This window comes from Hemicordylus capensis, chromosome 1 (assembly GCF_027244095.1).
Source record: "Hemicordylus capensis ecotype Gifberg chromosome 1, rHemCap1.1.pri, whole genome shotgun sequence".
NCBI classification, from domain to species: Eukaryota; Metazoa; Chordata; class Lepidosauria; order Squamata; family Cordylidae; genus Hemicordylus; species Hemicordylus capensis.
The window spans coordinates 337,649,738-337,938,095 of record NC_069657.1 but is presented as its reverse complement, the minus strand read 5'-3'; the positions used below and the strand labels follow the sequence as shown (position 1 = coordinate 337,938,095).

At 43.8% G+C, this 288,358-nt stretch overlaps 2 protein-coding genes across 2 annotated transcripts; one reads left to right on the top strand and one right to left on the bottom strand.

Moving 5' to 3' along the window:
• Positions 1-142,076: 142,076 nt before the first annotated feature.
• On the bottom strand, positions 142,077-254,999 carry RFX6 (regulatory factor X6). Its single transcript, XM_053273711.1, has 20 exons — positions 254,822-254,999; positions 253,270-253,373; positions 212,472-212,628; positions 208,055-208,178; positions 201,708-201,769; positions 185,102-185,179; positions 183,099-183,126; positions 175,019-175,126; positions 169,495-169,572; positions 169,288-169,401; positions 167,170-167,219; positions 165,381-165,540; positions 164,138-164,282; positions 162,144-162,238; positions 153,200-153,317; positions 151,507-151,629; positions 149,478-149,687; positions 148,795-149,310; positions 146,434-146,646; positions 142,077-144,083 (listed from the first exon to the last, which is right to left on the bottom strand). The coding sequence occupies exons 3-20, from the start codon at positions 212,510-212,512 to the stop codon at positions 143,908-143,910; spliced, it is 2,439 nt and encodes an 812-aa protein (XP_053129686.1). The 5' UTR covers positions 212,513-212,628; positions 253,270-253,373; positions 254,822-254,999; the 3' UTR covers positions 142,077-143,907.
• Positions 250,293-278,898, top strand: GPRC6A (G protein-coupled receptor class C group 6 member A). Its single transcript, XM_053273571.1, has 6 exons — positions 250,293-250,486; positions 253,193-253,496; positions 257,092-257,922; positions 271,524-271,736; positions 276,292-276,415; positions 277,720-278,898. The coding sequence occupies exons 1-6, from the start codon at positions 250,293-250,295 to the stop codon at positions 278,850-278,852; spliced, it is 2,799 nt and encodes a 932-aa protein (XP_053129546.1). The 3' UTR covers positions 278,853-278,898.
• The last annotated feature ends 9,460 nt before the right edge of the window (positions 278,899-288,358 follow it).

The following is a 288,358-nucleotide window of genomic DNA, read 5'->3' as shown; positions in this document are numbered from 1 at the left end:
AGTAAGGGGATTAATTGCCAGCCTAAAAACAGATCACTTAATGTTGCTTAAAAAAAGAATAAAATAAAAGAAGTCTTTTTAAAAATAGACAGCTGTTGGTGAGGCAATCGGACTAGGGAGAGAGTGAGTATATGGAACAGAGTGGCATTTGCGGAGACACAGGGCTTCTTTCATAGCATCAAGCTGGCGGTGGTGACAGAGCCATCTGTCCTGTCTTTTTGCCCTTCCCTGTCTGCCATCAATTTTACACAAAGTCTCCAAGTGACAGCTCCCTCATAGTGACCATACTTGGAAACAAGGTGTATGACAGCCAGGGAGGCAAACAAGATTAATCTGTGGGGTTTGAAGTATTTTCAAGATGGAAGGAGAAGTATAGTGAAGTAGCATCAAATGAAGAAAAGGAATAGCTGGCAGGAGGACGCGAAGTATGAATTTCAGCAATCAAGATTCCTTTACATTTGGGTATGAACTTTGAGAAATACTTTTGCATGCAGACTGGGGGCAGTAAACAAGCAAGTACTTCTGGAGCAGCTGTTGGTGTAAAAGGAGAGGTGGGCTGCTGTTGCCAAGAAAGGTCATAACAATATGAAAGTGAATTTCCAACAGACTACAGACACTATACATGCATACAAATGCCCTTACATCTTATATAAAAATGACATACATATACACACAGGAAACACTACATATTTATGAAGTCCTATACATACTATAGGGAAACACGACACTCCGTACTATGGTGCAACATTGGAATGTACTTGATTAGTTTTGCATTGCTCGGTTGGAGCTAAAACTGTAACCACTTCTGCCGTGTTTTCCTTGGCAAATTCTTTGTTGGAATATGGACATTTAGCACAACTGATGTTCCGAATCCTAGAAAACCAACTTCAATTGTGGCATGTCAGCTTCTTTAGTGAGTGCTGAAGGAACTGTTTGTGGACTTCTTAGGCATGATTTTAATGTGGTTATCTTGTTCTTCCTTAACCCCGATCCAGGGGAATTCCGATTCAGAGGAAAGGTTTTTGAGATTTGTTTGATAGTGGTGTTTCAGATTGTTTGCTTTGTAGTGGAGTGAGTGATGCATTGTAGATAAGGCACAAGAGTTTACTTTATTTCTTTATTATTTATTATTTATTTATTGAATTTGTATACCGCCCTACCCAATTCGGCTCAGGGCGGTTCACAAACAAAACAAAAACAGTTAAAATCAATGACCAATAAAAACAATATTTTTAAAAATACCATAAAACAATCAGTTAAAAACAATTTAAAACCCTAAAACCAAAACCAAACCACCAGTACATTAACCCCCCCACCCACAACAATTTTAAAACCCTGGAAGGCCAGGCCAAACAGATAAGTCTTAAGGGCTCTTTAACAGCGAATACAAAACCTTCCTCCCATTCTGGCTTTAAAAACCCCTCTATTTTCTTAATCATAAATAAGCATGTTACTTATGACTTGATGATGATGTCTTGCTTTTGCAGGATTCTCCCCTGGACAGAATGTAGATCATAGATGTGGGAGAGAGGCTGCCATAGCAATCTCCGGCATCAGATTAGAAAGGGTGCACTGAAGGGTGGTGAGATGTCCAGTTCATTGCCTGTGCCAATTTATCACACAAGATTCTTGTTGAACACAAACATGTCTGTACAATTTCTGTTTTGGAGAGGGCAGATCAAGTCCTCCCTCTTCCTAGGTGAGGCTGCCAGAGCATAGGTTAAGGGAAAGGGCCTGAGGAAGGTGCACATTATTTCCTTTCTTCTAGTCTAATGCCCTGGGAAAGGGGGAAAAGCTTTGGAGGGGACTGATTCCTGCCCGCTTCATAGGTCAGGCCTTGGTGAAAGACGAAGTTGGGGAAGGTCCCAATGTTGGGACATGCTCATGTTCCTCCTCCTCCATCCCGTTGCTTCCACCCCACTCACCCCTCTTGGTCACTCCTCCACCCCTTTACTCCATCCTGCTCACCCCACTCTTTCTAGTGGCCACAGATAACCAAAAGGGGGCAACACTGGACGGGAGTGTGTACAGATGTGTGTGTGTGTGGTATTATTGTGGTCTGTTGCAGGCCATCTTGATTGAAGATCATTTGATCAAAAGTCTGGGTTTAAAGACTGAAAATAAATCATAAGTGCATATCATAAGCTTGGGGTCCCATGGAATTTATTGGAAGTAGATTCAAAGAAGATAAAAGGAAGTACTTCTTCACAAAATGTATACTAGTTAATTGATGGAATTCGCTGCCTTAGGATGTGCAGTGGCTATTCTATTAGATGGCTTTCCGCAAGGATTAGATGACTACTGAAAGCTAAATGGAATCTCCCAGTTCAGAGGTGATCTCTCACTGAATGCCAGATACTGGGATCTTACAGTGGGTGAGGACTGTTTCTTGTGTGTTCTGCTTATAAGCGTTTTGAATGCATCAGGCTGCCCATTGCTTGAAACCAGGTGCTGGAGGAGATGCAGCTTCAGTCTGATCCAACAGGGCTTTTCTTATGTTCATATCATAAATGCTGTTCTGTAATTTGGGACCAGTTTTTTAACTGTACCTAGTCCATTTGGAAAAACAAATAATCACGTTCAAGGCCAATTCCATGTTAATTTGTAAAACAGTATGGATATGATCCAACCATAGTCAAGCATTTCTGATTTTCCATTCACTTCAGTGGGAAGGATGTAAACATTTTCTCCCATTGAAATCAACAGGATTTAGCGATGATTAATTTAAACGGGATCATGCCCTTAGATTTTATAGTGGAATTTGAATAGGTGGAACATTTCATTTCACTAAAGTGCAGCAGGGCCATAGCTACAATTGAACAAGAGGGGAACACAAATATCCCTGGCCCCTGCTGGCTGAGTGACAGCTTACTCTTTGCTGCCCCCCTTATGCCTCTCTGAAGAAGAAGAAGAAGAAGAAGAAGAAGAAGAAGAAGAAGAAGAAGAAGAAGAAGAAGAAGAAGAAGAAGAAGAAGGTGGTGCTGGTGGTAGGGGTGAGGCAGGAACACATCTTCACTTTTTGTACCAGGGCCCACTCCAACCTTGCTATGCCTCTGGGGTGCAGATTGTATGTGCACTTGCGTGTGTGCACGCGTGCGCGCACACACACACACACTGTATGCATATAGACTGTATAGAAGATCATATGAACATACAGAGGTTGGATGTGAGGACAGTGGGTATAATTCTTAGACCCACATGTCTGCTGGTTATCTGAAAAGGGCTAATGATTTTACACTGATGTGGTGTGCGTCATGATTTATTTATTTTTGATAGGTAGTAGGTAGGTAGGTAGGCAGGCAGATGACTCTTCACCATTGATGGCAAAGAATCTGACATAGCCAGGTATCTACAACAATTTGGTCACATGCTACTGGTTACTGCAACAGCATGGTAGCTGGCAGTAGCACATGGACATTCCATAGAACCCTTAAGGCATATGATCTCCTAGCAACTTCTAATTAAGACTAGAGAATCAGAGGCATAGTTCAATATATGAGCTATTACCTTAGCCTATTAAAGCATGTATGCTATAAATAAATTATTTTCTCATCAGCTCTGATGCCATGTTGCATTGGGCTATAATAACAAATGTCACATTGAAGATCAAACCACCTAAGGATGTCTTCCAAAAGTACACTTATTACTGTGCCTCTTCCCTCCTTGCCTAGCTAGCTTTGCTCAATCTAGTTTTCCTAAATTCCTTGCTTTCCCCATATTTTCTCTGAAGAACAGATCTTGATCCAGCAACATGGGAAGCTTCCCTTGTGTAGGTTTATTATACTACACTATCATCTGCCAATTAGGATACAGCCTGCCATGCACAGGGGCAGCCCAAGGCATTGGCACCTGAAGTGGGGCACCAAATGCCACCTCCTTGTCCTCATCCTATGCCCTCCATCTCCTTGCTTGGTGTGCTGATGAGCCCAGCCTGCTTGGCAAATAGCTGTGACTCTTCTTCCTCCTATGGTGAATAAGAGGTGGGAGAGAAAGTGGAAAGAGAAGAGTGGTGGGCTAGATTGTCCTCTTCTCCTTTCCTTTCATAGCAGCAGTGGCAGCACTATCCACTACATTATTGGATCCAAGCACTGATTCAGGACAGTCATCTGCATCTGATGAAAAAGAGAGAAATAACTGAGTGTCATCCACATACTGATGTCACCTCAGGTGTCATCTCAGGTGTCAAATCTCTAGATAACTTCTCCCAGCAGATTCATGGAGATGTTAAACAGCACAGGGGAAATAATGGACCCCCTGCAGAATCCCAAAGCACAACTGCCAAGGGGTTAAGCAGTAATCTCCAGCACCAGTTTTTGGAAATAGCCATCTAGGTAGGAGTGGAACCACCTCTAAGCAGTGTCTCCCACACTCAGCTTGGCCAGCCTATCCAAAGCGACCGAAAGCTGCTGAGAGGTCCAAGAAAATTAACAAGGTCGCTCTCCCCCTGTTCCTCTCTTGGCACAGGTCATCCTACAGGCAACCAAGGCAGTTTCTCTTCCAAAACCAGGCTATTGCTGTGCAAATGCATCACAGAGAGCTACTGAGGGTTCTTTCACATCTCGCCCTGGGCAAGATTTCAAGAGCTCCCCACACCACCCAGAAAAGCTCCACTGGATGACATTGAAAGGACATAATGGTGGAGGAAAAAGACATTAATTCTCCTCCATCACTGTCACAGAGTACGCTCGATAATGAGCTCTAATGTGAGTTAGCTCGGACTCACCCCACATTTCCTCCATCTGTGTTTCAGCCATCCTCCTGCTTGCTTTATCACCCTCAGCTCTGATATATAGGAGCTGCATGGGTTCTGCTTTGCAGGAAAGTGTGTTTGGGAGTGATTTTGTCAACCACTGAAGCTATCTTTCCATTCCAGAGACAGCTAGAACTTCAACTGGAGTGCCTGCCATACCAGCTGGAAAACCTCCCAGAGCCCCCAGAAATCAGAGTCCATAAGTCTCCAAGGACAGATTATTTTGATAGGTCCCCCATAGAGGGATTTAGCCACTGAAATGCAAAACCTCAAAAGGGAGTGATCTGACCATGATAGAGGCACAGATGACCCCCCCCCCACACACACTTTCAGATTACTGTCCTCCTGCCTGGTTGAGAAAACCAGATTCAGAGTGTGCCCCACTTCATGTGTTGTGCCAATAACATGTAGGGAGAGTCCCACAGTCATCATGGATGCCAAGTCCCGAGTCACCCCAGACAAGGCAGCCTCAGCATGTATGTTGAAGTCACCCACAACAATCACTCTACTGGTCCTCAACACCAAGTCCAAGAGCATCTGAGACCATTTGGCTGTGGCGTGGGCAGTACAGCAACGGAATCCTAAATCTGAACCAGTACCCACTTGGACAGGAGGCCTAGAGAGGGAAATTGAGCTCTTATAGACTACTAGCCGACCCTGCACAGAGCATCTGTGTGGTGCTTTGGGGCCAGCTGTTTCCCCCTCCCTCTCCCTCCTGCCCTGGTCTCTTTTCTCTTCCCCTTCCCTCCAGCCCCACGCTCTCTAGCCCTCCCCCTCCCCCCTCCTTATTCCTCCCCTCACACAGAGCCTCATTGGGCAGCCAAGAAGGGCCCCGCTGCCCACCCGCCGCCATTGGTTTTTTCTCCCTCCTGTCCGCCTGCCGTCGCCTTGGCTTTTCTCCCCCCCTCCGCCCACGCGCCGCCACTGCTTTTCTCCGCTTTTCTCTTCCCCCTTCTGCCTGCCTGCCGCTGCTTTTTTCTCCCTCCCTTCTGCCTGCCTGCCGCCGCTGCTTTTCTCTCCCCTTCTCCTCCGCCCGCCCGCTGCCGCCACTTTCTTCCCCCTCTCCTCCTCACTCCTCATTCAGCTGGGCCTCTCGCCAGAACTCTCTCAGTGTGTCGTGAGAGTTCCACTGCCAAATCCTGGACACGCATGCCGGCTAAGATAATTAATTATATGGATAGCACAGGGAGGGCAGTGGCAGCCTGTGTTCCTGCTCCTGATGCAGGAATGGGGCAGGCTGCCCCGGGAAGCAGTTTGGGGTAGGCTCCCCTGCCCCTGCCCTTTAGCTGGCCACTGCACATGTGTGGGGGCCATTTGGTCAGCAAGGCAGCCGAGTGCCGTGATGACCACTCAGCTGATTGTTGTGTATGTGGGGGGATGGGCAGCCTACCCTGGGCTGCTCTGACAGGGAGGCAGGCACCACTGCATACGGGTTCCTGAAACCCATGTGCACAATTACAGCTCTGCCCCTGACTACAGCAACTCCTCCCCCCCGGTACTCCAGTCTATGCTGATGCTGCACCAAATACCCAGGTGGACACAGCTCAGAGAAACTAATCTCTCCCAACTCTCCCACCCAAGTATCCATAATACAAACCAGAACGGCCTCTTCTCCTCTATTATTAAATTATGGATAGACATTTTACTTTGGACCAACTCCGCATTAAGCAGCAGCACCAGCAGGCAAAAGCTCTACTCACAGTCTTCCATGGCCGGATGGCACAGAGTAGATGAGCTCCCTTCTTCTCTCTTCTTCCCCCTGCTGAAGCTGCTGTTACAGTGAACCATTTGTATAAAGTACTTCACTATATAAACTGGGTGCTTTCACCATGCTCTTGCAAGCATCCCAAAAGGAGGCTTTATAGTGGAATGCAGAAAAAACAACCCAATATACAGTATCCAGTGAGCTGCTTTATACAAATGGCTAACCATGCAATAACAGCTGCCACACGGTGTTCAAGCTGGTTTTCACATGGTGACTGTGACAAGCGGGCCAGTCCTGATTTCCATAATTCGATTGTTCTGCATTCAGTGATTCACAACTGACCATGTGAAGCGTCTTCTTTGAAAAGTATTGCATTTGAGAGGATGTGTGGTGTTTGATTTGTGAAGCCTGTTTCACGGATTGGAGTCATCACCTGATGTGTCAACCCTAAAACAATGAAATGGCAAGTATCACTCATTCTTTTGGTGGATTCACATTATTGCTTTGGGGCATTTTGGGGCACTACAACTTCAATCATCCCCAGTTACAATTTATTGTGGCTGGGGATGATGAGAGTTGTAGTTCAGCAACATCTGGATGGAGTACCACAGGTTGAGAACCCCTGATTTAAATCTACATTTCTGGTTACCTAATATGAATGTATTGTTAGACACAACAACATGTATGTATATCAATTATACATGAGTGCACAGATGCCCTTTCGACTTCTGAGTAGCTTTGAGAAATCTCACAAGATTTTATAAGATCTGGACATTCCATATAGATATAGGCAAATATGCTGACCTAAACATCCTCAGGCATGGCCTACAGTTTAGCTTCAATTTCCCCCTCTCCTGGTAATAGTGGCTCAATGGGAAAATGCTTGACTATCAAGCAAGAGGTTGCCAGTTAGAATCCTCGCTGGTACACCTATATCGGGCAGCAGAGATATAGGAAGATGCTGAAAGGCATCATCTCATACTGTGAGGAAGGAAGCAATGGTAGACCTCTCCTGTATTCTACCAAAGACAACCCCAGGGCTCTGTGGGCACCAGGAGTCGAAACTGACTCAACGGCACACTATATACAGTAATAGTCTTTCTGCTGAAGTTGGCCACTCTGGATCTGGGTCCATGTAAAGAGTTCCCCTCTATCCTTAGAGTCTGGGCTCTGTTTTATATTACTGTGCCATAATTGCTTGGCAAAAATGCTCATATGAACTGAAGAATCAAACTCTTATTGGGTTCATGAATGGTACTTCTGGATTGCATAGTTTGCTTAACTGAGCTCAACACTATATGAGGTCCAGCTCTGGCTCTAGACCAGAGCTGCTCAACTTCAGCCCTCCTGCAGATGTTGGTTTACAATTCCCATAATCCCTGGTTATTAGCCACTGTTGCTGGGATTAATGGGAGTTGTAGTTTAAAAAAACAACCAGCTGGGGGGCCTATGCTGAGCAGCCTCCTGCATGTATGGGAGAGACCTAAAGCCTAGAAGCAGATTTCAACAGTAATGCCGCTGAAATATTTATTTCAATTTTCTTCCACCTTCTACCATTCAGTTTCTCATATGTTGTTCTACCTGGAGATGAAGAAAGAAAGCTGAGCTTTCTACAACATGACATCAATGATACCAAAGATGTGCCAAAGGTTTTGCAAAAATCTAGAGACTGTTAAACACGAGTGTGCCTTTCCTATGACTCAGTGTGTAGGTAGTCACTGAACCAGCATGGATGTAATTTCTTATACTCACAGCCCAATCAGTTATGCTGAAGAACTTGGATTCTAGCCAATGCAGTCCCAGAGGAGTTAATGGGATTAAACAGGCTTAAATCTGAGTGCCACAGTGTGATGGGAGCATGCATTGGCTGTTCAAATTTGTCTTTTAAAAGGATTTTGTTAGATGCTGTAGAAGCTCTTGTGCTGCTTTCAAAGGAAGCAAAGCACATCACATTCTCCCATTTCTCAGTTCTTGAGTGCTGGGGAAATGTCTTCAGTGCATCTTGCAATGCTGTAGTTTAATAATTAGAATGTGCTGCTGCTGATAGAATTAGAATTGCATAGTATTTCTGAAAGTTTAGAGTGTTTCACATTTAACTTATAATAAAGATAAGGTGGGGCGGGGAGAGCCTGGGGGAGTTTGGTCCCTGGCTCCCTCCAAGCAGCCACCTCTGTCTGGCCAGCTGTGGAAAGGTGTGACATTCTGTGGTGGCTGGTGGAGTGTTGTTGAGGTGCTGCCTGGGTAGTGATTGCCCACATTGGGAGTAATAGAACTCAGCTTTGCAGCTGTTGCAAGTATTTTCAGTGGGGCGGATCCAAAGGCCCCTCTAACAGAATCTTCAAGTCAGCAAGGTTCAAGTCGGCACTTGGGGAGGTGCATGGATAGGGAAGCCCCTCCGATGTAGTGTCAATTCCCTGGCAATGGATCCATGTGCTTGTGGGAAATCTTGCATCATTTTCTCCCCCCCCTTTTTTTTTGAGGGCGAGGGGCTTTGCCGTGACTTGAGAAATCAACCCCCACTGTCACTAGCTAGCCCACCTCCACCAACACCAACATCCCCACTGCAACCCCCATGCCACCCCTGCGGCAACTCCCACCCCCACCACCCAACTCACATCCAGAGTCACACTCCAATGTCTCCTGTTTTGGGAGACATGAACACTCATCAGGTGTTCCCTGCAGCAGGTGATGGACCCCCCCATACACACATTCAAAAGAATCTGCCCCTTCCTCCAGCAAGGGGCCTGGCTACAACCCCTAGGAGGTTCTCCCGCTCCCCGTCCATGACACCCCATCACCAAGGGTGTGTATGAACAGTGCCTCTGACTGCTGAGCATCCAGTATTTGCCCCAGGGGGCTGCTTGCGCCAAGTATCGCACCCTGCACAAACTGCCACTGCAGGTAGTGGGAGGGAGGGAGGTGCTGTAGGGATGCAATCTGTGTCTTGCCATTGTCCTCACCTGAGTCCATGGAGTAGAGCCCAGTCTGGAGGGGCTGTCCTGTGGCATCCACAGAGCACACCAGAACACACTCTCTGCCTTCCCTGGAAGGTTTGGTGGTGACAGGCACACCTGCATGCTGAGTGGCAGGCTGGGGTACACATGAAGAGCCTGACACCCCAGAGCATCTTGGGACCTCTGTAGTCCTAGCCAGGAACATGAGCATGGCCGTATGGGGTGCCAGGGTAGTTGCTGCCGCTGGACCACCAGTGCAGATGAGGCGGTGGGGATGGCTGCAGGGGCAGTGGCTGGGGCAGCTCCATCTGGAAGGGACCTGCTTCTGCCCTGAACACTTATCGCGGCAGCCATCTGGCTTGCCCTTTGCTTCCTGTCTTTAATGGGCTGCCCAGTCCTTGTGGTGGCCCCAGGCATGATGTCCTTTCTATCCAGGAGGACTGATGCCAGTTGATCATAGTGAGCCATGGTCCTTGGTTCTACTCCTGGGCAGCAGTGCGTTGGGATCCTGACTTTGCCATCTGCTGGGATATCTAGTTAAATGTGCCCTTGTTCCTGAACTGGTTCTTCAGTGCAGACTGCAAAAGGTCCAGAGGTCCATGAACACCCCTGTCTCCATGTCTGTCCACAGCTTGGCATGGACCTTCTTGCTTCCATCCCCAGCCTGCCAGCTCTTATTTATTTATTTGAAATATTTATACCTCACCCCTCCGGTGCACTGCTGCTCGGGGCGGCTCTTGGTGGCACTGGCAGGTGGCGAGGCAGTGGAAGGATGCTGGGGCTGCAAGTCTGGTGTCCACTTCCATGTTGGGTGTTGGAGGAGCAAGGCCTATGTCTCCAACCCATTGTCCTCATGTGAGTCAGAAGGTGGATGGGTGTGGGCATCTGTTGTGTGCATGCTTGCCTAACACAGCATGGGATGGGTGTGGTCAGCCACCCCATGCACACAAGGTGGTTCTGGTTTAGAGACCTGCCCTAAGGCCTTCCAAGAACTGCCCGTGTAAGACTTACTGGAGGTATTGCTCGTACAGGCAGCTGCAGGGCTGGAGATAGCACCAAGGACACCCATTATGGACAGTGCTGACAGATTCCTTGGACAACAGTGGGTCTCAGCAATGTTTTATTAAACATTGCACCTTTAGCAATTCAGTGCCATGACTTTATGTTATGATCCTGTATAGGGATCTTTTTGACTTTTATGTAGGTGGAAGGATTTGCTTGCATGAGTATACAAATTGAGATCTGAAGCCACTATGAAGGGAAAAGTGGGGGAAATTACTAACTGGGCAAAGAGTGCAAAAATCACCTTTTAAAATGTGATTCTCTTATATTTAACAGGGGAAGAGCAACTGTCCTTATTAAATTGCTGGTGTCTCCCCTGTATTTCAGTTTAGATTGTGAGCCCCTTTGGGACAGGGAACCATCTTCTCATTCCTTTTGCTGTGTAAACGGTTTTGAGATTTTTTAAAAAATTTAAAAGTGGCATATTCTATCTATCTATCTATCTATCTATCTATCTATCTATCTATCTATCTATCTATCTATCTATCTATCAATCATTAGGGAAGGTTAAACATGTAATCTCAGAAGAGTCAGAAAACCTGGGCCTGGCACAGCTGAATACAAACTGCAGGATATTGTTTGAAAGTTATGTAATGGAATCTGTAGCTGATTATAATAGCCTAACTGAACTGCTTAAGGGATCCAGATAACTAATTGAACATGTCACATGGCATAAGCTAACCCTTTCATCCGGGCATTATTGCTGTGGTTGTGGTAATGCTCTCATGCTTATTTTTAGCAGCAATTTTCCTCTTGAAAATATTTACTGGCACTTAAAATACCACATAGGAATACACTGCAGGGTCTGCTGTGGTTCTTGGATCTCTCTGGCCTGGGGCTGTGTGATCTCCAAATGCATTTCTGTCAATGAGATGAAATTATAGATAGCTCAGCTAAGCTGCCTCCCATCAGAAACAGCCAGAGGGGGAGGGGAAAATGCCCAAATGTAAACATAAAAGGGAACTCTAATGATTTGCATACTTGTCATGTTTCATCATAAAACCATTCCAAGTGCTCATAGTGTAGTGGTCCAGAAGAGTTCAGCATTGCTTCTTGTTACCTTATCTTTTAACAAGATGGCAGACATTAGTAATATTAATTTATTAGTCATTTTCACCATTCTGAGCATGAGCAAAAAACCCACCCTCTGTTTTCTACATAGGCTTCCGTTTCTCACCCAAGTGTGCCAAGCCAGCAAACGAAATGAAAATATACCCTCCAGGAATCATGCATGGCATCCCTCATAACAAGCTGAAGAAACCCTCTAAAGCATTGCTGTTATGTTGTGGGGAATCTTGGGAATGTTCAGCTTAACTCACCATGCCTGAAAGCCTGCAGCAGCACAACTGGCCAGTGGGAGGCCGAGGGGGAGGGGATGGAGGATTAATTATTTATTCTAATACTAGCATCTGTCCTTTGAGGGGGAAAGTAGAGGGCGTGCAAATAACAAATTTGTGGTGGCTGGAAATTTGTACAAGATGATGTGCCATTATGGTTTTAAATAGGTTCAAAGTGGGCACTGGGCCATTCCTTGGTGCATGCTGTTTTTGAAACTTCAGAAAGTTCCATAGAACTTTCTGCCCTCCAATACAAGTGGGGGGAAATGCATTGTGTTGTTTCACTTCTTTAACTTAACTGTCAGATTAATTAGATTTTTCTGTGTGTGCATTCAACTATATAACTGCATGAGGATACATCCTGACCAACATTTTTGTGCTATTTGTATCCTTGGCTGACATAAATTAATATTCAGATTTCTCATGTGTTCCTATATATTTTTGTCATCTGGAATTGTAGGCTCAGTTTTTCCTCTGAATTAGCTGAATTAATTAGTAAGGTGTGCATGGTGCAAAGGGGTAAAATATTAGTCATAATTAGGGAGGGAGGGAGGGAGGGCTTTAGAAATGAAGGAGGAAAGGCTAGGGATGTGCACAATTTAGCATTTTGTTTCAAGCTTGAAACAAAATGCAGATGGAAGAAACATTTTGTCAAAACAGTGGTCGACTCAGTTGTTCAATGGAACAACACTCAAAACATTTTGAGTATTTTGGCCATAGTGAACAATGGGGAAACTAGAAACACCCCATTGTTCCCCATGGGTTGCTCTTAGGGACACCAAAGTGGGTTGGGTGGTGGTGCATGATACGTGCTACCTACCACCCAACCCACAAAAGAAATGGGCAAGCAGGTGATTTAAAACAAATTTTTAACCTTTTCCCCAAACCCAACAGGATTGCAAACCAGTACCAGAAAACCAATCAGCAAGGGAAAAACAGGCCTCTAAAACAGTTTTCAAAATGTTGAAATGTTTCAAATTGAATTGGAGCTGTTTTGTTCCAAACTCAAAACAGGCCCTTTATTTAAAAGGCATTTTGTTTTGAGCTTGAAACACTCGAAATGGCCTGTTTCAAGTCAAAACATTTCAAATATCTAAATGTAGACATTTCAAATATCTAAGGCAGAGTATCTAAAAGAGTAATAAGACAAGACTCCTGTCCAAACCAGTCTTGGGAATATTTGTTGCTCTACAATAGAATACAAACTTTCTCCCACACACAAAAATGAAAGTGAAGTGTTAGTAGAAAAAGTTCACATGATGTAGTATGGACTTCATCATCTTCTCACGTGATTACCGATTGTACAACATGCAAGGTAATCTGAACCAAGCCTACTTCAATGATGTCACAATTCATAATAGGGAGAGGGGGAAGGGAAGGATTATTATCTGTGCCCAAACCCTTACATCACAATTGCCATCTCCTCATACCTTGCCATACGGAGATTATGGCAAACTCTTAAAAGAGATTGAGCCATAGTTCTTGAATTAGGAGGTAGGCTTTTCCCAGGAAACATAAGCTTTGGCTAGAGCTCTCTCATTTGGAAGCTTCCCAACCTAGTTTTTGCTTATGTTGGCTAGGCTGCAACCAGGTGACTATGCAAACAATCAGCAGTGCCTGGCTCCCCATTCCACTGTTATATTATGAACTATCATTGGTTGTGTGACCTTTAAGAGCTACATAACAGGAAGAACTCAGAGATAGGAGTGTGCACAAAACTGGCTGGTCTGTTTCAGTTTGAGTCTGAACTGGACCTGAACTAGACCGGGCCAGTTTAGTTTTGTCCCCCACCAACCCCCCGCTGGTTCAGTTCTGTTCACAGGGGCATAACGATAGGTGGGGCAGGCAGGGCACGTGCCCTGGGCGCTACTTTGGTGGGCCATGTGGGGGGCCGCCAAAAAGTGCCGCGACCCCCCCAATCCCCCCGGATCGCGCAGCAGATCTGTTAGTGAGGTAGTGAAGTTCATAATGTTTGGCAGTGCACAAGCGGCTCATAGGATTGGTAACTGGATATGAAACCTTGTGCCCATAAGTCACTGGTTCAAATAAGCCCCCAGTCAGTAGTTGTCAAACATCACTGCCCTTCAAGGTTGATCTCTAGCTGAGATGAAATGACTTGGTGGTCATAAAGCAGGGGCTCATATAGTTGAAGTTTCTATCAACAGCAGTTTTCACAACTATTTTAAATGCTGGTTAGTGCTAAAGATCATGGAGCTGCTTTTGAGCTCCCACCCACCCATTCCCCATTCCTCTATATGAGGGGTTCTCAGGTCCTCCCTCCAGTGATGACCCAAGAGCCCCAAGCTCCTGAGGTAAGACATCAACTGCTGCCCCCCCTTGTGCATCCTCCCCCACCCTTTCCCTTTTTTTGACGTAGGGGCAGGAGGGCATCGTGGTGCTTACAGCTGCCCCAACAATCAGCTGCCTGAAGCAAACACCTCACCTCATGGAAGGGCCTCCCTCCATCACCCTTCTAAGCTTGCCACTTTTTAAAGGGCAACAGTTCTGGACCTTTTACAGAAACATAACTAACTGAAATCAAAGCTTTTTCTAAACGTGGTGAGGCAGAGATGGGGAAACAGTGCCTTTGAGTAGGGATGTGCAAACCAGTTTGATGTCGAGCTGGTTCAACATTGAACCGGTTCAGTTCAACAGTTTGGGATCGAGCCAAACCACCCCCGATTCGGCTTGACCCTGGACCGAAACCCCGCCAGCCATTAGAGGGGTTCACAAGCATTTTTTTAAAAAAAAAAATAGTACATGGGAGGTACTGGGAGGCTCCTCCAAGGCCACCGGGGGTCCACAAAGGTTTCCCCTCCCTCTATCAGTCTCTGTTTTGCCAAAAGCCATTGCTTCAGGCATTCTTTGGCCCATTCCGGGCCTTTCCCCCATTGTGCTTACCATTTTGGAGACCATCGTGCATGTACAATGGGCCCTGCAAGGCTGGGTCATGACAAAATGGCAAAATTGAGGCCGGTGGGAGGGAGAGGGAATCCCACAGCCTTGGAGAAGCCCCCCACATACACACCCCACAGCCTTGGAGAAGCCCCCCCAACCCCAGACGGGGTAAGTACTTTAAAAAAATGCTTGCGAACACACATACACACACTCTGAACAGACAGAGGCGTAGCTGGGGAAAATGGCGCCCAGGGCAAGCTCTGCCCCTGAAATTGCACCCGCCCCCTGCCCCCCCCCACATACCTGCGTCCTGGCCGGAGTGAGCGTGGCGGTGGCAGGAGGCGGCAGATCACACGGCGGTGGCGGGCGGCAGCGGATCATCATTGTGTGCCCCTCATGGCTTGTGGCGGCATGGGAGTGAGTGGGGAGGTGGCGGGCGGCGGTGGATCGCGCAGCGGTGGATCGCACGGCGGCGGATCATCATCGTGTGCCCCTCATGGCTTGTGGCGGCGTGGGAGTGAGCGCGGCGGTGGCGGGCGGCAGCAGATCGCGCAGCGGTGGCGGGCGGCGGGGGCGGGAGTGAGCATGGCGGTGGCGGGCGGATCGCCGAGTGCAGCAGAGCAACGCCGAGGCCTGCCGTCTGGCCCGGCGTTGCTTCCCAACTGCACAGGCGTTGCTTCCCAACTGCACAGGCTTCCCAACTGCGATCCACCGCCGCCCGCCACCTCCCCACTCACTCCCATGCCGCCACAAGCCATGAGGGGCACACAATGATGATCCGCTGCCGCCCGCCACCGCCGTGTGATCTGCCGCCTCCTGCCACCGCCACGCTCACTCCGGCCAGGACGCAGGTATGTGGGGGGGGGCAGGGGGCGGGTGCAATTTCAGGGGCAGAGCTTGCCCTGGGCGCCATTTTCCCCAGCTACGCCTCTGTCTGTTCAGAGTGTGTGTATGTGTGTTCGCAAGCATTTTTTTAAAGTACTTACCCCGTCTGGGGTTGGGGGGGCTTCTCCAAGGCTGTGGGGTGTGTATGTGGGGGGCTTCTCCAAGGCTGTGGGATTCCCTCTCCCTCCCACCGGCCTCAATTTTGCCATTTTGTCATGACCCAGCCTTGCAGGGCCCATTGTACATGCACGATGGTCTCCAAAATGGTGGGAAAGGCCCGGAATGGGCCAAAAAATGCCTGAAGCAATGGCTTTTGGCAAAACAGAGACTGATAGAGGGAGGGGGAACCTTTGTGGACCCCCGGTGGCCTTGGAGGAGCCTCCCAGTACCTCCCATGTACTATTTTTTTTTTTAAAAAAATGCTTGTGAACCCCTCTAATGGCTGGCGGGGTTTCGGTCCAGGGTCAAGCCGAATCGGGGGTGGTTTGGCTCGATCCCAAACTGTTGAACTGAACCGGTTCAATGTTGAACCAGCTCGACATCAAACTGGTTTGCACATCCCTACTCAAAGGCACTGTTTCCCCATCTCTGCCTCACCACGTTTAGAAAAAGCTTTGATTTCAGTTAGTTATGTTTCTGTAAAAGGTCCAGAACTGTTGCCCTTTAAAAAGTGGCAAGCTTAGAAGGGTGATGGAGGGAGGCCCTTCCATGAGGTGAGGTGTTTGCTTCAGGCAGCTGATTGTTGGGGCAGCTGTAAGCACCACGATGCCCTCCTGCCCCTACGTCAAAAAAAGGGAAAGGGTGGGGGAGGATGCACAAGGGGGGGCAGCAGTTGATGTCTTACCTCAGGAGCTTGGGGCTCTTGGGTCATCACTGGAGGGAGGACCTGAGAACCCCTCATATAGAGGAATGGGGAATGGGTGGGTGGGAGCTCAAAAGCAGCTCCATGATCTTTAGCACTAACCAGCATTTAAAATAGTTGTGAAAACTGCTGTTGATAGAAACTTCAACTATATGAGCCCCTGCTTTATGACCACCAAGTCATTTCATCTCAGCTAGAGATCAACCTTGAAGGGCAGTGATGTTTGACAACTACTGACTGGGGGCTTATTTGAACCAGTGACTTATGGGCACAAGGTTTCATATCCAGTTACCAATCCTATGAGCCGCTTGTGCACTGCCAAACATTATGAACTTCACTACCTCACTAACAGATCTGCATGGCTTTTTTATTAGTTAAATTAAATCCTTGCTGCAACTGCACTGTCAGGATTCCTTGTATGTCTCCTAATTGTTCCAACACAGAAAATCTAAGTTGCTTTGTTCTGTTCCAAATGTTAAATCTATAAGGTGCTTCAATTCATGCAGATTTGTATTTATTCTATTTCAGTTACCCAAACAATGCCAACGAGATGTCAAAACCAAAGGACAAAACTGAGGGCCCTTAAAGTAAAGTTTCAAAAGCAATCAGATCATTTCCGCATGCTACTGCATGCTACAGCTGTTGAAATATTATATTCTGATTTCCACAAAATCTCCCCAACTAACCTGTTTTGCTTTGTTTGGGGGAGGGGAACTGATAGGCATATTTTGGGAATCATTTTGGGATAAAAATTGGCCCTCTTGGAGAAAAAATGCATCTACTTCTGTCTTAAGAAATAGGAACAGTCCTGAATAGTCTCAGAGTTGTGAATCTGGAAGGTGCAGAGAAAGCCAAGTCTAACCCTTTAAATCTCTAGCAGCTGGAACTAATGAGGCCAGACAGGGTTCTGAAACACAAGCTTATAAGGTCTCCACTGAGAGCTACCAGTTCCACTCAGAACTTTCAAGCATTATTTTCCCAGAGATTTCTGTTAAAGGTTGGGGAGGGGAAGAGAAATCAAACATAGTGCTTAATGCAATTGTAATGTATTGATATAAATGGGCTTGAACTAAAGTGGTTTAAGTGCCAATAAATGGAGATATGCTAGTCTAAAAGGATATACTAAATGGTTTACAATCACCGTTATTATTGCTGTTTTGGTTACTAGCAGCAGTGCTTGCATACAGGTTAGCAGAAAATGTTTATCTGCAACCATTCCTGAACAGAAGGATACAAAATACACAAAAGCCAAAACCTATTTATACCAATATCCAGTATTAAAGATCCAGAATGGGTCCCTTCCTTCTGTACCGTCACATCTACAGACCAGATAAGGGAATTGCAGATTTTACTATGAAGGCAAACACTTCTGCTGCAACTTGAAATGGAATTCTAGAATCATGAGGCAGGGTTGGATCTACAATTGAGCAAATGTGTGCAAGGAACACAGGTTGCCACTGGGGGGGAGTCGTGCCCAAAATTCTGATTTAAATAATAATTTCCCCATAGAAATCAATGGGAATCACAAACATATTAATAACATCCGAATGGGTGGGCAGAAAGCCCTGACGTTTCACATGATGTTCCTACATGATTATTATAGCACCTCTTGATCTTTAATGATTAAAACAAGTTTTTAAAAAAGATTCATTACAAATCAACAGATAGATTGATGTCCTTGAACTAGGGATTTGCGGAACGTTCTATGGTCGGATTGTACCATGCTCAAAACGGGTTATTTTGAGTGCTCCAAATTCAGAACAGAATGCCCTTCAAATGAAGGGCCGGTTCCAAACTTGGAATGGAATGGTCTGTTTTGAGTCAGTACGTTCTGAGCATTCCGAGAGCCATTTTTGAATCCAAAATGATGCTCTTCTGAATCCAAGATGGCAGTCTTCTGGCCTCTGCACATGTATGGTGGCCATTTGTGTGGTGGTGGTGACCATGCACATGGCAGTCGCACATGCACAGAGGCCAGAAGAGTGTCATTTTGGATTCAAAAATGGTGCTCAGAATGTTCTGACTAGATACGGATTGTTCCATTGGAACAACCAGCTCGACCGTTGTTCTGATGGAACATTCTGCAGTTTTAGCATTCCGTTCTGAGTTCAGAACAGAATAATAAATCTGTTTCATGCACATCCTTCCCTGCCTTGAACATTTACACTTTTAATGCTACCATCATGTGCTACTTAATCAATCAATCAATCAATCAATATCTTTATTTCAGTCTTTGACCAGCATAAGATAAAACATAACAACAGTAGCATTAAAAACAGTCTATGCCTGTGGAGACAGTAACTATAAAGTTAAAGCTAAAATTGTATTGTTGTAAAACTAAAATCTGTGGAATATTATAAAAAAAATTAAAATATGATAAAGTAACTGCATAGAGGATAAGAAGTTAGAGACTGTGAGCATAAAACTAAAATCTACAAGAAGCTATAAAATAGTTAAGATTAGAATTAAAATTTGATAAATTGGGTAGCAGATGCAGGAGTGCAGGTATGAACAGTGTCGGGTCTGATTAATTCATCCTGGCAGTCAAATCCCGGCTACCATGCAAAACTTGGCAAAATTATGTGTTATGAAACGGTTGCAGTCAGCATGTAGTAGAGAGTCATAGAACCGGCTTGTGTGGCCTGGCAGCCTTGTAAGTAGTGGGTGAATGAGGGTATTGCAGATGTCTCTATAAAACAGGCAGTGTAGGAGAACATGCTAGGTGGTTTCAACTTGCCCAGTGTCAAAGGGGCACAGATGTTCTGGGAAGGGGGAATCTTCTTTATCTTCCATTTAAGACAGCCAAGGGGAGGGTGCTGCAGCTTGCCAAGGTGAAGGCTGTTCTGTGGTTAGGGGCCTCTAGCAATGTTAGATATGCAGCAGGTGCCACTATGTACCTTAGCCTTTCAGTAATAGGGAGGTTTGGCACTTTGCCTAAGTCAGTTTGGTGCTCTGTGTCCATTATGTACTGTTTAAGAAGTGTCTTGGCCTGCTCATAACCCAGGGAAAGTAGGGAGGTGGGGGAAAGAGCCCAAGTTAGTTTCGCCAGCAGGGTACATGTCTAGGTGGATTGGTATCCATCCTCCAGGGTTAAGGGGGTTAGGCTGATTGAGAAGAAGGATAGTCTTAGCCAGAAATTGACAGCCATACGGACAGCCATACTCTGGCCTCCACTTTCATCAGATCTGCCTCCGGTCGTAAACCAGCACTGGAGACACAGCAGGGTACCCGGAATACTGCTCTTAGGAATTTGGACAGGATGAGCTCTAGAGGGGCGATGTTGGAGAAGGGGCCCAGTTGGGCTCTGTAGAGAAGTTGCACCAGTGACTTAGTTTCAAATAGTTTAAGGGCTGCAGGCAGGAGTGGCCGGTGAGGGCAGCACCAGTGGGGGGGAGGCGCAAGAGGCGCCTTTAAAAACAAATCAGCAGGTGCTTACCAGTGTTAGGGCAGCACCTGCAAGCTACCTCAAGCAGTGGCACTCTGCCAGGAACCCTGTGCGGGATGGCGGAGCTCCACCCAGCAGCTGTGGCCCTGGCCTCTGCACGTGTGCAGACCCTCTGCCGGGATGCTGGGCAGAGCGCCGCTGCTTGATGCCGCTTTCAGGTGCTGCCGTAACACTGGCAAGCACCTGCTGATTTATTTTTAAAGGCACCTCTCACCACCCGCCCCCACCCAGCACTGCCCTCATGGCCACTACTGGCTGCAGGTATATAATCACTTCCTTTTGACCAGAATGATTTTAAGATGGCAGCAGCACTTCTCTGGGCATGTTGGCCAACATAGCTGCTGGATGCATAAAATACTACCCTCAGGTATTTGAAGCATTAGGCCTGCTCAGTTCTGTTCCTATTTATGTGCCGGGAGTATGTCATGGCAAAGGCCATGATTTTGGTTTTATGGTAGTTTGTTTCCATCTGGTCCTCTTTATAGTATCAGGTGAGGGTCCTCAGTGCTCTTCTAAGTCCTATAGGGGTCCTAGAGAGAATTGCCGTGTCATCTGCCTAGAGCAGGATGGAGATGTGTTTCTTGGCTAGCTTGGGGAGATGAAAGTCCAGGTTGCTTAAGTGGCCCACCATGGTGTTTACGTAGAAGTCAAATAGAAGCGGTGCAAGTATGCAACCTTATTTGATGCCCTTATAGGAAGGGACGGCACTTGACAAATGACCTTGGGGGTTGCATCTGACTTTCAGGGATGTGCCATCATGAAGGGTACAGATGAGAGAGAGTAGACATCGGTCAATCAAAGAGGCTCCAGATTCCCCCAAAATTTGGCTCATGAAATGAAGTCAAATGCAGACTTGAGATCCATGAAGGCAGCAGGGAGGAGATCTGGTCTTGTGGTACCAAGCATGACTTATTCCATTAACTAGGCAGGGTCCACCCTGGTTGCATATGAATGGGAGACTAGACTAGAAGTGTGAGCACTGGAAGATATTCCCCTCAGGGCATGGAGCCACTCTGGGAAGAGCAGAAGTTTTCAAGTTCCCTCCCTGGCTTCTCCAAGATAGGGCTGAGAGAGATTCCTGCCTGCAACCTTGGAGAAACCACTGCCAGTCTGTGCAGACAATACTGAGCTAGATAGATCAATGGTCTGACTCAGTATATGGCAGCTTCCTATGTTCCATACAGTGAGTCTGTGTTGTGGGTGGAGTATTTCTCCACTGGATGCTGGAGTACTAGGCACTGGTCTGTGGTGTAAATCCCTCCCTGAATCTGGCCTGCTCCTCTGTGAGGATGCTTACTTGTTCCAGCCAGTTTCTTTGTTTCCAATACTGGTGTAGAGCTTGCTGATTGTGCTGTGCAGGCTGATGGGTTTGTAATTTTCTGGGTCATCCTTCCTACCTTTTTTTGAAGATAGAAACAATAACTGCTAACCCTCGGTCCCTAGGGATGCAACCACACTTATCAATAAGTGTAAACAGTGAGGCCGGAATGGAAGCCCACCATGCTGAGTTATTTTTTTATTAGCTCAAGTGGGGTAAGATCATCACCAGGAGCCTTCCCAAGTCTTTGGTGAGAGACCAGATCCTTGACCTCTGTAGGCGTCACAGTTAGCCAGGCAGGCCCTCTATGTCATGCCAAGGGCATCCGTGGTCCCCTACTTCATCTCAGTACAGTTCTCTAAAGTGTCTCTCCCAGATCTCTTGTGGGATGCATATGTCCAGATATGTCAGGCCATTGCTGGGGTGATCCATGGTGATGTGCCAGAACAGGGCCGGATCATTGATTCTGACCATGTGCTACTTCCATGTACATTTTGAGAACTTTCTGCTCAGCCATTCTGGAGTTATACCATGGGGTGCAAAAAATTGGGAGTACTACTCTTTTTATATCAAGGCAGGAACAGTTTCCTCCAAATGAGGCTTGAATGGGGGATTAAACTCCAGAACTTACTGCCATGAAACAAAGCAGCTATGACACTTTTAAACAGTTTTAGAAACTTAAACTCCTCCATTAAAAATCAGTGAGTGAACCAAAGATGTGTATCACTGGGCTTCTTGTTCTGAGTTTGTTGCTTTCTTACACTGATTGAAAACCATGCAGTTCAAGCCAAGCCATTTCCGACTAATAATTTAAAGCATGTTGTAATGGTGTTGCCTCTCATTTTCTAGGAAAGACACCAAATAGCTGTTTTCTTTAGCAATAAAGCACTTACCTCTGTGTTGGTGGTGTTAATATCTGAAAGGTTTCACTTACCTTTACTACAATAGTGCAACAAGTTATGTTCCTTACCCTGTATCATTCCTTACCTTGTGTCACAATTTTTGTCTTGAGTTTATTTTGTTATACTCGCCAAAATTTATGATACTTAAAAAAAAAACTTTTCCAGATGATTCCCAAAATGAAAATTGCCTCATAACCTCTGCTAACTGGGCAAAGAGGCACCTTTTAAACATGGTGGTTCTCTTTATTTAGCAGGGGGTGAATAACTGGCCCAATCCACCCCCAGCACAGTACCTCCAGTGACTGTTGCTGGTATCTATCTTATGTTTCTTTTCAGATTGTGAGCCCTTTGGGGACAGGGATCCATCTTTCTTATTCATTCATTCATTCATTCTCCATGTAGCTTTGGAAATTTTTGTTGAAAAGCAGTAAATAAATATTTGTTGTTGTTGTTGTTGTTCTTCATTTGTCCGTAGTTTCCTATTCAAATTGGTCTATTCTCCAGTCAATGTAGTATCTTCCCCCCTACTGTCTCTGGAATTAAGCCTTGGCATCAAACAAAGAAAGGAAGTAAAAGACTTTGGCATTTAGAGATGCTGAAATACTTGCCTAATCTGTTGGATTGCTTGATTTCAAACTATCTCCATCCATTATAAATTCCTAGTCTATAACAGAAATATACTTCTTACCTGGCAGCTCCTTACTACTCATTTGTATATTTAAAAGGTGCACAACTGCTTTGCCATGATTATCCCATCTATTCCCAGGATAGGAACCAAACTGCTCCTGTGAGATGCTGCTGCTTCTCCTGCATCCTCCACAGCACTGAGCTTGACCTTTGAGCTTCAGCCACAAACAAGGAGACAATAAACACGCCATAATAGAAAAACCACAGGTGATGTCCTAATTGTCACATGTAGAAGTGGCGTCAATTCCTTCATCCTTCAGCACTGGGGAGAGATCGAGTTGGTGGGCACCTATCTACACAACAAACATGTATGTGTTTTATACCAGCCCTATGCTGGGAGTTCTAGATTTTTGCCCAGCCATTCAAGAGTTATTAGTCTCTTTGAATTTCCCATTGATGCGTATGCGGAAATTATCTGATGGTGCCCACATTCAACTCTTGTACACACGCCCCTTCAGAGTTTGTTATGTGACTGCCACGAGGGGCAAGTTCAGATGAATATGGACCCCTACATGTGATAACACACTGGGTTTGTGGCAAGCGCATGCTCAACCTGATATCACCGACGGACATGTTGACATGTTCTGGGTATGTCCTTTAATTGCATGTGGGGGTTGTTCATCCAAATCACCCCTCTACATGCTCTCTAAAAACCCTGCTTAAACAACAGCTGTTTAAGCCCTTTTAAAACAGCAAATCCCTGTTTTTATCTGACCTGAAATCATGTCATGAAACTATCTAATGGCATGGCATTGATTTTCCTGCTTATATCTATCTCCAGAGGTTCCCCAGGTCTTCCATCTGAGCAATTCTTGCATAAGCTAGCCAGTGCCACCATGTTGTTCTACCACTGGCCCCATTTGCACATAACGGGAAACCAGAGTTGAAGGGGGCTGAGGTTGAATTAGTGGTACATCTGAATGCATGCAGCTGTGCTTTGGATGCCAAAGCAACCCAAGGTTTCCCTCCCCAAACTCCAATTTGAACCTTCAGTTTCTAGTGAGTTTCGCCGCTCATACCTGAGGTTTTATGTCTTGTTTGTTACATCCGACTGCTGAACACTTCATTAACTGGAATTGAGGGAGGAAGCTCCTCCATTGCTCTGGCTCTGATTGGCTGCCGGGTCTGTCCTTCATTCCAGAAGGAAGCCCACACAGCCAGTTCCTCCTCCTCTCTGTAGTCTCCTTGTGGAGGAAAAGCTGTCTGTGCCATTGCTTTGCCACCACGTGTGGAGGATCAGCCTTGCTGCTAACACAAGACATGGATCTCCCCAAAAATTACAAGTAACTGCTGCCACCTAGTAAACTTTTATGCTTTTGGCTGAGACTACTACAACAGCCTTTCAAACCTCTGTTACCCAAAACAAAGCTTGGTAGAGTGGTAAGGCCTATAGGCGTGGGGTGGAGTATACAGAAGCTACAATTTTTCTTTAAAGATAAGTAATTTTACTTTGCAATTCACTCACTTTAAATCCATAGTTGCTTAACAAGTTTAGTACAAACAAAACACCAACCAGAAGAGCATAAGGAATAACAAAATGCGGTTAAAATGTATCCACTAACCTTACTGTGCCCTAACTTATAGTCCTTGGCAATCACTTTCTGGCTTTTCCTTAATTCTGCCACAGATTCTGTTTTTTTCCACAGTTCTGAGGTTTGGCGCAGTCTGGTTCTTTTTGTGAGTGGTTTCAGCTCTGCAGAGAGATTACAATCTTTTACAAGCAAGTTTTAGAAGCTCTGGTTACAGCACCACTTGTGATAAATTATCATTCTCTGCAATTCCTTCCTTGGATTCTTCACTAGGGGTGTGCATGGAACTGGCTAGTCTAGTCCGGTTCGAGTCTGAACTGGACCTGAACCAGACCAGCCAGTTCAGTCTGGCACCCCTCAAACCCTCCCCCCCACGGTCTGGTCTGTGGGGGGCGTTCCACGAGCTTAATTATTTAAAACAACATTTTGGTGGGGAGTTGTCCAAGGCAGTGGGGGGGGAGGGCCCTGCAGAGGTTCACCTCCCCCCCACCAGCCTCCCTTATATTTTTTTTTAAAAGACCATTTGGCTGTTCTTCTGCTGGTTTTGGCCTCCCCCCCAGCACAGTGGCTATTTTGGAGGCTACCATGCCTGCCCAATGGGCCTCTGCATGGCTTGGCATGACTCAGGCCATGCAGAGGCCCATTGTGCAGGCGTGGTGACCTCCAAAATGGCCACCACCATTTGTGTACTGTGCACATGAGATGGATGGAATCCGCTTACTAAACATTCAATGCTAAAAAAGGGGGGGGGGGCAGACTAAAAATATCTACCAAAGCATGTTGCAATACACCTAAAATATAAATTTTGTATTACTACCAAAAGAAGGAATTTCATTCAGTGATGTGAGGGCGGGGGGGGGGGGGGAATCTACATTTATGTGTAGTTAAATGAAAGGATTTAGAGGTGGATAACTGTAATACATTCATGTAACTACAAAGGATTGCAAATGTTATGGAGCAGAATTAAGTAATAGTGCTGCCTTGTGGAATTCCTAAAGGATTTAGTCAATTTGATTCTGTGTTTTACTCTCAGTAATGAGATTCCAAAGCTGCCACTCTGCAAGGATCAAATTTATTGCTTTCTTGGCCACCCAGATGGGTGAAAAGGAACTGGCCCAGTAATAGGAAACATTTTCCTAAAGAAAAATGTGTAAACTTATAATATCTACTGTATTTTGGATCTGCAGTACAATTCTAAGCACGTTAAGCAAGAAAGTTCCACCTAGTTAAATGGCACTGCCTTTCAGGTAAGGGTTATTGGATTGTGGCCTTGTAGGTATAACTAGATCATTCTCTTGAAAACATGCTTAGTAAGAATAAAAATGTCTGTTTTGCATTATACTGTCTAAGTTCTGCACATTGCAATGAGGAGGATGTTCTCATTGAGGTTTATGGTGATGCTAACAGGAACCTGGTTCAAAATTGCAAATTGTATAGCAGTAATATTCAGCTTATATTCCAAAATGTTCCATCAACATGGATTACAAAAATTAAAAACATACTATGGCTGCCTTTGGACATAGCATCGAACCTCGGGTAGAAGAACCTGTGCTTATTCTGTGAGCCCAGGAATTATCCTGCAGGCAGTCGTCAAGCTGCTGTCTCACACAACCTCTGGCTTATGAGCAGAGGGGCTCCTACCTCTTCCTGGTCCACCAAGGCCACATCCCAGCAAGCTCTGTAGCGCTCGCATTGCCAGACTGCAGGCAAAGTGACAGGACATCAGTAGAGTGGCAACCACTGGCCATGATCTTCAAGGGGGCATGCTTAATGCGATCGTGCCTTTTCAGCATTTATCACCTGCGCTCATAGGAACATAGGAACATAGGAAGCTGCCATATACCGAGTCAGACCATTGGTCCATCTAGCTCAGTATTGTCTACACAGACTAGCAGCGGCTTCTCCAAGGTTGCAGGCAGGAATCTCTCTCAGCCCGATCTTGGAGAAGCCAGGGAAGGAACTTGAAACCTTCTGCTTTTCCCAGAGTGGCTCCATCCCCTGAAGGGAATATCTTACAGAGCTCACACTTTTAGTCTCCCTTTCATATGCATCCAGGGCTGACCGTGCTTAGCTAAGGGGACAAGTCATGCTTGCTACCACAAGACCAGCTCTCCTCTCCTCAGCAGGGGAAGGGCACTTCCCCTCAGCACTCCTCAGTGGGGGAAGGGCACTTAAATCCATTCCTCACTCCACTTGCATCACTGCCCTTGGTCCTGCAGCCATACAGTCTCACTCAAGCATATCTACTGGAATTGGGGGGTGCTGAGAGGCACTAGTTTTATGTTAATCCAGGAAGGGGTCGTGATAACTTCCGAGGAGGGAACATGTATATGGGGGCAGGCAAAGGATCCTGGGTTTGGTACACTGTGACAAAGGATGCTCTTGGAATGGTAGACCCGGGCCAAGCAGTCCAGAAAGACCCAACACACTCCTGCCCCTGTGTCAGCTTGCTGGCCGAGGATTAGCCATCTCATGAGAGGGCCAGCCCACTGGGAAGGAGCAGAGGCTCTGTTTGACTGCACTCTCATGAGGTAGTCCATTCAGCACTAGGGCCCCTGCTGATGTGGGGCTCCCGGTATCTCTGGTTATATAATATAATACATAACACATGCTGCACACCTTTCCATTCCCACTCCTCCAGAATCCCAGGGAGTCTGTCTGGGCCACTCCATGTGTGCAGGTGGTCTTAGGTGGGCAGAGTAGGGAATAAATCCAGAGAAGGGTATACATTCAAATGGTCATTCAATGATCGGCATTGCACCATATGTAAATCAGCCACTGTGGGGCAGGGCACCTGGGGATTAGGCAAACCAGGTGGCCATGCGGGGCAAATACACACACACACACACACACACACACACACACACACACACACGTTGCTGGGAGACCGGGCTTCCAGAGGGAGCTGACACATTTCTCGGCTGTTCTGAGCTGCCCTCTTTATGGTTTTGGGAGCAGCCACAGCACAAAATCCAGGTTATGATGGCAGCATAAATCAGACAATGCTGCCTTCAAACCCAAGGTTCCAGCAGCAAAACTCACTACAAACCAAAAGTGCAGATTATGGTTTGGGGTCAAAGGTTTACGGTTGGCTGGGTGATGAAACCATGATTTCACAAATTCAGATGCCAATTAAATCGAACCTCTGGCACATTCACCTCTGGTTTGTTGTTATGTCCAAAGGCAGCCAATATGACCCATTTATAAAACCATAATTAACTGGTGCATAAAACCATCAGTTAAAAGCGGACAAATTCCAGTAGTGTTGGCAAGATTCTAGGGCTACATACTGGCTCCCCTGAGAGACAGTGTGGTGTAGTGTTTAGATTAGGAGTGGTTCAAATCTCGCCTCAGCCATGAGGCTCATTGCATAAGCTTAGGCCAACCATTATATCTCAGCCTGATGTACTTAACAGGGTTGTTATGAGGAAAAAGTAGTGGGGGGAGGGGAGGCAGAGGGAAGAGAACCCTACACCTTGTGCTTCGCGGAGAAGGAACAGGTTAAACATGTAATAAATATCTAAACAAAATCAGGCTTCCTTCTTCTTGTTGTGTAATGCATATTCAAAAGGCTGTGCAAAGGCTGCTGGACACCATATTTTCAGGAATGCAAAAAGCATGGTAGCAGTGCCACAAAGATATTTTAATATTCTTATTAAGAATATGTATATATCACATTTATTCAGCATAAACATGCTGAAAGTAGTTTACATAGAAAAAAGAATAAGATGGTTCCCTGTTCCAAAATGACTCAAAATATAAATATCACAATTTTGTCACATAATCTGCTTTAGCAATTGATCTATTTTATTGATAACATGTACATTAGAAAATCAAGATAATCTAAAAAGTGATGAGAAAACAGGCATTATACAGTACTGTAATGAACAAAAAAGATGTTGTCATTTCCACACAGTTTCCTTATATATTTGGAAATATTTCAAATTAATGAATAGCCAAACTTATGAGTTAGCTCACATCATATGATAGGTACTTTCCTCCTACAATGTGCTAATATTGGCAAGGATGTCATTTTAGCTCTTTCAGTGAGGAAGGAAAGAGATTTGGGTGGACAGACACAAATCAAGATTCATAGGCCCACTTCGGATGTATTCAAGAATAAAGCATCACCTCCGCCCTCCAATTTTTGAATATTTAAGGATATTTATTTTTTTCTTTCACACCACATTATCAGTTGGTGTTCCTAAGGAATAATCTGTCACTGTCCTCTGATAGTTGCTGGAGGCTGGGAAGACAGCCCTCTGCCCTCCCTAAAATTGTTAATTATTCTGGACCTGTAAGCAGCATTGATATACAGCGTAGTAGGCAACCAAATTCTCTGAATGTACTGTACGCCATCCATCTCCCTCATATGGCTTTATGTCAACGATACTGTGTATTTATGTCTAAAGTCAGGAACACTTAAGACATAAACTTTATTTATCCTAAGTTAGGATCTCTGATTACTAAGGTGCTGTGGCAGGCTCTTTAAGCCTTTGGATCAATGTGCTTGTATGGTCTTTTCCAGAACAAATTTGTGGTCATCTTAGGACAGAGGTCCATTCATTAGGACAAGCCATATTGGTATGTGTGAAAGAAGAGATGTATCCAAGTCTATTGAAATTAATTGGGTGAATGACCACTTTAATAGGATTTCTGTACTTACAGAAGCAGGTTTGCTGGGGTTTTTCACAGCCTTAATTGGCTTGTCATTCACAATAACAGTATTCCTCTGGGCATAAAATGCTACAAATGGTTCACAGCTGTCCTGCTTGTTTTTGTCTTGTCTAATGATATAGCTATAGAGGTAACATTTCCTTTTACAAATTGTGCCCTACTCCTAGCCATCTTCGAATTTATGCTGTAACAGTATCCATTGTTTTCATGAAGCTTGACTGGAAAATTTAGAGGCACTGAAGAAATGAAGCCTAGCAGAGGGGTACCCTCCCCCGCTCCGCAGACACAAATAAAAAAGAAAAATGAGTAAAATTGTTACATTCAGCATAAGCACTTTGCGGGGGGTGGGGGTCATGACCAAAGCAAAAGATCCAAAAAGACAAGACTCAGCATGATGAGAAAATAACTGAAGTATTTTGATTTTATGAAATAAGTCTTACTCTGTTTTATAAATATCATTCAGTACCTCTCTCAGAGAGGAGAGCTGGTCTTGTGGTAGCAAGCATGACTTGTCCCCATAGCTAAGCAGGGTCTGCCCTGGTTGCATATGAATGGGAGACTAGATGTGTGAGCACTGCAAGATATTCCCCTCAGGGGATGAAGCCGCTCTGGGAAGAGCAGAAGGTTCCAAGTTCCCTCCCTGGCTTCTCCAAGATAGGGCTGAGAGAGATTCCTGCCTGCAACCTTGGAGAAGCCGCTGCCAGTCTGTGAAGACAATACTGAGCTAGATAGACCAATGGTCTGACTCAGTATATGGCAGTTTCCTATGTTCCTATGTACCAGTGAAACTGTTTCCTCCTCATTCAACTCCAAAAAGCCAGACATAATTATTAACTATGGGCAAGTCTATACATTATGTTTGCCATAAGGAAGCCAGAATGGCTTCTGTGAGCTAACTACTCATGAACTGGCTCACTCCCGCTACTAGACACAAGGATACTTTCCGCAGGGTGGTGGTGGGGGTCTACATGTTGGTCTGTGTGCTGTGGTGACCTAGGAGAGGTTTTATGTGGGCTGGGCTTCCATGTGATGGCTGCAATGTATAGGTTGATGACCAAAGTTACCTGAAAGAAAATCGATGTGTTGAAGGGTTGGGATATTCAGAGGTTTATTGGTATCGGTCTCACTGAATATAGTGAGCTATTGACCTGCCACTTTATATTGCCCTGTCTCAACACTGTACAAATGTAACAAAGATAACTTTTCTTTGGTCTCATGAAGGGACTCGATAAATTCTTGGCCAGATGACAGTCCTGTGCCAGTTGGGTTCCATAACTTACTAGTCTTCAAATAATGGGGTGCAACCCACAACTGAGTCACTCCCTGACCAAAGGCTGGTCAAACCAGCACCATTTATGCAATCTTTTAAAATTGCATAAGTGTTCTGAAGAAAGTGAGAGAGGGAGGGAACAGGAGAGAGTGAGGCAACACAGCCCTCACTGGTCTCCTAAAGGTAAAGTGTGCCGACAAATCGATTTCGAATACTGGTGCCCACAGAGCCCTCTGGTTTTCTTTGGTAGAATATAGGAGGGGGTTTAGCATTGCCTCCTCCCACACAGTATGAGATGATGCCTTTCAGCATCTTCCTATATCACTGCTACCCAATATAGTAGCAGCGGGGATTTGAACCAGCAACCTTTTGCTTGTTAGTCAAGCATTTCCCCACTGCACCACTTAAGGTGACCACTGGCCTCCTACATATGATGAATGTGGGGACATGTTGAGAATGCGCCCAACCCAACCTCACTCAAGGACATACTGATGTGATCTCAGCATGTTCTTTAATAGTGTGTGAGGGGTGTTCATTCGAATCACCCCTGTACACAGGCACCAAACCCCTATTTAACCATGATGAGCACCCTTCACAAGTAGTTAAAGGATGTGCTGAGAATGTGTCTGCACACCTTTGAGTGACATTGGGGCAGACACATTCTCAGTGCCCCCCCCCCGCCACTTTATCACATGTAGGAGGCTGGTGGAAGTTGTATTCATCTTAAGAAGCCAAAGTAAAAACAAAAACAACAAAAAACCAGACACAAGACCAGTTCACGGACTTGCTTGTCCACTTTGCATATGGAAGAGCAGGTCTACACCAGGCTTAATATAATGTGTGATGCTGGCATTCTATGCCATTTATGTTATTGTTTCCCTAAAAAAAGGCAGGGAAGAATCATTTGAACTGGGCTATGTGCATATGGACCTCCACATGGAGTACCTGTGTCACATGTTATGTGACATCCATGACAGAGGACATACGGTATGGACTTCTCAACCACGGGAAGAGGATAATATGGATGGATATGTATGTGGCCTGGCCCTGTGTCTAAGAGGAGGGTACTGTTGCATATTGGACTAAAGGTGGGTTTTATGTTTCTGAAGAGTCTTATGCCTCCTGTCACTGCTCTCTCCCAGTCTTTGTGCTTGTTGCCAAAGGCCAGGTGTGAGGGTTGCATAACCTATGCTTGCCTAGCACTGGGCTGTAACAAGAACATAGTAACGCAGCATGAGATGAACCACTATGATGTCTGGACTCCAAAGATTAGAAGCAGTGCTCCCACTATCAAAATCAGGGCTGCTTGGCCTCCAAGTTTGAAGTTTTTAGATTCTTCCGATCTTGGAATCCTGCAGCCTTTTTACAGCTCCAGTGTGCATTATGGAGAAGCAAGCCATATTTCCATAATGTTTTACAACATAATAACTATCTATATATACATACATAACACACTTCGTTCCCAACTTGTGTTACCAACTGTCCGTTCATCCCAAGCTGGCAGCCTGGGAGATACTTAGCTGGCCCCCTGCTGATTTGTCTCTCTGTTTTCTTCTCAGCTGTCCCATCCAGAAGCCACAGTTCTAAAGTTACAGGACAGTTTCTAACTTTGTGCCTGTCCCAAGGCATCAGGACAGGGGCACATGATTTGTAATTTATGAGGACACCCATAGAGCTGTCACTTTCAAGGCAGGTGTTGAGAAACTGGGAGGCAGCCTGAGCAAAGAAAAAGACTGACCTCACCCTGGAATAATGGTGGCTAACATGGTCACAGGACAGAAAGCACTGACATAAGCGGACTTTAAAAATAAAGCACTAGGTCATCTTGCTAGGCTATGGTCATTTGCACAAGACACATTTCCCACATGTATAATTTGCATGCAAAACCTAAGTTGGAAACAGATGGTAGTTTTTAGGCGTGGAAATAATCAAATAGAGCCATCATTGACCTTGGTGTAATACATGTCCCCCATCCCCTTTTTTGGTGCCACTGTAGACATAGGTCAGATAGGTTTTACACATTTTTGAAACCCTATAAATGCATGCAAAACCTGTTTTTAAAATTTATTTTTACGTTTATATCCCGCTGCAAGGAGATCAGAGCACTGTACATGGTTGTGTTCATCCTCACAACAACTCTATGAGGTAAGGTAGACTGAGAGATAAGTGACTGGCCCAGAGTCACCCAGTGAGTTGCATGACTGAGTGGGGATTTGAACTGGAGTCTCCTAAGCCCTAGTTCAATATTCTAATCACTATACCACACTGACTCTATGTTCATGAGAGGTGTTACTTGGAAGAGTATACCCACCAATGGCAATGGGGCCTGTCTGATAACCCAGTCAAGAGTCTGAAAATCCAGTCTCCTTTCTCCAGCCCTGCAGTGGTTAGAATATATGCTCAATTTTAAAACGGCTCTCTCGACATATTATCCTGTATTAATAGCATACACCGGTGATATATTCCATACTACAAGGTGTTCTGAGCTTCATCTGTGAAAAATGTCTTTTCCTGATGGCATATACAAAGAAACGTCAAGTTATCAGGATTTAAAAGTAATATGCAGCAAAAATGTCTAGAAAATGAAATGGGATTTGATTTCCCTACACCTATATATCCCCTACATCTAGAAGACTGAAGAATTGTGATGGTTTTTAAATCTCTCTCTCTCTCTCTCTCTCTCTCTCTCTCTCTCTCTCTCTCTCTCTCTTTGTTTCATTCCAGCTCAGTGTATGGAGCAAGACAGCACGGAGAGCCTTATCTAATAAAAATAATACACAGCCATGAATAATGGTCAGGAAAAAGGAAAATGACCACACAATTATGGAGCAGTCTGAATTCAACAGTTGCTTTTGGCACTGATTTCAATGGGATATAGATGATACTCTTATTGCATTGCAAAGAAGGAAGTCTAGTAGAGGGTTACATGCACTTTAACAAGTCTAATTAAAGTATTACATGCACAGATGGGATGAATGAAAGCAAGGAGTTACAGCCGTACAAGGAAGTGTTTAAAATAAAAACAAGGGTGGGGGGAGAAGCTAGAGTGGCCTTTCTTTAAAGCAAAACCAGTGTTGAACATTTGTAGCTTGTCCTACATAATCACACCAATCAGGCATCTCTAAAGCCAGTATAGTCATGGAGTGCCTCAATCTGGACCATGGTCAGGGGAAAGGGGGACCTGCAAAGGCATCTCTCCATCCAGGCATCTCTCCCCCATTAACCTCATTTAAGCGGAGGGGGAATTAGGTGGGCTAGCTGCCTTGGGAGCATCGGGCTTGCTTGCGAGCCCGGTGGTTCCCACGATCCCTGGAAAGTGGGCTAAGCTCCTTTAGCTTGCTTTCCAGTGATCGTGGGAATAGCCTTGTTATGGTCTGGGGCACCATGGCAGGGGGGACATGGTCAGTGTTTCAAAAATCCACCACTCTGCAAAGTAATCTCCCTCTGCCTCCATCACAATAATGAATGGACCTGAACAGGCTGAATGGACTGAACTATTTGGCCCATTCAGGCCCTATATATATTTGTTTTGAAAAGAATAAAAGGTGGACTAAATGGACCTGATTTGGTACGGTTTCCCATTCATCACAAAATGAATATACACCACTGGTTTTCAATTATAAAAATATATTAGCATGTGCAATAGTTCTGGGATAAATTAAAATGTAATTTTCAAAGATTTCCTTAAACAATGCAACCTCAATTCACAACATAGCAATACCATATTAAAAATGTTGCAATAAAGGTTGATCTTGAAATATCTAAGGGCGCAGTCATTTATGTGTGTAAACATTTAGACAGATCTATGAAGTATCCTGATTTTTAATAGTAATTACAAAATTCCCAAGACTTAAACATAACCACTGCTAATTTGTCTGTAATAGGTAGACAGAGAAGTAATAAACTTTTATAAACGAAAACCTCCATGAGACTATGCCTGAATGTTTCGAGAAAAGACTCAAGAAAAATAATTTATCACTTTCTAATTTCTTATTTTTGTCAAATAAGTTCTGTTGTTTACAATTCATGAGGAAAGGGAAATCCTAATATACAAGGTCTGGTCAAGGGGGTGGTGCTTCTCAGCACTACTCCAGCTAAACAAGGATTAGTCCTGGCCTTGAATATACCAGAGTGATATGCTCTACAGTGAAAGGTCAAGCTGACATTGCCTCAGGGAAAACAAGGCGTTCTCTTTCACACCACAGTAATGGCCTCCACAGGTATCTCATTCAGATCAATATAATGTAACATAAAGGGTTGTGCTGTTAGAAAGGACATGCCCAGATAGGTGTTTCTGTTGTGTGTATAAGAAATTATGAACATCTATAAAGCATCCATAAATTTGATGGAGAATTGAAAATATTGCATGCTTAACAAAAAGTTACGGTACAGTATCGTCAGTACAACTTTTTATATATTTTTATGAAGAGTTTTGAAGACAAAAACATTTATTGTAGAAGAACCTTTTGTGGACTGCAGTTCATTTCATCAGATGCATGAAGAGTTATTCTTCATGCAATTAGAAATATTCAGGTTTAATGAGAAAAAGCTCAGGATCCTAATTGGGGAAATCTTACTTTCTTGTCCTTAAAGAGCTGCAAATGAATCACTAGGGTAACAAAACTAATAAAATGTTCTTCAACAACCCATAGCATCTCTTCTCCTTATACCCAGGTATTCCAAGCATAGATCTCATTCACAAGTGTGAAGATGACTAACCACCAAGTGGTAATTTATCAGAGGGTGCAAGTAACCATTTGGTAAGTTGGCTGTCTGACTCTGGAATATCCTATCAAGTGGTGAGGAGAATTTTCCAGACTTCCACACCTATAAAATATCTGATCGGGGAAGTAGGAGAGTGGTAGAGTTTTCTTTATGCAGGAAGCAGATGCTGAAAACCAGCTTATTAAATGTTTGCATGCTATAATAACAGGATGATAACCGGTCATCTATACTCAACCTTTATTTTTAGCTATTTTTAATATCCTGAGTGACTCAGCATCTTGAGGACTTCCTCTTAAATTTCTGAAGTACTGTCTCAACTTAAATTATGGAGACATGACTTTAGCACCAAGCTGATTACTGTCAAGCCCTAATAGTTTTCAAATATCGCAGAGCGTTTGCGTTGGCTCGCTTTGATGTATTACCCTCAGCAGTGCTATATGGCAGATATGGTGGGACTCCCTACTCCGAACGCTACTGTCCTTGTAGTACACAGACCATAGAGGATGCTGGATTCAAGTGCATCATTAATTTTACCCTTGATTAAGGATTTACCGGGCAGAGGAGATGAAGCATACCTTCTATTTCTTTTATCAGATCATCAAGCCCAAGTTACTCATAACGTGGCTAAATTTTGTTTAATAGCAATGAATATACAACAACTAATGACCACTGTAGTGGAATAATTACCATGCCACTGTATATTCATAAAGTTATGCTGTTGCTATACTGTATGTGTATGATAATATGTTTCTTCTGCTTGCATCTGTACTGGTCAAAGACCACAATAAAGTTATCTATTTATCTCCTGATACACTGTCCAGTGTACATAATTACTGTCCTAATGTATCTGGCTGGTAGCCAGCAGAACAGAACTTCATCTAAACAATTGCAAAAGGGGTCCATTTCTTTCACTTTCTAACCTATTCTGAAGTCCAGAGATGCCTAGATGATCTAGGAACTTTATCCGAAATCCACACCTAGGTATAAAGCTGAAAGGATTCTGTTTTTCAAGCAATTGAAAGACTGGAAATCCTATGTGTTAGCTTTCTAAAAGTAGCTAAGCCACTATATTCAAATGGTTTTGTGTCAACGCTTTGCCTGGAGCTAGTGCTGACACAAAAATGCTTTTAAAAATGTTTAAAATACCTTTCATCCCTTTAAAAAGTCTGTTGAGCTGCTTTAAGTATGCTGAACCCAAATTCAATGCCTTTTGAAATCATTTTGGTTATTCCCAGTCAATTCTGTAGGAAGGGTTGTTTATAGTAACTTTGTACATTCCAAGCCCAAGAGATGTTCAGTTCACAATGCACAGACAATCCTCCAATGCAACTCTGTAGCACCGTTTTTCACCCCACTTGCTGCTTTCTAAAGGAAACATGGAGATCACTGTGGAAGGCAATGATTCTCCACCAAGTTAAAAGCCATTTCTTTTCCACTTATCACTACAGCTGTCAGTTTTAGTTGCTTATTCATCTGCCTGACTGAAGAACTGACTTAATTTAAAAACATTTGCATGTTGTCCAATTATAATGCATGTCATGAAGTTGGTATGATGAATTTATTTCTTGTTTCTAGAGGTCTCATCTTCAATATTCGTTTTGTTTTATTACAGATGCCAAGTATATAAAAAAGAATAAATGTCGAATGAATGAGTGAATGAATGCTAATGTACACATTTGTTGATTCTTGTTCTTCTTTATATTTAAGCAATTTGACTGGCTTCAGGACAGAGGTGTACTGGATGCAGGAAAGGGCAAAAATGGGTTTACTTGTTTTAGGAGAAAACAATGAGCTACCCTCTCTGTTCCCTTTTGTACCTCTTTAATCAAGAAGACATGCGGGGAAGAGCAAGGTGAAGTATTCATCACAAAGAAAGCTGGCACATGTTGCTTTCAAGGCAACAGCTGCACAGGAAATGGCAGGTCTGGATGAAGCAGAGAACAGTTTCTGTCCTTTCTGGATCCCATTTGCAAATGTAATGTCAGTAGGTTCTCACTGTGGCCAGTCAAACATCATCCTTTCTCAAGTCGCCTGGTCGCGTGTGGATGCTATTATTCACCCATTCAATTAACTGCTAAGGAGACTGAAAACTATGTGCACAGAGCAGGAAAATGAGTCCATTTTTATTTGCTGGTTAATCACAATCTAATGGCTTTTGAAAATAGTTTGAAATAGCCATTAATTAGGAGGGATATCTAAATTTGGAATTCAAAGGACATTGTGCAAGCCAAATGAAAGAGCACAGAAGATGCACAGACTGTTTTGACTTTTCAGCTCCATTTACCTCTGAGAACAACAGTACTACATCTGACCTGGAAATGGTCTTGACAATACTCACAGGTGCAGAGATGACCATGGCAATTATCTGTGAAAACATGGACTGATTTTAAACATTGCTCTTTAGAGTTTGTTTTTCAAATGGTGGAAGCTTATAAAAGGTGCCTTTTATAATGCCAATGAGCATTAACCCATAGCGGTGTCTTCATTAGCTTTTATGAGATTTGATTTAAAGAAGGGCATAGTGTATCTACATAAGGCTTACCTGCAAGTTGAAAAGTAGTGTGCTGAAGAATCAACCTAGGTAGATCGTGGTCCAGGCAGAAAATAAATATTAAAGTCATCCTCAAGTCTGAAAAGTTTATATGAAGGTGAGGAGGCTAGGTGTAGTGGGAGGGTTGAGAGGAAGGTGACACAGGAATTCAGGCGCTCAAGATAGGTTTGTGTGGGCAGGAGCTATGGAATGGCATTTCAGTTCTTTTACAAAAGTGCACTTCTGAAACAACATTTCTGTAGTTCAAAAATTCAAGTCATGCAAAAGCTGTGTCATGTTAGGTGATGCAAAAAGTGACTGATGACTGAGAAAAGTCAAGTGCCTACTATACTAGCTCAGGGTCTTCTAGAACCCAGACCCCAATCAAGTGTACCCATTTCTCTTCCCCTTGTCAGAGTAGCTAGAGCTTCCAACTGTTGGGGTTCTTTGCTGTTGTGTCTGAACTCATTCCAATAATGCCTGACTGTGGGCATATCAGGTCCAACATGCCTATTGGACCAGCTGTATGACCCTAATAAACAGGATAATTGTACTTGTAATTGTACTTACTTAGGCAAATCTCTGGAAGAGCTGGGAAATAGGTCCATCGACTGTACTGTATAAACATTTTTAAAAGCCAGTGCAAGAAATATTGTGTTAATGAATTCTTAGCTCTGTATTACTGAGTTGTACTAAATATTGCCCATGTTCATGTGGAAGTGATTCCTGTGTCTGTGTGGAAACAGAACTTGTGAAGCTGACTTATGAATCTGATGAAACATGCATGTAGCTGGTACAGAAGAAAGTGAGCCAATGGAAAGAGAACTGTCCAGCAGCTTCCAAGAAACATTACAGATGTTCAATTTTAAGACAGCAATTGAAATAGAGATACTTGATGTGCAAGCTACATGCTTTTGGAGAACTTTCATTGGTTTTAATTGCATTGGGTTGAATCCTTGTTGGTGGTTGTTTTAAATTCTTTTATTGTGGTTTTGTAATGCTCACCTGAATTGGTAAAACATAACAGCTTATATAACCTTTTATGGGGTTACATATATTGTGGGGAATTCCCCCCACCCCAGTCATTTGTCTTGGATATGTTCTCATGAATAGACCCCCCTCCCCCCATTGCAGAAGGCACTTGAAGACTGATAGGGTATGAAGAACTTTCTGACCTCTCTCTCTTTTATTTTCCTGCAAATATTGACATGTAATATAGTTGGTCTACATACACTTATTTTGGAGATATTTTTAAAATTAAAAGAAACATCTATTTGTAATAAAGGTTCTCACCTCAGAGGTCATGTATGTTTTTTTTTAACCTATTTTCTTTCTGCCATGAGGTATTTCTTTAAATATAGAAATGAATTATAAGGTATTACTCCCTGATCAAGAACACTTTACTCAACCACTTTCATTCCAGTACAGCTAGAGCCATATGTGTACAGAAACTGGCTTCCTTGTGATATGTATATATGCATGTATTTAAATGTACAAACCACCTTTCATTGCAAGCCCCAGGGTGGCAATATTCTTACACAGAAGCATGCAAATGGCTGCTGTGCGTGATTTCTCTGTCCAGTCTAGCACCTTGGATTGAGTCATGTAGTAGGGGCTATAAATGTTAACCATCTGTTTAGAATGGGGGTGGCAAACTAGGATTTAGTGCCCTCAGATTTGGCATGAAGGGAAAACCAAACAGGATCAGCAGTATTTGGAGAATCCAACCAAGGTTGTGCACACTGCTTAGTTGCAGAGATTTTGATACATACAGATTGATTATTTATTTATTTACACAGTCAGACAGGTGTTATTGACTGGTTTGTTTTATCCAGACATCGAGTCCTTCCCAAGGACCTGGGATGGCTGAATTTTATCAGTGTTGTTGCTGTTATTATAGATATCGTCGCAGAATATAGGCTGTTCCCAGTAAAGTTGCTTTTTGTAGTTGGCTGATGGTGATTTCTGTGGCCCCTATGGTGTTGAGTTGCTCTTCAAGTTGTTTTGGAATTGCACCCAAGGCTCCAATTACAACTGGGATGATTTTGGTCTTCTTCTGCCACAGCCTTTCAATTTCAATTTGTAGATCTTTGTATTTGGTGATTTTTTTTATTTCTTTTTCTTCTATTCTGCTATCCCTTGGTATTGCTATGTCGATTATTTTGACTTGTTTTTCTTTCTTCTTGACTACAGTTATATCTGGTGTATTGTGTGGCAGATGTTTGTCTGTTTGTAGTCGGAAGTCCCATAATATGTTTGAATCTTCATTTTGGACAACTTTTTAAATGTTATGGACCCACCAATCTTAGGCTACAGGTAGCTTGTATTTTTTGCAGATGTTCCAGTGGATCATCCGTGCTACCTTGTCATGCCTTTGTTTGTAGTCAGTCTGTGCGATCTTTTCACAACAGCTGATGAGGTGGTCCATGGTTTCATCTGCTTCTTTACAAAGGCGGGCACTTGCTGTTTGTGGTTGATTTTTTGACTTTTGCTCTTATTGCATTTGTTCTTAGTGCCTGTTCTTGTGCAGCCAGTATTAAACCCTCAGTTTCTTTCTTCCAGTTGCCATTCTTAAGCCATTGCCAGGTCTTGGTGATGTCTGATTTTCCACTTATATTGTGTAAATATTGACCATGCAGTGGCTTATTTTTCCATTTTTCTGTTCGGTTCTTGACTTGTTCTTTCTTGTAGGCCTGCTTTGTTTCATTGATGTTGAATAGTTTCTCATTATTGACCATTTGAAGTGCATTTTCTTCATTGTCCTTGATATATTCTCCAAGGCCTCTTTTCTCCTCTACTGTTTGATGGACTTGCAGCATTCCACTTCCACCTGAGCGGTGAGGGAGGTATAGTCTATCTACATCACTGCAGTGGTGCAGTGCATGATTGATGGTCATTATTTTCCTGGTCTTACGATCCAGCGTCTCTAGCTCTGTCTGGGTCCAGTCTATTATTCCTGCAGTGTATCTGATAACAGGTATAGCCCAGGTGTTTATGGCTTGTATGGTGTTCCCACCATTGAGTTTGGACTTGAGGATTTTTCTAACTCTCCTGATGTATTCACTTCCCATTTTTCTTTTAACTTCAGTGTATGCGATGTTATCAGCCTGGAGAATGCCCAAGTATCTGTAATGTTCTTTCTCTTCCAGGTTCTTGATCTTGCTTCCATTGGGCAGTTCTATTCCTTCTGTTTTTCTTATTTTTCCTCTGTTCATTATTAATGCAGCACACTTGTCTAGTCCAAACTCCATTGCTATATCGCTACTGAATATATGGACAGTGTTTATCAGTGATTCAATGTCTGACTGGGACTTTCCATACAACTTCAGATCGTCCATGTACAGCAGATGGTTTATTTTACTTGATGTTTTAGATGTTTGGTATCCGAGGCCTGTTTTGTTTAGTATTTGTGAAAATGGAGTCACAGCGATTACAAACAACAGAGGGGATAGCGAGTCCCCTTGGAAAATGCCTCTTCTAATGCTAACCTCTCCAAGTGTCTCACCACTGATTTTTAACTGTGTACTCCACATGCTGATTGCTTTTAAATATATATATATATCTGAATGTTTTTGCTGACACCAGTTGTTTCTAAACATTTTAGTATCCATGTGTTAGGCAATAAGTCGAAGGCTTTCTTGTAGTCAATCCATGCAACATTTAGATTTGTTTTTCTTCTCTTGCAATTTTCTAAAATCATTTTGTCAATCAGCAGCTGGTCTTTTGTGCCTCTGGTGTTCGGGCAATTTCCTTTCTGTTCAACTGGTGATTTTTTCTATTTCTTTTTCTTCTATTCTGCTATCCTCTGGTATTTTTTGCTTTAGTTCTTGTTGCTTTTCTGTTAAACGGCATTTGGGTTTTTGAAGTGAAGGCAAAGGGGAGGTTGCCTGGTTTTGATTTTGAAACAATTCAGCAACCGTGGCATCCTCTATTTCCAACACCTCCTCCACCTGCGCCTGAGCAACTGCTTCTGTTGGTGGTAATTCTTCTTCCATATCTTGAGCCTGTGTTGCTCTTTGCAGTTCTTCCAGCTCAACCTCTGTGAATACTTTATTTCTTATTATGAATCTTCTCTGGTCTGCTAGCCTTTGTTCTGTTATTTCTGTATCTGGATGCTTCTCTTTCCAAATTTGGTACATTCTTTTTAAATAACCTCTTCTAGTTGGACTAGACTTGTAATAGCAGATCATTATTTCCTTGTTGGCATTATTTCTATATTTTTTTCCGGTTAAGCAATGTTTCTTCCAGTAACCTTGCAGTCTCCAGCCCTGGTTGCTCAACTGAAGATCCTGAGTCCTGTTGCCCACTTGCCACCAGATGTCCAGGGACTCCAGCACCTGGCACGGTCCTTGTTGACCTGGGTGACGACCGATCTGGTATAGATTTATTAAAGTTATGTCTCACCATATTGTTGATGAGAGAGGCACTCTTCGTCTGGCTCCTCTGGTGAGACCTGTCCAGTATGGTTGGACCTCTGGCATAGCTCTCACCTTCCTCAGAGCACACAAGCCCCACAACCATGCCAAGGTAGTGCCTCACTGCAGGATGATGATGATGATGATGATTTGGAAGGTCAGTGTAAGGCTCCAAGGGGGAGAAGGTGTGTTCCTGGCCTTTCTTGAACCCAGAATTTCAGGATGGGAACAGACAACGTCAGCTTCAGAGTAGGCCAGGAGAGGAGGTTACTTCTAGGGATATGTACAGAACCATCAACAGCTGGTTCGACGGTGGGGGAGTTACCTTTAAGGAGCAGGGAGGTTGATCTTCCCCTGCTGTGTTTCCCCCATCGAAGCACACCGGGGTGGCAAGGAAGTATGCTGCCACCCCACAGGACTCTTTTTCAACACAGTGCCGGTGGGGGAAATGCGGTGGGGGTTGGTAATAGCACCCTCCCTGCTCCTTAAAAGTAATCCCTCCACCATTGAACCGGCCAAACTGCTGGACCTTCAGACCAATGTGGAGGCCTGTAAAATGGTCTCCAAACTGGTTTGTGCACATCCCTAGTTACTTCATCTCCTCAGCCCTCCCCCTGGTTTGCTGCATCCAGTTCCCTCTCCAGGGGAACGTCTGACTCCCATGCTCAAGAACTGCCCTCATCATCGGCTGCCTTGGCTTTAAATGCCCTAGTACAGAGCTGTCAGGGCTTAAAGCCTACTCCAAACCCCGCCCTGCCCTGGTCTCACTTCCTGCTTCCTGCCATGTCTAACATGGCTGCCCCACTGGAGCAGTTCCCTGCAGCTCTCCCTGCCTAGCTTGCTCAAAACCACTGGGACCCAACCTGCCTGGAACCATTTCACCCCTGCTCCAATCGGGGGAAGACAGAAGCCCCAAAAGAGGGGTGCCACATGCTGTTCTGGACTCCACAGGGCCACGACCGCATCCCGACAGTCATTCAATGATACCAATTGAAGATCTTCTCTACCAGCTGCTTTTCATCTTCTTTGAGTTAATTTTTTTTATACAGGAAAAGGAATAAAGTAAAGTGTGTAAAGGAATAAAATAAAAGAGAGGATGGCAGAAAAGCTACAAAAGGAAGATATCAATCAGGGAACCAGCTGTCTGTTCTCTAGGCAGTTTCTAAGCAACTTTAATGGAAGGCCAAGCAGAAGCAAGATAAAAAGGGATGGAAACAAGGTATTATTTTGTTCAACATTTTGAACAGTACAATAGTTTGTACAATTACAATATTTTGTACAATAAAGTGACAGTCAATTCCTGGGTCATGAATGACATGTGTTACTGGGAAACAGGGTGGCCGGCATGAACACTGATTTATTTACTTCTGTGAATACTATGATAATTCTGTATAAAGGGTGCAATCAAATTTGAGCAAGAATGTTAATTCTAGCAATCTGTGTGCACAACTACTTAAATAAAGAGATTTTAACTAAATATGTCAATGACTTAGAAATAGCATAATACTATTCACATGATGACAATGACAACAATGGATGAATAGGATGCAGGTATCTGTTGTTATTCTTTCAATTGGATTTGGTCAGGTATCTGTGTGTACATGTGTAGTGAATTTTTCAAGCCATACTATTGGAGTCAGGAATCCCACTCATTTAGTCCCTTCAGATCTTCTCTTGGTATGTTAAACTCTTCCAGCACAAATTGATTGATTGATTGATTAAGTGCCGTCAAGTTGGTGTTGACTCTTAGCGACCACATAAGATTCTTTCCAGGATAATCTGTCCAACTTGGCCTTTAAGGTCTCTCAGTGGTGCATTCATTATTGTCATAATTTAGTCTGCTAGTCATCCTGTTCTTCTCTTTCCTTCCCTCTTTACTTTCCCCAGCATTATGGACTTCTCAAGGGAGCTGGGACTTTGCATAATGTGTCCAAAGTATGATAGTTTGAAGTCTGGTCATTTGTGCCTTGAGTGAAAATTCCCGTCTGATTTATTCTATGATCCATTTGTTTGTTTTCCGGGCTGTCCATGGTATCCTCAAAAGGCTTCTCCAGCACCAAACTTCAAAAGCGTCGATACTTTTTCTCTCTTGCTTCTTCAGCTTTCACATCCATAGAGTATCATGGGGAAAACCATTGTATGAATTATTCTAATCTTTGTAGGTACAGATATGTCACAGCATCTAAATATACTTTCCAAGGCCTTCATTGCAACCCTACCAAGTACTAGTCTGCAGTGTATTTCTTGACTGCTGGATCCTTTTATTGTTGATGGTCAATCCTAAAAGACAGAAGCTACCCACCACTTCAATGTCTTCATTATCAGTTCTGAGGCTGGTTGCTGTACCAGTTGTCATCAGTTTTCTTTTCTTTACATTTAGTTGTAGTCCCATTTTTCCGCTATGCTCCTTGACTTTCATTACTAGAGCTTGCAGATCATCCACATTCTCAGCTATCAGAGTGGTGTCATCAGCGTAGCGCAGGTTATTGATGTTTCTTCCTTCAACTTTAAAACCACGCTCATTTTCTTCCAACCAGCTTCTCTCAGTATATGTTCAGCATATAAATTGAATAAAGAAGGAGAAAGTATACAGCCTTGTCTTACTCCTTTGCCGATCTGGAACCAGTCTGTTTCACCATGTTTCATCTGGACTGTGGCATTCTGTCCTGTGTATAGGTTTCTCATGAGAACAATGAGATGTTCTGGGACATCCATTTTCCTAAGGATATTCCACAACTTGACATGGTCAATGCAATTGAAGGCTTTTCTGTAGTCAATGAAGCACATATTGACTTCTTTTTGGTATTCTTCAGCTTTCTCAATTATCCAGTGTGCATCAGCAATGATGTCTCTTGCTCCTTGGTCTATTCTGAAACCAGCTTGAACATTCGGCATTTCCTTTTCCACATATGGCTCTAATCTGTGTTGGATGATCCTGAGTATTATTTTGCTAGCATGTGAAATTAAGGATATTGTGTGGTGGTTTGCACAATCTATTAAGTCTCCTTTCTTTGGTATGGCTATGTAGACTGACCTCTTCCAATTTGTTGGCCACTGTATAGTTCTCCAAATTTGCTGGCATAGTTTGGTTAGAGCCTTGACTGATTCTTCTTCTTTTGCCTGCCATATTTCTGTAGGTATTCCATCAATTCCTGTAGCCTTCTGCCTTGGTAATGACCAGAGTGCTGATCTAACTTCATCTTCCGTACTAGAGGTTCTTGCAAGTACGGAATATCTTCTAGAGTATATTGGATGTTGACGTCCCTGCTATACAGATTTTCAGTATACTCCTTCTATCTCTTTATGATCTTCTCTGAAGATCAAATACCTGTGCCTTATTAAGGGCATAGTAGTACCGCTTAGTGGTAGAACATCTGCTTTGCATGCAGAAGGCCCCAGGTTCAATCCTTGGCATCTCTAGGTACTGTAGGATGGGGGGAAACGCCTGTCTGAGCTGAAAACTCTTTTTTTCTTTAAAGAAGAGATTCTGAATAAGATACTTCCCAATGACTTGCAGAGAGATACCACCTTTTTGCATGGACAATCCTGTCACTTAAATTAGTGGGCTACTCAGGATTTGGAGGCCCCCTAGGCCTTCAGGGGCCTGGACCTCTGCCTGGAAGTCCAGTCCAAAGAGCACCACTGCCAGTTTCATGTCTCTTTTCTTTCAGACATCATGCATTCTTTATATTTATTTAATGTATATCCTGCCTTTCTTCTGTGGTAGGAAAGGTGGAATACACTGGGTTCCCAAGAAGACTCCCAACCGTGAAATGACCAGATCCAATCCTATCCTTCAGTAGGGTTCTTGTACAATCTTCTGCTCTAATATAAAAAGAAGCACAGGAGGATATGATATTCATATTCCTCACTAAGGCAAAGCTTGCAAATTAGGAATATAACCACATATACAGGTTTTAGTGGTAGTATCAGTAGCTATTCACTGCCACATTGATTGCATATGGATGGTAAGGAAAGCATGGATGATATATTATCAGAAAATTTATTTCTGCTTGAGACACCAGGACCAAATGAAAGCCACCCTAGTATTAAAAGGATTAGCTGAAATAAATCCCATTGTCAATCATCCTCCAGAAAGTTCAAGGGTGATCCATACTACAAGCACACCAGGTTTATAACAGTGTATGAACTCTCTGGGCTGTAACTTGGCAACTGTAGCTGTACCTTAGTGAAAAAAGTAGGTCTGAGTAGAACGAATGCAGCCTACTTCTTTCAAACTTGAAGGCACGTTAAAAGTTTAGAATGAATCCACTGAGGGTTTAGAATGAAGTCCTTCTGAAATTATCTGATTACCATTTTTTGAAAGTAGGCTTGTTTGTTCACAATAGGGATGTGCATGAACCGAGGTCCATGTACTGGTTCGGTGCCGAACTGGTTTGGATGAGAGTCAAACTGGTTCAGCATCACAGGGAGTGGGAGGGCAAGCAGGACCTTTTTTAAAAAGGAGAGCATGTCCTTACCCTCTCTCTGCCACTGCACGCAGCTTCCTGCTGCAGTGGCGCTTGTCCCAAGTACCCCCACATAGTGCCAGCACGCACATGGTGTACGTGCATGCATGGGCACAATTTGCATGGTCAGCATGGTGTTGCTCTCCTTTTTAAAAAGGTCCTGCTTGCCCTCCGTCTCCCTGTGGTGCTGAACCAGTTCGGATCTTGTCCAAACTGGTTCAGCACCGAACCAGTCCATGAAACTTAGTTCATGCACATCCCTAGTCCACAATTCAGGGCCCCCTCCAATTTGCTGTATATATGGTTTGTATTGGACTATAAACACAAACATTTTCAGGGGCACAGACATATACACCCACGGACAGACACACACCTTCAGAAAGGTGAGTAAGAATTTTTTTAAAGAAGTCCTGGAGACTCAGGCATTTGGTTCAATTGACTTCATTTTATAAATACTGGATTTAGCATAACAGCACTAAGGGTATGTGTTTTGCAGGCAGTAAAGCTTCTGAGCAACATTTTAATAGTGAGAATACCTGTTTCTGTTCTCACCTTGGGTACATAACCCTAATTTAAATTTTCTCCATTGCAATTAAGATGAGATTCCTCAATAAACAGGAATATAGCTGCAGGTAAAATATCCAGCTCTTCTCAGTCAGGAAATGCTGATTATGATATATTTGCTCTGTTTGAATGGTAGATTCAGCCACAGATTAAAAAAGATTAAAAGAGATCGAGAAGCTGGCTGGCTGTTTTGCTACACTAATGATATGCTTCATTCTGTAACTGGGCTCATATTATAACTCCAGGCTAGCCAAGAGTGATTTCAGGCTCCTAAAGGCAGAAAAGTATTTAGTCAAGCCACAGCTGGGCATGTCATAGAATACAAACTGAACCTGTAGCCACACATGGACCTTGGCAAACCACACAGTCTGACTCTATCACCTGTTTTAGATTTGTTGGGAAATATTTATGTGTACCAAGATCTCCTGTACCATGGTTCACAATATAGCTTTAATGAAATGGTATTGTGCTGAAAGTCTACATAAAATTTACAAAGAGGGGGAACTTGTGTATAAAAATGTACCCAGCAAATAAAAATTAGCAATTTGCCATTTTATTTAAACTTAAACTGCCTTGAATGCATTTCTGCATAGAAAGCTGGTATAACACACACCAAGAGGCTGGGAGAGCTTATTTTCCAAGGAATTTAAAGAATGGCGGCCAGGGGGGGGGGAGCCCATAGAAAAGAAGTAGTGGGTTTCTTTTCTATTCTTTAAAATATAAAAGCAGCATCAGAACTCCTCTTGGTGACTGCCTCCTTCTGGGACATTGTGGTGAAAAGCACATGGCGGCCACCTGTGATGATGGCCACCATGCATTTTGCCTCCAGCTAGGAGGTGGCCAGTGAGAGTTACCCTTGGTGAGCAGGCGGGCAGGAGAGAGATAGCGGCCACCTGAGTAAAGATTTTTTATGTGGAGAAGGCATTGTCCATGGTATAAAGAGACATATCCGTGAACATTTGCCCATGAGGAAGAGGGGTTACCTCGAAACAGGCTCAGAACCCGGGTGCCTATTGGCTTTGGCACTTCCATTGATTGCCATCTGCTTTCTTACTTGAGGACATTTTACCCGTGGAGTGGACATTTTGACACAACATATTGTGATCTGTATTTGAAGATATTCATCGTTCTAGCATGTGTTGAATCCACAGAATCCCTCTACAGTGGTTCACACCAGCAAGCATGGACATTGGTGGACATTATTCTTTGTAGCAACTTTATTTGTCATCTCCTGATGCATGCTTATTGTTCATTGTTTATTTTCACTGATTGTTTATTGTCATCTTCCACAGTGTTGTGATTTTTTCACAATTTAAGTTTTGATTTATGTATTAAAATGTTTTAGTTTATACATCATATTTTTGAGCATCTTCAGGGGAGGCAATTTTCTCATTGATGGTTCAACATGCTCTTTTTAGAGAGTCCTATAGATTTACAACATAGTCAGATGCATTCTTCAGGCTTTTCACCATTAGCCTGACATGGGGGATTTCTTTGTTTCTGGTTTCTTGCCCTGTGTGGTGCCTAGGTTTGGCAATTGATTGGGACAGGAGCAGAACCTATTGGACCAGTTTCTATAGGACTGGCAACTTATTGCAGTTCAAGAAGAGACCCTAATTCTTGAATAAAAGCATGGTGTGAAGAAGCTGGGTGGTGATAATTCTGCAGTGATGAGAGGAGCCACACCAGTTAAAATTTCCATGCTGTGAAAATGTAAAGGCAACAATGTATAGGCAGGACAAAGTCAGGTGATGGCTACCCTTGCATTACATTACATTGCATCAAAATGGCAAAATTTATCACTATCCTCAGAAACCAAGCGGAGGCACCTGAAGGGGCCCCCTCACAGAAACTGTCCGTGTGAGTGAGATGAAAAGTGATATGCATATCCTAGAAAAGGGGAATCAGCTTGTATGAGTGCAGTTGATTCCAGTCAGAAGGGATCCTGAGTCCTGACATGTTCACCTTGTTAGTGAGCACCGTTTTCTTCTACCAAACTATCTTGTACCCAAAGCAAAGATCAGATAAGTTTTTATTTATAGAATGCTATTTTAAGCCAATAGCCACCTAATGGTGCAGTGGGGAAATGACTTGACTAGCAAGCCAGAGGTTGCCGATTTGAATCCCCACTGGTACATTTCCCAGACTATGGGAAACACCTATATCGGGCAGCAGCGACATAGGAAGATGTTGACAGACATAATCTCACACTGAGAGGGAGGAAGCAATGGTAAGCCCCTCCTGTATTCTACCCCCAAACCCCACATGGCTCTGTAGTCACCAGGAGTCGACACCGACTCGACAGCACAACTTTACTTTAAGGGAGAACAGAGACACCTGTGCTCAGGAAGTGGTGGGAAAAAGACACCGAATGGAGAGCAATCTTGTCTGCAGGCTCACTGCAGAGAAGGCTCATCCCACTCCAGGCATGAGTCACTGCCAGACGAGCTGGTGGTATATGGAGATGGACTTCTTGTGATGATCTTAATGTGTGGTGGGGATCATGCAGAAGGAAGTGCTCTCCCAGGTAACCCAGTCCTAAGCCGTAAAGGGTGATCGTCTGAATCACCCCTCTACGTGCCCTGCAAAATCCTATTTAGACAGAATTTTGCACATTTGATCAATCACCCTTTACACACGAGTAAAGGATGTGCAGAGAATGCATGAGCACATCCATGAGTGGCAGAGGGGCAGGTGGGGTTGCAATGAGGCTCCAGCCTTATTGCATGTAGGAGGCATGGTGGACTGAGGTTTATCTGAACCAGCCCATGGTGTGAATAGGGTTTTAGTGACTATGCCTAGTTTTTTTAAAAAAATCATTCAGGTGTGGCTGTGGATACTCTGAGCCAGTACTTGGAAATAGTAATGGGTTGGATAAGGGCTAATCAACTGAAACTCCATCTTGAAGGTGCTGTTGGAAGATGGTGCAGTTGACCATAGTATTAGGCCTGTTTTGGGTCAGGGCACTTCCCCCACCCCTTTAGAATCAATTTTACAGCTTGGGATCCTATTAGTTTCAATCCTGTTTATGAATTCTGAAGTGGCATCTATGGCATGGAACACCTTTCAGTAACTTGTTGGTACATCATTGTGTAACCTCTTGGAAAAACAGGGCTGTAGAAAAATCTAAAAGAAGAAAAAAAGAAAAATCTAATAACTAGACGAATCAATTATTGTCTAGGCAGATAATGTCAGACAAAGCCACAAGTTCATTCTCAGCACAGAGCTCAGACTGAAAACTAGGTTTGCTGAAGTCTAGAAAGTTTATATATCTATATCTAATATAAAGCTGCTCTGGCCTCACTGACTCACTCGCTCACTCACTGAGGTGCTTCACACGACCCATGTGAAGTGCCAGGAGGGTTTGTATGGGGAGAGTGGGCTTAACCCGCTCTCCCCACACACGAACAGCCTCCAAGCCCTGGGTGGCTGGATCGGCCGCCCACATGACTACCAGCTCCGTCATGGAGCCATTGGGGGCTGTGGGGATCAGGGGCTGCGTGGTTCCCGGAAGTCCAAAGATGCCCAACTCAAGTGCATGGGGCATCCTGGGGAGACCCCTAAGACTGGGAGGCTTGTTTTAGCCTCCTGGCTGGGGTCTCCTCATGTGTTGTTGTGGCCTGGAGCCGCGGCACGGTGGCACATGATCAACTAAATGGGGTTAGCGGAGCTGGGTGGCTCCCGTGCCAGCAGACCAGGAGAAATCAGGCTAGGCTCCCTTAGCCTGATTTCTCCTGGTCATGAGAATAGCCCGACTCACTCACTGACATGAAACTCCCCCCCCAAAATCATGAAGAATAGAAAAATGCCATTTTCGCAGGTAGATTTCAGACCTTGCCCGGATTATCAAAACAACAAACAAACTAACAAAAAACCCTGAAACCCAGGAAAAATCCACTATGTTCCCAACTCTCCTATTGGACAGCATGGGAAAAGAGATCTCATAGAGCTAGAAAACAGTCACAGAGACATAAATGAAACTCTCAGATCAAACCATGAAAGATAGAAACAGCATTTTTGCAGATAGGTTCTGGACATCTCCTGGACTACTACAAAAATCCAATACCCTAGGAAAAGTTCTTAATGTCCTGGAAAAGGTGGGGAAATGCCCCCATTGGAAAGCATGGGGAATGATACCTCATAGAGATAGAAAAATACTAGAGTCACAGCATGATAAGACTGAAAGCCCTGTTTTACGTGTGTGTGTGTGTGTGTGCGCGCGCGCGCGGGGGGGGGGGTGAGAGAGGGAGAGAGGGAAGAGGGGGAGGGGAAGGTGCATGGCACTTTATACAGAGACAGAAGTCCCAGGCTGGAATGGTTCTCTCAGTCTAAAAAACTGAGTGCAACAATCTCTTGCATATTTGAAGATGCATAAAACATTGCTCCTGGGACAATAGGTCACAGAAACAGAAGTGTAATGTAGGTCTAGAAGGCTATAGAGAGTCAAAGCAAATCTTGGAGCATTGGTGCTTGCAAGCATCTCACAATGACCCAGCTCCATTACTACACTCATTATCACACTTTCTTTTTTAACCAGGTGGCTATTCCAAGAAATATCTCAGGAACTGGACTGTCGACTTTAGTCACCTAACTCTGAGGTTTTGAAATGATGAATAGCTTAGTCTGAAAATGAGAGATCCTGACAGCCATAGCACCATCATCATTTTTTAAAATGCCCATGACTGATTCAGTTGACCAGTTTTAGCACAAATTGTGCAGACCTAACAAATGTAGACATTTGGCCCAGTTCAAGATGCTTGTACTGCACCTGCACATGGTTGCTGAACATGTGGTGACTGCAACGGGCATGACTGCATTCGTGGCAGCTGTGTGTCGATGCATACAACTGATGGCACTTCCTAAAGCTGGCTGGATGTCACGAACCTGCTGGTGACCCCATATACGTCTGTGGCTAATTAAACGGAGGTCAGTAAGCATGTTAACTGGGCTTCTCTTTTTCATCTGCCTAAGGGAGAACAGGAGCCACCTAATGGCACAGCAGGGAAGTAACTCGCCTAGGGAGCAAGAGGTTTCTGGTTCGAATTCCCGCTGGTATGTTTCCCAGACTATGGGAAACATCTCTATCGTGCAGCAGCGATATAGGAAGATGCTAAAAGGCATCATCTCATACTGTGCGGGAGATGGCAACGGTAACCCCCTTCTGTATTCTACCAAAGAAAACCACAGGGCTCCGTGGGTGCCAGGAGTCGACACCGACTCGACGGCACAACTTTACTTTAAGGGAGAACAGAGACACCTGTGCTCAGGAAGTGGTGGGAAAAAGACACCGGATGGAGAGCAATCACGTCTGCAGGCACCATTAGACTGCCCATATCCTGCTTTTCCCTTCCACCCACATTAAGCTATGATTAAAAACCTTATAATAAAAATAACAGAATAACACTTGGATGGAGAATATAAAGAAATTAATTAAACTATGTGATGCAACAATTGTCAGACTTATGGTGTGTATGACTAGTACAGGGCCAAACGGCGTGCTTTAACATTTGTAAATTTCACATTCCTTTCTGAGCTGGAGAGTAAATGGGTCTATTATCATTTCCAAGCCAGATGTTTTAGTTTATTGAGCCTGTTTGATCCCCGCACCTGTCTAAACCCAGCAGTTGCTGGATTAGCATAAGGAGCTGCATTTAAAAAAATAAATAAAAAAGTGGACAACTGTTACTGAACAAGTGAGTGGTGTGAAAAGGAGCAGACTTTTGGTATAAAGGGTAGACTGTTTGTAACACAAGGCAATACACATCATTTATAGTGCAAAACTGGCATGCAACATTAGCCCTGGATGTCCATGTGCTGGAATATACATTACAAAGTGACAATTACAGGAACTTGCAATGAGTGGAAAAAGAAAAAGGGGAAGTGGGGGGGGGGGAGGGAACATATTACCCGCATCCATCTGTAAGACAGCCATGCAGTTACTCAGAATTATGTCTTGTTTCTGGTGGATTATAATGATTATAATAGGAAGAACTGGGTCCCTGCCTCATGGAGAATTTAACCATGTATTTTAAAGGGAAGCAATAGCTTTCCACAAACAATCCATCATTGTGGCCTGTGTATAACATTTGTTTTCCACACACACTGCCACAAATTTAGCAAATTTAACCAGATTTGCTGGACCCATTGGCACATCCTAGGAAGTCACAGTTCCATCTGAGGACCAGTTCTGCCCCAGCTAGAACCATGCCTAGAGCCATACAACCAACCAAACAATCCTGCAGTGAAAACCAGGGGCGTAGCTAGGGGAGAGGGGGCCTGTATTTGCCCCTCACTCTAGTGGACCCTCAGAGTGAGGGAGATAATGAAGAAAATAGGGAGGGGTTGAGCTGGGGGCCCCTCAGAAGCTGGGGCCTGGGTTCTTTGAACCCATCCGTTCCATTATAGCTACACCCCTGGTGAGGACGACTCTTGGTTGCTTGTATCATTCAGTGAAGTGGTATTGTAAGTAGGGTTTTACATTGATCAAGAGCAGATGTGTGTGATGCCATATGTGGCTTAAAGGTTATCTAGATCCACCCACCCGAGAGTGCTAATTCCAGGTGGAATTTCTGGCAATGTTTTCCCTCTCAGGCCTGTTTTTTCCTTCTGTGGCCGATGCTGATCAAGAGCACTTCTAACAGGAAAGTTCTGAGCTTGAAATTGTAGGTGTGTGTCCAAGGCACGGCCTTGAACCTTTTCAAATGGGGTGGGGATGGGGGAGTAGGGTTGGTCTGTTTCAACTTGGGAACTACTGGTTTAATCAGGAGCCCAGAGAACTGAAATTCAGAAATTCAGCAAGTACTGATTCTCTAACTTGCTTTGAAGCTTTGATGGGGTCATTAGAATACACTAACAGACCTTCTGGAGCTATTTAGTCTTCTTATAGCAGTGAAAAATATACATTCCTTTTTGCTGCTAATTCATACAGGATGTGAAGAAGAGGCATTCAAGAAGCATCCAGGCTCCTTATTGGGCCAGGATTAAGTCTGCAGTGTTTACAATATATGTTTCAAATTCTTGAGTATGTTTGTGGTTATCGAATTGTTTTGTATGTGATGAGAAGAAATTAACACCTGGGAGACTGACAAGAGACCTTTCAAGTCATGTTGTTCTTTTGCGTTAAACTTTACTCTAATCCTTCAGGCAAAGAGGTGGTTGGAAAGGAGCAAATAGGATAAAACAAGAAACCCTACCCTAGTCTTTATAGATTTGCTTCTGTAAAAAGGAGAATTATTTAAAAGCTGTGTGGTAGACAGGATTGAGCCTTATTGTTTCAGGAAGAATGCTACCCAAAGAGAAAACAGGTCTTTTAATGCACAAGGATTCTCTTGTGTCTGACGCTTAACCTTCTCCAGAGACTGAAGCATTTCCTGCTACAATTGCATTCTTTCCCCAGTGTGATTTAATGCAATGAAAATAAGAATTAAATTCTTCTTTCTGCATTATTGGCCCTAATATTTGGAGATGTGAAGGAACACATAAATCAGGCAGTTTAGCTGGGAGCTTCTCAAAACAATGCCTTTTAAGATGTACACTTATGACTTCAACCCTATGTGTAATCCCTGCTTCTTAAGGGTTAAAATATTAGCTGCTATAGGCTTGTCCAGTGGGGGGCTGAAAAGCTGAGCAGGGATTACCACATATGGGGAAGAAGGTGCAATCTTCATCCTCAGTGAATCCAGAGGGCCTGAAGGAGAAAGTCTCTGCCAAGGGAACTCCCATGAGAGCAGTGTTTTATAGCTGCTTCCCTCATAAATACAAAGTAGGGGTGTGCATTTTGGAATTTTCTTGTTTTGATTTGTATCCAAATCGAAACACCCCCGCTTTGTTTTGTACCTAAATTTTCAGAATCCGAATCAGCCCTGTTTTTGTTTTGTAGCTGAATTTTCCGAATCTGAATTGATTTGGATTTTTAAAAAGGGTCCCCGGGCAAAAAGAGTGGGTGGTGGTGGTAGCGTCCAATGGGTGGAAGCTAGCAGCCAAATTTCAAAGGAATTAGGCAAAGGGCTGATTTTTTGTTAATTTTTTAAGTTTACACATCTTTAAGAATTTTGCCATAGGGTATAATGGAGATTCCAGCAAATGTATCGCTTCAAATCAAGGGGAAAGGGATGACCCAGAGCGGAGTGTGATGGGTGGTAGTGCCCAATGGGGGCAAGGAAACTTCCAGAATTATTTCAAAGAAACTGGGCAAAGGGCTGATCTTTTGTGATTTGATGAAGTTTACGTGTCTAAGATTTCTCCCATAGGGAATAATGGAGGTTTAGGTTTCAGCAGCCCCATAATTCCACTCGGGGGCACTGGGGTTGCCCAGAGTGAGGGGTTGTGTAGTGCACATAGGATGCCAACCACCCCCATACCCACAAGCCTGTGGGGTACTGGGTTTTGTTGTTTCTGAGGTGTTCATTGTAGATTCTATGGTAGCAAATGAGATTTTCAGTGAAAAACAAGAATCCACTCTCATATGCTACCAGAAAATCTACACTCAGAACACCACAGATTCAACAGAACCCAGAACCCTATGGGTTAGCAATCCTTCCCTGGCCAATGTAGGGTCAGTAAAGAGTGGCAAGAAGCAAAAGAGCCAATGCGGAACAAGGAGGGAATTGTCAGCAGGTCAGCCCATGATTTAGGTCACCGATCAGAAGGCTGGAAGGGTGGGAAATTCAAAGAGATGTCAAACACAAAATGGAGACTGACTCAGAGATCACTACAACATGGAGGTCCGAAACAACAAAACGTTTTATAGCTGAAACAGGGACATTTTGTTTTGTATACAAAAATTTTGGATCTGGAAAATGGGTGTTTTGTTTTTGTTTGGGAAACACCTGAAACAGGCTGTTTCCCCTGGTGGCGCAGTGGTAAAACTGCCGCCCTGTAACCAGAAGGTTACAAGTTCGATCCTGACCAGGGGCTCAGGGTTGACTCAGCCTTCCATCCTTCCGAGGTCGGTAAAATGAGTACCCAGAATGTTGGGGGCAATATGCTAAATCATTGTAAACTGCTTAGAGAGCTCCGGCTATAAAGCGGTATATAAATGTAAATGCTATTGCTATTGCTATTGCTATCATCTGGGGTGCTCGTTGAAGTATTGCTATTGCTATTTTGGGTACAAAACGTTTTATATCTGAAACGTTTCGCACATCCCTAATACAAAGTAATCTTATGTTTAACTAAGAGTTTATTCCAGTAACAACTCCATTTTCTCCTCCTCCTCCTCCCTTTTCTTTTTTAATCCACCCTGCACACTCTCTACAGGTTCCCCACTGGGACAAACTTCTAACCAACAAAACACAAAGGACTACTAGATAGAATACAACAAGTAGCTATCTGATTAAACTATAGTTCATGATTTCAGATTACAGATTAGGTGAAGAGGGGACAGCAATTGAAGATTATCTCAATACCAGTCCGGAAGGATCAAGAAAACAGAACTGTGAGATACCAGATTCTTGTTGGACACATGTGAAGGAAAATGACACTCAAAACAAATAAAAATCTCAGTTTGGGAAACATGAGTCTGGTCAAGCCTCTGTAATTTTTGTGTGTGTGTCAAATTCTGTTGTTTGATTGTGTTAAGAGAAAACTAAACTCCGAGGTCTGAAACTAAACCATATTCAGTGTTTAATTGTTATTGCATTTATGATCACTCTTATAGAAAAATTGGTGGGGGGGTGCTCCCACAAGGCTGCCCTTACACTGCCATTGTAGAAGAACCTCTCCAAATTACATAGAAAATGTTATATATGCACATTTACTTGAGATTAAGTCCTATTGGAATGATGTTTGGAAGCAGAGATGCACCAAGGTAATTTTGGAGCCTGGACCTAAAGGTCTTTGGAATCCCAACCTTGCACCTGCAAATTAAGCATTATCTCCCCCACCACCCACAACAACACACACCATGACACGCACACAGTATTTTCAGCACATGGATTCTTGAGGGCACAAATGGCAACTGAACGCACAAAAATGTAAGGATATACAATAGGTATATTTATGCACATATGCTTTAGCAGAAACATTTCAACACCCAATTTATATTCCCATCCCACATATTCCCATATATTTCCCTACTCCTCTTTCTGTCTCTAAAGCACCCAGCTCAGGTCACAATCACACTGCTTGGGATTAAGCTGGCTTTGTAGTAGGAAACATGATTTGTCCTCTTTGCTAAGCAGGGTTCACCCTGGTTTGCATTTGGATGGGTAACTACATGTGAGCACTGTCTGCTGTAAGATATTCCTCTTCAGGGATGGGGCCGTTGCTTAGTGGTATTGCATCTGCTTTACATTCAGAAGGTCCCATATTGAATCCCTGGCATCTCCAGGTAGGTGGGGAAATGTTGGGATTTTGCCATAGCCTCTTGATCCAATTTAGCCTCTTGGGTGGCTAAATTGGATCAATTTCAGTTTATGACTTCTGAGGATGTGGACAAGATACTCGGGACACTGTACCTCACCACTTGTTCTTTTTGACCATTGCCCAACATGGCTTATACGATCTAGTAGTGAAGTTATTGGAGAGGGCCTTGTTAAGATCATTAATTCTTCTCTGAGAGAGGACAGGATGCCTCCTTATTCTCTCTGTTAGACCACTCTTGAAGAGGCCTGTATTGGATCCCTCAGAATTGAGCAATTATAGTCCTGTCTCCAACCTCCCATGGTTGGGCAAGGTGATCGAGAGGGTGGTGGTGTCTTAGCTCCAGACTGTCATCGGAGGAAGCAGATTATCTGGACCCATTTCAAACTGACTTTTTGGCAGGCCATGGGGTTGAGACGGCCTTGGTCGGCCTGTTGGATGATCTCTAATTAGGAATTGACTGGGGGAGTGTGACTCTGTTGATCCTTTTGGATCTCTTGGTGGCTTTCAATATCATCAACCTTGGTATCTTTCTGGGGCACATGAAGGGAGTGGGAGGAACATCTCTGCAGTGGTTCTGCTCCTACCTCTTGGGTAGGTCCTACCTCTCGGGTAGGTAGATGGTGTTGCTTGGAAACGGTTGCTCTTCAAAACAAGAGCTCCAGTAGAGTCCCGCAAGGCTCCATACTGTCTCCAATGCTTTTTAACACCAACATGAAACTGCTGGGAGAGCTCATCAGGGGACTTGGTACAGGGCGTTATCAGTATGCTGATGACACTCAAATCTATTTCTCTATGTCAGCTTCATTAGGAAATGGCCTAACTTCCCTAAATACTTGCCCGGAGGCGTCAATGGTCTGGATGAGGGAGAACAAACTGAGGCTGGATCCAAACAAGATGGAGGTACTCATTGTGGGAGGTCAAGGCTTCAGAAGTGGTTTAGAACTTCCAGTTCTGGATGGGGTTGCACTCCCCCAGAGAAAGCAGGTACGTAGTCTGGGAGTACTTCTGGATCCAAACCTCTCCCTGATTTCTCAGGTTGAGGCAGTGGCCAGGAGTGCTTTTTATCAGCTTTGGCTGATCTGCCAGCTACATCTATTTCTGGAGATAAATGACCTTAAGATAGTGGTGAATATGCTAGTAACATCCAGACTTGACTATGCAATACGCTCTATGTTGGGCTGCCTTTGTATGTAGTTAGGAAACTTCAGCAACCAGGTTGGTCTCCAGGATTGCCCGAAGAGATCATATTACACTCATTTAAAAAGAATTACACTGGCTGCCGGTAAGTTTTCAGGCGAAATACAAAGTGCTGGTTATTACCTATAATACGCTAAATGGCTTGGGTTCAAGGTATTTAAAAGAGCACCTTCTTCATCAATCTCACCACCTGTGAAGATCATCTGGGGAGTTCTGGTTGCGGTTGCCACCGGCTCGGTTGGTGGCGACTTAAAACCAGGCCTTTTCTAGAATTGCCCCAGGACTCTGGAACGCGTTTCCTAATGGAATTAGTTTCCCTTTCTCTGAATGTTTTTAAGAAGGACCTAAAAACATACCTGTTTGGTCAAGCTTTTAGTTTATAGTTTTTAAAGCTTCAGTTTTAGAGTTTTTATTGTGTTTTAAATTATTTTAATTATGTTAATGTTTTAATTGGCTTTAAATTGTGAACCACCCAGGGACTTTTTTGTATGGGGCGGTATATAAATGTAACTAACAAACAAACAAACAAATAGCATTGTCTCTTTTTGTACTAGACAGGCTTGTCTGCATGTTTTGTCTCTATGTACTGGTTTGGGGGTGGAGTCACAGTTTGTCTGCTTCTTACTTGCTGTCCTGAATTCAGACTGAGAAGTTCTCCCTTTCTCTGCACATGAGACTGTTAGCCTGTTTATTGTATTCTTAGCCTATGTTTTTAGTTAGTAATAAATATCAAATTCTTGTTTCTCAGATAGCTGGCTTCCTGTTCAATTACTTACAGTAGATAAGTGATTTCTCTGCAGTGGAGAAGACTCCTGCCTAAAACCTTGGCGAGTCACTGCCAGTCAGTGTAGACAGTGAACTAGATGCCCCAATGGTCTGATTTAGTGTAAGGCAGCTTCCTATGTTCCCTGTTTCCTTTGAAGATGAATTAACTATGTGTCAAATGAGCAAATGTTTCCAATGTATCTTATTTTGAGGGACATGGTCTTGTTTCATTTCTCACTGCTGTTCTGTTTTCTGGCTATCCTGCTTACTCATTCTTCTTTAGGGCCCCTCAATCTCTCACCACTTGCACAACAGCTGGGCTTCTGTCAAATGAGAAGTGTCCTTCTCAGGCTGAGAGAAAAGAGGAAGGTATGCACTGCTGACAGCCACATAATCTTGTTTGCATGAGAGAAATTTGCCATTATCAAAATGTCTAAACCTCCACAGTAAGTTTGTTAAACAATGGGATATATCAGAAAGCTTCAGTCTTTGAATACCTTTATTAGGACCAACCCAAATGATACAAAGTCTTTAAAACAAGCTCTTGAGACCTCCAGAAGTCTTTATCAAGCCAGATGTTAAGAAGAAAGAAAGAAAGAAAGAAAGAGAAAGAGTGGCAGCATGGCATAATAGCCCTGAGGGTCCACAGTTTTGAAACAGAATTAAAATGGAGTATAGGAAGACTTATCTAGGCTCAAACTGATAACTCTGATTTGTTTAATATCCAGCCTGTTGAAGAATTCTGGGGAACTTGAAAGTTTGATTGTTTCATTTTGGTTGGTTCTAATAAAGCTACTATTAGATTATGGCTTTTGTTTTATTGGTTTTATTAAGATTCTTGGATTGTTCCCCCCCCCCCCGCCCCGCCCCACTGCAATGGACAAACACAGCTAGCTACTAGTAAGTTCCCAGAAGAGGAAATGTTTCAAACAGGGACTTCCTGGTTCATAGCTCAGTATGTTTCAGCCTGATCCTATGCACATTTAGCTACAACTATGGACTCAATCATGACAGTAATAAATGCACCACTGAGTGACCTTAAAGGACAAGTTGAAGACAGATAATCCTGGAGAGAATCTATCTATGTGGTCGCTAAGATTTGACACCGACTTGACGGCACTTAATCAATCAAATGCATCCAGCTGGGCTTCTTTGCAGGTCAGTGTGAACAGGATTGCAGCCGTATCCACAAAGCTACACCAGATTCCAATTTAGTATCAGAATGAGATGTGCAATTAAGATTTGTTTTAGTTCTTTTACTACTGGAGTAGCATTGATGCATAATTCTTTTGTAATTTGGAAAAAAAAAGTGAGTTTAAAAATGCCCATATGGAATTCATGTTGGGAGTTATAACTAAGCAAAAGGAATTTCACAGCGTAGTATTGGAATCCACATTGGGACTTAACAAAATATCTCTAAAGTGTCTAACCAGGGCTTGCTAGTCACACTGTTTAGGACTTACTCACATCAAAGCAATAAATGGATATTGTGCATATGTGATTATGTGTATATAATTACTCAAAACCTATAGTGGTGGAGAATCAAGTTGCAACCACTTTTTGTCCAAAAGGATTTCTTGTGTACATTAGGGGCCAAACTAAGTGTAATTTTCAGCATGTTGTTTGGCCTTGGACTTTTTAAAAATAGCAGTAGGCCACTACTACAATTAAAAATGCTAAAGGACAGGCCTCACCAACACAAATCCTTTTCAGTTGCTATGACTGATGAGGCCCATCCTTTACTACTTTAAAATTGTTTTTATAATTTATATCTGTTTTTAAATGTCTTGAAATATGCTTGGAACTTGAAATGTGCTTGGAACTTGGAATTACTAAAAAGTCTGAATTAGTTTTATTTCCCACAATATTATCTCTGTCAAATCTGGGACAGGGGTTTTGTCATCAAATAAGGTTGCCATGCTGCTGCCGCATAGGTTGTGGTGTAGTAAGGTTGAAGATGGCCTGGGACAGTGGCATGATGAAGAAGTGGGAAGCTGTGAAGGTGGGGCAAGCACCCTGGAGGCAGAAGCCAGCAAACGTGGTGTCTGTAGGGCACTTGTTATACAGGTGAAACTCGGAAAATTAGAATATCGTGCAAAAGTCCATTAATTTCAGTAATGCAAATTAAAAGGTGAAACTGATATATGAGACAGACGCATTACATGCAAAGCAAGATAAGTCAAGCCTTAATTTGTTATAATTGTGATGATCATGGCGTACAGCTCATGAAAACCCCAAATCCACAATCTCAGAAAATTAGAATATTACATGGAACCAAGAAGACAAGGATTGTAGAATAGAACAATATCGGACCTCTGAAAAGTATACAGTGTACTGTGCTTGATAGGCCAGCAAACTCGCCTGACCTGACCCCATAGAGAATCTATGGGGCATTGCCAAGAGAAGGATGAGAGACATGAGACCAAACAATGCAGAATTGCTGAAGGCCGCTAATGAAGCATCCTGGTCTTCCATAATACCTCATCAGTGCCACAGGCTGATAGCATCCATGCCACGCCGCACTGAGGCAGTAATTGCTGCAAAAGGGGCCCAAACCAAGTACTGAATACATATGCATGCTTATACTTTTCAGAGGTCCAATATTGTTCTATTCTTCAATCCTTGTCTTCTTGGTTCCATGTAATATTCTAATTTTCTGAGATTGTGGATTTGGGGTTTTCATGAGCTGTACGCCATGATCATCACAATTATAACAAATTAAGGCTTGACTTATCTCGCTTTGCATGTAATGCGTCTGTCTCATATATCAGTTTCACCTTTTAATTTGCATTACTGAAATTAATGGACTTTTGCACGATATTCTAATTTTCCGAGTTTCACCTGTATATAACACACGTAGAGGTCATTCATACAATCAAAAACTGTGTTCTAAATGGGATTGGTTGGTGTGTGTGCTCCCAATTTTTGGTTGTGTGGAAGCAAGGTAGGAGGAAAACCTGGGTAAAACGTGATTGTATGGAAGCAAAGTAGGAAGAAAACTTGGGTGGCTTTTCCTCCTACCTTGCTTCCACACAATCACTTCTACTCAGGTTTTCCTTCTACCTTGCTTCCACACAACTGAAAATTTGGAACACACACAGCTCCCAAACCCAGGTAGAACAGTTTTTGATTGTCTGAATAACCTCATCATGTTATATATAATTTCTTTATTAATCAAGTTCAAGTTCTTTGTCGCTTAAAACTGAAGTCATCACAATGTGAAATGACCCATGGCCACCTGTACCCGGGATTCATTGTATCCCCTCATGTAATGTTGGCTATGCTACTGCTGGTAAGCTTACCAGTGTCTGCCTGATATAGGGACTTCCGGGGCAATAATGGGTAGCAGCAGATGCCCCTCCGTAAGCTTTGCCACTTCTAGCATTTGTGTGAGTGGTGCAAGTCGGATTTTAAGAAACCTTTGCTAATTAATATAAATTTGAGAACATATGTATTTGCAGGTTAGTTTTGGCGGGTGAGCTTCAGCAAGTCATCAATGAATTGTTTATTCAAAAGGATACTTTGAATACTTTCAAGTAGCACAATGGGCTATACATGCACTGGAAGCCAGTAAATGTTGACCACACATCAACTGCTATGGGTAACTTCCACCTATCTTGCTGAAGTTCCTTAGCTACTAAAAATGATAGTAAATCAAGCAACACACTGCTTCATGTGGATTATTCCTAAATACTGCAAGCATTTTTCTAAAGAAACTGTATTTTGAAAAGAGATGGCATTTGGAACAATATTCATAAACCCAACAAAACAGGAAAGCAAAAGAAAGAAAGAAAGAAAGAAAGAAGCAGAACCACTTTGAAACTAGCTTGCTAAATTATAATGGAACATTTACCTTCTTCAAGCCAGAGGTCAATGTCTTTCCCCTTCTGCTAAATGCCTCCTCTGGAGAAAACCCAAGGAGCGCTATCTACTGTATTTGCTCTGAACAATGCTTCCATTAGCAGAAATATAACCGTTTTAAGAGGTTATTTTGCAGTAGCATATGGCAGCTATGCTTAGTAGCCTTAGATCTTTCAAAGTGTGCAACTCCTCTTTCAGTCTAAAGTTGCCTTGAACTTAAAATGTCATTTTAAATTGTTTGTGGACATTTATTATCCACAGGCTCAGTTTCCAGTTCTTCAATATCTGCTTATGAGGATCTTTGAAGATGGGTTTATTGCAGAAGAGTTATATAACTATATAACAATATAGATATATAACGATATAACTATATAGATATATTACAGATAAATATAGATATATGTATATACATATATATGTGTGTGTGTAATGTATGTATGTATATGTGTGTGTGTGTGTGTGTGTGTGTGAGTGAATATATACACACACACACATACATACATATACATATACACTCTTCTGCAATAGTTATTACTCAGTAACAGCATGAATACCAATGTGACACATCTGTAATTGTAGGTACCGATAAGCAAAGATCCTCATATGGAGAGAGAAGGAGCTCATGCAAGGAGAGTGAGTGGGAGAGAGAGAGAGAGAGATATTTGGTTTTTTACTCTGATCAGGGAAGTGTTCCATGATTTCCCCATTGTCATGAATAGACCACCATCAGGTGAAGGTTCAATTTGCAGCCACTAGTCACCTCTGTAGGAATGAAGGGCCTATTAGGATGGTCTGCCCAATGAGGCTATTGGATCCAATAGGATTCCAAGAAACCTTGGAGCATTTTAATGTTGGCTCTGCTGGTGATCTTGTGACACCCTGGTGGAAAACTGGAATAATGAGCTCACTAGGGTGATAGACTTGATCGCTCCTAAGTATCGTCTACGACCCACTTCTGAATTAGCTCCATGGTAAACAGAAGAACTATGGGAACTCAAGTGGCTACATAGATGGCTAGAGGGCAAATTGACTCAATTCAAATCTGACAGATTGCAGCACAGAGCACAATTAAAGACCTATGCTCTGGTAATACATGTGGCAAAGAAGCAATTCTTTGCTGCATGTATTGCATCTGCAGGTTCACGTCCAGCGGAATTGTCGTGGGTGGTGAGGGGACTTATACAGGGCTCTTTTGCTCTGGTTTTGGAGCCATCAGTTAGCTGCTGTGAAGATGATTTTTTTGTGGACAAAATATCTCATATTCGAGCCAATCTGGATTCTATTGTTGGTACAGAGTCTTTAGCGGAGGTATCTAGTAACTTCTCTTGTGTGGTTAAATTTGATCAATTTCAGTTTGGGACTCCTGAGGATGTGAGCAAGCTGCTTGGAACTGTGTGTGTCCTACCACCTGTTCTCTTGACCCTTATCTGACATAGCTTATATTATCAAGCAGGGAGATTGTTGGAGAGGGCCTGGTTGAGATCGTAAATGAGAGAAGGTGGGATGTCTCCTTGTTTAAAGGAGGCAATTATTAGACATCTTTTTAAAAAGCCTATACTTGATCCCTAAGAGTTAGGCAATTATAGGCCTGTTTCCAATCTCCCTTGGTTGGCCAAGATAATTATTTTTGAAGGTGGTGGCCTCTCAATTCCAGGCAGTCTTGGATGAAACAGTTTATCCAGACCCATTTCAAACTGGATTTCGGGCCAGTTATGGGGTGGAGACTGCCTTGGTTAGCCTGATGAATGATCTCTAAAGGGGAATTGGGACTGTGACAGAGGGATGTGAATTGACAGAGGGAGTGTGACCAGAAGGACCAAGGGAGTTGGTCCTTTTGGATCTCTCAGCAGCTTTCAATACCATCGACCATGGTATCTTTCTGGATTACCTGTGGGTACTGGGGGTAGGGGGCACTGCTTTGTAGTGGTTCTGCAGATTTTGGAAGGTGTTACTTGGAGCCTGCTGCTCTACGAAGTGAGAGCTTTGTATGGTGACCATCAGGGTCACCATCTTGACTCCAATGTGTTTAAACATCTAAATGAAGCTGCTGGGAGAGATCATCAGGGGATTTGGTGCAGGGTATTATCAGTACACTGATGACACCCAAATCTATTTCTCTATGTCAGTTTAATCAGTCAATGGCATAACTTCCCTAAATGCCTGCCTTGAGGCTGGATGAGTGATAACAAACTGAGACTGAATCCAAACAAGCTCATTGTAGGAAGCCACAGTTTGGGAAATAGGATAGAGCAGCCAATTCTGGATGGGGTTATGCTCCCCCAGAAAGAACAGCTTCACAGTTTGGGAGTACATCTGGACCCAACCCTCTCTCTGATTCCTCAGGTGGAGGTGGCGGCCAGGAGTGCTTTCTATCAGCTTCGACTGGTTCACCAACTGCACCCTTTCCAAGAAGTGAGTGATCTTAAGACAGTGGTGCACATGCTGATAACCACCAGGCTTGACTACTGCAGTGCTCTCTACATGGGGCTGCCTTTGTATGTAGTCTGGAAACTTCAATTGGGGCAGAATGCTGCTGCCAGATTGGTCTCCAAGGCATCCCAAAGAGACCATATTACTCCGGTTTTAAAAGACTTACACTGGCTACCAATAAGTTTCCGGGCAAAATAGAAAGTGCTGGTAATTACCTATAAAGCCCTTAATGGCTTGGGCCCAGGCTATTTAAGAGAATATCTTCTTCATTATGAACCCCGCTGCTTATTAAGATTTTCAAGGGAGGTTCATCTGAGGGTTCCGCCAACTCGTCTGGTGATGACTCAAAGACGAGCTTTCTCTGTAGTTGCTCCCGAACTGTGGAATGCACTTCCTGTTGAGATTAGAGATGCTCCATCCCTGTTGGTTTTTAGGAAACAACTGAAGACACATCTCTTCAGCCAAGCTTTTTCATTAGTTGGTAGTTCTATGGGCATTTTAATTTGCATGTTTTATATATTTAGAGTGTTAAAATTTCTTGGTTTGTTTTATTTCTGTAAACCACCTAGATCGGTAGTGGGCAATATACAGATATGTTAAATCATCGTCATCATCTGTTCCTCTCTAGGTGGTATTGCATGGCATCTGCTACAATTGCTGTCATGAGCTTGAACATTGTTGGAAGGCAAGTTATTGGCCTATAGTTACTTGGTACTGCGCCTTTTTCATAGTCTTTCAGAAGAAGACAAGTCTTCCCAGTTGTCATCCATTCATCAAGTTCTCCGCCTTCCAGTATATCATTGAATTGCTTGGCTAATCTTTTATGTAAGCTGGTCTGATGTTTCAGCCAAAAGCCATGTACTTCATCCATTTCTGGTGCTGTCCAATTCTTAATCTTTTTTGCTCAGTTTTCAACCAGTTGGGGTGTTGTTATCAAGTCATCCATTTTGGTTCCATCTGATTTCCCCTCAAACTTTTTTATCCATTCTGCATTCTTGTTGTAATCAACAGGGTTGTCCCAACTGTTTCTCCAAAACCCGAGTAGCTGTTCCCTGTCCGGTTGCACAATGTTATCCAATTTTTCTCCATTAACACTCTGATAAAACCCATGTTGATTTGAATAGAAAAGGAAATTTTGTTGGTATTGCAGTACACGAGCGTCATATCGACTGATCTTCTTCTCTATTGCTGTCATTTGCTGTTTCACAATTATGAAGGCTTCTTTGATCTTCCTGGTATCCAAGTGGTACTTCTTTACTAAGTATTCCTTGATCTTTTCATTCTTAAGCCTTTTCTCTTTCATGTCCTTCAATTTGCTGGCATCTGCCCTTAACTTACTGATTTTACTTTCCAATCTAACCTTCCATTTTGGTTTTTCCTTGTTGTATCTTTGGCTTGTTAAGTTCATATCCAAGCTCTTGAGTGATCACTGCTGCTGCACTGTACATGAGCTGGTTTGTTTCCTGTAATGTCTCAGTTTTAATCTCAGCTACAGCTTTGTTCATGTCATTTAATGTGTGTGCCAGAACGGTTCTGGACACCAGCTTCAGTGCAGGCAGTCTTTTATGCTCTTTTCTTACTTCTCTTTTCTAACTTTACTATATGTTCAACAATTTTTCCTTTCGGTTCTTTTTGCATCTCAGTTAGCTGATGATCTTGAGAATTTGGCACAATCAATAGAGGTGTTTCACTTATTTCTTTGTATTCATTTTCAGCTATGCCTTGTTGCTCTACCACTGTTCCTTCAGGATCTTCTGGAGAATTTTTCAACGGTTCATGGTCAATATCCTCACTCTGGATATTTTGCTGTAGTTCAACCAATTCCACATCAGTAAATATTTTCTTTCCATAATTTCCGAGTTTGGATGTTTTTGTCTCCAAATTTCATAATTCTTTTCTGCAATCCACATTTTGGTGGGTTCAATTTAAAGTAACAAATTATAATTTCTTGATTTTCTGTGACTGTATACTTTTGCTGTTGAGTTTGTTCTTCTAGTAGCTCTACAGTCTCCAGCCCTGCTTGCTCAGCTGAAGATCCTGAGTCCTGTAACCTATTTTTTGACAAGTGCCCAGGTACTCTAGTACTTGACACAGCCCTTGTTGACCCAGGCAATGACTGATCCGGTATAGATTTTCCCCCTTATACTCACCATGGTTAAGGGATTAGGCACATTTAGTCTGATTTCTCAGCAGAGGCCTGTCTGGTTTGGGTGACCCTCCAGCATAGCCCTCTGCATCCTTGAAGCTCGCAAGCCCCTCCACCTCATCAAGGTAGTGCCTTGGTCGGAAAACAAGAGGCACAAAAGATCAGCTTCTTATTGACAAAATGGTTTTGGAAAATTGTAAAGGAAGGAAGATGAATCTAAATGTAGCTTGGATTGACAATAAGAGTTTGACTCATTACTACATAACTGGATTTTAAAATGCCTGGATATTACTGAAGTGAATGATAACATTAAAAACTTTGTAAAAAAAAAGGCAATGAACACATGGAAGACTCATTTGCTAGTAAATGAAGAAGAAGTGGGAGAAGTTAACATCCGGAGAGGAATATTGTCGCCTTTACTTTTTGTAATCTCCCTAATTCCGCTATCCATTATTTTGAACAAAACAAACCATGGATACCAAACTTCAAAGCTTCCCACCTTCTTTAAATGGATGATCTAAAGCTTTTCGGAAAGTCACCATCCAAATTGAGTCATTACTCAATACGGTTAGAATTTATAGCAATTTAGTTTGGACTGGACAAATGCGATATATATATATATATATATATATATATATATATATATATATACATTTTATATCCCGCTCTTCCTCCAAGGAGCCCAGAGCGGTGTACTACATATGTAGGTTTCTCCTCACAACAACCCTGTGAATTAGGTTAGGCTGAGAGAAGTAACTGGCCCAGAGTCACCCAGCTAGTATCATGGCTGAATGGGGATTTGAACTTGGGTCTCCCCGGTCCTAGTCCAGCACTCTATCCACTACACCACACTGGCAATAAATCAAGGAAAAATGACAACTAGTGAAGGAATTGAGATGCCAAATGGAAACAACTTAAAAAGTCTGTCACCTGAGGAAAGTTATAAGTATTTGGGCATTCTCCAAAGTGACATGATCAAGCATGCTGAAGTGAAGACCAAAGTTAGTAAGGAATATATCAGGTGAGTAAGAAAGACACTGAAGTCCAAACTTAATGGTGGTAACACTATCAAAGCAATCAACATATGGGCAATTCCCGTAATCCGATATACAGCAGGTATTGTTGACTGGACACAAGCAGAATTGGATGCGCTGGATCAGAAAACCAGGAAAATAATGACGATCAATCATGTCCCAAGAAGTGATGTTGATAAGCTGTACCTTCCAAGAAATGAAGGTGGACATGGAATGTTGCAAGTCAGGCAGTCTAAGAAGAAAAATGAGCATTTGTGGAATACATCAATGAAAGCCAAGAAGACTAGAAGTGTGAGCACTGTAAGATATTTCCCTCAGGGGATGGAGCTGCTCTGGGAAGAGCAGAAGGTTTCAAGTTTCGTCTCTGGCTTCTCCAAGATAGGGCTCAGAGAGATTCCTGCCTGCAACCTTGGAGAAGCTGCTGCTAGTCTGTGAAGACAATACTGAGCTAGATAGAACAATGGTCTGACTCAGTATATGGCAGCTTCCTATGTTCCTATGTTCCTAAGAAATGCTACAGGAAGTGAGTAAGACAGGACTGTTGAAAATAAAGGAATCAAAGGATCAATACAAAAAACAGCAGATGAGGAATCGATGAAAAAAATGGCACAACAATGTTATACAGTTGAAAGTCAACAAGAGCACAACATGGCAGTGGTTAAAGAAGGGGACATTGAAGAAAGAAATGGAAGGTATTTTTGTAGCCCAGGAATACACTACGAACAAATGTTATAAAAGCAAAAATTGATAAGACTCAGAAAGACAGTAAGTGTTGGTTATGCAAGGAAGTGGATGAGACAGTGGAGGACCTTGTATGTTGTTGTAAGAAAACCACGCAGATTGATTATAAGGAAAGACACAATAAAGTTGCTGTGATGATCCACTGGAACTTTTTCAAGAATTACAAATTGACAGCAAGCAAGAATTGGTGGAATCATCCGATTGAGAAGGTCACAGAAAATGAGGAGGCAAAAATCCTTTGGGATTTTCGAATACAGACTGATAGGCATTTAGCATACAACACACCGGACCAGACAGTCACCAAGAATAATTGGGTTCTGATAACTGATATTGCAATCCAAGGGGATAGACGAATCGATGAAAAACAACTGGAGAAAATAACTAAATACAAGGACCTTCAGATTGAAATTGAGCAGCTCTGAAAAAGAAAACAATAGTGGTTCCAATAGTAATTGGTGCCCTTGGTGCAGTACGAAAAGAACTTGAACACAATCCTGACATCTTAGGCATCAATAAATTTACAGCACATCAACTACAGAAGGCCACACTACTCAGGAGAGCACAAATACTATGAAAATATTTTCTTTAATTCTTCTTTAGTTATCCTAGACCCTTGGAAAACGCCTGATAATTAAAGTACCAAATCCAGTCAATAAGATCTGGTAGACTGTGTGTAAATAGCATCATCATCATCATCATCATCATCATCATCATCATCGACAAACATCTGCCACACAATACACCAGATATAACTGTAGTCGAGAAAGAAAAACAAGTTAAAATAATCGACATAGCAATACCAGGTGACAGCAGAATAGAAGAAAAAGAAACAGAAAAAATAAAATACATAGATCTACAAATTGAAATTGAAAGGCTGTGGCAGAAGAATACCAAAATAATCCCAGCAGTAATTGGCACCCTAGGCGCAATTCCAAAACATCTTGAAGAGCACCTCACTACCATAGGGGCCACAGAAATCACCATCAGTCAACTACAAAAAACAACTTTACTGGGAACAGCCTGCATTTTGCGGCGATACCTATAACAACAACAGTATTGATAGCAAAATTCTGGCATCCCAGGTCCTTGGGAAGGACTTGATGTCAGGAGAAAAACCAGTCAATAACACCTGTTTGTGCAAACAAGAAATAATAATAATATATTTCCTATCTGGAAGGAAGATGCTTCTTGGAATAACTTGGAAGCCATGGTCATACAGGAGGGGAGGGACAAATAGATAACTATATTGGTGGTATGCAGCATTCTCCCATGGTAAGTAATAGATAACATGCTGCAGTGGACATACAAAATGTTATATATAATTTCATTATTAATAAAGTTCCAGTTCCAGTTCTTTATTGCTTAAAACTGAAGTCATCACAAAATGAAATGACAAATATATTTACAGAAATTTAAAACAGGGTTCACAATATAAAATGAAGATTGGAAATTTACCTGGTTTAAAATAAGATGTCACAATATAAAATGAGTTAAGAAGTTAAGTATCATAATATTAAAAAAACTGAAAAAGTAAAATTTTCCAATTGAAAAGACTGATTTTGGAATATCCAAATCCATTTCTACAATTAACATATCTGCTAAACTCTTCTTCTAATATTTATATCTCAATATAATTTCCTTTGCAGTAATTGGAAAATGCAGTTATTCTTCAGTCATCTCAACAGGATCAAACAAGGTCAGCAATATCAGCACCAGTAGGCCCTACTTCTTTTACCTTAAAAATGTATATTTGGACCTTTCCTAGTTCCTTTTAAAAAAATGTAGCTCTTCTTAGTATTTCTAGATCTTTGTTAAAAAGAAAATAATCGATGTGATTTTATTATCAATCAGATTGTCACATTTAATAGAAACCTTTCCATAAAATGCTCAAGGGAGTATATGTTTAAATTTAAAACACAACACTATGAACTGAAAACAGAGAGATTTTGATTGAACTTGAAAAGAATTTGGACCTTCACCTAGAGATGTGGTGCAATGGGAAAGGGAATTCTACATCAGTACCTGTTCTGCCTGCTCTTGCTGGTTCAGCACACTTCTAACCGGATGATCAGTACTGTCGGTTCTGCAAGTGCTGGTCAACGGTTTGGGAAGGAGATTGAATGAATCCAGCATGTGCTTTTTCTCTCCTGCTTTCCAGGAAGTGAACAGAAAAAGAGAACTGATGTATACAAGCATCTGTAGACCATTCATAAGTAATGGGTTTAAAACTTCTAAGTCTTTTTTCCTACTCAAGCCCACTTCAACATTGTGCAATCCACAATGGAAGCATTAGTACATAGGAACAGATGAAGCTGCCATATACTGAGTCAGACCATTGGTCTATCTAGCTCAATATTGTCTTCACAGACTGGCAGCAGCTTCTCCAAGGTTGCAGGCAGGAATCTCTCTCAGCCCTATCTTGGAGAAGCCAGAGAGGGAACTTGAAACCTTCTGTTCTTCCCAGAGCGGCTTCATCCCCTGAGGGGAATATCTTGCAGTGCTCACACATCAAGTCTCCCATTCATATGCAACCAGGGCAGACCCTGCTTAGCTATGGGGACAAGTCATGCTTGCTACCACAAGGCCAGCTCTCCTCTCTCTCTCTCCTCTGCCATTAGTGCATTAAAAATATAAAACAGTTATTTTCATCTAAGAAGTAAGACCTTTTAAAATATTAACAAAACCAGACAGAAGGCAAATATATTTTAAAGGCAAATTTTCATTTGCTGCACCATCAGCAGGCTCAGGTTGTTAGATATTCAGGGAAATCATTTCTCCTGTGTAAGAACATAAGGTGCATGCTTTTGTCAAAAGCATTTCCAGCAGAATATGGAGTGATTCAGAGCCAAGGTAAAGGGGTCTTATGTCAGAGAGAGTTTTATTAGAAGCTAGATCTCTAGTCATGGTTTAATTAATCCTTTCCTTTGAGAAAAGGATGCTATTCATGTTTTAGTGTATTGATAGCAGCAGCTCCAATTGGAGGTATTCAGCAAGTTGTGTGGGAAACCACAGAATGAGATCTGCTTGGCTTTTTATGAAAAGAACCACAATTTACTGAGGATAAAAGAGCCATGAACCTAATCTGTCCTTGTGTGTATTATCAAATTCAGCCTGAATATTCAGTATATCCATGTATACATTGTTTGTGTATCAAAACAAGAAAAATAGTCCTCTAGATGAGAAGGACATGAAACCATCTTCAAAAGGATGAAGGGTTGAAAAGGAGAGTCCAAGGCAGGTGACCACTAGAGGAAGCAGAAAGCAACTCCCCCATAGTGATCACATTGTGGGTTTAACACAGTACGTGAAAAGAATGTATTTTTTCAAATACAGAACTCTAACATCTTACAACAGGAACATCATGAAAAAGAGGATTCTAAATTCATTTCATAAATAACATGGCCAGCCTGTCACAGGCTCTGCACACAGTAGCAGATATGAGTCCAATGCTGAGGGGGCAGGACTAGAACCAACCTCAGCCCTGGAACTTGACATCAGACCAGAACCTGGATAGTGTAGCTCTCAGGGTCGCTTCTAGAAATGTTGGGGCCTACTCCAAATTAGTTTTGTGGACTCCTAAGTACAGCTAATTTCCTTTGGACTAAAGAGTGGGGAGGTTGTCAGCACCTTGAGCCCTCAGCTGCTCCTCTGCCTCAGCTAAGTTCGCAACCATCTGGAACAAAAGAAAGAGAACAACAGCCTCCAAGGAACTTTTCCTTCCTCATTTCTATGTGCCTCGTTTTCATTGCAGGGGGTCATCCAATGAAGCTGATTTGCAGGAGATGGGGAGTTGCTTTGAGAGCTGCTGCCAGTCAGGGTAGAGCAGAGGCGTATCTAGGGGAAATAGCGCCTAGGGCAAGCACTGAAATTGCGCCCCCTGTCGAAACATCTGACACCCATCTTTCAGATAACTTTACTATAATATCAGCTGAAAAATATAAGGCAAGCTCGTTAATCTTTTAAAATTTCAAAAACTATTTAGCAGTGGATGTAGCCAGACCAAAAAATGCTGGAAAACTACAAATTTCATTATGCTGGGGCTCATGAAATACCCAAATACTATGTGGAGGTGTACTTGGAAAACTAAACAGAAGTGCCTATCTAATTCTTTACTATGCATTGTAGCATCACTATTACATACGTTTTAAAAATAAATGAAGAATTTGGCTTTTCCCAGATACTCTGAAAATAATTAAAGGATATGCAGACTAAACTGTGTCACTGCTTGGAATATATTCTAGTATTTCAGAAAGATAGTTAAAATGAGAGAAAGAGAGCAAGAAACTCCCAGTGGGCCTTAATACTAAGGATTTCACACTGATTCAAAGACAAACTCACCATTAATAGCCATATTATTAAAACACCACATTTAACTCACTTATCATAAGAAGCAAAGTAAGAGCAAATGAATACAATCCTAGCTCATAAGCTTCAGCTCAGTATTCACAAGCCCTGATTCTCTGTACATAGTACTAAAATGAATATGTGTACAGTGGCTTATATATATATATATATATATATATATATATATATATATATATATATATATAAAATCTGTAGCCCCTTTGGGGCGCTTCCTATAGGCCGTGGGAGGGGGGCATCTGCAAAGGTTACCCCCCCCCCACTGCTGGCCTCTAGGGCCTCGCAGAGACCATTTGAGCATGTGCAGTGGCCATTTTTTAAAATAATTTTTTTAATGGCTGCTGAAAACAACATGGCCACAGTGCATGCTCAAATGGCCTCTGTGAGGCCTGGCATGGCCTAGGGCCTCATAGAGGCCATTTGAGCACGTGCAGTGGCCATTTTGTTTTTGGTGGCCATTTTTTAAAAAAAAATAATTTTAGGAATTTGTGCCCCCTTCAGGTGGTGCCCAGGGCACGTGCCCTGCCTGCCCTACCCTAGATACGCCCCTGGGGTAGAGAGTACTGAGCTAGGTGGACCAAAGTCCTGACTCAGTGCAAGGCAGCTTCCTATGTCCAAGGAAAATGTATGGGGTAGAGCCCCTGCTTTGTCTGCAGAAAGTGCTGGGTCCTTCAACTCTCCACGGCTGGTGTCATCTTCAGCTGCCCTGTGGCTCCTGCCTCTCCAGCCTATCATAAATCCTGTCTATGAGAATACAGCTTCTGAGACTCTCTTTCCCTCTCTGCTTCTGTTGCTGTTCTTCTGCACAGACCCTGGCCCAGCATGAGCCCACCCCCACCCAAATGCTGTGGGCCCCTGCAGTTGCAGTAGTTGCAAAATTCTTAAACTTGTCCTGGTAGCTCTGGAAATGGAGCCCCTTGAGAAACCCCCTGAAGTAGCTCCTGAAGGGCCTGAGCCCCTTGCCTAAAGCAGCACCTTCAGAGCTTGAAACCACTGCAGAGATGACCCCCCCCCCGCCAATATTTGCATGCCAACACAGGCAATAAGCTTGGCAGGAGCAGACAGAGCAGAGAAAGAATGCTGTACTCCAGGCCAGAAGGCTGCCCTTTAGGTCTTCCACTCTCCAGCACAGAGACTGCCTAGGGGGATAGTTTTTGCTCAGAGGTACTTAAGGGCTTAGTCTGCTCCTAAATTACTCTCTTGAATCTTTCTGAGGTCCTGCCGACCACCTTGCCTTGCCTCACAGGCAACCTGGGTAGGCAGAAAAGTAGCAATTGTCCTGAGAACCTTGCTCTAGTTCTGTTTATAGACTTGAAGCCAAAGGTATCTTGCATGAGTGGAAGGGCATTTAGACTCCTACAGAGTACCACGCTAGTTTCTGACTGCTCCCCCTCTTGCATCCTATCTTACACTTCCTGGAGAGTCAGGCAACCTTCAAAACCAGATTTTCAGTAGGCACAGTGGCGACAATCAGGAGTGGGAAAGCCTGTTGGCATAAGCAGAATTCTACTCGCACTACTTGATTGAGTCTGTGAAATGAATAATAATCATAATAATACTTAGCAGAGTATTAGATCTCAGAGATCCTCTCAACAGCTCTGTGAGATAGTAGGAATGTGTACAAAATGGTTTTTGCATTCTTTTTCAAGCTTGAAACAAAATGCAGATGGCCGTTTAGTTGAAACAGCAGTCAGTTCCAGCTGTTTCAATGGAACAGCCTTGAAATGTTTTGAGTGTTTCATACATAGAGAACAATGGGGAAACTCGAAATACCCTATTGTTTCCTATGGGTAGCTCCTAGGGACACCAGCTTGAGTTGGGTGGTAGGGCATAATGAGTGCTACCTACCATCCAACTCACAAAAGAAAAGAAAGAATTTAATATTTTATTGTGTATGTTTTATAGTTTTATATGGTCTTAAATATTTTGTAAACCGCATTGAAATTGTTTTAATGAAAGGCAGTATAAAAATCAATCAATCAATCAATCAATCAATCAATCAATCATCTCAACTAGAACAACTTCAGCCACATTTTGACTGAGTACTCCTTGCAATGCAGATTTCAGAACAGACCAGAGCAGTGAGTGAAGCACAAGTTAGCAGTGAGTGAAGCACAAGGTTAGCACAAGTTAGCAGTGAGTGAGCAGTGAGTGAAGCACAAGGCCAGACATGGAGCTCATGACAACCACCAAGAAATATTATACACACTCACACACAGCTGCCACTGTCCATTTCCCACCACAACACTATCTCACAAACAAAACAAATCACAACTCAAGGAAGGAAGGCTCCCAAGTTCTGCCTTTGTCAAGCTGAGATCCAGCAAAACCAGATAGTTATAGCAGCAATAGCACAGCATATTATACTCTGTTCAGAGAAAAGAAAACCACAAAATCAAACCTTCCTTGATTCCTTCCTCCTCTCCTGATGTATCCTCTTCAAGAGAGACACACTATAAGGGCTTTCTTTGCCTTTGAATACATTTTGAAATTCCCTCCAAAAGTGTTTCCCCTCCCTCCTTCCTTCCCCAGTTGCACATGACAACACTTGATTTAGGAACACCTTGAAGACATACCTATTTTCCCAGGCCTTCAACTGAGACTAAACTTCTACATTTTAATGTGTTTTTATCTATTATTTTATATTTTTATAAATGTTAATGTTTTATATTAGATTTTGTTGTAATTCTCTACACTGCCTTGAAAATTTTATAATAGGCGGTATATAAATTCAATAAATAAAAATTAAATAAATAAATTTGTATGCTAACAAGTCAACCAAGAATCAAGGAGAATACAAGCCAGTCAGAAGCCTGTAAGAAAACCAACCAGCAAGGGAAAAACACGCCTCTATATTGGCTCTTGAAGTGTCAAAACATTTCTATTGAAACGGTGTTGTTCTGCTCAGAGCTTGAAACAGGCTCTTTTAAAAGAGGGTGTTCGGTTTTGAGCTCAATAACTTGAAATGGCCTGTTTCGAGTCAAAACATTTCACCGTCAAAACATACACACATATTGTAGGTAGGGGGCTGAAGTTGAGATATGGTGGCTTACCTATAGCTGCTTCGTGAACTAATCATATCAAGGCTGAAACAGGACTTGAATTGTAGATTGACAGATTGCACTTAGCAAAACAGGGTTTTATAGTGGAGCAATTTGGATGATCAGCCCTCATATGTGATTAAAGGGCATGCACTTCCTTCCTTGAGTGATGTTCTTGCTGTGGGCCTGACATTATTGCTGTTGCCTCTGTTAATTGGAACCAGCCCATGATTGATTGTGATAAATTATAAGTTTATTATCTATCCATTAAATAACTAGATGTAAACATGTGCCTGAAAAGTAAGCAACATTCATCTCACCTTGAGCCCATGCCCAATCGAAAAAAAACACATACAAGGATCCTGATTGCCAGAAGCTGCATACATCTCCAGGAGTGCCTGAATTCTATTCTATATGGAAATGTTATACTTATAAGAGACCAGGGCGATAAATTTAAAATAAGGCTAGCTAATCTAGAATGGGGGTGAGGGAGGGAGGTGTGTGTGTGTGTGTGTGTGTGTGTGTGTATATATATATATATATGGCATTCTGGTGCTGTGCTCAGCATTGGTGATGCAGCAGCCATGGCTTATCTCCATATGAGCATAAGGAAGCCCCTGCTTGTGGTATGTGTGGTGTGGCTCCACTGGTAATGTTAGCTCCTGGGCAGCAAAATTAGTTAATTAATACATCTTACGTCCCGCTCTTCCTCCAAGGAGCCCAGAGTGGTGTACTACATACTTACGTTTCTCCTCACAACAACCCTGTGAAGTAGGTTAGGCTGAGAGAGATGTGACTGGCCCAGAGTCACCCAGCAAATCTCATGGCTGCATGAGGATTTGAACTCGGGTCTCCCCGGTCCTAGTTCAACATTCTAACCACTACACCAATATATTCTTCTACTTGCCTGGCAGAAGTGAGACCAGGTGGTCCTATGCAGTGCCTGACCCTTCCTGGGGTTCCCTTTGCCAGCCATACCGGGTTTGTGGCACTCCAAACTCCGCTCATAAGAACCATTTGGAAGACCTGTTGTGCTCTGCCCCTCCACTGGCATGCCATCACCATCACATTCTTGCCATTTGCTGCCAGCACTGAAGAGGCTTCCAGATTGCAGTGAGGGCCCAGAGCAGTTGCTTTGCTCCATTCTGGTGGATGTAGTATCATTTTGAACAAGGTGGCTCACTTGTGAGGTGCTTTAGGCACTTTTTGCCACTTTCCAGCCTCTTCATACTCAGCAGCAGAATGAAGAAGTAATGGTTCAGTTGTTGTACAAGAGGCAGGACTGCGATGGGAGGATCAAAGTCTGGAAGCTTCCCCATATCCAAAACACCACTATGTCCCCCCCCCCGCCCCCACCACATTAAATTTCAGAGATGCTTATTGAGCTTTTCACAGACAGAGAAGGGCTCTGGATAGCTGAGATGTGTCTTGCTTGATTTAATTTTCTGGAAAGGCTGCCATTTATGAAAGCAAATCCCCCCTAATCTTGTTTAATTTATTCTCTTCAATAATGTGCAATGCCTCCCATAAAGAGCTCTTTCCTTGGGCCCAACAATCAGCACTTGTTATTGTTTGGGTGTTTTAACACAAAGCTTTGCCAAAGAAAGCTGCATTTTAGCTTGTTTATGGTAGCATTACTACCCCTAAGAAAGCAAATAGATAGCTTGGGAACATAGTCACTGTTCAGATCTTCCCCCGCACACCACACAAATTGCAGTTGGAGTGCCTCAAGGTGTTGAGAGGACAACACACCCCTATTTGTGTCAATGGCTATAGAAAGCAGCAGACATTATGCCAGAGGAAGTCTAGCAAGTCTAGCAAGACTTCCTCTTCTGATCAGAAGGCGAGATAAGAGTGAAACTCTACCTCATCTCAGGTAGACTCTTCATACCACCAGACAGATTCTGGATGGAAACACATCTAGCCAATGAATTTAGCCTTTCCCCCCAAAGTGAAGGTGTTTAAAATGTAATCACTCTAATGAATGATAGCAATAATAAGTTTTCAGAAGAAGTTCGACATCATTCATAACCTGAATGTCTCAAAAAGAAGTCACTCTTTTTTAAAAAGTACATTGGTGACCTTTTGTTCCCCCTTAGCAATAGTAATATTGCAGGAAAAGTTGATTTTAAAGAGAGCAACAGAAAACATTTGTCGAAACACATCTGTGTTTGAGTTTTGTTGCCCAGAATTCAAAAGTAGCTTGCTAGATGGATTTAGCTGTTTGAGCTCCTGCTACTGAGAATGTGACTGCATGCAGCATTCCCATCTGTGTGCGTTGCAATGGACTGCAGCCTATGGCCAATGCCTCTTAAAAAAGAGCCAGCGCGGTGTAGTGGTTAGAGTGCTGGACTAGGACCGGGGAGACCCGAGTTCAAATCTCCATTCAGCCATGATACTTGCTGGGTGATTCTGGGCCAGTCACTTCTCTCTCAGCTAACTTACTTCACAGGGTTGTTGTGAGGAGAAACTTAAGTATGTAGTACACTGCTCTGGGCACCTTGGAGGAAGAGCGGGATATACACGTAAAAATTAATAATAAATAAAAGGATGCCATGTTGCAATCTAGAAATGGATTCTTTGCCTTTAATTGGCCCAGTGACGTGTTAGATGCAACCTGCACAACTTTTCCTATTGCAGAGTGAGACATGCACACACAGGGTAGTGTCATCCTCTGTGGAAAGCAGGACACACTGTGCTGCAGAATGTTGGAGTTCGTGATTATTTAACAAAGTGCCAAGGAAGCTACCACTCCAGTTGCAGAGTGCAGAGTTTAGTTGTTGCAGCTATTTAAGGAACATGCACAGAAATCACTGTGGAGTCTAAACTAAACTGATTTTTTGGTGAAGTACATTTGAGATAGGAAAGACCTATCTTATCTATCAGCTGAACTGTGTAATGAATAGGTAGGGAGAGAGAGAGCTGACTCCCTCTTCTCTCTAAGAGGAAAGGAAGAGGACTGACTCACTACAGGAAGTACCTGAGGAGTCAAAGCAGGGGTCATAGAGTAGAAGCAAGCAGGGACAGGTAAGGAGACCCTCACTATCTACCGCTACTCTCAATGCCCCTAGTGGTCATTAGGATAGCTTGTGCAAAAGGTCAATGCACTGGGACTCCATCTCCAACACAGAATGCATGGGGGAACAGACAAAAATGCATTCAAAAATGGATTGGAAAAGCCATGGTTGTTGGCTTCTGCACTTCATCGGAGTATTTAGAACAGGGGTTTACAGTGGCTGGGGATGATGGGAGTTCTCATCCAACAGCATTTGGGGAGCCAATGAGATCTCAGCATTTGGGGACCCAACAGCATTTGGGGACCCAATGATTTAAAGGTATAGTGTCAGCCTCCAGACTGCAACTCTTGGGCTGTGACTGCCGGAAAGATACACACACACACACACACACACACACACACACACACACACAATAAACTGTGTTCCCTCCCACAGAGGGATATTTCATACCTATTGAATCGAACACTTCAGATCAATTGAAATGTATAGAATTTAAGAACACAAAACTGTATCGGATGGTGATGGTCTATACTTCATTACTACTATGAGTGCTCCATGCATGCTGCTGCACTTGGATCTCCCATTGGACAGAGTCTCCCGTTATCTCACCTCGGTCTAGCCCTCTGTTGGAAACCAAACCAAACCATCCACCTCTCTCATTTGTCTGAGACGTCACACAATCTCCCCTTAAATACCCACATTGGCTTCTTGTTCCCACCTGGATCCTGCAGAAGCTTCTCACCCATGCCTTCAAAACCCTCCATGCCTTCCCCCCACCCCCTTATTTATCTACTCTCATATCCTGATATATCCCTGCCTGTGGCCTTTGCTGATCCAGCTCAGCCATCTACAGACAATGTGAGGGGAGGGAATCTTCTTTGGGGTCTTGCTCCATCAGATACCTCTGTCCTTTCTCCCTTGTTGCCTGTTATGCCTGGAACCACCTCCCCAGAATGCCTCTGTGCTGCTACCTCTCATCTTCCCTTTAAACTCCTCCTCAAAATCCACCTTTCCCTTGAGCCTTTGTAACCTCCTAGTCGGCACCCTAACTGTAACTGAGCCTAAACGACATGCAATAATGGCATATTTGTCATCAGTCTTTTCCCGAAACCACTCAGCTCTCTATCTGTTGCTTTTCTTGTGTCTCTTTTAGATGGTGAGTCTTCAGTGTAAAGCATCTTGCACACAGAAGGCACTATACGAATCATACCAACATAATTTATTCTTCATTTTCTTGGGGTTTTGCACTATACGAATACCCTAATTTACAAAGGTTAGGGGCTGATTTAGCTGGTGTGTGCTCACATGATCAGGGATGTGAGCACACACATCCTGCTCAGCCTTCTGGCATACCAGTCCAGGTTTCATAACTGCATGGAGGGCAGAGTTGTTACTCCTCATTAAATTATCCATAGGGCTGTGCAATGTGAGATTGGGAACTTTGGAAACTTCCCAATATGGGCCATTTCAGAGGAGGTTGGAGAAGTTCCCATTCCAAATTAGGGAAGCCCAGATTGGTTTGGACTTCTCTGACCTCCTTCTGGGCAGGGGGAGAGCTTTCCAGAGCTCCAAATGGCAGTGAGAGTCTGCTTTTTCTTTTTTTCTTTTTGGCAGCTGGGAAAAAAACCCCGTCTTCTATGCTCTAACAGCCCACTTACTTACCCGTGCATACCTCCTTTTAAAAAAAAGTTTTCAAAAGTTATTTAGCCCATTTAAAACTCACAAGCAGCCAATTTATGAGTTTCTCCTGTGATTTTCTGATGTTATATCACTTCTTCTGCAAATCCCTGGTGAAGCCGCTGCCAGTCTGTGAAGACAATACTGAGCATGATAGACCAATGGTCTAACTCAGTATATGGCAGCTTCCTATGCTTCTATGTTCACTCAGTGAGTATCCTGGTTACTTTTAAAAATTAACTTAAAGGTAGGTCAGGAAAATATCCTATCTAGATCCCAACCCCAATCCAAAAGACCCTGAACTGACATTTGTGGGTTTGGATCTGATCCCGACATCTGCATTTGTGTATAGCCTGAATACAGCTTTGATGTAGTGTTTAAATCATGTTTGAGGGAGTGAATTGGACAAGCCTGCCCCCCATGCAATTATGAAAACTGGGACAAGTGATGGGTGCTCATGACCCTAATCACATGTGGGTGGGGCTAGTTCAGATGTATTGTCTGAACTGGCCCTAGGATGGTGAAGCAATTCAATCTAGATTAGTGGCATACATGTCAAGTTCACAAGAAGTGATATGAGGGTTGCAGAAAGATCTGTTTAGGAAAGGGATGCCATATGAATGGGAGACTTGATGTGTGAGCACTGTAAGATATTCTGCTTAGGGGATGGAGCTGCTCTGGGAAGAGCATCTAGGTTCCATGTTCCCTCCCTGGCAACTCCAATATAGGGCTGAGAGAGATTCCTGCCTGCAACCTTGGAGATGCTGCTGCCAGTCTGTGTAGACAATACTGAGCTAGATGGACCTATGGTCTGACTCATTATGTGGCAGCTTCCTGTGTTCCTGTGTAAGTTTAAAGTTGTCCTCATTTCAGTAATACCAGTGAGGTTCTAAGTACATGCTTAAAGACAAACCTGTGGAAAAATGGATTTAAATGTGTGCTTCAACCAGATTGGAGGAGGTGCTGGATTATATAGTGACCAGTAGCTACGAGGAGCTATTTTTATTCCTCTGTTGTGGAGACCAGCTTCATCTGTACAGCCCAGAAATTCCAGTGGAATGTAATTTACAGGACTGGAATTCCAAATGGTTCAAAGCAAAGAAGACTGCAACAACGAGCACAACTTTAAACACTCAGTAGACAGGCACATCACCGGCATGACAAACTATAGTTTGCATTCTAAACAGATCCAGAAATGTAAACTGCCCTTTGCAACTTTTCTCTTTCCATGAGTTCTAAAATGTGTAATGGTTTTTTAAAAAATAATGATTTTTTTGAAACTCATGCAGTTTGGCACACACACACACACACTCTCAATAGGTTTTTCATGTCTTATTAACATGGCTTCTAATCTTTCTGCCCTTTTACTAAGCATTGTAAGTCCCACCACAGCTGTTCCGTATATGTTTAATCTATCTTACTATATATACGTGCAGATGAGAATCTCCAAATGTCAGTTTCTGCTCAGATGTTCGCAGAAAGACATAGTGGCCTTGACCTTTCATGCAACTTTGCTGGACATGAAAGGTGGCAATCCCAGATCCTTGGCCACATAAATTTCATGCCTGTTACATCAGCTGCTACCGTGCCAAAGAGTACATTATCCTCTCCTTCTGACATCTTCATCTGGTTACAGAGCTTTCCTAGAATGGTTTCAGGCAAGACATTTCCCTGCAGGACTTAATGGATTTTGTGAATAACAATAGGCAGAAATAGAGAAAAACCAATGGCTAGAATCACACATATTTTTACCATGGAAGCCAATCCCCCCCCCCGCCCCACCTCCCAAATTTGGTTCTAGTGTTCACAAGTGCTGAAATGCAGCCTTTGGAGCTATGAAGTCTGTGACCAAGAGCATGATTCAACCACAATGAATCCTTATTGAATTCCCATGCTTAACTTTCCTACTGAAATCAACTCAACTTAGTCATGGTTAATGTTGACTGGATCATGCCCTATGTTACAGGAATGTCCAGAAGTGTCCATTCAAATGCCACATATTTGTGGTTTAAAAAAGCACTGCATATGTTAAAGAGATGCTTAACTGTATGGAAAAGTGTGTCTGAAACGGTCCACCACTTTTTGGCAAGCAGCAAAAAGTCTGTTATGCTGAGACATGATGGTACAAAATCTGTTTCACCTCACTTGGCATGCATGCAAAAGTGATCACACATAGGGGAAAGAACCGATTGTCTGAATCTACACCTACAAAGAACTCTGTGTGGACATAGCAAACACTGTTTCTGTGTAGCTTACATGAATATGCCTAGTATGGAACCAGATTAATTATCGCCAATATGTTTCCATCCTCTTGACCCCTTCCAGTTAAATATTAATTATACAATAAAGAAACTGCAGTCTGGGTGCTTCTTTCTTATCAGCTTTACCTTGGGACCTGAATATAGAAGAAAGTGGATTCAGATGAAGAGCTAAGATGATGAACCTTGCAGATATTTCTTTCTTTGATGTGGTGAATTTTTTTTTAGTGTTGAGTGACAGACAAATGGCAAGATTGCAGAGGTGACTTAGAAAATCTTTGTTGAAGTCAGAGGTTGGCTAGTAAAGGTAAAGTGTGCTGTCAAGTCGATTTTGACTCCTGGCGCCCACAGAGCCCTGTGGTTGTCTTTTGGTAGAATACTGGAGGGGTTTACCATTGCCTCCTCCTGCGCAGTATGAGATGATGCCTTTCAACATCTTCCTGTATTGCTGCTGCCCAATATAGGTGTTTCCCATACCAGTGGGGATTCGAACCAGCAACCTTCTGCTTGTTAGTCAAGCGTTTCTCTGCTGTGCCACATAATGTTGGCTACAACTCCCATAATCCCCAACCAAAGGCCATGCAACTGGGGATGGTGGAAGTTGTAGTTAACACCATCTGGGAATCCTTGTCACAGGGAACACTGGTCTGTGATATACCTGAGGATTCAATGCCTGAACATCTCTTGGTAACTTCAGTGTCTCAGTCATCTACAGAATTGTTCATTTGAATCCCTCCAGAAAGGCTGCTGTTAAGTTATATCACCACCTCTATGATTGTGCAAATACCTCTGAGGAATGTTGTAGACAATGGGAAAAGCACAAAGTATAGACCTTCTGGGACAGGCAGTAGATTGTGTGCTTATATGCTGCTCCTTGTCAAATATAGTTGAAAACAATCTAGCATGGCACAGAGAAGGCTTCTATCCTAACCATCTCTCTGCTGTAGGTGCCTTTTATGTGCAAAGGCTTTTGAACCTGGGGGAGGGATCATTCAGACATGCAGGGCCTCCTCTCGTTCCATGGTCCCAGTCTGGAATGGGATTCTGGGAGCTGCCATGTGCAGGCAACACACTTGAAGAGGCAAACAATGTGTTTAAGGCCATGTCTAGTTTAGTGGCCTGCATTTTTATACTCGCTTACTAGGGAGTATGCCCTATTGAAAGCAATACGACTTACTTGCATAGGGCTGCATCACAATGCATTTTAGTGGCTGGAAAGGAAAGTTCAAATGGCATCTGTCCACACTCATTGAACAGAGGCCACAATCCACTGGGAAGTTTTCTTCACAGGGCTTTTTGAAATGAACAGAAGTACTGCTTGTAATGAAAAATGGAAAATGAACATTGGTTAGTGTAAAGAGGTGAGACAAAAGAGATGAGCATATGGACCACATGCAATCTTTGTGCTGGTCTCTGGCAACCCTGCTGCACCCTTCCCGTCATTGCCAGTTCCCAAGGACAAGGCAGCCAATCAGCTCTTTGGCATTTAGTGACTGCAGATGCCATCCTTGACTCGGGACAAGCACCTTCCATATCAGTGACTTAAATACAAAACAATAATTATTAGTGGTTATTAAAATGGTGTTTCACAGCTTCACGCATGAATGGTGCCAGTGGCAGATTGCATCATATATTCCTGCTTTATCTCAGGCTCACATACTCCAGGGGGCATGGCCTGCATGTTATGCAAGCTATCTTAGCAAACCTCATTTGTGTAATTTCTGGCAAGTGGTTTATCTCTGGACCTGCTAAGTACCAGAAGCAGAGAAGGAAAGGGCGGCAAGGGGCCTACCTTTTGGAACATTCTTCAATGTAAACCAAGGCTGAATTCTCACACCAGTCCTGCTACTCTTCCATGAGCACGACAACTCGTGTCATTTAAATTATGCTGTCCATCTGTTAGAAATAGTTATAAATAATGCTAGGTATGGCCACATACAATCCATAGTTTATTTAGACTTGCACTCAAACCATGCAGAAAGATTCAGCATGATGCAATTTTGTGAAGAAGAGCTATGTTCAGTTTCTTAATCCCTTGCAATGTGCTGCTATGCATGTTAGATGGTTTACATATTCCATGTTAATTAAGGGGGAGCAGATGGAATCTGTCAACATCAGGAAAGCACTGTGCCAAAGTCTTTGAGCCAGTAAAGGGATCCTTAGTCTGCATGGAATTACAAACTGAACGGTTGTATTAGGACTGTGGATAAATATGTTGATAAGCACAAATATCACCGCCATCATAATGTCATTAGTGTTTCATTTTGTTATAGCTGCGGTTTCTCTCACCAAGCACTCCAAATGCCTGCAAAACTATGCCTGCATATCCATTCCAGACTAGCTGACCACTCTGAGTTGGTTCACACAAGGCATATCTACACTACCAATTAATATCCATGTCATATTCCTTCGGCTGTCATAAGGTTAGTGCTTAGCATTTGTTTGGAACTCGGAGCGTTCCAGAGATTCTTATGTATCGTCCTGTAACAGTGATGCTTTAAGGCATTATCCTTTGGCCATTGTGGCTGGGGATGATGGGAGTGAGTTGCAGTCCAGCAACATTAGAGGGACCCAAGATTGGGAACCTCCCCTGTAAAGTAAATGATGATGATGATGATGATGATTCCCATAATACAAAGTGAGCGGGGTGGGTAGCAGTGCTGAGGCTTCCAGGCAGGGCAGCTTGCCTAAGATCACCCAGTGAGCTCATGGCAGAGGTGAGTCCAAAAGACAGACTTGCTGGTTCATAGCTGAGTCTCAGTCACCATGCTGTCATGATGGCACGCAAAGAATCCTGGGAATTTGGTGGGAGACCAAAATTGTTTGGTCTGAATTGTTTGTTAGTGGTTCCTAGCCAATCATTCCCTAAAAAGTGAGAATGGCTATTAAACCAGTTTCATTTTAAATGTAGGTATATTTGATTTTCCTTACATGGTCCTTCTTTGGTCAAGCTACTGCCCGTGGCTAGTGTCTATGATCCCGTGGTGGTGGTGGGGAGTATTGAATTCCATGCTGAAAAATGATATTGCTGCAGCTATTCCTTTGATTTCAGTGGCCAGGAAGCATAGAGTTGCAGCTGCAGAAAAGCTGCTGGCTCTTTCTGTGTGTACACCAATATCTCCCCATTGTGATCATGGCATTAGGGCTACTTGCTTGCAGGCTCCACTCCCCAGCAGATAGCTCCCCTGTCCCCATTCCTAAGCTTGAGTGACACCGAATCTCCCTGCGGTTTCGATAGCAAAAATAAATCAAATTGGCATAATTTGAATTTTGAGATGACCAGTTACTTTGCCAGTGACTCATCCTATATGTGAGAATCTAGAAAATAGTTATGTCTCAACTGGAACCATTAGCATGCTGGAATTCTCCTCCCACAAAAATCATATGTAGCATAAAAGTCCTAAGAAGCACCTCACTGCCAAAATTGTGTTAATAGTCACTGGAAACAAAACACTCAGGCTGACATTCTGACTAACAAAGCACTCATGTCACGGCACCTTTCCATTCTTGCAGAGGCCTTCTGGAGTTGAAATACTCTTGCTCAACTGCATTTGTACAGGGGCACAAGGGGAGTTGCACAAGGACTTCCATCATGCCCCTGCACTCCACAGTCATCAGTTTCATTTAAGAAAATAAGAACAGCCCAGCTGGATCGGTCCCAAGGCCTATCAAGTCCAACATCCTGTTCCTCCAGTGGTCCACCAGATGATTCTGGGAAGCCCACAGGCAGGAGATGAAGGCATGCCCTTTCTCCTGCTTTTGCTCTCCTGCAACTGATATTCAGAGGCATCCTACCTCTGAGCCTGGAGACAGCCTATAGCCATCAAGACTAGTAACCACTGATAGACCTGTCCTCCATGGATTTGTCTAAGCCCTTTTAAAGCCATCCAAGGTGGTGGCCATCATCAGATCCCATGGCAGAGATTCCCACAGATGAATTATGCTCAACCATGTACTTCCTTTTGTCAGTCCTAAATTTCCTGCAACCAGTTTCATGGGAATCCTGGTTTTAGTGTTGTGAGAGAGGAATTGTTCTCTGTCACCTGAATAATCTGTTGTAGGATTGTAAACCATTGCAAGCCAGGGGTTGAAACCCTCCCCCCTGCAAAGAAAGCCCAACATTCTTGCACATAGAAAATCCAACTTTGCAACCATAACCCAACCTCCTTGCACATATAAGTGGCATGTTAAGGAAGACAACTATCAGGCTCCAGTCTCTTCCCTCTGACATGCTAGTTCATTAGTGCCAGAGATTTTCAAATGAGAGAGAGAGCATTCAAACATGTCGTTCCTCACTCAAGTCTAAAGTGGTACAGTCCAACAGCAGATCAGATATTTGGAGCTGCTGATTGTGTTTGGGCTGTTGATTGGAGATATATTCCAAACCGATGTCCCCATTTTGTGTCCTATGCAACAACAGCAATTTAAGACTGATGAAGATTATTGTACCTCTTTCGTGGAGAGTCCAAGAATATGGAAGGAGCTGCTTTAGGCAGGGTAAACTCAGTGGCTGTTATCAGGCCACGAAAAAAGGTAAGAATTACAATCTGTTATTTCAAAGATGAGACACGGCCAGATTGTTTATTTAAATGGAGGGATTTCCAGCCTTTTTACAGCTCTTTGCATTCTTGCACAGTAGACAATTTCCCAAGCGGCAGCAGCACCATTACTCTGCGGCATCACACAAAACAGAGTGTTTGGTAAACAGAAGGAAAGAATAGGGTAAGCTCTCACTTCCTGGGCTTTCTTGAATGCATGACTGGACATCACTAGTCCAAAGTAAAAACAAGAGTGGAAGAAACAAAATAGTACCTAGCAACAATTTAGGGGCTGACAACATGTTCCTCAAGGTTAATGTCCAGGGAACATCTTGTTCTAAGTGCAGATAGCAGGAAAACAAAGAAGGGATCTCTTTATATGTTTATCTAAACCTGTTCCTGCCATTTGGATGACTTCTTTACTACTTCTGATAGATTTGTTACACCAAGTCCAAATTTAAATTACCCACGTAATGTTCTCATAATCCTTTGTTAATATGCATTTTGTTATAGTTCAATTAAACTGGGGTATTATCGCAAAACATAATGGAGGGTAGAATCTTATATTTATACATGCGCATCCCAATCCTAAATGTAACATGCAGAGGCACTGATTCCAACAGCATACAGGGAGAGTTAAGCAAAACAGTTAAGAAGGGAACCTCTGTATTTGCGAGGGTTCTGTCTTCCACTGCTACCACAGATATGGAAACCGCAAATATGGTGGCATTGGGGCAATGGGATTGCGAGGGGTCAGGAAAATGTTCAAAAAAGGGGGGAAGAGCCTTAAAATGCAGGGGTGTGTGGCCTACTGTGAACTGTGGGTCCCTGGTAGCACAGCAATGCCCCCCAAAAGCAAAAACCTGGATGAAAATCACCCCCCCCCAGGGTTTTCTTCTTTAAAAGGAGCCATTTTGAGTAGGGATGTGTGAAATGATTTTGTACCTGAATCTGGCCAATGAGGGTGATTTGTAGACAAACAAAACAAATTACCCTTGTCCTCAATTGCCCAGATTCTGGTACAAAACAAATCACCCCAGATTTAGACCTGAAATTTTTTGGAGATTTTGACTTCCATTCTGTGACCAAAGTGGGTTGGGTGGTAGTGCCCAATGGGTGGAAGTTATGACCCAAATTTCAAAGAAATTTGGCAAAGGGGTAATTTTTAAAGAATTTTTGAAGTTGGTGCATGTTTAAGCTTTTCCCCACAGGGAATAATGGGGATTTCAGCAGCCTTATAGCTCCATGGGGTCGGAGGGGGGACCAGGGTGTCCCAGAGAGGGTTGTGGTGGGTGGCAGTGCCTAATTACTGCAAGGAAGCTACCACCCAGATTTCAAAGAAATTGGGCAAAGGGGTGATTTCTAAATTATTTTTGAAGTGTACGTGTCTTTAAGATTTTTCCCATAGGGAATAATGGGGAATTCAGCAGCCAGACAAACATTGAATCCACTCTCATTTCCTACCAGAGAATCTACTCTCAGAACACCTCAGAAACAATAAAACCCAGTGCCCCATGGGCTTGTCATTTTGGGAATGGTTTGCACCCTATGTGCAATACACCACACCCCGCTCTGGGCCACCCTGGTGCCCCCCAAGTGGAATTATGTGGCTGCTGAAATCCCCATTATTCCCTATGGGAAAAAGCTTGAAGATGCATAAACTTAAAAAATCATTTAAAAATCACCCCTTTGCCCAATTCCTTTGAAATCTGGATGGTAGCTTCCTTGCACCTATTGGGAACTACCACCCACCACAACCCACTCTGGGCCACCCTGGTGCCCTCCACATGGAGCAATAAGGCTGCTGCAATCCCATTATTTCCTGTGGGGGAAAGCTTAGAAGACATGCCAACTTCAAAAATTCTTTAAAAATCACCCCTTTGCCCAATTTCTTTGAAATGTGGGTGGTAGCTTCCACCCATTGGGCACTATCACCCACATCACTCTTTTGTGCCTGGGGTCCCCTTTTTGCCCCAAATTGATTCAGATTCAGAAAATTTGGGTACAAATCAAATCTGGGGTGATGGGGGGGGCAGATTCAGACCCCAAACAAACCGGGGGTGATTTGATTCGGATACAAATTTAAAAAAATCAGTTCATGCACATCCCTAATTTTGAGGCTCCCAATCTGAAAATGGTGGCTGGAAATTAACTCCGAGGTCATCCCAAGTTAGGGATGTTCACAAGCCAGTTCAAAGCCTTCTCTGGGAAGCATTGAACCAGCTCAGGTTCCAGCGTTTGAATCTCTGAAGTCATTTCCGCCGCCCCCCGACCCACAGATATGCAAAAATTAAACCCTTCATTGCCTTTCCCACCTGCATATACTTAGGTTGGGTGCCAATACCCCAACTGCAGATACGTGAAACTGTGGATATGGAGTCCACAATTAATGGGTTAATTGGACTATTGTAATGCACTTTGTGTGGGGCTGCCCTTGAAGACATCTTGGGAACTTGAATTGGTGCAAAATGCCTCCAGAGCTCACTGCATGGGCCATATAACTCCATTATTCCAACTCCATTTGCTTACCAATATATTCCAGTGCCCAATTTAAGATGCTGGCACAAATCTTGAAAGCCTTAAATGACCTGAAGGGCTGCCTTATTCCACATGTGCCTACCTATATACTCATGCTAACAACTGAAGTCCTGTTTAGTGTTTGCTCACCTTCAGAGGTGAGGTGGATGGGCATAAGAGATGGGGTCTTTTTCAGTTGTGGCATACCCGAGCTTTGGAATGCCCTTCCAAGCAAGGCCTCTCTGGCCCAATCCCTTTACACCTTTTGACAGTGGGAAGATTACATTTACCTCCACACTAGCAACTAAAGAGTCAAACCAGGACAGATTAGCCATGAAGGAAAACCTGTAAAAACTACTCTGAAATATGGCAGGACACATTTAATTTGTAATGTAAATGAAGAGCCACAGAAGAGTGATACAGAGAGAAGAAACACACTTGTGCATCACTTTGCTATTGTAAGTTCATTGGCTGACATCCAGAAAACTGCTGTGCTAGTGCAAGATGTTGCGCCCTCCAGATACGCTAAGTCAGGAGTGTGCATTCTGGACTAGTGTTACACTGGTGGGGTGAGCTTGCCAAAGAAGGTGCACAACTGGTGGTTCTGCTCTCCTTGACGCACAAACACAATTCTGGTGCAAGCTAGGGATGTGCATGAGCCAGATCAGCATCTTCTCTGGGAAGTGCCGAACCAGCTCAGGCGGCAGCATTTGAACCGGCTCAGTGGAGCAGTGCATAGTTCCCTTAAAAAGCCAGTAAGGAGCTCCTTACCTCTCATCCCCATCCCGCCACTTTTCCAGCAGCAGTGCCCACTCTCTAAAATACCACACATGGCTGCAGTGCTGTTTCCAGAGGGGCGGGGACGAGCAGGTAAGGAGCTCCTTACCTGCTTTTAAAGGGAACTGCTCCCTGCCCTGTCGGCCGCTGCACAAATGGCTCATGCTCATCCCTAGTGCAAACAGACCAAGAGTGCAAGAGACTGAGCAACTCTGAACATCGACTCAGTTACACAACCTTTGTGATATGCACATCTTTGTTCATTGTGCTGGTGCAACATTAGATGGGATGTCAGCCTCTATTATTCTATACATATATTATTATTTATTATTATTATTATTATTTATTCGATTTCTATACCGCCCTTCCAAAAATGGCTCAGGGCAGTTTACACAGAGAGATAATAAATAAATAAGATGGCTCCCTGTCCCCAAAGGGCTCACAATCTCAAAAGAAACATGAGATACACACCAGCAACAGTCACTGGAGGGATGCTGTGCTGGGGGTGGATAGGGCCATTTACTCTCCCCCTGCTAAATAAAAAGAATCGCCACGTTAAAAGGTGCCTCTTTGCCAAGTTAGCAGGGGTTATGCTCAGGATTACAGTCCTACTTAAAAGCAACAACCTCAAAACATGTAAGGAATTAATCTTGCTTTAACTACATTCGAATTATCTGAAACTAGCATAAATGCTGGCCTGGCTTGATGCTTAATAGGATCAGGATTAAGATTGCACAGATCATATGTAGTTTACTTTAGGAAGCCTGTATTACATTTGTATTTCCACTCCCCTCTGTGCAGTTTAGTTTCCATATACCTCCTTGGCAGGGCAGGATAAGACACCTCAGAGGATGTTAACACAATGGGCATTTTGTTTGTTCTTCCCTCTGCCAGAAAGGGGAATTGTTAAATTACAAATCAGAAATGACCCCAGGACTTGGTTAAAAGTCATAATGCATCCAGTACACAATCTCAAATAAGCATTTTGTGGATTTCAGTCCCAGATAGAAATCCAAGTCCTATTACACAGGGATTGCATGAGTTCTAGTGAATACAGCGCACGCGGGGGGGCGGGGGGGGAGGGATACAAAGACCAAACCACATCCATTATAACTCCTCATTATTCAACATATTTTGCCTTCATTTCTCAACACAAGTTTTTCACTGACACCCATTGACTACACAGACAGATTAAATATATACATAATTCTCCTTTTCTGAAGATTAATATATAATGACATCCATATCAATAATGCTCAAATCTTCACACTTCAAAGAAGCTGACCTTTAAGCTACACTTAATCAAAGTAAGGCTAAAATCGGAACTGCATTCTAGTTTCCAAGGACACTTAAAATCATTTCCTTAATTGTCCTTGGCAATCTTTTCATTATAGGTACTGCCTTAATTAATGATGTAATGCCTCCCCACCCCCCAAATCCATTAAGCCATAGTAACACAATAGGCATTTTACCCTCCAAGCATTCTTTGCAGGGGCTGTATCTATAGCAGGGGTAATTCACATTGCAAGTGTTGCTGGGCTGGCTACTAATATGTGGAGCACTCAATTGTTTGGGAATTGGACTGAATGAAGCCCACATTGATGTTGCCATAAAATCTGTTCCAAAACAGTCGTTCTGAAGGGAGCTTTTATGTCTAGATTAGTATCAGTGTTTAATTGACAGCCTCTTCACTTAATTCATTACTGGGGTTATTATGACAAGAGGGAGAATATGGACAAAGGCATTTGTGTTATGCACAACTATCACTGTCAGAACAAATACACAAAGATGCCAGGCCCTAGATAACTTTTTTCCCCTTTCCATTTCCATGTAAGCACATACATTTTCTTTGTCAAAGGAAAGAGACAATTACTACAATAACTCCACTTTTTCAAAGGAGGACAGGTTGAATGCATTTATATTTTCCGTCCAGTATTGAAAGGAACTCCTAGTTGAAGGCTGCAGTTTAGTCTTTGTTATATGAAAACAAGGCAGAGGCAAATTACAAATATGCTCTTATATACACATATACACAACATACTGTAAGTCTAAGGGAATATAATGACCACTCAAAGCCTACAGCCAAAGAATTGGTTGATTGGTTCATCAGTTCCATTCCCTGCCCCCAGCCTCCGAGCTTTTTTCAGTTCTCAACCCCAGTTAGGGTTGCCAGGGAGTTATTTGCTCATGGCTTCAGGCTTTGAGGTAAACGTTGAGCAAAGCCACTTCGAAGCACACTCACGGCATTGAGGGAAGCAGCCCCTCCCCTCTGCTCTCAGATTTTGTTTTGAAACAAGTTCACATGGCATGCTCTGTGTTTCCCTTCTAGCCAATGGGGGGCAGGTAGGGAAGAGAGAGCTTCCTAAAGAGTGACATCTCCATTTCTAAAGAGAACACCCCTCTTATCATGCTAATGATTCTACATCAGTGCCTCTACTTATTTGCTCTGGCATTTTCAGAAAAAGTAGCTTAAAACTAGCATTTTAAAAAATCCAGAAATATGCCGAGAGAAGCTAGAATTCACATCACAAAGCCTTATTTGTGTATGGAGTGGGTCCAAGAATCTCAAAGGGACTTGGGGGTAAGTTTGTCTGGTGTGTGAATGCACACACTCTCCTCTGAAGTAGATTCAGGGTAGAAGCCCTGTGGGTAAAGCCTCCAGGTCTTGGTGTTGCAGTAACCATGGTAGCCACAACTGGCAGAATTCAGTGTTGTAACTGTAGCTCTAGCAGCACTCTGCCCCCTTGGCTTATTGCCTTCCAGGAGAAATCCCCAGCTCCCTAGACCCTACTTGTCTGCTCCCTTCCTTCCTCCAATAGGACACAACCACAGCCCCTGGGTTCCTGTTTTATCCTAGTATTGTTTTAACCTATTTTCCTTAAGGAAAGCAGCCGGTGCCCAAGCTGGTTTGGTGCTTCCCAGAGAAGGAGCTGAACCAGTTCGTGTGCCTCCCTAGCTCGCACAAGCATTGTGCTTGTGCTACAAGGAGAGCAGAACCACTGGATGTGCACCTTCTTCTGCAAGCTGACCCTGCTAGTGCAACACTAGTCCACAATGCACACTCCTGACTTAGTGCATCTGGAGGGCACAAGCACAGCATTAGCACAGCATTTTTATGGATGTAACCCAGCATGCTGTGTGTGTGTGTGTGTGTGTGTGTGTGTGTGTATCTCCTATCAACTTTGCAATGCCTGGACCAATATGAACCAAATTGGGTACCGTTGTAGGGACACATAGGAACACCTCAACTGCATAGTTTGTGCTGATGTCATCCACCCTGATTCATGATGGTGGACGTGTAAACATTTGAGGTGCAAGTGAGCTAAGTTGTGAACCGCCTAACTGATTTGAACCAAATTTGCTACAGCTGTAGGGAAGGGAAACATAGGGATGCCTCAATGGCATAGTTTGTGATGATGTCATCCACCCCAATTCAAGATGGACACGTGAACGTTTGAGGTGCAAGTGGGCTAACTTAGGGACTGTCTAACCGATTTGAAGTAAATTTGGTGCAGTTCTACTGAGTGACACATAGGGACACCTCAACAGTGCAGTTTGTGATAATGTCATCCATCCCAATTCAAGATGGCAGACGTGTGAACGTTTAAGGCTGAAATGGGCTAACTTGTGAGCATGGTTATTAACAGTTAAGATTATAGTGCAAGGAAAGTTGGCAGATTAGTTCTTACTACAACAACTTGTTTTCTCATTAGCTTCTCCTTTCTTCTCCCTGTTTTTGCCATCTGCAGTATCCTCAAGATCCAGCTTTACTCTACCCCATTTAGCCACCCATCTTCCTTAGCGTCTGCCTTCCTTGCTGCTTCCAATAGCACAAAACCCTTTCTGATTTTAAGTACTCTGCAGTTTCACCCCCCACCCCCTGGGCCCGGTTAGTTCCTCCTTGCCTCAGTTTCCCACATTCTCCACCTTTTTGTGGTTCTTCTTGCTCAGTCCTTTGCCTTTTCCATTTAGCCTTTAATCCCTGACAAACTGGCAGAGACCCAGTTGGGCTAGATTCTGATCTTCCAAATAGTGGAGCCATCATGATTTAAATCCTCACCAGAGCTGGTCTGCAAACTGAGCAAGTGGGCATTCCCTACCAAGCCCAACCTGGACTGGCGATGGCACAAGAACTATACAGAGCCAAACAACATGTTAAGTTGGAGTTTTGTGTCTGCAGTTCCAACATAATGTTATTTTTAAGCAGCCATGGGTGTGGCAGGGTGGGATGAGGGAATGCTATTTGGGATCAGGACTGTGGTGTGGGAGCAACCCCCGCCATGCCATCACCGCCTTGGAATTGTTTTTAATGAAAGGCGGTATATAAATTTAACAATCAATCAATCAATCAATTAATGACCCTGATCCAAATTGGCCTTCCAGAGATGCTTTTGAACCAAGAGGGAAACAGGGCTGTCTGGTGGTGATGGGCAGGGGGAGATGGAACTGGGGCAATTTGTCCAGGCCCCCACAAAGTAAGGGGTCCCCTGTCTCAGCTCCTATGTGTACTATGAATCTCTGCACCAGCCCTGCCACATTGTTCAATGGGGTTCTTGGTATTTGGTTAAAATTTTCATATTTTCAAAAAGAGGGGATGGTTTATTACAGCAGTGATCTTCACTTTTTTTCAAATGGGGGCCACTTAGGCAAAAGGTGTGAGAGCTATTTCCCACTGTGCTGAGCTCTGCAAGTGCTGCGGTTATCCCAGCACTGGGCAGCCGGGGGAGCCTGTCAGGCCCCCGCATGATCTTAGAAGGTGCACACAGACTACTGGGAAGTGTAGTCCCTATGGGGAAAGCACCGGGAAGGACTACACTTTTCAGGGCTCCATCCAAGATGGTGCTGGGGCTCAAGAGGGCCCTGTTTCTCTTAAAATTGCCCCACCAGTGCTGAGGGATGTGTGCAGCACTTCACAGTGTATATAGTCACCACTGAACAGTGCCAGAGGAGTTTTGTGGAGCACTTTGTGAAGCTTTGCACGAGCCTAATAAATAATTAGGAGCTGAAGTTAGGGTCAGTGGGAGTTATCACTGGCTCCCAGGCCGTGCAATGATAAACACTGTATTAGAGTAGAAGATGTCATTGAATTGCAACATGTAGAACCGCCCTGCCCCATTCAACGAGATAAACTGTGATGAGTTTGGGGGATTGGCCTGAACCACCTTCCAGCCCTTCTAGCTCAGAGTTTCTAAACTATGAAGATCTCTCTGAATGGATTTTCTATCAGTAGCGATTGCCAAAGACAAATCTGCTTAAGCCTTGTCCACACACCCAGTCATACTTTGCTTAACAATCTGTTGCCATAAGAGTTAAGGACTGGGGGAAGTGGGGTGCACAACAAGACACAGTTTATGTGTGTTTAATATTTGAGGATGCAAGATTTAGGGCACACGTTTGAGGTTTAGGGGGATTGTTCAAATTCTTGAGGCAAATAATTGAAGATGCACATTTTGGGCTCAGGGGGTTGTGTAAAGAATTGATGGGTGTTAGGGGGGCCATGTGTCCTAATTTATAGAGGAGAGTCTTCTGTTGGAAGGGCTGTCCTCTGTGTAACTCCAGACTGTTCTCTGTTTTAAGGGATGTCCATGTCTAGGCCCAAGACCTCTTGCAGCCTGAGACAAAACAGCAAACAACACCCCATCCCCTGCCCTGGGCAGCTGCTCAGTCATTACCTGGCTCTATTTCTATTTAAATTATAGTATTCCCCCCCCCCCACATTGGCATCCATATATAAAAATCAGCATATGCAAATTCTATGTAAATGTGGGCCCTCTGTTAACCTCTTCTTTTGATGCTGAATGTCCTCTCATTCACTTCTTACCTTTATTTCTCTTTAGGCAATGATCAAGTTTGCATAGGTGTGGTGTTCAAGTTGCATGATTGGCCTGCTAATGAGGCCAAGTGAGTGGCAGATGATGGGGGAGGCAGATTGGCCCACACCCACTAGTCCACGTGCCCTTGGTATAAAGAGGGAGATTGAGGGTAGGGGGAAATTGATATGCTCTGTGTGCTTTGGGGGCAAGGAGGAAGACTGGAAGATTAGGGGAAATTGACAGCCTGTGGGACAGAAATCAGGAGTGTTGTTTGTTGTTGTTTTTACATTTATATCCCGCTTTTCCTCCAAGGAGCCCAGAGTGGTGTACTACATACTTAGGTTTCTCTTCACAACAACCCTGTGAGGTAGGTTAGGCTGAGAGAGAAGTGACTGGTCCAGAGTCACCCAGCAAGTCTCAAGGCTGAATGGGGATTTGAACTCAGGTCTCCCTGGTCCTAGTCCAGCACTCTAACCACTATGCCACGCTGGCTTCGGGATGAGGGTAGCTGCGGAGTGGGATGAGGGTAGCTGCTCACCACACCACCTCAAGCTCCGGGGAGGCGACTGGCCTGATCCTGGTTGGTTGGACCAGGGACTAATGGGAGAGGCACCTCCTCCAAGAGATACATGGACTGGAGAGCACTTTCCTGGCTCCAGAAGTGTTGTTCACTCATGTCCCTGCTTTTGAGAATACTTCTTCAACTTTTTAAAACTTTAATACTTAAGTTCCAAAATGGAAATCCAAGGTGCTTCTGTGCTGATCGACCAAGAGGAGCAAGGCAGGGGTGCAGCTATAATTGAGCAGATGGGTCCAAAGAACCCGGGCCCCCAGCTCCTGAGGGCCCCCAGCTCCACCCCTCCCTATTTTTTCCATTATCTCCCTCTCTCCGAGGGGCTGCCAGGGAGAGGAATGAACATGAGCCTCCTTTCCCTTAGCTATGCCCCTGGATCCCGGTGTAGAATTGCTTCTGCCAGAGCTTAAATACAATTTTTGCTTGGAGGATGTTGGCATTTCTCCTGAATACCAATTTGCCACAGTTGATTGCAGCCTTATGGCTTGTTGTCATGTTAGCCATCTTGTTGCCTCTTATTTTTGTTCACTCCCTAACTCTTGCACATTTTGGAAATGCACAGGCTAAATCTCGCAATAAACTTTTATTGGCAGAAAGAGGACCATGTTCATCTGTTTATAGGCCCGGAGTAGAGCAGAGGGATAGAATTCCATGAGTGCATGCTTCTTAACCTGAAATGTGCAGCAGGTCACCTTAATTCTGTGCGTAGACATTGCCAGCATTTCTCTCCTTGGTGTAAATATCTGGGAAATCTCTCTGCATTTTTTGGGTCGTGTTAAGTCTTACAGCCAGCTATGTATTAGAGATAAATCATAGCACATTCAGCTGCGGTTCAGAACAGGTTAACTGCATCATATATGTTGTTGTTTTTAAAAGCAAACCTTACAAAAACATGAATGCCAGAGGATAGGCCACATATTAACTGTGTTTACTAAACCATGGTAGAGCATGCTTCCTCATTCATGGGGATTTAGAATTGTCTCAGGGATTAAAGCACTAAATGGTTTGCATGAATTGCTGAGCTATGTTGTTGATATCTGATTATTTTAGAAAAAGCAAATACTAACAAATTACCATCCTCTCCTTTTGTATGTACAACTGGCCTTGAAAAAAAAGAGAGGGGAAATAATAAAGATTGGTAACAATTATTAATTGTTCTGAAAAATAAGTATATCAGCTGACATAAGAAGCCATCGTGTGACTCCTTTGCCAAGTGGCCAGGTTGAATATAAGGTTGTCATCTTGCAACGTGTGTTCAGTGGATGTCGATTTTCACAAACTGAATCTCTCCACTGGATCAGAAAACAAGGCAAGTGTGGTTCCTTCTTGCTGCCCCCAGTCTCACCTTCTGTGTCAAGTAGGTCTTTAGGTGGGTTGCCAGCAGGTGGGGTAGGGAGTTGGACAACAGGACTGGGGGTGGACGGGACAGGAGGAGTGGTAGCTACCTGGTGCCTCACTTTGGTGGGAGGTTATCGGGGTTCATCTTACTTGTCAGGATTCATGTGGCCCACAGTTTGCTTCACACAGAAGCCTCACTCCAGTGATTCTTCTTAATGGGCATGGGAGCTATTGAGGCTGTTCTCACATGCCGCCAAGGCGAGGCGAAGGCAGCCAAGCCCGGTCTTGGCTGCTCTTAAGAACCACTGGGATCGCGCCCGATCCTAGTGGTGCATCGGTGGCAAACCCGCCTGTGGAGCCCGACTCATAAATGAGGTCAAGGGAGCAAGCACTCCCCTAGCCCTGGTTTTTTAAACATGTGCAGTGCCGGCTGCTTTTAACTGGTGCTGTAGCAGTGACAGGAAGCTGTCATGGGCACGTGGTGCATTATGGGATTCCCAGGGGCCTGGATGACTGGTCCTGGCCCCCAACCCTCCACGCTGCCTGGGACAGCAGAGGATCATCTAGGTGTGTGATAGACGGGCCCAGCAACGGAGGAGCGTTCATCTGCAGGGAAGGTAAGTTTCAGCAGCCTTCACTGCCACCGCCTAGTAGCGCTTCTTACTGATGGTGAGAAGGGGCTCATTGTCTACTCACATAAAGTACTTGCAAGGACAACATGCATATTTCACTGACTTGGGTAGCCCCATCCATGGGGTTAATGGGTCTCAGCATCAAGGCAAGAGGGTGATGTGAATTGGTTCTGAGACTGCCTGAAGCTGCCAACAGGACTTACATTCAAAGTCTTGTTCATTGAAATCTTCAGGAATCTGTGATTGCTTCTGACATCATGTGAAATTTGGGGCTGTGACTCAGTCACAGGACTTGTTCTTGTGAATGCCTTCCATCAGAACCCTGCTTGTACAACTATTTTAGCACAAAGCATCTTCAGGAAAATGCTTTGTTACCCATGGTGACTCTACTTACTTCCACTCAGAAGAAGCACACCTGCCACCAGGCATATACATCGATTTTGGGGCCTGTAAGTATAAAACATGCCCATTCCTTTAGATAAAAACACACACAATGAAAATATATGAATTGAATGCTGCAGTTGGGGTCGGATTGTCTAGTTATTCTCAGAGGCACCTGTTATTCTGAGCTCTACCTGAACTCCAAAGCAACTAGTGGTAAAGTCAATTGGGGGAAATTCTCAAATAAATGCTCCTACTTCAAATTTGCACACTATTGGATTAGGGATGTTAGGAATTGGGGAGATGTAATGTGTTGAATGACAGATTGATACTGAACATTATTGTCTTAAAATTCACCAGGAGTTCAGACTGAATTTTTTAAAAAAATTATCCATCAGTCAGAGCCCAACTGAGGCTTAGAAGCAAGCTACATGAACATGTGCATTTATTCCATGTGCATGTAATCTTTTTTCCATCATGTACATGGGGTTCTTAGGTAGTAGTCACTCATTCAGGCACCAACCAGACCTACTTAGTTTCAGCAAGCAAGATGGCTGTATCATGGGTCCTCAGACCGTGCCCTGGGACATACATGCAAAAGGAAGCACAAGGGTCAGTTTTAAGGCATAGAGGTAAAGAAAGGAAGCTTTGGTAGTACTTTTGTGCTGAGAAATGGAAGACTGTTGAGTCAGGCACCATTTTCCATTACAACTTCCTCCATCCAGGTGATACTGCTTTTCCCCTCTCACAAACAACTTTCCCCTCCATGCAATCATGGAAGGGAAAGTTGCCATAGAAAAATGGCAGCCAGGGAAAGGGTTAAGCATATCATCTTGCCTACCGCCAGAATAATGCTTCCCCTCGCCTGCTCTTTTTGCTTGGCTGTTGGAGCTTTGCTGCACACATTTGTGCATAACACATAATGTCTAAATTGCATGCAGTGGTGTCAAGGAGCAGGGCAGGGCCATGGGGAACAATCATACATCTAGTCAGAGATGCTGTGTTCTCCAGTCCAGGTTCCTGATTTCAGTTGCTGGAGCCAGAGACATGAAATGATAACTAGTGAAGCTAGAAGCTGGAGTCTGACATGCAGCAGGCAGAAGCAAATTTTTCTGTTGACCAGGCAAGGCAAGACTCCACGTATTTACACCAGTCTGCGTAGACAATTCAGAGGCTCCATACTGCCTATGGGTTGCAGTTGTGCCATTGTGGAACCAGGGCAAGAAGTGGCCTGGGATGGGAGAGTGTCAGAGGAGGGACTATTGGAGTTTGAAGCAAGTAGCCTCAAGGAATTCTTCCCCTTTCTCTTGATGATCAGATAGCAAACTCTTCAAGTTGTTTGTCTGAAATCTTTCATTTTCATTCAAGTCCTTTACACTCCTTTATCTTCACTGCAGACCATTCGTGTAAAGTTCATATTAGTTCATTATGACTGGAAATCAAGCCTTCATATTTCAAGTATAGTCGATTTGTTATTTTAAAAGTTTGCTGCTGGCATCCCAGGAAACAGGGTTAGGATGAGGGTGAGGCACAGGGGCATAGCTAGGGGAGAGGGGGCCTGTTTTCTCCCCTCTCCCTGGTGGGCCCTCGGAGTGCAGGAGATAATGAAGAAAATAGGAAGGGGTGGAGCTGGGGTCCTTCAAGAGCTGGGGAGGGCAGGTTCTTTGAACCCATCTGCTCAATTATAGCTATGCCCCTGGTGAGGCTGGGTGTGGCGGAGCAGCTGAGGGGAGGAACGTAAGCAGCAGCAAGTATCAGGTACCATTGGTGCCACGCCACTGTCCACTGCCACCACCCGTCCTTGGCCTGCTGGGGCATCCTGTTCATTTCCCCATCCTTGTTCCCCCCATCAGCTTGAGTTAGGAGTAGCCCTGCTACTACTGCCTGGTGTGGTGGCATAGTCTGAGGGTGTGTGTGTGTGTGTGTGTGTGTGTGTCACTGCCACTGCTGCAGCAGCAAGACCTGCGGATACTGCAGATGGAGGGGCATCATATTGTGCTTCATCTCAGGCAGAAGGATCCTGCCCCTCCGAGGCATCAACACATCAACGATGATGCATGGTGTGGAGAAAGTGGATAGAGAGAAATTCTTCTCCCTCTCACATAACACTAGAACCAGGGGTCATCCCATGAAATTGATTGCCAGGAAATTTAGGGCCAACAAATGGAGTTACTTTTTCACAAGACACATAATCAACTTTTAGAATTCTCTGCCCCGAGATGTGGTGACAGCCAACAACCTGGATGGCTTTAAGAGAGGTTTGGATAACTTCATGGAGGAGAGGTCTATCAACAGCTACTAGTCAGAGGGCTATGGGTCACCTCCAGCCTTAAAGGCAGGATGCCTCTGAGTACCACTTGCAGGGGAGTAATAGTAGGAGAGAGGGCATGCCCTCAACCCCCTACCTGTAGGCTTCCAGTGGCATCTGGTGGGCCACTGTGTGAAACAGGATGTTGGACTAGATGGGCCTTGGGCCTGATCCAGCAGGGCTGTTCTTATGTGGCTAGCTGTGCCTCTGGGAGCAGAGAGCTCCATTGCCACAACAAAGAAGGCCACGTCCCAACCAAGCCTCTACTGGAAGAGGGACCACCATTCCTCTGCTGAAGACAATCATCACTGAAGATGCAGTGTAGGACCTGACCAAACAGAAGCAATAACCACAAGGGTAACATCTGAGGGCCAATGCATACAACTGCACTATGACAGGGGATCCAAATTTGCAGGGGTGTTGCTCGACCATATATTTATAGAAGCCAAACAAAGTAGGTACCATCTGTTATGTGGGGAGCTACAAATTGATGGAAGAGTTTTAAAGATTGTACTTTTCCCACAGTAAATATTTGGATGTTCACTTCATTGATGGTAGAACAGTCTGTAAATGCACATTTAAATATTAAAGTGAGATGTTTAAACTGCTCAAGGAAAGGAGGCACCTTTGGTCTGCGACAGCTAAAGCTTTCCCTTTAGTTTTTATTCCTCCAGGTGCTTTCAAAAATCCCTTTTTGTATGTATGTACAATACTCCCACATTCACTAAACAGAACCCAGTTCTCTCAGCTGGTGCCTTACCCAAATGTATGCATAATATCTAGCCAAATGCAAGCGTTAATTCCTTTAAAATGCAGCAATGCTAAAATACAGATGAGTCTTACTGTGTAATTTGGAATTAAAATAATAGGAGGAAGAGCAGGGAAGTTTTGTTTGGCATCTATTGTATGCCCCGTTAAAGCTGGCATGCCCTCCTATGAGTAGGCACAAGGCCATCCTTAACAGATGGTCTCGAGTGGAGCCTGCCAAAAGACCATGTATGATCATCAGATGTGCTTGCTAAGGGCAGGATTCCAGGCTGGGAATGTCGAAATTGTTTTCTATCCCAAGCAGACATGCCTATGGCTAAAAGGGTTATACATTCGCTACCCGCCCCGCCCCCCCAGGCCCATCCCTCAGACAGGCGACCAGTTAAAATGACAAAATTGGTTCCATGGTCAGATAAAGTTAGAATGAGGATGTGGCAGGTGATTATGAGTATCCCGGGGAAAGATGAAGATAAAAGCTATTAACAGCTCAGTGTGTTCCACTCCCTTTTGGGCTCTTTGGAAGACTTCACGGCATTGGCTTTTCAAGCAGCTGAACCGGATGGTCTAAATCTGTTACACAACTTTTACTAGCAGGGCCAGTTAAAGGTTGGTGCAGGACCCTGAAGCAGGGATTATCACAGGGCATTCTGAAAGAGGGGCATGACCATGCTGCTGCTCTCCAGGATGCTGGTTTAGTGCTTCAGTGTACAGCCAGAAATGTGGGGTTCAGGAAAATATAGGCAGGCCTTTCTCCTGGAGTCTCTCTCTCTCCCCATGAGAGTATGGAAAGTTGGCCATACACACTGCAGTCTATATGAGTTCCACAATCACACCCTACCTAACCAGTAGCCATGAGGACAAACTGGGCACCAGCACAGCAGAGGCACCTGGAGAGGGGACTCTAGCCACTTCTCATCTGGATATGACACACTCTAGCCACTCCTCAAATAAATAAATGTCATGTGGAAAGATACTCTAGATCTCAGTCTGCTCCTTGAAAGTTTTGGCCTTGGACATCCTTGCCCTGTTTTTCACCTTCTTGATGAGTTAGAAGCTACCAGGTCAATAGGGTGGAAAGCCTCTTTGAGGGCAACTTCTGAGGGAAGGATTTGTTTCTTGCTTGCACTTTCCATTTACCCCCAGTACAAAAGGAAAATAACATCCATCCATCTGTTTACATTTTCCTGCAGGCCCATCTCTGCTCAAGGAGAATCCCCAGTGGTTTGGAACGGAAACCACATAGACACAGCAGGAAAAATGGGTTTCTATGTTAAGAATGACTTCACTCATCACTGAAATGTAGCCACCTCACCATGAATTGTGGCACCTCTTCAACAATGCCCAGGAGAACAACACAACGATTTAGGTCAGGAAGAGAGGAAGGCCACACTGAGTTTCCGCCTCAGGACAATGAGCTAAACTGGGCCTACCAGGGGCAAAATATTGGGGGGTGAGGGGAGCAAAGAAGATTTTGACCAGGCAGATTTTGAAGGGGCAAGCTCTAGTCCATTAAATCTTCTGAATCAAAGCACCTCTATAGTTCACATAAATGCTCTGATCCTGAATGCATTTACTCAGAAGTAAGTGTCACTTATTTCCATAACCTTTACAGTCAGGGAAATTATAAGACTGCAGTCTTAATTTAAAATTCTAATTTAAGCTTCTATTTCTGCTTATTTTCTGGTAGTCTGGTGTTATCTATCTATGTATATAAATATATCAGAATAGAGGACATTGATGGGAAACTATCCCAATCTGTCTTGTACAGGTAGAAAGGGTTACTGTTAATAACTGCATCATGACAGAAATTCAACAGGAGAAGCTTTTCCTGTCATAGAGGTGAGATGTGACAATGGAAAACTTCACCTGTTGAATTTGTGGCTATTGTGTAGCAGTTACAGGTAGTGATACATGGAATGTTCATGAATTTCAGTCTTGGATGCCAAATTACTACTACTACAACAACAACAAGAAATAGTTATATACCATTCTTCAACCAAAGTTCACAAAGTGGTTTACACAGAAAAATAAATAATATATCAAGAAGATGGTCCCCAAAGGGCTCACAATGTAAAAAGAAACATATGGCAGATACCAGCAACAGCCACTGGAGGGATGCTGCCCTGGGGCTGGATCAGAGGCACTCTTCCCCTCTGGACTTCTGAGGTTTCCACACCCCCTGGGCCCCCCCAAATCTTTGTTAGTCTGTCCCAGGTTCTGTATTCACCGTGTAGCATGAGCAGCCAAACATGACTGTGACCTGCGCCAGGCACAGAGCATGACCTTTGCTTTAGAGACAGAGGGGGAATACGGAAAGAAATATGTGGGGAGGGAATTTGTTAAGTTGCATGTTGAAATGTGTCTGCTAATGAATTCTTGCATAAACAAACCTGTCTTATATTCTTATATTTTTGTGAGTCCAATGGCTGTTTGTGCCCTCAAGAACCCATGTGTGAGAAATATTGCGTGTGTTATGGTGTGTTTATGTGTGTGTAGGGGGATGATGCTTAACTTGCGGGGTGGGGGCTCCAAAGGCCTTTAGGTCCAGGCTCCAAAATTACCTGGGTGCACTTCTGGGCTGGATGGGGCCTTTTGCTCTCCCCCTGCTAAATATAAGAGAATCACCACTTTAAAAGGTGTCTCTGTGCTCAGTCATCATAAGGGAGGTGAAAGAGTCTGCATAAATCTTCTACCTCTCATTCCTGCATGTTGTTCTTGGCTATTTTCCCCTGATGTGCTTCTCACTTGAATACCAACTGTTTTACATGGACAAAGTGTCTTCACTGCAGAAGAAGAATGATCTCCACCAGTCAGGGATAATGTAGTGAAAATGGTGATATCATTGCATCCCATAGCCAATCAGATTTGGTTATGTGGCGATCAGGGGCGTAGCAAGGTTGGAGTGGGCCCAGAGACAAGATTTTAAAATGGGCCCCCCCTCACTGAAGCTCAGCTCATGAAGTAAAGAAATCTTAACTGAGGCTGAATAGTGGCAACAAAAAGCATTCTATCTATCTATCTATCTATCTATCTATCTATCTATCTATCTATCTATCTATCACAATAGAACATCATCCTAAATTATTTTTTAAAAGGTTTTGTAAATTTTGCAAGTCATTGAATGGCACTAGAGAAAGACATGCTGTTCTGGTAGCTCCAGGACTTAACACTCACATCAGTTTTGGAGGATGAATACAACTGAAGGAAGCCCAAGCGGGTGTGCGGCTGGGGAAGTGAGTCATGTGACTTGCCTCGGGGAGGCCCCAAGGCAGTGGGCCCCCAGACAACTGTCTCCCCTTGCCCTATGTTAGTTACGCCCCTGGTGGCGATAGCAGGGAAAGCAAGTGCAGTCTTCCCACTGTCTCCGTTCTGAAGGGAAGAGAATGAGGGAAGGTACCCTCTTTGCCCAGGCAACCGGGTCAGTTTTCCCCGTCTTACCAAGCTGCTCTGGCTATCAGTCCTGTGCAACAGGATTTTTGTCCAAAGCTTCCTCTAGCAGGCATAATTTCGTATGACGAACTGCTGGGGCAGAATATGGCTAGGGCATATTCGGAGGTACAAATCACCAAAAGTAATGCAATGTTTATGGACGACATTTACTTCAGGATGTGCATGTAGCCTCAGCTCCAGGTGAGGATAATGTCTGCACTGCCTTACTTCCAGTGGGATGCTTATTCAGATGGGTATTGAATGTGCGCCTTCATCCACATTCCACATTTATACCACAAGGGTGTAAACAGTTGTATACCCTTTCACAGAACGCACTCAAAAGTGATCACTCGGGGTACAAATGTTTGCAAAACACACCCCTCATTTCAATTCATCACTGGCCAAAGGGGCAGGAGTCCTGGCAAGATGCAGATTGCGAATCTGTGTGTGTGTTGTTTCATAGCGGCCTTGAGAAGTGGTTCAGTATCACAGTCTAGGTGGCTCAAGTGAGTAAGCCAATCAGTATCTCTCAGAGCTATGGGGCAAGCAAGATTATAAGGGAATGTTGGGCACAAAATATCCAATCCAGAGAGAAAAAAGGAGCCAGTGTTGAGGAAAGGGTAGAAATAGGAGATGAGAGTGGGCGTTAAACACTCTTTGAAAGAGTGGGGAGAAATACACCAAGACACATCTTTCTTTGCACCTAATTCCCCACACATTTTCTGAACATGAGTGGGGGAAATGACACTGCTCATGTGGTTGACTTTCATGAGAAGAGGGCCACTCCACATGAGCAGGAACCAGTGCGTACAATCAAGATCATCGGAGATGCTTCTTTTCCTTTCATGCATCACCCTTAGCAAACGGCAATGTCTGTGTTAAATAGGAGAGTTTATGCTGCAAAGGTGGTACTGCCACCTAGTGGTCTGGTAGCAGGTCTTCCTTTAATGCTTTTCCCCATTCTTGATCCATTTTTTCGATTGTGAGCCCTTTGAGAACAGGGAGCCATCTTATTTATTTATTTCTCTATGTAAACCGCTTTGAAAACTTTTGTTGAAAAGCGGTATATAAATATTTGTTGTTGTTGTTGTTGTTGTTGATCCCAGCTATGAGTGATCACCAGCAAAGGCCTGCAGGGATACATTATTGTCCATAAGCAATTCATTTAAAGAAAGCAGAGGCACGGCCTGAAGTGTCTAGTATTACACAGAGGAGGACATAACTTGCATTGCTAGCCAGGATGGTGTTTAATGTGTTGCTGACAGCGGCAGCATCTGTACTATCCTGATGAAGGGCTAGACATACAGCAAATATAGTTCCAGCTTCCTTTCCTGTCTGGCCCAGATGGGGGCTTGGAGCCATTTATACTTGGTAATTTTATGTCATTTGGAAAACGAATGGTATTACTGCACATTTCTGGGGAATGAACGGAGCAATAATTTAAATAATGGGATATATTTTATACAAATCAATACAATACAAATCTAACACTTCTTTCATCTTAAATATCATTAAATTTAATTAGAACAAGACATGCCTGTTATTTAGAATTACAGTATTCTGGGACTGGAGTAGATTATTCCTTTACAACCTGCCAGAAGCTTGGGTGAATAGAATAACTTGTTATTGGAGTGCAGAAGATGCTAAAAGAGGTGCCAAGCATATATGTTTGGGGAGGATTTAGTCCCCCAACTTTTGTAGAGCTGTCCACAAATATTTTTGTATGTGATTTATTATCTAGGGATAAATGAGGGAGGCTAGTGGCCCAGTATGGGCTCAGTTCCTCCATACTGGGCACTCTGTGGTGGAGCAGGTATAGGGAAGGGAGTGGGGTGGGGTGGAGCGGCTGTGATCCATCAAAATAACATCTTCCTTACCAGAATCCCTGTGAGAGAATTGGGCCATTTTGAATGTGCCTGTGGACTTGGGATGGACTGGGGCTTCGATTGGGGTACTGAGCACCCTGTGGCCCAATGGAGTCTCTAACTGAACTGACGGAGCTGGTTGTGGAGTTGGTGTTGGAGTCACCTAGGCTTCACTTGGAGTCACTTCAGGACTGACTTGTCTGGTTCAGCTCAGGAGTTCATTGCACCCATGACAACTATAGCCCTAGCACAACTGGTCACAGGGCCAAAACACACACTGCTGGTAACACCCTCAATTTGGTCTTTCTGCTCAGATCAGGGTGGTGTTCTGTGGGTGGAGACTCCTAGAGTGTCTCCATTGTAATGGATGGACCACCATCTGGTTAAGGTTTGTTTTATGGCCACAACCCACCTCTTCAGGGGTGTAGGACCTATTAGGATGCTCCACCCAAGAAGGCTATTGGATCCTATAGGATTCCAAGAGGCCTTGGAGGGTTTTAGAGTTGGTTCTGTCAGTGAATCTGTTGATGCCCTGAAACAGGAAGCTTACCAGTGCAGTAGACACTATCGCCCTTAAGTGTCTTCTCCATTTCACTTTGAAATTGGCCCCATGGTACACTGAACAGCTATGGGACCTGAAACAGCAAGGGAGAAGACTAGAGCATAAGTGGAGGAAGACTCAACTTGAATCCAACAAGACACAACATAAAGCCCATTTGAAGACTTATTTTCTGGCAATACATGCAGCAAAGAAGCAATTCTATTCTGCACGCATTGCATCTACAAGTTTGCATCCAGCAGAATTGCTCTGAGTTGTGAGGGGATTGACTCAGGTTCCCTCCTCTCTGAACTTAAATCTGGATTTTTCATCATCCCACTGTGATGCTTTTAACAACTTTTTTGCAGATAAAATATCTCACATTCAAGTTGACTTGGACTCTGCAGTTATGGCAGGGTTGATAGTAGAGGTGTTCATTAACTCCTCTGGTTCAATTAGTATGGATCAGTTTCAATTTGTGACTCCTGAGGATGTGGACAAGCTCCTTGGAAGTGTTTGGCTTACCACTTGTCCTTTGGACCCACGCCCAACATGGCTTAGAACATCTAGCAGGGAGGCTGTTAGAGATGTTGACAGTTGACATCAAAACTGCCTCTCTGAGGGAGGGCAGGATGCATCCATGCTTGAGGGAGGCCATTGTGAGACCTCTACTTAAAATGCCTGTCCTGGAGCCCTCAGTGATGGGCAATTATAGACCAGTTTTCAACCTCCCTTGGGTGAGCAAGGTAATTGGGAGGGATGATCAACTCCAAGCAGTTTTGGAAGATACTGATGATCTAGATCCATTTCAAACTGGCTTTAGAGCAGGCTATGGGGTGGAGTCAGCCTTGGTCGGCCTGATGGATGATCTCTACCAAAGAATGGATGGAGGGAGTGTGACCCTTTTGGTTCCTTTGGATCTTTCTGTGGCTTTTGATACCATCGACCATGGTATCCTTCTGAATCTTTTGGGAGATTTGGTAATAGGTGGTACTGCTTTGCAGTAGCTCTGTTCCTATATCACTGGTAGATTCCAGATGGTGGCATTCGGAGAGCTGCTCTCTGAAATGAGAGCTATTGTATGGTGTCTCTCAGGGCTCCATCCTTTCTCTGGTGTTTTTTAACATCTACATGAAACTGCTGGGTGAGATCATCAGGAGGTTTGGAGCAGGGTGTTATCAATACACTGATGACACCCAAATCTATTTCTCCATGACATCATCATCAGGAAATGGCATAACCCTTCTATATGCCTGCCTACAGGCAGTAATGGACTGGATTAGGGATAATAAATTGAAATTGAATCCAAGCAAGACAGAGGTACTCATGGTAAGTGATAGATCCTTCTGTACTGGATGAGGCTGTACTCCCTCTAAAAGATCAGGTGAGTAGCTGGGGAGTGCTTCTGAACCCAGGCCTCATTCTGGTTTCTCAGGTTGAGGCTATGGCCAGGAGCGCCTTCTATAAACTTTGGTTATTTTTTACATTTATATTATTATTTTTACATTTATATCTGCTCTTCCTCCAAGGAGCCCAGAGCGGTGTACTACAGTTGTGTCCGTTCCTTAAAGATAATGATCTCAGAACTGTGGTGCACTCTCTGGTAACCTCTTTGGAGAGGAGAGCTGGTCTTGTGGTAGCAAGCATGACTTGTCCCCATAGCTAAGCAGGGTCTGCCCTGGTTGCATATGAATGGGAGACTTGATGTGTGAGCACAGCAAGATATTCCCTTCAGGGGATGAAGCCACTCTGGGAAAAGCATAAGGTTTCAAGTTCCCTCCCTGGTTTCTCCAAGATAGAACTGAGAGAGATTCCTGCCTGCAACCTTGGAGAAGCCGCTGCCAGTCTGTGAAGACAATACTGAGCTAGATGGACCAATGGTCTGACTCAGTATATGGCAGTTTCCTATGTTCCTATGTTCTCTATGTTTGACTACTGCAATGTGCTCAACGTGGGGCTTCCTTTGTATGTGGTTCGGAAACCTCAGTTGGTCCAAATTGCAGCACTTGGATTGGTCTCTGGGGTTTCTCGGAGAGACCATATTATGCCTGTCTTAAAACAACTGATTTGGTTGCCAATAGAGAACTGCAGTGAGGGAATTGCAAGTTCAGCAGAATCCTCTCACAGCCTTAATTAGTTTCTAATTAAATTATTAAATTAAATTAGTTTCTAATTAGGACTTGAAGGAATTTGTTTGCATGTCTGACACATTTTTATACCGACCTATATACAATCTCAGGGTGGTTTACAATTTAAACAAACAGCAACTAAAACCTAAATATCATATAACACAGATTGAAGTTACCATAAATAAAACTTTAAAACAGGGTGAACTGGACTCAGCCTGAATGCTCCCTTCCAGTCCCCTGATGTCCAATGAAGACCGATACTTGGAAGGCATCTCCCTCTTTTCCCTCCATACAGCCTCTCATAGCCTCAGCTACTTCTTAGAATGGCAGGGGAAGGGGAGAGGAGGGAGAGAGGATCAAGACCAGCATGCAGTCTGAAGTATGGAGAGAAGGCTTTGAACACACAATAGTTGCATTGGAGGGCATTTGTTTTCAGGTCAGAGAATGGGAGTACAAACCACTTCCATTGCACTTGGAATATGTATTATATCTCTAAAGTAGTGGTGGTGGTGGTGGTGGTGGTAGAAAGGTGTTTCATTCCTCTGTTCCTTCCATGAGAGCTGTTGGACACCATGAAGGACTTCATTTAGAGAGTTACCTCTCTCAGGAAGGGGAAGGGCCTTAGCTCAGCGGTAGCGAACTTGCTTTGTATAGATAAGGTCTCAGATTCGAGCCTTGGCATCTCTAGGTAGGCTTGCGAGGCTCCTGTCTGAAATGCTGCAGCGCTTCTGTGAGGGGTATGCTGATGGGAAAGATTGTGATTAAGGCCACTCCCTTGACAGTGTGCCTGACAACTTGAGAAAGTTGCTATTCATCCCTGTTTTGCAGGGCATTCATCAACAGGGATGAATCAAGCATGAATCAGAAACCTGTTTTGCAGATCCTATGTGAGGCCTGTTTCCACACACGGATTAGCCATTCTGACATTATTTAAGGGAGGCTGTACTTGCATTCAGCCTCTGATAAAATGCTGAGCCTTTTTACTCACGGAAGTAGCCACGACCATGCTTACAGTGCCATCAAGCCATCGTGCTCTTCAGATTAACATTGTAAGTGTGAGTAATGCTCTGGGGAAATCGATGATCAAGGTTGGGTGGTATTTCCGGTGCTTTTTCGGAGGCTGTGTACAACCTCCTTTAAATAACATCTGAATGGTGCTACTGCTGTCAACAGATTAGGGGAACATTGTCAGATTGTCCATTAAAGCAGAGAACAGTCGCTCTCACTTTTCTCCAACATATTTGAAGAATGTAAGAATTCAAGAAACTTAGGCATGGGGAAAGCTGTTAAATCAGTATGGCTGCTGGATCATCTCCAGTAATAATTCCCATGAACTGAATTGTGGACTGGGATCCAGGCCAGCAGAGGGAGCCCAAGTATTGCTTTGCTGACTTCTTAGAAATGTGTAACTGATATTTACTGCCCACCTCCACTAAACAGTTTGTTCTATTTTGGAATAATACTAGCACAGCTCAGTTTTCTGATTCATTCAAAACTAGATTTTGTTTATTACACCCTTCAACTGAAATAAAGTTACAATTGTATCACAACATTCAGTCCCAATCTCTTCAACGAATTACTAGTTCGTTTCATTGTGATCTTTGATCAAATGCACAATATAGACCAAGTAAATATATCCTGAGGGTAAATATCAATATAAATACATACATGCAAATACATATTAAAAATCAGTTACATAGAAGAATGAGATTTTTAAAAATAGGATAAAACCAAATTAAAAAGAAAAAGGAGGGACGATTAAAATTGAACGTTTCTGACACACCATGAGCAAATTTTAATCGCAGTCATACAGAATTTGGCTACTGAGTGAAAGACATAAGTGGGTTTATTAGAAGGAAATAAGTTTATATAGAATTCATCCGAATTGTTAAGATATCTAAGAAAGAGAGGAGCAATATATTTGGAACACAGCTCGTGATAGAAAGAACAATACAGAAGCACATGGCCAACCATAATTACTAGTTTGCCATATTGTTAATTATATAATCAATTATAATCAAGATCCACAGTCTTGACCTGGAACAGAAAAGAAGACATTTTTGAAAGAATTCAGAGGGATTTAAAAACACGTTATGTTTTCAGTATTTGGTTACACAGCTTCTGGTGAGTGACATATGTTCGTTTCCCCCCCACCCGATGTGGAGATAATTCAATAATCTAAAAACCTTTAGCTTAAGATGAGTGTTAAGATGCTTTACATTTTCACTCAGGCTCTAAAGAGAATGGACATTCAAAGTTAAGGTGCCCATCTTAACTTTCATGCCATATAAGCTGTAAAGACTTGGTAGAGTCTGGTATATGACGATGGCTTTAGAAATGAGGCTCCATGCACTAACACTTCACCTTGATCAGAGATACATCAGGCAGAAATTTATCAGGGGCATCTCTAGGAAGTGATCAGGGAAGCTGCACCTGTTAAATGGCTGCCTGGATGCATCCCTCCCCAGCCCAATGTCCAATTGAAAGACCAAAGTGTTGAGTCTTCCTCCACTTGTGCTTTAGTTGTCTACCTTGCCGCTTATCTCCCATAATTCTTCCGAATACCACAGTGTTAATTTTGAAACGGGTCGGAGAGGACACTTAGGAGCAATTGTGTCTACTGCTCTAGTGAGCTGGTTGTTCCATGTTTACACCAGAGCATCGACAGAATCATTGGCAGAGCCAACTTGGAACCATTCCAAGGCTTTTTGGAATCCTATTGGCTCCAATAACCTTATTGGGTGGACCAGCTTAATAAGTTCTTCACCCCTGCAGAGGTGGATTGTGGTTGCAAGTCCTACCTTAACCAGATCATGGTCCGTCCATGATAATGGGGAAATAATTGGAGCCTCTACCCATGGAACACCGCCCTGATCAGAATAAAAGACCAAATCGAGCATGTGACCAGTAACATGCATTGGTTCAGAGACCACTTGGGATAAGCCCATAGTTGTCACGGTCTCTATGAAGCCACTGCAGACAACCTGGTCCCAAAGTGAACATTTATGTCTATTTTCTAGGATGGTTGAGAAATCTTCCTAACATTAAGCTCACAGATTAGAGATTGCTGTGTGCCATGAGTACAAATGTGCTCTCTCAAATTCTCAAAATGTCCTTTAAATGTTGATGAATATTTGCCAAACAGTTTAATTTTAGTAATATTGTTTATAAAACCATTTCAAGCAACAGCTGGAAGCAACAATGAATTTTATCACAGGAAACACTGAAGGCAGCTCATTGCAGTCCGTGGTGGCTGGTGAGGGCTGTGCTGGCAGGCCCGCGAGAGGAACCTTTAAGAAGTGATTGCGGGCAGTACCACGGGCCTCTGCATGCCGCTGTGAGCAGTGGTGCCTCACCTGGCATTCTTTGTGGTGGCTGCCATGGCTCCGCCACTCACCTGGCCTCTACACATATGCGGAGGCCATTTGCATGGTCAGCAACATTTGCGTGGTCAGTGAGTGCTGGAGTCACTGCGCAGGATGCCTGGCGAGGTGCCAGCAGTATCACCGGTAATCATTTTAAAAGGTACCTCTCATGGCCCTGCCAGCGCAACCCTTACGAGCCGCCACTAATTCAATCAGTCTGGAATATTCTTACTCCTTACACTTTGGCTAATTATTAATAATATTGGCTGACATCTAGACTAACATTACAAGCACCGAAAACATTTTGTGTGGGGTACAGTGATTTTTGCCAATCTCCCCTTCTTCCTGCAGCTTTCTATGACTCCTGCAAATATGCCCCTGAGGATCCCACAGGGACATACAGGCTGCTTTAACACATAATGGCAAATTGCAGGTCTGTTAGACCCATGGCTTGCCCCCATTCCCCCCACCGTGCTCGCTGACAATCCCGATCTGGAGTCCAGGAGCTTGAAAGGGGGAAAAGAACTGGATGTGTGGGCTTCCTCCTTCTCATGAAGGACAGCTGTGGCAGCCAATCAGAGAGAGAGAGAGAGAGAGAGAGAGAGAGAGAGAGAGAGAGAGAGAGAGACAGAGGAGCTTCCTACCCTCAACTCCAGTTCCAAAAGCTGTCAGCTGTCAGATGACATGGTGCTGCTTTCTGACTGGAGGTTTTTGCTGTGGAACCGAAGAGCAACCAAGGGGACAAATTCAGGTTTTATTTTTATTTATTTATTTATTTATTTATTTATTTATTTTTACATTTCTATACCACCTTTCGTTAAAAGAAAACCCCAAGGCAGTTTACAAAAATTAAAATATACAATAAAAAGCAGTAAAAACATCAAGCTAAAAACAAGCATAAAAACAAGACAACAGATAAAAACACACAAAAGCAGCAGTAAAAAACGATTATGTAAAAGCCTGGGTAAAAAGCCAAGTCTTTAAAAGCTTTCTAAAAGCTGTGATGGAGTCCAAGGAATGAATGGCCACTGGGAGAGCATTCCAGAGTCTAGGAGCAGCAACAGAGAAGGCCCTGTCCCGAGTGCATGACAGCCGGGCCTCCCTCATTGTTGGCACCCGGAGCAGGGCCCCCTCAGATGTCCTTGTCAAGTGGGCAGCAACCCTTGGGAGCAGGCGGTCCCTCAAATACCCCGGGCCCAAACCGTTTAGGGCTTTAAAGATCAAAACCAGCACCTTGAATTGGACCCGGAAACAAACCGGCAGCCAGTGCAGCTCTTTCAAAATGGGGGTGATATGTTCCCAACGGGCAGCTCCAGATAAAACCCTCGCTGCCGCATTTTGCACTAGCTGCAGTTTCCGGATATTCTTCAAGGGCAGCCCCACATAGAGCGCGTTACAGTAATCCAGCCGCGACGTGACTAAGGCGTGGGTAACCGTGGCCAGATCTGCCTTCTTGAGAAAGGGACACAGCTGGCGCACCAGCCGAAGCCGTGCAAAGGCACCCCTGGCCACCGCCTCCACCTGAGCCTTCAAGGGGAGTGCAACCCCATCCAGAACCGGTAAAATCTCCTCATCCCGATTGGCTCTCCTACTGACCAAGAGTACCTTCATCTTATCCGGATTCAATTTCAGTTTGTTAGCCCACATCCAACCCATCACGGCCTCCAGCCCCGATTCAGGACATCCACCGCCTCTCTAGGATCAGATGACAAGGAGAGATAGAGCTGAGTGTCATCCGCATATTGCTGACAACTCAGTCCAAATCTCCGGATGACCTCTCCCAGCGTCTTCATGTAGATGTTAAACAGCATGGGGGACAAGACTGAACCCTGTGGGACCCCACAGGCCAACGGCCACGGGGCTGAGCAGTAGTCCCCCAGCACCACCTTCTGGACCCTCCCCACAAGAAAGGACCGGAACCACTGCAACGCAGTGCCTCCGATTCCCATACTCGAGAGGCGGCCCAGAAGGATACCATGGTCGATGGTATTGAACGCCGCTGAGAGGTCCAGCAGAACCAACAGGGACGCAGTCCCCCTGTCTAGTTCCCAGCGTAGGTCATCCACTAGAGCGACCAAGGCAGTCTCAGTCCCATACCCGGGGCGGAAGCCAGATTGAAAAGGGTCCAGACAATCTGTATCATCCAAGACTCACTGCAGTTGGGACGCCACCACACGCTCCATCACCTTGCCCAAAAAGGGATGGTTAGACACAGGTCTATAGTTGTCCAGGTTGGAGGGATCAAGGGAGGGCTTTTTTAATAGAGGTCTTACCACCGCCTCCTTGAGGCACAATGGCATCCTGCCCTCCCTTAATGAAGCATTAACGATCACCTCCAGCCATCTGCCTGTCCCCTCCTTGGCAGCTTTTATTAGCCATGAAGGGCAAGGGTCAAGAGCACACGAAGTCGCCCGCACACTGCCCAGGATCTTGTCCACATCCTCAGGCCGCACCAACCAAAAAGAATCCAACACAACGGGACCAGATGATACCAACGGCACGTCTGCCGGAACTGCCAAAACTCTGGAGTCCAGGTCAGCACGGATGCAAGCGACTTTATCTGCAAAGCGACAGGCAAACCGTAGTTGACTCCTCCCCCATTGTCTGGGGGGATGTGTGGAGCAAAGTTTTCACCACACGAAACAGCTCTGTTTGTCTGCACTGAGCAGATGCAATGGAGGCGGAGAAAAAACATTTCTTCGCTGCCCCCACCACCACGGCATAGTCCCTAAAATGGGCTCTAGCCCGTGTTCGATCGGATTCGTGACGACTCTTCCTCCAGCGTCGTTCTTGCCGTCGTCTGAGTTGCTTCATCGCCCTAAGCTCCAAGGAAAACCAAGGAGCAGAATGGGCTCCACCAAGCTGGAGGGGGCGCTTGGGGGCAACCATGTCAACAGCCCGGGCCATCTCTCCATTCCAGAGATCAACCAAGGCCTCGACAGGGTCACCAGCTCTGGACACTGGAAACTCCCTGAGGGCCATCTGAAATCCAAGCAGATCCATAAGCCTCCAGGGGTGGACCATCCTAATCGGCCCACCACCCCTGCAGAGGGCAGATGGAGCAGTCAAACTAAACCCCACCAGGTGATGATCTGTCCATGACAAGGGAGTGGTCTCAAATTCCCCCACCTCCAGATCATTTATTTCCCGGTCGGCAAAAAGCAGATCCAGAGTGTGTCCCGCCACGTGGGTAGGGCCCGATACCAACTGAGACAGGCCCATGGTTGCCATGGAGGCCATGAAATCCTGAGCCACACCCACTAGGGGGGCCTCAGCGTGGACATTGAAATCCCCAAAAACAATGAGCCTGGGGGAACCCAAGGCCACCTCCGAGACCACCCCTGCCAGCTCAGGTAGGGAGACTGAAGTGCAGCGGGGTGGTCGGTACACCAGCAGAATCCCCAGCCTATCTCGGAGGCACACCCTCAAGGACAAACACTTGAAATTCTGAGATTGCCTGACCGGGCACCTGGAAATGGGGAGGGTCTCTCAAAAGATGACTGCAACGCCTCCTCCCCAACCCTCAAGGCGGGGCTGCTGCACGATCTGGAAACCTGGAGAACAAAGCTGAGAGAGACCAACCCCGCCCAGCGCATCCAACCAGGTCTCCGTCACGCATACCAGGTCAGCACGCTCATCCACAATCAAATCGTGGATGAGAGATGTTTTAGCGTTAACTGACCTGGCATTCAGCAGCAGCACCCTAATCCTCGAAGGAGTGTTCTCAGAGCTCCCTGGGGTCAGAGGGTTGGGAGAAGGGCCGGAAAAAGGAACAGGCCTCAGTTGCCTGGACCGTTTTGCCCTGTAACGGCCTGCCCAACTCCCACCGCCATACCTCCCTCTGCCCGCTACCCGTGATATTGCCGCCCCCACTCCATACCCAGTTTTTCGCTCTCCCAGACACATCCCCCCAGACTAACCCACCACAGTTTCTTGGCTTAATTTAAAACCAAGGACCAGACTTATACAATCTCTGCTGACTTCTTGATTGGAGGAAGACGGATCTTCAAGGCAGGAGGAAAAGGTCTTCAGGGCCCCAGGCAGCTCACCCCACGGCTGAGAGCCACAAGGACGAGAGCCCTTGTGCTCTCGCCCTTCAGCTCACGCCCCTGGTTCAGCCTGAGCTTTAAAGCAGCAGAGGCTGATGGAGAAAAACCTGGAGAAAAACCTGTAGAAAACCTGGAGAAAAAGGTGGGGCAGAAGCCAAGGCACAGTCACTGCCTTGCCCAAGATGTTCCCTCTTCCCTTCTCTTCCCTTCCCTTCAGGTTTGTGGTCCAAAACTTTGGGTTGCTTTTCTCACGGAACCACGGGTTCACACATTCAGATAACCACAAACCCAAACCTCTGGCATGGTTGCCTCCAGTTTGCTGTCATGTCTGATGGTGGCAATAGTTTGCAGAGAGAATGGGGGATCATGAAAACCTGTTGCACACACAAACTGAAGGGAGAAGCTAACAACAGTTCATTTCATTAACAACAGTTCACTTCATGGTGGGGTTGATACCACTAGTAGAAAGAGATTTTCCAGGAAACTGCCACTGAAGAAAAATTGACAGTCGGAATGTGTATGGTGAGAATATAGGACTCGTCAGATGTTGGCAAAATTATTACATGAGACTTCATCTTGGGAATATCCACTTGCACTTCTTCCATTTTACTAGCAATAAGGATATTGGGGCAAGCGCTCGGAGGGGCGGCCAGTGAGAAGTGCCACAGGCATGGAGCAGGTACAATCCTGGGTGAGTCTGAACCACCCTCTCTATGATTACTGTTCCAGAATCTGCGTGAAACCATGGTTATGGTAGTGTCTGCATTTGGATGTAATGCTGCCACTGAAAATCGAAGGTTGAAATAGGAGTTTGGTGAGGCAAACCAAAGGTCTCTTTTGCCACAAAACCACAGTTGCATGCATTTGGACATTCACAAATGCAAGCCTCTGCCTCATTAAACTGCAGTTTTGTGTTACGTGATAATGTGGCCAGAGTGTTGCCTGGCCAAGGTGAGGGAAACTCTGCATATCTTCAGAAGCAATTTCAACCTTAGTGTACCTTGAAGTGATCCTAGGGTGAATCCTGGCTTCTGGGGCTGAGCTTTTACCCAAGGCCAGTACTGACTGTCTGTGAGAAGAATCACATTCCTCCAGGCACATAACAATACCAAATGAATGCTGGGGAAATGTGATGCCTTTGCAACAGGTGCAAACAAACAAAAATACATAAATAAGTGGAGCTTTGCAGTGAAACACAGAGACAAAACGTACTAGGCTAGTTCACATGAGTGTCCAGCCAGGATAGGAGAGCCATGTGTGCTCCCAATCCATGGCCGTATGAATGCAAGCAAGGTAGGAGGGAAGAGTGATTGTGTGGAAGACAGGAGCTGGGTAGGATGGCTCTTCACGCACCCTCAGTAAAATGCTGGGGACAGAATCTGGGTAGGGCACAGCCATCCTGCTCAGCTCCTGCCTCCCACACAATCAGTATCACCTTCTCCTTCCCTTTTTTTTAAAGTTCACATGGCCATAGATCAGGAGTGTGCACAGGAGTGTCCACTACCCTGGCTGGGTGCTCCCCCAAACCTGTTTAGGGTCATATGAACTATCCTACAAATTGTTCACAGTGATTGGGTGTGAGAAGTTTATTCCTGTTCTGACAAATTTGCATGCAGTTTGTACTAATGACATTCAATTAGATAAAACTTAGTTGATAAGTCATATGAGTTGTAATTAATTAATGTATAATCAATTACATTAGCCATGGAGTAAAAATGAGTAAAAACAGAAGCTGTGTAGCAAAACGTATATTTCTTTTTAGATGATGTATACATCTGTTATTGTAGGCATCACAGTTCTGGAAGTGAGATGGGGCAACATCTGTTTTAATATAGTGCTTTTATTGTGCAGTGCAGTTTATATATATATACTTGCATTATAAACAATTCACTGCCTGAAAAAAATCTGCCACCCAATTAATTGGGATGATCAATTAATTGCTGATCAAAAGGATTTTATAATCACTGTACCCACCCAGCCCTGCTAATGCATATGCACATACTGCATGGAGAAACATGAATCGTGAGAGTGGTCGACGTTGGATGATGAAGTACTGGCAGTATGTAAACCAATATCTCTTTTTGAGATGGAATGATTTTTGATGATTGGATATAGATCAGAGCATTCATAAGACATGTTCACCATGTCATAGTCAACAGAAAAAACGTCCATCTGTATGGACTTCATCAGATAAAAATCATTTGTGAGGATGGCTGTGACACTAGCACAAATGACTGAGCATGAAAGTTATGTCACAGGTGACTTACAGAGATCCCACTCTCTGCCTTTGCTTTCTTCATAATTCTGAATAAAGATGTCGTGAGGCCAGGGAGCAAGGGAGGAGGTACTCTTCCCTGGCTTGCAGAGAGCTTGGAAGGAATTTCTCCATATCAAGCTGTAGTAACCCTCAGGCTCCCTGTAGCCATTTATGCTATAATTTCTGTGTGCCTGCATGTGGGGCAGAAGCTTCAGAGCAATGACACTGGCCACAGTTAGGACACTTCCATGCTTCGATTTGTTGTCCCCCCCAAGCCCCCAGCCCAAGAAGTACAATATTATGGCATGAGTCACTTCCTCTTTTACCCTCTCTAATGTGATAGTAAAGATTTAATAGAAATGTAATACCTCTGTTACATGATTGTTTAAAGTGCTAAAGTAATTGTTCATAGGACACAGGTGGCAATATTTTAAAAAGCAGTGCTAATGGTCCCATTGACATCTGTTTAATGTCCTCCAAGCTAGTCCTCACATCCTACTGTTGCTAGTACATTTCCTCCGGTGCCTCTTCTCAACAAAGAAATTTGGAGAGTAAAGGAAACATTTCAGAACCCAACATGTTTAATGTAAAAACAGATATAAATTTTAATATTGGCTATAAGAAGCTCCATTTGTTAAGAGACGGCTTTATTGGGGGCTTCGATAGTTTTGTTGTCAACATTAGTGGAAAGCTTTGCAATCCAAAGGCTTTTAAAATATAATTATGGTCTCTCTACTGCCCTGTCTCACAACATTTAGCATGTTTTAATGGTTTTTAAACGTCAGTAGGTCATAGCTCAAAGAGAGAAAGAGCTGTAGTAATGGGTGACTTCAATTACCTACACATAGACTGGGTAAATTCGCATTCAAGTAATGACAAAGAGACCGAATTTCTAGATACAAGAACAACTGTGTCCTGGAACAGTTGGTCATGGAACCAACCAGGTAGAAGACGTGGTGATTTTTAACATGGTGATTCTCTTTATTTAGGAGGGGGAGAGTAAGTGGCCCTATCCACCCCCAGCACAGTACTTCCAGTGACTGTTGCTGGTGTCTAAATTATGTTTCTTTTTAGATTGTGAGCCCTTTGGGGACAGGGATCCATCTTCTTTATTTATTATTTCTCTGTATAAACTGCCCTGAGCCCTTTTTGGAAGGGTGGTATAGAAATTGAATAAATGAAATAAATAAATGAATGAAGACAACCTTGGATGTAATCTGAGTGGTCCACAGGACCAGGTGAGAGATGCCATGTAGTGGAAACTTTAGGTAGGGATATGTATGGCCGTGGGTGGAGTAGGGGTTGGTTTTCCGGGCACTCACTGCTCAAAGGGCTTTTTGAGCACTCACTGCTCAAAGGGCGGTGCATGGCTGCCGCACTGCAGCATCGGAACACACATGGCCGCCATGCATGTGCATTTTGAACAGCGAGTGCTACACCTGGAAAAGCAGTGGGGTGGTGGAGGAGCAGGTAAGGTCCTGCTTACCTGCCTCTTAAAGGAACCAATCCCTGCCCCACTGAACTGGTGTGAATGCTGGCAGATGAACTGGTCTGGCACTTCCCTAAGGAGGTGCCAAACCACATACCTACCTTTAGGGAAGAGAGGCTATAGTATGATCAAATTCAGCATATATGCGAGGAGAGAATCACCTAAGAAGTCTAATACAGAAATTTTTGAACTTCAGAAGAGGAAACTTCTAAAATGAGGAGTTTGGTTGGAAAAAAAACCTGAAAGGGAAAATCAGGAGAGTCATTTGCTCTAGAATGCGTGGAGTTGGTTTAAAACCACAATAATAAAAGCTGAGGTAGAATGTATACCAAAAAGGTGGAAAGGAGTTCCACTGAGTCCAGAAGGATGCCAGTATGGCTAACAAATAAAGTCAAGGAAGCGATAAGGGGAAGAAGACTTCCTTCAGAAATTAGAAGGCCTGTCCAAATGAAGAGAACAGAAAGGAATACAAACTCTGGCAAAAGAAATGCAAGGTGACAATAAGGTAGGCGAAATGAGAGTTTGAGGAACATTTGCTAAAAGCATCAAGGGGAATAACAAAAACTTATTTAAATACATCAGAAGCAGGAAACCTGCCAGGGAGGAGATTGCTCTGTTAGAGGATCAGGGAGTGAAAGGGATTATTAAAGAAGATATGGAGATTGCAGAGAAGTTAAACGAGTTTTTTCTATCTGTCTTCACGGCAGAGGATACTGAGCATATAACTGTGCCTCAACTGAGCTTCTCAGGGACAGAGGATAAAGAACTGCCAGACAGAGGTGATGAGAGATGACATTCTGAACTGTCTGGAAAAATTAAAAATTAACACATTGCCAGGGCCAGATGTTATCCCCCCACCCTGAGTGTCCTTAAAGAACTCAAATGTGAAATTGCCAACCACCTTGCAAAAATATTTAACTTATCCCTACAATCAGGTGTTGCAGAAAAATTACAAACCTCCTGTACGTAATTTGTAGAAGAAATGAGAAACAAGAGTTTGATATTTATTACTAACTAAAAACATAGGCTAAGAAAACAATAATAGACTAACAGTCTCTTATGCAAAAAAAGAACTTTTCATTTTGAAATTCAGGACTGCAAATAAGAAGCAGACAAACATGTTGTAATTTGTGATTGTTTAGCAAAGCACCAAGAGGAAGCTGCCCACTCCAGTTACGAAGTAGTGCAGAGCCTTATTGCTGCAGTTAGTCAAGAACAAGCATGGAGATTGTAGTGCAGTATAAAGTAAATAAGGTTTATTAGGTTAAGTACATTTGAGAGAGGAAAGACCTAGCCTAACTATGAGCTACACAGTGAATAGGAGCAGGGGGGGGGGGAGATGCTCCCATCTGCTCTCCAAGGAGAAAGGAAGTAGAACTGACTTGCTACAGTAAATACCTGAGGAGTCAAGGCAGGGGTCATAGAGTAGAGGCAAAGCAGGGACAGGTAAGGGGACCCTCACTAACTACCTCTTCTCCTAATGCCCCTAGTAGTCATTAGGATAGTTGGTGCGAATGGTCAATGCACTGAAACTCCATTTCCAACAAAACACACTGACTTCATCCCTAAGCCAGTACATAGACACATTCAAACATAGACAAGCATGCCCCACACAAAGAACAGAGACAATGTCCATGGTAAAATCCCAACATCCCCCTTCTCATTGACTATTCTGAGTCCTATGTTGTTTTTTAATGGAATGATGCAATCTTTTCTTTTCCTGATTGCAACAATATATCTGTCTCTGAATCTGGCATGCCTTCAATTTTGTGCCAGTCCGTAGCCTCTGATATTTTCTCTTCTCTGGTGATAATCTTTTAGGTGGAATCCCTTTATTAATTTTGCTTGAGTGTTCCATCTCAGTCTCTCCTTCTTGATTGGATCTCTCTGGTTCCGTCTCAATCCCCCCTTCAAAACTGTACCTCTCTGGTTCCATCTCATCCTCCCTTTCTCATTTGAGTCTCTCTATTATATCATAGTCTATGAAGCTGTTCTCACATGCAGCCAAGCCTAAGACAGCCAAGACACAAAACTTGAAATACATCCCCTGCACCTTTAACACAGAAGAAAGCTGGTGCTTACATGTTCCTCCTCCCCACCCCACCCTTTTTTTTGCAGAGCATAATTTTTCATCTTTTTCAGGATTATTTTCATTGTTTTCACTTTTGCATAGGCAAGTTAGTTAGACAGTTCCCTTTTCTCTGTTGAGAATAATTCCTTTGCTTTTTAGTAGGACAAGAATTCCTCAATAGCAAGGTTCTTCCACATATAAAACATTGCGTACCATCAGCAACTTTGTAGGCTTGATTTTTAACAGGTTCTTCCCTTTCTGTTTGCTTTTTCAAATTATTATTATTTGAAATAATAATTGACAGCCAAGACACAAAACTTGAAATACATCCCCTGCACCTTTAACTCAGAAGAGATCTGGTGCTTACATGTTCCTCCTCCCCACCCCCCACCCACCCCCCTTTTTTTTGCAGAGCACAATTTTTCATCTTTTCCAGGATTATTTTCGCATAGGCAAGTTTGTTAGATAGTTCCCTTTTCTCTGTTGAGAATAATTCCTTTGCTTTTTAGTAGGACAAGAATTCCTCAATAGCAAGGTTCTTCCACATATAAAACATTGCCTACTATCAGCAACTTTGTAGGCTTGATTTTAACAGGTTCCTCTCTTTCTGTTTGCTTTTTCAAATTATTATTATTATTTATTAATAATTTGATTTCTATACCCCCATTCCAAAAATGGATCAGGGCAGTATACAAAGAGAAATAATAAATAAATAAGATGGATCCCTGTCCCCAAAGGGCTCATAATCTAAAATAAATATAAGATAGCAGCAACAGTCACTGGAAGTACTGTGCTGATGGTGGATAGGGCCAGTTACTCTCCCCCTGCTAAATAAAAAGAATCACCACATTAAAACTTGGTCTCTTTGCCAAGTTAGCAGGGGTTAGCCCAGGGGTTAACTTGAAAATTAAACTCTTGCAAATGTTCCTGCACAAAACTCAAAGTCATGTTTTCTTTAATTCCAGAAAATTGGCAACATTATTGCATTATTTAGGCATACCTCCTGATCTCTAGCATTTCTAGCATTTCCAACTCTCTCAGTATTGCCAAAAATGAGCATATGTGCTCTTGAAAACTCTCTCCTTCTTTTACTACACAACTGCAGCATAAGAGAAACTTGACTGTTCATGGTTCTTTGTTGAAAGAAATCCTCCTATCTTTTCACATCTCTCTTGCTGTATTTTTGTTTTCTGTATGGTTGATTAACTAATCACTTACAGTCAGAGATGTGTCCCATGGCTTATTTGCTTGCAGAATCTCATTTTTGTTGTTTTTTTTCATTCTCTGTTGGTCTTTGTTCCTCTAGAACATAAGATAATCCAAGAGTATTCAGCAACATCCTCACTCTGAAGGCCCATTTTCTGTAGTTTGTTTCATTGAGCAGTGGGATGCCTCCTGTTACCAGCTGAGCTTATTCTGCCCACTCCCAGAAGCCTCCCTGGTTGCAACTGCATCTCCAGACTTGGAGATTGCACTTTTGCTATGCTCAGGAGCGGCACCACAATGTGAGCTTCCAGTCTATGTTATACATGGGGACAAGTAGCTTAGTTGGTAGTGGACTGGTCGCCCCTAGATTTGGCTGCAAGCCCCACAAATTGGAAAGGGGATTAGATCCACACTCCCTCTTTCTGTGCGGGGGCCCTGGCTAAGCAGACTCCAGAACTAGCTACTGCAAGTGTCTGGCATTCAGGATCATTTTGGACTTGGAATGAAATCTAAACGCCCCTCTTCCTCTCACAAGAGAGGAACAACACCTGTTGTTAGCGAAGCACTCAGGCCAGGAAGTCAAGGAAGATACAACAGCTAACACCATTACAACAGGGATGAGTTAGTGGTGTAACTTTGAAGAGGTGCCCATCGACACTCTTGATAGAACCATTGGGAAGCCCTTCCCAGCACAGGATGCTCTGGATGCACCTGCACACTCAAATTGTCCTCACAATCAGCCTTGAATACAATAGGCGATTCACACACCTTCCTACTCAGGAAGGAGGATCAGACACAATGCATTCCAAAGAAACCTGTATGGGTTATCCTATTCAGCAAAGTATGACAAAAGAAAAATGCCCTCAAGGCACGTTTTGGGTTATAAGTATCCCTAACTCCATGGCCCAGTGTGCTTCCTTTTGTATTATTATTACACCTGGGACTCCCACTGCGAAACATCTCAGTGTTCCCTTGTGCTTCTCACTCTGGACCCCATCAGACTGCAACAAGAAACTCCAGCAGACCACCTTGGTATTGTCTTCTTCAGGACAGGTGATATAGCCTCTTGCCCAACTCCTTCAGGGCTGAATCTATCCCTTTCTCTTGTTTCTGAAATCTAGCCCCTCTAGCTTAAAGTACCTCTCTAGCCAGCCCGGGAATTTACACATAATTTGGAACTTTAAGCTAAATGTACCTTACAACAGTCTTAAGCTAAATGTGCCTTACAACAGTCTATTCTTAAACATATTTGCATTGCTTTTATGTTAGGACCACCTAGTAAATTATATTTCTTTCAATAAACTCCTTTTTGTTAATTGAAACCACTTTCTCAAGCCAATTTTCTTGAGTCCATATGCTTGCAAATTAAGGCTGATTGGAACTGTCTCCCCTTTTCAGCTAAATTGCCCACATTCGCCTGAACCAGTCACCCCTGAGGCAGTTTCATCAACACCTCCCACAGATGCAAAAGTAGTAATATTGTCCAGTTTTCTTGCCTACGAACTCTTTGTTATCTCACAGCTTATTACTTCACTACTGGGCACATAGCACAATGTTGCAGAGAAATTACTTATCTTGTATAAGTGATTACACAAAAAGCTTACTTTAACAGAGACACAAGAATTTTATATTTATACTAACTAGAAATATAGGCCAAGAAAATTATAAACAGGTTGAGTTTCTTATGAAGAGAGAGGGAGAACCTTTCTGTTTAAAATTCAAGACAGCAAGTAAGGAGCAAACACACTGTGACTCCACCCCACATTCAAACCTAGACACGAATGCCCCACACAAAGAACAGAGACCATGTCCATGTCAAAATCCCAACATCAGGCTCTGTACCAGAAGAGTGGAAAATAGCCAATGTAACACTGATTTTCAAAAAGGGATCCAGTGGGGATCTGGGAAATTATAGCCCAGTTAGCTTAACGTCTGTGCCAGGCAAATTGATGGAAAGCTTTCTCAAAGAGAAAATTGTTAGGCATATAGAAGAATATGCCTTCCCTGCTGAAGGAGAATCAGCATGGCTTCTGCAAAGTTAAATCTTGCCTCGACCTTTTTCAGTTCTCAGAGAGTGTCAACAGACGTGTAGATAAAGGTGATCCTGTTGACTTGGACTTTCAAAAAGCGTTTGACAAGTTCCTCATCAAAGACTCTTGAAAAAACTTAGAAGTCATGGGATAAGGGGAAAGGGTAGTGATTTTTTTTACACAGGTGGCAGGTCAAGTCTGCAGTTTTTGTCCTAAGCCAGATCCAGGCTAGAGTACACATTCATGATCCAGAAGTTAGTTTCAAGACCATTCAAGCAATATCGATAACTTGAAAACCCAGACCCTGATCCTGCCAGTCAACTGCATGGTGTTCCTATTAGCGTTCCTTTCTCAGTTTGTTTAAAGGGCTTTTTAAAAGGTCATTAAACAGGTTAGGCCTTGAATTTCTACAGAAAGCGCATTCCACAGTTCAGCAGCAGCAACAGAGATGATCTGATCTTGAGTCTCTGCCTGATGAACCAGCAGCAGCTGGGCCTAGACTTCTCCTGATGAGCTGAATACAAGGTGGGCATCATGCCAAAGAAGGTGCTCTCTTAGATCACATGGCCATACGCTGTTTAGGGTTCTAAAGGTCCTGCAGGTGGATGTGACACTGGATGCATGCCAGGATTCCTTTGCATGACCTTTGCATGAAGACTCATCAAAGCATCCCATCAAGGCTATGCCCAGTGTAGGAAAAGAGAAACCTTCAAGAAGAGATTGGCCAGGCTGTATCACTATTGCTTTGCACTCCAGCTACTTCCTCACATAGGTCGGACAATCTAGGCAATCTGTATAGGCTCTGTTAGCTTTGAAGGAGAATCTGTAAAAATGTGTGAAGCTGTCTTCTACTGAAGCTTCCATTGGCCATCCAGCTCAGTATCACCCACACTGACGGGAGGCCGCTCTCCAAAGTTTCAGATAGGAATCTTTCCCAGCCCTATCTAGAGATGCCAGCAAGGCTTGGACCTGGCTTTCTGTAGGCAGAGCAGATGCTCTGCTACTGAGTTACAGCCCCCTCCCCGTTGGGGATGTTCAGAGCTGATTGCTGAACATGGGGTGTGTGCTCTGACATTATGTTCCCTAGAGTTGCCATCGATGACTGAAGTTATTTCTGGAGGATTCCCACCCCGCAATATTTCTTCCAATCCTTTTCATAATATGAAGCTATTAACACCTCCAGGATTGCTTTCAATAGTCATCTGGAGATGTATGCCGATCCTGGAGAATTCTGGAAGACTAGCAACCCTACGGCAGTGCTCCAGAAAGGACCACTTCTCAGCCCCTTTTGCACAGTTGTTCAGTGGTACTAATCACTGTGCAGTGGGTGATACACCCATTCTTTTTGTGGCCTGTGTGCATACTTTTCTGAAGAACCAAACACTTTCTTGCCTTAGAAACAGGAAATCATCCTCATTTCCCCCTTTAATTGTTTGAGTGCTACATGCCTAAGAAGAGAGATTGTGAAATCTCCAGTGCCACAGGTTAAAACGTTATGTGGGGTTTCTTTACACATTGAAAGGAGAAGTTCACCCCGGACTGTAACAGATGGTTTAAACGTGGTGATTACAAACTCCTGAAGTTAAAATAGTTTAATTACAAAGTCAATACTGCCACCAACCTTTACTAAGCCTTTAGCATAAAAACAACAGACGGCCTAGTGCAAACGGTAAGACAATGTTTAACCAGAACTTTGCATTAGCAACTGCAGTGCAGTTTTCCTGAGGCTCAACTGATTTCCCAGTGTATGTTTGTTAACCATCCCATTTAGGTCTCAAGGCACCATCTTATGTATTAAGTGGATCTAATGAAAATCTTCTTCGGTATGATTATATCACCATAATATAATATCACCATATTATATGATACTGAGCTAGATGGCCAATGGAAGCTAACTTAATATCACCATGAAAGATGATCTAATCGCCTTGTGCAAGGCTGGATGTATTACTTGTCAATATGGAAGTCATGTTCTCAGTACTTGGTAAGGGCCAAAGTTGGGGGCTTTAACTCTCTGTTCATGCACTGAGCGCTCATGGTGGGGAGGATTCAGATCAGAGCTGTGACATGAATAGGGAGAGCTGGTCTTGTGGTAGCAAGCATGACTTGTCCCCTTAGCTAAGCAGGGTCTGCCCTGGTTGCATCTGAATGGGAGACTTGATGTGTGAGCACTGCAAGATATTCCCCTCAGGAGATGGAGCCGCTCTGGGAAGAGCATCTAGGTTCCAAGTTCCCTCCCTGGCTTCTCCAAGATAGGGCTGAGAGAGATTCCTATCTGCAACCTTGGAGAAGCCGCTGCCAGTCTGTGAAAACATTACTGAGCTAGGTAGACCAATGGTCTGACTCAGTATATGACAGCTTCCTATGTTCCTAACCATTCCTCTTACAAAGCATCCCCCCACACACAGTCTGGTGGCTCTGTAACACCCCTCCCCCAATTAAATCACTTACATCAGAGCCAGTAAAGCATTTAATGTCACTGTAGTTTGGTCCTGATAATGTTGTTGTTCCTTGGGGTTTTTATTATTTTGTTTTTTTTTTACTAAAAGCAGCCTCCAAGGATGAGAGTTTCAGTGGCAGGTAGAGGGTGTGTGTGTATGTGTACATGCGCATGCACAGAAAAAAGATTACTTAAAGCTTTCCCTTTTGCTGTGTGTGTGTGTGTGTGTGTGTTTGGCTCAACATCCCCTCTCCCTACACCAGCTGCTTTCCACCCTTGCTCCAGCCATGCTCCAGCCTCCTCAGTCCATGTTTGTGAAGCCGTCCCTCCCACCCCTCCCAGGACATAGTGCAGGCTGTGGCTGGTCATGGGGGTGGGGCATGTAGGGATTTTTTTTTTTTTTCTCTCAGTAGATTGGCCTTAGCTGGGAGTCCTTTTTGCCTACCCTACACTATGGGCCTTAGCTAGTTAGATTTTCCCAGCCCCAGAGTCAGGTACAGTGCAGTTTCAATGGGGTAGTGCAGGGCCGGTGAGCACCTTTTAGCCATGAGTTTGGCACGAGGGGGAGTCCTTGCGAGTCCCTAGAGGCTTGATGGCTCTGGGAGTCCTGGTTTAGGATTTCCTCCAACCTGTTGTGGAATCACCACCTTTAAAGGCTTTGTGGCTTGGGGGTGGTGATCCTTAATGCAGGTGCCTACAGCGGTTGGGTAGGTGACTACAGCACAAGTGGAGGAGAACTTGGTTCAAATCTGACAGGATACAGCATGTGACCCATTTGAAGAGTTATGCGGTCACGGTGCATGTGGCAAAAAAGAGCTTTTGGTCTGCATGCATTGCGGCTGCAGGTTCGCGCTCAGTGGAGCTATCCCGGGTTGTGAGGAGTTTGATTTCTGCTCCTTCTACTTCAAATCAGTCTCCGGGATCATATGCCTTTAATGGGTTTTTTGCAAACAAGATCTCCTGTATTCGGGCCGACTTGGACTCCACTGTTTTTGCAGGATCTATGGAGAAGGTGTCCAGCAATCCCTCTTGCAGTATTAGATTGGATCAGTTTCAATCTGTGACTCCTGAGGATGTGGACAAGCTGCTTGGGGCGGTGAGGACTACCACCTGCTCTCTGGATCCTTGCCCGACTTGGCTGCTTCTATCTAGCAGGGAGATTGTTGGAGATGGCCTAGTTAATATCATAAATGCATCACTGAGGGAGGGTAGGGTGCCTCCTTGTTTGAAGGAGGCATTGATTAGACCACTCCTAAAGAAGCCTTCTCCGGATCCCTTAGTGATGGGCAGCTACAGGCCAATCTCCAATCTCCCTTGGTTGGGCAAGGTGATTGAGAGGGTGGTGGCCGACCAGCTCCAGGCAGTCTTGGAGGAAACTGATTATCTAGATCCATTTCAAACTGGCTTTAGGGCTGGCTATGGGGTTGAGAAAGCTTTGGTCAGCCTGATGGATGACTTTCACTGGGGAATCCACAGAGGGAGTGTGACACTGCTGGTTCTTCTTCTTCTTCTTTTTTGCACTTTATTTTTATTAGTTTTCTACATATCAATGTGACTTCCCATTCATCTTTCAACACAGTTATACTGAAACATCCATATTTGCTCTCATGTAAATATTTTCTTAATATTTATATATCTAATTATTATGTCCTAATCCTTGTTTTCATCACCATAGTAATCTATTAATTTCATTACTATAACAAATTCCCCAACTGTTATTTCTACATTTCAACCCCCGTTGAAAGTCCAAATTCACATTGTTTTTCATATACCACAAAAAGGGCTTCCAATCTTCTATGAAGTTTTCTATATGACTATCTCTTACTAATGCAGTAAGTTTTGCCATTTCTGCATATTCATATGCCTTCACCAGCCATTCTTCTTTTGCTGGAATTTCCGCAGATCTCAATTTCTGAGCAAGAACCATTCTAGCCGCCGTTGTAAGATATAGGAATAAATTTCTATTTTTTTTCTAGATTTCTTCATTAATTATGCCCTACAGGAAGGATTCAGGTCTCTTATGAAATACATATTTAAAAATCTTTTTGAGTTCATCATAAATCCTATCCCAAAACCTCTTTACCTCTTTGTAGGTCCACCACATGTGATAGAAGGATCCCTCGCTATCTTTGCATTTCCAGCACTTATTAGATACATTTTTTATACATTAAAGCTAGTTTCTTAGGTGTTAAATACCACCTGTACATCATTTTTATTAAATTTTCTTTTAAATTATAACACGTTGTAAATTTAAGATCTTTCTTCCACAGCTTCTCCCAGGCCTCTAAGTTAATATTATGACCTACATCTTGGTCATAATATTAACTTAGAGGCCTGGGAATCTGCTGGTTCTTCTTGATCTCTCAGCGGCATTTGATACCATTGACCATGGTATCCTTCTGGATCACCTGGGGGAGTTGGGGATAGGGGGTGCTGCTTTGCAGTGGTTCTGCTCCTATCTCTCGGGTAGATTCCAGATGGTGGAGCTTGGTGACAGTTGCTCCTCAAAACGGGAGCTGCTATATGGAGTCCCCCAGGGCTCCATTCTGTCACCAATGCTTTTTAATATCTACATGAAACCGCTGGGTGAGGTCATCAGGAGATTTGGTGCTGGGTGTTATCAGTATGCTGATGACACCCAAATCTACTTCTCCTTTTCATTTTCAGGAAATGGCATGCATTCTCTAAATGCCTGCCTACAGGCAGCAATGGGCTGGATGAGGGAGAACAAATTGAAGCTGAATCCAAGCAAGACGGAGGTGCTCATTGTGGGGGCTCAGAATCTGAGGGATGAGTTAGATCTCCCTGTGCTGGATGGGGCTACACTCCCCCAAAAGGAGCAGGTGCGCAGCTTGGGAGTATTCCTGGACCCAGGCCCCACCCTGGTATCTCAGGTGGAGGCCATGGTCAGGAGTGCTTTCTATCAGCTTTGGCTGATTCAACAGCTGCGCCCATTCCTTGGAGAGGATGACCTCAAAACAGTGGTGCATCAGCTGGTAACCTCCTGGCTCGATTACTGCAATGCGCTATGCATGGGGCTGCTTTTGTACGTGGTCTGGAAGCTTCAGTTAGTTCAGAATACAGCAGCCAGGTTGGTCTCCGGGGCAACCCGGAGAGACCATATTATGCCTGTTTTGAAACAGCTACACTGGCTGCCGATATGTTTCCGGGCAAAATACAAAGTGCTGGTTATTACCTTTAAAGCCTTGAACAGCTTAGGTCCGAGTTATCTAAGAGAGCGCCTTCTTTTACATGATCCCCACCACACCTTAAGATCATCTGAGGAGGTCCGTCTCCAGTTGCCACCGGTTCGTCTGGTGGCGACGCAGAGGTGAGCCTTCTCTGTAGCTGCTCCTGGGCTGTGGAATGCACTCCCGGCAGAAATTCGTAATTTGAGATCATTGCTGTCCTTCAGGAGAGCCCTTAAAACCTACCTATTTGGCCTGGCCTTGATTAACTGTTGGCCTGGCCCATGATTAACTATTTGGCCTGGCCCATGATTAACTGTTTTAAATTGTTGCCCTGATTTTCAGGGCTTTTAGCTGTTTTATTGGTTTTATTGTGTTTTTAATTGTTAATTTGTTTTAATTGTTTTTATCATGCTGTGAACTGCCCTGAGCCATTTTGGAAGGACGGTATATAAATCTAATAAATAAATAAATAAATAAATAAATAAATAAATAAATATTAGGGAGGCTAAGAAAGGCAGCACCAGTCATAGGGTAGATGCTGCCTGCAGCCATGGTGTGTCGTCCTATATGCTTAGGTTGGACTTGGGCTGCAGCAGTGATGAGTCTTTAGCTTCTGCACTATGGCGGGTGGAGTGCCAATTCTCCTTCTTGAAATCCGATTGTCAATTAATATATTTGTGGCCCATTGTACTCCATTACAGTTTGTCTCATGACATCAGTGAGTCAGTCCGGGTGCACTGCAAAGTAAACCACACATAAGAAAAGAGAAGGCCACTTTGCCTTCCTTCCCCAAATGCTTCATTCAAAGATGATTGATTGAATTTATATACCGTCTAATATCAACATCTCTAGGTGGTGTCCAGAATTACAACATAATATAAAATATAAAACACTTAAAATTCATAAAAAGATAAAAATCTTAATAGATAAAAACACATTGAGATTCAAAAATTTGGTCCCAGTTGAAGGCCTGGGAAAACAGGTATGTCTTCAGGGTCCTCCTAAAAACAAATGGAGAAGGAGATACTCTTATTTCAGCAGGGAGGGAATTCCAAAGCCCTGGGAAGCCACAGAGAAGGCCTGGTCCCAAGTTGCCTCAAAACGAGTTGGCAGCAACAATAACTGGACCCCACCAGATGATCTTAGTAGGCGACAGGGTTCAGGACAGAGAAAGTGCTCTCTTAAGCACCCTGGACCTAAGCTGTTAAGGGCTTTATAGGTAATAACCAGGACTTTGTATTTCATTCGGAAACATAGCAGCAGCCAGTGCAATTCTTTTAGAATCTAAACGAATCTAAACAGTCCAAATAAATTAGAAACATATACAACCACTGACTAATTGCAAAAAGTATTAGCACAATTTTTTTGTAAGAATGTACCAAAAATGAGAATAAACTGCATTGTTCAAAAATGTTTTACTTAAAGCAGTCCTAAAATTTCCATCCAGATATATTCTAGAGGATCCTTATTCCAAATCCTAACAAATTTCCCCCCCTCTCTTTAATATTGTTGATATGTTTTAATTCAAAGCTTAAAAGAAAAGAAAAGATACAAGCATCTCCATGCAACATTAGTTTGACCCCAAGAAAATATGTACATTTTTTGGCAGTGGGTGGTGGGTGGGATTCCAAAATGTGCAAAAGGATGAATAAACCAAACATTCTTTGTGGTACCCCCTTAACAATGATCTCTTTCGTGTTATCATTTCTCATTGTCTGGTACAGAAGCAGTTTGTGTCAGCACAGATAAAATTGGGGAAATCAGATACGGCCAATGGTATGTGCACATAGATATCAGGTAACCAATTGTTCTCCCGAGTGATGTCACTGCCACATACAACACACAGGACTTTGCTTTGAGCTCCTCTTCCCTACTTATTTGGCATTTGAGCCTCGGGAGCTCATCTTAAGAGCTGATAAACCAAAGCTTAAAAGAGACAGCATTTTTGTGGGGACACAATGCAGGTGCTAACTAGACATTCTGGACATTCATGCTTGCTCATGTAAGGGCACAGAGCTGATTGGTATTGTTAAATCTCACTCCTCAGGCTGGCCTCATGCTCAGATCCACTTCACAGAATGCAGACAAAGATGCAAAACAAACAGAGTCTTTGGAGCCTAAAGGAAAAGTTGAGTCGTGTAATCAGAGAACAAAATGTCTGTGTAATTTCATCTAAATAATTCCCAGAGTTCATTATTAACATGACATTTCAGGTGTCCTAGGAAATTCATAGCAATGTTTCAAAGGCCTGCTCTTGATTATATTCTGGATAAACTGTAAACTGCCTCAAATAGCAGTGTGCTGGAGGGGCAGGTAGAAATATTTTAAATAAATACACAAATTGCTAAAAAGCAACATATTTTAAGAACATTAGTTGAGGTTACTTTTTTAAATACCACATAGTAGCCAGAGGTTTTGATAAATAACCACACATGATCTGTCTCTCCCTAAATGGTTCTTCTGGTTAGCCTATTTCCCACAGACCTCTTCAATGGTTTACTCCCAAGGAATCCAATAAGACTACGCCGGTATAAATGGCTTGTGTGTCACTTTTTAGAATGATGAGCCTAGGACATGGTCTGAGGAAACATGATACAGCCGCTCAGTGGTGGGCAAAGACCTCTGTGTGCCTGAAGCAGAGTGCCAAATGCCCCCTCCTTGCATGCACCCTCTCCCCCTTTCGCCCTTCTTAAAGGGGGGGGCAGGAGAGTATTTTGCTGCCTTGCTGGCACTCCAATAATCTACTGCCTGCGGCAACCGCCTCCCCTCCCCTCATGGAAGGGCCGTGCCTGTATCCATTTTGCTGAAGCTACGCAGGTCTGGGTGTGATCAGTCGCTGGATGGCAGCCCCACGTATGTCATTGGGAGTTCACGGCGGAAGAAAGGTGAGATATACAGTAAATGGAACAAAACAAACACATAAATACAGGATGTATTTAATTACTTAAAAATGTGCAAACATAGCTCTCAATTCTCATTGAGAATCCATGGAAACTCCATTCTATCAAAAGACAACAGCAGTGTGCTTATAAAAGAGACCCGAAGATCTCACTTTCCCTCACAAAGGCTGGGGAAGTGGACAAGTATGGGTACCCTTATGGCAGGAAGCTTACAAAGCCCTCAGCCTGGAAAGTTGGCTTTTGCTCTGAGGTAGCCAAAGAACTTCAAGATGGGGTATGCTAACTACAGTACTTTAAGATGGCTAATCACTGCAATCACGCTAAGACCCACTCACCACAGTTTCTCCTCTCCAACAGCAACCCTGCCCATATAAACCTACCTTACACTGTGTCAGATCATTGGTCCATCTAGGTCCATAGTGTCTACACTGACTAGTGGCAGGTTTCCAGGATTTCAGGCAGGGTCTTTTCCAGCCCTTCTTGGAGATGCCAAGACTTGAACCTGAGATCTTCTGAATGCAAAGCAGGTGCACTCTCAGAGCTATGGCCCCAACAAAAGAGATCCCTACTGTGGCTATATATCACCTTTAATATACGATAAATGAGGTACAAGCAATTGATACAATGACTGTAACACACACATACATGACTAAAGGCAAAAAAAGCACAGGTATAACAAATCCATATGAAGTATTATTATTATTATTACATTTTATATCCCACTCTTGCTCCAAGGAGCCCAGAGCAGTGTACTACATACTTAGGTCTCTCCTCACAACAACCCTGTGAAGTAGGTTAGGCTGAGAGAGAAGTGACTCACCCAGAGTCACCCAGCAAGTCTCATGGCTGAATGGAGATTTGAACTCTGGTCTCCCAGGTTCTAATCCAGCACTCTAACCACTATACCACACTGGCTCCACAATATATAGAAGAATATATTCTTCTAGAAGTGGAAACTTCCAAACAAAACATGGATGCTAGAATATCCTAAAAGATACATATCAAACATGAACTTATCTATACAAAGTATCATGACATGATAAGTTTAATTTTTAAAAATTATGAAAAATTAGAAGAATATATTCTTGCACTTGATAAAGAATTACTTTCAAAACAGAGCTCACTGGGTTAACGTCATGAACTTTTATTGGATCTCACCTATTCATATGGACTTCTTGTATACATAGATTCTTTATTCTTCATATGGATTTATTATATCTGTGTAACACACATTTATGTGTGTTACAATCATAGTATCAATTGCTTGTACCTCGTTTATGGTAATTAAAGGTGATACGTGTTCACAGTAGGGATCTTTTTTGTTGTGGTTTGCAATCCTTAGTGGATCCTTTAATCTCTGTACGCATTCTGTTTGTTGAGAGCTATGGCTCCACCTTATCTTCTTTCTACACATGTACCCTAAAAAACAGCCCCTGCTCTTCGCTGCTTGCCATCCTCCTATGACATTAGTTTAGTATTCTGGAAGAAACAAGACATCCTGGCATTTTCCCTGTGCTGTATTAGTACTCCATCCAAAGCACATAGTTCCTGCTGAGAAAGCTTAGAATCCATGTAAGACTATCCTCAACATAGATAGTTGGGGGATTGGTGCTGTAGGAGAGCAAGCATCATTTGACAAAGCAGCAACAGCTGAAATGAGGCAAGAGTGTTCAGAACAGGCTTTGTGGAACTGGGAGGGACTTAAAGGAAGGGACAAAGTGACGATGTATAAAGGGGAATCTAGTCTCTTTCTGCTCTCATAGCTCCTGCTCAAAAAATCACTCCAAGGCGCTTTCTAGATTACACGCTACAACAGCGGTAGTTTACTTCGGCTTGGCGGGATCATACTGAAACCATAAATAATGGCTGTTGTGCAAAGACACCAGCAGGCGGAGCAGTCTTTTCTAGCTTGCACAAACCTCCTACAATGGGAAAATGCAATGGGTATTTTTGCAACATTGTAGCACTGTAAGGCAAAGATAAAACCCGAAAGAAGGCATCGGAAATATGAGCAGCACTTTGCTGACAGCACAGGGACTGCGATGTCAAAACACAGGCAGTACGGAAGCACTTTTTAAATGAACTCGTAGTGTCGTTGTAGTGTGTGATGTGGAAAGCACCCAACTTGAGTAACCTGGGGCATTGTGAGAGCTAACAGTGTGAGTCAGAAACAACCCTCTTCACTTTTCACTTCAGCTGTGATATGGCAGGTCACTATTCTCTCTGCTTCAGTTTCTCTCCTTCCTTTGTAACACAGGATAATAATACTGACCAACTTGACAGGACTGATTTACAGGATTGATGGTGTGGCCGAAATAATGTATGAAATGCTTTGAACACTAAAAATGTGTTCTAGAAACACTAAGACATTTACTTAGCTTAGGAATGCAGCGTTTGTACAGGTGCGCAGCAGCGCTCTTAAGCAAGTCCGCACTATTGTGCAAATGCAATTGAGTAATGGAGTTCCAATGGGCCTCTATCATGCAACTGTGTTTGCACAATTATGTTGTCTTGAGCAAGGACGCTCTTGCATCGCTGTGCAACTGCTCCGTCCCTAGGCTGTTGGAGGTTGGTGCAGTGTGTCAGCCATTGTTACTAGCTGTATTGGAGCAGACTGAGAATTCTACAGGTCTATTCAGACATTATAGTTTATGAATGTACAAGTGGCTGTACACTCATATATGCTTTGTGTGAATGACTGTAGCTGTCTTTATTTTAAAAGTCCAGGACCCTGAAATGCATGGTACAGACAGGAAGTGTATTGCTGCTATACCTGTGTTCAACATAGCTTTTGAATCATGGTCCCTGCATATAGATCTGTATTTGTGTACATTGTACACTGGTATAAAGGTTCAACATAATGTCTGAATAGGGCTCTTATGTTGCAAACCGGGCAGGTATTTTGTTCAAGTCAGCTGGAGATCGTATTGTAGGAATTAACCAACATTATGTGGAAGAAGTTGTTTTGCAGTTAGCTTGTGCTATACGTTACATGTAAGCGTGCATGTGTGTTCAGTTCTGCTCTTTTTTAACCTTCTGCCTTATGATCCAACAAGTAGGTGAGTCTTTGTCAAGTAAACCTTCTGAGTAAAGCTCCTGGTACAATGAGAGAAATATACCCTATTAACCTGCTAGTACTGCACAGACGTATAGTCCAAGGAGGAGACAAAAAGCCTCTCAATAGCAATCTCTTTTTAAATGCAGAATTTAACTATGTATCTATCTTTTACTATAGCAACCAGGGCACAAGGGCAGGCTGAACATGTGGCCTTTTATTTGCTCAAGGATAATAATCAACTAAGCCAAGAGGACAGGAAGTAGATTTTCCCATTTTAACAGCTTACTAGGATCTTTTTGGTATTTCTAGTCTATGTGTGTGAAGCCATTCTAAGATGCTTTAGAGGGCATGACATAACTTGAATTCTAGAAATACAACCATTTGCACAAATATTAAATTATGTCAAATATTTCCCTAGCTTCTTTAGTTTGCATGAAGAAAGTCATTGCAGTATACTGCAGAATTTCTAGCACACTGAGAATGTTGTGCCTCCTTTCGATGGGGCTGGGTAATTCAGCATGGCTGAATATTTGATGCAACATATTAAGATTGCAATTCTAATAACACTTACTAGGAAGTAAGCTCCATTGAATGCAAAGGGCCTGACTTCCAATAAGCATGCCTAGGATCATATGGCACATGTACTTTCACTCCACTGAAACTAGCTGTCTTACCATCATCTAGGTGCATCTTTATTAAAATTAGCTAACCTTAACAATAGAACATAAAATTGGGTCCCAGTGTCCCTGTGTCTCACTACCTGCATCTACTGCTGCCTTTCAGGCAGTACTGTCTGTAGTACCATCTGTCTGTTTAGCCCTATTCAGATTGATTTTTATTAGAGAATGTTTAACATATACTTCATTGTACTTGCATACAGATCTTTGCACACATGTACTTGTTTTTGTGTGAATGACTGTACACACATTTATTTTAAAAGTGAACCTGGATACAGACCATCTCATACGCAAAGTGCACTGCTGTGCATGCACTGACTGTAATGTGTAATAACTGTGCACGCATACAGATCTGTACATGCAAATACTGTACGGATTATACATGTATTGAACACAACACATGAATAGGGTTTTTATCTGATTATCAATAGGATTCTGCCACACTCTGCAGTCATATCAAGGAACAGAACCCAAGTCAGGACTATGCAGATTACAGGGAGGTACCATGCAGATAGCAACTGGCCTGGCTCAGAATGGTTCCCATTATGTTCTGTGGGCCAAAGCAAACTAGCTGCAAATTATCTGGGAGACAACTGAGAGAATGCAAAGCCACTGGACTCATTAGAGACAGTGTGCTCACCTTTACTTTATTCCGCATCAATGAATGGCAGTCATCCTGTCAGGAAAAGTAAAGTACTGCATTCTGTGCTCACCACTCCTGATCCTTCACTTACAGGAGTTCCTCTCATAGTAGAGTCATTGTGCATATCTGGGATTCTATCTTCCAGGCACAATTTCCCATCAACTCATAGTGATGGCATTGCATTAATTTGTACAGATAATCCAGAGTTCTCTTGCTGATGCTGACATGAAAAAACAATTGAGTGCAGGGCTTGGATGCACTGGATACAGGGTTTCATTCAAAGCCTGAGTGATGGTCAACTGAAAATCTTGGAGATAAACTATGGTGACCTACCTCTACAATCTTAGGAATACATCAGTGTGTTGTGTATATCAGATGGAGAACATGGAGTCAAGGACACAGCATCTGTATGCACCGGAAGCTGTCATTTTGCCATATGTGTATGAAGCTTGCCTTTGTATTCTAGTGTCAAGCATATGGAGAATGATACATGTGCCAAGAAGATTTTGTTGCCATGCTATTGCTTTTCAGAACATTCATTACCTAAATAACTGCCTTCGGATTGTTTTAATGAAAGGTGGCTATCAAACTTAACAATACAATAAAATAACAAAATAAATAAATGTTCATAACCTAAATGGTAGCTGATGTGGTACAAAGGTGCAGAGAATATTTGGCAGAGTGGCTTTTATGTCTGATTAGAAGTATGCCAAATCCACAAAACTGGGCAAATATACTTTTTTTCTTTGTCCATAAGAAAGTGAGTTGCAATGTTTTACTACTTAATTAGTGAGTTTAAACAGTTTAAAAGATGCCACAATTAATTGAGCAGCAGAAAGTTATTAGATTAATATCCAGATTATATGCAGATTTAACGAATCATCAAAAATCCATTGATTTAAGATTTTATTAATCAAGGGACAGATCCAGTAAGAAAGCATACCATAGAAATATGGCTTGTTCCAGAAAAACAAGGAAAACTGTAAAATGTAAGGCAGCCCTGAGATTTATTATTATGCACTGGATATTGACAGGAAACTATATTTTTTCCAAGCCATGGTGAACTTCAGATTGTACCATATGGAATGATAGTCAGAAGAAATGTTCACCATGCAAAGGATAAAAGTTACTTTACCATGTTAAAGAGGAAGGTTTACGCCAGGTCTGAAACAACCACAATACAACAAAAGAACAAATGAGTTCACCACTCAGTAGCATTTGAAAAAGAGCACTTTAATACACAAGATTAGTAAATGTTACGTTTGGTCTAGACTGATTTGAAGCAGTAAAAACTGACCTTGTAAACATTTCCATAGGAGGTAGAATGCATATATTTTACAATCAGTCTGCCAAATTGATTTGCAAGTAAATGATTCTTCAACACCAATAAATAAAGAAAATCACAACCATTAAATAATGTTACCTTTTTCTGTTTTTGTTTTTTTTAATAAAAAATATGTCTTTATGATGGACTGGAGCACAACTTGTAATAAATTAGATATTAGTTTTTTTCTTCACAAATCATAAGAATCTGTGTTTCTTTATGCTTGCTCTAAGGATATGGCATAAGAAACTGGATTGTTGAAGAAATAAAATCCAAACAATGGGACGGCAGCCAGATGAGTGCTGTAGGTGGGGCTGCCACCACATGGCATGCTGGGTAGGGCACTGCTACTCCCTGCAGCGTTCAGGTACCGGCGATATCACCAGTTGTCTGTTAAAGGTACCTCTCGCTGCCCCCCCACCGTGCCACCCTCACCGGCCGCCAGTGGTCTGGCATGCTAATTCTACATGCAAATAGTCCAACCCATACGTGAAATGCATTCATGAATGAAGGGGAAGTGCATGAAATGCTTGAATGGACAAATGCTTACCCATGGGTGTTATTGCATTTGTTTCAGCCCCTAAAGACCCCTGGCTGTTTTGCAGAAGTATACAGTTATCACAGTCACTCTGCTCCACTGTCTACTGTAGACAACAGGGACACACCCCACAATTCAGTCCAACTGTGAGTAATGTATGCATGCTGAATATGCACAATCTTTGTACAAAGAATACATCTGCATTTCCAAGAATTAAGCATTTCCAAGAACTACCATAACCATATGTTACACACCGCAGACTTCAAAGCGCCTGAAGCAGCAGAGCAGTGAATAAAATACATATGCACATCTCTCAAGGCCTATATAATATTCATTGTAAGAAGGATGGTGATGCAAGGGAACCAGAATTTGATACAAGCAGTTCAACTTCAGGAACCCAAGGCACGTTAGTGGAGAAACAGAGTTCACCCTGATGACACAACGGCCACTGACACCGACACCCTGATGACACAAACTATGGCACCGATGCACCCTCAGGTAGCTCTCCCCGTGAAACCGGAGTTTCCTGCCTTCAGAAATGTATGGGTTTGGGAACCTCTGGCCCTTTAAGCTCTGGTTTCCTGTCACATGCAAATATGGCCCCTGTTTACAGGTTGGGGAGAAGCGACTGCTTCCTCAGAGCAGTGTCAAAACTTATGGCATTGGGTTGGTGTTATGAGGTGATTTCAGACATCACAATGGTGCAGCAGAGGTGTTCAATCAGGAACAGCCACCAATGTCAGGTGCGGACGCACACCACTCAACATGTGGAGCTTTGCAATTACAAGGTCATTCGTAAGAGGAGTCCCATGTTAAGAAGCGAGGGGTGGCAAAGTTGTGACAATGGGAAGTGGAGGTACTGGTTAAAATGTGACAAGGGGAGAAGGATAATTTATGGACAGACTCTACCCATGGACAGAAAAACCAGAGAGCCATAAGAAAAGACACTTAAAAGCCACATGTGAAAATGGCATTGGTAAAGGCAATTATATTCCTGCTTGTATACAGGACATGTCTTGTATCCAGCCATGCTCTTTTTAGTGGATTGTAAAAATCTTTGGGTGGTCTCCTGATGGATAGTTTGTAATACTTTCCCATTCCAGTCACTAGAGGAAGTTGTTAAGCAGCCATCAAACACTGCAAGAAGAAAATAAGTTAGAAGAAAATGCAGCCACTCCTGTGACTCAGGTGCCTCCTGCAGCAGTTCCCATGAAGACAGTATTGATTGGTGGTAAGGATGAGACCATCTCTCGAGTGGCCTGTCCAGAAGAGTCTATTGTTTCTTGAGAAGGACACTGTCTAGAATGCCCATACATGCACTGAGACGAAGACACAGGTATGACAGGCTGCATATCTGAAGCTACAAAGAAAAGGGCAATCATTACTGAAAGCTTTATACTTGTTCTTTCTACATCTTGAAGTACTTTCTTAAAGTCTTAAGTCTTTCTTAAAAAGAGATGCCACAAAAGAGTCTGTCTGGAAAGAGCACTCTCAGATCTAGAAGTCCTTCCCTCCCAGGGCTGAAATTGGCAGAAGTGAACTGGACCCTGGCCAAGGGTCCAGGACCTTTGGAAAGGGCCACTGCTGAACTCTAAAACCATTTTTGTGATCATAACCTTCATGTTGTGGTTGCAGAATGACTATGTCCAGTAGTAGCCCCCCAACCCAATAATCCAGAGCCAGCTCTATCATCCCCAACCTCCTTATGACTTTCTATTTACTCAGTGGTGAGGGAAATGCCTTCTGCACCTTCTCAACAATTCCTTTAAATATTTTAAGTCATTGGACTGAGATCCAATTAGCAAGGACTAGAGCCAGGGTCTTTTTGCCTATGGCCCCTCGGCTTGGAATGCCCTCCCAGACAAGCTTTACCATGCTCGTTCCCTCAGGGTTTTCAAGGAAAACTTGATAGGCCCATATTTTTAAAGAGGCTTTGTAGTTTTTATTCTTTGACTCCAATGGGTTTTTGATCTGTAAATCTTGTTTCAACTTCATTTAGTTTTTAGTGGAGTACTATCTATATATTTAATTCTATAAGGCACACCCATGACTAATCCAATGCGTGGCAGCTTTCACGAGGGTTTGGAGAGCTGCCAGATAGCCACGGGTACAGGCAGGAGGGAAGAAAATGGTGGCTGCGGTAGTGGCCGGTGAAAAAAAAACTGGTGGCCAGCTGGCCAGAAAGCAGAGGAGGGAGAAGCAGCAGACCAGCCAGCTGGAAATTGGGTGGGCAGTTGGCCGGGGAGGGGGTGGAGAAGAAGTGGGCCGGCCAGCCTGCCAGCCAAAAAGCAGTGGACGGGGGGCAGAGAAAGAAAAAGGTGGTGGCGGGTGGGCGGGTAGTCAGGTGGGTGGGTGGGCTGGCAGCACAGATGCTCTGTGCCTGGCTCAGCTAGTTGATTTTATTTATGTATTAGTTTTATTGCCTTTGTAAGCCACTCTGAGCAATATTGCACCCAAGGGACAGGATGTAAATATTTTAAATACATATAAATAAAATCCTGGCACTGTAAAGAAATGGCAAGCCCTGGCACAAAATTAGCCCTGGCCCCTTCGCTCTTCCCTCTTACGAAGATAATGTAAGCAGTTACATATTAAGAATCATTTTTTCAAGAAGGTCTCTCCTTTTGTGTGGTCATGGATTTCTATCTCCTCTGAATTCCAATAAATATTTTAAAAAGGCACTGCTGTAAAGATAATTTAAAATATAACAAAGATACCATGTAAAAATAAGGAAGGAAGTAAAAGTTTGACTGATATATTGTGTAACAGTAAGTCAGCCTAGGAATGTTACATTCACACAAATTGCATAAATGCAAAAATTGAGTAAATGGCTTACATAAGAACAAGCTCATGATTTCCAATGGGATTACTCTCTTGCAACATCATTTATACAATTTTTTCATAACTTGTGTGCATGCAGCATTACTCGGTCGATGTTTTGTTCTGCAGTATGACTGTTTCCAACATGCATTAGTTCTAATTGTACATATTAAGATTTTTTCAGGAGCTGAGTACCATCTAAAATCTTTTCTATTTGCCCACACTTTTGGTGGCATCTGATTGAGGTTTGAGCCTTCCATGATGTTCTCTTGAATGGAATTAGCACGCATGAGGGTGTAATCCAGATCAGGACTGCAGTGTGTGAGAGAAGTCTTGGCACCCAGTGCTTTCTTGATCCAAATGGATCCCCCCATATATGTTGTCTACCCTGGGAGGGAGCTTCCTCTTGGGGAAAATATAGTACACAAAGGAGACTGATCCAGAGCAGGACTATGGCGGAAAGTCATGGATTTCACCCATGCACTGTGGTTCCCCACCACATGTGTTCTTTTTGATTAAAAAACAAGCACAGAAAGTTCAAACAATGTGTTTAGCACAATGAGCAGTTTGATTTGACCCCCAAATGCAATTAATTGCACATCTAGTTTGAACCTAAATGCAGCCTTCCAGATCCTATCTATAACAGGCCTTAGAGATGAAGCCATCATCCACCATGAACCAAAGTGTCAGAAATCATGGTTAATTTCTAAAGAGAGATTCCAGCACTCTAGCTTCTCTGGAAAGAGAACTCCCACTGAGCAGAAAGCCTTCATCACTCAGAAACATGGGGTTGGCTGGGGTTATTCATTGCTGCAGGGAACTCAGCCCTGAATCCTGACACTGAATGCAGGTCCTACAGCTGTTCTTGCTCTGCCATCAGATCTACTTACTCATTGGGTTGCGACAGGCCATTGGGGCCTCTGTGTAATATGGTGCCCCCTGTTTCCTTCCAGTGTCCTCTAAGATGCTGAGTGGATCGTGAATGTCGCTGTAGGGAGGCAGAGATCGGATGCTGTTTATGCTGCTGATGACAGAAACGTGCTGCTCCACCATCGAGCCAAGTCTGTGGGATTCTGAGTAGTTCAGAGGATTTCCATAGAACCCTGTTGACAGGAATATGACTATAAGTGCAGAGTCATAATGATAAAGTATAGTTATTTTAAAAATAAGCATTAAATTCCAAATGGCTGCTTCCCTCCCAGGGTAAATGGCAACTGCATAGGTGGAGGTGGCATCTGAACAGGATCATGGGAAAGGCAAAGAGTTAAAGCCTCACTCCATGATGTGGTCCTGATCTGGGTTATGTGACTGTTGTTTACATTTAAAGAAAAGCAAACACGGAGAGCCAGACAGCATGATGAACATCACATCTATTTGCGCCTTCAAAGGCTCTGGTATTCTGCATGATCGCCTAAATCCTTCAGCAAATCCAAGTGCTGCATCTGGAAAGAATTCTTCTTTCCCCACCACTAAGGGCAGCCAGTATTGCAGGGCAGGGGTGAGAAGACTTATGTCGTACTGAACATGGGTTGAGTTGAATTATAGGATGAGAGTGGGGGAACCTGACAGAGAGCAGCCATTGTCAGCAGTGGCACTCTGTTCTTTGTATCATTACATTTTGCCTGAAGCATCTAGGGGAAACAATCCATAACTTTCAGACTCTTCTCTGGAACATCTATTCTTATTTTAAGTAAGATACTGGGTGACATGCTAACATTGCATGCCCAGAAGAATCTTTCTCTTGTGCAAGAAGAGAGGGATGATCCCCCTTTCTGTCCGCTGTTCCCAAACTCTGAAGGATGGGGGCGGAGGGATTATGGCAGCAGAAGAAGAGAAGGATGGCTGAAAGTGGCCCCTCCACTCTTGCACATGCGAAACACTTTTCCACTCATGCAACCTTAGGCAGGATGTCACCCATTGCAGTTGAAGCTATGGACTTCTTGTTGTGGGATGGCAGCAGCCTTAGAGATTCCTGAACTAACTTAAAATAGTATCTTCTAATTATCAGCCTCAGTTTTACATTGACACTGACTGCAGGCAACCTCACATATTCCGTTTCTAACTTTTGATCTATGCCAGTGCACAGCCAGTGTGGTATAGTGGGTTACAGTGCAGGACCAGGAAGACTCGAGTTCAAATCCCCATTCAGCCATGATACTTGCTGGGTGACTCTGGGCCAGTCACTTCTCTCTCAGCCTAACCTACTTCACAGGCTTGTTGTGAGGAGAAACTTAAGTATGTAGTACACCACTCTGGGCTCCTTGTAGGAAGAGCGGGATATAAAAGGTAAAAGTAAATTTTAAAAAATATTATATATTACATAATATATTATGTAATTGGTATCTCCCAGCCTACCTGGAGATGCCAGGGATCTGTTTATTATTTATTTTTACATTTGTATCCTGCTCTTTCTCCAAGAAGCCCAGAGCAGTGCACATGGTTATGTTTATCCTCGCAACAACTCGATGACGTAGGCTAGGTGGAGAGATCAGTGATTGGCCCAGAGTCACCGGGTAAGTTTCATGGCTGAGTGGGGATTTGAACTAAAGGGCCTTCTCCGTTGTAGCCCCTGGACTTTCGAATGTGCTCCCTGTTGAGATAAGAGCCTCCTCATCTCTGCTGCCTTTAAAAAGGCACTGAAAACACACTTATTCACCCAGGCTTTTAATTAGATTTATAGTTTTAAATAATTTTAATACTGGTTTTTAAATGTTTTTAATCTTTTAAATAATTTTAATTGTTAATTGATTTAATGTTTTAAATGATTTTAATTGTAAGCCACCCAGAGATGCAAGTTTTGGGTGGTATAGAAATATTTTAAATAAATAAATAAATAAATAAATAAATAAATAAAGAAAGAAAGAAAGAAAGAAAGAAAGAAAGAAAGAAAGAAAGGGTTGAAGCTGGGACTATCTGCATGCAAAGCAGCTGCTCTTTTCCCAAGCTATGATTCTTCCCACTAGCACAATGCTAACTCTCCTGCCTTGCATTTATTGCAAAACAAATGTCTCTTCCCCCTACCCCTTGTGACAGCCTCCAGTTAGGATATGGAGTTGCCTACCCGCGAGGAAATGGACAGTGGTATCTGCCAGCAAACTGCCTCATGCATAGGAGCCAGGCACTTTCAGGTCATTCCTGCCTTGTTTTGTGGAGAGTAACTTTTCTTAGAAAGAGCACTGACACCATTCGAAACACTAGATAAGGAATGGCGATCAAAGGAAATAAAATAAATCTTTGAGTAATGTTAATACCATTGGAAGCATTTAAGGCGTATGACGATCCTTGACAGGAACTAGTCACTGAATTGTTCATGAAGTTGTAGCTCCCGCTGTTCAAAAACGGCATGCCGTGCGTCTCCTGAATGGCTGCAGAGGACCCATAGTCAGGAGGTGATCTGGTGCTGTTGGGAGACACAGCACAGCTGCTGCTGAAGTAATCTCTGGGGAACCGCTGCTCATTTGTGGCTGGGAAGTGGCTGGCTTCTGCCCGGTGCTGATAGGCTCCAGAAGAGGCATGGGTCTGGGTCCGGAACATGGCTGGGTAATTAGCACTGACATTGTAAAAATTCTGATTTGGTTGTGGTACAGTCTGGTATAAGGGTTCTGAATACGACACGCAGTGGGAATGTGCAGATACTGCTGGTGGCCCTGCACTCGGAGGACTCCCGGCCATTGGTCCCTGGTTGATCACACTGCCTCGACTGACCATGGCTGGAGAAATGGGCGGAGTCATGAGATGGCCAGTGTTCTGAGAGAGCTCTGGTTGACCTGGGGAAGTAAGCAGGGGTTTAGTTGGTTCGTACAGAGAAGTTTTAAAAGCCAGCCAACAGGGAAGTGCCCAGAGGTTGATGGGCTGCTTTCTCCCATGTGCCTTACAGTAACATTGTGCACATAAGAAGAGGAAGACAAGGGGGCAAGAGGACCATTGTTCCTACCTGTCAGCTGCAGATTCTCATTGTTCCCTGTGGGAAATGGATTCAGAGCAGAGGGCATGCCGCTGTGTTGACTGGTTGACAAAGGGAAATAGGCTTGCTCCACAAGGCATTCATTTTTCACGGAAGCATCACTGGAAACTATCCCAGCTTTGTTGCGGTTTGCCAGGAAACAAGAGCTTGGGGATGCAGTAAAAGCAGCTTTACTTGCATCTGGAAAAAATAAGATAGGATGAGTGCTCTATTAAACTTGAGCAGGGGTTCTCAACGTTGGGTCTCCAGATGTTATTGGACTTCAACTCCCATAATCCCCTGCCCGGGCGGCCTTTGGTTAGGAATGATGGGAGTTGAAGTCCAATAACATCTGGGGACCCAACACTGAGAATCCCTGAACTAGAGTATGTGTTCTCAGTATTGCTATATATATGAATTTTACACAGAAGAGTAGGCTGTTAGTGGGTCAGTCATACTGTGTAAATTCTCCAAATCAGGTGATTATTTGGAAGCTTGAGCATTACAGTCCTGAGATAGGAAGCACTTCCTGTGTAAAATGGGAAGCAATAGCACACAGATTTTCTCTTGAGGGGAGATGCATGAATGCCATGCACGTTTGCGACTTACAATTGTTTGCAACTTGCATTCCCATCGTGGATTTCCCCCAGTAACTAAGCAGAAGGAGATCAGGCATAATGACTGTCTCAGCCCCATAGCTGGTTAGATATGCAAGACCACTTGACAGCTAAGGAAAATACTCACTGATACACTGCACAGAGAAACACTGATGGCCGAGAGAAGCACTTGTACTGCTGTGCGGCTCTACAAAGCACTCCCGCAGCACTGCTGCAGAGGCAGGCGGCTCCATTCCTACTAGGCGTTGCACTATCACAGTTGCTACACTTGGTTTATTCCTAAAGGAAGTGGCAACAAGTGATGGTGCACCACTTAGTAGGAAAGGCGCAGCCTTGCTGCCTCCAAAGCAGTGCTTATGTGCTTTGTAGAGCCGCCCAGGGGTGCAGGCGCCTCTCTGATCTGCACAAAATGTGACTACTTTCAAAGGCTATCTTAAAAATTCTTTAGTACATTTGCAGGGTTTGGAAGTGCTTCTTATGATCTTTAGGGCATTATTCAGGGTACCCTGTTAAGAGCATCTTCAATTTGATGCCAGTGAACAGTTAGGGTTCAGCACACCTAAGAGATAATGAGATTAACTTCTTTCCTATGTGCTGCTGGGATTTCTAAGATCACATGTGGGGGGCTTCTTTTGCTTCCCATCTCTATTCCACATCCAGAAAGCAAGGACACATAGAGGGAGGGACTGTCAAGAGTCTCACATGGAACTCCATCTAAGCCATAGTCTGAAAAGCATTTGGAAGTGCTGTAAGATCCTTTTGTCCAGATTGGCATTTGGTGGCTGATCTGGCCCAGCCAGAGCTGGTTTTAATCATATCATTGGCCTTGACATAATTGGTCTTTCTCCACCCTCACCCCAGAAATAACACTCATGAGCCTGCCATATAGTGCTTTTTACTCTTTAAACTAGAAGACTTTAACTCTATCACGCCCGTCCTAATCTGAATCGGACCTCTCCTTGTGTTCTGTTTGCCATAGGCAAAAAAGAAGCTTCCACTGGGATAAACTGAAGCGATTCCCCCAGGGCAAACTGGACATCTAAGAGGAAGGTTAAAGCCCCCAACCCATCCTGCTGCAGTCCAGATGGGGTCCCTCCATACACATTTCCCCCCCTCCCCTGCCACCACAAAAGAATGCTGGGCCAATGACATAATTAAAGTCATGTCTAGGTTGGTCCTGAAATTACATTGCTAAGTGTGCCTGTATAGACTTTTGGATAAAATTGTAGAGACATTTAAATGAATAAATCATTTATATTAAATATGAGAGGCATAACTTTATAATGACCTAACTTTAAATATGTCAAAGCAACCAATAAACCTGGCCAGCCATGCTTAACTTTAATATTTTTTTAACACATTGTCCAAGTTTCAGGACTTTCCAAACTACCAATCCCAATTACCCAGATTCTTCATATACTTGTCCAGTAGATTCTGGAGCTCTTGTTCTTTATCATTGTTGAACTGGGTCTCCATGGCCAGCAAGATGTATTCGTCTAAAAGCATGCGGATGAGATGAAATGAGCCTTGCAAGGGGAGAAAGGTGGAGAGAGCATGGATGTTGTAAAGTTATCTTGGTGACCATCTCTCAGCACTTTACAAGAAGCCAGTGAAACAAACAAATAATTGTTGGACTTTAAATGACCTGCTAAGACCAACAAGGAGCAATGCTTAACTCCTTGTTCTAATCTTGCTTTGCACTGGCCCACCTCGTTCAATATGTTTACTGTCCTGTAGGTTATTTGGCCACTAATGACATCAAAGTACAACACTGATGAAAGTGAGACGTGCTTTATACTTGAAGAGGGCATACATTAGAGGAAGATAAGGCTGAACTCTGTGAGGAGCCTGGGTTTGCTGGACTTCAGGCTCCCTTGTACTAAAGTGACTGGAGGAGCCTTGGCCTATGCTTCGAAAAGAGAAGTAAGCCAAATGCAAATGGATTAAATTGTCTTGCAATCTGGATTTAATGGCTCATTTAAGATATCCTTTCCAGTAATGGCTGATGACTTGGAAGAGCTGCAATATCTACCCACCCACACCTTCCCCACACCAGGACTGTTATAGGAGTTCTAGAGGGAAGACTACCTTTAAAACATGTGACTTCAAAAATTACCTCCAAATATTGCCTATACTACCCTCCAATATTACCAGATATTACCCTCTAGATATTACCTATAGATGGCACTGAGGGGGAACCAGAAAAAACATTGGATTCACAAAAGGGGGAAACTGTGTTTCTGAGGAGGTTTGCTTTTTCATCAAACTGAGCCATGGGGATCTTCTCTTTATATATATTAATGATAAGAATTTTTTTTAAAGATTCTGAGTGCCTTTCCATCAAGTCATCCTCCAGCAATTTTGGTGGTGGGGAAGCTACTTGTTGGCAGGAGGTGGGGTGGGGGACGTTCCTCCCACCATCTCCCCTCTGATTCTGCCTGTGCTGGACTGGAAGTAATAGTTTCCTCTATGTGGGACAATGTGAGCAGAATTCCGGGGCAAGTTGAGCCCGGACCCTCTCATTTAAACATAGCTGTAGATCTTGAAATTTTAATAATGAAAATTTTAATAATGAAACAGACCCATTGCTTTTGATACAAATATATCAATACTCCTACTCAATAAATTTTCAATACTCAAGAAATTTAATTTCTTGAACTTCCCTATAATAGATTCAAAATGACTTTGACTGGTCAACAAGAGACCTTGCCTACTAGTATAAATATTATTATAAATATTAAAAGAGATTTCATTATTAGGTGGCAAATAAATGAATGAATAAATAAAAACATTTCCCCTCCAAAGAATAAAATTTTGAGCCAGTCCTGTTTAGCAGTTACTTTTTAAAATTCAGATCTTACTGCCTGAGCAGCATCTAACTGGATCATATCCTCTGAAAGTGTGGTTGCAAAGTGCCAACCCAAATCAAAACTAATGTGGGGTGTCTCATGTGAAAGAAGTAATCCAAAAGTCAGAAACAAGTCTTAAAGGACAGAGGCAAACTTAACAGATGACAACCCTTTTGAACAGAAGGGAGGCTCTAGTTAGACATTGCCCCAATTAAAGTGGACAAATAGTTTTAATAAAGCCAGGTACCAAAACTTGATGCATTGTTCAAAGTGAGATTGTGCATTACTCGAGCTCCAAAAAAGCTCCACTTGAGAAGGAAGTCTTGTGCTCTCTTTTTCAATGATCGACCATTCTGCTTGCTTGCCTAAAAAGGGGGCGGGGAGGAGGAGGAGGAGGAAGAAACATTATATTCATTCTTATATTTATATCTTGCTCTTCCTCCATGGAGCCCATAGCAGTGTACATGGTTTGGTCACAACAAACCTGTGAGGTAGGTTAGGCTGATTGATAAATGACTGGCCAAGATAAATGACTGGCCAGTGAGTTTCATAGCTGAACAGGCATTTGGACTCAGGTCTCCCAGATCCCAGTCCAATACTATACCATAGAGAAAGAAGTCAAAGCAGAAGCCTGAGCCAGTTTGGAAGGGCGGCATACAAATCAAATCAATAATAATAATAATAATAATAATAATAATAATAATAATAATAATAATAATAATAGGGTGCAGTTCCAAAAGACCTTGAAGAGCACCTCAACCACATAGGGGCCACAGAAATCACCATCAGCCAATTACAAAAAGCAGCTTTACTGGGAGCAGCCTATATTCTGCAACAATATCTATAACAATTGACAATAAAATTCAGCCATCCCAGGTCCTTGGGAAGGACTCGATGTCTGGATAAAACAAACCAGTCAATAACACCTGTCTGACTGTGTAAACAAGAAATAATAATAATACAAAGATCTACAAATTGAAATTGAATAAATATGTTGTAGAGAGTTGGCTTTATAAGAACAGTAGCTTGCATTCTGCAAAGAGACCTGCAGGTGGTCTGGGCACTGGTGGACCTGTTGAATGCTTGTAACACAGCATGGATGCCGTTGTGCAAGAGCACTCCTGTGCAAACATAGGAAATAGAACACACACAGCATCCACACTGATTTGTGAGCACGCAGCAGTTCCTATTGTGCCCAGAATGTCCATGGGATGCTGCTCAGTATGTAAGCCAGTATTCCTGAGGAGCAATTCATATATCACTCTTGCTTGTTATGAGACTGGAGACTGTGTGTTTTCTCTCTAGGATCATGACTAGCTATCACAGAGCTTTTCCAGATGCCGATATATTCCAACATCAGCACCACCTATGATGGAAAATAAAATGGAAAATCCACATTATGAAGAAGGATGTGTAATATTATTGGTGACAATCTACAGCAATCCATGAAACGACTTACCTTTTTCAAGTCAGAATAAAAAGAGTATGCGAAGTGTCAGATGTTTCATGGGTTGCAGCAGATGGCACTAAGAATACTATACAACATCCATCTTCATAGTGTGGATTTAATGTTTTATCTTCTGTAGTAATGTGCACTAATATTGGCATATATCATTGTCTGGTTAGGTCTAGTTATCATTAGAACAGATCATGATTTTACAAGCTTCTGATGTATTTAGGGGGGAAAGTAACCACCATAGAAAGATTTTCATTAGTGTTAAAAACTGCTCCGATGGCCAGTTCAACCTATGTCTATTTTTATCACAATCACATTGTCTCACAAGTTTGTGTAAATTGACCTCCATTTCAGAACCATGTAGCATAATTTAAAAAACTACAACCTGCTGACTATACCCTAACAGTGATTTGTATCCCTAGGACTTTGTCCCCTGTAGCCGAAAGTAAGCGTATTTGCATTTGTGCATATTCTTCCCTGATATTCTTGCTTCTTATCTTCCAAACTTCCCTCCTCATGGTCTCTCCCAGTTGGCATCTGGATGGAGGCTTGTCAGGTCAGCCTTCTCTCTCTTTTGTTTAGATTACTCTGTGCTATGTATGTCAATGTGGAGATTTGTAAAACCAACCAACCAACCAACAAATAAATGATTTATTCATGATGCTGAAAGTTGGATCGGTAATCACCCAGGCCACACACAGAATGAGCAGATTATCAGCCTGCAAACTGTACCATTGCATACACCTTGTTCATTTGCCAGTTCTGTGTCTCTTGTTAGAGGATGTCCTAACACTAGCCACCTTACCCTACCATAGGGTTGCCACGTCCAAATGGTGAAAAAAGTCAATATCCTTCACTCAAAAAGTGGAAATAGAGGACACTATTCACACACAAAAAGTAACCACAAAATTTTGACTTTGCATAATATTTGCATATGTGTCTTGGCATTATATATGATCCCTGCTAACTTGGCAAAGAGGCACCTTTTAACGTGGTGATTCTCTTTATTTAGCAAGGGGAGAGTAACTGGCCCTATCCACTCCAGCACAGTACCTTCAGTAACTGTTGCTGGTGTCTATCTGATGTTTCTTTTTAGATTGTGAGCCCTTTGGGGACAGGTTTCCATGTTATTTATTTATTATTTTTCTGTGTAAACCGCCCTGAGCCATTTTTGAAGGGTGGTAATAATAATAATAATAATAATAATAATAATAATAATAATAATATTTTAGACAGTCAGACAGGTGTTATTGACTGGTTTGTTTTATCCAGACATCGAGTCCTTCCCAAGGACCTGGGATGCCAGAATTTTATTGTCAATGTTGTTGCTGTGGTTATAGGTATCGTTGCAGAATATAGGCTGTTCCCAGTAAAGCTGCTTTTTGTAATTGGCTGATGGTGATTTCTGTGGCCCCTATGGTGTTGAGGTGCTCTTCAGGTCTTTTGGAACTGCACCCAGGGCGCCAATTACCACTGGGATTATTTTGGTCTTTTTCTGCCACAGCCTTTCAATTTTCAATTTGTAGATCTTTGTATTTGGTGATTTTTTTCTATTTCTTTTTCTTCTATTCTGCTATTCCCTGGTATTGCTATGTCGATTATTTTGACTTGTTTTTCTTTCTTCTCGACTACAGTTATATCTGGTGTATTGTGTGGCAGATGTTTGTCTGTTTGTAGTCGGAAGTCCCATAATATTTTTACATCTTCATTTTCTTCAACTTTTTCAATTTTATGGTCCCACCAATTTTTGGCTACAGGTAGCTTGTATTTTTTGCAGATGTTCCAGTGTATCATCCCTGCTACCTTGTCACGCCTTTGTTTGTAGTCAGTCTGTGCGATCTTTTTACAACAGCTGATTAGGTGGTCCACTGTTTCATCTGCTTCTTTACAGAGGCGGCACTTGCTGTTTTTCTACTTTTTTTCCTACTTTTGCTCTTATTGCATTTGTTCTTAGTGCCTGTTCTTGTGCAGCCAGTATTAAACCCTCTGTTTCTTCAAGTTGCCATTCTTAAGCCATTGCCAGGTCTTGGTTATGTCTGATTTTCCACTTATATTGTGCAAATATTGACCATGCAGTGGCTTACTTTTCCATTTTTCTGCTCGGTTCTTGATTTGTTCTTTCTTGTAGGCCTGCTTTCTTTCATTGGTGTTGAATAGTTTCTCATTATTGACCATTTGAAGTGCATCTTCTTCACTGTCCTTGATATGTTCTTCAAGGCCTCTTTTCTCCTCCTCTACTGTTTGATGGACTTGCAGCATTCCTCTTCCACCTGAGCTGCGAGGGAGGTATTGCCTATCAACATCACTGCGAGGGTGCAGAGCATGATTGATGGTCATGATTTTCCTGGTCTTACGATCTAGTGTCTCTAGCTCTGCCTGGGTCCAGTCTATTATTCCTGCAGTGTATCTGATAACAGGTATAGCCCAGGTGTTTATGGCTTGTATGGTGTTCCCGCCATTGAGTTTGGACTTTGGTTTTTCTAACTTTCCTGATGTATCACTTCCCATTTTTCTTTTAACTTCAGTGTGTGCAATGTTATCAGCCTGGAGAATGCCCAGGTATTTGTAATGTTCTTTCTCTTCCAGGTTCTTGATCTTGCTTCCATTGGGCAGTTCTATTCCTTCTGTTTTTCTTATTTTCCCTCTGTTCATTATTAATGCAGCACACTTGTCTAGTTCAAACTCCATTGCTATATTGCTACTGAATATACAGACAGTATTTAGCAGTGATTCGATTTCTGACTGGGACTTTCCATACAACTTCAGATCGTCCATGTACAGCAGATGGTTGATTTGACTTGATGTTTTAGATGTTTGGTATCTGAGGCCTGTTTTGTTGAGTATTTGTGAAAGTGGGGTCATGGCGATTACAAACAACAGAGGGGATAGTGAGTCCCCTTGGAAAATACCTCTTCTAATGCTAACCTCTCCAAGTGTCTCGCCATTGATTGTTAACTGTGTACTCCACATGCTCATTGCTTTTTAAATAAATATCTGAATGTTTTGGCTGACACCAGTTGTTTCTAAACATTTTAGTATCCATGTGTGAGGCAATGAGTCGAAGGCTTTCTTGTAGTCAATCCATGCAACACTTAGATTAGTTTTTCTTCTCTTGCAGTTTTCTAAAATCATTTTGTCAATCAGCAGCTGGTCTTTTGTGCCTCTGGTGTTCGGGCAATTTCCTTTCTGTTCAACTGGAAGCTGCTTATTAGTTAATAAGTGTTGCATTACTTCATCTGCTATTATTCCAGTTAATAATTTGAACATGGTTGGCAGGCAGGTTATTGGTCTATAATTACTTGGAACTGCACCTTTTGCTGGGTCTTTCATGATGAGATGAGTTTTCCCAGTTGTTAGCCATTGTTCAATATCACCTCCTTGCAAAATGTGATTGAACTGTTTTGATAGTTCTTTATGAAGGCTTGTTAGGTGTTTAAGCCAAAAGCCATGCAGTTCATCGTCGCCTGGAGCAGTCCAATTTTTAATTTTATTTGCTCTTTCACTTATTAATTCTGGTGTTATTATTAGATCTTGCATTTGTTGGTTACATTTTTTGACCTCTTTCATCCAGCCTGCTTTTTTATTATAATCTATTGGATTGTCCCATAATTTCCCCCAGAATTGCACTGTTTCTTCTTTATTTGGTGTTTCTAGGTTTCTTGCAGTTTCTCCTTCTATGCTTTGGTAGAAACGTCTCTGATTCGACTGGAATTGGAGATTCTGCCTGTGTTGTGTAGTTCTGGCTTCATATCTGCTAATCTTCTTTGACAGTGCTGTTATTTGCTGCTTTATTATTTCCAGGACTTCTCTAATTCTCCTTGAATCTAGGTGGTATTTTTGGATAAGATACTGTTTGGTGTTTTCATTCTTCAGCTTCTTGTCTTTCATATCTTTCAATTTACTAGCATCTGATCTAAGCCTGGAGATTTTATTTTCTAATCTAATCTTCCATTTAGAGGATGTACTACTTTCTTTTTTGACAGGTCCATTGATCTTATATCCGAGCTCTTGTGTTGTTATTGTTGCTGCACTGTACATTAGTTGGTTTGTTTCTTGCAAATTCTTGGTTGTTATTTCTGCAAGTGCAGCATTGACATCTTTTAATGCCTGAGCAAGTTGTTTTTTGGCAACTGTTTTTAGAGCTGGAATTCGAACCCTGGTGGGGTTGCCCAAACACCAGAGGCACAAAATAATCCCAGTGGTAATTGGTGCCCTGGGTGCAGTTCCAAAAGACCTTGAAGAGCACCTCAACACCATAGGGGCCACAGAAATCACCATCAGCTAATTACAAAAAGCAGCTTTACTGGGAACAGCCTATATTCTGCGACGATATCTATAACCATTGACAATAAAATTCTGGCATCCCAGGTCCTTGGGAAGGACTCGATGTCTGGATAAAATAAACCAGTCAATAACACCTGTCTGACTGTGCAAACAAGAAATAATAATAATAATAATAATAATAATAATAATAATAATAATTATTATTAATTGGATAATTTGAGAATACAGCTCACCACTGTGAAACTGATGACCAGGTGAGCTGTATGTCTGCTCGGACTGCTGTCTAGGTGTAGAGTTCTCAAGGCCCCTGCTGCTTAACCGTAAATTCATCTCCTGGTTAGGTTTAACACACACACACACACACACACACACACACACACACACACACACACACGAGTCCTCTGTCCTCCTCCCCTATGGGCCACCCAGCCTGCTCTCCCCAGCCAGGCCAGCAACTTCACTTCTTGGCTTGAGGCAGGCCAGCCAGCTAGCTGCCAAGCGAGGCAGCCTCTTTGCATGCTGGTGCAAAGTGCATGTACAGTCTCCCACTTGCTTGCTCTTCTCTGCAACTACAAACATTTATATCTGGCTTTTTAGCAGAAGGTTTCACAGTGGTTTTCATAGTAGAAAAATAAATAATAATAAGCCCCCCTGTCCCCAAAGGGCTCCCAATCTAAAAAGAAATGCATGGTAACACCAGCATCAGCCACTGAAGGAATGCTGTGCTGGGGTTGGATAGGGCCAGTTGCTCTCCCCGTGAGAAACAGAAGAGACTCGCCACTTTAAAAGGTGCCTTTTTACTCAGTTAGCAGGGGTAGCTGCTAACTGAGTAAAGTTAGTCAGCTAACTGCTAACTTCTCAATACCACCACCACTGCCACCTCATGAAGGAAGCAAGCCACAATCCTGGATTCGCCTATCCGTTCTCTTGTATCACATGGCTCTGCAACCTGCCACTGAAGCAGGAGCTCCCCTCTGGCTTCCCCACTGGATGGATGGTCAGTAGGAAGGGGAAGGAGGCAGAGGAAGAGACGCTGCTCATGAGATCAAAGCGTTCTGAGTGAACAAAATGTTCCAGCTGCTCCCCAGCACTTCAGACACAACACATGCACAGACACACAAAGAGTCGTTTGGTCCCCAAAATAGTCTCTATTCTTCCTAATGCAAAAAAGTAGTTTGGTCCTCAAAATAGTTACACGTCCTCTATAAAAGTCCCTAGTTGGCAACCCTACCAGGACTCGGCAGCTTGTGATGACATTATAAGCTGCCACTTTCTCAAACAGCAAACAAAATGAAGCCAGTTGGTGTGATGGAGAGGCCCTGCACTTTTAATTGAACAGAAGGTAGAGGGCAATGGAAGGATTACGTGTTCTGTAAATCATTACCACTTACTCAGCTAATCTTGATTCATATAGTAAATTGTTCAGCATTTTTTTCCCCAGACGTGGGAGGAAAACACTGGAAACTATACCTGTTTGCCCTAGAACAATGTTCTGTAACAGATGTTAAATGGTGGGCAATTCCACTCTCCCCCGCTTTCTCTGTTTAAGAGTGATTATTGAAAGATTAGCTAAACAAAACTGAGAATACCCTTTTACTATATTCTGTTTCATTTTAGACTTGAGATTGAGGACTCAAGTATCCTTTGTGGAATAATAGATATAAATGTATAGATTTCAGTCTTCAAGGTCTTACCTTCCTATAAAACTTAATATTATATCTTCATACAATAGATTTAGGTAGATTAAAATAGGTTAGGTAGAAAGACAGACAATCCCTTCAGTTGATAAAACTAGAGAGAGAGAGAGAGATGTGTAAGTCCAAACTAATGACTTTGTTTTTAAAAGGTTTTTGGCTTTCTGTTTCCTTTGATAACTATTGAACAATTCCAGTAGGCCTTTCACTATATAGCAACACTATATCTGTTGCTATGGCAGAGCAGTTAAACAGCTTCTTCAACCTCAGTGTAAGACCATAAACCAAAATAATTCCTTTATACTTATATTTGAAGACTATTTGCATATTCCATTAAAATACTGCTTACCATACACAAATCCCTGCCCCATTAGACAAATTCAAAGCATGTTTTATTTATGTTATATAGTGTGTGGTTTTGCCAGTGGGATGGTACCTGGAACAGCCATAACAGCATCCGCAAAATAAAACACAGTGGCCGGCATGAGGTGCCTTTCTCAGAGACAGGGAGACGGAGACGGAAGCAGGAGGGCGGCTGTTGAGAATGGACAGTAGGGCTACCAGTGCTACTGCCCTCTCCCCCATTTGCAATAATGGGAAAGAACACTGGGACTGCTACCACCCACTCTCCAGCCTCACTGCTTCTTCCACCTCTGCTGCAGCAGCTCCACAAGTCGCTCTACTGGAACATAGGAAGCTGCCTTATACCGAGTCAGACCATTGGTCCATCTAGCTGAGTATTGTTGACACAGACTGGCAGTGACTTCTCCAAGGCTACAGGCAAGGGTCTCTCTCACTCTCAGCCCTACCTGGAGATGCCAGGGAGGGAACTTGGAACCGTCTGCAGAAGCTCTTTGCAGAATGGCTCCATATCTTACCGTGCTTACATTCAGTCTCCCATTCAAATGCAAACCAGGGTGGACACTTCTTAGCAAAGGGGACAATTCATGCTTGCTACCACAAGACCAGCTCTCCTCCATGTCTATGTCCCTAAGAACTGCACATCAGTCAATAAAAACACTTAAAAACCTAAATAGCATAATATGGTGTTATCACTAATGAATTAATACAACCAATCTTCAGTCTTCACACTACTAAGGCTTGATTCATATATTACTGGAGTAGATTCAAGTGGAGTGGGAGCACAATTTGTAATGAAAATGTATGCTCCCACTCCAATAATGTATGAATCAAACCAGAGTGGTGTGAAGATTGAAAATTTATTGTATATATTTATTATTATTCAGAGAACATAGTGATGTGATCCCTGCATTCATAATCTTGTGCAGGAATTGCGTGTGCACATTAGACTGCACCCAGAACTGTGGAGATTAGATTTTCCAAAACAGTCGCTATGATCTGCCTGAAGCCCCCTTAAGAGATGATGCAGATCCATGCCACTGAGAATTATCTGGGTTAATCACATACATGTGCAGGGATGGGTCAGTCATGGATTTGATAGCAGGGCAGATGCCAATAGCATGGGAGATACTCCACTAAGAGGAAAAGGTTCTAATTACAGATGAGGAAAAGACCTATGCAATCAGCATGAAGACACGATTACAATATTCATGCACACTTCCCAGTACCATGGGATCATTCCAGAGTAAGTACCTCCAATGCCATTGATTGTATGTGTGTGAATGAGAGGGGGTTGGGTGGGGTTGGGAGTGGTGTGGTGTGTGGGGATGCAAGTACATTGTTTCAGATCAAGTTTAATTTCATTCTTCAGGTTGGATGCAACTGCTAAAATTTACCTTGATAACCCATTGCTCAACCACAGTATCCAGCCATTCAATAAATGACTCCACAGTGGCGTTCTTCTTTAAAAGGTCCTTGAGTTCTTGGAACACTGTAATAGCATATAAAAAGGAGAAGATGTGGTTGCATTCTATTTGGAATAGAAGAGAAAGTCACACACCAGTCACTGATAGTTTCGTAGCATGTAAAGGAAGGAAGGAAAGAATTAAGAGCCATGCTGTGGGGTGGCATCTGAGAAGACAGCATCTTATAAGGCAGGGGTAGCTTCCCATCACCCCAGCCTCAATCTAATATGACTGGGAACGATGGGCAACAGTTAGAGAGTCTCAGGTTGGCCACCCCTATTACACAGATTTTCCTTAAGCTTATCAAGCCAAATATTGGATTTATTTTCCAGCGGCACTGATAGTTGCTGATAGTTGTTGTGGAAATCTGCTTTGCGAGGGAGTGATTTGGAGTGGGAAAGGGACAAGATTTGCATCTGCTTAACTCTTTGTGTTTCCAGCATTTCTCTGTTCCGGGTCTTCCTCTCCCGCCAGCATTCTCTGCCCTGCAGGCTCCTAAATGTGTGTATCTGGGTTTTGGAAATGCCATAGAGAGCAAAATAGTTTGGGCACCATTTGAAATGGCCTCATTCCCCTTCTTTGCTCTCAGTATTCCCATCTCAAAGCAGCTTCTCTGAAGACAAAAAGGGGGTGGGTTACATGCATTTGCATGTCACATTAGGACTATTTTTTTTTGTTTTCGTTGAGCACTGTTTGCAAATAGAGTGCCCACAGGAGCATGCTGGAAAGCAACACCCACCCCCCTGGGCATCTGTAACCTATGGAAAGGATCCCTCTCTGAATATGAGCACAGCATTTGTCTCCTCAGGGAAATGCTGTACTTATGGACCGAGCAGAGGCAAAGCTACAACTGAGCTGGCATTGGGGATGGGGCTTGTTGGTGCTCTTCTGTGGATGCTATATTGCATCCAAACTTTGGATAATGACTGAATAGGGCTACTATCAGGCCCTTAAGAGAGCTGCATACCCTTTTTAGCCTTCATCTAATCCTCCTTTGACTCTCTAGCTTGGCTCAAGACACAGGGCATGATCCAGTCCAAGTTAGGCAGTTTTAAAGTCCTCTTGCTTAACACTCCAATTGAACTTAGTCAAAATTAAAATGCTTTCCTTTGGGCAGGTCATGACCAAACGGAATAACTCCTTGTTCACACCATTACTTTGAGCAACTTAGAGTAAAGTAGCAGAAATGTTCTAAACTAGCTGTATCCTAGAGATCTTGGGCTGGTTACTTTGAGCTAGGGAGACCTGGAGTAACACATCTCGGAGTCCCATGCATCCTGTAATATGAACACCTCCTGTGGATTAATCAGTTCTTACCTGTTTCATAGCAATGAGAAATCTATGCAAGCAGAAAAGAAGAAAGAATGGAGTAAAAAGAAGAGGACAAGAAGTTATATTGAACATGTAAGTAGGTATTTGAGTTCTTACTTGAGAAAGCAAAGAAAAAACAGGTAAAAACTGTGATTATCATTATTTCTTATGTGACAGTCTATGTTTACTACCATGTATAGAATCAATAAGTCTAACCTGACCCAAGGATAACCTTAGCCAAGTGACCATATTCATCCCCAGAGAGAAATTCTGTTGAGCAATGGTGCCGAAATGATTCTACTAAAATCTGAAAGTCTGTTCCTTGGAAGAATTTGAAACTGCCAGAATTTCAAATAATAGTTTCAGCTGTCTACAATCAATTGCCCTGATCCAAAGTTCTATCACTTTTCAAAGTCCACATTGAGCTCCATGAAAGTTCTGCTTCTACATACAGTTCAATGTCAGGGACACTTCAGTGCAGTGACAAGGTGTGCAGAGAGCTGTTCCCGACATAAGTGAACTAGGAAGCCCCTGCTGACATGGAGCTTCCGCTGTAAGTAAATATAAGCCTATATTCTTACATAAAGTTTAAGTTGGCTGCATTTCAAACGTACATTCAATGTAGCCCTCCCCATCAGAGTCCATGCTTCCTGTGACTGTGAGCAGTGCCTGAGATCCAATGCTGTGCAGATCTACCTTCTCAATATCAGCAACCATGGCGTTCACTATATGTTGATCGAAAAGAGCTGGTCGAGCAATCTGTGAGTAGACAACGTGAAAAATATGCTGAAGTTGGCACAGGTGGAGTGGGAGAGAGAACTGAATAATGCTCATTGTTTCTTTCAAAGCTGAAGATTCTCATTTTGGGGGGTACAATATTTGGCATGGGCATTTTCTTTGCTGCACATAAATACTAAAATTATTATGATAAATAAACAAATAAATAAATAAATAAAAATAGTACAAGAAACTAGAAAATCATCCAGTCCTACACCTCATCCCAAGGTCGCAGCAGCCACATGTGACTTTCCTCTGGGTTTGCACAACATCTTTTGTGCCCTGGGGAACAGATGAAAGCACACAGATGGGGGGAGATAGAAAGGACACAAAGATAGAGAGGCTTGAGCCATAAGCAAACAACATGTCAGTTGGCTAAGGTGAAAATGCAGGATTAATCCACATCCCACATATGTTTGTAGCCCTGTGTGTTGTAAAGGAGCAATTCACCTCCCCGCCTCACTTCAAAGGGGTATAATTTGAGTCAAACTTCACCTGCATCAGTTACAAGGCGCTTCTAGTGCAAACACTTCAGATGAGCAGGAACTTCAGATCAACAGTGACTTGTGGTAGACTAGTTCTTTGGGGATTTAAAGGCCAAATGAGATGACATGCCTATTGGGACCTTCATGCTTCATTTTTTAAAAATGTAAATAGCACACCCAGAGAGCTGGTCCCTATTGGAATGCCTGTGAGAAGGGGATTTAACCCTTTCCCACCACTGTGGTTCCAATCTGGTTCCAAATCATAGCTATTTGCCCCAGGAGAAAACCTCCCATTGGTGTCAATGGGAGCCATGGTGGAACCCAATCCAGATTGGGACTACAGGGGCTAAAGGTTAAAGCACCCTGCCCCCTTTCCCCTATCATTATTTTAATCTGAATAGATATCCTATTTAGGTTAGAAAATTCAAGCTCACATTAGTCCTATCAATTTAGTTTGCCCTTGGCACTAGTATTAATAGGATCTACTTATGGGAACAAGATTTTACCTCCACTCCGGATACATGTCCTAAATCTACAATTTAGCCAAATCATGGCTGTGCCATGATAACCTTTAGGATCTAGACTCTTTTTATACCTGGGCTAAGTGCAAAAAGGATGTCTGACGCTTCAGAGAAGATACAAATCGTCGTGCTATTGGCAATTTCTTAGTCGTAAGGTCTTCCGACAGATTTTCTAGTGACGAAACAATCCAGTGTTCCCAATTTTTAGCAAAATTTCTTATGTCGGCCAACAAACTATAAGGAAAAGAAAAACACTGTATAGCATCAGTATTTCTGGATGAATATGAGATATCTCCATGAGGTGTGACCAGACAAAACAACAACAACTTTTATATACCAATTTTCAACAAAGGTTTCCACTCCCCATACCTTCTACACAATTACACTCCCTGCACCTTCTACCCCAGTCTCTCCTGCCCTCCCCCCACTTCTCCCCCATTCTCCAACGGGTGGCAGGGCTTCACCCACCACCCGTCCTGGCCCTCCAAAGGGTAGCGGGGCTTTGCCCGCCGCCCGTCCTCCTCCGTCCCTCCTCCGTCCCTCCTCTGTCCCGGCCCTCCATCCTCCTCCTCAGCTTGTCCTCCCTGCTTGTCGTCCCCCAGCCATTCAACCATCACCTCCCTCCCTCAGCTGCTCAACCATTCTCCTCCCTCAGCCGTGACCTCCCTCAAGCACAACCCCTGTGGAGTCTCGCCAACTGCCTCCTGGCATGTGCCCCTCCCTCCCACCCTTGCGGGTGTCTCCCCCTCTGGGCCTGCCATTGGTCACGGCTGCAGCGGGGGTGGGGCTTGCCACATCCCCATACATCCCCCTGGTCCATCTACAGGAATTAATATTATAGATAGATAGATGCTGGTCAGTTCAATTCATAGACTTCATAAGTCAATACAAGCCAGGCTCCACTGTTTGAGTTGGACAGAAAAGTAATCCCATTTGAATGCAGGAGTCACTGCATCAGCAAATAAGTTTATAAGACAGGAACAATGTATCCCACATCTGGTGAAGAGAGCCACTGGCATGGCAAGCTGAGCTGGTGCTACTACATCAGCTGCCACTGCCAGTTATAGCACAGTACAGTACCAATATGCAACAGATCTGGCTGTAGCTAAAGCAGCTCTTGCAAATGTTTCCAATTGCAATTTATTGAGCAATTAGTCATAACCCATTACACTGTAGGGGAAAGAACAATAAAGAATGAAAGCAAAACAAAAAAAAAAGATTCAAATCCAAGGAAATATATCCACTGAGATACCAAAGCAAAACTAGCCCTAATTACTAATGTACATAGACAACGTTCCTAATCTAAAGATCCTTGCCCTCAGATAATGCAGTATATTTCCAACTCAAACTGTACTCACCACTGTACAGATATTTGGCATAGTGAGCTAAAATGGTACCAATCATCTGTTTGGAGAGGCAGGGCTGGAGTCAGTCGCTCCCCCACAAAAGCTGGCAATCGCCATGGTTAAATCTAGCCCTGGTAACCATCTGTTTGGCACTGCATGCACAGACCCAGTTCGACGCAGGGAATTCTGTACACAGCCTTGGGTGCTGAATGTGAAGAGCCAGCAACAGAAACTATGCACATACCACCCTCTTGGACACACAGGTCTTGATTGCCCTTGCAAGGCAAAAATGGACATAAATGTAAGGGAACACCCATATGGGTACTGCATGAGATAATACTGCTGCCCATTAAGATCCTCTAGTTATACACTCTTAAACTGTCAAAGAATCAGCATTAAAAACAAAAAACAAAAAACCCCAATATAAATATGGGTCAAAGATTTATCTTAGACATTAGTTGCCACATTGTTTAGCTCTATATTTCCAATAGAACATCATATGCAGATAAGGACCTACCTTTCTGGCATTTCTTGCATAGTTGCAGGGATGAGTACATCTGTAAGAACCTGGAATAAAACAGCAGGACAACAGACATCTCTTTCCAGTTGATGCATTCAGATAGATTACACTTGGGGTATTATTCTCTTTCCAAATCCAGTAGAACTGCCTCATAATTTCAAATTGGAACTTTCCCCCCAAACTCATTGAAAATGTGAATTTATCAGACGGTGACATGGGCCCACCATGTTCCACAATCCTCAGGAACATATTCCTACAAATGGAAAGGTCTCTTGCAGCAAGGGGGAAGGAAGATAACACTGCTCCCTCCCATCCCCCTTTGTGCCCACTCAGCTAAGCAAGAATAGCACAAGAGTGCCACCGCAGGGACGCTGAAGGCTCTCTGAGACAATCCAGCCTTTCTTCCACCCACCTATTGCTGCACAGGATGTGGGCCATGATCTTAAGCCTGAACATGGCTTTGTCCACACAAAGAGGATCCACACAGATGTTCAGTTAGGTCCTCCGTCTTCCTCTATTTCAGCTCCCAGTTGGGTAATCTTCAGTAGGCCCATTGCTGGAAGGAGACGGAAGCCTTCAAGAGGATGAGTGGGACATGGAAATTGGCCCATGCAACCTGCCCATTCTAGTGGCAATGCACTTGGCTGGGAGGCAGCGTTGGAAGGCAGGAGGGCTCAGCTGAAGTTCTGTGGGGATCTCTTCCTTAGGGCAGAGAAGAAGGATTGTGCCAAGAAATGGTCACATTAAATAAGGGACTAACCCAGATGGCACTGTCTGAAAAGAAGAGAACTATATTTGTGCTAAACCGATTCAAGGGATTCAGCAGTGAATCACCTGAAGCTGATTTCTGTTCTACAGGTTGCTTCAGGTGAATCCAAGGGACTAGTTCAAAGACCCCTTACAACTTCTGAAGCTAACAAATCAAAGAGCTGGCAGGAACCAAAAACATCTTACCAAAAAGGCCACCCTCTAAGTACCCACACATTAATCTATGTACAGAGTCCAAGGAATAGATGCCAATCCAAACCAGCCAAAATTTTGGTTTCTTCTTCCAACTCTTTAAAATGTCTTTATGCTATCGTACAACAGTTATAAAATCAAGGTGGTAAAGATGGTAAAAGGTGTGGTAAAATCAAGGCCTGGGAAGTACCGCTACAGGTGAGAGCACATCACTTCAGGTAAGGGGAGACATTATTGAATGCTTCTCTCTACACACACACACACACACACACACACACACACACACACACACACACACACAGAGGTTCCTGGCAGAAAACTAGATGTCAGGGTGAAAGGCCTTCTCCTTGACATGCCCACTTTCTATATGCAGGGAATTTGTTTTGTATGGAAGGGCATTCAGTCAGGTACCTGTAGCCTCTTTGGGGAGCTTGCTGTAGCCGGGGGGGGGGGGTCCACGAGGGGGAGTTGATGGGGGGAGTCCACCTTTATGGAGGCCCCAAAGGGCCCCAAAGACCCTTTTTTACCCGGCCGTGGCGGTGATGAGGAAGGCCGGTGGGGGGAGAGGGAACCCCTCACAGACCGCCCCCCTTGGCTACAGCAAGCCCCCCAGAGCGGCTACAGGTAGTTACTTTTCATTAAAAAAATTTTTTTAAGTTCACGGACCTGCCGGACTGGACCGGCAGTTCAGTTCCAGTCTGGATGGAACCGGGGGGCGGGGTTCAGTTCAATCATGAACCCACAAACCCCCAGACCGAACTGTCAGACTGAGGACTGCCTGACCAGTTCTGCACATTCCTAGCCATCAGCTGGTGCTGCTGTGCACACTGCAGAAGTGGGCAGTTGCACAATTAATTAAAATTGCATATCCCCAGTTGTGTAGCACTACTTACATTAGAAACAATGTAATCTGCATTGCGCATCATGCCAGCCGGTAATCAGACATAGATTTACTATTTCACTGAGAACGAGGCTGTGAAGCAGGACTATCCTTAGAGAGCCCTGGTGGGGTGTGGGGCCCGGAGCAAATCAGCCAGTGCAGGCCCCGCTTCCAGTTAATTCTAATGGGGGTTAAAACTGCAAGGCTTGGGGCGGTTGCTCTGCTTGCCCTAAGGACAGCCCTGCTGTGAATAGACCATGCCCTTTAGAACACACCTTGTACAGAATTGAGTCGCAAACGCAGAAGATGTCGATGATAACAGGATTTTCAAGCAGGGGAAGAAGGTGATCAGGCATTCCTTGCCAGAAATGCAAGAGGAAATGTTGGATCTAGGAGAGAGCAAGCAGAGCACTGATATGAACAATACGATGGCCATGCTCTTGTTCAGGGAATGGAGAGGGGTCTGTTTCGAGAAGCCTTACCTCTTCAAAGTTGCCATTAATGGCATTGTCAAGGACACACTGACAATGGGTTTTATACATCATGATAAGGGTATCCACCTATTTTACAATAAAGAAAATGTAAACAATTAAATAAAACCTTTTCCTTCCTGGATAGATAGATAGATAGATAGATAGATAGATAGATAGATAGATAGATAGATCTGACTCTGGAGGATTCAAACCCTTCTTCACAGGAATCTATGGCAGGGGTGGGGGTTAGGGGCAGCTCCCTCCCTGGGTTCATGGCCGGATTAATGTGGAGCACCTGATGCTTTTATTTAAATATTTATATGGATATATATTGCCTGCCTGGAAAAATTCCTACAGACACCTATGCCCTGTTTAAAATGTTGCACTGTCTCTCAACTTCTTGTTCTTCATCAACAAGTGGAAATATTAGAGGTCCACATCATAGATTTGTTGTGATGCCAACAGATCTATAAATGGGCAGAAGGTAACTTTTTAAAGCTCTGTCCTTTTACATACTAGTATAAAACTGAATACAATTAAAAGTATAACAGATTAAAAACTGAAATGAACTGTTCATTCAGAATCAGCTGCAATCGATCCAGCAGAGAACAGGAACTTATTATTTATTTATATATTTTATTTTATTTCTATACCACCCTTCCAAAAATGGCTCAGAGCTGTTTACACAGAGAAATAATAAATAAATAAGATGGATCCCTGTCCCCAAAGGGCTCACAATCTAAATATGATGTCCATATGAAGGAGCTGACCTGCTATGCATTTTGGAGACCTGGTTGGGGGAGGCTAGTGGTCCAGTCTGGTCCCAGATTCTCCCAGCAGAAGCTGGAACAAGAAGCTGGGGCCTGCTCTATGGTGGAGCAGGTGCAAGCATGTGGTTGAGAACGTGGTGTGGCTGTGGTGTATAAGAACAATGGCTCCCTTACAAGGATCCCTGTCAGGGAATTGGCCCATATTGAGTGTCTGTACCTAGTGCCTAGGGACCAAGGATAGATTGTTGGTGTACAGATCATCCCGTTGTTCAGCGGAGTCCCTAACTAGCTAGTGGACTTGGTTGCAGGGTTGGCGTTGGAGTTCCCCATGCTTGTGGTTGTGGGGGACCTCAATGATCACTTCAGGACCAATTTGTCCAGGGCGGCTCAAGAGTTCATAGTGGCCATGATGACTAGGGGCCTATCCCAATAAGTCTCAGGGCTGACACATGTTGCTGGTCACATGCTTGATGTGGTATTTTACTCTGATCAGGATAGTGTTCTATGGGTGAAGACTCCTGTTATTTCCCCATTGTCATGGACAGACCACCATTAGGTTAAGGTAGGACTTGCAACCACAACCCATCTCTGCAAGGATAAAGGACCCATTAGGTTGGTCTGCCCAAGAAGGTTATTGGATCCAATAGAATTCCAAGAAGACTTAGAAGGGTGTCGAGTTGGCTTTTTCGATGCTCTGGTTCAAATTTGGAATAATGAACTCACTAGAGCAGTAGACACTAAGTGTCTTCTCAGACCTGGTTCAAAATTAGCCCCATAGTATTCAGAAGAATCACAGGAGCTGAAGTGGCAAGATATATGACTAGAGCGCAAATGGAGAAAGACTCAACTTGAATTTGACAGGTTACAACATAGAGCACATCTGAAGACCTATGCTCTGGCAATATGTGTGGCAAAGAAGTAATTCTTTTCTGCCCAAATTGCATTTGAAAGTCAATGTCCAATGGAGTTGTCTAGGATTGTGAGAGGGCTAGTACGAGCCCAGCAACTCCTCTTATGTGGTCAGACTGAGTCACTTTCATTTTGTGACTCCTGAGGATGTGGACAAGCTGTTTCAGACTGTGAGTCCTATCACCTGCTCTCTCGACCCTTGCCCAACTTGGCTTATTTTATCTAACAATCAGATTATTGTAGAGGGTCTGGTAAACATAATAAATGCTTCTTTGGGGGAGGGTAGGATGCCTCCTTGTCTTAAGGAGGCTATCATTAGACCAAACTTGGAAAAAACCTACATTTGACCCCTCAAAGTCAGGTAACTATAGGCCCATCTCTAATCTCCTATGGTTAGGCAAGGTGACTGAGAGGATGGTGGCCTTTCAGCTCTAGAAGTCCCAGAGGAAACTGATTATCTGGACCCATTTCAAACTGGCTTTCAAGTGGGCTCTGGGGTTGAGACTGCCTTGGTTGACCTGATGGATGATCTCCAATTAGGACTTGACAGAGGGAGTGTGACTCTGCTGATCCTTTTGGATCTCTCAACAGCTTTCAATACAATTGAGCATAGTATCCTCCTGGGTCACCTGAGGGAGGTGGGATTGGATGGCACTGTTTTACAGTGGTTCCATTACTACCTCTTGGGTAGATTTCAGATGGTGTCCCTTGGACACTGTTGCCCTGCAAAGTGAGAGTTACTATATGGAGTTCCACAAGGCTCCATACTGTCTCCAATGCTCTTTAATATCTACATGAAACTGCTGGAGATCATCAGGAGATTGCAGGGTGTTATCAATATGTTGATGACACCCAAATCTATTTCTCCCTATCATCTTCATAAGGAAATGGCATAACTTCCCTAAATGCCTTTCTAGAGGCAATAATGGGCTGGATAAGGAATAACAAAATGAAGTTAAATCCAAATATGACAGAGGTAGTGATTATGGAGGGTAAAGACCCAAGAAATGGTTTAGATCTGCCTATTCTGGATGGGGTTACACTTCCCCTGAAAGATCAAGTATGTAGCTTGGGAGTGATCCTGGATCCAAAACCCTAGCTGGTATTTCAGGCTGAGGCAGTGGCCAGGAGTGCTTTTTATCAGCTTTGGCTAATACGTAAGCTACTCCCATTTATGGAGGAAAATGACCTTAAAACAGTAGTACATATGCTGGTAACCTCTGGGCTTGACTACTGTAATGCACTCTACAGGGGGCTTTGTATATAGTCCAGAAACTACAACTGGTACAGAATGTGGCAGCCTTGGTCTCTGGGACAACCTGAAACAACCATATAACACCGATTCTGAAAGAATTGCACTAACAATTCTGATATGTTTCCAAGTGAAATACAAAGTGCTGCTCATTACCTATAAAGCCCTGAATGGCTTAGGTCCAGGGTACTTAAGAGATCACCTCCTTTGTCTAGAACAGGGGTTCTTAACGTTGGGTCTCCAGATATTATTGGACTTCAGCTCCCATAATCCCCTGCCCCAGTGGCCTTTGGTTGGGAATTATGGGAGTTGAAGTCCAATAACATCTGCGGACCCAACGCTGAGAATCCCTGGTCTTGAACCCTGCCACCTACTAAGATCATGTAGGGAGGTCTGGTTATGGTTGCCACTGGCCCGCCTGGTGGCACCTCAGGGCTGGAACCTCTCTGTAGCTGCCCCAGGGCTTTGGAATGCACTCCCTGTCAAAATAAGAGCTTCTCCATTTCTGATTGTTCATACCTGTTTTCTCAGGCTTTTAATTAAAGCTAATTCTAAACTGTTTGTTTTACTCTGTGAAATTGTTCTATTTTATTATGTGAATTGTTTTAAATTGGTTTTGTTATGTGTGTTTTAATTGTTTTTGTTTTATTTTTATGTTTTAATTTGGGTTATGTATACTGCCTAGAGTTATATAAATCAGGCAGCATATAAATATGATAGATAGATAGATAGATAGATAGATAGATAGATAGATAGATAGATAGATAGATAGACAGATAGACAGATAGACAGATAGACATGCAAGTATCATTCTGAGACCGATCATCATGTTGAAAACCGTATTTTTTCTGACTTGTATTTCATCTCCAGAATTAGTGGCTTACATACTGTGCCGCACCCCACTGATCCAAGAATGGGGCACAAGGGCTGTGCATCTCCAAACCCTGTCCACACTGTGCCATTGCGTGTGGAGAAGCTCCATGGTGAAAAAGAGTTGCACTAAAGTGCTGATGTATGGAGCGGCAGGGCACTGCACAGTATGTCGGGATGTCAAAATCCAGGCTTACATGCTACTGCTCCGAAGCATGGAGAAGCTCTGTGTTGACTAGGAACTGTGTTATCACTTCTGTCATTCCTAATGGGGGAAGTGTCACCATCGTGCTGACATAGTTGCCATGAAGCCACTCCATGCTCTGTAGCAGTGTGGACTGGGTTTGAAGATGCCAGGACCAGATGCCAGGATCAGCAGGACACTATGCAATATGTAAGCCTTTTTGGTTTTTTACATTTTAAGTCCAACATTAAATTTTAAACACATTTTGCTGTCATTACTGATATGAGCTACACCATTATCTCTTGTCCAGATCTCAACAGCATTTATTTAAAGAATTGAATAGAATCTTTGAAGTTTGGTCAACATTCTTCAACATTCTTGTGTTTGGTCAACAAACTTCAACATTCTTGAAAAAGCTAATTTGCAGGAAATTGAGATGTTGGCTCTATTTTAACAAATATATTTGCATGCTTAAGAATAGGGTCCACCCTTAGGACAATGTTAACCATTTGTGGAACTCATCAGACTTCTCATTGACTCTTGTGAAATCACAACAACATTGCAGACTTTTAGATAAAATGGAGAGGGTTAAGAGGCATCCAATTGATCAAATGGTCAAAAAGCAATCAAGAATTGAACTAAAATTTGCCACTTCCTCATGGTTTTTTGTTTGTTCCATGAACTTTAACTAAAACAAAAAATAGAATGTAGTAAAAATCAGAATTTAATTTGTATACTCAGTTCCTTTAATTTCACACAACTTTAGGTAGAATGAAAAATTTATCAAAACTGAGGAGCAAAAATGAAATTTCTTTATATCATTCCCAGGTTTGACATATAATAGCTTACTCAAAATAGCCAAAGTTTTGAAAAAATTAATGTAACTCTCATTTTAACATAAAAATATTAGAGGGGGGGGGTTCATACCACAGAGGTATAAAAATGGTGAGCCATTTTCTGATGACTCCTGTGTTGACTATTATACAATTAAGAATGAAAACTCATTAAAATATATCCACCCCCCCAAATTATTCACAGCCCCCCCCAAAAACCCCATCTGCTAATTAAAACAACAGTGCTATCAACCCACAGTTACAAGTGAATAACTGTAAAGTAATTAGGAAAGACACAACCACTGTCTTCCATTCTTTGACAAAACACGGTGGAAGGAAAAATCCACTAAACCATTTCCCCTTGAAAAATTTCTCCCAGTCTTATCAGTGCTAAATTAATCTGTTGGTATTTGGAATGAATAGAACTCCTAACTGCTTCTTTGTTTTGCCCTTCTCAAGTTAAATATCATCTGTTTGTAAAATATTAGGCAAGTTAATATGTAAATAATTCAACCACTTTTCCAGTGGAGAGCCAGTTAATAGGCGATAGTAGAAGTTTGCTCCCTCTATAAATCAGTCAAGTCTGTTTGATTGTAGACATTCCTAGTTGTTTCATGTTACTATCATGAAGCCTCTGAGGGCACCGAGAGAATAAACAGTGCTAATTTAGAAGTAATTTAATTTAAAGCATTTAACATATAACTACTTATTTTACCTTGTCCTTAGAGATGCACCCTTCCAGCACAAGGTGTTGAGCACTGGGGAATTCTGGCAGCAGAGTCCCAGTTTTTGAGCTAAGAGAATATTTCCGAGTGAATCCACCCTGTAACGTGGGAAATAACTTCACAAATGCATGCCAAGAACCAATATTTTGGTCCACAATGTTATCAAAATATTGAAGATGTTCACACAAATCCACATCAATCTCCTGATGATTGTTCAATATTATGAGACCTTCAATGTGACCCCTGCAAAAAAGGCTGCATCAGAAGAATATGGCAGTGCTCTAGTGACACATATATGATGCACACATTTAATTTGTCCAGGAAGCCTCTGGCATCATCAGATCTGCACGGGCAATTTATGGAGCGTCCACACAGTTTCATGCCTCACCCCCACCCACCACTACCTTCTATTACCTTAGTGCTGGTAATAATTTCGATTACCAGCACCAGGTTAAAAGGACAAAAGGGTAAGGAAGGGGCAGAAAAGATAAGAAACAAGACACCCTTTCTGAAACACTTCCATAAATGGTATTTTCCTTTTGCTGCCTTCTTTAAAAAAACAAAAAAACAAAAAAACAAAACAAAACAAAACAAAACAAAACCCTAGGCTTTAAAAATGTGTATAGTATACTTTAATTCAATTTAAGTTACACACTTATATTCTAATTTGGTTTTGTATCTGTTTTTAAAGCTTTCAAGCCTTTAGGGAAGGATTAAATTAATTTCTATAGCAAGGATATTTCTTGCTATAAATCAATAATTGCTATTCATTTATAGCATTCAATTAATTTCTCACACCCTTCACTCAGAATAAATTATAATCGTCGTATATGATTTCCAGACTTGCATAATCTATTCGCACTGTAATTTTTGCTTATGAAGTGGAGCTGAGTACAATAGAGGGAAAGGGACGAAGAGCCATGGAGCAAAGGTGCACATTCCCCAACCCTGGTTGTGACCCTGTCAGAGGCTCCCTTTGGTTTCTGGGATCTCAGTAGAGCTACCAAATGCATTCCTATATGGCCTGCGAATTGTAGTAGCATAATGGCAGGCATCCAGAGTAGCACTGCACTGAGGTCACATTGCTGATCTCCAGACACAGTGCTGATCTTCAGATTCCTCCAGTGACCTGTGGTGTGTGGGGCAAAAGGGTGTTTTTGGCTTGGTTTTTTTAAAATACAATCTCCCCTTTCTTCTGAAGCCCACTGTGCATCGTGGAAATATGTCCCTGAGAGCTATATGTCCTTCAGGGACATATTTCATATTTCAGAAGGAAGGGGAGATAATTGAATATCACCCCTTTTCCTCCCCCACTTCATGTGATGGTAAGACTGGACATCAGCATTACTGCACCAGTGCAGTGCTACTCTAGATGTCAGCTAATAAGTGCAGGATGCCCATTTCCATATCAAAGAGCAGACTTCCCAGTGTAAGAATCCAAATACACAGAATATGAATAGCTAAGGGCTCAGTGGGTAGGGGAGAAAGGGGATACTTTACACATGCCCAGGAATCTAGTGGGACCTTGAGGTCCCAGCAAGCCCATAACTATAAAGAAGAAATTGAGCCTTAACTTGTAGATCATAATGTTGAATGTCTATGCAAACGTGTTTCCCTGTCCCTATACGGGGTGGGTGTGTGGGCGGGGTCTGAATCGTGTATGAGCTTGGGCTGGTTCAGACAATATTCCCTGCACTGATGCCCAACTGTGCAGGGTGGTGGTTTGTCTGAACTGTCTTTCTATGTGCAGTTCAATTAATACTCTAAAAAGCAGCATTTGAACCACATGTACAGGAATAGCTCAGATGAACCACCTCACCCTGGCATGATTAGATGACAGTGCGATGCAAACCTAGACATGTGGGTGTGCCAATGGGAGACGTGAACTATCATCCAAACTGGCCCCTTGTGAAATTTGCTGGAGCCAATCTGAGGCAGTGTTGAAACAAATGAAGCATTCTGAATAGGAAACATATGGCTCTTTTTAAAAGGAGAGAGAGAGAGAGAGAGAGAGAGAGAGAGAGAGAGAGAGAGAGAGAGAGAGCTGGGATTTGTTGCTCGTGAGCCAGAGAGAGGTGTCCTTTCTTATGTGAAATATTTTATCAGGAGAACTACAAGTCCTGGATTTTGTTAGTTTCTGCTGGCATTTTGCATATATAAACAGGAGGAGTGATGTACAGACAGGAGTGATGCACAAAATGTGGCAATAGGAGGGAGACACAAGCACCATAATAATCAGGGACATTGATACCCCAGGAATATAGGGAGCCAGCACTGCTGATATGATTTACAGGTCCTGGCACATATGTGATTAAATGCTGTAGTCTCCAGAGTAGGGGTGTGCACGGACCATTTGCTGCTGTTTGGTCCAAATTCAGATCGAACTGTGCGTTCGCAAGCCAGTTTGGTCAAACCAAATGTCTAGGCTGGTCGGTTCAACAAACTGGCTCGAACTGGTTCAAAGTGATTCACAATCGAATTGCTCAAACTGGCCCGGTTTGCAACTGCAGTGCCCAGTTAGCAATCAAACTGGTTCTGCTCATTCCTACTCCAGGGTGCATAGAAGAATAGTCACTAGATCCCAGGGACAGAGAACAGGGCTTAAATGACATTCTCACTTATGTATAACTAATATACATATGACATATTGTCATGTGTACCTACAAACAAAAATCAGGCAGCCAGAAAAGTAAGGAATTTAAACAAAGAGAATTAAATCAATCACTCAGTCAGCCAATCAATCAATCAATCAATCAAGTCACTTTCAAAACTGACTAGACTTTTCAGGGGAGGGGTCCATGTTACACATTTGTACCTATTCAAATAAATAATACTTGGGAATTGACAAACACCGGAAAATTGCAACTAGTCTAATTTGAGAATCACATCCTTTAAATTTATTCTAATTATCACATTTTTAAAAAAAATATAAATGTAAATACAGGCAACTTACTACACTAGGTCAAATTAATGTGCATCTGGTCTATATTTTCCTTACTGACACTGGTCATCTTCATGGCTCAGGGAGGATTTCAATTAACATTTCAGATTTGCAACCATTGTTTAATTATTCTCTTATTTAAAAAAATAGATGAAAAGGAAGCAAGGGATAACATAATATATATTCAGGTTGCACCTTGCCTATCGGGCTACTCAAACACAGATAAAGAGCTAAATGAAAGCCGTGATGGACATTCACATTCTGTATTGATATGAACATTAGGTAGTTAAAAGACTGTTGTGAGTCAATATGGTTGCAGTTCAACAATTGCCTATCAGTACTTGGAGACTGGTTTTTTTAGAAAAATGATAACAAGAGCAATCTGGAAAACACTATTATGCATGTATCCATTAAATATAGAGAAAAGCTTTTGGGAAATGGGGAATAAAATGAGGGAGGTGCACTGTCCATGTTTGCATTGAACGCTAGCATAATATTCACCTAATTAACAAAAGTGCATTTGGAATCTTATGTTTCAGCCCCCAATCATGTTTTAACCCATTCCCATGTCTTTTCCTCAAAAACATCTGTTGCAAGGCAACTTAATGTGGAAATAAGGGCTGCATTGCAATATTATTGGCCTAATTAACCATGGCACACTAACTATTTGAGATTTAAAAAACAACTTGTTGATAGGGTCTCCTTCCAAAGCACACACACCCCAGCAGCAAATCTGTTCACTGCTGTCTAGGTAAATACAGGTGTGGATGGGACTATGCATATCCTGTACTAGCACAAAAGTTGGCACTGGGCACAGAACTGAGCATTTGGGATAAGGCACGTTTCCAGCCCTTCTCCTTGGGAAAAACATGCTTGAAAATATTCTGGCATGGAATAAGTACAATGGGACCAATCCAAAAATTGGTTGCCATTGCATGAAAAGTGGGGGATGTGCCACTCCAGCCCCATCCACCCGACCTACCCTCCTGCCCCTGAATGATCACATGGGGCTGGAATGCCGAAATTAGCCCAGTCATGTGGTTAAACTGCACAATCACAGGCCTGTTTGGGTGTTCAGGGCTCATGTGATCACGCTGGATGGTGCACCAGCTGGGTAGGGCTGGATCAAAGTGCCACTACTTTTCCCACATGATGGGCTCCTGTTTAGTTAGACTGACACCATCTAAACAGGAAACCAGTCCACAATGAAGCAACAAAACCCACTGGACCCACTGAGGCTGTTCACAAGTGTAGCAGACAGAGGTGCATCTAGGGAAAATAGTGCCTAGGGCAAGCACTGGAATTGTGCCCCATGTCCAAACATCCGACACCCATCTTTCAGATAACTTTACCATAATATCAGCTGAAAAATACAAGTCAAGCTCGTTAACCTTTTAATATTTCAAAAACTATTTAGCTGTGGATGTAGCCAGACCAAAAAGTGCTGGAAAACTACAAATTTCAGTATGCTGGGGCTAATGAACTACCCAAATACTATGTGGAGGTATACTTGGAAAACTAAACAGAAGTGCCTGTCGAATTCTCTACTATGCATTGTAGCATCACTATTAAATAAGTTTTAAAAATAAATGGAGAATTTGACTTTTCCCAGATACTCTGAAAATAATTAAAGGATATGCAGAATAAACTGTGTCACTGCTTGGAATATATTCTAGTCTTTCAGAAAGACAGTTAAAATGAGAGAAAGAGAGCAAGAAACTCCCAGTGGGCCTTAATACTAAGGATTTCACACTGATTCAAAGACAAACTCGCCATTAATAGCCATATTATTAAGACATCACATTTAACTCACTTGTCACAAGAAGCAAAGTAAGAGCAAATGAATACAATCCTAGCTCATATGCTGCAGCTCATTTTTCAAAGCCCTGATTCTCTGTACATAGTGCCAAACTGGATATGTGTACAATGACTCATATTATATTAAAATTTTAAAAATACCTATAACCCCTTCGGGGGCTTCCTAAAGGCTGTGGGGTGGGTCTGCAAAGGTTCCCCCTCCCCTCGCTGGCCTCTAGGGCTTTGCAGGGACCATTTGAGCATGTGCGGTGGCATATTTAAAAATGGCCACTGAAAACAAAATGGCTGTCATGCAAGCTCAAATGGCCTCTGTGAGGCCTGGCATGAGCATGCACAGTGGCCATTTTGTTTTCGGTGGCCATTTTTAAAAAATTTTTAATTTTAAAAAATGGTGCCCCCCCTTCAAGTGGTGCCCGGGACACGTGCCCTGCCTGCCCTACCCTAGATACGCCCCTGGTAGCAGAAACCAGGCCAAAAGAGCCCAGCCTGGTTTCTGCTGCGTGTTTGAACCACCGGACTTGCACCCAAGCCCGGTGGCTACAAGGTGGCAAAACAGCCGATGTAGCCTCCCCTGTTAAATGAGGTTAGGTGAGTGAGCGCTCTCCTAATGCCGTTTTCTTGATCATGTGTCTGCCACAGCTGCTTGCAGCTGCAGCAGACACACACAGGAGGGAGGGGACTCCCGGTAATGCACTGCGGACAGTGTGCTTCCCTGATCCCGACCCCCGCAGAGCGGGTAAGTGAGCCATAGTGAGGCATTTGTGGTCCACAGGAGAGCCGCCACTCATCTGAGCTGGCAATCCGCCCACCCAGAGACCTTGCCGTGATCGTCTGCAAGGAAGGGAAGGTAAACCCTCCTTCCCTGCAGTCAGCCCTAAAGCTCTTCTCACTGATCGTGAGAAGAGCTTCATTATATGCTTAGGTTTCCTGGGGATGGTTTGCTAGACAATCTAAAGGTTTCACACCTTCCATAACTGCGGCAGTGTTGGCATGGGAAAGAGTTTTATTGTGGATGTGTCCCGCATTGTCCTGGGATTCTGACATAACCTTGGAAGCCATTCTGCAGCTGCTCTCACAAAGCTCAGGTAATGTCCAAAGAGAGAGACAGTTCCATAGAGGAAAAACAGTGCATCAATATCATAGACTCTATGTATTTATCTGACTGTTTTCCATTTCTAAAATGGGCATAATAATGAACGACCTTTAATAATTCTTGGCTAGGTTGGATGCTATAATGACTATGAGTTACTTTATGAGGCTATTCACGTGCATGTGCGAAACCGGGCTAAGGGAGCCCAGCCTGGTTTCACATGCATGTGTGAACCACTGGGATTGGGCTGATCCTGGAGGCACCATGGCAGCAAACCTGCCTAAGAGGCCACCCTTGAAAACAAGGTTAAGGGAGTGTGCGTTCCCTTAACCTCATTTTTAAGATCGCCTTGCAGCTGTGGCTGCTAGACTGCCGGGAACCCGGGGTGGGGAGGGGGGATCCCCATGATGCACTGTACACTCATGTGGTGCATCATGGTATTTCCAGAGACTGGGATGACACATCCTACCCACCCCCAACCCTCCCCACTGCCAGTGCGCTCAGGGAATCATCTGGGTGTGTGGGGAGCGTGCCCAGCAACGCCAGATGGATAATCTGCAGGGAAGGTAGATTACCGTCCACCCTGCAGCCCGCTCTGGAGCCCTTCTCACTGCTCGTGAGAAGAGGCTCTATAGGAACTAAAGTGCTGTAAAAATGATTCATGATTTGACTGGTATCATTAGCCCTGGATCCAAAGATCCCACCAAATGAGAGGAAAGCACTTTCAAGTGCAGCTCCCCTGATGCTTTCCCAAAACCAGATCTAGAGGCAGGAGTTCCTGGGAAGCAGCTTCTCAGGGGGCACAGACAGGGCTGCACATATTGGGCTCAGTGACCACTCCTGTGTGTGAATAGAAGTATTCTCCTCTCATGCAGCAGAATCATTCTCTCTGCTGGGATGCCTGCTGCCAACAGAGGCAAAGTTAGTCACAACTAAGCACCTTTGAAATAAATCAGGCATGCCTAACTTAAATCCCATTAATTTCAGTGGGACTTAATCATGGCTAACTTAGAGAGGCGGGTCTCACGATCAGCGAGACCTGCCTCCCGAGGGTTTGAGGGGAGAGGGGGCTAAGCCTGCTCTCCCTGCAGATGATCATGCAGCCCTCCCCAGGCGGCTGGATCGGCTGCCCACACAATTGCTGGCTCCGTCATGGAGCCAGCGGGGGCTTGGGAGTTCGGGGGCTGTGCGGCCCGCGGAAGTTCCAGCACGCTCTGCACGAGCATGCAGAGCATGTTGGAGAGACCCCCAAGCCGGGAGGCTGCTTTTTAGCCTCCTGGTCGGGGGTCTACTTGTGAGTTGCTACGGCGTGGAGCCGCGCCACAGCAACACACAATTGTAGAGCCCAGATTAGTGGAGTGCTCACTCCGCTAACCTGGGCTTCAGGGAGGGCTTCGCAAGCAGGCCACCTGCTTTGCGGCAACTGGGGTCACCTGTGAGCCCAGTGCTTCTCACAATTGGATAAAATCGGGCTAGGCTCCCCTAGCACGATTTTAGCCAATCGTGTGAATAGCCTCAGAGGCTATTCTCACGTGTAGTAGAAACCAGGCTAAGGGCTCCCTTAGCTCCCAGCGGCAGTGCAGAGGCAAATCCTCCTGGGTAGCCTGCTGCTTAACCTGGGTTTCGGGCACAAAGCGGGTTAACTAATCTTGTGTCAGTGCCCCTGAAGACACATCCTATGGTGCCAGTTGTGCTGAAGCTCCACTGGGCCTATTATTAATATTAATATTAATATTAATATTAATATTAATATTAATATTTAGAATACATCTTTATTTGTTAGGCACCCCAGAACAAATTGTTCTCTGGGCAGCCCACAACACAACCTTACCATTTCTTGGTACACATTCTGGGTCTACATTAATATTTATGGTTTTTTCTCACATGTATAACCCATCTCTTCAACAAGGCTTGTGATATATTTAAAAACCCAATTAAACAATCAGGCACAGCAGGAAGCATCATCGCAGCCATTAAAAACTCTAGCGAGCATCTGTCTCTAGTTTGATTTCAAAGGAGCAAACTCTGCTGGAACAAGACTTGGTTTTCCAATCTCCTAAGAAGGGGTCAGGATTGCATAGTGTTGGGATTGTATAGGGTTGGGCTGCACAGGCACAATTGGGCTGCTTCAAGAGAGTGGCCCTGCTGCCACAGATTGGTGTGCCTGATTACAGACACATCCATACAGAAGAGATGCAATAATTGAGCATGTTTTACTCACTTCATTCTTCAGCTTGCTTCCAGAAAACCTTTGAAAGCAAAGACATTTCATTGTTTAGTATAGAGAAGAGATGAGGGCCAAACTAGACAATGAGGCTATTCAAATGCACATGCAAAACTGGGCTAAGGGAACCCAAACTGGTTTTGCACATGCATGTAAACGGCTGGCATTGGACCTGATCCCAGTGGCTACATGGCGGAAAACCCACCTAAGTAGCCTCCCTCTAAAATGAGGTTAAGGGAACGAGCTCTCCCTTAACTTCATTTCTTTGATCATGAGTCAGCCGCAGCTGCCTGTAGTCGCGGTTGGCACACTCGAGGGGGGCGGGGTCCCAATAATTCACCACAGACTTGCACGGTGCATTATTGGAGCTCTAGGAGGTGTGGTGACGCATGGTGGCATGTCCCGGCACCCTGACGCCTGTAGCTGCTAGGTGAGCTGCCAGTCGTCAGGGTGGGTGAGCCCAGGGAAGAAACAGAGATCATCTGCAGGGAAGGTAAGCTAAATCTGCCTTCCCTGCAGACCATCCTGGAAGTCTTCTCACCGGCCATGAGAAGAGCTCCAATGAGGTCATTCACACAATCAAAATTTGTTTTCTACCCAGGTGTGTGCTCCTAAATTTCTGTTGTGTGGAAGCAAGGTAAGAGGGAAACCTGGGTAGAAGTGATTGTGTGGAAGCAAGATTGAAGAAAAGCTACCCAGGTTTTCCTCCTACCTTGCTTCCACACAATTACTTCTACCCAGGTTTTCTTCCTCTCTAGCTTCCGCACAACTGAAAACTGGGAGCACATACAGCTCACATACCCAGGTAGAACACAATGAGGCTATTCCCACAATCAACAAAAATCGGGCTGGGAGAGCCTAGCCCAATTTTTGTTGATCGTGTAAACCACCGGGCTTGCAGGCTGGCCCGGTGGCTTACAAGCGAGTGACCGGCTTGGGTGACCTGCTTGGTAGCCCTCCCTAAATCCTGGGTTTGTGGAAAGAGCGCTCCACAAACCCATGCTTTCTGATCGTGAGTAGCCACGGTAAGGCTCTGCTCCGCAGCTACTCACAAAGAGACCCCCAGAGGGGAGGCAAAAATCCACCTCCTGTCTCTGGGAGTCTTGCCAGCATGCCCTGCGCACTCATGCAGGGCATGCTGGAGCCTGCGGGGGCCAATTGGCCCCCGCTCCCCCCAGCCCCCGCCAGCTCCGTCACGAAGCCGGCAATCGTGTGGGTGGCTGATCCGGCTGCTCAGGGCTCCCTCCCCGCTTGTGTGCGGGGAGAGCGAGCTTAGCCCGCTCTTCCCGCCCAGCCTGCTGAACCAGGTCTCACTGACTGTGAGACCCAGTCCAGTTTTTGGTTGTGTGAATGACCGCAATAGGTTTGATGTCTTTTGTAGCTTCATCTGGATCACAACTGTGGTATGTGCTTTTGTTGTTGTTGTTGTTGTTGTTTTGTTCATTTATGCCCATGGCAACTTCCTTCCTGTGGCAAATAGCATTTTGGGATGTCAAGATTACAATGTGGGTGAATGCCACTACCCATTCCATCCTGGATTCCTGATTGGTTACAGAGAAGTGCTAAAAAAAATTCCTTATCACATGGTTAGAATACATACAACCAATTTCTTCTGCAGTTGGATGGGTGACAGTAATTTTACAAATGGAAATCACATAACAAATGGCCTCTTGCCACCCCGCTAATCTCATGCAAGTCAGAGAGTTTGCATAGATATAAGGACCAGTCACATAGATTCTGGACAGTTAGTAGCTGCCTGAAATTGCTGAATGTGCCAGTTTCTTGTCGGTCATGTACAGCTGCTGACACAGGTTACTCAGACACAATGAATTTCAACTGGGTCAGTCCACACATTCAGCTGAAAGTCATTAAATGTTACATAATCAAGTGATTAAAAATAAGTGATGTACATGCATGTGTGAACTGTCCATAGGCGAGACTGAATTTTGAAAATTATCTGATACTAACTTCTTGACATATCAAAAGTTGTTTTACCATACCTTGTCAAACCTTTTCCAGAATACACAGAGTGGTAGTATGCACTGCTTTCTTTAATGCCAATGCCATAATAGTGATATCTGTGGGGAGCAAAATCCCAACAAATTACATATATATGTTATTAAAGAGGAGCAAAGAAAGTTGAAGGCCAAGAGATATTTCTTTACTATTACTTTAGCCCTCTTCAGATGTTCACATGAATGCATGGAGGAAAAGGACAGGAGCACACTACCAAGCCATGCCCCCTGCAAAGTTAGAGAAGGAGGGCAGAATGCGTTGGAAGTTTTCCTAAAGAAAAATATCTATCCCTAGACAGTGTATATCACACAGCTACTAGTTTCTCCAAGTAATACAGGGAGTATCCACTAGGGATGTGTGAATCGATTCGGGTACAAATCAAATTGTACCCGAATCTAGCTGATTCGGGTGATTTGGAGACAGAACAAATCACCCCTGTAATCCATTGGCTAGATTCTGGTCCAAATCGAATCGCACCACATTCAATTTGAATTGATTTGAGATTTTGATTCCTCCTATGAATTTCCCCAGCTTCCTAGCTTTCATTTAAAAACAAAACGAAACACTAAGCTCTAGTCCTTGTAGAAGTGGAGTTATGGAGCAAAATGTGTGGCCACTATTTTTCAAGTGTTTGGATTCTTTGGTGTATAATAACTTTTCTTCAGTGAATCCTTATGAGGATTCATGACACACCTTCATTTCTTCTGTTATTTTGACTGTCTTTGGACAGTGCCAGCTGCCATGTGCCAACTACACCCCCTCCCACCCACAAGGCACTGGGGGACTACTCAGTTAATGTTCTAGGCATTTTTTCAAGTGTTTAGACTCTCTGATGTCTAATAACCTTTCCTCATAATGAATCCCTATGAGGATTCATTACACACCAAAGAGTCTAAACGCCTCAAAAATTCCTAAAATATAAACTGAGTACTCAGTGGCTTGCGGGTTGGGAGGCAGTTGGCACATGAGATGCCACTAATTCTCCACCCTCATCTGCAAAGCAGTGGGGTCAAAATGAACAGAAGAAATGAAGGTGTGTCATGAAGACACCAAAGAATCGAAAAACTTCAAAAATGCCTAAAAAATAAACTGAGTACCCCTATGTGAGTGTGTGAGTGTGTGGGGGACCTGTAGTTGACACATGACAGTTGACAGCTGGCACTGTCCAATGACAGTCAAAATAAACAGAAATGAAGGTGTGCAATGAATCCTCATAGAGATTCATTATGAAGAAAAGTTATTATACACCAGCTTTAAAATAAAATAAAATAAAATAAAATAAAATAAAATAAAGCTGGGGATCCATGTTAGGCTTAGGATATGGCAACTTCGAATCCCCATTATTTCTGATTGCAGAAATATACAAAATCATTAAAAACTAAAAGAAAATCATTTAAAATCAACCAAGTGCCCCACTGCCTTGAAATTTGGGTTGTAGATGGCACTCATGGGGACCTACCCACCACCCAAATTTGGTGCCCCTGTGAACTTTATAAGTGGTCTGAATTGATCCAAATCAAAGCAAAGCAAATCTGTGATGATTCGGGAGGACAGATTTGGACACAAAACAAATTGGGTGATTCGATTTGGGCACAAATTGAATTGGGGGGGGGGGGAATCAATTCGTGCACATCCCTAGTGTCCACTTTGCAATGAAATAAAAAAGATATGCACCTCAAACCTGAACATGACACTATTCATGCTGAACAAGTATTTTTGAAGTCACCTTTTGAGCTGGTGAAAGTGCTGATAACCTTTGGAACCTTAATTGACTCAATCATGTACATGTATTTGAAAGTAAGACGTGGTTCATATGTCAGCTCCCACATGTTCTACATATTGCAGGATATGGGAATGAGGGTCAAGCATATGCACAGCCATGCATCGTGCTGTCTGGGAAATACAAGAATTTCTAGTCTAGAACTTTATTATGTTATTAGAAACACTATGTTCGACACACGTACAACCTGTTAACTGTGTACACATGTACAGAGCTGTATATGTGTACACTTATTCATTTGTATAGTAAAGCACTTCCTATCTGTACTCTTCATTTCAGGGGGCCTATATCCAAGTTCACTTTTTATATGAACACAGGTATAGCTATTCATACAAACGCTTGTATATAACATGATATCTGAAAAGTACTTAAGAAAGTAAGGCCCCACGTTCACAATCTACCCACCCATTTTCTTGTGGCAGGCAGATGCAAGCATAGTATTTATATGCATAGAACCTGGATCGCCCTTTGTGCCCAACATTGTGGGTGAGGTCACGCAAGCTGAATGGTCCCCTCCTTCCCTGACCTGTGTAGGACTTGCCTGATTCTTTTCAAGCAATGGATGCTCTTCTCCAGAGTCAAATGTATTTCTATTATCTTGCTGGGGATTATTTAGATATTCCTGCTGGTGCGGAATATAATCCCCAGCAAGAGCATCCATTGCATGAAATACGTCAGGCAATATTGAATAAGCCATTTATTAATCCATTCAGCACCCTTGGGGGCTGGGAGGTAGTTGGCACATGAGATGCCACTAATTCTCCACCCCCACCTGCAGAGCAGTGGGGTCAAAATGAACAGAAGAAATGAATGCGTGTCATGAAGACACCAAAGAATGGAAAAACTTTTAAAAATCTCTAAAAAATAAACTGAGTACCCCAGTGTGTGTTTTTGTGTGGGGGGGGGGCTTTAGTTGGCACATGGCAGTTGACAGTTGGCACTTTCCAATGACAGTCAAAATGAACAGAAGAAACAAAGGCATATAATGAATCCCCATAGGGATGCATTATGAGGAAAAGCTATTAGACACTAAAGAATCGAAACACTTCAATATTCCTCAAAAATAAAATGAGTACCCCACTGCATTGCAGGTGGGGGGCATAGTTGGCACATGCTACACCCGCCCAACTACCCCAATAACCTGGACCTTTTTCCTTCTGACTTTCTGGTGCTGCGTTGTCAGCCTTCCCCTCCTCCTCTTCCTCCTTTCTTTCTTTCCTCACCATTGACTGTGGTGCATATCAGGTATATTGCTCTCTTGAACCCTCACCATTCTCCCATAACCAATCTAATCAAATCTTTACGTCATGCTGCTCTCTGATCATAAAAACATTATTAACTTTAGGCATTTAATTTTACGTTGCGTCTTACAATTAATAACACCTCGTACATTGTTATCTACAATATAAAATATGATATATGATGATAAATGATAATATAAAGTGGGATATCAGATTAGAGTGGACTGGGATGGGTAATTGGTATGTGGGCAGGATAGCATTGGTTGGATCTGTTTATTTTAATATCAATAACTGCTTTTTTAAAAATCATATTTCACCTTGAAAATCAATAACTTGTACAAATAAGTGGAGAAACGTAAAAGCTGAGTTCATAATACTTGGTTTCCTCATTAAGCTTCCAGAATAAAGTACAGGATAAACTATTTTCTTCCCCCCTCCTCTCCTCACCCTCCTCCCATGTGGTTCAACATATGTTCCTGTGCAATAAGCAGCCCTTGCTGGAGCATATGCTGACACAAATGATGGCTGATAAGGCAATGATAGGATTAAGCTGCTCAGGGACTTGCAATAAGTCATTATCACAAGGCCAGCTGCCATATCAGTTTTATTAACCCACTAAATCACTTTTAATAAATAAGATAATGCCTTTCAGAAACGATGGAGGAAAGCTAAGATTTGGCGTTGATCAAAGTCTACAAAGAAATTAAACTGTAACTTGAGCTCAAATAGCCCACAATATGTGTGTGCACTCCATGGCACATACATATTTTAACCCTCAATGGCAGTAACAGCTGTACGATTGACCTTGGCCCCAATTCAGAAAAAGGTAGTTGTGTAAATCAGTGGGCCTGTCAGTCAGTCACCATGACTAACCTGCCACATTGATTTCAGAGGTCTTGGGTGCAAGCAGCTTTCTCTGGATTGGGACCATTGCTGTTTATGGTTTCTGTTGTCTTTACAGTTGCATGGAGGAGGAGCTCTTCCTGCCAGAGGAACTCTTCCTACTTGCATTTCCCTTGTGCATGCAGCACCCTTCCACTTGCTCAGTCCTCTTCCTTCTTCCATCTCCCCTCTCTACTTCCTCTCCTCCTTCTGCCACCTTCTTCTCCCCTAGTGATCTTAAGCATGGCCACTGAGAGAGGATGGGTGTACTTTGACCTCCCAGGAGCAATCACAGTAACATCACAAAAACTTTCCTTGGGCTTAAAATATGTAGATTTGGCTCCTTGTTAAGAAGAGATTATTTACCCTAATGTAACCACAGACACTCCTTTAACAACATCAGTAAATTCAGTGGCATTAAACTTGTTAAAGGACACCATATAAATACACCATATTTTTATTAGACAAGAAAAAATCCTTCACAAAAGAACCATGAGTAGGCATTTTCCCGGGTCATTAGGATAAATAAGAGTAGATTATGCCATAGCTGTAATGAAGGAAAACATGGATCTTGAATGGGAGCAAGTCTGTATCCTAAAACCTAATTTTACTGGACCTTAATTGAAATCTTTAAATTATCATTTCAAAAATTATGTTTCACCAACTATTATGCGGAGGTGTGTGGATGTTTATCACATGACATGGATGCAAAAGTTTGGAAAAGGAAAATTACTGATCAACATTTACCACCTTTATTTATGTATATATTTATTTAGTTTCTTAGAATGGCTGGAAAACTGTGCAGTGTCCCATGGATGTTGTCAGCATCACAGAATCTGCTGTGCGCTCATAAAATGTTCATGCAGCTGTGCAAGAGTGCTGTTGTCTGAATGCTGCCATTATGAGTACACAGCAACAGCTGTGCTGCTGACAATGCTTGAAGAACACTGTACAGCGTGTAAGCCAAAATTCAGATACTGCCTTTCAACAAAAAACATTCTCAGTGTGGTTTACCTAGCAAAAAAACTTGACTGACATGTTACAAAAAGGTTAAAGTTATGACTGTCTTGGCTTCAGCAAGTCCTAAAGTAAACAGGAAGAATCAGGCCTGTTGAAAAATGCTTTCCTTCCTCTGTCAACAGAAATACCACATGCTACAGATTTTTCTATTTCATTTCATTTTGTATAAAACAACATAGCCTGCATTGCACAGCCTTCAGGGACACATTTTGGGGTGGCACTGAGGGCTTCCTGGGAATGGAGAGGATTTCAAAAATTGTTGATTCCCTTCTGCACCAGCGCAGTTCATTGGGAAGTTCTGTTGGACTGCTCTCTTGCTTCACCAGTGCAGCCTTGCTCTGTATGTCAGGCAACATTACTGATGTGCAAAGAGGTTCGTATTTAAACCAGTTCAAATTTGAACTGGGTTGGTTCGAAGGTTTGAACTTGAACCAACAGTATAAGGAGGCTGGTGGTGGCCTGTGTGCGGCCACAGCCCCCTGGCCCAGCCCCCCGCATCTGATGTAAGATACAGGGGCCAGTTAGTCATGCCCCTGCGTCTGATGGCAGACGTGTGTGTGGGGGGGAAGTTATTTTGGTCACCAACGGGGCTGCGTGGCCCCATTTGGAAGGGAGAGCAACTCGTGTTTTATTGGGCAGCACAGGCCGGAGCAACTCTCCCTGCCTTAAAGGCAGAGAGAGCTGTTTTGGCCGCGCTGCCAATGCAGCACGGGCCCATCTGTCTCCTAAATGGGCCACATGGCCCCATTTGGGAGGGAGATCAAGTGGCCAAGCTGCATTGGCAGTGAGACCAGAAGCAGCTCTCCCTGCCTTTAAAGCAGGAAGAGTCACTCCAGCCAGGCTGCCAACAGAACATGGGCCAATTTCGGCTCCAAATGAGGCCGTGCAGCCCCATTTGGTGTCTGCCATCAGATGTGGGGTGTGTGTCTGGGGCTGCACTCATGGCCCCTGATTGGTGGCAGCCCAGGTTCTTTGAACCCATTCGCCCAATGGTGGCTCCGCCCCTGACTTGAACCAAACAGGGCATTGAATTGGCAATGCCAGTCCAAGTTCAAACCAAACAGAGCCTGGTTCTATCTGAACTGGTTTGAACCAGTTTGAGCCTCTACATAGGGTGCCATCTACCAATGGGTGCCAACTATCACCCAAACCCCAAAGCAATCGGACACTCCTACAATTTTTAATGATTTTTTGAAAAAGAAATTGGATTTTCCCAATAGGGTATAATGGGGCCCATTATTCCCTATGCAGAGCACCTAGGGGTACAAACCTGGGGTGGGTGTTAGGCACCCAGGTTCCTAACACCCACCTAACCTCAAAACAATTGGACACTCCTGTGATTATTAATGGATTTTGAAGATTTTTTCAATTTTTGTATTTCAATTATGGGGATTTGAGGATGCTCCATTCGCCCCCTTTGGGGGGTGCCTGGGCACTCCAAAGTGGGTCTGGGGGCACATCAGCTTGTGCCACAACTCCCTCCAGGCAGCCCCCAAGTTGGTGGGGTTCATGGTTTATATAGAGCTAGAGCTAGAGCTAGAGCTAGAGTGGCTGTGGTTTATAAGGATAAGATCTCCCTTACCAGGGTCCCTGTTAGGGTGTCGGACCACACTGAATGTGTGTACTTGAGTTTGTGGACTAGGGATAGATTGGGACTTCTGTTGGTGTACCGATTGCCCTGCTGCCCAGTGGAATCCCTTACTGAGCTCATGGACTCGGTCGTGGAACTCGCATTGGAATTAACCAGACTTTTGGTGCTGGGGGACTTCAATGTTCATTTCAGGACCAATCTGTCCGGAGTAGCTCAGGAGTTCACTGCGGCCATGACAACTATGGGCCTATCCCAAGTGGTCTCTGGACCAACCCATATTGCAGGTCACACGCTTGATTTGGTATTTTACTCTGATCAGGGTGGTGTTCCGTGGGTGGGGACTCCTGTGATTTCCCCATTGTCATGGACGGACCACCATCTAGTTAAGGTTCGACTTACAACCACTTCCTACCTCCGCAGGGGCGAGGGGCTCATTAGAATGGTCCACCTGAAGAGGTTATTGGATCCAGTAAGATTCCAAGAAGCCTTTGAGGGATTTAATGCTGGCTTTGTCGGTGATCCTGTTGATGCCCTGGTTGAGAATTGGAACAACTTGCTCACCAGAGCAGTAGACACGATTGTTCCAAGCATCCCCTCCGACCTGCTTCAAATTTGGCCCCTTGGTATACAGAAGACCTACGGGGGCTGAAGCGGCAAGGTAGGCAACGGGAGCACAGGTGGAGGAAGACTCAACTCGAATCTGACAGATTGCTACATAGAGCACATCTAAAGATCTATGCTCAGGCAATACGTGCAGCAAAGAGGTGGTTATTTTCTACCTCTATTGCCTCTGCGAGTTCATGTCCAGCAGAGTTGTTCAGGGTTGTGAGGGGACTAGTATCTGCCCCCCCTCCCTTGAACCAGAATTTGGAGTCATCAGTTACCCGCTGTGATGTGTTCAAAGAATTTTTAGCAGATAAAATCTCTCGGATTCGGGCCAACCTAGACGGAGACTCCACAATTAATTTGATATCTGAGCTGGAGGTGTCCAACAACTCCTCTTATGTGATTTGACTGGATCAGTTTCAGACTGTGACTCCTGAGGATGTGGACAAGCTGCTTGGAGTGGTGAGGCCTACCACTTGTTCTCTTGATCCTTGTCCAACTTGGCTTGTTCGATCTAGTAGGGAGGTTGTTGTAGACAGCCTGGTGGAAATCATAAATGCTTCTCTGAGGGAGGGCAGGATGCCTCCTTGTCTTAAGGAGGCAATCATTAGATCTCTTCTAAAGAAGCCTGCATTAGATCCCTCATAGTTGAGCAATTATAGGCCTGTTTCCAACCTCCCAGGGCTGGGCAAGGTAATTGAGAGGGTGGTGGCCTCTCAGCTCCAGGCGGTCTTGGAGGAAACTGATTATCTAGACCTATTTCAAACTGGCTTCTGGGTGGGCTATGGGGTGGAGACTGCCTTGGTCGGCCTGATTGATGATCTCCAATTGGGAATTGACAGAGGAAGTGTGACTCTGTTGGTCCTTTTGGATCTCTTGGCGGCTTTCGATACTATTGACCATAGTATCCTTCTGGAACGTCTGAGGGTGTTGGGGGGGAGGCATTGTTTTACAGTGGTTCTGCTCCTACCTCTCGGATAGATTCCAGATGGTGTCAATTGGAGACTGTTGCTCTTCAAAATCTGAGCTTAAGTATGGTGTCCCTCAAGGCTCCATACTTTCTCCAATGCTTTTTAACATCTACATGAAACCGCTGGGAGAGATCATCAGGGGATTTGGAGCTGGGTGTTACCAGTATGCTGATGATTCCCAGATCTACTTCTCCATGTCAACCTCTTCAGGAGCTGGCATATCCTCCCTAAATGCCTGCCTGGAAGCAGAAATGGGCTGGATGAGGGAGAATAAACTGAAACTGAATCCAGATAAGACGGAGGTACTTGTTGTGCGGGGTCAGAACTCTAGAGACAATTTTGATATGCCTGTTCTAGATGGGGCCACACTTCCCCAAAAGGAACAGGTTCGCAGTCTGGGAGTACTTCTGGATCCACACCTCTTGCTGGTTTCTCAGGTTGAGGTGGTGTCCAGGGGTGCTTTCTATCAGCTCTGGCTGATACGCCAGCTGCGCCCGTTTCTCGAGATCAACAAGCTCAAAACAGTGGTACATCTGTTGGTAACCTCCAGACTTGATTTTTGTAATGCTTTTTGATTTTTGTAATGCTTTTTGATTTTTGTAATGCTTTTTGACTTGATTTTTGTAATGGGGCTGCCTTTGTACGTAGTCCAGAAACTTCAGTTGGTTCAGAACGCGGCAGCCAGGTTGGTCTCTGGGTCCTCTCGGAGAGACCATGTTACTCCTTTACTGATGGAGTTACACTGGCTGCCAATAGGTTTCCGGACAAAATACAAAGTGCTAGTTATAACTTACAAAGCCCTAAATGGCTTAGGCCCTGGGTATTTAAGAGAGTGTCTTCTTCATTACAAGCTCCACCGCCCATTGAGGTCGTCTAAGGAGGTCCGTCTCCAGTTACCGCCAACCCGTTTGGTGACTACACAGAGTCGGGCCTTCTCGGTCGCAGACCCGAGATTGTGGAATGCGCTCCCTGCTGAGATACGATCCTCTCCATCTCTGGCAATTTTCAAAAAACACCTGAAAACCCATCTTTTCGCCCAAGCTTTCTCAGCTTCCTAATATTTTGGGGTTTTAATCTCTGGTTATTTTTAAATTGTTAAAGTGTTTTTAAGTTTTTGTATATGATTTTAACTGGTTTTATGTTATTGTAAACCACCCAGAGACAAAGGTTTTGGGGCGGTATACAAATTTGATAAAATAAATAAATAAATAAATAAATAAATAAATAAATAAATAATATAAATGTCGATATTATCCTTTTTCAATGCAATGAATGAGTCCCTCCCGCATTCATAAGTAGAACAGTGTGAGACCTTAATTGCTGTGAACTCCGAACTCAGAGAGTTCACAGCAATTAAGGCCACACACTGTTCATTCATTGCATTGAAACAGGCTAAAATCTTTTTAAAAATTATTTCTATAAACCGTAAACCCCACCGACTTGGGGCTGCCTGGTGGGAGTTCTTGCATAACCTGCCAGAACTAAAAAATTCTTGGGGGGAACCCATAAACCCTACCAACTTGGGCTGCCTGGGGGGAGTTGTGGCATAACCTACCATGCCCCCAGACCCACTTTGGGGTGCCCAGGCACCCCCCAAAGGGGGAGGAATGGGGCATCCTCAAATCCCCATTATTCCCTATGGGAGAAATGCAAAAATTGAAAAAATCTTCAAAAAATCATTAATAATCACAGGAGTGTCCGATTGCTTTTGGAGTTCACTGAGTGGTAGGCACTCCCCCATTTTGTGCACCTATGTGCTCCATATAGGAGCACATAGACTCCCCATTATACCCTATGTAGAATCTTTTAGAACCGCTTTGAACTGGGTTTGAATTCAAACCGAATGGGCGGCGGGGTGGGGGGGAGTCGAACAAAACCAAAACTGAAATTACCCACCCTGATTTGAAGCTGGTTCAAATTCAATCCAAACAGCCCTAGCCTACATCCCTTTAATTAGTAGCTTTCTCCTTGTCCTCACTTTTAAGATATAGTTAACATTGTCCCCTGTTTTGTGTGACAAAGGTCAGCTTCAGACGTAACGCAAAACCGGAGTTAAACGGGGCAGAGGTTGGAACTCCAGTATGTCGGAATTTAGGAAACTGCAGTTTCAGACCAAAAGTGACCTGCAGTTTGCCTCACCAACCTCCAATTTGAACCTTTGGTTTGTGCCAAGATTCACAGCTGAACCATCTGGTTTGGCTGCTGAAGTGTTATGCCCGTACCCAGTCACTGCCATAACCATGGTTTCGTGCCAATTTTCAAACCACGATCATAGAGATGGTGGGGCAGACGCACCCGAGATTGAACTCACTCCAGGCCTGCAGCACTTCTCACTGGTCGCCTCTCCAAGCAGCAGCCCCGCCCCTTCTGTCATCCTCATAGCTATGGAGTTGCCTGGCAACAGGCACACCGCCATGTTGCATCCCTGGCTTGTCAGCCTGTCAAGTGGCACAGTCACATGGGGCATTCCCTCTTCCCACTCTCACCCTCACTCCCTGCCCCTGGAAAGCATGAGGGAAAGGGGATGGGATGACAGGACTGGCACTAAGTGCTTTGCTCCACGAGAATGAAGTGGCAATTATGTATGTTCACAAACACAAACACTTCAGGTAGCAACATAAGCAGAGCACCCCATCAGAATGCTGGGAAAGGAACAAATGGCTGGGGTGGCGGGGGGTGGTACCCAGGTTTGGGTTTAAAAGGCAGCCCCAACCAGCGATTCTCAAGAAGCCAAGTTCTATTTTTTTCACAGAATGGTTGGGGAAGGGGTTCCAGCCCCTTCCCCTTTGGGGGTTTGCCGTACCTAGGCTTACTCATGAGAAGTGCTGAGTAGCAGGATCAGCACTACCAGCACCGAGAAGGGAGATTCCTCATATGAGATAATGATGGATGCTGATCCTGAGTGGACCGCTCACTCACAAGAGTGCCAGGCTATGGGGACACCCCCTCACAACTCAGGAGAAGGACAATCAGATGGGAGGGGAGAGAATTATGGAGCAAATTCTGTAATGATGCCTGATGGCAAAACATCCCCTTCTCCCATGGACTGCTCTCTCACAGGAGTTACAGGCCATGAGGGCTCTAAATTGAACCAGTGCTCTATGAAGGAAAGCCACAGGGAAGGGTAGCCTAGAGACCGATCTCCCTGTCTTGGCAACTGCTGCCAGTCTATCCACCGATGTGGACATGTGCACCCTTGCTTGTGCCCTGAAATGGCAAGCCCACTCTCCAGGGGTTACTGGAAATTGGGGCTCCCCTCTCCCGCGAATCCCTGCGCCAGCAATCCACATACAGCATAACACTGGACAAGACCCGGGAATTTTGAAAGGGTCTAAAGATCCATGCATGAACCCCGTCCACATCCCCATCCCCCTCGTCTACACACGTGGCCAGGCTGTGGCACATGAAGCATCAAAATACCATTTGGATGAGTGTAAGGATTCACAGGCCATGTGGGGGGTTGCAGTGCTTCTGTTCTATGATTTGTCATGGAGAGTTGGGGGCCCCACACAACTAGGGCCACCTTTTGAGTGATTAGCTCTACACATGAGCGTGTAGTCCAAAGGGAGACCTAGGGCTAACACTCCATGGCCCTCCCCGGTAGACTGGCCCTCTCATGAGAGGGACAGCCTAAAATCAGCAAGCAACATTAGCAGGGCACCCCATCACAGTGCCGGGAGAGGAACACCCAGCAAGATAGGCACCAAACGCTTTGTTCTCTGAGAATGAAGCAGCAACGATGTATGTTCACAAGCACAGACACTACAGGTGGCAACATGGGGAGCAGGGCACCTCATCACAGTGCTGGGAGGGGAGCATGTGGCTGAATGTGTGTGTGCCTGGGGTCTTGTTTAAAAGTCAGCCCCAAGAAGGGATTCTGGAGTATCCAAGTTTTATTTTTTTTTAACAGAAAGTTTGGGGAAGGGGATCCAGCCCTCAAGGGGTTTGCACTCCCTAGGCTTACTCATGAGCAGGGCCGATCACCAGGGTCAGTAGTAGGGATGTGTGAACCTGTTCAACATCAAACCTGTTCTGTTTGATGGTCCGATATCGAACAAATACCACCACCCCCGTTACGTATCGGACGTTTTTTAAAAAGCACAATAGAGGCTGGTGGTGGGAGGGGGAACCTCCGTAGACCATCCCCATGGCCTTGGAGAAGCCCACTGGAGGGGGCTTTAATTTTTAAAAATAAAAACATATTTTTTTTTAAGATTGTGAACCCTCTCCCCCAAACTGAACTGGGGCGGGGGAGGGGGTTGAAGGTGTAGAACCAAACTGGACTGGTCCAGTTTGGGTCTGGTTCGGACTCAAACTGAACCGGGCCAGCCGGTTTTGTGCACACCCCTAGTCAGTAATGCTCCTGCCAAAGGAGAGTGCCCACTACAGTGATGACAGAGTATGCCAACCTGGGATGGACCACACTCACTCAAAAGAGTGCTAGGCCATGGGGACACTCCCTCACAACACATGAGAAGAACCATTCAGGGGGAACAAGACAGGGGCATGGAGTCACTATCTATATATTTAAAAGCCTTAGGACGTATGTCACACATCCCATGGTACATGGCACATCTTGAGCAAGTTGTCCAGTGTAGTTATGTGCACAGAACCATGGAGGTGCAGTTTGATGCTGGGGGGGTGCCTCTTTAAGGGTGGGGGAGGGTGCACTTTCCCCTCCTGCCGCTTCCCCCCACCGGCGCTCCATTTTTAGCAAAATCCATAGGGCGGCAGCGTACCTCCCTGATGCCCCTTTCCCCGTTCTTGTCCAGAAGTGGCTGTCACGTGCAGGTGACACTTCTGACCACTTCCGGCCAAGAACGGTTGAAAGGGTGGCAGGGAGCTATGCTGCCACGCCATGGATTTTGCTAAAAACAGAGTGCCGGCGGGGGGAAAGTGGTGAGAGGAGTAAGTGCACCCTCCCCCACCCTTAAAGAGGCACCCCCCCGGCATCGAACCTTCAAGCTGGTGCCGCCTTTAAACCAGTCCGGAGACCTTTAGAATGGCCTCCAGAACGGTTCATGCATTAGGGGTGTGCACCGGACCGCGGACCTGCGGCTCGGCACTGGGGTGGGGGGGTCAATTAAGGGTGGGGGGGGCTTTACTCACCCCTCCCGCGCTTTGCTGCTTTGGCGCCATAATTAGTTTAAAAAATGCGCCGCAGAATCCCTCGCCGCTCCGGGGCTCCTTCTTGACTTCAAAATTGGGCGGCAGGATACTTCCCTGCCGCCCCCAAAGCCCCCTCAAGCCATTTGAGCTCTTTAAATCTCGCCCCGGACCAAGTGCTAAAGCGCTCGGGCGGGCAGCGGGGAGATGTCCGTCCATCCGCCCGCCCCCTTCCCTGCCTTCTGCGAAGTGCAGGGAGCCTTCTGCGCGCGCGTGCGCAGAAGCAGGGAGCCTTCTGCGTGCGCGCGCGCAGAAGGCTCCCTGCACTTCGCAGAAGGCAGGGAAGGGGGCGGGCGGACGGAAGGACATCTCCCCGCCGCCCGCCCGAGCGCTTTAGCACTCGGTCCGGGGCGAGATTTAAAGAGCTCAAATGGCTTGAGGGGGCTTTGGGGGCGGCAGGGAAGTATCCTGCCGCCCGGTTTTGAAGTCAAGAAGGAGCCCCGGAGCGGCGAGGGATTCTGCGGCGCATTTTTTAAACTAATTATGGCGCCGAAGCAGCAAAGCGCGGGAGGGGTGAGTAAAGCCCCCCCCGCCCTTAATGGACCCCCCCACCCTAACCCTCCCGAACCAAAACCACCCCTTGTCCGGACCGGTTCGGAGGCCAGTAGAATGGCCTCCGAACCGATCCGTGCACACTACTATCATGCATATCCCTAGTCTAGCGGAGAGAGAAGGCACAGAGTAGTTCTGAGCAGTGGATGGCGGGGGCAGCTGCTGAAGAGGAGGTGGGAGGACCAAAGAGGAGCTGGTGCTGCAGCAACAAGGAAGAAAGAAGATGAGACATTGAGCAGCAGCCTCCATTCGTTGTCCTGCCGAGTCTCCTCGCAAGGAGGACAGCTGGGGCAGAAGAGCGCACCAAGGGCCATCTGTGCAGGCTGGAAGGGAAGCCCTGGCTTGGACATTCTCCTTGAGAGGAGACTCAGCAGGGCAACAGAGGCCGGCCTTCAGTACATTCCCCTGTCCAAATTGACCACCCTGCTCGCGAGGAGATGCGGCAGGGCAACGTGATGGAGACTGGCGGTAGGAGCCGAACTAGGCCACCGTGATGTCACTCTCCCTAGGAAGGGGAAGGGAGGGGGGAGGCTGAGGGATGGAGGGGAGAGAGAGTTGTAGTGGGGAGAGAGTTGGGGTGAGAGAGTTGGGAAGAAGAGCGAGAGAGAGTTGTGGGGGGGGAGTGATTGAGTGAGTTGTGAGGGGGAAGGTGAAAGAGAAAGAGCTGTGGGGAGAGTTGTGGAGCAGGAAGCAGGAGAATGGCAGGGGGAGGCTTAAGGGGGGCAGGGAAGGGAGCCGGACTGTCTGGGGAGGGGTGAGAGATGGAGAACTAGGGTGCAGATGTTCTGCACAGGGCCAACTAGATGCTAATAATGCTTGATGATAAAATAACCCACAGACTGCTCTTTCATGAGACTGTCAGGCCACTGGGGCTCTAAACAGCACCAGGTTGCTCTGTGGAGGAAAGCCATGGGAACAGGTATCCCGGCAACTGCTCTCCCTGTCTTGGCGACTGCCACCAAGTAGCTGTCAAAGCATTCCCCATCACCCCGAGCCCATCCACCCATGAGGATATGTGCACCCTTACTTTTACCCCAAAATGGCTACCCCACTCTCCTGTAGTCACTGCAAATTGGGACTCCCCTCTTCCTCAATTCCCCATGCCAGCATACAGTGCAGTGCCAGGAGAGTGCCTCGGAAATTCTGATCTGCATACAGCACAACGCCAGACCCTGGGAATTCTGAATGAGTTTAAAGGTCTGTCCCAGAACTTGGTGTTTCCCTCATCTTTGCATGAGACCAGGCTATGGCACATGGAGTGTCAAAATCTCCTTTGGGGGCATCCAAGACTTTACAGGGAAGGGTGGAGGTTGCAGAGATTCTGTTCTATCTTTTACCATGGAGAGAGCAGGGGCCCACACAAGCAGGAGCCCCTTTGATGGGTCAACTTATGAGCATGCAGTCCGAAGGGAGACCTAGGGCCCCCACCCTGTGGTCCTCTCTAGTAGATTGGCCCTCTGAGAGGGATAGCCCACTGGCAGCAGGCAAGCTGCCAGTGCAGCTGGAGTTCAGTTTGGTCTGCATGGACTGCTTTGCCGGGGTGATCCCTTGACAGAGCATCCTAGATCACATTGGGACAGACTTCCCAGGATCCTTTGCCCTCCCTCATCTACATATCTGCTTCTGGGAAGTCATCATATTCCCTGAGTAACAGGGAAATAGTGCCCCCACCCCCCCAACCCCCAATGGTGCTTGTGTGGGACTATTTGGATGCAGGGCTCTTGGGGGGTGGGGGTGACAGTGCCATAGCTCTCAGAAGTAGTACTGGCATGGCATGACATTAAAAGGATTTAAATGTCATTTCCATGCCTAGGATGGGCGGACGGCTCAGAAAAGGCATGACTGCGTTCAGCACAGCCCTTTCGAGATTGTGCCAACTGTGGCTGCTCTGCTGATGTGCTGATGTTTTGCCCACAATCTAGCCAAGGAGCTTGCTGGGATAGGCCTTGGAGGCCAGGTGGCAGGGAGGAGCTACCCTCTCTTGGACCTGGAGGTTGCTGGGCTGCAGTTGGAGAAATGTCTGCAATGTAATTTACAGTTTAAAATTGAAATCGCAGGTTCGCCAATCTCCAGTTTTGTGTTACGTATGAACCTGGCCTATGTCTGAAGTGGAGTTTTAATTACTGGTCTCCTCTTTGTACCCAGAACAATTGCTCATTAATTGCAAAACTGTGAAATCTCTCTCTCTCTCTCTCTCTCTCTCTCTCTCTCTCACACACACACACACACACACTTAATTACCAATTCCTCTCTGCAAAGAAGGTGCTTAAAAACTTCCATAATTCATATGTTTTTAATACCAGCATTATTTTCTCCTCTCTGCCCCTGGCTTACTGTAACAATGTCATAAATTAAAGGGCTGTGAAGGACATAAACAATCTAGCATCTACAACAATGAATGATCTCTGCTCAAACTTTGCATTTATTTGAGAAGAATAAAACATTTTATCATTTTCAGCTTGGCAGGTTTGTAAAGTAAAACCAGGTATTAAAAATAACACAATGGTTTAAATTTTCTGTATTTAAAATTACCTAGTAAAATCTACTAGAAATCAGTAAAATGGAACAAACTATCATGCCTTTGCCATAGTTTCCCATAAACTCTAAACAAGTTTTTTCAGTTTCACACACACAGGAATTCCAATAGTCTGCATAAAGATTCATGCTGGTCGCTGACCGAAATAAAGAGATTGATTGATAAAGATTTGATGACTTAATACAAAAACATTTACAGATGCAGAAATCACAGCTCATAACAACTATATAAGGGCTATGCCTTACTTTGAATGGCCTCTTGTGCCCAGACGCCTTGTGGTGAGAAGAGGAAATTTCTGTCGAATAGTCTAAAGTGAGAAGTCAACTATTAAATGTCTAGAATGAGCAAGCTGAAAAGGCAATACTGACCAAGGGACAAGCCATTATGTCTCTGCATTAGAACACAGATTGCCCAAACACCTCTCATCATCACAGTTATCCCTCAGCATCCTTGTAGACATATACCAATCTGTTTGTAGCATATCATACCAATTAATCCAAAAAGCTCATTTTTCTGAACATCTAGGGAGATATCTCATATGGAAAAACAGATGTGCAGATAAAATGAGAAACTCCAAAGGGTTAGATCAGTACACCATACCATACCTATAGTGTGCCTGTCTGACATTTGGGAATGTCAATGCCCCCATTTTATCTGTGCTTATGTTTTGCCAATTATATCAGAGACCTTCCTGACTGCTCAGAAAAATGAAGCTACGTTGGATACATGGGCCAACATGATGTGCAGCATTAAGTCACTGCAATGCTGTTCCCTGGGGCTGCTGTGGACTCACAAGCAACCAGCCGTTGTGCAAGCAAGGCTATCACAGATTTCCCCCATTCCATGGGAAACTGTGAGTTAGTGCCGCTTGCACCACTGCTGCATTTAAACAGTGCCAGAGCTGCTTCCAAGTCCCCAGCAGCCCTGGGAAAGAGTATTATGATAATGTGATGCTGCACATCATGTTGGCCATGGAATTTAAACGTCATAAATGCTAGACTCTTACAAGTTTAAGTCACATTTAAACCTCCCACAATCTTCATCATGCAGAATCCTGATCTTCTCAACTTTCACCCTCAAGTGCTCTGCATAATCCACTTCCTTATGGCTCATAAAATTTACTATATGATTCAAGAAGTTATTCAGCAGGCTCCATCCAGAAAGTATGAGAGCATATTTGTTAAACCTTGGAGCCCACGACCATCTCTCTTTCCTTCCCAAGGAATGGATTGTGCATGCCTGTGCAGTGTTCAACTGTACGGTGCTTTGTGGAGATACTAAGAGGCGTTTCGATCAGGCAGCCATGATAACATAGGGTTGGTTGGTAATAAGAGGGCATATCTACATCGCAAACCATTGCAACTATAATGGTTTTCGCACAGAATTCTGGGAACTATAGTTTGGTGAGGGAGCAAAGAGCTCCCTGCTAGAGATCCCAGAGCTCCATCACAGAACTATAATTCCCAGGAGCATAAGAAGCTGCCATCTACTATTGGTGTGTCTAGCTCAGTATTGTCTACTCTGACTGGCAATGGCTCTCAAGGATTGTAGGCAGGATTTTTCCTTAGCCCTCCCTAGAGATGCCAGGGATTGAACCTGGAAGAGAGCTGGTCATATGGTAGCAAACATGACTTGTCCCCTTAGCTAAGCAAGGTCTGTCCTGGTTAGGGATGTGCACAAAACCAGTACGCCCGGTTCGGTTCGGATCTGAACTGGGTCCGAACCAGGAAGGGGTGGTTTGGTTTTGGTTTTGTCCGAACCGGTTCGGACCGGTTCGGATCCGAACCGGTTCGGACCGGTTCGGACCAGTTCGGATCGGTTCAGACACCTGAAAATTGGTAGGATGGCAGCTGGCACCCAGGGGTTACTGTCACCCAAACCCCAAAGCAATCGGACACTCGTACGATTTTTGTAATCAATTTTTGAAAATTATTTTTATTTTTTTCTCATAGGATATAATGGGACTCGAACCAGGCCATTATTCCTTATTGTTGAGCACCCATGGGTGCCAACAACCATGCAAACCTTGAAGCAATCAGACACCCCTGATTTTTTATGAATATTTGAAATATTTTTAATCATTTTTCTCATTGAGTATAATGGGACCTAAACCAGTCCATATCCCCTATTGTGGAGCACCTAGGGGCACAAAAGCAGGATGGGTGGTAGACAGACAGGGTTGCCTACCACCCAAAAAATCTCAAGGCAATTGGACACTCCTCTGATTATTGGTGAATTGTTAAAGTATTTTTGAATTCCTCATAGAGAATAATTAGGATTGCAGCAAATGTATAGCTTCACGTCGGGGGTGGGGGGTGGGGAAGGGGTGTCGTAGAGTGCAGTGTGGTGGGTGGTAGTTCCTAGGGTGGGCAAGGAAGCTATCAGAATTATTTGAAAGGAATTGGGCAAAGGGGTGATTTTTGGTTAATTGTTGAAGTTTACGCGTCTTTAAGGTTTTTCCTCATAATAAGTTATAATGGAGCTTTCAGCAGCCCCATAAGTGCACATGGGGGGTGCTGGGGTGGCCCAGAGCGAGTGGTGGTGTAGTGCACATAGGGTGCCAATGAGATTTTCAATGAGACACCATGAATCCACTCTAATATGCTGTCATAGAATCCACACTCAATACCTCAGAAACAAGAGATCCCTGTACCCCATGGGTTAGAAACCCATGGGGGTAGTTGACACCCTATGTGCACTACACCACCACTCGCTCTGGGCCACCCCATCACCCCCCATGTGCACTTATGGGGCTGCTGAAAGCTCCATTATAACTTATTATGAGGAAAAACCTTAAAGACGCGTAAACTTCAACAATTAACCAAAAACCAGCCCTCTGCCCAAATCCTTTGAAAAAATTCAGGTAGCTTCCCTGCCCCTACCCGGCACTACCACCAACCCCACACCGCTCTAGGCTACCCCTTTCCCGCTGACGTGAAGAGATACACCCTTCATTATACCTAACTAGTATTTTTAAGCCCGTTATGATAACGGGCGCTAGCTTTCTATCCCGTCTTTTCTGTCTCTCTCTCTCTCTTTCTGTCTCTTCCCCCACCCCTTGTCCCCTCTCTCTTTTTGTTTTTTGTTTTGTTGTTGTCTCTGTTTTTGTTCTTCCTTATTTTGCTTTTACTTTTTTTGGGGGGGGGTGTGGATGAATAACGGCCAAAATGGCCCATGAGAAGGTGGCCGCCCCCGCCTATCGCCCTCCCGCGCACCCAGCTGCCGGAGCCCACCTTACCCGCTCCAGCCCGAAGGAGAAGAGAGGAACTCGGAAACAGAGCTATTCTCTGTGTTAAGCTGCTGCCTATACTGTCGCAATGGACGCAATAGGCGTCCTTTGCGTCCATAGCGGCAGTTTGAGCAGTGACTTAGCACAGAGAGGAGCTCTGCTCGTGAGCTCCTCTCTTTTCCCTCGGGCTGGAGCGGGTAAGGTGGTCTTCAACAGCTGGGAGGGCGATAGGCGGGGGCGGCAACCTTCTCATGGGCCATTTTGGCCCTTAATCTTTTTTGGGGGGGAGCGGGGAAGGTGATTTTGGGCAGCTGGGAGGGCGGGTGAGCAGGCGGCGGCGGCGGCTGTGAGCGGGCGGGGGCCTCGTTGGCGGCTTCGCCGCCACCTCGCCCAGCTTCATTTTGGGCAGCTGGGAGGGCGGGTGAGCTGGCGGCGGCGACGGCTGTGAGCGGGCGGGGGCCTCGTTGGCGGCTTCGCCGCCACCTCGCCCAGCTTCCCTGTCCCCCATCTCGGTCTTCCCCCGCCGCCATTGCCCTCGCCTTTTTCAGGGCGGCTGCTTCTGGTTGCCTTGGCCTCCTCTCGCCGTGCCGCAGCTCATGGCTGAGGCGGCGGCTCGGCCGCCGCCTCGGCCACTTTCCCCCGCCGCCACACACCGGCTAATGGCCGCCCGTGGCTGTGGGACACTGGTGTCTGAGGTCCTGTGTCCCTTGGGCTCTTCTGGGCCTGCGCTTCGCGCAGGCCCAGAACAGCCCAGGGAGGCAGGGACGCAGATCCCCAACGTTCCAAAGCCACGGCCACTCACTTAGCCTTTTATTATATAGGATGGGGGAAACTTTAAAGACACGTAAACTTCAAAAATCACTTTAAAATCATCCCTCTACCCAAATCCTTTCAAATAATTCTGATAGCTTCCTTGCCCCTACCTGGCACTACCACCAACCCCACACTGCTCTAGGCCACCCCTTTCCCCCTGACGTGAAGCTATACATTTGCTGACACCTCCATGCTTCTTTATGGAGAAAAACCTTAAAGATGCGTAAACTTTAAAAATCACCCCTTTGCCCAATTCCTTTCAAATAATTCTGATAGCTTCTTTGCCCACCCTAGGAACTACCACCCACCACACTGCACTCTACGACACCCCTTTCCCCCCGACGTGAAGCTATACATTTGCTGCAATCCTAATTATTCTCTATGAGGAATTCAAAAATACTTTAACAATTCACCAATAATCAGAGGAGTGTCCAATTGCCTTGAGATTTTTGGGGTGGTAGGCACCCCTGTCTTTCTACCACCCACCCCGCTTTTGTGCCCCTAGGTGCTCCACAATAGGGGATATGGACTGGTTTGGGTCCCATTATACTCTATGAGAAAAATTAAAAATATTTCAAATATTCATAAAAAAATCATAGGGGTGTCTGATTGCTTCAGGGTTTGCATTGTTGTTGGTACCCATGGGTACTCCACAATAAGGAATAATGGCCTGGTTCGAGTCCCATTATATCCTATGAGAAAAAAATAAAAATAATTTTCAAAAATTCATAAAAAATCGTACAAGTGTCCTATTGCTTTGGGGTTTGGAAGACAGGTACCCCTGGGTGCCAGCTACTATCCTACCAATTTTCAGGTGTCCGAACTGATCCAAACTGGTCCAAACCAGTCCAAACCGAACCACCCCCAGGGTGGTTCCAAACCGGTTCGCACATCCCTAGTCCTGGTTGCGTATGAAAGGGAGACTAGAAGTGTGAGCACTGTTAGATATTCCCCTTAGGGGATGGAGCCACTCTGGGAAGTGCATCTAGTTTCCATGTTCCCTCCCTGGCATCTCCTAGGTAGGGCTGAGAGAGATTCCTGCCTGCACCCTTGGAGAAGCCGCTGCCAGTCTGTGTAGATGATAATGAGCTAGATGAACCTATGGTCTGACTCAGTATATGGCAGCTTCCTATGTCCCTATGACCTTCTGCCTTCTAGGCAGATGTCCTACCACTGAGCTACAGCCCCATCCCACTGCTTCATCCCTCCCTGGAGAGAAGGAATGGTTATTACACCAGTTTAAATCTCTACTGTCCAAGGATTCAAGTCCCCCCCCCATACATGATATTTAAATTATTTTTCCCCATGTTCCACATTATGTAATTTGAATGTAAAACCTGCATTTAAAAATGATCCTCTTCCACTTTCTGTTAGCACGTTGGCAACTGGTTTATTTCTGTAAGCACATTAACAACAGCCCTAACAACACAAATGGCACACGAGAGGCTCAAAGGCACTTTAGCAGCACATGTGAAATATCTCTGGAACAACTGGCAAGAGAATTACACCAGATTAGTAGCCAGGCGGTTACCCCAAAGCCACACAGGTATGACCCTTTGGTTTTAAAATATGGAGATCAACATGGCGAACCAATTTATTTAATAATTGATTGAGATCAGCAGCCCTGAAATTAAAATGATCATGTATGTTGATGTAGAGTTGTTTCCAGCAATGATTTAAATAATCGGGTTTAAACTCACTCCTTGGCATTGACCTGTGCACCTGGGCACCTCAGGGTGACCAAGTCTCTGCAGATCCTGGAACACAGTGGCAAGAGCAGAGCAAATACTGCAGCCAGATTAAGCACAGCTGCTAATAGACAAAGATAATCTTACTGATGGCAAAGCTTGGAGGAAGAAATTACACATTTCTAAAAAATATTGTTTTAAGGTTAATTCTTTCCTCTTGGTGCTGAGGCCATTTAATCATAGGGAGATGTGAACCCTAACATTTCATTAAACTAATGTACTTGAGCTCAACAGCGCACCTAGAAGAGATCACGGGTGTTTTAAAAAGCCGATCTCTGAAGCTTTCTTAGTATTTAGTTTCACTCGTTCCTGGTAGTTTGGATTTAATTTGGGAAGCCCACCTCTCACCTTGATTAAATGATTTCAGCATTTAAGCGTGGGTGGATGTTTCGGGGGAAGAAAAGATCACTAGGTAATCTTATCCGTTCAAAATTCTTTCTTCATTAACTGCTCCCTGTTCTCACAGTAGTTATTATAGACGTTACATTCCTTTCAGCTTTGCTGACTTCAGCGCTCACTTTCCTACAGTCTGTGCCTCTTCAGGTGAAGGATCCCATCTCCACTATTGCAAAGCCATGGCTTTTACTGCTATCCCCTCTGGATTCTATCCTGCAAAACAAAAGAACTTCCTACTGGAGGTTGGACTTGAAATAGCCTTTTGGTTGCCCACTGAAGGTTTGCTCAGTCTTGTTTGAATGGCAGTGCCCAGCAGTTCAAAGTATAAGACTTCTGAGAGTCATTTTTACTCTGGGGGAAGTAGTGTTCTTTGTTTTCAAAAATGAAAAATAAATGTATTGTTTACCTTTCCAAATGTTGCAGCACAGGCAGGTTCAAGCTTCTCTTTCCTGCAGAAGTCCAGGTAATGTGCATAAAGGATGCACCTTGGCAAACAAACCCCTTCGCATACAATATAATTCTCTTCCAGCCTGCGGATGAAAAAGACTCAACAACATGAAGCCAGAAGTGCTTCATCCTAATGTCTCCAGTCCTTCTTTTTCTCACTGCCAGGGTTACATTTTTAATTAAGGCTCTCTTTCCCTTTGCTCTGTATAGTACCACTGGTAAGCTAAAGCATGGTTTTATTTCAATCATTTTCCAGTGCTCCAGAATCCAAGGTGGCACTTTGTTTGGGAATTCTACTGAAATCATGCTCTATTTTCCCCTCATGGCTGAGATGATTCAGAAATATGTGTGCCAATGCAGTGGAGAGCCAGTCAGGGGTGTAGCTATAATTGAACGAAAGGGTTCAAAGAACACGGGCCCCCAGCTCCAGAGGGCCCTCCAGCTGCATCCCTCCCTGTTTTCTTCATTATCTCCCTCAGTCTGGGGGGTTGCCAGAAAGAGGGATGAACACAGGCCCCCTCTCCCCTAGCTACGCCCCTTGAGCCAGTCTTGCAGTACCAAGCATGAATTGTCCCCATTGCGAAGCAGGATTTGCCTCAGTTGGCATTTGGTTGGGTGACAAACATGCAAGCACTGTCTTATGTCAGATATTGCCCTTAGGGGGATGGGAATCAGTGGTAGAACATCTGCCTTGCATACAGAAGGTTCCAGGTTCAACCCCTGGATTTCAAGGGAGAGTCTCCTGCCTGAAACCTGGGAGAGCCACTGCCAGTCAGTGTAGACCAGGGATTCTCAACATTGGGTCTCCAGATGTTATTGGACTTCAACTCCCATAATCCCCCTCCCCAGTGGCCTTTGGTTGGGGATTATGGGAGTTGAAGTCTAATAACATCTGGGGACCCAACGTTGAGAATCCCTGGTGTAGACAATACCAAGCTAGATGGACCAGTGGTCTGGCTCGGTACAAGGCAGCATGTTAAGTTCCAGTTGATGCACCCAAGTTTATCTGGTCATTCATCCAGTCACTGGCATTGCTGAATCTAGAGCAGGGCTCCACCACTTTGACCTTCCAACCCTAACTACAGCTCTCTTCATTCCCAGCCACAGTGGCCAATACACAGTCCAACATCTCAAGGAGGGCCGAAGTAGTGCAGCCGTGATCTAGAGCCACATCTCATCGTCCACTGAGGCTAATGAGATAGTGGGAGGGAAAGGGGAGAATCAGATTAGGTCCAGGTGCTGAGGAAGGAAGGCTTAGCACTTCTCTCCAAACTATTTTCCTGATCTAAATGGTCCCCTTAAGCTACTAATTGCCCAGAGAGGGAAAGCAGGCAAGTACTCTTCTGCAGGGAGAGGTGCCACAGGAAAATGACCCAATAAATCCCGGTGTGCGCGCGCACTGTTACTTGCATGCACACAGTGCACTTTACTTCACAGGGGGACATGGGTTGCAGGGCAGAGTGTCAATCTTCAGCCATCCCAAATCTCCTGAACTGAATGTTTTGTATATGCTATAATTACAATTCTATTGTTTAATTAAGAGTAGTTATATACAATGCTTTTCAGCAAAGTGTTCTCAAAGCAGTTCCCTGTCCCCAAAGGGCTCACTATCTTAAAAACAGACACAAGAAAGACAGCAGTAACAGTCACTGGAGGAGGGACACTATGTTGGGTTGAATAAGGACAGCAGTCCCCCCACCCTACTAAATGGCAAGCCAGCATAGCATAGTGGTTAGTGTTGGACTAGGACTGGGATGACCCGGGTTTGAATCCCCATTCAACCATGAGACTCACTGGTTGACTCTGGGCCAGTCATGTATCTCTCAGCCTAACTTACCTCACAGGGTTCTTGTGAGGATAAAAATAACCATGTACCTCTGAGCTCCTTGGAGGAAGAGTGGGATATAAATGTAGAACAAATATATAAATATAAGAGAGCCACTACTTTAGAAAGTACCACATGGCCCAATTAGCAAGGCTAATATCAATGATTATGCATAGTTTTGCAGGCTTTTGTAGCAAAATTATGAATCGGAGCTGAAGATCTACTAAACCTAGAACTCTGAGACTGGCCATTTTTGTTTAGCAGACTGATTCCAGAGTGGCTAACATTAGTCTACTTCAGACAATGGTCCGATCTGTCCTTTCCACCACACAATTAGGGATGTGAACACACACGCCACCTGCATGCCATTTTTCTTTTCATAATCACATGGCGCAGGGGCAGTGTGCCCAGCTACACTGAAGTAATGTTTAAATTGCATGTGAGGAATAGTTTTAACAAGCCTCTCACCAAGTGATTATGAAAAGGTGGGCAGAATGCCAGAGTGTGACATACACATGCCCATCCTTAACTGCATGGTGAAAGGGCCAGCTGGACATAGCACCCAAACTGGCCCATTTATAATTATTATTTAGGGTTGTTATAGGAGGCTTTTCAACAGAAAATGTCCCAAAGCAGTTGAAATGGCAAAAGGAAGAAAGGAAATGGTTTCCTGCCCCAAAGCATCTCACAATCTAAACATACAAGGGAGGCATCAATTAACAGCCACTGGCAAAAACACTCTGCTGAATTGCATAGGAGCAGTTGCTCTCCCCTTGCTAAATGTAAGAGAGCCACCCTTTAAAAGCCACCTAATGGCGCAGTGGGGAAATGACTTGACTAGCAAGCCAGAGGTTGCCGGTTTGAATCCTCGCTGGTATGGAGAGGAGAGTTGGTCTTGCGGTAGCAAGCATGGTGTCCCCTTAGCTAAGCAGGGTCCACCCTGGTTGCATATCAATGGGAGACTACAAGTGTGAGCACTGTAAGATATTTCCCTTAGGGGGTGGAGCCACTTTGGGAAGAGCAGAAGGCTCCAAGTTACCTCCCTGACATCTCCAAGATAGGGCTGGGAGAGATTCCTGCCTGCAACCTTGGAGAAGCCGCTGCCAGACTGTGTAGACAATGCTGAGCTAGATGGACCTATGATCTGACTCAGTATATGGCAGCTTCCTATGTTCCTATGTTCCCCAGACTATGGGAAAAAACCTATATCGGGCAGCAGCGATATAGGAAGCTGCTGAAAGGCATCATCTCACACTGCACGGGAGGAGGCAATGGTAAACCCCTCCCATATTCTACCAAACACAACCACAGGGTTCTGTGGGCACCAGGTGTCAACACTGACTCGACGGCACACTTTCAAATTTAAAAGGTGCCCCTTTGCCCAGTTAACAGGGGCTATATTAATTTAAGACCTAGTCAACAACAAGCTACTTCGAACAGGTGGTAAGGGGTAGAAGACCATGTCCCAACTTTCATTGCCTAAAGTGGTTTTTATTTTTTATTTTTGTCATACTTGCCACCTGTCTATGACTGTCTATCTTTCCTCTCTAGGTTGGTACTGGGGAGGAGTAAATGGTATCTCTCAGTGAGCTGGAGCTGACCCAGAGGCCTCCAGCTGCTTATACTGTAGAGTTACCAAACAGATTGACCCCTCTGTCTTTGCCTTCAGACACACCATTCACTGACACACATGGAGGAGGAAGCGGAATCACATCCACCCAAAGGTAAGAGCAGGGCTCCATGCACATATATTTGTACACATGAGTGGATCCCTCCACATAGGGGTCCTGATCATGTGGAAGAGCATACATGCATGCAGTTTTATGCCTCCCCCCTGCACACCTTCTGCTAAATGTGTAGAGGTCATGGGCAGGATCACAGGCACAAGCCCCACCACCACCACACAGTCAGTGAATGTGGTTTTGAATATGAAAACAAACTATTGTGATGTCACGTGTTGGTTAAAAAAGAAGAACATCTACAAATGCATGGCTTGATTACATACAGCATAATGAGCAATTGATCTTAAAAATTCAGAGGTCATGATACTGTACTGAAACTATGACAGATGTTACTTATACAAGGCAACAGAAACCCATCATGCAAAAGAATAACACCCTTTCTGACCAGTGTACAAATGAGATGGCTGTGTTTTTGCACTGGTATCCTTTTAGAAATTTGAATCAAATAGTCAAATGTAAAGCTCTGGTAGATCAATGCACTTATGGTCGATTTCACACACTAAATTGTAATAGTGGCTAAATACTTACACTCCTTGGAGGAAGAGCGGGATATAAATGTAAAAATAAAACAAAACAAAAAAGTATAAATGCTCTGTCCTGTAAATTCTAACTACTGATTTGTGCCACTAGGACAAATTTGATACAACATTCTCAAGGGAAGTGTTATATTATGTAGTTTTCCCTTGTGCTAAAATTGTATTTCTTAGCATACTTTCTCTCTGCCCATGGAAATAAAGGAAAAGAAATAAGACTGTGTAGCAGGAAAAGGATGTACTGACTCTGCACTCTTAGATGGCTAATAAGCTTACCATTGCAAGGTGAGCTGTGTCTGTTTCTTTTTATCCTTCATAATCTGAGTGATGGTTTTCTTTGGAGACAAGTGTTTGTTCAGAGATTTTATCTTACTCTCGTGAGTCTCTCCATCCTCCTCTTCTGAGGAAAGGGGTTCGCTGCCAAAATGAATTTCTGAGTGCAGGGGTTTTAAAAAGAAAAGACAATAAATCAAAGTGAACTGTGGAGTGCTGAGGGTCCGTCCCCCCCACCCACCCCCCACTAGATTTCTACCTGGAAGTGTACATACAGTTTCAGGATTGGATTTCTTTGCCATTCAAATCACAGAACTATGAACAGAAGAAATATGAAGAGCACTATATACAACCTTCTGCACCGAAATATATATTTACACAGACAAAAGTCAACCCAATGAAAGATTGCCTTGCCTATATTGTGTGTGTGTGAGAGAGAAAGAGAGGTGGGGGGGGGAGAAATAAAAGTATCTGATGAAAAGGGCATTTTAGCTATAGTGAATAGAGGAATACTATTGTAGGCAGCAGAAGCTATTTATATCTCACAGACATCGATAGATTATAGAATTATGTGTATCCCACTTAAGTAAACCTACACCAGCAGAAATTAATCCAGTAAACAATGTAATCTAGTAAAAAATATCACCTTACCTGTTTTGGATCTATTGATATAAATTTTGAATGAGCATTGAATGAATGCCTAATGCAAAATTGTGTGCAAATTTGTATATGCCTGCAGCAGCAAACATTTCACCTTAGTGCCAATGAGAATTTTTTTTCTTGACAAATAGTAGATGCAGGGGAGAGTGGTCTGTATCAGGACCACAGTGCGGCCATTGAATTCCTAATCAAATCATAGCAGAAGTGCTAAGCAAGTGCTTCCTGTAATGTGTAAGAAATACCATTTAATGTGTCTGTATAACAGACAGGCAGAGCAGTTGCTGAATCTGTCTGCCTATTATACACTGTTCTGTGTAACTCTTAACCTTGCTAAGAAGCTCTATTGAAGTCAGGCTTGCACCCCAGTTACTGAGTTCAATGGTGAATACATATTGTTGTGTTTAGGATAGATAATGAAGAAGTTGAAAACCTGAATACTTTTGCTTTAGCAGTCCAATACAAATATAACTATAGATAATATCGTTTTTCCACCTCCAGCGGTCAGATCTGGGGGAAACGTTGCATTATGTAGGACTTCCATCTTGTGCTTTGTTTTAATAGCCAGGATAGGTGAGCTCTCTGTTGGATCTTTTCCGGCTGCAATTAATTATTTGGAGTGAGTCGCTCCCTTTCAAAACAATATGGGACCAACTTTGGAGCCAAGATCGGTGTTTTAAAGTGTAGTACCAGAGACGGAAAAGCGCTACAGCTCTCTATGCAGAAACAGAGCCAGGGGCACTCAACGCCGCCGGCATGTGTTTGCAATGCCAAGTCTTCTTAAGCCTGAGACAGCGAGAGCAGGTGTCGGCGGCGCACGATGCCTCTCGCTGGCCACTGCGTAACTACAACGTGTCCCCACATATTGGGGGGGGGGAGGGTGTTGGCGCGCGCGGGGTGGGGGGCGGGAGCTTTCCGATTCGAGAGCGCGGCTTCGCCGGACAACCTTGGGCGATTCGTCCTCCTGGCATCTCTCTTTCTAGAAGTTATGCCAAGATGCGCAGGGATTCAAGCCAAGGACGGCAGGTGGGACCTGTTGGACGCAGCCAGAGTAGCGCGCCCCAGCCGCGACTTCGAGCGGCCCCTGAATGCTGCTGAGGTCCGTCCGGTCCCCGGAGTGCGTCCGAGCGCGCTTCTCTTTCTCCCCGCCACCTGCCGCCGCAGCCTCACCTGCCTTGATCCCCGCGCGGAGCGCCAGCTCCTCGTCGCCGCAGTGCAGCGGGTCGGCCTGGGGCAGCCCCTCCCTGGGCGAAGCCACCAGCAAGCCCCTGGCCAGCAGCTCGACGTAGCTCTCCTCCTGGGGCTGCTGCTGGCCTTGTGCAAAGGCGCCTTCGCCCCTGGCTGGGAATTTGGCCATCTTCAGGGCTCTGTCTCTTCCCCGTCCATGGAGCTGCGGAGGCGCCTACCGAGGCGAGGAGGGGACACCCCCAGGCCACCTCCCCGCTCCGCGTTCAAGGCGGAGATCCCGCGGCGGACAGCCGAAGAAGCCTTGGCTCTGGGCGCCACATGCAGAGCCCAAGGCTCCGGCGACTTTTAAAGCGCGCTCCACCCAGGCAGGCAGGACAGGCGGAGGAAGAGGAGGTCGTTCACTAGCGATCGTTCACAAGCGATCGCCCCCTAAATCACTGCGCTTGACTCCCCTACCGACCTCCCAGGCAGAAGAATCCCAGCCCACTCGTCACTGCCCGTAATGGGGCTGCCAAACGAGACCTCCGCCTTCCCCGTGGGCGGGTCCCTACTACCTGTGGCTTTTGGAAACGCCATTGGCAGGACGCAGCTCCAAGCTCCGTTTTCCATCCGGGCTCAGCATCCTAGAGGGTGGAAGGTCCTAACAAAAATGAGAGCTTTCCTGAGCATGTACAGAGTGGCGTTCTGCAAGGACAAAAGTCGCCCTGGCACTAAGGTATATCCGGTATTAAGAAGGACAGCTTCCTTCTAAGCCTAGAGGGAAGAATGTACAGACATGAACCCAGGCACCTTTCTTTTTAAATGTCGTCTAATTAATTATAGAGCATCCCTTGACACTGGCGTTTTGATAGAAGGAGGGAGGACAACCCCCCAACATATTTACCTTAGGCAAACCCACCCCCCACAACACTGCTTCAGTTCAGACAAAGTGAGCCATACTAACCAGCTGCGTGATATTCACTGCCAATTCAAACATGGGGGGGGGGGCAGGAGTCATATAGTTCATCTTGGACTGTACCATTTCAGTCTGTTAGTGAGGGGTCATTTGTCTGAGAGTACTAAACTCCAGGGGTGTCACTATAATTTAGCATATGTGTTCAAAGAACCTGGGCCCCCAATTTCTGAGGGGCCCTCAGCTCCACCCCTCCCTATTTTCTTCATTATCTCCCTCATTCGGAGGGTTTACCAGGGATCATAGAACAAATCAATCCAGAATTTTCACTTGAGGCACAAATGACCAGGCTCAAACTATCATACTTCAGACATATTATGCGAAGATCCAGCTCCCTTGAGAAATCCATAATGCTGGGGAAAGTTGAAGGAAGGAGAAAAAGAGGCCGACCAGCAGCAAGGTGGATGGACTTGATTACAACAGCAATAAATGCACCACTGAGAGACATTAAAGGCCAAGTTGAAGACAGATCATCCTGGAGAGAATCTATCTATGTGATGGCTAAGAGTTGGCACCGACTTGATGGCACTTAATAAATCAATCAAACACCAGGGAGAGGGACAAACACGGGCCCCCTCTCCCCTAGCTATGCCTCTGCTGAACTCCTGTGTGTGGAACTTTAGCATCCAAGGCAGCTCACAACTATTGACAATACAAAAGTTAAAAAATACGACAATACATAGAGTTAAATGACAATACAAGAGTTAAAAATATAAGAGACAAAGTTTTTTAAAAAGCAGGTCAAAAAGGAGATCCTGCTAAGAACTATTAGTGCAGCTGCAGAGTAAAAGCCATTTTAAGCTGGTCTTCTGCACTAGCTGAAGTAATTCCAAGTGCCCTTCAAAGGCAGGCTGTGTAAAGCAAACTTGACTACTTTGTAGTCGTCTACTTGACTAGCGTAGCAGGAAGCTGTGTGGAGGAGTATTCAGAGATGACAGTCCTCCTCTTTGGTCTCTGGTGTTCTTCTGTCATTCAGGGAGGCTTGGCGTAGCTAGGGGAGAGGAGGGTCCGTGTTCATCCCTCTCTCTGGCAGCCCCCCCCCGAGTGTGGGATATAATGAGGAAAATAGGGAGGGGTGGAGCCTGAGGGCCCTCAGGAGCTGGGGGCCCGTGTTCTTTGAACCCTTACGCTCAATTACAGCTACACCCCTGGCTTGCATTACTGCAATGGGCTTTTTCTGAATGTTTGAATTGGCTGCAAAGGGTAGGGAGAGGAACACAAGCACCAAAGAAGCATCAGATAGCCGCTCTGAGAGAATCATAAGATTGAAAGGACTAGAGCATCGGGAAGTCATCCACACATCAAGCAGCCAAACCATAATGTGCCAGAAGCAAAGAAAAGGTGCTCCACACCAAGGTATGAGTCAGAGCACATACAGTAACTCAGATGTATCCCTAAAAAATGATCCAGGAAGCTGCATCTGTTGGATTTCTGCTGGGATGCATCCTTCCCCAGCCCAATGTTAGACTGAAAGACCAAGGCAAAATATGGATGCATGGAGTCGAGTTGCTAAAGCCAGTTGAACGCACAAGATAGTACAAAGTCTTTGCTAACTTACATGGTGTGGAAGTTAAGGTGCGATGAAATGAAAACCTTTTGGGAGGTTCACAAAGAAAAGAATAATGCAAAAAAGCACCCCAAGTGAAAACTCTCAATTCAAATCTATAAATAGCTTAAATAATAAGATACCACAATTTAATCAAATCTAAGTGTTGAATAATATCATTTCATTAAAATCAAAATATTGATCCCAACTATTAAAAGTCATATCAAATATTCACACATTAAAAGCATACATAAAAAGCATGTATAAATACATAAACAAAGTCTCTTAAAAAGTCCAAAGGTTATATTTTTGCGTGTGCCCTGATCCATGCAGTCAAAATCCACAAACAGATGTTACTCAAGTTCCACAGACATGTCTAAAGATTCCATTAGAAAATACCAATGAATGCTGGGAGGTGTTTCCAATGATGTTTTATAATGGGGCAAAATCCATATGAAAGCAATAGCTGTTCTGAAGAGATGTTATCCAATAGTTCTTAGAAGTACACCAGATGTGTTTCAGCACCTCAGCCTTCCTCAGTGTAGTGGCATTTAGAAAGTTCTTCAATGCAGTTGCATATAGACCATATGTCATTCTTGTATCCCAAAATGGAGACATCTACTCCATTTAATTAATCTACTTTAATTTGTAATTTCCATGCATTTTGAAGCATGTGTGAAAACTGTAAGCACCATAACTCTAATCTTAAATGGAAAGTTTTGTGGTATTTAAATAGATACTTTTCTCAAGTCTGCAACTCTGAACCCCAAGATGAATGCATGTTAGTCCACCAGGGGCTTGAGAAACCCTCTGATTTTGCTGCCTGCCTGGGACTGGAAAAACAGAGAGAGAGGTCGTCTTCATTTCAAGTAGTTCAGTCCTTTGCACACATGCCCTGTGTTCAGTAACTACCCCCCTCCCTTCCATAAATTAAGTAACTTTAAACATATCAGACAGTTGTTGGGGCATGTCAAGCTCAAGGCATAGATAGGGCCAGGGCTGGAGTTGACCAAAGTTAATGAGTCCCAGTAGCTTAATAAAGAAAAGAAAAGAAAAGAAAAGAAAAGAGAAAAGAGAAGAAAAGAAAACCAGGAAGGAAAAGCAATAAGCTCCTGCCAGCCAGGGATAGGTGTTATAGCAGGCAGCAGATCCTGGTACGAAGGGGAGTCATCACTCAGCTGTGCTCCATGGCTTGGGTTTTGAGCAGCCCCACTCTGGTACTTTTCCCATGCGCACACATGCTCCCTGGTGGCCCTCTTGGAAATGGAGTTCCAGTGCATTGACCATTCGCACCAACTATCCTAATGACCACTAGGGGCACTGGGAGTAGAGGTAGTTAGTGAGGGTCCCCTTACCTGTCCCTGCTTTCCCTCTACTCTATGACCCCTGCCTTGACTCCTCAGGTATTTCCTGTAGCGGGTCAGTTCTACTTCCTTTCTCCTTGGAGAGCAGATGGGAGCATCTCCCCCCCCCCATTCACTATGTAGCTCATAGTTAGGCTAGGTCTTTCCTCTCTCAAATGTACTTAACCTAATAAACCTTATTTACTTTATACTGCACTACAATCTCCATGCTGTTCTTGACCAACTGCAACAATAAGGCTCTGCACTACATCATAACTGGAGTGGGCAGCTTCCTCTTGGTGCTTTGCTAAACACTCACAAATTACAACAGGCCCCACCCCTTCCGGCCATCCAGGCTACATCTGTCAGTTGCTCAATAGCTTAAGAACTGCTGAGGCCAGTTGCTCTAGGTCATTGCTGAGTGCATCAAGGCTGGCTCTGTGCAATTGTCAAGCTGGTGAGTTTGCTGCAGACTGAGTTGCCTGTCCCCAACCACTTTCCAAAGGGCTGCTTATAGGCGTGGGGTGGGACAGTAGTTATTCCCCCTCTCCACACCCCCTGTGAAGCAGTGGGAAGAGCAGCTTCACAGACTAGGAAAGCACATCCGAATTTTTGTGGGCTGCTTCCATCTTGGAGGATTTGGTGTGATGGGATATGGTTACATCTGAAGGTACAGGGTGTAGCTATAATTGAGTGGATAGGTTCAAAGAACCCAGCCCCCCCCCAGCTCCTGAGGGGTCCCCCCAGCTCAACCCCTCCCCATTTTCTTCGTTATGTCCCTCACTCGAGGGGCTGTTGGGGAAAGGGGTGAACACAGGCCCCTCCCCGCTAGCTACGCCCCTGCAAAGGTACCATTGGAGCAGACATGGGTTCTTGGCATTGAAACAACCTTGAAATGCAATAGACCACTCAGCCAGTTCAATGGTGCATGATCAGACACAATGGTAAAGGGGAGTAATGGAAGGAACTAATGGAAGGAACTGCAAGCCCACATGATAGTCAGCACCTTTTTCTCTATAGTTGAGTATTGGTATTCTGCTCATGACTGAGCATGCAATGGGTACTGCTTCAGTGGTATCCTTCTGAGCCAGTATTGATCCTAATATGCAGTTTGAGGCATCAGTGTACTCAAAATGACACGAATCATCACCCGGAGCTGGATGAGGCTGGTACGTAGTTCTTGGTGTGCCCTCTTACAGATGGGTATCCATGGGATTTGATATGGGACTACTTGCCACAAGAGATCAAAGGGAGCAACCTGTCTCCAAACTGTGGCAAAAACCATTGTTACCCTGTCAACCCAAGTAATTACCAGATTTGCTGATTGTCAGGATCTGGCCAACTGCCAGGGAAGATCACGAGACAAAACGGAGCTGCTGAAACTGGATACAGCTCGGGAAGTTTGTCTTGACCGGACTTGGCTGCACACTGTCGACACAGAGGTTGACGAATGTTGCTTTTCAGCAGTGAGTAGAAGGCTTGTGACGTGATTTATAGTGCAAGCCGAGAGCTCCCAGCTGGCAGGAATTCAAGGCTTATCAGCCCTCTGCAAGAGGCGTTTGCTTCTCCTAATCGTCTCTAATTGAGCCCTGCGTCTCGTGACACGCCGCTGTTGTGGGGTCAGCGGGGGTTGGTTGCATAGCTCCTCTTCGGATTGGTCCTTCAACGATTTCTGCTGCCTCAGGTTGTTGTGCCTGCTCTGAATCATTATCCACAGCTGTTTCATGAACACTGACAGCCGGGCTCTGCCCCTCAGGCACTCCTGCATCGCCTGGAAAGTTGACAGCTTCCCCTTCCTCCTCACTGTCTGAGATCAAGGGCGTGACACTGATTTGGTGCCATGACCAGTCTCTAAGAGCTTGGGCTTAATCTCAAAAGGGTTGGATGATTCGCTGCCTAACTTGAGAGTCCACATGGGTGATGGTGCAGATTCCTAAATGGCACTTCTTGAGGTTAGCCATTATGCCTACACCCTGAAGGGCTTGACAGATGTGCCACATGTGGATCAGATTATCTTCCCACAGGGTGATTAGCATTCTATACTTTTTGGGAAATGTGGGAAATGGCACTACATGTCCTCTTTTTACCTATTTGATAACTGTCATCCTATTTTATGTTTACGCTTTTGTTCTTCATTAGCATTAAAAAAAATAAAGTATGTATTGTACTTTAATTTCCCCCCCGGATAATTTTGCTTGTTTTCATCCTGGAGGGTTTCACAGGTGTGTGTCACAGGTGGACTAGATGATCTTCCCACATCTGGCTGCACACAATGCTGTCATCAATAAATATGACTGTATACATTGTGTGTGGGATAGGATCATAACCAGTAGGTGCTGAAAAGTCACAGAAAGTCCACAGAGTCTGAAAGGCCTACTCTAGAATTAATATGACTGAACAGTGTATTTTTAAAAATAATAATTAAAAACATCTCTTTAAAGACATTTTTAATGTTTTATCTGCTGCTTATTTCTGGTGGGTTATTTAGTTTTTATAGTTCTCAGTTTTTAGCTTTTAAAATAACTTTTTATTTGAAACTTTTAAAAATATATCTTGTAATTTTAAATGTCATTTTAGCTGGTCTTTTAATTTGTTTAACTTAACTTGATTAATTTTATTTGTCTTTTATTTTACATTGTATCTATTTTATTAATGTTGTGAGCTGTCCTGAGCAGTACTGTACTGAAGGGATGGAGTATAAACATGATAGATAGATAGATAGATAGATAGATAGATAGATAGATAGATAGATAGGTTTGCAAATGATGCTACCCATTTTCATGATTCCAGGCTGAGGGAACTTATCAGGTGAAGCAATGAGAGATATTCATTGTTCTCTTGTGGAATTAGTGAGTGAATATTCATTCACTCTCTTGTGGAAGAGAGTTGGTCTTGTGGTAGGAAGCATGACTTGTCCCCTTAGCTAAGCAGGGTCTGCCCTGGTTGCATATGAAAGTGAGACTAGAAGTGTGAGCACTGCAAGATATTCCCCTCAGGGGATGGTGCTGCTCTGGGAATTGCAGAAGGTTCCAAGTTCCCTCCCTGACATCTCCAAGATGGGGCTAAGAGAGATGCCTGCCTGCAACCTTGTAGAAGGCACTGCCAGTCTGTGTAGACAATACTGAACGAGATGCACCTATGGTCTGACTCGGTATGTGGCAGGTTCCTATATTGAGCCTCTCCCAGCCATTCCAGCAGTTTAGTGACCCATCAGATTTGGAGCCTTTATTGACCTGCCTGCAGGCAGTGCACATTCAGATGGACTGATCAGGTTTAGGAATGAACACACTCGTGCTCTACCACTCAATTTGCTTGGTTGGGATCTATCACCCCAAGATGCAGCATGTCTTCTAGTTCCATCTAAAAGTCTGGGTTAGGCTGTGCATGTGAAGCACCAGGAGTGAGATCAATCCCAGAGCTGCACTTGTACCAAGCCCCACTTTCAAACCCAGCATTTAGCTGCTAAGCAAACCTGTGGTCAGCTTAACCTTGGCCAGTGATTGTCCAGGTGATAGGGGTGTGCACGGAACCATCTGGCCTGGTTTGGTTCGAGGCCGGACTGGCCTTGAATGGAACCAGGCCAGTTCGGTCTGGTTCAGTCCTGGACTGGTCCGTGAACTTTTTATTCTTATTTTTTAAAAATTAAGTCAATTAAGTAACTGTAGCCCCTTCGGGGGGCTTGCTGAAGCTGTGGGGGGGGAGGGTTCCCTCTCCCCCCTCCAGCCTTCGTCATCATCGCCACGGCTGGGTAAGTAATGCTTTTTCGGCCCTTTCTGTCACACCCTCGCTCTCAGATAGTGAGTAGGAAGGGGAAGCTGACAGCCCTTCGGCCAATGCAGAGGTGCCTGAGGGGCAGAGCCCAGCTGACGGTTCCCAAGAGATGGCTGAGGCAGGTCCGGCTGATGTTTCAGAGCAGGCACAGCAGTCTGAGGCAGCAGAGACAGCGACGGATGAACCGGAGGATGATCTGTGCAGGCAACCCCCACTGACTCCACAGCAGAGGTGCTTCACAAGACAGCGGGCACAGCTGGAAACCATCAGGAGAAGTCAGCTCCTCTTGCAGAAGGCTGATAAGCCTTGAATCCCTGCCAGCTGAGAGTTATCAGCTTGGACTATAAAGCACGTCTACAGCTTGCAGTTAGCCCCTGGAAGGCAACGTATGTCATCCCTGGTGTCGACACATCCTAGACTTCCCTACCGGGTGGCCAGATTGCTGACACTTTCGGGCCTCCATAAGATCACCGGCTGCCATTTTGGTGGCCGCCACGCATGCGCAAATGCCCTCTGCGCTCACAGAGGACATTTGCACATGTGTGGCGGCCGCCAAAATGGCAGCCACTCGATCTTACAGAGGCCCGAAAGGGCCAAAAAGGCATTACTTACCCGGCCACGGTGGTGATGATGAAGGTCGGCGGGGGGAGAGGGAACCCACATAGACACACACACACCCGCGGCTTCAGCAAGCCCCCTGAAGGGGCTATAGGTACTTAATTGACTTTATTTTTTTTAAAAAAGTTTGCAGACCTGGCGGACTGGACCTGGCAGTCTGGTTCCAGTCCAACAGAACCAGGAGGGTGGTTCGGTTCAACCACGAACCGCTGGACAGCTGGACCACTGGACTGGTCCGCACATCCCTACCAGGTGATCGCTGCTGGGTTAAACAGCTTCCCCTGGCCCACCACCATCTATGGAAGTGAGCTGGGCAGAAGGAGCATCCACTGTGCTCATGCCTTGGGGCACCCTGGGATGTGGGGGGGGGGAGAAGTCCTCCCACTCCCAGAATCTCCCTCTGTCACACAATTGCATGTGGGCATGTGGTGCTGCAGAGGGGAGGATGGTGGTTGCCCGTCAGCCAGGTAAGGTAATCGAGTTCCTGCCTTCCCTGCAGCCCACCCACCTTCCCCAGCAAGGTTACAGGAACATAGGAAAATAGGAACCTGCCTTAACACAAACTCTGGGGAAAGAAATGCAAGATGACAATAAGGGAGGCAAAAAGAGAGTTTGAAAAACATTTAGCTAAAAGCATCAAGGGGAATAACAACTTTAAATACATCAGAAGCAGGAAACCTCTCAGGGAGGCAGTTGGACCATTAGACAATGAGGGAATGAAAGAGATTATTAAGGAGGATATGGAGGTTGCAGAGAAGCTAAATGAGTTCTCTGCATCCATCTTCATGGCAGAGGGTACTGAGCATATACCTGTTTTTGAACCAGGTTTTTGGGGATCGAGGCTAAAGAGCTGAGTCAGATAGATAATGTTCTAAACTGTCTGGAAAAACTAAAAACTAACAAATCACTAGGGCCAGATGGCATCCATCCAAGTGTCCTCAAAGAACTCAAATGTGAAATTGCCAACTTCCTTGCTAAAATATTTAATTTATCCCTGAAATCAGGCTGTGTAAAGGAAAGTAGCAAATGTACAAATGTACTGTGTAACTGGAAAGTAGCAAATGTAACACCGATGTTCAGAAAGGGATCCAGGGGCGATCTGGGAAATTACATGCCGGTTAGCTTAACGTCTATTCCAGGCAAATTGATGGAAAGCATCCTCAAGGATAAAATTGTAAAGCACATAGAAGAACAGGCTCTGTTGGGAGAGAACCACCATGGCTTCTGCAAAGATAAATCCTGCCTCACTAACCTTTTGGAGTTCTTTGAGAGTGTCATGTGTGGATCAAGGTGAGCCAGTTGACATAGTATACCTGGACTTCCAAAAAGTTTTCAACAAAGTTCCTCATCAAAGACTCCTGAGGAAACTTAGCAGTCATGGGATAAGGGGACAAGTACCTGTGTGGATTGCTAACTGGTTGAAAAACAGGAAACAGAGGGTAGGTATAAATGGAGAGTTTTCACAAAGGAGGGAAGTTAGAAGTGGGGTCCCCCAGGGATCTGTACTGGGACCGGTGCTTTTTAATTTAGTCATAAATGATCTAGAAGTAGGGGTAAGCAGTGAAGTGGCCAAATTTGCAGATGATACCAAACTCTTTCAGGTAGTGAAATCCAAAATGGATTGTGAGGAGCTCCAAAAGGATCTCTCCAAACTGGGTGAATGGGTGACAAAATGGCAAATGCGGTTCAATGTTGGCAAGTGTAAAGTGATTCACATTGGGACGAAGAACTCCAACTTCAAGCTGATGGGATCTGAGCTGTTGGTGACTGACCAGGAGAGGGATCTTGGGGTCATGGTGGACAGCTCATTGAAAGTGTCAACTCAATGTGTGGCAATTGTGAAAAAGGCCAATTCCATGCTAGGGATCATTAGGAAGGGGACTGAAAATATTATAATATTGCTATATTATTGCTATATTATATAATACTAGTGTTTTGAAGCCCGTTATAATAACGGGCGCTAGCCTTTTCCTCTCCCCTTTACTGTTTTTTTTTTTTAAAGGCTGCCTCCGCCGCTGCCTCCGAAGTCCCACCCTCCCTCCCTCCCAACTTCCGAAACCACCTTACCCTGTCCCGTGACAGTTGAGCAAAGAAAGTCCTAAATTGAGGAGGGAGAGAGGAGCTCGCAAGCAGTGCTCCTCCCTCTGCAAAGGCTCTGCCCGAACTGGCGCTTGGGACTGAAAGGACGCAAGAGGCGTCCTTTCCGCCCCAAGCGCCAGTTCGGGCAGAGCCTTTGCAGAGGGAGGAGCACTGCTTGCGAGCTCCTCTCTCCCTCCTCAATTTAGGACTTTCTTTGCTCAACTGTCACGGGACAGGGTAAGGTGGTTTCGGAAGTTGGGAGGGAGGGAGGGTGGGACTTCGGAGGCAGCGGCGGAGGCTGCATTTTTGCTTTTAGTTTTCTTCGGCCTTCGCTCGGCCCCGGGTCCCGGCCTCCATCTCCCTGCGCCGGTCTGGGCCTCCGCTGCCATTCCCCCTCCCGCCACCCACCGCGGCCCGTGTCTCCGGCCAGGGCGGCCACCCAGGGCTCCGGCGGGCCCGCCACCCACCGCCGCCGCCGCCCGCGGCTCCAGCGGGCCCGCCACCCGCCGCCGCTGCCACCCGCAGCTCCGGCCGGGCCCTCCGCTCCCTGAGGCCTCTCCCTTGCCGCCGCGGGTGTCCTCTGGCCAAGGCGGCGGCGGCCAGTGTTCCCCGGCGCCGCTCACCCAGCTTCTTCGGGGCGGCCGCTTCTGGCCGCCCAAGATGGCCACCGGGTGCCGGCCGTCGTGTCTCCCTTGCCCTGTTCTGCGCATGCGCTCCACGCATGCGCAGAACAGGCCAGGGAGGCACGGACACACGCTTGGTGTCCATCCACGGACGGACACCAAGCGTTTTATTAGAGAGGATATATAAAACTGCTAATATTATAATGCCCTTATAAAAACTATGGTGTGGCTGCACCTGGAATACTGCGTACAGTTCTGGTCACCACATCTTAAAAAGGACATTGTAGAACTGGAAAAGGTGCAGAAGAGGGCAACCAAGATGATCAGGGGCCTAGAGCACCTTTCTTATGAGGCAAGGCTGCAACATCTGGGGCTATTTAGTTTAGAAGAAAGACGACTGCGGGGAGACATGATAGAAGTCTATAAAATGATGCATGGTGTGAAGAAAGTGGATTGAGAGAAATTCTTCTCTCTCACACATAACACTAGAACCAGGGGTCATCCCATAAAATTGATTGCCAGGAAATTTAGGACCAACAAACGGAAGTACTTTTTCACACAATGCATAATCAACTTGTGGAATTCTCTGCCACAAGATGTGGTGACAACCAACAACCTGGATTGCTTTAAGAGTGGTTTGGATAATTTCTTGGAGGAGAGGTCTATCAACAGCTACTAGCTAAAGGTCTATGGGCCACCTCGAGCCTTAAAGGCAGGATATCTCTGAGTACCAGTTGCAGGGGAATAACAGCAGAAGGAAGGGCATGTGCTCAACTCCTGCCTGTAGGCTTCCAGCGGCATCTGTTTGGCCACTGTGTGAAATAGGATGCTCAACTAGATGGGCCTTGGGCCTGATCCAGCAGGGCTGTTCTTATGTACTGAGTCAGACCATATTGGTCCATCTAGCTCAGTATTTTCTACACAGACTGGCAGTAGCTTCTCCAAGGCTGCAGGCAGGAGTATCTCTCAGCTCTATCTTGGAGATGCCTGGGAGGAACTGGGAACCTAGATGCTCTTTCCAGAGTGACTCCATCCCCTAAGGGGAATATCTTACAGTGCTCACATGTAGTCTCCTATTCAAATGCAATCGTGGGACCTTGCTTAGCAAAGGGGACAATTTATGCTTGCTACCACAAGACCAGCTCTCCTCCCATACAGATCTCAGTATGAGACAGAACGACCCAGTGCATTCAATGAAGGACCCAGCATGACCTCAGTATATTCAATGAAGGATTTATTCCAGCAGATTCTTCCACAGGAACCATGCGGGGGCAGATTAAGCTTTTTGCTGCCTATGGGCAGCCAAAGATTTGCTGCCCTGGTGGCAATGGTTCCCTTTTACAAGTAAAGGGCTTGGACAGGGGGAATTACATCAGTTTTGTTTGTTTTTTACTTTTAAGACTGCCACTGTGTGGCAGCAGTGCAGCAGAAAAAGCAGTGAGAGCTCCTACTGGGCTCACCCACCTCCCGAATCATGATGGTTGGGTGCTGGATGGCGACAGAGATGGTGGCGAGGGAGCTCCTCACATGGGCCCGCCTTCCTCCCAAATGACACAGATCGGGTCACTAGTGGAGTAAACCTGCCCATGAGGGAAGGTAAAGACAATACAACATGATCTGTTCTATTGCCCCTTTTATGAGGACTCCCATATAAGGTATATCACCCCTCTTCTGTCGAGCTATCCGGATAGTCTGGAGGGGTTTTACACCAATTTCTTGCTTTCAGATACAAACCACTCAATAACCTGTATGGTAGCTAAATTTTGAGTAACATCAGTGAAAATACACCAACAAATGACTTCGCCATGATCCAGTTGATTGTAACATTCTTTTTTTGTTACTGTGCTTAATTTATGTATCTGAACTTTGATCAAAATAAAGTTTGATTGATAGACACAGATCAGGCTGATTTGGGCCCATTTTTGACCTCTGCGCATGCACATCTGTAGTGATCAGTCACCCCTCCCCTAAAGAGTGACTCAGAAGTGAAACCTGTCCTGTCTGGCAGGCTGGTGAACTTCAGGGCTCAGCCCATCAGCACACCAGGTGGGTGGGACCTAGAGAGCCATTGGGAGGAAGGAGAGGCTCTTTGTTAGAAAAAACAGGCTGGGGGTGAGAGCAGGACATGTGGCCATGGAATTTGGCTCCAGAAGGATGGCTGCAGATCTTGGAAGATAGGACTGCAAGGGCTTGATTCTTAACCAGGATTTTGGTGAGTTCAAGACAAAGGAAGCCAAGTTTAGCCTAGGGAAATTTTGCTTAGTTAGATTTAGACTTACTGTTTCTTTTGTGTGTGCTTTGTATATTCCTGATACTGGTCTAGTATTATTTACCTGTAATGTAACTAAACTAAGAAACACTCGCCTTCGCCCATCCAGCCAGAGTGTTGCAAAAGACTCTGTAAGCTTTTAAAGGGCTTTTGTATTTTCCTACATACCTCTTCCTTGCAACTGGTAACCACAATCTTTAAAGTGTGCCAACCCAACATCATCTGGGGTGCTCGTTGAAGTATTCTTGTCATCTACTGAGTATTTGTACCTTTAACTAAAAGCTGAGAGAGTCTCAGACAGAAGCAGTCTGAGGCATTTGAATAAAACTTTTTTTCTTTTTGTTCTTTGTATTTCACAAGCCTCTGAGTGAATTTTTGGCTCAGGAGAAAGTGGGGCTAAAAGGGTTTTTTTTCCTAGTGCAAACACACTTCAATCTTGCTCCACAGCGATCTGTTTTCTTACCACGTGTACATTTGCACATGGAAGCTTTTTGCATTTCATTTATATCAACATAAAGGGAATTTTCCCTGGGATTTCCACCCCAAGTTCAGGGAGGGTCAAGCTCTGTGATAAAGAGGGGTGGTGGTGGCAGTCATTTTTTAAACTACCAGAAATACAAGATAGTTTGAGGAAAAGCCTTGCTTGGAAAACAGAGGGGATGATTCAGCTTTTTCTTCCCCTCATGTGGACTTGCTCTGAGACAAAGGCTTTAATCCATTACAACACCATGTGAGAAGGTCTCACTGCCGTCTCTCCCATCCTGGATGGTGGTGGCAAGAGAGCTCCTCACACGAGCCCGCCTTCCTCCCAAATGACACAGTTTGGGCTGATTTTGGGGCTCTGCGCACACACAAGCATGTGCAGAGGCCTGGAATCGGTTGAAATCAGCCCAACTTGTGTCATTTGGGAGGAAGGCCGGCCTGTGTGAGGAGCTCTTTTGCTGCCATCTCCACCACCATCCAGTGCCTGACCTGTCATGATTTGGAAGGTGGGTGGGCCTACTAGGAGCTCCCACTGCCATCCCCACCACGCTGCCGCTGCCACCATGCAGTGGCAATTTTAAAAGTTTTTTTAAAAAGGTTTTAACTTTCCCCCACCCATCCCAAGATTTTCCGCTCCAAGATTTGCCACTGTAGGCAATTGCCTCTATTGCCTATGCAGTAATCCGCCCCTGGAACCATGGCCATAAAAGTAAAGGCAATGTAGAAGATGACTGCAGGCCAAATAGTCCCAAGGGAGTCATGCAAATAAACCACTCCACATTACACTGGAAAACAAAAATCTCCTAGGGCCTTTGCCAAATGGACCTTTATGCATTTATGTGCACCATGAGGACATTCATACAATCAAAAACTGTGTTCTATCCAGGTTTGGGAGCTGTGTGTGCTCCCAATTTCTGGTTTATGGAAGCAAAGTTAGAGGAAACCTGTGTGGAAGCGATTGTGTGGAAGCAAAGTAGGAGGAAAAGCTACCCAGGTTTTCCTTCTCCCTTGCTTCCACACAAATTGGGAGCACACACAGCTCCCAAACCTGGGTAGAACACAGTTTTTGATTGTGTGAATGACCTCCATAGATATCCTGTTTACATAACGTATTTTTGTTATCCCCATTTTGATTCAAAGAAGGAGTGCTAGGGAAACAGGAATTTCTAAACCATTTCTAGAAATATCTAAATAAAGGATTTTATTTAAAGATTTTTCTGTAAACAGTCACCAAGGATTTAAATTACAAAACCGCCCTCTTCAATCACAGATAATAAAATGTATTGGGTTAGCGTTCGTGTTTACATTAAGAAATATTTGATCTGACCATTTCTATTTCAGCCAGCAGTGTAGTTACAATTGAACAAAGTGGGACAAATGTCGCTGGGCCCCTGTTGAAGAGGGGGCCCAACAGCTGAACAGCAGCTTGTTCTTTGCTTTCCCCCTCCTACCTCTCTGAAGAAGAAGGCAAGGGGTGGGGCAGGCAGGCAGGGGCCATTGTCACTTTTTGCCCCAAGGCACATTTCACCCTTTCAGTGCCCTGATTAGAGCCTCCAACACACAGGCACAAGTGGGAATCAGCAAAGGATTATGGGAGAAGGGAGAGAGACAAAGGAATATTTGTATTGCTTTGCCCTCTTCCTTCTTCTGTCAACAGATAATTTGAAGGAGACTGAGCTCAGAGAAAACTTCCTTGGAACTCAGTCCCCACATGACTGCATTTTTGGTGATGGGAGGGCTCAGCCTTCCCTTCATCCCTACAAGGCAGCACCAGGAGTACAGGGGGGGGCAAGTGCCCCCCAGAAACATTGCTTGCCCTCCACAACTACCCATTTCTGTTTCAGAAATCGAATATGAAAGACACAGCTTGCCCACTCATAAATTTACTTTGCCCCTTCTGTGACCACCCCCCCCCCCTCAGTTTTTCTCTGGTGGTTCCACTGCATCTCTTGAAGAATCACTGGGGAAAGGGAAAAACATGCCAATGGGAGGACCATCTATGAGCCCAGCCCTTTCCCTCAATGCTCATTTCAGTGGCAAAGGGAGACCTCAACACTTTGCACTTTGAAGCAATCTTAAGGGGAGGGAGTTAGTCTCAGGGACAGTGTGCACCAAAATGGCACCCTATCTCTTACACTTCCCCTTTGGTAGCTTTGAAGGAAGGAAGAGTTTAGCCTCCCTGTGTCCCTGGGACTGAGAGAAGAGGAAAAGAGACAAAGGCAGTGTGTCAACTTCCCCTTCCTATCATAATCATCCCAGCAGGGGCAGAGCCACCATTGGGTGAATGGGTTCAAAGAACCAGGGCTGTGCCCAATCAGGGGCTACAAGCGCGGCCCCTGACATACCCCCCACTTCTGACGTCAGATGCGGGGGCATTATTTTTGTCCCAAACGGGGCTGCACAGCCCTGTTTGGAGCCGAAATCGGCTCGCGCTGCATTGGCAGCATGGCCGGAACGATTCTTCCTGCCTTAAAGGCAGGGAGCGCCGCTCCTGGTCCCATTGCCAACACAGCGGGGCCAATTGATCTGCCTCCCAAACAGGGCTGCACGGCCCCGTTTAGTAGAGAGATCGGCCTGCACTGCATTGGCAGCGTGGCTGGAATGGCTCTCTCTGCCTTTAAGGCAGGGAGAATCATTCCGGCCCGTGCTGGAACAGCACAGGCCGATCTCCTTTCCAAATGGGGCTGTGCGGCCCCGTTTGGCAGGGAGACCATGCCCCCGCATCTGACATCAAACGTGGGGGCATGGCTAGCTGGGCACATCTGATGTCAGACATGGGGGGCAGGGCCAGGGGGCTGTGGCGGCTGCACACAGGCCGCCGCCAGCCTGGCTCCACTCCTGCATCCCAGTGAGGAAGGTAGGACTCAGCCTTCCTTCATCCCACAGCAGCCACTTACATACACCCCTCCTCCTGCCCACCGCAAGAAAGAGCTAGCAACCGTTCACTGTATTTTATTCGATATAATCATCGTAGAAGTTTTCTTGCGTTTTAAAAAAGTGTATGGGGTGTCTTTCGCTTGAAGAGACCCTTTCATATTTGGTCTCCTCCAAGGTTAGCATCTTCAGAAGCTGTAAGCAATTGTCCTGCTTTGAGAAGACATGCTGTTATAAAGAGCTGGAGCATTTCCAGACATCAGACTTTACCGCAAGTTTACTGCGAGTTCAAATTTGCTGCAAAAAGTTGGGTTTTTTAGACTGGACATAAATTGGGCTACGCTCTAATACTCAATAAAAAATCTGAATTCTGTGTGAAGTGCACCCTGATGGTGCCCAGGGACTTTGATTTGAATCTGGCCAATTTGTGAACGCACACCCTCCATTACGGAGGGGAAGTGAGCTAAAAGCCCCAACTGGAAATGCTCCTGGTAATTTAGTTCTGGAGGAAAATGCTACCAGTAGAGGGTGATGTTGAATAATGTATTTCTTACTTTTTTTGTTTTTCTTCTTTCTGAAGTGGAATACATATGCTATAGTTCCTTGAAGAAACCAGAACTTTAAATAATAATAAGTGTCTGCTCCAAAATCTGCTATTGTTGTTATTCCACTTTTCAACAAAAAGTTCTCAAAGTGGTTTACATGGAAAGAAGAAGAGGAAGAGGAAGAGGAAGAAGAAGAAGATTCTGTGTCTCCAAAGGTCTCACAATGTAACAAGAAACACAAGATAGTCCGCAGCAACAACAGGCACAGGAGGGATGCTGTGCTGCAGCTGAATAGGAGCAATTGTTCTCTCCCTGCGAAAGAAAAGAGAGGCACCACTTCAAAAGATACCTAGTTGCCTAGTTAGTCCTTGTTAGTCTGTGAGCTGTAGAACCATGGGAAATGTTGGGTCCTTTCACAAACAAGAGTATATAGTTATAATCTTGTATAGTATTGGTGCAACTGCATATGTGGTTATGCTATGTTCTTGGTTTGTGGTATTTGCTCTTTCCATGTCCATAGGCTTATCTATTTAATTATCTATATAATTCCTATACAGAAAATTTCCAAAACAGGGTAAGTTTAAAACCCAATGCCATATCAAATATTAGTCAGAATGTTTAAAATAAAATTTAGAAATCCCAAAGTAGTTGGAATCTACATGTACTGGCTGAATAAAAGGATGTGATGGATTAGTGAAATGGAGACGTACCCCATCATTTCTTGAGAAGAATTCCTTTTTCAAGAAACAGAAATTCTGTTTCCTTCATTTCCTTCTACTTCCTTCATTTGCTGTTGGAAGAAGTGTAGTCTCTCAGCAATGCTTCATTTTTAAAATATACTGTTAGAACAGCAGCGTGGGAGACAGCAGCTCCTTTTATAGGGATTTATCCCATGCCACTGCTATGATGTTTTAAAACCTGCTGCCACCTGGTGGAGTCAATTGCATCATAGGTCCTTCCTTACCATTTCAACATCACTTCTGATCCTGGATGGATGCCAACCACATCATTGGCAGCACCCAGAAGGTATTTGGCTTTTACAGGGTACAGTTGCAATGTGGGATATACTCGAGGGGGGATACTCCTAAGCTGCTCCTATAATGTATAAAGATCTTCCTGAGACTCAGATATTCTTGGAAGTTACCATCCTCACCATAATCATTCATCACATACACCAGTAGCAAACTCAAGTGGTCAGGTATGTATTGGTATGGAAGCAAACAGAGCCACCTCAAGCTAAGACAGTGGTACCTATATTTTTAGGGAGGGGGATAGCAGTTAAGAGACGGAAAATTGAAGGTGTTAGTAGAAAGAAAACAATGCAGGAAAATGGAGGACAGGTGAGCAAGAGAGCGGGAGCTGGCGTGCTGAAGCCTGTAAGCTTGTAATAAGCATCCTGCAAAGGAGGATGCATGCCATGAGGAAATTCCCCTGCCTGCACTATACAGGAATGCTTCAGGAATATTGCTGGGCCAAAAATTCTCCATAAAGAATATTTGGCTTAGATTCATGGAGTGAGGAGGTTTGTGGGAAGGGACCAGCCAGATCAATTTCAAGGGGCTGGGTCATATAGTAGCTCGGAAAACAATTTTCTATAGGGAAATGGCATGATGAGAAAGGGATAAGCTTCCTGTCTGCGTTCTGTGGTCTCCATAAGAATTTGAGACCCTGCTGCGGCCTCAGTTAACAAATACTACTACTTTAAACACACTTCTTACTAACACAAGTAGGTGTGTGTCTACGTTAATCCTGAAATTTTAGAGCTGCAGTTCCAAATGAATGGAGGCTGATAGTCACTCAGGGCAGAGGTAAATGTGCCCTGAAGCTGTAGGTCATGGAACACACAGTTTGGGCTAAAGTTGGGTATAATTAAGTCTTGACTCCAGTCCATATCACATCTCTGGAGAAAAAAATGCTGCTTGCTGTTCTCCTGTCCCACCACATATTTCAGTCCACATGCAATTATTCCTTCTGGTTATTATAAAGTTTTAAAAGTATTCACAGCAAGCATTCTTAAAATGTACTGCATTTTTGCAAGTTTGGAATGTATCTTAGAGCAGGCCTTGGAACCTTGCTGTGACTCTTACCACCACCACCCCAACACACAAGCCCTATTCAGATGTTACAGAGTGCCAGAGGCACTCACGGTTACAGGAGCAGAAGTGGAAGTCCTGACCCAGAGCTGTCAGTCACCCACTCTTGCCAGGTACTCAGAGTTACAGTGCTGTTTGTCTGGAGGGGAAAGCACCATAACCATGATGGCTGGCACTTCTGTGAACAGCATCCTCAAGTGACCCAGGTTGCTGCTCACGTTTACACCATTCCCCCCTTCAGACAAAGAGTCTGAACACCTGGCATGAGGGGATGAGTGACAGTTCTGGGGCAGAACTTCCTCCCTGCTTCTGCTTCTGCTTCTGCAACCGTGAGCACCCATGGCATTCTGTAACATCTGAATAGGGCCACATTGTGGCCTAAAATGGTGCCTTGGTTGCCATAGGAATAAAGGCTTTTATTGATCCTTGGGAGACAGAGTTGCAGCTGAAAATGGCAGAAGAAGATTGACAGAATATTCAATTATATTACTGTATAATAGGCCTGTGCGCAAATTCAGAAAATTTGGATTTGGATTCAACCCAATCCGAATTTGACAATATTGGATTTGGATTAATTGGGCTCTGGCAATATTGGATTGGATTTAGAATCCAATCCAAATCTGAATTCCAGTTTAAATTCAGATTTCCCCCCAGAGTGTTCAATTAGGAAAACAGGGGAAAGTCACCAAACATCACTGGTTGGTCCTAGAGCCTTGAAATTTGCCACACATGTAGGGAAGGAGGCCAGGGGCCTCTGTAGTGAATCTGAAGAGAATAGGCCAGTTTTTGAATTCCCCTGATTTTTGGTGAATTTTTTTATCCCCCCCCCCTTCTTAAATTGCTTAAAATGGAGGAAAGGGACATTACTTTGATTTTATATTAATTTTTGTGTTCTCCATTGCAGAAACAGGCAGATCTTTTAAAAGGGATTGAAAGGATTCCACACCTCTTAATGGCTAGAAGGGAAAATGAGAAATGCTTTCTAGTCACAAAACTAGAAACATTCAAAGTACTTTCACTTTTGCTGACTGTGCTCCTAGAATGGGAAAGAGAAAAATAAATATAAAATCAAACGAACGTCCTTGTTCTTTCACATGGGGGAATGGTCCTAGGGAGGGCTTCAGACCAAGAATGTTTGGTAAAGTTCTGGCTTGAATCAAGGCACATTTTACCATTTTTAGCCACTTAAAAGAAAATATTCAAAAAAATCACTGAAAATCAGGGGATTGACCCATAACGTGTGGGGGGGTGGGGCGGGGGGGGATTACACAGTGTCCTGCCAGTGTGGACTTAATGTGTGCCAGATTTCATAACTGTTATCCCATCCACACTGGAAACAAAAAGGGGGGTAAAAGGGGCAAGTTGTTACCCCTTTTTATGAAGGCAAAGGGCAGATTCCTCCACATGTTGGTGTAATGATGGTCCAAGTAAGGTCTTCAGTTTCAGAATTATTTTTTGTAAAGTTCTGGCTTGAAACAAGCCAGATTTCACAATTTTTAGCCTCCCCCCCCCCACCGAATTTTCAGACTGTGTTGCCTGTGGAAGTGGGCAGGCAGCTTGGAAGGCTGAGGCCTGCCAAGTGCGTGCTCAACCTTTGCCCTTCATGGTTGGTGAAGACTGCTAGGGAGGAACTGGGTCCATGGGTGGCAAATGCCTCCCTGAAGGAGGTGGTGGTGCCCCCTCAGCTGAAGGAGGCAGTCATTAGGCCCCTCCTTTAAAAAGCCTCATTGGACCCAGATGATTTAGATAACTTTTGACCAGTGTTTCTCCCTTTCTTGGGCAAGATGTTGGAGAAATGTGCAAATTCAGATCCTGTGCAAATTTGGATTCAAAAATTCTGATTTTATCCGTAGTTGCCCAGAATTGGTGGGAAAAATCTTTAAAACCCCGTGATTTTAATTTAATTTTAACACTTATATTCAGCTCTTCCTCCGAGGAACCCAGAGTGGTATACATGGTTATGCTTATCCTCACAACAACCCACAGAAAAAATCTGTGGTGCTCACATGCCAAGGGTCCCTTCACACTTGGAGCCACCTTGGAGATGTCGAAAACTTAACTTCATGTGTGTTGTGCAAAATAATATGCCTGTGCATGTGATATTCCCACTTTCCTCTTCTACCCTTTCCTCCATACTCTTAAATGTGTTATGCAGGTCTCTTAGCAAAAACCAGCTGCAGCTAGTCTGCTCATTTCATTTGAACTCCAACAAACCTCCTAAAACACCACCTGTTCAGTCTGGGAAATGTTTTGCAAACACTACAAAAGCTTTTGCTGTGTTTCTGTTCAACAGAATCTGTGAGGTGGTATGCTTGCATTGAACTGCATTTTCATAATGAAACCAGAATCTTAAGTATTCTATAAAGATTTCACAGTATTTCTGATTTCTTGCTTCCTCTCTGAAAATGTATGCACCAGTAAAACAGCTCCTTTAAAGGGAATTTTTCTTTCATGGCTTCACATAGCAGGCAGAAATTGTTTATCACAGCCAGGGTGGCCAGCTGCAAATGAGGTCAGGGTTCCTGTAATTTTGTGATGATGTTGTGATGGTGTTGTGGTGACATCTATCATTTTTGGTAGATAGAATTTTTATTCAGGGCAAAGAAAAGTTGCAGTCATTGAAATTCCTACTCCTACATCATTTTCAAAGTACAGGCATGAACCCTGTTCTCCCTTACATATTAGGCCATTCCAATTAAAGTTTTCCTGATGTGACAATTAGAATTATAGACATGGCTAAGTGATCATTTTCTCAGAGTATGTTGAACCCAGGATTTCCAGGCATCAATTTGTAACACATTAAAGGAATATCATTTATGAGCAGCATGTCTACTAACATTACTCAATGCAATACACAAAAACTCTGTGAACTGATGATATCTGAAACATTGTTTCTATTATCAACTAGACCTGAAGAAAGATAGACATACACTGTAGTCATTAAATAAACCACCCAATAACCTAAGCCTCTAAAAATCAAACTGTGTAAGGAACTCAATTACTGACATTTTGGAGATCCTGGAGTTGTATGCCTCAGGAATAATGCTTTCGCTTAGGGCTTCCCAACCTTGGGTCCTCAGAGGTTGTTGGACTACAGCTCCTATCATCCCCTGCCACAATGGCCTTTGGCTGATAACAAGAACCCTACTGGGTCAGATCAAAGGTCCATCAAGTCCGTCATTATTGACAAAAAACCAAATCATGTGCGGCACTAAAAGCATTGTCATGCTTCCATTTTTAAAAAATAGAAGCTGCAGGATTGATCTGCATTGGGACTACAATGTGGGGCAAGGGGAGAATTCACCCCTTCCCCCAGAACCTTGGTCCTGATAAAAATGGCTAGTTGTTTTAGCTACTATTTGCCTTAGCAGAAAAGCTGCCATTGAAGATTTGCCTCAACAGGGAGCTGTCCAAGGTGTCCTTATCTCCCTGTCTTGGCACAGATCTTAGTATGGCCTGGAACAGGATATTTCTTGGCTTCCCTCCCAGATCTCTGCTTTGCCACAGATTGCAGCATGGCCTGGCACAGGACATCTACCTAGGTACAGCCCATGTGGGATTGTAAGTCCTAAAAAGGAATTCTGTCAGATCTCCATATGTGTTTCAGCTTCTGAGGATCATATGAGGATTGTACAATGCAGCAGGGAAGTAACTTGCCTAGGGAGCAAGAGGTTCCTGGTTCAAATCTCCGCTGTGATGTTTCCCAGACTATGGGAAACACCTATATTGAGCAGCAGCGATATAGGAAAGATGCTGAAAGGCATCATCTCACACTGCGCGGGAGGAGGCAATGGTAAACCCCGCCTGTATTTTACCAAAGACAACCACATGGCTCTGTGGTTGCCCGTAGTCAACACTGACTCGACAGCACAACTTTACTTTATATACTCCAACAGTTGTATACTTTATATACTTTAGAGTATACTTTATATACTCCATCCATTTTACATGCAGAACATAGACTGGTTACCATCAGTAGACATTATAGTTTCATTCATGCTAAGAAGTTTAGAACCCTTACAAAAGTGATGGGAGGGGAGGAGGCAGGATGCCCAGCTTACTCATACTTCCTGTTCTCTTATTGTCAGGGCTGAACTGGTCCTGTGTTTTTGTTAGAATGTGACTGGACTCCTTATACAACTCTGCATTGCTATTCTTTCATGGCTGGGAACCAAACAAAAAATTAGATTCCCAGTGAGGGTGTTAGGAATCAGAATAAACAGCTATGAGTGTGAAAAGAAGGAAACCATAATGTGATCAAAAGAACAGATGGCAAAGCTTCAAACTTCAGGATGAACCCAGTGAAACCTTTTCCCTTGAATTAAAAATCAGTCTGTGAAGTTTGCTAGCTGCAGAAATCTGCTTCAAAACCAACAGAAAACCTCCCCCCCTCCTTTTACCCATTTGTACTTTCCAATCCAGTGCAGAAGATGGTAGAGATTATAGGTATGTCCTAGAGTGCCATTGTACCAGTACTGTTCAGTACATAGGAACATGGAACATAGGAAGCTGCCCTATACTGAGTCAGACCATTGGTCTATCTAGCTCAGTATTGTCTTCACAGACTGGCAGTGGCTTCTCCAAGGTTTCAGGCAGGATTGTACAATGCAGGATTGTTCCATGTACAAATCTTGGAGAAGCCAGGGAAGGAACTTGGAACCTTCTGCTCTTTCCAGAGCGGCTCCATCCCCTGAGACGAATATCTTACAGTGCTCAAACATCAAGTCTCCCATTCAAATGCAACTAGGGCAGACCCTGCTTAGCTGAGGGGACAAGTCATGCTTGCTACCACAAGACCAGCCCTCCAGTACAGCCAGTATCAATAGGAAGCAATAACATTTGCTGAACTAAGTCTATGTAGACTTTGCCTGTCCTGAAAACCTCAGAGGGGGATGCAGAATATGGCATGGAAGTCAACAATTTGTAAACAATGTCACCTGGACGCTCCATAAAAAGTGAAAGAGCAAGATAGCAATTCCAGGAAAAGGGGACTAGTGAGAAAATAATCTAAGAGCCCATTCTCATGATTTGAGAATGAGTTCTGAAGGGGTGAGGGGAGGAAGCCACAGAATGTTTACCTCCCCCACCCTCCACACACACAAGCAGTCCCACTTTCTTGGGCAGGTGGATCGCCACCCCAGATAAGCACTGACTGCTGCCAGTAGCTCCAAGGGCCAGGGTGCCAGGATGTGCCATTGTGCGTCTCCCGATCCCCCCTGCCCTGAGCTCCAATTATGCACTGCACAAGTGTGTGGTGCACTATGGGGATTCCCCCGGCCGCTTCTCAAGTCTGCTAGCCATGGCTGCTCGCAGCCTCAGCAGACACACGATCAAGGAAATGGGGTTAGGGAGGCTTCATAGGTGGGTTTGCCACTGTGGTGCCACTGGGATCAGGATTGAGGTTCAAACTCCCTTAGCCTGGTTTTGCATGGGCCTTTGAGTGTTTCATTCTCTCTTGTACTGGAATCTGAAATACTGACCTTGGAAACGTTTGCTGAAATGACGAGAATATTAAGATATCCATCATCTTTCCCAAACTTTTGTTCAGACACTAGGCTTATAATTGAGTTAATCGAACTGCAATGTGATTTAAATATTTCAAAATCATTCCCAGTGTGTCCAGTTTCAAATACGAATCAAGTTCTTTAGTTGCACTCAAAGTAGGCAACTTGGTCTTGTGGTAGCAAACATGACTTGTCCCCCTAGCTAAGCAGGGTCCACCCTGGTTGCATTTGTGAATGGGAGACCAGAAGTGTGAGGACTGTAAGATATTCCCCTCAGGGAATAGAGCCACTCTGGGAAGAGCATCTAGGTTCCAAGTTCCCTCTCTGACTTCTACAAGATAGGGCTGAGAGAGATTCTTGCCTACAACCTTGGAGAAGCTGCTGCCAGTCTGTGTAGACAATACTGAGTTAGATAGACCAATGGTCTGACTCAGTATATGGCAGCTTCCTATGTTCCCATGTACTCAAGTATTTTTACTGCAGAAAACATGGACTTACCCCTGAGCATGCAGCCATTCAGTATGGAGCTGACACCTATGAAGGGCTCCCTGGTGAATATACCTGACTGATATACATGTTCGTAAGCATGTGTTTGCTGCATCTACACATTACACTTTCGCTTATGTCAAATGAAATTATTCATGAATAAAAGGTTTCAGGATGGGAGCTTAGGGGCTAAATTGGGGCTTTGCCTAATGAGGGATGTCCTTCACAATGAAGGACTCTTATGAGGCATGTGTCATCACTTATTATTTTTCATACACCATTAAGCCATGACACATAGACAGAACAATTTGATGATGCATGCTTCATCAAATGAAGTGGATCTCTCCTTGTAAACAAAGTAGAATGGTAACTTTGTTTGATAAAAGCATGAATTCCTCTAAAAGATTGCAAACAACATCACATAAGCTGTTGCATTCCAAGAAAGTATACTAGAACAATAAACATAATTGCAATGGGGGGAAATAGCTCATGTTTTTTGTGACATGCCTTGGCTGGTTCAATTAACAAGAACAAACCCATTAAAAAAACAAATCAAGGAAAATGTACGTAAGTCTAAATTTTGGCTGTCCCCTCTTACAGCTGCTTCAAGTCATCACATACACAATACAGATCAATCTTTCAAGTGATAGTACAAGCAGAGAAATTGGGTCTTGGGTAATGCAGGAGGTTTTGTGAGAATGACAGCAGTCGCACAGCTGGCAGTCGTACAGCTCTTATTTTGATATTAGTCACAAGTGTAGCATATTGCTTGTGGCTCATTTGTCATTCATACTGGATATTTGTCATTGGTGAGGAGCCAGGGTGGTGTAGTGGTTAGAGTGCTGGACTAGGACTGAGGAGACCCGAGTTCAGATCCCCATTCAGCCATGATACTTGCTGGGTGACTCTGGGCCAGTCACTTCTCTCTTAGTCTAACCTACCTCACAGGGTTGTTGTGAGGAGAAACTTAACTATTTAACATATTTGTATACTGCCTGAAACGCAAGTCTCTGAGCGGTTTACAACAAAACAATAAAAACAACAAATTAAAAGATTAAAACATTACAATAATTTAAAATTTAAAACAATATTAAAACTATTAAAAATCATCTAACTATTAAAACATTATTTAATTAAAAGCCTGGGTGAACAAATCTGTCTTGATTGCCTTTTTAAAAGTTGTAAGAGATGGGGAGGCTGTTATTTCAACAAGGAGCACGTTCCGAAGCCTAGGGGAAGCAATGGAGAGGGCCCGTCTCTGAGTAGCCACCAGACAAGCCAGTGGCAACTGCAGATGAACCTCATAGCAAAGAAGATGTTCTCTTAAATATTTATTTATTTATTTATTTAGCACATTTTTATACCGCCCTAACCCAAGGTCTCAGGGCCCAATACCCAGGGCCCAAGCTGTTTAGGGCTTTATAGGTTATAACCAAGACCTTGTATTTTGCCTGAAAACCTATCGGCAACCAGTTTAGATCTTTTAAGACAGGAGTGATATGGTCTCTCTGAGATGACCCAGAGACCAACCTGGATGCTGCATTCTGGACCAACTGCAGTTTCCAAACTATGTGGGACTACTAAAGGCAGCCCCTCATGGAGAGCATTGCAGTGTCAACTCTGGAGGTAACCATCAAATGTACTACTGTTCTGAGGTCATTTATCTCACGAAACAGGTGCAGCTGGCGTATCAGCCAATGATGATAAAAGGCATCTCTGGCCACTGCCTCAACTTGGGACACCAGGAAGAGGTTTGTGTCCAGAAGCACCCACAGACTGTGTACCTGTTCCTTCTGGGGAAATGTGACCCCATCCAGAACAGGCAGATCAAAATAATCTCCTGAGTTCTAACCCCACACAATAAGTAAACAAAGTTGTGCTGTCACGTCGGTATTGACTCCTGGCAACCATAGAGCCATGTGATTTTCTTTGGTAGAATACAGGAGGGGTGTACCATTGCCATCTCCCATGCAGTACGAGAGGATGTCTTTCAGCATCTTCCTATATCGCTGCTGCCCGATATAGGTGTTTCCCATAGTCTGGGAAACATATCAGCAGAGATTCAAACCAGCAACACATTCAATATGGTCCGACACTTCCACAGGGATCCTGCTCAGGGAGAGGTTATTCTTATAGATCACAGCCACTCCACCTCCCTGCCCACCTCCCTGCACCTGCTCTTCATCAGAGTACCCTGGAGAGAGAAGCTGGAACTAGACTGGGCCACCAGCCTCCCCAAACCAAATCTCTCTCATACATACCAGGTCTGCCTCTTCATCCAGAATCAAATCATGGATGCCTTTTGACTTATTCTGGACAGACCTGGCATTACAGAGGAGCAAGGTGAGGGTCTGTGGGAGGTTGGCACTGTTCCCGAACGTCAAATAGCTGTCAGGACAGCTGGAAGGGGAAACAGCTAATAGATTTCTGACTTCCCTTCCCCTGTAATGGCTCGCTGACATGCCAACTTTACTTCTTCTATTCCCCACCACCACTGAAATAGCCACTGACCACCATACTCAGTGGTCATGCCTCCTGTCTCCCCATCCTCAGACAAACCAAGACACATCTGAAACACCTAGGACCTAAATACAACAGAAGTCAATATAATACCACCTGGCCCTCACCCTAGTTGTCCCCCAAAATGGCTCCCCCAAAGGGGCAACCCCCTTTAGTGTCAACCCTTCAGTGGTGACCCCACCACTGGCGGGCCTGCCACCATAGGCAGCAGCCCTTTTATATGCCCAGAAAGATGGCTAGTCTGGGCAGATGGTCCTCAGGAACTGCTGACTCCCTCCCCCTGGACCCGACCCCACACAGACTCACCCACAGGGCAGCAGCCACAGCCCCACAAGTTAGGGGGCACACAGGCTGGCAGGCTGACAACAGCAAGATGACAGCAACACAGGCTCTCACCACTGGGCAGCAGCCATCTCTGGGAAGCAGATGTTAAGGTGTCTTCCACCCTGCAAGGCTTTTGGCTATATATATATATATATATATATATATATATATATATATATATATATTTAAAAAACGTGTTCTGCTCATTTGCTCATGACATCAGGTTAAAGAGTCCAGAGAGTCATATAGAAAAATGCATACGCCAAAGACATTCGAAGAGGAACAAAATGTATAGCTGTATTGCCTCTGAGCTAAGAAAGGCAAATTAGAACACTTGAAGGTAAATGATATAGTGGGCATAACAGAAACGTGATGGAGCACTTAGTCATACAATGCATAATTATGAAATTTGCTGCCAGAAGATTTGAATATGAACGCAACGGATATTTAGATACCACTTTTCAACCAAAGTTCCCAAAGCAATTCACAGAGATAGATAGATAGATAGATAGATAGATAGATAGATAGATAGACAGACAGACAGAAAGGCTCCCTGTCCCCAAAGGGGCTCACAATCTAAAAAAGAATTGTAAGATAGATACCAGCAACAACCACTGGAGGAATGCTATGTAAAGGATGGATAGGGCCAGTTGTTCTCCCCCTGCTAAATAAAGAGAGTCACCACTTTAAAAAGGTGCCTCTTTGCTCTGTTAGCAGAGGATATGTAGCACATATGCTCCTAGAATATTTCTAGGTACCTATCATTTTGGAAGCCCAAACAGGTGCCCACTCATGCATGCTCTCTCTCTCACACACACACACAATTCATAATGCAACAATCTGTTGAAATATTTCCCACAGTTTTACTCTTACTGAAGAACTCCTAACATGAGATTATTCATCACATGAGTTCATTGTGTTTCTATAAATAACAGCAAATTATGTACCAATTATGTAGTGTTTATTCTGTCAACTTTCTTTTCCAATGTGAAAGCCCAAGGATTTTCTTATCTAAACCATATTCTATTTAAAACAACCTAGCTTGCTGCCAACAGCTCAAGACAGGATTTCCAGCTCTGACCAGCTACTAAACAAAAATAAAAGAAAATATCATTCCCCCCAATACTCTGAAAATTTTGAAAACTGAAGATTGTGTTATAGGCATCATGGAATAGGGATGTGCAAACAGGTTCAATGTTGAACAGGTTCAACATTGGTTCCAGTGTTCAGTTCGATGCCAGACTTGTGCCTGGATTCATCACATGAACACACACACACACACACACAAATAGGAATTGATTGGGATTTACATTTTTAAAGATTTGATTTTTTAAAGATCATTTAAGGTCACACCTGGCTGTGTGTGTGTGTGTGTGTGTGTGTGTGTGTGTGTGAGAGAGAGAGAGAGAGAGAGAGAGAGAGAGAGAGAGCTATCATTTATCTTTAAAAATAACTTTGAACTTAATGCATACATATGAGCTCCCTCTTATGTACCTTATGAAAGGTTACTTTTCTTAGCTGATACCTCAACACTTAAGGTTGTTTTGAATGATTGTAATGCTTAAGCTGCTTGACATTATCATGATATTGTTATCTAAAAATGAGCAATGTAAGTATACAAACTCTCATGTTGTATGTGTTGTGTCCTGCCTCTAGGAGCAGAAGGCTCAGAAAAGCTATGTGAGAGGCCTGGGAAAGCTACGTTATCAGAAGAGGTCCCATCTGTTCTGCTGTTACATAGGAACATAGGAAGCTGCCTGCCTTATACTGAGATACTGAGTCAGACCGTTGGTCCATCTAGCTCAGTATGGTCTACACACTGATTGGCAGTGGCTTCTCCAGGGTTTCAGGTAAGAGTCTTTTTCAGCCCTAGCTGGAGATGCCGGGGATTGAACCTGGGTCCTTCTTCATGCAAAGCAGATTATCACTGAGCTAAAGTCCTATCACCTAAGGAGAATATCTTATAGCAAACGGCGCTCACATGTGATCACCCATCCAAAAGCATGGCTTACTCCCTAATCCGTTTTCTCACTTATTCAGTACTATAAAGGCTCTATTCATTTTAAAACCAACATGTCTTTATGCTTATAACGATCACGTAGTAGGCACTTTCATTTATATCTAATTAGCTAAGGAATAAATGGGGGAAATTTTAATCAAAAAATTAAATTGACAATTTTTCTTGATGATTTAGATCAATGCACCCTAACCACCACCACCCCTTTCATATAGACAGGGGTGTAGCTATAATTGAGTGGATGGTTTCAAAGAACCCAGGGGCCCCAGCTCCTGAGCACCCCCAGCCCCACCCCTTCCTACTTTCTTCATTATTTCCCTCACTCTGAGGGACCGCCAGGGAGAGGGGCAAACACAGGCCTCCTCTCCCCCAGCTTTGTCCCTGCATATAGAGCTGATTGTTTTCATAGCAGCAACAGTGTAGTGTGAAGTGCCTATCCCCTGATATGCTACATAATGTATCAGTTTTCTTATCATATGAATGAAAGAGCCATTGATGGAGGCCAGCCTATGCAGCCTTATTCCTGTCACTGGCTCTTATTATACTGGCTCTTCTGACTGTGATATATCTTTCATGAATTCAGTACAGTGCAATTGCACATGAAGACAATTTTTTGCAACTGCTGCAGTGATCACCCACCTTGGAAAAGCATGTCTGGAAACAGTAGCTATGTACATCATGAGTACTAGGTTCAGCCTCAGTATGCCTCTGGGCATAATGCATGTCTTTAAAAACCACCAAACTGCAATCCTTTCCTGCATGTTTCCCTTTGGCCTTTGCACATGTCTTCATGAAGAAGAAGAAGAAGAAGAAGAAGAAGAAGAAGAAGAAGAAGAAGAAGAAGAAGAAGAAGAAGAAGAGGCAGCTGCAGTGGAGTTACTATCCACTTGGAAAATGCTAGATATTCCCAACCTTAGGCATTTGTATTGTGGACAGCCTGGGGATGTGTTAGTGGGGGGAAATTCAGTGTGTAGGACTATGGTTATGATTCTGCTTCCACTTGATTGTTGATCAGTAACTTCATAACGTTAAAGGGTTCTATGAAAGCATCCCTCACCATATTTTATATGATTCTTTTATTTTTTAATTATTCCAATGTTGTTAGCATCTTCAGTTTTGAAATACAACACAATAAACATAACAAATACATTGTTATATTCAAACACCAAGAACATTAGCAGTTTAGGTATAGGACCATGGTCATCTGACCTAATTGGGAAATCTATGTGCCCATTTATTACGTATGAGTTTTTTCTTTGAGTTCTTATTACTGCTGCTTTCAACAAAACAGTTAATGAAAACATAGAGGTCATTCACACAATCAAAAACTGTATTCTACTCAGGGTGTATGCTCCCAATTTTTGGTTGTGTGGAAGCAAGGTAGGAGGAAAACTTGGGTAGACGTGATTGTGTGGAACCAAGATCGGAGGAAAACTGGATAGCTTTTTCTCCTACCTTGCTTCCACACAACTGAAAATCTGGAGCACACACAGCTCCCAAACCCAGGTAGAACACAGTTTGTGATTATGTGAATGACCTCATAATGTTCTAGAAGTTCCTCCATGAAGAATGAGACAAAATAGTGCTCACATTTGCTTTGCATCTTCCTAAAATTCCTTTTACAAAAGCATTTTTTCAACACTTAAAAAAAGTAGAGAGGGTGTGTGTTTTTAAGTATCTTTTTAAAATACTTAGAGGTGACAGAAGCCATGCAAGATCTAGCTACTGATCTAGCTACTGGGCTACGCTCCTACATAAATCTGAATGCACATTTTCTGAAGTCTTGCATTTCAGTCCCAGTTTGTCAGTAAACATTTTACATTTAAATCCACCTGCCTTCAAGCTCCCTCTTTAGAATAAAATGGTCTCTCTGAGAGGCCAGAGAAGCTCAGGAAAGCAAGAACTTCCACGTGATATTTGTTATCACAAGCCACAGAAGAGGTTGTGGAATAGCATTTAGTGATGCCAACTAAAGTGAAGGTGAACCATAATGTAGCTGTTGTTATTAAAGACTGAACAAGTGATATTTTTTAAAGTGCTAAATGGTGTCTAAATTTAGCTCTTGCTTTTGGATTTAGGTTTTGACCTATAGTTGTTGGAGATAATTGAGTAAAGTGGACAAGCCAAATTGTATTCAATGGAATCTGCCATAAACCAGCCTACAGAGATTACAAATGGACATGTTTACACTAGTAAGGAGGGGGAAATGTCTCTCTGTACAACTAAGTAGCAGCTGTGTACAGGAAGATGAGTATGCTTTGTGGTTTGTCATAGGAAAGACTAGAACACAAAACTATGGAGGTATCTACACTACAGATTTAAACTGATCTAACAGTCATACTCTCTTCCCAGCAAAACCTGGGAATTGTAGTTCTGGCAGAGGGTAAACAGACAGTTCTTGGCACCTCACTAAGATAAAGCTTCCAAAATTCTTTGTAAAACACCCAAACAGGAGGGCCTCGATATCAGTAGTTTCGTAATCTGCAGGTTTGTGTATCCACGGTCGGGTAAAAGACACACAACCTCGGCATACACAGAAAGAAAGAAAGAAAGAAACACATCAACCTTGTGTGTCTGCAAGTTGGGGGTGGCCGGAAATGACTGCAGAGGTCATTTCCAGCCACCATTTAGTGTTTCGGAACCACAAAATGGCTCCATTTTTTTAAAAAAGGAAAGAAAAAACTGGTGATTTTTGGCTGATTTGGGGGCATTCCAGGGCACAGTGCAACTCAGGGAGCAGTAACTCATGGTAGGGAGCCTCCTCCCACATTTCACCCCCACATTTCACCTCTGCTAACTTGGCAAAGAGGCACCTTTTAACATGATTCTCTTTAATGAGCAGGGGGAGAGTAACTGGCCCTATCCACCACCAGCACAGTATCTCCAGTGACAGTTGCTGGTGTGTATCTTATGTTTCTTTTTAGATTGTGAGCCCTTTGGGGACAGGGATCCATCTTATTTATTTATTATTTCTCTGTGTAAACCGCCCCGAGTCATTTTTGGAAGGGCGGTATAGAAATTGAATAAACAATGACAATGACAATGACAAATTTGGCTGATTTTTGGCAATTTTCTGTGATTTTCCTGACAACCGGGAACCTGACCCCCATGATCCCATAGCACCCTATGTCTCAAGATCCACAAATATCGAGGCCCTCTTGTATGGATTTGTAGTGTAGTGATGCCCTGATTCCCTTGTGATTAGCTCCTGTAGATGTGGGAACAGTAGAACCCAGAGAGGGTGGCAATCATCTGTGCTGCCCCCGTGCATACCTGGCTTGAGTTCTCCCAAGACCGGGACGATTGTGTGAAGTTTTATAGACTGAATAGAGTTTTTATCAGAAATGCATGGTGATATTTATTGTTATCTTTACTTTTAAAGGCAAAGGAAGAAGTCCACACAAATTTAAGACTACATGTGAAGTATTTTTAAATGTTTGCTAGAAACATCCTTCAGAACATAACTCACACATGCCCACAGACACCCACTGAATCTAGTGGGAATTTTCCAACCATTTTGATTATGGTTTGATCCCTTTAATCTGTTTTGGTGGGATAAATGCAATACTCCTTGGCCAGTCTTGATACCTTCCTTATTTGCAGAGAAGATACCTGCAAATAGGTACCTAGGGAAATTCCAAATATCCATTATCTGCAGCCCTTTTTATGGAAACATCTAAGATGTTCTTCTTATAGTGACAGTGTGGGAGCCATGGCAGCACAACCCCTTCCCATATCTCTGAGGGTAATGTGAGGAGCTGTAGGAAAGGTAGAATGAGCCCACAAAGTGGTTCCAAATCATGCCAGCACTGCTGCTCCAGTTTTCAGGAAGAATGTTGTTGCCTGGCACAGTTAGAAGCCGAAATGGGAATTCCTCCCCAAGGGACATGGCTTCTCTCATCATCATGGCAGTGTAGGAATGATCCAACTGCTGCAGCTCCCACAAAGCCAGTCCAATGTTATGAGGAGGCTTCAGGGCTGCTGAAAATCCGGGGTAGGATGAGAGAATGTCTGTCACACTCTGTCTGCATTGCATTCTCTCCCTGAGGCATATGTGGCAGATCACATCAGCTGTGGCAGCTTGCCAACCATACTATGCTGCCCACTCGTGGCTCAGTTTCCCTCACTGTGGGAATTGTCAGGAGAGCGAAAGCCTTATGTGCTGTTGTTGCTGAAAAGGATGAGGCCACAGCTCAGTATCAGAGCACGTGCTGTGCATACAGACAGTCTCTGGTTCATAGGAACATAGGAAGCTGCCATATACTGAGTCAGACCATTGTCTATCTAGCTCAGTATTGTCTTCACAGACTGGCAGTGGCTTCTCCAAGGTTGCAGGCAGGAATCTCCCTCAGCCCGATCTTGGAGATACCAGGGAGGGAACTTGGAACCTTCTGTTCTTCCCAGAGCGGCTACATCCCCTAAGGGGAATATCTTAGAGAGCTCACACTTCAAACCCTGGCCTCTCCAGGTCGGACTGAGAAAGTCTAAGAGAGAGCCTAGAGAGAGCTACTGCCATTGGTCTGGTTCGGTGTAAGGCAGCTTCATATACATATTGTTCTTCCTTCCTTTATTTATTTAACATATTTCTATACGGCCCAAAACTTGTGTCTCTGGGCAGTTTGCAAATAAAATCATATACACATTAAAATAATTTAAATCCCAACATTAAAAGGATTAAAACTATAAATCTAATTAAAAGCCTGGGTGAATAAATATGTCTCCAGTGCCTTTTAAATAATAATAATAATAATAATAATAATTCAATTTCTATACCGCCCTTCCAAAAATGGCACAGGGCGGTTTACAAAGAGAAATAACAAATAAGATGTTTTAAACGTTGCCAGAGATGGGGAGGCTCTTATTTCAACAGGGAGCACATTCCAAAGTCTGGGGGCAGCAGGGGAGAAGGCCCATCCCCGAGTAGCCACCAGATGAGCCGGTGGCAACCATAGATGTATGACATTATGAGGAACAGACATAAGGGCAGGGAGCATGTGAGAGAGAGAATGAATAAAAGGGGGGGGCCTAAAAAATGAGGTACATAGAGATGAATAGAGAAAAAGAGGACCTAACAGAGCTGGAGGTTCAGAGAGACCTGTAGTGCAAAAGAGAGAAGAGAGAGGTCACTATAGGGTGAAAAGAGAAATGGGAGTAACATTCCTCATATGCAGAAAGACCTGTGGGGTGAGGAAAGAGAAAAAGGTGGTGAAGCATGGGATACAGAGACTGGCATGGTGCAGTAAAGAAGACAGAGAGTGCTATGGGGCGTTGAGAGAAAGAAAAGGGTTAAGAGACGCAAACTGGGGGTACAGAGACTTGTGTCTGGGGAAATGAAAAAAGGGGAGGGCTGACTGAAAATGAGGGAGCTGACCAGTGGAGGTGTGCATATCTGTAGATATGAGAGTGTGCTAAGTGGTGCAACAAGAGATCAACAAAAAGATCACACTATGGAGGAGAGAAAGAAAAAGATGGAAGGGTAACAGGGGTTTGGGGAAAGCTTTGGCAATAGAGAGAGAAAAACAAGAGAGCACAATGGGGTGCAGAGAGAAGAAGGGCGTAACAGAATAATGGGCTAAAACACTGTTAGAACTGGAGCAAAAATTCTTCTCTGTAGTTAACATAGCAATGCAGCCCTCTAGAATTAATAAAAATATAAAAGTGACTCTCTGGGTGATTGTGTTGTGCATCCCTGCTTTATTGGAAGAGTTTGGATATGACAGCTCTCCCCCACTCCCCGCATTACTTCTCCAGTGGTATCAGTTACACAATATGACCCGTTTGAGCTGGTAACCAGCATTAGGTAAAGGTGTGACAGGCTTCCAGCGCAGCCCTTTCCCTTCGAGCTGTTTACAGGTGAAATAGGAACAGCGTTGTTGGCAGTGTGGCTTGCTTAACTGACTGAAGGCAGCTAAAGATCAAATGAAACAGAAACATGGCAACATTTGGTTTGTTGATGCCTGTCTTGCTGGTCTGCTTTAATATTGGTCAGTCTTGCTGGAGTCCTGAGGACTTTGTGGGTGCCAGCTCTCCCGGAGATATTGTCATCGGAGGCTTGTTTGCCATTCATGGCAAAATGCTGCATTCAGAAGAAGAGCCCCTAAAACCAGTGATTGCCAATTGTGCTGGGTGAGTAACCACTATGTAACAAGAACAAAATGCCATGAAAATGAGCAAAAGGAAAAGACATCTTCACATATATTGCATTTCTGAATTACTGTTGTTTCTGGAAAGGTTAGTTGTATATACAGTATCAGCCAAAGTAAAATCTGCATGTGGCTGTGTGTGCTGGGAAGAGAGATTTTCCACAGAAATAATATGCATGAAAAAATGTGATTGATTGTGAAGTGTTGCTGCTGTCTTACATGTTGTTATGAAATCAAATAGGAATGAACTGCCTATCTCTTTAACCACAATTTCAAGGGTCTTCTTGGCTTATAGCACTATGGCAGTATATGGTTGACCACACTGCATTTTGATTACTGTCGTAAATGTATTAATATAGAATGAAGCATATTGGATAACTGGAATCTAGCCCTTATATTGTATATCTCCTATAACGTAGCCAACACTCAGTTTGAGAGTGCCAAATCCTAAATGACAATTCTACAGTAATCTGGGACATATTTGCCACAGAATCTGTCAAGGTCTTTGGAAAACACAAACATCTCTCATTTTATGTCATCTCATGTCAAACAGAAAGGAGACTTTCTGCTATACATTTTGATTTGTTTAACGTGTCAAAATGTTAAAAGTGCAGACAAAAAAGGTAGTTAAATTGTCATCCTCAGACTATGCCTATGTAGTCTTACTGAAGTGAACATGACTACTTCAGAAAGAAGTGATATGAGAATTGCAACTTAATTTCCATTAAATTGTTTGTATAATTAATTTAGAAAGACATTAAAGCCATAGTTACAACTAATTAGCAGTCATGGGACAAAGTGACTAGTTCATGCGTGGACTGGAGCTGGTTGAAGGACAGGAAACAGCAGATAGGAATAACAATAATAAATAGAGGGTTTATTAATTTATTATAAAATAAAATAAAATAAAATAAAATAAAATAAAATAAAATAATAATAATAATAATAATAATAATAATAATAATAATAATAAGCAGCAGAGGTTAGGAATACAGTTTTCACAATGGAGGGGAGTAAGAAGTGGGGTCGCTCAGGGATCTATAATAGGACCAGTGCTCTTTAACTTGTTCATAAATTATTAGAAGTTGGGATAGGCAGTGAGGTGGCCAAATTTGCAGATGACACTAAACTATTTAGGGTAGTGAAATCCAAAACAAATTGCAAGGAGCTCCTAAAGGATCTCTCCAAACTGGGGGAGTGAGCAACAAAATAACGAATGCAGTTCAATGTAAGCAAGTGTAAAGTGATGCACATTGGGGCAAGAAGATCCAACTTCACATATACACTTATGGAGTCTGAGCAGTCAGTGACTAACCAGGAGAGAGATCTTGGGGTTGTGGTGGACAGCTCGTTGAAAGTGTTGACTCAGTGCATGGCAGCTGATCATTAGGAAGGAGAATGAAAATAAAAATGATGATTATATAATGCTCTTATACAAAACTCTAGTGCGGCCACATTTGGAGTACTGCGTACAGTTCTGATCACTGCATCTGAAGGACATTGTAGAACTGGAAAAGGTGAAGAAGGACAACCAAGACGATCAGGGGCCTGGAGCAGCTTCCTTATGAGGCAAGGCTGCAGCATCTGGGGCTTTTTAGTTTGGAAAAGGGGCGAATTCGGGGAGACATGAGAGAAGTGTATAAAATTATGCATGGAGTAGAGAGAATGGACAGAGAGAAAATTTTCTCCCTCTCTCACAGCACTAGAACCAAGGATCATCCTATGAAATTGAAGGCCAGGAAATTTAGGAGCAACAAAAGGAAGTACTTCTTCACACAGCGCAGAATTAATCTATGGAATTCTCTGCCATGGGATGTTGTGAGGGCCACTAGCTTGGATAGCTTCAAAAAGGGCTGAGACAAACTCATGGAGGACAGGTCTATCAATGGCTACTAGTCTGGTGGCTATAGGCCACCTTCAGCATCAGAGGCAAGATGCCTTTAAATATCAGTTGCAGGGGAGCAACAGCAGGAGAGATGGCATGCACATACCTCTTGCCTGTGGGTGTCTCAGAGTCATCTTGTGGGCCACTGTGTGAAACAGGATGCTGGACTATAGGCCTTGGGCCTCATCCAGCAGGACTGTTCTTATGTTCTTATTATAATGTTCTTATGCTAATAATAATAATTTTCTCTTTCCCCAGTATAACACTAGAACAGAAACAGATGCAGAAATAAGCAGTGTGTCCTCAACTCTACTAATGAATATTGTCCCCAATTTAAATCAACTAACATTTTAGGTTGATTAATCTACCAATTAAACCAGTTAAAGCTTGCTGCCCTACTTCTATATATTCTTAATAGTACACTATATGAGAAGGGGTGCTCCAAATATCATGCTTCCTGAAGGAAGGGCAAGAATGAAATCTAAATAATGAAACTTTGTTAATTGTAACAGCCTAGGAAACAGGCACAGTTTTTAAGATACATATCTCTGGGTTGTTTCATAAAACTACCATCTGGTTTTGTCCCCTCCCCCCCCCCGCCCCTGCCCCCAAATGTGGGCTTATGTGGAGGCAAGCAACTACAAGCTGCATTAGAGTACACACACATACACCCCTCTCTGTTGCAGGATACACCCATAGGTTCATTATGAGTACCCAAAGCACCCAAGCAGGTAGCCACTAAGCTAAACCATGTGAAATAGCTCCAGTGAAATAATTCTGAATTAATCATGTGTTTCTCCACAGCTTTGAAGTTCAAGTGTTTCTTCAGAGTCTTGCAATGGTCCATGCTATTGAATTAATCAACAACTCTCCCCTCTTACCTGGAATTAAACTGGGGTATGAAATCTATGATACATGTGCAGAGGTCACCAGGGCAATGGCTGCAGCTCTGAGGTTTCTGTCCAAGTTCAATGCTTCCAAAGACCTAGTGGAATTCAGATGCAATTACTCAGACTATATACCCAGAGTAAAAGCTGTCATAGGCGCAACCTATTCAGAAGTATCCATGTCTGTTGCAAGAATATTAAATTTGCAATTAATACCACAGGTAGGTCACTGCGGAAATATATTTTCATTTTAAGCCATAGAAATATCTTAGAAAGTATAGCACTGCTGAGGACTGAATGAACAATATGCTTAATTATTTGTTATTTGTTTCCTCTCATTTCTTTCCTTTTCCACATTTTTATGTGTCCCCGCCCCCCACATCCCAAGCAGTTAGATATTCCAGGGGCAACACTTCCCAGGTTTGAATTCCTTAGCAGGAGAGATAGCTGGAAACTTAGTGTGGTTTTTCATACTATATAGCAGGCCTGCTCAACTTCAGACCTCCTGTAGATGTTGGCCTACAACTCCTGTAATTCCTGGCTATTGGACACTGTGACTGGGTATTGTGAGAGTTGTAGTCCAAAAACAGCTGGTGGGGCCTAAGTTGAGCAGCCCTGCTATAGGGTTTATTTACAAATATACAGGTAGAGGGAAAGGCAAGCAATGTATATACTCCCACCAGGGCACTTTCCAGACTAGACCCTACAACGGGGTCAGGACGTATCTCGGAAGTGTGCTTCCACACTTCCTGCGTCATGACACCACAGTCCCTATGTGGACAGCACGGTACTGTTCGCATTTCCAATGCCTTGTTTCTCATTTAATCACTGCACTATAGAGCTAAGATGTCGTATATCCAGCGTAAAGAAGTTGCTGTTTTTTCGGGTTGTTTTCGGGAGCGAGACTGCTCCCCCTGTTTACGTTTCAAATGTGACTTACTCGAAAGGAGGCATTTTGCTTCTGATGAGCAGCTAGTCTGGAAAGCACCCAGACAGCAGTTCTGCTACCTCATAGGAGATTCCTCAGAAAGAAATCCTGCACCTCAAGGTGCCCACAGTCAGCTCTCTCCCTCCCTCTCTCTCTTGCCATATGTTCAGTGGGGCTTCCTCCTAGATAATGTACATAAGATTTCAGCTTTAGTCTTTGGAGAGCCAACAACTCATTGCCTTATCTAACAGACCAAGAGCTAATTCACACATACAGATAAGTAAGTAAGTGGTACATTCTTTCTGGGGCTGTACAACTTGGTAGACATAAACATGTCTGGAAATGGTTCACAAACTCCCTGTACATGGAAAGCTAGCATGTTGGGGAAAGAATATGATCCTAAGCATCTCATACTTGCACTGGCTTTCCACAGGCAGGGAGAGGTTTGTGGTTTTTTTGTTTTGTTTTTAATCAAACAAATCAACTTGATTTAATCAAGCATGTAATTTCCCCCACTTGCCACCAAATGCGATACAATAAGACAAACACATACAAAATCTTTTCATCCTCTTGACAAGACACATTGGCACACGTTTTAAAGGATTGTGTTCATCTTACCCTGTTGGTGATGTGTCAGCACAGTCATTAAGCTGCCAAGGTTGATAGAGAATTTATGTTCACGGTGAAAAACAAACACAAGCAGCAGGGACTGGGCGTAAGCTAGGCTTAAGTAAAAATGTTCTACTCAGTAATGTCCTATTTACAGTAATCAGAATTGCTAACTGATTCTGAAAGGAAGTTTTTATTTCTGTGGTTGCTTATTTAAATTCCATGGAACTGCAATTTAAAAATATGAAACCCTGCATGTCAAAACAAACATGCTATCAGGACTATAATTACTGTATGTAGTTGAGCTTGCAGTCTGATCTTCTGTTTTGCTGCTGATCCCCCGCCCCCACTCCTACTGACCTCATCATCTTCCAGCCACCCCCACCTGTGCCTCTCAGCTTCTCTTTTCACCATATACTCTCCAGTCTAAGGTGGCTGCCTCACATAGTGGCTAAAGAGAATTACAAGGGGGTGCCATACTTTCCCCAGGAATGCACCAGGGCGTGATTCAACATCACAGCACTGCATTATTTCCCAGAGTCTTCTGGGAAAGAAAATTGTGTTGGCTGCTGGGGAGACAAGTGACAGCACTTCTAAGTACTGCAAAGCAGGTAGCCAAGTCCAAACAAAAAAACCCCCCACTGTTATTGCTGCCTTAGGTAAACACCCACCCCACAACATTATGAAACTTTCATGGGTCAGCCTTAAAAGCGACAGGGTTTCTAGACCTGTTGAACATCCCCAAATTGCAGAAATTTCAGCGAAAGTGCTGTGGTTGAGTAAGTTTGTCCTAGTACTAAAGATCACTGAGGCTGCAAGGTGTGTCACTGCACATGCAGGTGGGTCACTGCACAATGACCACAGGGAACAATTTAAAGCAGCCTCTAACACTGCAGCTGGGATGTTCACTAGCCTTAAGTGGCAGTTTCAATAAAGCTCCAATGGAATAGAAATTAGACAACTTGCATGTGAATAATAATGATCATTTTAATGGCATTTTGAATAGGAGCACGGATGCTCTAAACTGATGCAGCTATCTCAAACCAAAACACTGCATTCACGTTTCCCCCCCGAGGAAGCAGTGTTTTTCTAACTCTCTATCCTTGGGTAAGACCATTCACATTTATTGCTTTGCCAAAGAAGCTCGGTGTGTTTCTAAGGATTCTGGGATGTGTCCTAGGTTTCATGGAGGACGATGGACAGGCATGTTTAGCCTTGTCAGTGTCATTGCCTTGTCTGAATAGTGTGTGCACTCTAAAAAGAGCCTTGTGCTCTCCTGTTATTGAAGAATAATATTGTGTTATTGAAGAATAAGATAGTGTTGTGGGGACACTAATGATCTTTTGGGGGGAAACAGTCTGCCTTTACTTATTTCCTGTTAAGCTTTTGAGGAAACCCAAGATTCCTAGAACAAAGTTTGAAAATCCCTAATAATCTGTACATAGATTTCTCTCTGAAAACATGTAGCAAGGTTATTCTCAAAGTTTCTTTGGTTCTTTGGTATCTGTAATCAAGTACAGATCCTTCTACCATCCCTAAAACACAGAGGTGGCTCAGTTAACATGGAAGAATCTTCGGTTGGATTCATCCCACCAATTCTGCTGGAGAGACATATCATGGACATAGAAGTAGGATGATGGAGGATTAGGAGGAAATACTTCCTCTGGTATACTTTGCTAAAAAAACCAATGGGATGGCTGAATATTCCCGTTGTTGGAATAGTGATAAGGTTGGGGGCCCTGTCCAGACAAATCTGCTGCAATGACCCACATGCAGAGCAGGATATTTCAAGTGGCTTCTGATGCAGCTTAAGACAGGGGGCAGGTCTTCAGAAAAGTCAGTAAAAAGTCCTGTTGTATTTCATTCAAACTAATGCATGCCCCATGGAGCCTATGTGTGCAAGGACATATAGACCATAATACACTATGATGGGAAGGTGATTTAAAACCATTTTGGCTTCCCCCTTGTCTGCAGCATTGATTCATGTTTGTTTGGTGCCGCTGAGAACTCAGCCCTTACAGGATGAACAGTCATGGCTTCCTTAGTGATCTGCCCAGAGATATCCCTTATTTGAAAATATGAAGGTGCCTTAGTCAGACGAATTGTGTACCCTTTGTGATTTCAAACTTGATTTTGGCTGCCTACCTGGAGATAGCAGGGACTTAACCTGGGACCTTCTACATGCAAAGCATATGGTCTATCATTAAGCTATGACCCCCATCTCTCTATATGTGGGGGATATATCTTTTTATAACTGAATTATTTTGTCACCTCCATAGGTGAGTCATGCATCAACAGCTGAAATCCTTAGTGATAAAGTACGCTTCCCTTCTTTCCTACGCACTGTGCCTAGTGATTCCTATCAGACAAAAGCGATGGCACAGTTGATCCACAGGTCAGGGTGGAATTGGATTGGAATCATTGCCACTGATGACGACTTTGGGCGCCTTGCGGTGGAGAGCTTTGGGTTACAAGCCATGGCAAACAATGTCTGCATTGCATTTAAAGAAATGTTGCCAGCTTATCTCTCAGACACCACCATTCATGGCAAAATTAATCAAGCCCTTGAGAAGATTGTCAAGGAAACCAGGGTAAATGTCATTGTTGTCTTCCTGAGACAATTCCACGTAATGAGACTTTTCAGAAAAGCAATTGAGAGGAACATAAATAAGACCTGGATTGCAAGTGATAACTGGTCAGCTGCTGTCAAGATTAGCACCATTCCAAATATCAGTCGCCTGGGGAAAGTGGTTGGATTTACATTCAAAAGTGGAAACATGTCATCTTTCCATGAGTTCTTAAGCAATCTCCATTCAACCCCTACTGGAAACAACACATTCTCAAGGGAATATACCATGCTTATGTCAACGTGCTCACATATCAATAATCAAGATTTGAGTAAGTGCATTTCTAATTACTCGATTGAGAAGTTGGTGCAGGAGCACAGGAGATCAAGTAACCAGCTCTGGAGAGAGGAGTTTCTGATTGCAAACATTGAGCCAGGATTTATCCATAGCACCATGCTTGCCGTGTATGCAATTGCAAATGCCATTCGGAATCAGTGCAAGGATAGAAACTGCAAAGATCCATATGCTTTTGCCCCTTGGGAGGTATGGTTTCCTTTTAATACTTCTGTGTTCTTTACATGCATTTTTCATGCTCTGCACCTCTTCACTCCTCTTATTTCTGTATGAAAACTAGTGACCAAATGATTAGTGATTAACTGATTTGATATCTATTCTCTTTGTTCAGGATGGGTTGCAACATATGTATAACACATACATTTATATATTTAATCTAAGCATTAAATCATATAAATCATCAGCAAAATGTCCCATGAAGATTAAAATACCCCAACTAAAATATAGATTAGCTCAATGTCTGGCCATAAAAGCCAGTGTAAATTGGAAGAAAGGTTTCTCTGGCAAGCTACCTCTTCAGGAATGGAAAACACAAATGGAACCCAGGACAAATATGTCACATCAGATCCAATATCTCAGTGTTTCATTGGTGAGGAATGGACTTCATAGGACATTGATGGGAAGCAGGAAGGTGAAATGCAGGCTTGGGAGTGTCTTGTCAGAATGGTTTCCTTTATTTTCTTGTCTGGTATAGTATATTTTGTTGTGTTCACAATGTTTCTTCTTTTGTTAAGATTCATTTCTTTTTGTTTTTAAGACATTTTCTCTTTCTTTCTTTAAGACATTTTCTCTTTTTTTCCTTAGATAGCCTGTGTCTTATGTGATTGTTAACATCAACTGTCAATGGCTTTTCTTGCTGCCTCCATCCCACCTCCCAGTTTTATATGTCACCTTCTCCCCCACCCCTGCCAAACTGCCAGGGTGATTGACTGTGCCCCATTGATTAACAGGAGAAGAAGCTTCTTTCAGAATCTCCATTTGAGCATTTTATGGCTGTGGAGCATATGTGCTCTCTGCTTTTCTGGGCTAGTTTTCTGTTCACATGTGGCTTTCCAACCAAAATATCACATTTGGCATGCCCTATGGTCCCTCCCAATATCCCCAAATACCCCTTATCCTTAATGGGAGCTTGCGGAGGTTTTGTGCCTATTCACACATTCCATTAGAAGTCAGTAATAGATTAATACACTTATTTTAAAATGAATTACATCCTTTATTTTGTTTTTCCTCCCAACAACTCTGTTAGCTTTCTAACTATCTCTCTATATAATTCTCTAAGGCATACCTATGGCTAATCCTGTGTGTGGCAGCTCTCATGAGAGTTTGTGAGCAGAAGAACCTGATTGGGCAGTGGGGATTCCATATTCAGATAGGGGGAGGAGCCTGTAATGGTTAAAGTCAGTTGGAATGCAACTGTTACTGGTCGGATGTTCTTGAGTGTAGAGGAGAGGAATCTATATATCTATATAGATATATAAAAGGATAGTGGGCAGGGGTCTGCAAAAAGAGGGATCGTGAGGGAGGAAAATGCCCCTTCAGGAGAAGGAGGCTGTCATGTGAATTAGATGAGGAAACAAGATGAACAAGATCTGTTAACTTTAGAAGAGAGAAAGAGCAAGAGAAAGTGAGAAAGAAAGAAAGAAACCAGGGAGGGGAAGAAAGACAGAGGGGAAGATAGAGCGGAGGAGAGAGAAAGAGAGAAAAAGAAGGGAGGAGAATAGAGAAAGAAGGAAGGGTGAGAGACAGGCCCGAGCCTGTGGGCAGCCTGAGGAGAACTAGCAGTTATGGAGGCGGCGGCAGCATGAAAGGGCCCAGTCAACCCCTGCTGCTGTTTGGGGCTACTGAGGCCATCGGTGGAGGGAGACAGGCAGGCAAGAGATGGGCCTGGGCCTCTCAGCAGCCTGAGGTGAATGAGCGGCTGTGGCGGTAGCGGCAGTGAGGAAGGGCCCAGTCAATTGCTGCTGCTGCTGCTGCTGCTGCTGCTCCTGTGGGGAAGAGCAGGAGTGGGGCTCTGGGGATAGAAGGCTGCAACTTGGCCAGAATGAGGTGGATGGAGTAAAGGGATGGAGGTGAGGGGGGTGGAAGCAACGGGATGATGGAGGAAGAGTAGCAGGAGAGTGGCTCAGGTGAGGGTGGAGAGAGCAAGGTGAGGGGAGCAATCAAGTACTAGCACACAGATGCTCTGTGCGGGTTAAGCTAGTTATTTCTATTTCATTTGTTGTGAAACTAAAAACCAAGAGAACATGACTCACCTAAAACCATAGGACTGATTAATGATTGTTCATGGATTTGGACCAAATCTCCTAGTTCCTATGCAAAACTGACTTTTGCCCATGACACTGATTAACAACAGAGGTTTTCTTTGGATTTGCTTGGATCTATGAATTTTTTAACCCTCTTTTTGACACTTCTTGAGAGATACCTTGATACTACAGTCATATCTATATCACATACCATAGCATTGTGAAAACTGTCCAAATATTTGAGAATTAGTATACTGTTGAGGCATCTGTCCCTAGTGCTGTCTGGGACTGGAAACTGTTTTAGTCCTGAGAGATGGCTGACTGTTGTGGTGGTGAGAGTCTTCTGCTTAGTTATATGCAGCAAAATTAACCCTGTTCTTCTTCCTATATGGTTGAATCTGTTCCTGAGAAGCCAGATGGCATCCCTAACAATATTACATCATATATTTCTGCCAGTTTTATAATAGTTTAATTAATTGTCATAGCTTTCTCCAAAGAATCTGTGAACTTGATAAGTCTTTTTGAGGGGGAGGGAGGGAAGGAGTAAACATGATGACTGTGTTCAGATTAACAGCCACCGCTCCCCGTCCCCACTCTCCCATCTGCATTCAGACGCTGGGGAGTGTTAGGAATTCTCTCTGGTAGGAGAAACCCTTTTTCATTATAGCAGAGTGCACAGAGGCACAACACAGCAGAATTTAGTTAGGCATGTGTGTATACTGAGAGTGTATACTTATTTGTTGTATTTGTTATTTATTTGTTGTATTGTTTTATGCCTGTTTTTATATGTTTTTATACTTTTAACATGATGTTTTAATTGTCTCTTTATTGTATGTTTTTAACTTTTGTAAACCGCCTTGGGGTTATCTTTTTAACGAAAGGCGGTATATAAATGCAAAAATAAATAAATAAATAAAATAAAGTAACTTGGAGCCAGTTCATAGTTTCAAATCAATATAAATGGTATTTATTAGAGAACTCCATTCTGGATAGGAAAGTTACCGTGTTTCCCCGAAAATAAGACAGTGTCTTATATTAATTTTAGCCCAAAAAAATGCACTAGGGCTATTAGCGGTACATCAGAAATTACTGCTAGGTCTTACTTTCGGGGTAGGTCTTACTTTCGGGGAAACAGGGTAGGAGTTAGGATCTCTAATCTAGCTAGCTAGCTAGCTGGATGCAGATGGATTCTGCATCTCTGCACTCATGGTGCAGGGAGAGGAGCTTGCATTTTGCAAGGGAGAAGGAACAGGAAAAGGAAGGGAGAGAGGAAGAGGAAGTGCAAAGCAGGAAGGAAGGAAGTTAGTCCCTAAGAGTAGCAATCTACATTCCAAAGTGATAGTGTCAGAGCAATAGAGAAGGGATGACCAATGTCTTGACCCTCTAGCCTCTGACTCACTAATCTGTCTTCCACTGTCTTTGAGACAAGAGACAGTGCAAAGTCCTTCACTTCCAACAGGGAGATGGGCCTCTCGGAAATCAGAGGTGGGGGAGCTGGCTGTGCAGGGCTCCTTCTTCTCTGAAGGACAGCCCACATATCCAATAGCAGCTGGAGCGAGGGAGGAGCTTCCTCCCTCAACTCTGGTTTGGGACAAGACTAACAGCAGTTCCAGCATTCTGATGTAACACTGGCCTGGCCAAACCCGAGGTTGGGACAACAAAACTTAGAGAGAACTGAAGATAACAAATGGAGTTTGGAGAGTGAAACCACAGGTCCATTTGTTTCTTTAACTGCAGTCTGCCACATTTGGACATCCGATTAGTGAAACTGGAAGTGAAGGGACTTCCAGTTTTGTGTTATGTCTGAACCTGGCCTAAGAGAACTACAGTTTCCTGTGTCCCTGCATATGTTTAGTGACTTCCTGAACACAGTACTGTAAAATGAATCAGCTTCCAAACATCTTCAGTCTGAGCCTCAGTTCACAGTATTACAGCAATTTTATATCAGCTAAGAAGTTTAAAGTAACACATCATACTTTGAAACCAAATATTAGTTGTCAAAATGATGAAGAATGAAGGACAGAGTGAGTGGTAGGGAGCCTTGGGATTGCCAATTATTATTAGCATATATCTAGACAACTCAAGCAATTGAACAGGGGGGGGGGGAAATTGCACTAGCACTGGGCTATGCTGACTCTAAATAATATGTCTGTTTACTTAGTGAATATATAGCTACCACTACCATCATACTTAACAATCTCCTAGCAAACCAATATAATGATTTTCTGGCAAATGCCTTTCAAAGAGGGAGAAAAGTAGTGCTGTTTCTCAACAGCATCTATGTGGTTTCAGCTTCAACCAGCTTTCTTTGAACAGGGCCCAAACTTTCACTGAAAGCTGAATTTAAGTCAACTATTACTTTGTCTGAGGTGAAACCCTAGCTCTGTGCCTTTGAAATGGGTGAAATAAATGGTCTGCAAGCCATTTATTTTCACACTGAAGAAGAAAGGAAGTTGGGGGAGGGGAAAGAGAAATCGGGCAAATAAACCCGAATTGACCTTTTTACCTAGGTAGTTGGGAGAAATATTCTCTTCTGCACCTTTTTATACTTAGTTAACAATGTTTATTTAAAAGGCAAACAAACATTGAAGCACTCTCACCCCACCTGACCCTTTGACTTTCTTTGACCTTCAGTGGGGAGGCAAGTTTTTTGTTGGTGGTGTGTAAACCTTTTTGAAGCACTGAGGCCACAGCTTGAGACAACCAAGCCACATGAGGGGCAGCAGAAGGGCACCCAGATGTGATTTGAATTCTTTTTAAACTGTAGCCAGTCCTTACTGTAGCAAGGCAATCTTGACTCTTGCTTACTGAGCAAAGAGGCACCTTTTAAAGCGATTGATTTGATTGATTTATTAAGTGCCGTCAAGTCGGTGTTGACTCTTAGTGACCACATAGATAGATTCTCTCCAGGATGATCTGTCTTCAACTTGGCCTTTAAGGTGATAGCTTGACCTTTAAAGTGATAGCTCTCTTATATTTAGCATAAGAGCAACTGTTTCTTTTCAGCACCAGCACAGTGTCTCTCTCCTGTGAAAGAGAAAGTGGCTGTTGCTGCTCTCTCTTTCTCCCTCCCTTCTGCTCTCTCTCTCTAGATTGTGAGCCCTTTGGGGAACGAGAACCATTGTGTTTATATATTTTGCTATCTAAACAAACTTGAGAACATTTGTGTTGAAAAGCAGTATATAAATAGTTCTATTAATAATAATAAAAATAATCATAATAATTCTGACTGTGTGATCAGCTACAGTAGATGTTTTTTAAAAAGCCGTGCACACACTTCTTCCCTGCCTATGTTTCAGCTGTGTAGAATTGTCTAAACAGCTCTGCAGGATTGTCTGTCTGCAGAGGCATATCTAGGGAAAATAGCGCCTAGGGCAAGCACTGAAATTGTGCCCCCAGACCAAACATCTGACACCCATCTTTCAGATAACTTTACCATAATATCAGCTGAAAAATACAAGTCAAGTTCATTAATCTTTTAATATTTTCAAAAACGATTTAGCAGTGGATGTAGCCTGACCAAATAATGCTGAAAAACTACAAATATTAGTATGCTGGGGGCTCATGAAATACCCAAATACTATATGGAGGTGTACTTGGAAAACTAAACAGAAGTGCCTGTCTAATTCCAGATACAATACTATGCATTGTAGCATCACTATTACATAAGTTTTAAAAATAAATGGAGAATTTGGCTTTTTCCAGATACTCTGAATATAATTAAAGGATATGCAGAGTAAACTGTGTCACTGCTTGGAATATATTCTAGTATTTCAGAAAGACAGTTAAAATGAGACAGAGAGCAAGAAACTCCCAGTGGGCCTTAATACTAAGGATTTCACACTGATTCAAAGACAGACTCACCATTAATAGACATATTATTAAGACATCACATTTAACTCACTTATCACAAGAAGCAAAGTAAGAGCAAATGAATACAATCCTAGCTCATAAACTTCAGCTCAGTATTCACAAGCCCTGATTCTCTGTAACTTAGTGCCAATTTATTTTAAAAATTTTTTACCTGTAGCCCCTTCAGGGGGCTTCCTAAAGGCCATGGGGGGGGTCTGAAAAGGTTTCTCCTCCCCTGCTGGCCTCTAGGGCCTTGCAGGGACCATCTGAGCATGTGTGGTGGCAATTTAAAAAAAAATTTTTTTAATGGCCGCTGAAAACAAAATGGCCACTGCACATGCTCAAATGGCCTCTGTGAGGCCTGGCATGGGCCTCACAGAGGTCATTTGAGCATGCATAGTGGCCATTTTGTTTTTGGCATCCATTTTTAACTTTTTTTTTATTTTAAAAAATGGCGCCCCCTTCAAGTGGCACCCAGGGCCCGTGCCCTGCCTGCCCTACCCTAGATACGCCTCTGCCTCACACTGGCTCTGTAGGTTGGCTTAAGATTGCAGTCTTACGCACATTCCATAGGGAGCATGTTTCTTTCAACTCTTTGAGACCTGCTTCTGAGTAAACATGCTTATGTTGTATATGGATATCATTATTCATGTATCCCAACTTTTAGTCACACCAACAAAATTGAACTCCATGTTCAAAGACATCTAATTACTAGCTGCTGGAGAGAACCAATAGAAAATGGCCATGCTCTGCTTGTGAACTTCCAGAAACATCTCAATAGGGATATGGTAGAAATATTTTGAGAAAAATCCCAGAAAGTTTGGCTGGAATTATCAGGAGGTTAGAATGTCTTCCCTCTGAAGAAAGGCTAAAATATTTGGAGCATTTTAGTTTAGAAGAAAAGCAACAAAGGGTATGATAGAGATAAAACATGATAGAGATCTATAACATTTCTCATGGTGTAGAATGGATAAAGAAAAATTTCCCACCTCTTCCAGAATAGTAAAACTCAAGACATCCAGAAAAAACTAATTAGCAATAATTTCAGGATCTTCTTCAAACACATAATTAGTGATGATGAAGAAGAAATCTTCATGCTTTCCCTGTCTTCATGTGAAAGTTCTGCCTGTATTTTGTCATCTGTTTCATTTGATAAACTCATCAAGTGAGGCAATGTGGTCTATAAATTCTCTCTCAGATGGACTTTTGTGAAGGCCAAGAAAACAGGTTGATAGATTTAGGGTTGCTAAATTTGCTACAGAAGACTGTTTTATCTTCATCATAGAAATAAAAACTTTCAATGTTTATTTTAATTTTTCTGTTCTATTGTGATCTAGTATTCTTCAGAGCCACGGCAAACAGCATGCACTGGAGGGGTGGGATACAAATATTTTAAATAAATATTTATATATTCATAAATATTTACAGCCAGAATCAATTTCTAATGGCTCACAAAAAATTTTTAAAAGTCACTAAAAGCAGAAAAGTAGAAAGTAGGTGTGGGCTAGAAGCTTTCTCCCTGATGTACTAGATTTTTACGTGATGGATTTTTAAAATGACAAATAGAGAACTAACCTTTCCCTGGTGTGCCAGCTTTCTATTTTCAGGGAGTTTTTACAGAGCATTTAAAAAGTAATCTCCCATCTGCATCCTAAGCCAGCACCTCTGTATTCTACCACTTCATTCTGCTATATGTGCATTAAATAATTTTAAATTAGTTTTTAATTAGACTTAAAGAATTCATCATTGTTTTAAAATTGTTTTAATGTTCTAATTTTTATTTTAATCTGTGTTATTTTATTGTAAACCACCCAGAGACGTGAGTTTTGGGTAATTAATAAATAAATAAATAAATAAATAAATAAATAAATAAATAAATAAATAAATGTTACTGTAGTGAGATGAGACATCCATCAAAAAAAATTTTTTCTGCAAAATTGCAACAAACAAACAAACAAACAAACAAACAAACAAACATAGGAGCTCAGGTTGTCCTGCATTACCTGTATAGAGAAAAATCATTCAAATTAAACAAGGTAAAGCAAACATAGTACATCTACAGCATGTAGCACCCAGAGCTTCTGTGAGCATTGTGTTTGTACTTAACATTTTACCTATTCGTCCTGGTCTCCTGAACCCCCTAAAAAGCGACTCCTGAGAGTTGAGGGGCCCTCACCAACACCATGGGATGCAGCATGGGTAGCTGCAGGAAATGGGGGGTGTCTCCACCCAGTGTCCAGGGATCTCTCCTGCTGATCAGGGATTCCTCCCAGTGTCCAGGGAGTCACCCACACCACATTCCATAGCTTGATGATGGTCTCCTCAGTTCTCAGAAACAGCTATTTGGGGACTCAGGGGCTGCATGAAAGAGAAGGGGTGAGGAGGAGGAGGGGTGGGAGAAATGGCTTTCATGAGTGCATTGCACTCGCACAGTTAGTCTGGATGCTACCCAGTAAAGACAACTGCTTTGCACTGGAGGCTTCAAAATATTTGCAAAGACTTATTATATTTCTGGCTTTCAACAACCAACTAATGGAACTCAAAAAGAAGTACTTGCTAGCTTATTCAAATATGTCCATCTCTGTCCTTCAGGTTGTTACCAATAATAACCTCTGTAGTACTTTGACTGTGCACAGAGCTTTACAAGCCTTATTACATTTATCCCCAACAACTCAGTGAGCTTGTTTGCAATTATAATGAAATTAATGGGACCTGGGGCTCAATCATTGCAATAATCAATGTGATGGGATGGCTATTCCAGTAGTGGTGGGGAATAGAAGTAATGTTGGCTAGTCAGCAGGCCGTTATAGGGGAAATCAGAAATCTACTAGCTGTTTCCCCTTCTGGCTGTCCTGCCAACTCTTTGACCTTGGGGAGAACTGCCAACCACTCGCAGAGCCTCACCTTGCTCCTTTGTAATGCCATGTTGGTCCAGAATAAATCAGAATAAATCAAATGAAGGGGCCGACCTGGTATGTATGAGAGAGACTTGGTTGTGGGAGGCTGGTGGCCCAATATGGTCCCAGTTTCTCCCTCCAGGGTATTCTGTTGAGGAGCAGGGAGGGGGCATAGTGAAGGAGGTGGAGTGTCTGTGGTCTATAAGAACAGCATTTCCCTTACCAGGATCCCCATTGACGTGTCTGACCATATTGAATGTGTGTATTCAAGTTTGGGGACTGGGGACAGACTGGTACTTCTGTTGGTATACTGATCACTCTGATAAATGGAATCCCTAACGGAGCTGACTGACTTGGGCTTGGGCTTGGCGTTAGAGTCTCCCAGTTGTGGTGATGGGAGACTTCAATGTTCACTTTGGGACCCATTTGTCCGGGCGGCTTAAGAGTTCATAGCAGCTATGACGACTATGGGCCTATCCCAAGCGGTCTCAGGAATGATGCATGTTGCTGGTCACACACTTGATCTGGTTTTTTTTACTCTGATCAGGGTGGTGTTCTGTGGGTGGGGACTCCTGTGATTTCCCCTTTGTCATGGATGGACCACCATCCGGTTAAGCTTGGACTCACAACCATGTCCCAGAGACATAGGTTTTGGGCGGTTTAAAAATATGTTAAATAAATAAAATAAAATAAAAGTCCCACCTCTGCAGGTGTGAGAGGCCTATTAGGATGGTTTGCCCTGGAAGGTTATTGGATCCAACAGGATTCGAAAAAGCCTTGGAAGGATTTAGTGTTGGCTCTCTGGATGATCCTGTTGATGCCCTGGTAGAGAACTGAAACAGCAAACTCACCAGGGCAGTAGACATTATCACTCATAAGCATCCTCTCTGACCCACTTCAAAATTGGCCCCTTGGTATATGGAAGAACTACGGGGGCTGAAGCGGGGTTGTTGTAGAAGACCTAGTAGATATTATAAATGCTTTTCTAAGGGAGGGCAAGATACCTCCTTTTATTTTTATTTATTTATTTATTTGTTAAATTTATATACCGCCATTCATTAAAAACAATCCCAAGGTGGTTAATTTTAAAAAAAAAACATAATAAAAATGACAGTTTAAAGTATTAAGCTAAAAAATATGACAACAAATCTGATTTAAAATATATAAAATACAAACATAAAAACTGTACATGGATAAAAATACACAGAAGCAGCAATAAAACAATCATATAAAGGCCTGGATAAAAAGCCAAGATTTAACAAGCTTTCTAAAAACTGTGATGGAGTCTAAGGAGCGAATGACCACTGGGAGAGCATTCCAAAGTCTGGGGGCAGCAACAGAGAAGGCCCTGTCCCAAGTGCATGACAACCGAGCCTCCCTCATTGTCGGCACCTGGAGCAGAGCCCCCTCAGATGATCTTGTCAAACGGGCAGCAACCCTTGGGAGCAGGCGGTCCCTCAGGTATCCCGGGCCCAAATGGTTAAGGGCTTTAAAGGTCAAAACCAGCACCTTGAATTGGACCCTGAAACACACTGGTAACCAGTGCAGCTCTTTCAAAATAAGTGTGAGATGATCACACTGGGCAGCTCCAGATAGAACCCTAGCTGCCGCATTTTGTACAAGCTACAGTTTCTGGATATTCCTCAAGGGCAGCCCCACGTAGAACGTGTTACAGTAATCCAGCCATGATGTGACTAAGGCATGGGTAACTGTGGCCAGATCTGCCTTCTCGAGGAAGGGACGCAGCTGGTGCACTAGTTGAAGCCATGCAAAGGCACCCCTGGCCACCGCCTCCACCTGAGCTTCCAAAAGCAGAGCCAGGTCCAGTAATACCCCCAAGGTGCGTATTTGCTCCTTCAAGGGGAGTGCAACCCCATCTAGAACCGGTAGAATCACCTCATCCCAATTGGCTCTCCTACTGACCAACATTACCTCCATCTTGTCCGGATTCAGTCTCAGTTTATTAGCCCACATCCAGCCCATCACGGCCTCCAATCCCCGATTCAGGACATCCACCATCTCCCTAGGATCAGGTGACAAGGAGAGATAGAGCTGAGTTTCATTTGCATATTGCTGACAACTCAGTCCAAGTCTCTGGATGACCTCTCCCAGCAGCTTCATGTAGATGTTAAACAGCATGGGGGACAAAACCAAACCCTGCGGGACCCCACAGGCCAATGGCCACGGGGCTGAGCAGTAGTCCCCCAGCACCACCTTCTGGACCCTCCCCACAAGAAAGGAACAGAGCCGCTCCAACACAGTACCTCCAATTCCCATACTCAAGAGGCGGCCCAGAAGGATACCATGGTTGATGGTATCGAATGCTGCCGAGAGGTCCAGCAGAACCAACAGGGACGCACTCCCCCTGTCTAGTTTCTGGTGAAGGCCATCTACTTGAGCGACCAAGGCAGTTTCAGTCCCATATCTGGGGCAGAAACCAGATTGAAAAGGGTCCAGATAATCCATATCATCCAAGACCCTCTGCAGCTGGGATGCCACCACACACTCTATCACCTTGCCCCAAAAGGGAAGGTTAGATACAGGTCTATAGTTGTCCAGGTTGGAGGGATCAAGGGAGGTCTTTTTTAACAATGGTCTTACCAGTGCCTCCTTGAGGCATGGTGGCATCCTGCCCTCCCTTAATGAAGCATTAATGATCACCTCCAACCATCTGCCTGTACCCTCCCTGGCAGCTTTTATTAGCCATGAAGGGCAAGGTTCAAGAGCACACGATGTCGCCCGCACACTGCACAGGATCTTGTCCACATCCTCAGGCAGCACCAACTGCCTTAAGGAGGCTATTAATAGACCTCTTCTGAAGAAGCCTGCATTGGATCTCTCAGAGTTAAGCAACTATAGGCCTATCTCCAACCTTCTGTGGCTGGGCAAGGTAAATGAGAGGGTAGTGGCCTCCCAGCTCCAGGCAGTTTTGGAGGAAACTGATTATCTAGACCCATTTCAAACTGGCTTTTGGGTGGGCTATGGGGTGGAAATCGCCTTGGTCGGCCTGATGAATGATCTCTAATTGGGAATTGACAGAGGGAGTATGACTCTGTTGGTCCTTTTGGATCTCTCAGTGGCTTTCAATATTAACGATTTTAGTTTCCTTGTGGAGCATCTCAGAGGCTTGGAGGTGAGAGGCACTGCTCTGCTCCTACCTCTTGGGCAGATTCCAGATGGTGTACCTTGGTAATTGTTGCTCTTCAAAATCTGAACTCTTGTATGGTGTCCCTCAGGGCTCCATATTGTGTCCTATGGTTTTTAACATGTACATGAGACCACTGGGAGAGATCATCAAGGGATTTGGTGCAGGGTGCTATCAGTATGCTGATGACACCCAAATCTCTTTCTTCATGTCAACATAATCAGGAGAAGGCATAACCTCCCTATATGACTGCCTCATGGGCTGGATGAAGGATAACAAATGGAGACTGAATCCAGATAATACAGAGGTACTAATTGTGCAGGGTCAGACAGGAGATGATTTTGATCTGCTAGTTCTGAATGGGGTCACACTTCCCCAGAAGGAACAGGTACTCAGTCTGGAGGTGCATCTGGATCCAAACCTCTTCCTGGTGCCCCAGGTTGAGGCAGTGGCCAGAGGTCCTTTCTATTAGGTATGGCTGATTAGGGTGTGCTTGAACCTGACTGGCCAAGTTTGGTACGGCCCCCATCGAACCTCCCCCCTCTACACAGTCTGGTCGGGGGGGGGGGGGATCCACGAATTTTTAAATAAAATTTTGTAGATAATTTTTTAAAAATAAAAAATAAAAATAAAAAATAATAAATAAATTTAAAATACCTCTAGCCCCTTTGGGAGGCTTCCTATGGGCCGCAGGGTGTGTGTGTGTGTGTCCACGAAGGTTCCCCCTCCCCCTGCCGGCCTCTTAAATCACCGCCGCGGCCTGGGAAAATGCTTGGTTTTGGCCCATTCGGGCCTCTGTAAGTGTTTGTGAAAGCCATTTTGGCCACCACTGCACATGTGTAAATGGCCTCTGTGAGGCCTGGCAAGGCCCATTTGCAGTGGCCATTTTTTTTAAAAAAAATGGGGGAAATGGCCACCACGCATGCATAAATGACCTCTGAGAGACCCTGGGCCATGCCAGGCCTCATAGAGGCCATTTATGCATGTGTCGTGGCGGCCAAAATGGCCACTGCGCATGCTTACAGAGGCCCAAATGGGCCCAAAACAAGCATTTTCTTGGGCTACGGTGGTGATTTAAGAAGCTGGTAAGGGGAGAGGGAACCTTCACAGACCACCCCCCAGGAAGTCCCCCAAAGGGGCTAGAGGTATTTTAAATGTATTTTGAATTTTTAAAAAATGTGGGCTTGTCCAGAGGTTCAGTTCCGGTCCGGATGGAACGTGTGTGTGTGTGTGTGTGTGTGTGTGTGTGTGTGTGTGTGTGTGTAACCTTGCCCATGGCTACACCTAGGGAATTTCTGGGGTACCTAGAACCAACTGTAGGCAATAATAAAATGTCAGTGTTTATATTTTTAGGCTAAATGAAGAGGTGATAAAAATGGAGCTAGATCTCCACAAAACAAGTCATAGTAGAAAGCCATTGTCTCTTTAATCTCTATCAGCAATAGTTTCTTCCGGTTGATACAAGCTGTCCTAACATGAATAGCATGAATGTCATGACATCATTAAGTATGTCTCTCCTATCCATAATCTTATAAATAATGAACTCTTGACATTACATTGATCCGTATTGTTCCTTTTTATATGCTACTGCATGTTATCCCTTTTCCATAAGTGACACTGATTTGTGCTCACTCCTTATTTTCATCATTGCAGCTGCTTGAAGAACTTAAAGGAATAAGATTTACTGACAATGAAAGGGAAGTCTATTTTGACTCTCAAGGAGACATTAACACAGGCTATGATGTGCTACTCTGGAAGGAAATTGATGGACGGATGGTGATTACCAATATGGCAGAATATGACTTGGAGAAAGATGACTTCATCTTTGCAGATGAGGAGGATGAAATCGAGTTCATGAATCTAAAGGTATCTGGGAGGGTGTAAATTAAGTCATCCAGTGAAAATGTGACATATCCTCATACAAGATTTGTGTGCTCTCAGGTTTCAAACTTTAAGCATAGCTAATAGCGTGGAAAATAGCATCTGAGGAAAAATCAAACACAAAGACACAGGAACTGCTTAATATTGGGTCAGACCATTGGTCCATCTTGCTCAGTTAGGGATTTGCAGAATATTTTGAGCTCGGAACAGCCTGCCTCAAAATGGGCCATTTGGAGTGTTCCAATCCAAAATGGAACACCCTTCAAATGAAGGGCTTGTTCTGTCAGAACAACTGGCTCAACCAGTTGTTCTGACAGAACCTTCCAGGCATTTGTGTTCTGTTCCGGTTGAGCCCTTCATTTCATTTGGAACTTGCATTCCATTTCAGCTGGGAACACTCCCAACAGCCAGTTTCAAGGCAGGCCGTTCCGAGCTCGAAATGTTCTGCACATCCCTAAGGACTGTATTGTCTACACCAGCAATCATTCTCCAAGATTTAAAAAGCCATCTTTCCCAGTCCTACTTTGAGATTTCAAAGAAAGAACCTGGAACCTTCAGCATGCAAAGCATCTGCTATACCCACTGAGCTACAGCCTCTCTAAAGACAGTGCAAGAGTAGAACCGGAGTAATGCACCAAACAGCATTATTTTAATCCAATGTATGGATTGTTTTGAGCCTACAGTTCTGAGCAGGAAGGCTGCACTTGGTTGCTATGTGACTTGCTATGTATACTGAATTCACACTTGGCTGTGAGTGGCCATGCCCTGCAAGCTTAAATTTTACTCACACCGTTGTGCCAGTATAGTTAAGATGAGGAGTGTTTTCAACATTCCACCATTATAAGCCCTAAACATTCTATTTCTTATAAAATCAAAGGTATCTACCCAATCCCTCTGAAATCATGCACAGATTAACTAGGTGACAAGAGACACCAGATTTGATGCAAATCTGTTGCAAAATGTCTGAGATACATCAGTTTAAGTTTTTAACTCCTAAAAAGAGGGTTCAAAGCTCTGTTGCCAGATTTGGCTTTTTTAAAGCCAAATTTTGGGTTATGGCCCATTTGACTCACGAGTATACCCCTTAGGTTCTGGCCACACTGGCCTGGCGAACTTTTTTTCATCAGATACTGAGGCTATTCTCACGATCGGCCAAAAGTGGGCTAAGGGAGCCTAGCCTGCTTTTGGCCAATTGTGTGCTGCAATGGGAGCTGTGCAGCTCCCGGCAGCTATCTGCCCTAAATACCCCTCCCTTTAGCCAAAGGAGTGAGTGAGTGCTCCGTTAACCTCATCTTTTTGATCGTGTGTTGCCATGACGCATGGCGACACATTAGTAGTCCCTCCAGGATGCCCCATGCACTCGCGCAGAGCATCCTGGAACTTCTGGGGGCCGCATGGCCCCCAATCCCTTCAGCCCTCACTGGCTCCATGACAGAGCTGGCAGTTGTGTGGGCGGCTGATCCAGCCGCCCAGGGCTCCCTTTTGATCCTCTGTGGGGAGAGTGGGGCCCCACAAACCCCCTTACAGCTCTTCTCACTGATCATGAGAAGAGCCCCAATGTATATTTTTAGTTTTAAAAAATGTTTTTAGCATTCCCCCCAAATCAAGGTCCATACTGGACTGGTGCCTTTTGCTGGTTTGAAAAATATTAATCTAGTGATTTTGAGTAATTATTGTTCAAAATCTCCATAATAACAGGGAAAAATAACATAGGAACAGTTCTCTAAGAACATAACAGAGTCTGCGCACTGAGAATTCTTAAGCCAACGTTTGGAGGGGCAAGTCCTGGCAATTTCTAGTCTTGGTTTTGAATATAGATGCCTCATAAAAAGAGTCTATGAGCACTCTAGCACTTTTATAGTTAAACATTTACCCCCTTCCCTTCCTTTTATGGACAATTGTTTTCTCCATCTGTCTCATCCCCACCAAAGGGGAAAGCAAAACACTCAGCAAAGCTTGGAATAAATTACTAGGAAGTAAGTCCTAGAAAAATACAGGTGAAACTCAGAAAATTAGAATATCGTGCAAAAGTCCATTAATTTCAGTAATGCAAATTAAAAGGTGAAACTGATATATGAGACAGACGCATTACATGCAAAGCGAGATAAGTCAAGCCTTAATTTGTTATAATTGTGATGATCATGGCGTACAGCTCATGAAAACCCCAAATCCACAATCTCAGAAAATTAGAATATTACATGGAACCAAGAAGACAAGGATTGAAGAATAGAACAATATCGGACCTCTGAAAAGTATACAGTGTACTGTGCTTGATTGGCCAGCAAACTCACCTGACCTGACCCCATAGAGAATCTGTGGGGCATTGCCAAGAGAAGGATGAGAGACATGAGACCAAACAATGCAGAATTGCTGAAGGCCGCTAATGAAGCATCCTGGTCTTCCATAATACCTCATCAGTGCCACAGGCTGATAGCATCCATGCCACGCCGCATTGAGGCAGTAATTGCTGCAAAAGGGGCCCAAACCAAGTACTGAATACATATGCATGCTTATACTTTTCAGAGGTCCGAGTGGAATGTTGCCAAATGTGCAGACTTAAAATATCCCTTAATAACTATGTGTTGTCAGAGAGAGAGAGGGAGAGAGGGAGAGGGAGAGAGAGAGAGAGAGAGATCTGTGCTACTAAAGTAGGGGTGGTTTTCTGTGAATTTGAAGTATAATTCTGTGCCCAGGCCATTTATTGTGGCCTTTAATGCTATTAGTCCAGAGAGACATGGATATTAATTTCTGTCAAACAAGGCTTAAGATACTACAATACTCTCCAAAGACTAGTGATAAAAATCAGCAGTCTTTCAATAGAGAGGAAAATTTATCCTCCAGTTGCAGAGGGAGATTCTATGGTGGGAAAAACTCCTGCCAAAGAACCTTTCCTTATGTTACAGTTCTAAAGTTAATATAATTAAGATGGGGGATTGTCTCTGCATTCTAACATTATAAGCCCATATTCTCTTGGTGATAACATCTAAATTGTCTGCCCAATCTGCCTGAAATTTTGCAGGCATCTACTAAAGGACACCAAACCTGATGCAGAAAGTGGCTAAGAGGCAGCAGTTTTGACTCGTAAGCTCTAGAAAATGGCTAATAGGGCTGTCCATTGGTCGTTGCAATCCCAGTGAATCTCTGTAGCATCTCCCTGGTGCTGCTTCCATTTTTGGTGCAGTTCATTACATTCTTGGTACTGAGAGGTTCTTCTCTGCAGAAAGCAAAGCCCATAGGGCTGAGAATTCATACAGGGGCATTGGGAAAGCAGATGGGGACATCTGGGAAGTGTACTTGCTTCATGTGCTATTTCCATGGCTGCAACGGAGTAGTCTATGAACTTGTGAGGCAATGCAAGGAAGTGGCAATGGGTTGTGGAAGAGAACTCAAGCTAGGGTGAATTTTTATGAGGAAGCACACGCTAGTGACAACGTAACAGGGGTCCTTATAAGCGATATGAGGCTATGAGGGCAGGGTGGCAAATGCACTTGTGAAGACACGTATGGCAACAGTGAGGTGGCAATTGTACTTTAGGGATGGGCCCCCTCAGACCCCTGTGGGCCAGGGGACATTTGTCCTCCCTTGTCCAATCATCACTGTACCTATGCTCTTCTCTATAGTGTCCAATCAGACTTCCCTTCTTAGAATGCCTGGAAATCCAGTAACCCCAAAACCTTCAGTTTAAGATAAAACTTAAGACTCGTTACATTTCCTCTCCCTGGTGGCCCCTCGGAGTGAAGGAGATAATGAATAAAATAGGGAGAGGTGGAGCCGGAGGGCCCTCAGGAACTGGGGGTCCTGGTTCTTTGAACTCATATGCTCAATTATAGCTACATCCCTGTTGCCAAATCATATGCAAAAGTGAAATGAATGCACATGTCACATGAGCAGTGATCCTTCTTTCAAATTTTTGTCCACTGTCTCACAAAAATCTATGTTCATGTTTCCAGCACACATAGCTTTTTGTCAATGGCATAAAATGCATTTTAGCCAATTTCTCACAGGCTATCGCTACGTCTAATTGGCTAAACCAATTTCTCACAAGCAGTTCAGACCTTAAGTGGCGCAGCAGGAAAATGCTTGACTAACAAGCAGAAGGTTGTTGGTTTGAATCCCCACTGGTACTATATTGGGCAGCAGCGATATAGGAAGATGCTGAAAGGCATCATCTGATACTGCGCGGGAGGAGGCAATGGTAAACGCCTCCTGTATTCTACCAAAAGACAACCACAGGCCTCTGTGGGCGGCAGGAGTCGAAATCGACTTGACAGCGCACTTTACCTTTACCTTTATTTCAGACTAGTAACATACATTCCAAACAAATTGGTCAACCAGATTGCTACTCTCATTAGGTAAAGTTAACATCTCATAACACTGGCCCAATTTTTAAAATGTTAATGTGTAAGATGTCATTTTATTACTGAAAGTTGCAGAGTCAGATTACAAAATAATATGTTTAGTTATTTTAAAGTGGAAGGTGTGATTTCCGATTGATGATGGTTAGGAATTCAGGTTTTCTTTTCTTTTTTTGACCTTGAAGAATGTTCCGTCCAAATGCTCCAGGAAATGCAGCCCAGGACAGGTGAAGAAAGTTTCTGCAAGCCCTCATACATGCTGCTATGAGTGTATAAGCTGCCCAGAAAACTATTACACAAACCGGTCAGGTGAGGAACCAAAATATGGAAATAAATTAAAGTTTTAGAGGAACAAAAGATGCATCTGCTTTATTAAAAAACAAAAACAAACCTTTTATAAAATTTCAGTGAGTCAGATATATCTGTGCTTGTTCTAGTCTCCATCAAAATTGAGAGATGGCTGTGGGGAAAGAAAGCAACCTGCATTTGGGTTTTCTTATAAGTGAAGAAGCATGTTTCCTAGTTATGAAGATACAGTTAAAATGACAGGCTTTGGATTTTGTTCAGCTGAAGTTAACCTGGGATGCCGATTAGACTATAAATGTCCAGACTCAGTATTTAATTTTGTAACAAAATCTTGGGCTGAGTCCACTTGATTTTTAAAACAAGGTGCTTTTTGATGTTTTTAATATCCGTTCAGCTATGAAAGTCACTGGGTGAATCTGGGCCAGTCACTTATCTCTCAGCCTAATCTACTTCACAGAGTTGTTGTGAGGATAAATATAGTCATGTAGCCTGCTTTAGGCTCCTGGGAGAAAGAAAAAGATATAAATGTAAAAAACAAATAATATTCTCAAATGACAGGTACATTGTGACATGACATTCATGTTGTTGTTAGGGCAACCTTTAGCAATTTCAAGAAAGTATTGCTGATAGAAATTAAAGGGAATTAAGGGAATGTAGAGATTTCGCTGCTTGGAGCAGCTACATGGCTATTTAGCCACCTGAACAACTCTTATTTTGTATAGCAAGAGGCCCAAGTAAAACATACTAATCTCAGTGCTATGTGCCTACTATAAGCACATTTGTTAGAAGAAAAAAGGTTATGATAAAATACAAACAGGAGTATGTTTTAACAAAAAGAAATCTAAATAAGTGATACAAATGAATGACATCCATCTGAGCCACTTATAGACTGTTTTCATCATAGATTTGTATGACGTGTTTTGTTTTGTTATTTATTGTAAACTTCTCAGAAAACTATGCTATTTTAATTATCTTTGTTGGAGATAGAATCAACGACCAACGGATGGGGCAACTGCCCCAAATCTGTTGGTCGTGGTTCTGTGAGAACTTCATTTAGTCATAGAAGAGGTATTGAGATTCGATCTTCAACAATCTTTAAATATAATAATTATTAATACTAGCAATAATAAAACACTAATAATCTATATTAGTTTCCCTAAGCTCAAGAATGTCTCCCCAGGCAAAATGACTATTTCTTTTTAATAAACCAGAATTGTGAATTCAACCCTCTGGTCCCCAATCTCTTCAATGAGATCAGACCACTAGCAGGACTCATTTTCAAGACATCTCTGTTTTTCTCTGTGTAGATATGGATTACTGCATTTTATGTAACAACAGAACTCACTGGTCGCCTGTGAGCAGTTCAACATGCTACAAGAAGATGGTTCAGTATCTCAACTGGAACGACTGGTTTGCTATTTTGTTACTGGTTCTCTCTGTTCTTGGAGTTGTGTTGATTTGTGCTATTATCATAATATTTACTAGAAATGTGGACACACCTGTTGTAAAAGCGTCTGGTGGCCTAACTGTCTGCTATGTTATCCTCCTCTGTCACTTCCTCACTTTCATTAGCACAGTATTTTTCATTGGCAAGCCAAAAGCCTACAAATGTAAAACCCGACAAGCTCTCTTTGGTATCAGCTTTGCACTCTGCATTTCGTGCATTTTAATTAAGTCACTCAAAATTTTGTTGGCCTTCAGTTTTGATCCCAAGCTACAAAAAATCTTGAAGGGCCTCTACAAACCCATTCCCACTGTGTCTCTTTGCACAGGGATTCAGGTCTTGATTTGTGCCATCTGGATAACAGTTCGGAGCCCTTTTGTTGAGGAGAACTTCTCCATCCGAAGAGTTATTATCCTGGAATGCAATGAGGGCTCTCCTGTAGCCCTAGGGATCATGTTAGGTTATATCTCTCTCTTGGCCTTCATATGCTTCATATGTGCCTTTAAAGGCAGGAAACTACCTGAGAACTACAATGAAGCAAAATTCATAACATTTGGTATGTTGATCTACTTCATTGCTTGGATTATATTTATTCCTGTCTACATGACGACTTTTGGCAAGTACTTGCCAGCTGTCGAAATCATTGTCATTTTAATATCCAACTATGGGATTCTGTGTTGTATGTTCTTTCCCAAGTGCTACATCATTCTGTATAAGCAAGAGGCAAATACAAAATCAGCTTTCCTAAAAATGCTTTACAATTATTCATCTAAAAGTGCAGGGAGTCTTAGCATGAACCAAAGTTCTTTGGATTCTAAGAGTGCAACACCTCCAGTTCCTAGCACAAATGATTGTTGTAAATCTAAGAGTGGGGAAAATTGGGTGAATGGTAGCTGCCATTTCCAGTCATCTGGCTACAGAGAAATGAGACAGGATGTACCACCTAAGAATATAACAGGGCCCACAATCCCAAGGAGAAGACTTTCTAGCATATGATGCTCTTGCTTCAAGACATGAAGCTAGACAACCAGTGGCAGCTGGTATGGGCAGATCGGGAGGGGGCAGTAAATGAGTCTCAGGGAAGGCTTGTTCTCACCCCAACCTGGCTGTCTCACTCTTCCTTCCTGTTCCCAGCTGTGGTATTAACCCCTTGCTTGCAGGTTGGTTCAGAAACCAGAAAATGACCAACCTGCACGAAGGGTTAATGTCATGACAGGATTGCCAAGGGAAAGCTAGGCAGCCAGGCTGGGTGAGAGGAGTGAGAATGACCCTTACCTGAGTCTCGTTTACTGCTTTCCCAATCCATCAATACTGCCCACCACCACCTGTAGACAACAGCATATATTGGACTTGTTCTTTGCTAGGTTTCTCCTTCTTTAATCTTCTCCTAAGAACTCTTCAGTACACAAGCAATGTAGTTCTGATGCAAATGTAACACTGTCTCCCTGCAAACAATACTTAGTAAATTGGGAGCTAGCTTCAGGGCTGAATGCCTCCTTCTCCTCCGTCCTTCATCCTCCATCACAATTGCCCATTCCCGTCCCCTTATTTACCTTAACCATGATTTAATATTACATTGGCACTACAACTAACCATGGTTAATGTGAATCACAATTTCCAACTTAAACAGAATTTACAAAGCTCTCATGAAATGGGTTTGAAAATCCTAGTTAAGAAAGAACCTGGTTAAGTATCAGTGCAGTTGTAACTCTGAACTGCAGTTATAGTAAACTGTGGAAGAGAGGAGTTATTTGTGTTGGAAAGGAGAGGAGATAATTATATTCCCAAATTTGCCTTCTGATTTGTAAAATAATCTCCTTTGCACAATGAAAAACATGCCCCAACTACAGGGAGAAACTGAAGTATGTCATCAAAGTAACAAAATACAAGATCTATATAAACCAACAGCTCATAACATTTCCCATAAGACAGCTCAGCTGCTGAATTAATATTTAGTGGCATCAAGACTAATGCTGCATGGGTGCTATGAGGAAGAGGCAATTTTCACTGGTCTCCCCTTCTCTCTGAAGCCTACTATGCCTCCTGAAAATATGTCCCTGATGACCATATAATCCTCGGGGACATATTTTTGGGAGGTGCAGTGGGCTTCAGAGGGAAGGGTAGGTTGGTGAAAATCACCTCTTCCCATAGTGCTAGTGTAGTAGTCTCAATGTGAGCCACTTTCACCAAAATCCCTCAATCATAGTCCTTCTTCTTCTAGCATAGAATGAACAGAAATAGGAGCCACAACCTAGCACACAGTTAAGTCATTGATTTCAATATGCTGGTATACCTCATTCTGTTTTGAATTGTGACCACTGAAGATACTGAAATGTCCAAATAAGGAATGATTTTCAAATGGGTAGATTAATGGCACACACTCGAACAATAAAGAACTCCTCTACATTCTTCCATTTCAGTAGCAGGAAGAAATGGTGAAAGTTAAGGAAACATGTATTTTATCATGCAAATAAAGCAATTGATAGTTTGAGATATCTAGCAGTAAATCCAAAGTCCCAATGTAAAACAATAATGTAACAAGTAATTCATTCAAATTAATAGTTCCATTAACCTGAAACAGTGTTTGTTGATTGGTTTCCAATGCAAAGTTACTCCATAACTGCACAGAGCTTTTAGTTATATTTGGATATTAGTGCTGATTTTCCTGTTATGAGTGTAAATGAGGAGTGTGTGTAAATCGGGAGTACATGAAGTATTTTTAAAAGAGTTATTTAATTACATATCTAATTAATTTTGCAGTGATATATTTATAATGATGTAATAAGAATAGTAAAATAACACATATCTTGATGCTTAGCAGGCTCTGTTACAACAGACATTTGATTATCCTAGTGAATTTGTGCTAAAGTGGCTGGAATCACATGTTCTTAATCTGACAGATGTTTTCTTTCCCTTCATCAGTAGCCCCAAAGGGCTACTGAACATTGAAGCAAATGAGAAATACTCACACTGAACTTTGTAGAAGTTAGATTGTCATCTCTCCAGTGGAACCATACATGATAGACACAAGTATATGCACTCATGTTAGGGTTAATGTAATTCACAGTAAATTTGTGTTTAGAAGATAACATGAGATTATCTGTTGCATAGTCTCTGAACCTTTGAAAAGGAATGCATGTAAATAATGCTTGTAAATATTTGTTTGTAAATATTATTACCAATACCTCACAAATCCTCAGTGTTAAGTATTTTGCCCTTTAGAACTGGACTGCCTGAAGTCTGGTTGCATTTTTGGCTTCAAATCCCTCTGAAATAAACAACTCTCCCTTTTTATTTTAGCAAAACATGTCTGTTTTTTCAATAGCTGGAGTAACTCTTTCAACTAAAATGAGGTTACATGTTTTTATAAAACATATTTGAACATAATTAGTGGATTCAGTTACAGAGGCACTGTGATCCCATCTTGTGATTCTCAGAAATTACTACTTCAGTGAGTGAGGAAGCAATCCTAAGTAAGCTGAATGTGCTTGTTTAATGTAAGAACATAGCCCTCCTGGATCAGGCCCAAGACCCATTTAGTCCAGCATCCTGTTTCACACAGTGGCCTACCAGAAGCCCATAGGCAAGAGGTGAGGGCATGCTCTCTCTTGCTGTGGCTCCCCTGCAACTAGTATTTAGAGGCATCTTGCCTCTGAGGCTGGAAGTGGCTTATAGCCACCAAGTAGTAGCCATTGATAGACCTGTCCTCCATGAATTTGTCTAAGCCCCTTTTAAAGCCATCCAAACTAGTGGCCATCACCACATCCCATGGCCAGAGGCGGAGTAAGCTTTTTGCTGCCCATAAGTAAAAGGCTTTTGCCGCCCCTTTATCTTAAACAAAAAAGGTTTGACTTTCTCCTTACCCACTCCACCCTTGCTGCAACCACCAATGCCTACAGAGAGGGGCGGCAAAATTTGAGGAGAAGCAAAATTTGCTGCTCCTCAAATTTTGCCGCCGAAGGCAAATGCCTACTCTGCCTCCCCGTTAATCCACCACTGCCCATGGCAGATAATTCCATATATTAATTATGCACAGTATGAAAAAGTATTTCCTTTCATTGATCCTAAATTTCCCAGCCTCCAGTTTCATGAGATGACCCCTGGTACTAGTGTTGTGTGTGTGAGAGAGAAATTTCTCTTTGTCAACTCTCTCTACTCATGCATAATTTTATACACCTCTTTCATGTCTCCCCATAAGCAAGGTTGCCAGAACCTAAGGGGTATACTTGTGGGTCAAATGGGCCGTAAGCCAGAATTTGGCTTTTAAAAAGCCAAATCTGCCCACTCAGCCCCATAGTTGCCTCTTTTCCGAACTAAAAAAACCCAGATGCTGTAGCCTAGCCTCATAAGGAAGGTGCTCCCAGCACCTGATCATCTTGGTTGCCCTCTTCTGCACCTTTTCCAGTTCTACAATGTCCTTCTTCAGATACAGTGACCAGAACTGTACACAGTACTCCAGATATGGCCACACAATAGCTTTGAATAAGAGCATTATAATATTAGCAGTTTTATTTTCAATACCCTTTGGTGGAATTTGCCTTTTTCACAGCTGCCACGCAGTGAGTCAACACTTTCAACGGGCTGTCCACCACAACCCCAAGATCTCTCTCCTGGTCAGTCACTGACAGCTCAGATCCTATCAGAGTATATGTGAAGTTGAGGCTTTTTTGCCCCAATATGCATCACTTTGCACTTGCTTACAATGAACTGCATTTGCCATTTTGTCACCCACTCACTCCATTTGGAGAGATCCTTTTGGAGCTGCCCACAATCTGTTGTGGATTTCACTACCCTAAATAGTTTAGTATCATCTGCAAATTTGGCCATTTCACTGCTCACCCCAACTTCTTGATCATTTATGAACAAGTTAAAGAGCACTGATCCTAGTACAAATCCCTGGGGTACCCCACATCTTACTTCTTTCAAATTTGGTACTTCATTTTTCCTCATATATATATTCTAAAAACACAAATATAAAAATGCTGTGTGTGTGCCAATTACAGCAACTGCTTTAAATTTAGTCACTCACATACTGCACTGCACAAAGAAACACTGGAAAGGGGCACAAAAGGAACCCACACAGCTGCGAGACTCTCCAAAGCACATTCGTGCTGCTGTGGCATTTGCTCCATACCTACTAAATGTTGTGCAATCACAGTTGCAACACTACTTCCATTAGTAGGCACAGGGCAGCCCACTTCTGCAGCAGCACTGATGTGCTTTGGAGAGTCTTGCAGCAGTACAGGTACTTCTCTCTCCCATCAGCGTTTCTCTGTGTAGTATGTGAGCGAGTGTCCAAAACCAGGAATTGTCTTCCCTAGAAATGTTCCAGAAATCTGGTATACACAGTTCTCCTGCCTGACACAAATCACTTCAGGATGGTGTTGAGATCTGTCTTTCGTTGCTGTCTCCTAAAATAATTAATGTATTGCCTAAACGACATCATTCTTTGGAGTCCTTCTGAGGTAAACCTTCTGCCTCAGACCCTTTGAATTCTCTCAGAATTGTGCCTTTTTCACCGCATATGGTGATTCATACTCTACCCCCAAGTAGATATCCAAACATTTTTAACTGTCCAACTCTTAAAGGAGTAGGGGTTATTACCTATGGCAATGTAGTACATGTATATTTATTAAGATCTTCTAGAATGAACAAGAATACTATTGTTTAAAATAAAGTTTTAAATTCTAGTTTCTCCTGGGAACATTTTTTGAGCATCAAATACTTTTATTTACTTTTTATTTGTTTTTTATTTTCTCTGGATTAAAAAGTATTTTCAAAATACTTTTTAATGCACATATTTCCAACTGCTTTAAGTGAAGTATCTCATAAGTTATGAAAGTAAATTTTGTGTGGGCCAAGAAAAAGAGTGGGGATGGGCAATGGGGAAGGCATTCTAGGCTTAACTTTTCAGAAAGAAGGCTATAAAAGAATCAAGCCATTTCTAGAGCTAAACTGAAAATTGTTAATGGCACTGCTCCTGGGGAACTGGCAGATACCACTGGCTGCATTTGGGGTTTGTGTAGAGAACTAGCAATTGTGAATGAGCAGCCCACCTCAGAATACATTTGTGCAAAGTTTCAGTTTCAGAAAGAACTGACAGAGAGTCCATTCAAAAATAGAGTCAGATTTATTTTAGGGTATAGGGGTACAGGAAATGAAATATGATTAATAGGCAACACAGTATTAACTAGCAAAACTAACATGACTAACAAACAAATAGGTGAAGTTGAGGCTCATGAGGAGGCCTTTTAGCTTGAGAGCCAAATTACTCCACCCAAGACTGACCAGAGAAACAGTCTTAGAGAACAGCTTTAGATTTCAGAAGGAGCAAGAAAGGAGGGGAGCAAGAGGTTTTGGAGCAGAGATTAGTTATACTACCTGAATCCGTCTCGTGAGGTGAATGGACCCTTGTAGCTCATCCAATGCTGAGGGACCTCTCTCCTCTTGGACAAGCAGGAAGGCAAAAGACAGGAACAGGAACCCAAAGGCCAAGCGAGGTTCTGGGAACCAGGCAGAATCCAAAGGACATCTGATCTCAGGGGACCAGTATCTCAAAGCCAAATGTGCTGTGCAGATCAGGCTTGGGGAAAAGGCCATTCTGGAGGTGACAAGCGGAACAGGAGCAAGAGTCCAGGCAAGGCAAGATGGAGTGGCCAATGCCCAAGTATACAGACATGCAACTGGTGAATCTGAGGAAGAGACATACTGATTGACTGTGTCTCTGCTAGAAACAGACAGCATCTTGCCCTGGACAGCCTGCTGACCACACCTTTCTGTTGACAAAGATGACAACAGTAGTGAACAAAATAATCCACTGTGTATGGTCAGACCTTTGTTGGGTGTGCTTCTAACAACACAATGAGATGATTAGGTCAAGGAACCTGTGCAGGGCAGAATGAAATGGGCGCATCTGAATTTATCTCATATTTTCAGGAGACTTTGGGAGTGTCTAGGAATGTTTCTAACAAGCTTCCTTCTCGGGACCCCTCCTGCAAAGGTTATAGAATTGAACTGACCCAATGTGCCAACAAAGAGGGAGTGCATTTGGCTAGTTCTGTAGCAGAATAACTTAATTAACTTGTGTCTACTTTTGCTTCCCCACCTTTAAACTACTCAGGGCGGTGAGCACAGGGTAGTCCTCCTGCAGTCTCGGGTTTGACTTGACATAGTGACACATTTCCCAGGCTATGTGCCAGGTGACATACCCCATGAGTTAGTTCATGCAAATCAAATGGTGAACTCGAGATCCTGTGAGATCTGAAAAGGCAAACGTGGAAACTACAAGACTGTAGCTCCAAAACAGGTGTATGGGTGCTCCTGGGAGCCCCCAAACAAGCTATCTTGGTAACAAAATCTCCTTCCCAAGTTTGCCCCCTCATTCAGAGTAGTCTGGTGGCTACTCAGGGACAGGCCTTCTCCACTGCTGCCCTGAAGCTTTGAAATGCACTCCCTGCTGAAATAAAAGCCTCCCCATCTCTGATAACTTAAAGATTATCTGTTCACCCAGGCTTTTAATTAAATACTGTCTTAATATTTTTAACATTGTTTTAAAATATTGTTTTACATTTTAAAAATTGTTGTAATGTTTTAGCCTTTTCTGTTGTCATTTATTTTGTTTTGTTGTAAATCGCCCAAAGATGTAAGTTTTAGGTAGTATAAAAATATGTTAAATAAATAAATAAATAGATAGATAGATGGGCTATGAACTTGGGAAAGGCATTTTGCTGACTTCTAAGGCTGGGGGTGGGGGGAGATTCTCAAGAAGTTCCTGATAATAACCTTTGATGAAATTCCTGGGCTCAGGCCTGTACTTGCTTGAACTGTCATATATGTAGGCTCAGACTTCAATCCATTTTGTATTCTTTCTCCAGATCAATACATCATGGGTTTTGCCATGTTATTTTGAAGGGTGGTGTGACTAATATCATGCCCCTTTCCCCCTTGCTAGGGCTCTTTTCCCCAATCCTCAGGGCTTGCCTTCTCCATTCATTCAGTTTGCGCAGTTTGCAGCACCTAAGACAATGGTTTTGCAAATGTGTTCTGGAAACTGTGGGTCTCCTCAGAAGCTGATCAGGGGTTCCTCAATAAGACCAGTAAGGTCTTATCTGCCAATGCAACCTTCCCCTGCAATGACAGGAGAACGTCAGGTAGGAGGTGAGCATTGCTATGCTTAGTTCACACATTAACCAGCTCAGTTGGCCTGCAGTGCTCCAAAGAGCATATGATTTAGCTGTTGATGGAAAGATCATTCTGAAGTACAATCAAATTGCAGGGTTCCTTCCTTCCTTCCTTCCTTCCTTCTATTAGATCAGCTATTCATAAACTGGTGACTTTCACCACCAATAGTCCATAGTGTGCTTTCAGCTGGCCACTGATAACATGATGAAAATAATGAAGCAAAATGCAGAAGGCCTTTCCAGAGCATAGATGAACGTTGAATTAAAATTCCACTCCTTCCACCACCAGGTAAGTAGCTCACTCTATATTGTCAGTCAGCCACAGCCTGAAACAAGTATTATTGTGCTCCTTGAAGTGCAAGCTACAGCATGGATAGCAATATGGCCTTAAAAGTTACAGGGGGATCACTAGGTTTGTAGAACACTGCCCCTTTGTGGCCAGAGACAATAGTGACTGCTTTGGACAGGATCTCCACCAAAAACAGCCAAACTGCAATTTGCAGGGATCCTTGTTGCTCTCTGCATTTCCCTTATTCCAACATGAATATATTTGGTCCAGATCCTTTCATCATATATATTAAAGGATGCCAGAGATTCTTGAAAATCCAGATAAGATGGAATATAATGTCAATTTACTATCATAATTCCTCAGTTTCCACTTGCATTAAGATCTACAAGAGGCCTTCTTAACCTTAAAGTGGAAGATGATAAAATTATAAATGACAGACTCTGGCATAAGGTGTAGAAATCTCACGTCAAAGCATTTTCTCTTTCACTTGCTTGAGATTTGTGCTCCTTTGTAGAAGTTTGGTAAGCCTCAAGAATATCCTTCCTTCCTGTCCTTTCCCTAGCCCTTACGGGGATCCTTCTCTTCTTTATGCTCTACTGCAGCGCCATACAATTTCAGCCCTCCAGCTGTTGTTGGACTACAACTCCCATCTTCCCCAGACACAGCAGGTAATGGTCAGGAATGATGGGAGTTGTAGTCCAACAACAGCTGGAGGGTCAAAGATGTGCAGCCCTGCTCTACTGCCACTTATGACCTGTGCATGAGATAGCATGCACTGCACACACCACCAAGCCATACTTTGTGATGCTTGCCATTTATTTAAGGACTCTAAAAGGAAGAATTCTGTGCAGAGAAAAGAAAAGTTCAGAATTCTAAGAAGTGATGTATTCAGGTATGTATCTTGGGCATCTTACAACAGTACAGCGTGAAGTGTGAGGAAATGTGTAAATCTTCAAATCCTTCAGTTCTTCCAGCAAACATTTGTGGAGTTGGAGCTGGATACATCGTTTCCAGACAGGACTGCCACTAGGAGTGTGCAAACAGTTTTGAATCCAAACCAGTTCAATATCGAAACAACTCCCTCCCCCTCCCCCCCCCACCCAGTTGAGGGTTCATCAAACAATTTTTTGGGGAAAATATTATTTTTAACTTAGCTGTCCAGGGGGCTTCACTAAGGTGGTGGTGGGGGTCCGTGGAGGTTCCCCCTCTCCCCGCCGGCCTTCCTTTTTGTAAACATTGCCCAGTTTGAGCGCATGTGGCCCCTGGTGCAGTGGCCATTTTGGAGACCGCTGAGCCTGCGCAGTGGCCACGCAGGGTCCCACTGCACAAGCACAGCAGCCTCTAAAATGGCCACCGCACTGGGGAATAGGCCAGGAAAGGGCCAAAGATGCCCCAACTGTGCGATTTTTACAAAAAGGAAGGCTCGCGGGAGGGGGAACCTCCTCAGACCCCAACCACCACCTTGGAGAAGCCCCCTGGAGGGGGTAAGTTAAAAGAAGAAGGAATCCCAAAATTGTTCGACGACCACACACCCCTGAACTGAATGTGGGGAGAGTCGAAGGGGGCCGAAACCAAACTGGCCCAGTGCAGTTTGGGTTTGATGTGAACTCTACCCACACTTGGCCAGGTGGTTTTGTGCACACCCCGAACTGCCATATGCAAAAGGGCCAGAGGACAAGGATTCTGTATCTTTAACATGCACAGTGGAGGGAATTTCAGCAGGTACAGCTCTTCTTTCCTATGCATGACAAACTGTACCTGCTGAAATTCCCTCTTCTGTGCATCTCTTAAAGATACGCGAGACCTGTCCTCTCTTCCATATGGCAGCTCTACTTCCAGACCACTGTCTAGCAAAATGAGTGTCTCCTCTAGTACAAATCTGTTGTACAAGTGTGTTGTCTTTTGGATTATTCATACAGGTCTACACAAGCACCTGAATTCAATATTGAATATGAGTGGAGTACAGCCCAGCCTCCAGATGCTGCCCTCTCTCTCATCCCTTCACCTAGAGAAAGCCCTGCTGCAAGCCTGTA

What these genes read in the sequence shown, in the direction of transcription:
- RFX6 (XM_053273711.1), bottom strand. Translation starts at nt 212,512, where the DNA reads ATGAAGGATAAAAAGAAACAGACACAGCTCACCTTGCAATG. An exon ending in GAACAATGCATCAAGTTTTG is followed by an intron (nt 151,630 to 153,199) that starts GTACCTGGCTTT and finishes TCCCCTTGCAAG; the next exon opens with GCTCATTTCATCTCATCCGC. An exon ending in CGCCTTAAATGCTTCCAATG is followed by an intron (nt 146,647 to 148,794) that starts GTATTAACATTA and finishes TCCTGTCAACAG; the next exon opens with GGTTCTATGGAAATCCTCTG.
- GPRC6A (XM_053273571.1), top strand. Translation starts at nt 250,293, where the DNA reads ATGGCAACATTTGGTTTGTTGATGCCTGTCTTGCTGGTCTGCTTTAAT. An exon ending in TCGAGTTCATGAATCTAAAG is followed by an intron (nt 271,737 to 276,291) that starts GTATCTGGGAGG and finishes TTGACCTTGAAG; the next exon opens with AATGTTCCGTCCAAATGCTC. An exon ending in CTATTACACAAACCGGTCAG is followed by an intron (nt 276,416 to 277,719) that starts GTGAGGAACCAA and finishes TTCTCTGTGTAG; the next exon opens with ATATGGATTACTGCATTTTA.